This window comes from Jaculus jaculus, chromosome 9 (assembly GCF_020740685.1).
Source record: "Jaculus jaculus isolate mJacJac1 chromosome 9, mJacJac1.mat.Y.cur, whole genome shotgun sequence".
Lineage (NCBI taxonomy): Eukaryota > Metazoa > Chordata > Mammalia > Rodentia > Dipodidae > Jaculus > Jaculus jaculus.
This window is the reverse complement of record NC_059110.1, coordinates 11872056-12160413: the sequence shown is the minus strand read 5'-3', so window position 1 is coordinate 12160413 and position 288358 is coordinate 11872056. Positions and strand designations below refer to the sequence as shown.

The following is a 288358-nucleotide window of genomic DNA, read 5'->3' as shown; positions in this document are numbered from 1 at the left end:
TCTCTCTTACTCTCTGTTGCTCTCAAATAAATAAGTAAATAAAATAACAAAAAAAATTTTTTAAAAAGAAAAAGAAAAATATCTGCCATAGCATCACAGACCTGTAATCCCAGTGCCAGGGAGGCAAAGAAGCAAACAAGAAAGAAGGTGAAGATCTCTGACCTCCACATGTGCACCATGGCTCAGGTATATCCACATAAGTACACGCACGTGTTGACCATCAAGAAACAGTATTTCCAGGCTGGAGAGATGGTTTAGCTATTAAGGTGCTTGGCTGCAAAGCCAAACGACCCAGGTTCAATTCCCCAGGACCCACGTAAACTAGATGCACAAGGGGGTGTATGCATGTGGAGTTCATTTGCAGTGGCTGGAGGCCCTGGCACTCCCATCCTCCTTCTCTCTGTCTCTACTTTTTTTTTTTCTCTCTCTCTCTCAAATATAAAAAAGTTGGGTGTGGTGGTGCACGCCTTTAATCCCAGCACTCGGGAGGCAGAGGTAGGAAGATTGCAGTGAGTTCGAGGCCACCCTGAGAATACAGAATGAATTCCAGGTCAGCCTGGGCTAGAGTGAGACCCTACCTCGAAAAACCAAAATAATACTAATAATAAATAAATAAATAAAATATTTTTTAAAAGAAAGAAACAGTATTTCCTTCAGAAGGGATGAGTAATATGGTTTATGCATTCAGGATTCAACTATTTTAAACTTCTGCCTTCTTTTCAGTAAATCTGGAACCAAAACAATAATCTTGGTCTGCTCTTCTGAAATTAACCCTAACCAGGCTCTGGTCACTTGCAGAGCAGCGGTCACATTGAGTGTGTACATACTTTCTTCACTTGTTGTCCCCTCTATTTCTGCCTCTGACCATTTAGCCTATTTGAAATGTGTGTATGTGTGTGTGTGCACACGCATGTGTGCACGTGTACGCATGTTAATATGTATGTGAGCACAGATATGTGTGGGGGTGCACATGGAGGCCAGAGGTTGATAGCAGTGTCTTCCTCAATTACTCTCCACCTTAATGCTTTTGGGACAACATCTCTCACTGACCCCGGAGCTGAGTGGACTAGACAAGCAGTGACCCAGCATACCCAGGAGACTTTCTGTCTCCAGAGCTAGAGGCACATGTCACTGTGCCTCGATTTCACGTTTTCTTTCACTTTTTTTTAATTAATTTTTATTTATTTATTTATTTATTTATTTATTTATTTATGTGCAAGCTGAGAGAGATAGGGAGAAGAGAGACAAAGAGAGGAAATCAGCATGCTAGGGCCTCCAGCTGTTGCAAACAAAGTCCAGATTCCTGTGCTTTTGTGCATCTGGCTTTGCGTGGGTACTGTGGAATCGAACCTGGGTCCTTAGGCATTGCAGCAAGTGCCTTAACTTGTGAGCTATTGCTCCAGCCTACATGTTTTCTTATTAACATATATTAATTGTACAAAACAATGTGTTTCATTTTTTTAAGTAGAGTCTCACTCTAGCCCAGGTTGATCTGAACCTCACCCTGTAGCCCATGCCAGCCAGGAACTCACAGTGATCCTCCTACTGCTACCTTCCTAGTGCTGGGACTAATGGCATGCACCAGTTCATTGTGATATTTTAGTATATTTTACATGTATTCATTTATTTGAGAGAGAGAGAGAGAGAAACAGGCAGATAGAGAGAGAGAATGGGCGTGCCAGGGCCTCCAGCCACTGCAAAAGAACTCCAGACACATGTGCCACCTTGTGCATCTGGCTTACATGGGTCCTGGGGAATCAAACCTGGGTCCTTTGGCTTTGCAGGCAAGCACCTTAACCACTAAGCCATCTATCCCTCCAGCCCCATTGTGATATTTTTTCTTATTTATTTATTTATTTGACAGGGAGAGAGAGAGAGAGAGAGAATGAGTGTGCCAGGGCTCCAGCCACTGCAAACAAACTCTAAACGTGTGCGCCCCCTTGTGCATCTGGCTTACAAGGTTCCTGGGGAATTGAACCATTGTGACATTTTTAAACAGGCATATCATGTACCTTAGCAGTGCATAAATGGTTCCTTTCCCCCACATCCTTGCCAGCATTTTTAATTAATTAATTTATTTTTTATTAACTTTTGTTTTGCTTTGTCTTGTTTTTGTTTTTCGAGGTAGGGTCTCACTCTGGCCCAGGCTAACCCAGAATTCACTGTGTAGTCTCAGGGTGGCCTCGAACTCACTGCAGTCCTCCTACCTCTGCCTCCCGAGTGCTGGGATTAAAGGTGGCGCCACCACACCTGGCTTTATTTTTATTCACTTTTTATTGACAACTTCTACAATATACCATGATCATAACCCCTCCTACGACCCTCTTTTTCCTCCTTCCCTTATACCCCCTGCACTAAATCCCTTTTACTTTCCAACTAGTTTCTCTTCTACTTTGATGACCACATTTTTCCTGCCTATCATTCAGGTCTCGCATAGGAAACATCAGCCACTGTGTGGTCACGAAGGACACAATCCCCCTGGGTATGGAAGTGAGCATGGCAAAGCACTCCTCCTCTCCCACTAGCTCATACATTCTTTTTTTTTTTAATTTTTTTTTTAATTTTTAAATTTTTATTAACATTTTCCATGATTATAAAAAAAATCCCATGGTAATTCCCTCCCTCCCCCCTGACACTTTCCCCTCTGAAACTCCATTCTGCATCATATTACCTCCCCATCGTACATTCTTTCTGCCACCTCCTCTGCAGTGGTTCCTGAGTCTTGGGGGTGTGTGGCAGAGATGTCTCACTCAGTGCTGAGCACTCCATTGTCTCTTCTTCGCAGCACCTTGAAGGGTTTTAGCACTTGATATTCATTTTCCTGCAGACCGCTCTTGCGATGGGGCAAGATGGTATTGTCGTTCCCTTCTCAGAGCTGGGACAAACAGCCAACTGGAAGCAGCTTATGGGAGGAAAAGATTTATTTCAATGTTTGACTCTTCATCCAAATGTTTGTGCCTCTGGAAAATCTACATGTTCAAACCCTGAGCTTCAGGGTGATGGTATTAGGAGAAGGAGCCTTAGGAGGCAATTAGATTATTAAGGTAGAGCCCTCAGGAGAGGGTTTTCCTACTTAAGAAAGATGATTCAATGAAAAATCACACTCTCTAAACTAGAGAGGAGATTCCCTAGAATCCAACCATGCTAACACCCTGATTTCAGGCTTCTTAGTCTATAACTGTGAAAAAATAAACTTCTGTGGCATATAAGCCGCCTAGCCTATGGTAACTTGTCATAGTAGGTGAAACTGACTGAGACAATCTTCCTTATTATTCTTGTGTTTCTTTGTGTATGTCTTACCTTCCTTCTTCTCCCCACCTTGTCTTTGGTCCCTCCTCAGCCTCTTCCTCCTCTTCATGTTCAGCACAGTCTAATTTTCTTTCCAACACTCTAATCTGTTTGATTACAATTTCTCTATGCTTCCTGAGCCTCAGTGGAGGAACAGTACGTTCCTGGGACTGGACAGTATGAAACTATGTGAAATCAAAGTGATTCCAGGCAGGAGGAATTGGTTTTCCTTCTCTGTTGACTACTGGGTTTCTCAAAACAATCTTACAGATAAACAAGCAAACCAGTAAATGCAGTGGGATATTTTTTTGTAGTTGTTTAAATCCAACATGTGATATGAAATAGTGTCACCAGAGAGCAGTTTCGGTCACACGCTGGGTGAAAACCTGTTGGGACTCTCCACATTTCGAAAGGCCACAGCAAAGAAAAGCTTTCTGGTAACTGATCCCTTTCGTGCCTGAGCTTCCAGGCTCATGTAATCTCGCTGTCACGACCTGAGACTGTGAGTCGCTGGAATTTCTAAATCGAGTGCAGTTGGCAGTTGATTAAATGCTGAAGCTGAAATTCCCACCAAGCCTGTTTTCATAACCTGTGAAGCCAATTCAGATCATTCAGGGCCCATTTCCTGAAAGGATGTTCCCAACTTTCCAGATGCAAGCTTGAAACTGGACTCAGCCTTCAACTGCAGAGTGAGGAATTCTGAAAAGGAAACCAGCTTGTTCTTCAAGCAAGAAGAGAACGTCAGTGTGGGGTGGGAAGGGGAAACTACACTTGATAACGACTTGCTTCCCTTTTTAAGAGATGCCAAAAGATGCATAATTTATAATGGATTTTGCATTTCCTACGTGAATCACTATCTACTGGTGTATAAGTGCTTTAGTATGTTAGACAAGTGCAAAAATCATGAGTAAAACAACTCATGACTTTTTTAGAATGAAAGCATGAGGGCTGGAGAGATGGCTTAGAACTCAAGGTGCTTGCCTGTGAAGCCTAAGGACCCATGTTCAAGTCTCCACATCCCACATAAGCCAGACACACAAAGGTGAGGCAAGCACAAGGTCACAAATGCCCACTAGGTGGTGCAAGCATCTGGAGTTCAATTGCAGTGGCTGAGGCCCTGGTGTGCCAATTCCCTCTCTCTCTCTTTCAAAATAAAATAAAATAAAAAATAGAGCCAGTCATGGTGGCGCACACCTTTAATCCCAGCGTTTTGGAGGCAGAGGTAGGAAGATTGCCATGAGTTCAAGGCCACCCTGAGACTCCATAGTGAATTCCAGGTCAGCCTGGGGTAGAGTGAAACCCTACATCAAAAAGTCAAAACAGGGCTGGAAAGATGGCTTAGCATTTAAGCGCTTGCCTGTGAAGCCTAAGGACCCCAGTTCGAGGCTCAATTCCCCAGGACCCACGTTAGCCAGATGCACAAGGGGGTGCATGCATCTGGAGTTCGGCTGCAGTGGCTGGAGGCCCTGGCATCATTCCCTCTCTCTCTCTCTCTCTCTCTCTCTACGTGCCTCTTTCTCTGTCTGTCACTCTCAAATAAATAAATAAAAATAATAAACAAAAAAAATTTTAATCAAAACAAAACACAACAAAAAATAAAAATAGAATGAAAGTCAGAGGAGTTATCTGCGCTGCCAAAGCCTCATTGCTTGTTCTTACTCCTTCCCACCCCCAGTGGGACCTCTATGCTGACTTCCAACACCCACACTGTGGTGTTGCTTGTTTTCCACTCTACGGTGCTGGAACCAGACCACGTGCTCTCGTGTGTCTGGGAGCCTTTCCACCTGTTGCATCTGAGTGAACCATCCATGTGTCCACACAGAGTCACAGCAATAATTCCTTAATTCTCAGTGTTGTTTCATATGCCTTTGCATGAACACGCCACCGCTTATCGATGCATTTGCCTGCCGAGGGGCATTTGGAGAGTTTCCAGTTGGATTCGAGGGACAGAAGATCTGATGGACAGTGGTGCACATTCGTGTTGGGACTCCTCCAAAGAGTCAGCCTTCGGCCACCAGGTTTGTGGTGGTAACTTGTCACAGTAGAAAACTCATATGGATATCTCATTTTTGATGTTTTATTTATTTATTTGCAAGCTGAGGGGAGAGATGGGTGCACCAAGGCTTCTTGCCTCTGCAAATGAACTCCAGATGCATGTGCCACTTTGTGCATCTGGCTTTCTGTGGGTCCTGGGGAATCGAACCCAGTCAGTCAGATTTTGCAACCAAGTGTCCTCTTTAACTGCTCAGCCATCTCTCCAGTCCCTGGACATCTCATTTGTGTGAAATACTTAAATACTTGCATTTTTTTTTCCATTTATTAGATTACAATGTGTTTCTTCTACTTTTGACTTGTGGAAGTTTCCACAATATATGATCTGCATTCAAGGGTTTTTGTTTGTTTGTTTGTTTTGTTTTTCGAGGTAGGATCTCACTCTAGCCCAGGCTGACCTGGAATTCACTCTGTAGTCTCAGGGTGGCCTTGAACTCACGACAATCCTCCTACCTCTGCCTCCCGAGTGCTGGGATTAAAGACGTGCGCCACCACACCTGGTTTGCATTCAAGTATTTAAAAAATTTTTTTTAATTTTATTCATTTATTTCAGAGAAAAACAGAGAGAATGGGCATACCAGGGCCTCTAGCTACTGTACACAAATTCCGCACACTTGCACCACATTGTACATCTGGCTTTATATGGGTACTGGGAAATTAAACCTGGATCTTTAGCCTTCACAGACAAATGCCTTAACCACTAAGCCATCTCTCCAGCCCTGCGTTCAAGTCTTTTATGGAAACTTTTATTTACAACACATTCTCCCAGTACATGGCTTTTTTTTTTCCTAGTGATAGTTTTTATTAAAGCCAACTGCTAATTTTAATCCTATCTGATATTATATCTTGTCCTGCATGGTTAGTGTTTTGCTGCATATTTAAGAAAACCTTGCCTCCAAGGTCATAGGGGTGTTCTACATGTTATTTTCTATAATCTTTGTTGTCTTGACTCATCTGAAATTAATATTCAGGCATGAGAAAAGTAGGTGCCAGATTTACTATTTTTCCATATAGATACCCAGATGCCCATTTTTGTCTATTCAAAATCATATATTTTGGACTGGAGAGATGGTTTAGCAGTTAAGGCACTTGCCTGCAAAGCCAAAGGACCCAGGTTCAATTCCCTAGGATTCACATAAACCAGATGAACAAGATGGCACATGGGTCTGGAGTTCATTTGCAGTGTTCTTTCTCTCTCTCTCTCTCTCTCTCTCTCTCTCTCTCTCTCTCTCTTTCTCTCTCTCTCTTGCGCGCGCACGCGCTCTTTCTTAAATAAATAAAAATAAAATATGGCTGGAGAAATGGCCTAGTGGTTAAGCGCTTGCCTGTGAAGCCTAAGGATCCCAGTTCAAAGCCTAATTCCCCAGGACCCATGTAAGCCAGATGCACAAGGTGACACATGCATCTGGAATTCGTTTGCAGTGGCTGGAGGCCCTGGTGCGCCCATTTTCTCACTCTCTCTCTCTCTCTCTCTCCCTCCATCTCTGTCTGTCTCTCTCAAATAAATAAATATAATAAAAATAAATCTTCCTCCGTTTAAGAAATAAATAAAATATTAAAAATAGCATATTTTGGAACAGAGAAATGGTTCAGTGGGTAAAGTGCTTGTTACACAAGCATGAAGAGCTGAGTCTGAATCCCCAGCACCCGTGTGAAATGGTGGGCATGACAGTGCCCACCCGAAATGTCAGAGCCACAGCTGGAGAGGCAGAGACAGGAGGATCCTTAGGGCTTGTGGGTCAGCTAGTCCAGATGAGCTCTGGGCTCAGCAAGAGACCCCGTCTGAGAGAATAGCACGGAGACCGACTGAGGAAGACAGCCAACATCCATCGCTGTGCTACACATGCACACACACACACACGCTTGCCCATAAGGGGTGCATGGTCACATGGAGCGGCATCTTTTCTTCACCGTAGTACAGACAGCTTTGTCCGCACAGCAGGCAGCCCTGTGTGCACAGATCTCTTTCTGGGTTGTTTTGGGCTCTGTCGGTGTACTTCTCTGTCCTTGCACCTGCTCATCAGGGAGTTAACAAAGGAGGCCTGCGTCTGCTGCCCATTGACAGGCCCGCATATGAGATTAGCCCCTGGCTGACATCTGGAGAATTAGATTTGGGAGATTTTTAGGATGCACATGAGTGACTCTCTGAGCCAGAACCCCTTGTACAAATGTATAATTTATGCCAAAGATTTTATTTTTCTTCTGGAGACCTGGGTGCATGCTGGGCACTGGGTGTCTGGTAGGTGTTTCACACATGATGTCAGAACTCAGCGGGAGAATCACACACATCCTGGGTGACTCCGCGGGCAGTCGGTGGAAGGGAGCTCGGCGTTGGCACCTGACTTCTCCAGACTTCTCCCTGCGCGCGCTTCCCCCTGCTGGCTTCACCCTGTGCCCGTTTACCTTGCGCCCTTTTGCTGCAAAATTCTGCCCCTGAGTCGCCCCACATCACAGTCATGAGGGCAACCGTATACTGGCTTGGTTAGTGAGTGACCAAACCTGACTGTGGTGTTGAGGAGCGTGGACATGGTACTGCCACCATGTTGTCTTAATGTACATGTGGTGTGTGCAGGTACATGTGGGGTGTGCATTCGTGTGCAGGCCAGAGGACAACCTCATATGTTGTCACCAACCCCCTGTTTTTGGGTCAAGGTCTCAAACGGGCCTAGAACTTACCAGTTAGGCTAGGCTGGCTAGCCAGTGAGCCCCAGAGATCTTCCTATCTCAGTTTCCCCAGCACTGGAATTACATGGGTTCTGGGGATCAAGCACAGTCCCGATACTTGTGAGGCAAACGCTTTCCCAGCTGGGCTGTCTCCCTGGCACCATGTTGTCTCCATGACCACAAGCTTACAGTCATGATACCTGACAGTGATAATAATGTTGAGTCAGAGATGGGCCGCATACGCGGGGGACCAGAATGATGACCTCATAAGACCGTACCACCTGGTGACATTACAAGCAGCTTCGTTTGTGCAAGTCTGTGTAAGACAGTCTATAGAATGATGAAATCATCTAATGCTACATTCATTTCATTGGTAAACATAGCCATTAAATGAATCACAGCTGCATATATATACTAAGCACGTATACAATGTGTGTGTGTGTGTGTGTGTGTGCACACAAGTGGAGGTCAGAAGACAGCTATCAGAAGGGATTATGATCAGAATAGATTATGCACATGTATCAAAACTGTCAATAAAAGTTTTAAAAAGGTCACACACTGTGTGGTTATATATGAAATGCCCAGGAATAGAAGATCCATAGGTCTGCTGATCAGTGGTCACTTGGTACTGAGTATAAGAATGGGTGTTGTTGCCGGGCGTGGTAGCGCACGCCTTTAATCCCAGCACTCGGGAGGCAGAGGTAGGAGGATCACCGTGAGTTCGAGGCCACCCTGAGACTACATAGTGAATTCCAGGTCAGCCTGGACCAGAGTGAGACCCTACCTCGAAAAACCAAAAGAGAAAAAAAAAAAAAAGAATGGGTGTTGTTGACTGCCAACTGGTACAGAGGAATTTGTTGGCGTGATGGAAAGATTCTAACACTCAGCTGTGCTACTCATTTCACAACTGCATAAATTAACTTAAAATATTATCAGATTGGGCTGGAGAGATGGCTTAGCGGTTAAGCGCTTGCCTGTGAAGCCTAAGGACCCTGGTTCAAGGCTCGATTCCCCAGGACCCACGTTAGCCAGATGGACAAGGGGGCGCACGCGTCTGGAGTTCATTTGCAGTGGCTGGAGGCCCTGGTGTGCCCATTCTCTCTCTCCCTCCCTCCCTCCCTCTCTCTCTCTCTCTCTCTCTCTCTCTCCCCCTCTCTCTCTGCATCTCTCTCTCCCTCTTTGTCTGTCACTCTCAAATAAATAAATAAATAAATAAATAATTTTATTAGATTGAGCCAGGCATGGTGATGCACTCCTTTAATCCCAGCACTTGTAGGAGGATCGCCAAGAGTTCGAGGCCACTCTACACAGTGAATTCCATGTCAGCCTGAGCTACAGTGGGACCCTACCTCGAAAAACAAAAATAAAATAAAAATTACCAGATTATATATTTGCAGATGATGGCGCTTAAGGAGTATAAAATTATATCTCAGTAAAACTGTAGTAAAACAAGTAACATGAAATCAGCAGTAGGGATAGATCATAAATTAATAAATAATTATTCAATCTAGGTCTTGAGTTTCATTATACTATTTCTGTATATTTTTAATGTATGTTTGAAATTTTTCACAGTGAAAGTTTAAAAAATTAATAGAGGGCTGCAGAAGATGGTTTAGTGGTTAGGGCATTTTGCCTGCAAAGCCAAAGGACCCTGGTTCAATTCCCCAGGACCCATAAAAGCCAGATGCACAAGGTGGTGCATGCATCTGGAGTTCATTTGCAGTGGCTGGAAGCCCTGGCATGCCAATTCTCTCTTTCTCTCTACCTCTCACCCTCTCAAATAAATAAATAAAATATAAAAAGTTAGTAGATAAATTTTCTTGATTTATAAAGAGACACTCTGGTAAGTATTGAATATACTGCTATACTTACATTTGCTTTTCAAGCTATTCCATTAAAGGTGATAGTATTCAATAGGAAACTGGCCAAGAAGATGCAAATGACTGATAGCTTAACCTGAGTTAATAGGTTGTGCCCAACCTATAAATTCAACAAGACTAATACACTATTGTCAAGGAATCATTTAAGAGGCTTAGAGGGTCACAGATGACCTCTGCTGCTGAAAGATCTTGCACAATAAAACTCTCTTTTCCTCTTTCAATATTTAGAGCACTACACGCAAGAGTTATGTTAAGTCCCTTTGGTATTCTAGATCAACAAAGTCTGGCTGGGTGAATGAATACCTTCCTTTAATCTGCTGACAGCCAAGTCAAACAAAATATATGAAGTGAGAAACAAGTTACAAATCCATTGTGTCTGACTTCACAGATAAGAGATGTCAAGGAAGGAAAAATAATTGATGGATAAAATACAAATATTACTAGAATTTTTGAAAGGCTTCATTTTTTTAATATTTTGTTTATTTTATTAGCGAGAGATAGAATGGGCACGCCAGGGCATCTAGCCACTGCAAATGAACTCCAGACGCATGAGCTACCTTGTGCAACTGGCTTACGTCAGTCCTGGGGAGTCGAACCAGGGTTCTTAGGCTTTGCAGGCAAATGCCTTAACTGCTAAGCCATTTCCCCAGCCCCAGCTCTCTCTCTTTTTACGTAGTCCAGGACCACGCCACCCCCCCCCACACACACACACACACTCTAGCCCATGGAATGGTGCCGCCCACAGTTGTGATGAACCTCCCTACCTGAACGTACCCAACCAAGATCATCCTTCCAGACATGCGCAGTTGTGGTGAACCGTCCTACCTTAACTAACCTAAGTGAGATCATCCTTCCCAGACATGTGCAGTTACACAGGTGACTCTAGGTCCTGTCAATTTGACAGTATAAACCATCATAACTACTGTGTCGAGGCCCAGGCTTCTGAGGGACAAATCCTTCAACCACAGCATGGTGAAGACTAGGAATCTAAGACCAGTCTCAAGCATACGGGTCCCCAGCTGTTCCAACACTACTTACTGAAGAAACTATCTCTTCCCTATGGTACATTCTTGGCACCTTCTTTGAAAAATTAATTGGCCATAAACGTTTACATTAAAAAATATTAATAGGGCTGGACAGATGACTTAGTGATTAAGGCACGTGCCTGCAAAGCCAAAGGACCCAGGTTCAACTGCCCAGGACCCACGTAAGCCAGATGCACAAGGTGGCACATGCGTCTGGAGTTCCTTTGCAGCGGCTGGAGGCCCTGGCGCGTCCATTCTCTCTCTATCTGCCTCTTTCTCTTCCTCCCTCCCTTTCTCTCTCTCAAATAAAATAAATAAAAATGTTAATAACTATTTCTTTGCTTCACTCTGAGAATTGTCAGTTTCCAAAGGGCATTTGTTTATTTGAAAGTGATTAAACAGCAAGTGTCACCAGGAGGGACACTTGTCTGTGGATTATTAGTTGTGAGTCAACACAGATTGTGGCGTCTGATAGCTTTGCTCTGGGGTTACAGACACACACCAGCACACCCAGCTTCTTTGTGGGTGCAGAGGATTCGCACTCAGGCCCTCATCCTTGCTCAGCGAGCACTTTACGCAGCAAGTTATCTCCTCAGCCCCACCTTCCCTTCCTCTCGTCTAGCCAGAAGTGCCTGGCTCTCCTGAAGCTTGCTATAATCGCTACTATCCGCTCTGCTTCTACAACTCAAGGCACCACCATTTGCTGTTATTTACCAACTTGCCCAATCATGTGACCTGATAAAATAATGTTGCTAATGAAAGGCCATGCTCTGTCTCCCACCGTGGCCTCCTGTGCCCGTGCACAGCGTCACCAGACAGAAACCAAAATGTTTTAGTTCCTGAGGCTGACAAGAAGGAAGATGTATTTTTTAAATATTTTTTATTCTTATTGAGTTATTTTATTTAGTTATGAAAGTGACAGAGAGAGAGAGAGAGAGAGAGAGAGAGAGAGAATGGGTGCGCCAGGGCCTCCAGGGGAACTCCAGACGCGTGCGCCCCCTTGTGCATCTGGCTAACGTTGAGTCCTGGGGAACCGAGCCTCGAACCGGGGTCCGTAGGCTTCACGGACAAGCGCTTAACTGCTAAGCCATCTCTCCAGCCAGAGGAAGACGTATTTTACTATGAAAGGGAAGTTTGAATCCATTGTGCATGCTGACCCTGTCACACTGAGGTAGTGAGCAGGCCAGAGTGCGATGTGTCACAGGACGGAGCAAAGGTGAAGTTCGGCACTGCCACTGGCAAAAGCAAAGAGGGCTGGAGACCCCGCACTTGCGGGCAAGTCCTGAGGACTGGGGTTTGAGCCTTCAGCCCCCACGTAAAGCCAGATGCACGAAGTAGTACATACATCTGGAGTTTCTTTGCAACAGCTGGAGGCCCTCACACACCCGTTCTTTCTCTCACTTAAATAAGTAAAATATCTTAGGCCAGGCGTGGTGGCGCACGCCTTTAATCCCAGCACTTGGGAGGCTGGGTGGGAAGATTGCATGAGTTCGAGGCTGCCCTGGGACTCTATAGTGAACTCCAGGTCAACCTGAGCCAGAGTGAGACCCTACCTCGAAAATAAATAAAAAATAAAATACTTTTTTCAAAAATGCAAAGGGAGAGCCAGGCGTGGTGGCGCACACCTTGAATCCCAGCACTTAGGAGGCAGAGGTAGGAGGATCGCCGTGAGTTCGAGGCCACCCTGAGACTCTATAGTGAATTGCAGGTCAGCCTGGGGTAAAGTGAGACCCTACCTCACAATAAATAAATAAATAAATAAATAAATAAATAAATAATTTTTTTTTAATGCAAAGGGAGAGCCACGCATGGTGGCGCACACCTTGAATCCCAGCACTCGGAAGGCAGAGGTAGGAGGATGGCCATGAGTTCGAGGCCACCCTGAGACCCTACGTAGTGAATTCCAGAGCTAGAGGGAAACCTTACCTCGAAAAAACAAAACAAAACAAAAAAGATAGTGCGGAGGCTGTGCACAACTCAACGACGCTGGGTGCGGAGAGCGAGGGGAGAGGTTCTGAGTCAAACCAATGCTGGAAACTCCCCTGAAGCTGAAGCACGGGGCAGGGCGGGGGCCTGACGTCAGGCCCCTCCTCCACATCCTGCGCTTCCCCGTTGCCATGGCAACACTTCCTGCCAGGCCCCTCCTCCGCATCCTGCGCTTCCCCGTTGCCATGACAACACTTCCTGTCAGTGTCAACAGCCCACGGTGCAGGACCAGCTCCCCCCACACCGGAAACCTCGACTTAGTCGTGAAACAGCATTTCCAAGTCTTTCATGTAGCCATACGAACAAAATAGAAAAGTGTTTTGGAACTTGACTTTTTAGGGTCTGAGGGATGGCTCAGCGGCTGAAGACAGTTGCTTACAAAGCCTGCGCACCCGAGTTCAATTCAATTAAAATAAAATGAAATAAAGACAACTTTTTTACAGGCTGGGGTTGTAGCTGAATTGGCAGAGTGCTTTCCTAGCAAGCAGGAAACCCTGGTTCCAATTCCCAGCGCCAATCACTGCATGAAAGGGGAGCGGAGGGCCAAGCCTGCAATCCCAGCACTGGGGGAGCGGAGACCGGCGAATCCAAAGTTCAAGGTCATCCTCAGCTACGCAGCAAGTTTGAGGCTTGCCTGGGCTAAATGAGACCTTGTGCCAGGCATAGTATCCCAAACCTTTTATTCCAGCACTAGGGAGGCAGAGGTAGGAGGGTCGCTGTGAGTTTAAAGCCAGTCTGAGACTACATAGGTCAGCCTGGGCTAGAGTGAGACCCTACCTCAAAAAGGCACAAGAGCCGGGTGTGGTGGCGCACGCCTTTAATCCCAGCACTCGGGAGGCAGAGGTAGGAGGATCGTCGTGAGTTCAAGGCCATCCTGAGACTACATAGTGATTTCCAGGTCAGCCTGAGCCAGAGTGAGACCCTGCCTCGAAAAACCAAAAAAAAAAAAAAAAAAAGGCACAAGAACAAATGAACAAAAAAAGAAAGAAATGAGTCTGGGGTTCAAGAATGACCACACAATCTGAAGTATATTGGCAAGGCAATATTTGATTCAGCAGAAGGGCGCATAGCTCTCTAGAGTTACGGCAAGCAAGCACAAAAAGCAGGGATCTGCCATGTTCTTAAATCCCCTAACACAGGCAGGGTCCTGTGTGTGACTTTGAGTCTGAGTTTGTCCTCAGGAGCTTACATGATTGGCTTTAAAAAGAAAAAAAAATAAAAATAAAAATGGGGCTGGAGAGATTGCTTAGAGGTTAAAGCACTTGCCTGTGAAGACTAAGGACCCATGTTTGACTCTCCAGGTCTCACGTAATTCAGATGCACAGTGACATAAGCGTGCAATGTCACACATGAGCACAAAGGGCCACATGCATCTGGAGCTCAACTGCAGTGACTGGAGGCCCTGGGCCCTGGCATGACAACTCATTCTCTCACTCCCCCCCCCACCCCGGCTCTCTCCCTCTCTCTCTCTCTCCTCACACACACACACACACACACACACACACACATACATAAAAAAGGGGGGCCAGTCTGTTGGGCTTGTCTCCAAAAAAAAAAGGCTGTTTCTCGAGAGAAACTTAAGGAGGGAAGATTTAAAGCCCTTTGTAACCAGATGCAGAAATACACGCTTTACTTTCTTGCTTTCTTTTTTAATATATTTTTATTACTTTGTTTGCAAGCAGAAAGGGAGAAAGGATGAGAATGGGCGCTCCGGGGCCTCCTCCTACTGCAAATGAACTCCAGACGCATGCCCCACTTTGGGCATCTGGCTTTATGTGGGTACTGGGGAACCAGGGCCAGGTGCCTTTAGCCACTGAGCCTTCCCGCAAGCCCGCAAGCCTTGCTTTCAAGAATTGTTGAGACTTTCTGTTAACACATCTGGTCTCAGAGAAAGCTAACTCAGGAAAGGGGGGCTTCTCACAGAATAGCATCCTTCCATAATTTAGTTTCTCCTATCTTTAAAATATATTTTTGGATTTTCTTTTTTTAATTTACTTTTTATTGACAACTTCCATAATTATAGACAATAACCCATGGTAATTCCCTCCCTTCCCCTTTGCAGCTCCACTCTCCGTCATACCCCTTCCCCCTCTCAATCAGTCGTTTTATTTTATTTTATTTTATTTTATTTTGTTTTGTTTTGTTTTGTTTTATTTTATTTTATTTTATTTTATTTTATTTTATTTTATTTTATTTTATTTTATTTTATTTTATTTTATTTTATTTTATTTTATTTTATTTTATTTTGAGGCAGGGTTTTGCCCTAGCGCAGGCTGACCTGGAATTTATTAAGTAGTCTGAGGGTTGCCTTGAACTCATGCGATCCTCCTACCTCTGCCTCCCAAGTGCTGGGATTAAAGGTGTGTGCCACCACGCCTGGCCCCTCTCTTCTATTTTTTTATTATTTTATTTATTTATTTGCTTACTTATTTGACAGAGAAAGAGGGAGGGAGAGACAGAGAGAGAATGGGCGTGCCAGGGCCTCCAGCCACTGAAAACGAACTGCAGATTCTTGAGCTACCTTGTGCATCTGGCTAACGTGAGTCCTGGGGAATTGAACCTGGGTCCTTTGGCTGTGCAGGCAAACTCCTGAATTGCTAAGCCATCCCTCCAGCCCAACTCTTCTATTTTGATGTCATCATTTTTCTCCTCCTGTTATGCAGATCTTGTGTAAGTGGCATCAGCCACTGTGAGGTCTTGAGTATCAAGACCACTTTTTGTCTGGAAGATAGTATTGTAAACAGCCCTCTCCTTCCTTTGGCTCTTACATCCTCTCTGCCCCCTCTTCTACCTTGGAGGGTGTGATAGGGATGTCTTACTCAATGCTGAACACTCCACTGTCGTTTCTATTTACTTATTTATGAGAGAGAATGGGTATGCGAGAGTCTCCAGTCACTGCAAGCAAACTCCAGACACATACACCACCATGTGCATCTGGAATACTTGGGTGCTGGGTAATCGAACCTGGGTCCTTAGGCTTCACAGGCAAGTGCCTTAACCGCTAAGCTGTCTCTCCAGTCTACACTGTAACCTCATCTCAGCACTTTGGTGAGAGATCTTTGTTTTGATTTGTTTTTCAAGGTAGGGTCTCGCTCTTGCCCAGGCGGACCTGGAATTCACTACATAGTCTCAGGCTGGCCTTAAACTCAAGGACTACATCTGCCCCCCCAAACGCAAGGATTAAAAGTGAGCGCAACCACATCCCCCAACTTTGGTGAGTTCTGAGTCACCCCATTGGTCACCACCATCTGAAAAAGAGAGGCATCTCTAACCAAAAGTGAGAGCAGCATTAATATGTGGGCATAAATATTAAGTTTTTTGGGTTTTCAGTTTTTTTGTTTTGTTTTGTTGTTTTTTGTTTTTCGAGGTAGGGTTTCACTCTGGTCCAGGATGACCTGGAATTCACTCTGTATTCTCAGGGTGGCCTCGAACTTACAGCGATCCTCCTACCTCTGCCTCCTGAGGGCTGGTATTAAAGGTGTGTGCCACCATGCCCGGCTAATGTTAAGTATTTCTAGAGCAGGAAAACTTAAAAGGGATTTATTAAAAGTTTATATAAAAAATCTGAAATAAATGCCCTTCTCACATAAGGGTTCGAGTTAACCTGGCAATCAGGGAGAGGCTGACCAACAACTCATGAATGCATTCACGCCTCAGTGTTCAAAGTCATTTCATGGAGAGTGGTCTACTGATGTTGAGCGTTGAATGAGAAACTCAGACCACTTGTGCCGCATAAGCTATCCCTAAGATATCCATTCCAAAGTGTGAAACTTAACAGAAGTCCAGCCCGTCCTTCACTATGAGTCAGAGAAGCCATTAGCTATAATGTGGAACCGCTGAGTATGGAAGGAAATGGTGACGTATCTGGATTTCCTGGAAGACACATGGACAAACTCATAAAACACAGGAGGCCTCTGTAAGCTTTTGCATAAATGCCTGACATAGCCAGGCACGGTGACATACGCCTTTAGTCCCAGCACTTGGGAGGCAGAGGTAGGAGGATTGCTGTGAGTTTAAGAGCACCCTGAGACTACAGAGTGAATTCCAGGTCAGCCTGGGCTAGAGTGAAACCCTACCTTGAGAAAACAAAATAATAATAATAAAATATAAATGTTTGACATGACCTTTTGTGCTTTTGAGTTCCTTCCATCCATTCCAGCAACATCAGAGATAGTGGCCAAAAGCTTTCCAGCTGAATTCTAACGTCTTCCTATTAGCGTAAACCACGGCGTGAGCATCAGTGAGGGGCTGGATAGATGGCTTGGTGGTTAAGGCGCTTGCCCAGGACCCACATAAGCCAGATGCACAAGGTGACACGTGCACTTGGAGTTTGTTTGCAGTGGTTAGAGATCCTGGTGCACTCATTCTCTGTCCCTGTCTGTCTATTTCTCTCAAATAAATAAAATAAATTTTTTTTAAAAGAACATTCTTAGCTGGGCATGGTGGCATATACCTTTAATGCCAGCACTGGGGAGGCAGAGGTAGGAGGATCGCCATGAGTTCAAGGCCACTTTGAGACTATATAGTGAATTCCAAGTCAGCCTGGGCTAGAGTGAGACCCTACCTAAAAAAAAAAAAAAAAAAAAGGCATCTTCCATCAACATCTATCCCAAGCAATTAAAGTCAAGCATTGCTATTTTTAGGAACAGAACATTCCACGATAGTAAATAATCAACCAGGCCGGGTGTGGCAGTGCACACCTTTAATTCCAGCACTCAGGAGGCAGAGGCAGGAGGATCAAAACAAAAAAAAAAAGTAAAATATAATAGAATTCATGGGTTACCTCAAGGATATATTTTATGAATATTTGAATTTTTCATTCTAAATCATTCAACTCTTACAGGAAATAACATTATCTCCTGCAGTGGCAAGTTTTTTGTCTCCTTAATCATGGAAAATGTTCTTTTGTTTGTTTGTTTGCTTGTTTTCTTTTTTCCCCAATTTTTATTAATATTTTCCATGATTATAAAAAGTAGCCCATGGTAATGCCCTCCCTCCCCCCCCAACTGTCCCTTTTGAAACTCCATTCTCCATCATATCCCCTCCCCATCTCAATCAGTCTCTCTTTTATTTTGATGTCATGATCTTTTCCTCCTCTTATGATGGTCTTGTGTAGGTAGTGTCAGGCACTATGAGGTCATGGATATCCAGGCCATTTTATGTCTGGAGGGAGCATGTTGTAAGGAGTCCTACCCTTCCTTTGCCTCTAAAATTCTTTTGATAAACATAGTATATACATTTTTCCAGACAACAGCAGATGTTACACCCCTAGGGCTCATGACAACCCCTGTTTTAAGTTTTCAGTATCAGGGATGTGTTTCCCCCCATGGAGTGGGCCTCCAATCCAACTGGAGAGCAGTTGGTTTCCACCATGACAGATGTGCCACTATTGCATCTGTTGGCTCATTTGGGCAGGCTGGCCAATTATAAGGCTTGCAGTATCCACTGTTGAGTATCTTCACTGGTGGTATCTCTTTCTCCCATTGTACTGCATGTAGAATAGCTTCTTCCAGCTTTCTGTCAGCTGGTCTACATGGAGGAGGTTATCAGCTCGGTTCCAGCAGGATTTCTCAGTGACCTTGCAGCCCAAGTATGTGGAGTCTTCAGCAATAGGGTCTTACCATCATTTCCTGGTGGAAAACCAAGGTCCTCAGCAATGGCCTATAATGTTTTGAGGGCATCAGGGTCCTCCCTGGCCAAAAACTCACTTGAGGAATCCCATCCCTGGCACTGAAAATTTTCTGTCAATGATCTACGGCTCCTGAGTGTTCCATTGTCCAAAATTGGAGGCTTCCATATGATTTATTTGCATCCTCTTAAATTTTGATTAGCCCTCCCTCTACCGTTCCTTTACTCAATCTCTTCCCCTGACCTCACTTTGGGAAAATGATGTTCTTTAAAAGTTTATTCTAAGGGTTGGGTGTGGTGGCACATGCCTTTAATCCCAGCACTCGGGAGGCAGAGGTAGGAGGATCACTGTGAGTTTGAGGCCATCCTGAGACTACATAGTGAATTCCGGGTCAGCCTGGGCTAGTGTGAGACCCTACCTCGAAAAAAAAAACAAAACAGTTGATTATGGGGCTGGAGAGATGGCTTAGTGTTTAAGCGCTTGCCTGTGATGCCTAAGGACCCCGGTTCAAGGCTCGATTCCCCAGGAACCAAATAAGCCAGATGTACAAGGTGGAGCATGCATCTGGAGTTTATTTGCAGTGGCTGGAGGCCCTGGCATGCCCATTATCCCTCTCTCTCTCTCTCTCTCTCTCTGCCTCTGCCTCTTTCTCTCTCTGTTGCTCTCAAATAAATAAATGAAAATAAACAAAAAACCTTTAAAAAAAAAAAAAGTTGATTCTACACTGACCAGATAGGCCGCAAGGACAGAACTAACTGTGTTCATAGCACCTCTATAAGCAGGTGTAAAGACAGCTGTGCAAGGAGCGGTAATTGTTGTCAACGTGCTCAGCACGGCACAGCTTCTGTGGTTGTGGGTTTAACTCTCAAACTCACAGAAACAGTAAAGACAAAACAAAAACGAAGACAAAGAAGAGGAGGTGAAGGAAGAAGAAAAAGTTGTTAGTCTACTGTTGGAGAGGTGGCTCAACAGCTTGCCTGCTGAGCCTAATGACCTAGGTTCGATTCCCCAGGACCTACATAAAGCCAAATGCAAAAAGTGGCTAATGTGTCCGCAGTTTGTTTACAGTGGCTGGAGGCCCTGGGACACCCATTCTCTTGCTCTCTCTCAATCTCTCACTCTCACTCTGTGTGTGTGTGTGTGTGTGTGTGTGTGTGTGTGTGTGTGTGCAAATAAAAAAGAAAATGATAATTTTAGGTTTATTCTATGCAAAAACAAATTTGTCCTGTGCCTTATCTAGAGTATATATACATCATGACACTGTCTCGGCACTCTTATGGAAATGACTTCCAGGCTGTGTTTGGAGCCACTCTGATCTCCCATCAGAAAACACAAAAAGGAAGACCAGGCGTGGTGGCACATGCCTTTAATCCCAGCACTCAGGAGGCAGAGGTAGGAGGTTAGGAAGATCACGAGTTCCAGGCCTGAACTAGAGTGAAACCCTACCTCCAAAATCCAAAAATAATAATAGGTAAAAAAAAAAAAAAAAAAAAAAAAAAAAAAAAAAAGGTATTTCAAAAGACACCTCTTGGTTCCATGCCTGGTTATCTAACACTACAGATTTGACCTGTGACCATCTGTTTCTCTCTCACCATGGCCCAAAGAACACTGCCAAGTTGGAGGCTCACTGTTACGTTGTGATGTGCCCAGGCAGATGGCAGAGGCGTGGGCAGTTCACGTGCACCCAGTCACTCACTCCTGGCCTCACCTGACCTTCCACTCACACTCCCTGTTTGTTTTGTTTTGTTTTTTTCTTTTTGTTTGTTTTTTGTTTTTTGTTTTTCGAGGTAGGGTCTCACTCTAGCCCAGGCTGACCTGGAATTCACTACGTAGTCTCAGGGTGGCCTCGAACTCATGGCGATCCTCCTACCTCTGCCTCCTGAGTGCTGGGATTAAAGGTGTGCGCCACCACGCCCGGCTTCGTTTGTGTTGCTTTGATGTTGCTAGTGCGTGCGTGTGAGCATTCACTTGGACTCGGTTCACATTGTAAGTGGCACATCCCAGTCATGCAGGGCAAATTTTTTCAATCAGGAAATGCTGCATTTTGTATAACAGTTCTGTCTTTTCTGTGACTTCTCCCTTTCCGTTCAGAAAGCTGGGTGTGGTCCCTCTCTGAACTCCATCAACCCTACTATCTAGAGATAATTTTATAAGTGTCGTTTACACTCAGAATGCTCATCCATCAATGTGGTACCCTCCCAGGGTACTTGCCTTCTAAGTGAAAATCTGTGTCTCTTTGTATTTCACACACACACACACACACACACACACACCTTATAAATAGCCCAGCATTGCCTGCAACTTGCTATATAGCCCAGGCTGGCCTTGAACTCATAATCCTTTCTGCTTTAAATGTCTTTCTTTCTTACGTTCTTGCTTTCTATTTATTTATTTATTGGCAAGCAGAGAGAGAGAGAAAGAAGACAGACAGACAGAATGGGCATGCCAGGGTCCCCAGCCATTAAAAATGAACTCCAGACACATACAGCACTTTGTGCATCTGATTTTTGGTGGATACTGGAAAACTGAACCTGAGTCATTAGGCTTTGCAGGCAAGCGCCTTAACTGCTAAGCCATCTCTCCAGCCCCATTTTTGCTTCAATCCTGAAAGTGCTAGAATTATAGGTGTTAGCCACGATGCACAGCTCAAGATTTATTATCTCAGAGCTGAGGAGGTATCCCTCTCTCTCTCTCTCTCTCTCTCTCTCTCTCTTTGTTTTTCGAGGTAGGGTTTCACTCATGGCAATCCTCCTACCTCTGCCTCCCGAGTGTTGGGATTAAAGGTGTGCACCACCACGCCCAGCTGAGGAGGTATCTTAAAAGTTAGAGGTGCTTGTTTGCAAAGCCTGATACCCCAAGTTCAATTCCCTAGAACCCAATAAAGCCAAATGCTCACAGTAGTTCATGCATCTGGAGTCCATTTGCCATTGGCAGTGGCAAAAGGCCCTGAAGTGGGGCTGGAGAGACGGTTTAGCGGTTAAGCGCTTGCCTGTGAAGCCTAAGGACCCCGGTTCAAGGCTCGGTTCCCCAGGACCCACGTTAGCCAGATGCACAAGGGGGCGCAGGCGTCTGAAGTTCGTCTGCAGTGGCTGGAAGCCCTGGTGTGCCCATTCTTTCTTTCTCTCTCTCCCTCTGTCACTCTCAAATAAATAAATAAAAATAAACATAAAATTTATTTTAAAATATTTATTGCTTCTTCAGCCAATTTCAGATATCAAGGACAGAAGAAATAATCACAGAATAGACGGGTATCTTCCTAATACAGCAAAAACTATGCCACCCACTCTGGATTAATTCTGCACTAACATTGGAGAGGAAAATGAGGTGATCTAAATAATAATGCAAGTTTTTATAGATAGCTGTCAGTGATTCATGTAAAAAGTTAAATTAATAAGGATGCTAAAACCGGGCATGGTGGTGCATTCTTTAATCCCTGCACTGGAGGGGGGCAAAGGCAGGAGGATCGCTGTGAGTTCGAGGCCACCCTGAGACTCCATAATGAATTCCAGGTCAGCCTGTGATAGAGAAAGACCCTACCTCGGGAAAAAGAAAGAAAGGAAGGAAGGGAGGGAAGAAAGGAAGGAAAAAGGATGCTGAGGGAGAAAACGAGATGCCTGTGTGGAAATTGGAAGATGACGGAAAGACCAGAGGGCATGACTGTCCACTCACAGAGACGCAGGACAGAGGAAAGGCTAGGTGAAGACAATTAGACTGCTGTCACTATTAACTATGGATACTGAATTATTTTTTATTTTATTTATTTATTTTGAGGTAGGGTCTCTCTCTAGCCGAGGCTGACCTGAAATTCACTATGTAGTCTCAGGGTGGCCTCGAACTCATGGCGATCCTCTTATCTCTGCCTCCCGAGTGCTGGAACTTGAATTGTTTGTTTGTTTGTTTTGGTTTTTGGTTTTTCGAGGTACGGTCTCACTCTAGTCCAGTGTAGTGGTTTGATTCAGGTGTCCCCCATAAACTTAGGTGTTCTGCGTGTTAGGTTCCCCAACTGATGGCGATTGGAAATTAAAACCTCCTGGAGGGAGTGTATTGTTGGGGGCGGGCTTATGGGTGTCATAGCCAGTTTCCCCAAGCCAGTGTTTGGCACACTCTCCTGTTCCTGTTGTCCACCTTCTGTGGGCCACAGGGTGATGTCCATCCTCTGCTCATACCATTATTTTCCCCTGCCATCGTGGAGCTTCCCCTCAAGTCTGTAAGCCAAAATAAGCCTCTTTTTTTTCCTATAAGCTGCTCTTGGTTGGGTGATTTCTACCAGCAGCACTAACCTGAGTGCAACATCCAGGTCGACCTGGAATTCACTATGGAGCCTCAGGGTGGCCTCGAACTCACAGCGATCCTCCTACCTCTGCCTCCCAAGATCTGGGATTAAAAGCATGCGCCACTGCGCCGGGCTTATAGATACTGGATTTAAATCTCAGAGCTGTGCCTAGAACAGGAGCAAGAAGGTAATGATCAGTTCCACACTTTGCAGAGAAATTTGTCACCTCTGTTTGGAATCCCCTGTATGAACTCAGAATATCAATTTTATTTAGAACTAGGGTCTTTGTGGATATCATCAAGTTCAGATGAGGTCCTTTTGGGATTATGGTGGCCTGGGGTTGTCAGTATACAGCCTGGGTAGCATTGGGAAGTAGACCTAGGAACAGTACTTAAAATTCTCAAAGAAATAAATAAAATATATTTTTTTAATTAGGGCTCTGCTCCATGGGAAGGAATACATCCCTGACATTGAAAACCTACAACAGAAGTAGTCATGAGCCCTAGGGGTGTAATATCTGCTGCTGTCTGGCTAAATGTATATACTATGCTCACCAAACTTCCCAGTAAGCACTTCTGTTAACATTCATACCCATATATTAATCATATATTAATGCTACTCTCACTTTCGGTTAGAGAACCTTCTCTTTTCAGATGGCAGTGACCTTGGGATGACTCACAAGGCACTAGGGTGCTGAGAAGAAGTGACAGGAGTGCTCAGCCCTGAAAAATATCTCTATCACACCTTCCAAGGCTCAGGGTCTAGTGCAGAAGAGGTGGCAGAATGTAAGAGCCAAAGGAAGGGTAGGACTCCTTACAACGTGCTCCTCCAGACACAAAATGGCCTGGATATCCATGACCTCACAGTGCCTGACACCACCTACACAAGACCGTCATAAGAGGAGGAAAAGATCATGACATCAAAATAAAAGAGAGACTGATTGAGAAGGGGAAGTGATAAAGAGAGTGGAATTTCAAAGGAGAAAGTGGGAGGAGGGAGGGAATTACCATGGGATATTGTTTACTATTATGGAAGTTGTCAATAAAAAAAATAAAAAACAAATTAGGGCTTAGCAGTTGAGGTATTTTCCTGCAAAACCTAATGACCCAAATTCGATTCCCCAGTATCCAGGTAAAGCTAGATGCACAAAGTGGCACATCTATCTGGAGTTCTTTTGCAGTAGCTAGAGGCCCTGGCACACCCATTCTCTCTCTCTCTCTCTCTCTCTCTCTCTCTCTCTCTCTGTGTGTGTGTGTGTGTGTGTGTGTGTGTGTGTGTGTGTGTTTGTGTGTGTGTGTGTGTGTGTGTGTGTGTCTTTCTGTATCTCTCTGCTTGCAAATGAATTTTTTTAAAAAATTTCTTTTGGTGTTTTGTGGTAGAGTTTCACTCTAGTCCAGGCTGACCTGGAATTCACTATGTAGTCTCAGGGTGGCCTTGAACTCATGGCAATCCTCCTACCTCTGCCTCCCGAGTGCTGGGATTAAAGGCGTGCACCACCACGTCCAGCTAAATAAAATACTTTTTTTTTTAATTTTATTTATTTATTTATTTGAGAGCGACAGACACAGAGAGAAAGACAGAGGGAGAGAGAGAGAATAGGCGCGCCAGGGCTTCCAGCCTCTGCAAACGAACTCCAGACGCGTGCGCCCCCTTGTGCATCTGGCTAACGTGGGACCTGGGGAACCGAGCCTCGAACCGGGGTCCTTAGGCTTCACAGGCAAGCGCTTAACCACTAAGCCATCTCTCCAGCCCTAAATAAAATACTTTTTAAGCCAGGTGTGGTGGCACAGCCCTGTAATCACAGTTCTCGAGAGGCTGAGGCGAGGGGATGGCTGTGAGTTCGAGGCCACCCTGACACTACAGAGTGAATTCCAAGTCAGCCTGGCCTAGAGTAAGACACTACCTCAAACTAAAAGAAAATTTTTTAAAGCTCAAGGGAGAAAGTAAGGAGGAGAGGGTTTGTATAAAGGAAGAGCTCAGAGAATGAGTGCTTACTTAGCATACAGGAAAGAAGGGGGAAGGGAACAAGGGAGGAAGAGAGGGAGGGATGGAAGAAGAAAAGAAAGAAAGAAAGCAGGCAAGAGAGGGAAAGGATGGGCCTTTCCAGAAGAGTATAAAATGTGGTTTAGCTGGTGTTGCTCAAGCCTCTGACCTAAGGCAGATAATAATAGCTATAGGACATGTGAACACACATACAGATATCTAAGATGTTCATGGGAGCTGGGAAGCAGCTCAGTGTTCCAGCACATGCCTGGCATGTGTAAGTCCTAGATTCTATTCTCAGCACTACCACAAAAAAAAAAGAAAGAAAAAGAAAAAAGAAATCTTTATGGGCTGGAGAGATGGCTTAGTAGTTAAAGCGTTTGCCTGCAAAGCCAAAGGACCCAAGTTTGATTCCCCAGGACCCATGTAAACCAGATGCACAAGGTGGCACGTGCATCTCACATTCGTTTGCAGTGGATGGAGGCTCTGGCCTGCCCATTCTCTCCCTTGATTTCTCAAATAAATAAATGAAAATAAACTTTAAAAAAAATCTGTATTATTAGATTGTTCGGTAAAGCTGAATTGATGCATGCTGCAAACTTTTGTTTTTTTAGTTTTCTACTTTGCAGGTTTAGCTTATTTAAACTAGATTTAAACAGCCTCTACACAGTGAGAGTGGAAGGAGATATTTGATGAAAGTCTATAGAAGGAAAAAGAGAGGGAAGGAGGGAGAATTTGTTAATAAACATACCACAAATGGGACTGAGATTTTGGAAATATGCTGTCTGTGGTATAAAATCCAACATCTTTTTTCAAAATGAGTCAGAAGAGTATTAATGTGGTTATTTTATTAGGCTTCAAAAGGATTTATGATTTGAGGCAACAGTATGGCTTTCATGAAGGCTGTAAAAGATTCACAAAGAGAGATACCAAACCTCAGCTTCCAGAACATGTCCACAGCTCCCAACCTCCCACACCTTCAGTTATTTCCAGCATGGAGGGCCAAGTGCATAGCAGGAAGCTTCCAGAGATTTCCTGAAGGACGTGACACTTCACAGATTAAATGGCTGATGCTCCCAATAGTACAGGACTGAAATGAATTCCTCACCAAAGCAAACAGGCTTCGGGCAGAGTTAGAGGATATCAAACCAGAAGTGCCAATGGCAATGAGATGTCCCATTGTGTCAGAATAAAAGCCAGTGTCCCACGTTTTCCTTGGCCGTCTTCAGTCAGGACTTGCACAAAAAGCCCAGATCTCTGGGCTGGGGAGATGGCTCAGGGGTTAAGGCACTTGAACGCAAAGCCTAACAACCTGGGTTCAGTTCCCCAGTACCCATGTAAAGCCAGATGCACAAAGTGGTATGTGCATCTGGAGTTCAGCTGGAGACCCTGGCGTGCCCATTCTCTCTGTCCCCTCTTATCCTCTCCTCGCCTCTCCTTTCCTCTCCCCGCCCCCGCCCCCACAAGTTAATAAATAAAAATATTTATCAGCTGGTGTGGTGGCGCAGGCCCTTCATCCCAAGCACTCTGTTGGAGGATTACCTTGAGTTTAAGACATCCATGTCAAAATGTTGATGCTCAGAAGTGGGCGGGCTTGTAGGGGTAATGACAATCGCTGTAAGATCAAGAATGAACCAGTCAGGCTGGAGGGATGGGTTAGCAGTTAAGGTGTTTGCCTGCAAAGCCGAAGGACCCAGGTTCAATTCCCCAGGACCCACATTAGCCAGATGCACAAGGGGGCACGTCTGGAGTTCGTTTCCAATGGCTGGAGGCCCTGGCGCACCTATTCTCTCTCTCTCTCTCTCTTTCTCTCTCCCTCTTTCTCTGTCAAATAAATAAATAAATAAAGAATGTACCAGTCACTTCATGTCCAGAGGACAGAGCCCCAAAGCACTCCTTCCCACCCTGTGTCTCTTACATTCTTCCTACCCCCTCTTCCACAGTGTTCCCTGGGCCTCGGCGGCCATTCTGGAGGCTGGGGAGATGGCTCAACATTTAAAGACACTTGTTTACAAAACCTGCTAGCCCAGATTCCGTTCCCCAATACCCATGTAAAGCCAAATATGCAAAAAGACACATATATCTTTAATTCGTTGGCAGTGGCAAAAAGGCCCTAGTGGACCCATTATCCACAAGTAAATAAATAAGTAGACGTTTAAAAAAATGAAACTAAAACATAAAAATAAATGGCATTCTGAACCTTTGTAAGTTCCATCAAAAAGAAAAAATTCCAAGCCTTTACCGCTAGAGGGCGCTCTCCTAAGGGTGAGTTGTAGTTAGCCCTTTTGTTATCTAGAAACATAGCCAAGTTTTGGCAGTAGACATCGATGTGACCAGCAGGTGGCACTAAAGCCCCATGCATCCCGAGGTTGAGTTGGCTGAACAGCTTCCCAGACATCTCACATCTGTACTGGCGGGCTGTGCCAAAATTATTGCATGTTTAAATATAACATTATTACTGTCGATAGTCTGTCCGGAACATATGAAACTCACGAGTATTCTGGTAAAATAAAACAAGGCAGTAGTGGAGAAGAGAAATTGGTTGACGAGAATGACAGCTTAGACTAGTTTTTATTTTATTTTTATTAACGAGATCGAGATAGAAAGGGGGAGGGAGAGAGAGGGGAGGGAGGGAGAGAGAGAATGGGCGCGCCAGGGCCTCCAGCCACTACAAACGAACTCCAGACGCGTGTGCCACTTTCTGCATCTGGCTAACATGGGCTCTGGGGAATCAAACCTTGGTCCTTGGGCTTCACAGGCAAGCGCCTTAACCACTAAACCATCTTGCCAGCCCTGGACTACATTTTAAATATATATATTTATTCATTTGAGAGATGGAGACACACGGAGAGAGACAGAGAGAATGGGCACCCCAGGGCCTCTTGCTGCTGCAAACAAGCTCCAGGTGCATGTGCCACTATGTGCATCTGGCTTTATGTTCTCCTGGGGAATCAAACCTGGGCCATCAGGATTTGCAAGCAACTGCCTTTAACCACTGAGACATCTCACCAGCCCCTCAGACTACATTTAACCATTGAAACATCTTCCCAGCCCCTTAGACTACATTTTGAGGTTCTTTTCCCCCTGGCTTTCACCAAAAGCCATGGATACCCCTACAGTCATGAATGCAATGAGGGTTTCCAGTGTTTTCTGTGGTCCTTCAACAGCTTAATAGACAACTCAAGAGATCTACTCAGATTAAGTTAAGAGAAGGAAGGCCTGGGGGGTTGGAAGAGCCCAGAACAAGTTCTTGGGGTGTTTTGTTTTGCTTTGCTTTTTTTTTTTTTTTTCAAGCAGAGTGAGATAGAAGAGAGACAGAGAAAGGATAGACATGCCAGAGCCTCCAGCCACTGTAAACGAACTCCAGACACATGCGCCCCTTGTGCATCTGGTTTACGTGGGTCCTGGGGAATCGAACCTGGGTCCTTTGGTGCTGCAGACAAGTGCCTTAACCACTAAGCCATCTCTCCAGCCCAAGTTCTTGGTTTTCTATGTACCCATGTGAGTACTTGGAGGTCATGTGGGCCCCCAAGAATCCACCTTGGTACTTTGAAAGGAATGTGTTATGTCCCAGCTGCTTCCCTTAAGGTTCTCCTGTGCCTGAAATGTCCTTACCCCAGCTCACCTCCAGGATTTTGCTTAACTTATCCACAAAGCTATCGTGACCTTCCCAGGGAGGATGAGTATGGAAAAGAATGGGAGCAGCTTTTGATAAGAATTTGGCTGAAATAGTTAAGACTTAATAGTTCACTTAGCAGTTAAGGCATTTACCTGCAAAGTCAAAGGACCTCAGTTTGCTTCCCCAGGACCCACGTAAGTCAGCTGCACAAGGTGGTGCATGCATCTGGTGTTCGTTTGCAGTGGCTGGAGGCCCTGAAGCGCCATGAGTTCAAGATCACCCTGAAACTACATAGTGATTTCCAGGTTAGCCTGGCCTAGAGTGCGACCCTACTTTGAAAAACGACAAAAAAAAAAAAAAAAAAAAAAAAAGATGAGATGTGAAGTACTGAGGAGTGTGTGTTTAATTAAGGAGACAGATACTGTAATCAATCATTATAGACCAACGAATTTAAGGGACCAGAGAATATGACCCAGAAGACAGAATGTAATTCTGAAATAGTTCATGTCTTTTTGTTATTGTTGTTGTTGATAATGATAATGATGTTTTGTTTGTTTAAATGTGAGAGAGAGAGAGAGTGACAAAGGTCTCTCTTTCTTTGCCCAGGCTGGTTGTAAACTTCTGGGTTCAAGGTCTCTCACCTTTGCCTCCTCAGTCACTGGGATGACAGGCCAGTGCCACTAAACCCTGCAGATGTACAAGTCCTAAATGCCTTTGTAGAGGACTTCCCTTCTCTGCGAACAGTCTCCTCTCCTGACTCAGAAAAGGAATAGTCCTCTTCCTTTAAAAGTTAACCTCCCGTAATATGATGGAGAATGGAATGTCAAAGGGGAAAGTGTCGGGGAGGGGGGGAGGGAGGGAATTACCATGGGATTTTTTTTTTTATAATCATGGAAAATGTTAATAAAAACTAAAAAATTTTTTAAAAAAAGTTAACCTCCCAGAGTGTGGCACGCCTTTAATTCCAGCACTCGGGAGGCAGAGGTAGGAGGATCGCTGTGAGTTGGAGGCCACCCTGAGACTACATAGTGAATTTCAGGTCAGCCTAGACTACAGTGAGACCTTACCTCGAAAAAAAAATCAAAAAATAAAATAAATAATTAAATAAAGTTATAAAGTAAACCCAAGCAGTTCTTCATTGAAAAAACAAAAACAAAAAATAAATAAATAAATAAAACCTTCCCTAGGTGCTTGCCTGAGAAGTCTAAGATTAACTCATATTCAAATCTCCAGGTCCCACGTAGCCAGATGCACAGTGACACAAGCGTGCAATGTTGCACATGTCTGGAGTTGATTCATGGTGGCTGAAGGCCCTGGTGCACTCATTCTCTCCCTCTCTCTCTCTCTCTCTCTCTCTCTCTCTCTATCAAAATAAAATAGTAATTGTTGTTTTTTTAAATTATTTATTTATTTATTTGAGAGCGACAGACACAGAGAGAAAGACAGATAGAGGAAGAGAGAGAGAATGGGCGCGCCAGGGCTTCCGGCCTCTGCAAACGAACTCCAGACGCGTGCGCCCCCTTGTGCATCTGGCTAACGTGGGACCTGGGGAACCGAGCCTCGAACTGGGGTCCTTAGGCTTCACAGGCAAGCGCTTAACCGCTAAGCCATCTCTCCAGCCCTTAATTGTTTTTTTTTTTTTTAAAAAAAAACTTTCCAGCTGGGCATGGTGGCACACACTTTTAATCCCAGCACTCGGGAGGCAGAGGTAGGAGGATCGCTGTGAGTTCGAGGCCAGCCTGAGACTCCATAGTGAATTCCAGGTCAGCTAGAGTGAGACCCTACCTCCAAAAAAAAACTTCCAGACCTCAACCATGGTGAGACACACCAGCTCTAAGGCTGAGGGTGTCACTCAGTAACACTGCGCTCAACACAGCTTTATAAACACAGGCAACCAGGAAAGAAAGGTTTTCTCAAGTAATGGGGGGACTTTAGGGAGGAACCCTTGAAGAGTGAAGGGTAGAGGAACAGTGATTGATATATATATATATATATATATATATATATATATATATATATATATTTTTTTTTTTTTTTTTTTTTTTTTTTTTTTTTTTACAGAAGCCCAGAATATAGGCGAATAGAACAAGCCCTCCTGACCATGAGGCTAAGCTCAACTCCTCCAATGGTTAAAGAGAACTATGAATGATGTACCAATCATTTCCTGATTCCCGAAATGAGACTAGCATTTCTTGTAAGAAGCAAAATTAATTGCATCAAGATGGGCTGTGGCTTATAAAATCTCACTAGCTGACCAGAAAACTGCTCAGCCACTGGCAATCTTGGAGGGGGCGGACAACAAAGGACCCGGGCTTTAGGAGTTAAAAACAAAGGAACCACGAGCTGCCCCCCCCGGAGTGCAGAGGCAGTGTAGACTGGGGGGGGGGGGCGGGGGAGCTGTCCCTGCGGCAGGAAGGGTAGGATCTGCGCCCTCCAAAAACAGGCTTGGGCTTCTTCGACGAGACGCTCTTTTTGGACCCTCTTCTCCACTCGCGATTGCTCGGCAGTGATTATTGTGACCACAAAGGGGACATTGTGAAGCATTTTATTCTTTTTGAATGCCTTTCCCACTTCAATATTGCCCAGTTTGAGTGATTGTCACAGAACTTTTCCAATTTTCACTTGCCATCAATCAAAAAGCTTTTTTTTCCGCTTGCTTGCTTGCTTTTTTTTGTTTTGTTTTATTATTATTATTATTATTATTATTATTATTATTATTATTATTTTAGAGAGAGAGGATGGGTGCACCAGGATCTTTGGCCACTGTAGACCAACTCCAGACACATGCGCCCCCTTGTGCATCTGGCTAACGTGGGTCCTGGGGAATCGAACCTGGGTCCTTTGGCTTTGCAGGCAAACGCCTTAACCACTAAGCCATCCCTCCAGCCCTGTTTTGTTTTTGTGTTCCAAGGTAGAGTCTCACTTTAACCCAGACTGAGCTGAAATTTACTATGTAGTCTCAAGGTGGCCTCGAACTCACAGTGATCCTCCTGACTACTAGGATTAAAGATATGTGCCACCACTCCCGGCAAAAAAACATTTATCTTCCTCTGCTTCTTTCTTTCTGTCAAATAAATAAATAAATGAAAATAAAATATATTTTAAAAAAACATTTATCTTTTAAAGTATTTTATTTTATTTATTTATTTTTTTATTTGACAGAGAGAAAGAGGGAGGGAAAAAGAGAAAGGGAAAGGGCATGCCAGGGCCTTCAGCCACTGCAAACGAACTCCAGACCATCCCTCCAGCCCTATTTTATGCTTTTTATTTGAGAGAGAGAAAGAGGGGGACATTCAGAGCTAGGGAGTGGAGAGTTGTGTCAGCCAGCTTTGCACAATTGTGCTCAAAATGCCCGAGAGGACAACCTGAGGGAAGTCTCCATTGTGCATAGAGTTGCCGAGCTCTCAGTCCTGGGCCTGGGACGAGGCAGCACGTTAGGAGAGGAAGGAGCTGGGGACCAGTGTAACCTTGAAAGACACGCCTTCAATGACCAACTTCCTCGTAATGCTTACAGTACCTCCTGAATTTGTTGCTGTTGTTATTTTCTGTTTTGCATTTTTTAAATTAAGTTATTTGAGAGCGACAGAGAGAGAAAGGGGCATTCAGAGAGAGAGAATGGGCGCACCAGGGCTTCCAGCCTCTGCAAACAAACTGCAGACGCATGCGCCACCTTGTGCATCTGGCTAACGTGGGTCCTGGGGAATCGAGCCTCAAACCGGGGTCCTTAGGCTTCAGGCAAGCGCTTAGCTGCTAAGCCATCTCTCCAGCCCTATTTTACCATTTCTTCAGAGACATACTATGCCCGTCTGACTCATGAGCATTCTGGGAGGTCTGAACTGTTCCTTTGGTTTTTGTTTGGTTTTAATCTCTTGAAATTTTTCCTTTCGTTACCAAAAAATGTCCTGGGAATTTAGAAAATATACATAAATTTTATCTTTTAAATGAATCACTGTGCAACTTGCTTTTTTTTTTAGGCCCGACATGATGTTTATGAAAGTTCTACATAACAATAATAAATAGCAAATTTTATTATTATACAACCCTGTTTTATCCCGTTATAAACAACACAGCAAAGAATGCTGTTGGTCATGTTTCCTTCAGAAACACAGAGTTTCTCCAGGGTGCGTGTCTTTGGGGGGGGTGAGTGCGGAAGGGCTGGGGGGTGTGGGTGGGGGGCGCGCTGCTGAGCAAGGTCTGTGTGCACCTCCCCTTCTCTGGGTGTGGACAAAGGTTCTCCCAGCACTTGCTCCCGTTTGCACTTGCACAAACAGGCCCCCTTTGCCCCCAGCCTCTTCTGGTATCATTCAACAATTTTTTTGCATGTGTTGTATGCAGTAAGTATAATGTGGTACTGTGTGTGTTATATGCATGTGTGTTATATACATGTGTGTGTGATATGCATGTGTGTGTGATATGCATGTGTGTGATATGCATGTGTCTGTTGTATGCATGTGTGTGATATGCATGTGTGTTATATGCATGTGTGTTATATGCATGTGTGTGTGATATGCATGTGTGTGTTGTATGCATGTGTGTGATATGCATGTGTCTGTTGTATGCATGTGTGTGTTGTATGCATGTGTGTGTGATATGCATGTGTGTGTTGTGTGCATGTGTGTGTGTTGTATGCATGCATGTGTGTGATATGCATGTGTGTGATATGCATGTGTGTTTGTTATATGCATGTGTGTGTTGTATGCATGCATGTGTGTGATATGCATGTGTGTATGATATGCATGTGTGTGTTGTATGCATGTGTGTGTTGTATGCATGTGTGTGGGACGAAGCAGACACATCTTTGCATACGCAGAGGCCAGAGAACACTGCATGTCCCTCCTCCATTGCTCATCCCCTTGTTTATCCTTGAGATGGAGGGTTTTGGGTTTTGGTTTTTGTACTGATTGTTGGAGCTTGAGGTTTTTAGGAGCCCCAGTGATTTTCCAGCCTCGGCTCCTCCTGTGCAGAGGTTCGTAGCCACACCCAGCTATTTACGTGAGTTCTAAGGATTCAGACTCAGCGCTCTCAGACTCCCCAGGCCCGCACGCTTGAGCAGGAAGTGCCCTTAACCACAGAACCATCTCTGCACCCTTCTTTCATCTTTTGTATTTGGGAGTCAAACTACATGAGTCCCAATGAAAAGAATAAACAGAAGTTCTCCTCGAAGTTCTGACACTTCACAATGGTACATTCAAGTGTTGGCTTTTGCCTGCATTTTCTTGGGACCTCCCTTTAAACCCACCTTCCAACTCTGGGAATTCTAATGTTCCCTCATCATTTCCTCTTCTCTGCTGTTTCTCATTTATCCGCAGCCCTCCATCCCTTCATGGCTGTGTGAGTCATTGACAGTGCACTTCAATGATCACACAGCTCTCACCACCTCTCGCTAGAATTATTTTATAATATGATTACATGGACACTGGACTCTGCTTCCCTCATTTCTTTTCTATCTCCTTGTTTCCAAAGTACTTTCTCAAGGTACGACTGACACACAGATGCATAAAAAGCTGTGCATATGTAGATGCACCTCAATGAGTCTGGCGATAATTTGAAGAATATCCCTGAAGCCAGACATGGTGGCACCCACCTTTAATCCCAGAACTCAGGAGGCAGAGGAAGGAGGATCACCATGAGGTCAAGGCCACCCTGAGACTACATAGTGAATTCCCGATCAGCCTGAGCTAGAGTGAGACCCTACCTCGAAAAACCAAAAACAAAAGGCATGGGCCACAACATCCACGTTTTTTTTTTTTAATTTAATATATTTATTTATTTATTTTCAAGCAGAGAGAAGAGAGAGAGGGACATATACACACACACACACACAGAGACAGACAGACAGACAGACAGAATTGGGTATACCTGGACCTCCAGCCACTATAAACAAACTCCAGACACAAGTGCCACTTTGTGCATCTGGGGAATCAAACCCAGGTCACTAGGCTTTACATGTAAGTGCCTTAACCACTGAACCATCTCTCCAACCCCCACAAGACATTTTCTAACATAAAATAAAATAATAAAATAAAATAAATCCCAGCACTCGGGAGGCAGAGGTAGGAGGACCGCTGTGAGTTCAAGGCCACCCTGAGACTACAGAGTTAATTCCAGGTCAGCCTGGACCAGAGTGAGACCCTACCTTGAAAAAACCAAAAAAAAAAAATAAAAATAAAAATAAAAATAAAATAAAATAAAATAAAAGCTAGGAGTGTTAGCTTGCCCCTTTAATCCCAACCCTCAGGAGGCAGAAGAAAGAAGATCACTGTGAGTTCTAGGCCGGGCTGCAGTGAGACTCTGCCTCAAATCCCTACCTCCCTCTCCCCCCAAAATAAAGAACATTTGGGAACTCGCAAGTTATATGATGTGTGTGTGTGTGTGTGTGTGTGTGTGTGTGCGTGTGTGCATATGTATATATATTTTATTTATTTATTTGAGAGAGAGTGAAAGAATGGGCACACCAGGGCCTCCAGCCACTGCAAACGAACTCCAGATGCATGTGCCACCTGTGCATCTGGCTTACATGGGTCCTGGAGAGTTGAACCTGGGTCCTTTGGCCTTGCAGGCAAATGCCTTAACCACTAAGCCATCTCTCCAGCCCGATATGGTATTTCTTCAACATGAAGTGTTACAAGTGGAAAATTCTAAGCTGATACTACACAAGCAAGTGCAAATTAGCATGCCACCAATCATGTCTGTCACACGGATATTTACGAAGGAAAGTGTGCAAAACATTTTGAAAAACAGCTTAGAAAACTTACTGTATCTGTGTGAGCCAAATTTATATTTCAGCTGCTTTGAACTCTGGTTAGATTATCTCTCATCGTCTTCTAACAAATCACTTTGAGGGGAATTTCTTCCTTCAAAACAGTTTGTCCCTTGGGGGACATATCTTGCCCTGACCTGATCCTATAAACCCACGCCCTACTTCCGGCCACTCTTCTCTGCTTCCTGTCTCCCATGAGGTAACGTTCTGTCCAATGACATAGGGCCCAGCAATACTGGATTGAACCTCTCAAATGATGAGCAAGAGAAGTAATTCCTCCCTTTAATTTTTTTTTTTTTCTGTCAGGTATTTTGTCACAGTGATGAGAAAAAGCAGCTAACACACTAGCCAAATAATAATACGCATCACCTTGCGGGGTGGGGGGAGGTATTACCATGGGATATTTTTTATAATTATGGAAAATGTTAATAAAAATTGTGAAAATAAATAAATAATAAAAAATAATATGCATCACTTGAAACTGGAAAGTGGGCTGGACAAATGGCTCGATGGTGAAGGTATTTTCTTGCAATCAGCCAGCTCAGATCCAATTCCCCAGTGCTCAGATAAAACCAGATGCACAAAGTGCCACATGTGTCTGGATTTTATATATGCACTGACATGTGGTCCTGGCCGCATTCTCAATCTCTCTCTCTCTCTCTCTCTCTCACGCACACACACACACACAAATAAAAACTTCATGCATTTATCTGTGCAAGTGTGCGGATGTATGTATGTGTACATAGGCATGCGCGGCTTCTTATCTTACAAATAAGCACCAATTGTGCCACTTCTGAAAAATATATTCTTTTTTTTTTTTTAATTTTTATTTATTTATTTATTTATTTGAGAGCAACAGACACAGAGAGAAAGACAGATAGAGGGAGAGAGAGAGAATGGGCGCGCCAGGGCTTCCAGCCTCTGCAAACGAACTCCAGACGCGTGCGCCCCCTTGTGCATCTGGCTAACGTGGGTCCTGGGGAATTGAGCCTCGAACCAGGGTCCTTAGGCTTCACCGGCAAGCATTTAACCACTAAGCCATCTCTCCAGCCCCTGAAAAATATATTCTTTGTTTTTTATTTTGAGAGCTCGTTTGGCGGTTCTAGCAGGGGAGCGCAGCTACTTCTGTACCCTTGACCGAAGACCGGGGAAGGTCGTCCTCTTCGACCGAGCGCACAGCTTCGGGAGGGACGCACATGGAGCGGTGAGGGAGGAAGGGGACGCCCGCCTAGCCAGCCAGACCAGCCGAATCTACCCTGGCGATCAATGGGGTGACAGATTTCACAGCCAGATCACCCTCACATCCTTGTTTTGTATTTTGAGACAGACAGAGAGAGAGAGGCAGAATGGGCATGCCAGGGCCTGAAATTAATTCGGACAAACCCCAGACATAAGCACCACCATGCATCTGGTTTCTGTGGGTACAGGCGGATCAAACCTGGGTCCTTAGGCTTCATAGGCAAGTGCCTTAACCGCTTCTACGCCACCTCTCCAGCCCTGTGCCACCTTTTCTGTTGGGCCCTATGTATGTGCGTCTAGAGCTTTGAACCCAGGTCAGCAGGCTATGCAAGCAAGTGCCTTTAATCACTGAATCATTTCCCCAGCCCAATAAAAAACATTTTCAAGGCCCGGCATGGTGGCGCACACCTTTAATACCAGTTTCTTCCAGCTTTCTGTCAGCTGGTCTACATGGAGGAGGTTTTCAGCTCAGCTCCAGCAGGATTTCTCAGTGGCCTTGCAGCCCAAGTATGTGGAGTCTTCAGCAATAGGGTCTCACCATCTATTCCTGGTGGGAACCAAGGGCCTCAGCAATGGCCTATAATGTTTTGGGGGCATCAGGGACCTCCCTGGCCAACAACTCACTGGAAAGCAAGGGAATGCTTTCTTAGACAAAGGAGGAAACAGCTAAACCTAATAGTGTGCAGAACATTCAACTGTTTTTTAGAGGGTGAAACAGAGTTGTATGTGAGTGTATATGTAAGAAGATGTGATGTGTCTGGCTAGGGCAGGAAAATGGATTTTATTTTAGAAGTAGCAAGAGTTAAAAATGATGGCTGGGCGTGGTGGCACACACCTTCAATCCCAGCACTCGGGAAGCAGAGGTAGGAGGATCACCAAGAGTTCGAGGCCACCCTGAGACTACATAGTGAATTCCAGGTCAGCCTGGGCTGGAGTGAGACTCTCCCTTGAAAAACAAACAAGCAAAAAAAAAAAAAAAAAAAAGTTAAAAGTGAAACAAAATCTTTTCAAGATTTTATGGGTGGTGGTGGGGGGGACAAACCTTTTATGATACAGGGAATGCAAGATATTTGAGTGAGGAGTGATGAACCTGTTAGCAACATCACTCGGCTGAGGCTTTTAGAATAAACGTCTGGTGAGCACCACAGAGCAAGCCTTCTCCTTTAATTCACGCCCCTAGCAAGCACATAGTAAGCACCTTGATTTTTCTAAAGTGCCCGTTGCTAAGAAAGAAGACGCCCAGCTGCAAGCACTAACCCCCAGAAGACCTGCACAGCAATTCTGAGTCGTCTTGTGTCAAACCTTTTCTGTTAGCTACGATTTCTTCTCGCAGCCTGACTTCATGTAGGACTGCCCTAACAGCTTTCACTTCTCTATTTATGCTGATTTGCCTAGCTATTTGAAGTCAGTGCATTTGCAATTAAAATGGTCCATGTAATTGTTAGGAAACTACTCTGTAAGTGAGATGAGAAACAATTTTGCTCTGTTCACAGTATACAAAAGACAGAAAGAGAGAATTAAAAAAGACTAGAGCCATATCATATGAGTTACTTTTCTCAGAGCTAGGACAAAATACCCGAGAGAAAGGTACTCAAGCAGCGCGGAGACCCATTGTGTTTGCAGCCGGGGAGAAAAGAGTGAGAAATGCTGGGGCTCAGCTCACTTGCTCCTTTTTTTTTTATTTCGTCAAGGTAAGGTCTTGCTTTAGCCCAGGATTGACCTGGAATTTCCTCTAGTCTCTGGGTGGCCTTGAACTCCCAGTGATCTTCCTACCTCTGCCTCCCAAATGCTGGGATTAAAGGCATGCGCCACCACATGGCCCAGCTTTAAAATACATATATATATAAGTATGTATGTATATATATATGTGTGTGTGTGTGGTGGCGCACACCTTTATTTTTATTTGTTTTTTTTTGTAAACAAACATCAGTTTTTATATCCCAGTATTTAGCAACTTTGTGACATTGGTAATCATCATCATTATGATCGAGTTCACTAGATTCATTAAAATCATATCATTAGCTCCCTTGTATGGCCTCTTAGCCTTGACTGAAATATTATTTTCGTAGAAAGTCCTAATAATAAGTTAACATACATTTATTTCGTCATATCTGAATCATAATAAAGACTGTCAGTGATAATCATTCCAGAAGTAACACCTTTAATCCCAACACTTGGGAGGCAGAGGTTAGGAGGATACAGAGTTAATTCCAGATCAGCCTGGGCCAGAATGAGACCCTACCTGGAAAAACCAAAGAGAGAGAGAGAGAGAGAGAGAGAGAGAGAGAGAGAAAGGAAGGAAGGAAGGAAGGAAGGAAGGAAGGAAGGAAGGAAGGAAGGAAGGAAGGAAGGAAGATTGGACACTGTGCTCCTCCAGACACAAAATGGCCTGGATATCCATGACCTCACAGTGCCTGACACTACCTACACAAGACCCTCATAACAGGAGGAAAGATGATGACATCAAATTAAAAGAGACTGACTGAGGGGGGAGGGGATATGAGGGAGAGTGGAGTTTCAAAGGGGAGAGTAGGGAGTGGGAGGGACTTACCATGGGTTATTATCTACAATCATGGAAGTTAATAAAAACAATTAAAATAAAAACTGGCATGGTGACACATGTCTGTAATTCCAGTGCCAGGGAGATGGGGACAGGAGGCTCCCAGGACTTGCTGGCATCGTGAGTCCTTTGTCGTTTCTGTTTCAAATGAGGCTTCTGAGATGCTTGTCACCAATCGCACACCTTTTCTTCTGTAAGTATTTTGTTTTAGTCTCTGCCACAAATTTATGAAATAAGCATATCATCCTCTTTCTTTGGCAGTTCAGAATCTTTTGGTTTTTTTCAAAAATATTTTTATTTTTATTTATGTATTCAAGAGGGAAAAAGGCAGATAGAGAGAGAGAGAAAGAGTGGTTACACTACAGCCTCTAGCCATGCCTGGGCAAACCTGCGCCTTTTAAGCTGTAACTTGTGACCTCATGTGGCAATATTAAAAGATTTGTGAACGTGCAGTAACCAAAAATGAATTCAAGCCGGGCGTGGTGGCGCATGCCTTTAATCCCAGCACAGGTCAATGGCAGGGCACGGTAGCTCATGCCTTTAATCCCAGCACTCAGGAGGCAGAGGTAGGAGGATCACTGGGAGTTCGAGGCCACCCTGAGACTCCACAATGAATTCCAGGTCAGTTTGGACCAGAGTGAGACCCTATCTTGAAAAACTAAAAAAAAAGAATTCAAAACCAGAAGCATGGTGACCTGCAGTGTTTCCGCAGTACGTGCTGGCCATTTTGTATCACATGACTTCAGTGCAGCCTCTCGTGAGCACATCGCGGTGCCCTCAGGGTTGTGTGTGCCAGCACAGTGGGCAGTGCCAAGGAAAGCTTCCTGGAACACCTCTGCTCCGATTCACAACTACTTGATGCTATGAATCGCTGAGCTGTTACTGGGCACACAGGTTTTCTGCTCTTAAAGAACATGTGGCTTTGAGATGGCTCCAAGGTTAAAGGCACTTGCTGGGCAAAGCCCAATGGTTGGGGTTCAATTCCTTAGTACCCACATAAAAGCCAGGTGTACAAAGTGGCACATGAGTCTGGAGTTCATTTGCAGGGCAGGAGGCTCTGATGTGTCCATTCTCTCTCCTCTCTCCCTCTCTCTCACAAATAGATAAATATACAGTTTAATTACAGAAGTTTTTTTTTGTTTTTTTTTAAATAAGGTCTCATTCTAGCCCAGGGCCCAGGTTTATCTGGAACTCATTCTGTGGTCCTAGAGTGGCCTTGAACTCATGGTAATTCCCAAATGCTAGGATTAAAGGCATACACCACAAAGCCTAGCTTCTAAAGATTTTTTTCTTTTTCTTTTTCTTTTTCTTTTTCTTTTCTTTCAAATCAGGGTTCTAGCTCAGGCTGACCTGGAATTCATTATGTAGTCTCAGGGTGGTCTCAGTCTCACGGTAATCCTCCTACCTCTGCCTCCCAAATGCTTGGATTAAAGGTGTGCACTACCAAGCTTGGCTAAGACTTCTTAAAAATATTTATATAAAATTAATTTGAGAGAGAAAGAAAGTAGGAGCACCCCAGAACCTCTTGCCACTGCAAAAACCTCCAGATGTGTACATCACTTTGTGCATCTGGCTTTACATGAGTACCAGGGAATTGAACTCAGTCTGGCACACTTAGTAAGCAAGTGCCTTTAACCTCTGAGACATCTCTCCAGCCCAGAAAATAAAAAAGACTATTTGTACCATGTCCAGCTATAAAGACTTTTTATATTTTCCTACCATCATTCCTCAGCATGTACGTATCAAAGTAGTATAGCATTGGATTGTATTATATTAAAATGTCTGAGTTTAAGGCCAGGCGTGGTGGTGCACACTTTTAATCTCAGCATCGGGAAGGCGGAGGTAGGAGGATCACCATGAGTTCGAGGCCATCCGGAGACTCCATAGTGAATTCCAGGTCAGCCTGAGCTAGAGTGAGACCCTGCCTTAAAAAAGAAAAGTCTGAGCTTAAAAATTGCTGTTTAGCCGGGCGTGGTGGCGCACGCCTTTAATCCCAGCACTCGGGAGGCAGAGGTAGGAGGATCACCATGAGTTCAAGGCCACCCTGAGACTACAGAGTTAATTCCAGGTCAGCCTGGACCAGAGTGAGACCCTACCTCGAAAAAAAAAAAATTGCTGTTTGAGGGCTGGAGAGATGGTTTAGCGGTTAAAGTACTTGCCTGCAAAGCCAAAGGACCCAGCGTTGACTCCCCAGATGCACAAGGGGGCTCACACATCTGGAGTTTGTTTGCAGTTGCTGGAGGCCCTGGCACACCCATTCTCTCTTTCTACCTGCCTATTTCTGTATCTCTCTCTTTCTCAAATAAGTACATAAAAATAAAATAAACAGCCGGGCGTGGTGGTGCACACCTTTAATTCCAGCAACTGGGAGGCAGAGGTAGGAGGGTCACCATGAGTTGGAGGCCACCCCTGAGACTACATAGTGAATTTCAAGTCAGCTTGGGCCAGAGTGAGGAAAAAAAAAAAGTTGAGGAAACCCTGTCCCAAGCCAACTTTGTGGTACAGTGTTAGGGCATCAGTGAGAAAGTCGGGCATGATTAGATTATTCTCAGTTTCCACAAGGTCCTTGGGGAAGGAGCCATCCTCTGGAGGCCCCACTACTGCTCCTTGGTCACTTATGGACCTACTATTGTGGGAATCTTTTATTTATTTTTTTTTTAATTTTTTTTTATTTATCTATATGTGGGAATCTTTTAAAGTACAGAAAGGGCTTAAGATGACATGCGTCAGGGCCACAAGTCTGCACCAAAGACGGTTGTGCTTCATCGTTCCTCCTTTCTCCCTCTTGCTGCGCCGTGTGGAGAGGAGAACTTTTCTGCAGTTCCCCTGGGGTGGATGGGGAGTTTCTCCGTAACCCTGGAGCAGCCCCCTGAGGTCCCTGCGTGGGATCACACATCTTTCGTCCTAGACTTATCCACAGGGCAGACTCCAGGGTTTTAACTTCTGTCCTTTCGTCCAGCAGGCTGTCAAAGGACAAAGTTCCAAGATTTTCTGGCATGAAGAATGTTACTTTCTTTTTTAAACATTTTTAAAAATATTTGCTTATTGATTTGCACACAGAGGGAGACAGAATGGGTATGCCAGGGCCTCCAGCCATTACAGATGAACTCCAGAGCTATGTGTCACTTTGTGCATTTGGTTTACGTGGGTACTGGGGACAGGCAGGTGCCTTAACCGCTAAGCCATCCCCTTAGCCCCCAAAATGTTACTTTTTTTAAAAAAAATTTATTTATTTGAGAGAGAAAAGGGGAGGGAGGGACAGAGAAAGAGAGAGAGAAAGAGAAAGGGAGAGAATGGACATGCCAGGGTCTCCACCTACTGCAAATGAACTCCAAATGCATGCATTACCATGTGCATCTGGCTTATGTGGGTCCTGGGGAATTGAACCTGGGTCCTTCACAGGCCCTAACCACTAAGCCATTTCTCCAGCACAAAATATTACTTTCGCCGGGCGTGGTGGCGCATGTCTTTAATCCCAGCACTCAGGAGGCAAAGGTAGGAGGATTGCCATGAGTTCGAGGCCACCCTGAGACTACATAGTGAATTCCAGGTCAGCCTGGGCCAGAGTGAGACCCTACCTCTCAAAAAAAAAAAAAAAAAAAAAATATATATATATATATATATATATATATATATTACTTTCTTGATGGCCTGGCAGAATGCTAACCCAACCCATTTTTAAAAATATTTTTTATTGACAACTTCCATAATTATAAACAATATCACATGGTGATTCCCTCCCTCCTCCACTTTCCCCTTTGAAACTCCACTCTCCATCATATCCCCTCCCCCTCTCAATCAGTCTCTCTTTTATTTTGATGTCATGATCTTTTCTTCCTATTATGATGGTCTTGTAGCCACCACAATTTCTTTTAAGCTTTTTTTTGTTTTGTTTTTCGAGGTAGGGTTTCACTCCAGGCCAGGCTGACCTGAAACTCACACTGTAGTCTTTTTTTTTTTTTTTTAATTATTTATTTATTTATTTGAGAGCGACAGACACAGAGAGAAAGACAGATAGAGGGAGAGAGAGAATGGGCGCGCCAGGGCTTCCAGCCTTTGCAAACGAACTCCAGACGCGTGAGCCCCCTTGTGCATCTGGCTAACGTGGGATCTGGGCAACCGAGCCTCGAACTGGAGTCCTTAGGCTTCACAGGCAAGCGCTTAACCGCTAAGCCATCTCTTCAGCCCACTCTCTGTAGTCTTAGGCTGGTCTAGAACTCATGGCAGTTCTTCTACCTGTGCCTCCCAAGTGCTGGGATTAAAGGCATGCACCACCATGCCCTGCTAAAGTTATTATATATATATATTTTAAAATTTTTTTGTTCACTTTTATTTATTTATTTGAGTGTGACAGAGAGAGAAAGAGACAGACAGAGAGAGAGAGAGAGAGAGAATGGGTTCGCCAGGGCTTCCAGCCACTGCTAACGAACTCCAGATGCATGCACTCCCTTGTGCATCTGGTTAACGTGGGTCCTGGGGAATAGAGCCTTGAACCGGGGTCCTTAGGCTTCACAGGCAAGCACTTAACTGCTAAGCCATCTCTCTAGCCCTTATTTTATATTTTTATTTTTGTTTTGTTCTTTTGAGGTAGAGTTTCACTCTAGCCCAGGCTGACCTGGCATTCACTATGTAGTCTCCAGGGTGGCCTTGAACTCAAGGCACTCTGCCTTCCAAGTGCTGGGATTAAAGGCGTGTGCCACCATGCCCTGCTAAAGATTTTATTATTATTATTATTATTATTATTATTATTGACAATTTCCATAATTATAGACAATAAATAATAATTCCCTTCCCTCCCATACTATCCCCTTCACAAATCCACCCTCCATCATATCACCTCTCCCTCTCAATAGGTCTTTATTTTGACCTTGTCATCTTCTCCTCTTATTATGAGGGTTATGTAGATAGTACCAAGCACTGTGAGGTCACAGATATCCAGGGCATTTTTTGTCTGTAAGAGTGCACCATAAGCAGTCCTACCCTTCCTTTGGCTCTTACATTCCTTCCGTCACCTTTTCCGCAATGGACCCTGAGCCTTGGAAGGTGCCAACAGAAATTTAAAATCATTTCTTTGTTTAGTGTTGCAGTCTAGTTCACATTGCTGGTAAAAATCACCCAACCAAGAACAGCTTGTGGGAAAAAGAGATTTATTTTGGCTTACAGGCATGAGGGGAAGCTCCACGATGGCAGGGGAAAACAATGGCATGAGCAGAGGGTGGACATCACCCCCTGGCCAACATAAGGTGAACAATAGCAACAGGAGAGTGTGCCAAACACTGGCATGGGGAAACTGGCTATAACACCCATAAGCCCACCCCCAATAATCCATTCCCTCCAGAAGGCATTAATTCCCAAATCTCCATCAGCTGGGAACCCAGCATTCAGAACACCAAAGTTTATGACGGACACCTGAATCAAACAACCACACTTAGGTTTTTGTTTGTTTGTTTGTTTGTTTTTCCCCCTACAACACCCAGGTATTAGGAGCTGGACCACAGGCTTGCTTGAGGTATGGCATGTGGTTTTGTGGTTACAAATCCTCAGGGGATCGTTCTCTCCTCTCTTCACTCATTTCCATTGCTGACACAGGCAGCTGTCGCGCTGTTCCGACCCATCCCCAGTCCATGTTTAGAGCTGGTTCTGTGCCTCCCTTTCCTTGCAGTTTACTGGATTTTACTGATGATGTTTTCCTTTGGCATTTGGCCCCAGGCAGAGTTCTCTTATGAGACGTGATAACTTGGTCACCCTGTGCCCTTGTACAGCTGTTAAGATGTTAAGATCAACACCTAAAGCCAGCTGTGGTGGCCCACACCTTTAATCCCAGCACTTGGGAGGCAGAGGGAGGAGGACCACTGTGAGTTCGAGGCCACCCTGAGACTACCGAGTGCATTCCAGGTCAGCCTGGGCCAGAGTGAGACCCTACCTCGAAAAACAAAAACCAAAAAAACTAAAAATAAAACAAAAAAAGATCAACACCTGATAGTTAAAGGTCACTGCTTCATCTGCCAGAGTTCAGCAGGCGTTCACAGTATCTATCCTGGCATCCAGGGCTCTTTGTTATCTGGATTCTTCTACTTGTTTTGGCTTTGGAGGACAACTGTCACTTTCTATGGACTCGGTGATGGGTTGAAAAATAAAATTTCTTTTCTGGCTGTCTGCCACTGCACCAGCACCAGGGACATGAGTTGGGAGCAGCCCATCGAGCTGGCCAGGGTTACCAAGCGCTGGCAGGGCAGGGCAGGGCAGGGCAAGGCAGGGCGGCTCCTAGGAATAGTGCACGCCGGGCAGGCGCGTGTGGAATTCACACAAAAGCCGCTCTGTCTTCCACGGAGTGAAAGACCCAGTGCGAAGGGAGCGCGCTCACCCTTTTGCAATCAGAGAGAGAGGTGTAGAAATTGGGCTGAATTTCTTGTGTCCTGGATGCAGGGTTTGGCCCTTGATGACCTGCAATTGTTAAGTAAAGTATTTGTATTCTTTTTTTTTTTTTTTGTTTGTTTTTAATTTGAGAGCGACAGATACAGAGAGAAAGACAGACAGAGGGAGAGAGAGAGAATGGGTGCGCCAGGGCTTCCAGCCTCTGCAAACGAACTCCAGACGCGTGCGCCCCCTTGTGCATCTGGCTAACGTGGGACCTGGGGAACCGAGCCTCGAACCGGGGTCCTTAGGCTTCACAGGTAAGCGCTTAACCGCTAAGCCATCTCTCCAGTCCTTCTGTTGTTTTTTTTTTTTAAAAAAATATGTTTTATTTATTTATTTAATTGAGAGAGAGACAGAGAGGGAGAGAGAGAATGGGTACGCCCGGGCCTCCAGCCACTGCAAACAAACTGTAGATGCATGCTCCACCTTGTGCATCTGGCTTACGTGGGTACTGGGGAATCAAACCTTGAACCAGGGTCCTTAGGCTTCACAGGAAAGCACTTAACCGCTAAGCCATCTCAACAGCCCTGTTCCCCCCCTACCTCCCAAGGTAGGGTCTTGCTATAGCCCAGGATGATCTGAAATCCACTATGTAGTCTCAGGGTGGCCTCAAACCCACAGCAATCCTCCTATCTCTGCTTCCTGGGTGCTGGGATTAAAGGTGTGTGCCACCACACCTGTTTTTTTTTTTTTTTTTAAAGAAAAGTTAAGTACTTAAACTGGTACTGGTATTACTTGTTATAGACCTAAAGATTTTGGCTCTGGTCTGCCAATATGCCATCATTATAAAATGCCAGCTGAGTCTGGTGTGGTGGTTCACTCTTGCAACCTCAACTCAGGGAGATGAGAGCAGAAAGAATTCAAGGTCAAGTTCAGCCACACGGTGATCTCGAGGCCAGCTAAGGCTGCATGAGAGCCTGCCTCAAGAACCAAACCATTTGCTGGGCACGGTGGCGCACACCTTTAATTCCAGCAATTGAGAGGCAGAGGTAGGAGGATCTTTAAGAGTTTGAGGCCACCCCGAGATGACAGTGAATTCTAGGACAGCCTGAGCTGGAGGGAGAAAAACCAAAACCAAAACAAAACAAACCAAAACAAACAAACAAACAAAACAAAACTGACTAAAAACAAAACATAAAGTGCCAGCTATCCCCAGAAATTCAAGGAGGTAAAGGCCCTTGGCTTGGCTTTCCCAGGTGTTATTGCAGAAGTTCTCTAGAAAGTTCTCTAGAAAGGCCACTCCAGGGCAACTAGGAGTGAAAGTACAGGAGTTTATTCACCCCAGGGCCAAAGAGCCTGAGAAGGAGCTTCTTAGTCCCAACGCTGGGTAAGAACTAGGAGGATCACCATGAGTTCGAGGCCACCCTGAGACACATAGTGAATTCCAGGTCAGCCTGGGCTAGAGTGAGACCCTCCCTCGAATCCCCATCCCCCAATAACAAAGAAATTCAAGCTGAGATTTTACTTTCATTTTACATCTGAGTCTTCCCCGCCCAGGGGAGGAGGAAATGAACCAAAGAGGCATGGCAATTTGCATATCAATCATTTCTGTAGTCAGGCCACTCTAACAGTGAACTCCATTTTACTTTGTTTTAGCCAAAACTGTCTTTCCTTTCTTGTCATCCCTCTGGGCCCTTTCTGGACTGTTGTAGTTTGGGATTTTTTTCATCTGCTGACAAAGGTAAGTTTAGCTCCTCAGCAATTAACTCTTTCAGTAACTCAGTGCATCAGTTTGACTTTTAGCTTGTCCTTACTTTGGAATCTCCCTGACCCACAGATAAGTCTTGTATGGTAATTTTTAAAATCTTCTCACTCGATTAAACAACTTTTCTTTCCTTCTCTTTTTTTTCCGAAGTAGGGTCTCACTCTAGCCCAGGCTGACCTGGAATTCACTATGGAGTCTCAGGGTGGCCTTGAACTCATGGCAATCCTGCTACCTCTGCCTCCTGAGTGCTGGGATTAAAGGCGTGCGCCACCACACCTGGCTCTTCCCAGCTCTTTATTTAAAATTTTATTTATTTATTTGCCAGAAGACAGAGGAGAGAGAGAGAGAGAGAGAGAGAGAGAACGAGCATGCAAGGGCCTCCAGTCACTGCAGTCGAACTCCAGCTGCATGTACCCCTTATGCATCTGGCTTATGTGGGTCCTGGGGAATTGATCCTGGGTCCTTTGGCTTCTCAGGCAAACGCCTTAACTGATAAGCCATTTCTCTAGCCTGTCTCTCTTTCTTTCTTTTTTTTTCTTTTTTCTTTTTTTTTTTTTTTGGTGACACAGAGAGAGAGAGAGAATATGGGTGCACCAGGGCCTCTAGCCACTGCAAACAAACTCCAAATGCATGCGCCACCTTGTACATCTGGCTTACTTGGGACCTGGAGAATGGAACCTGGGTTCTTAGGCTTTGTAGGCAAGCACCTTAATTGCTAAGCCATCTGTCCAGCCTTATACAATTTTTCTTGATTACCAGTCCATCCTCTTTGAATATTTCGAGTGAAATAAAATTGCAAAACACGTAACATCTAAAAATATCACTTTTAATTTTATTTATTTGCATGTGTGCATGTATTTGTTAGGGTGTACCAGGGCTTCTATACATGCCTTTTGGCAACTACTTTAAAAATTATTTAGTTATTTACAAAAAAAGAAAAAAAAAACATTTATTTGCAAGCAGACACACACAGAGACAGAGAGAGAATGGGCACACCAGGGCCTATAGCCACTGCAAATGAACTTCAGATGCATGTGCCATTTTGTGCATTTGGTTTTATGTGGGTACTGGGGAACTGAACTCCAGTTATTAGGTTTGGTACAGAAAACAGAAGAGAGCCAAGATCCAATGATAAGATAGTTGACTGTCCACCAGGAAACTTGCCACCTCTATCACATCTACTGGAGCCCAAGAGAAATTGCAGAGGAAGCGACTTCATGAATACTGCTCTCACTGCTAGTCTGACCACAGGCCCCAGGGTGATGGTGACAGACACAATGATTAATCAAAGCCTAGTAAAGGGCTGGAGAGATGGCTTAGCAGTTAAGGCGTTTGCCTGCAAAGCCAAGGACCCAGGCTCAGATCCCCAACAGCAAAGGTGTTTACGTGATCACTCACAGAGCGGGAGGGTTCTCTGACCACCTGAGCATAATTGCAAAATAAAACAGCATGGATCTACCTGTGCAAACAAAAACAGCATCCCTCTCAATGAAGAACAATTTCGTCTCAAAAAGAAAATCAAAATATAAAAGTGTTGGCAACTTTCCCCACTGCTTTTAGCCTGCAAACATTAAAAAATGTGGAGTCTGCCAGGTGTGGTGGCTCATGCCTTTAATCCCAGCTCTTGGGAGGCAGAGATAGGAGGATTGCTGTGAGTTCAAGACCACCTTGAGACTCCACAGTGAATTCGAGGTCAGCCTGGGCTAGAGTGAGACCCTACCTTGAAAAACAAAAACACGGGCTGGAGAGATGGCTTTGTGGTTAAGTGCTTGCTTGTGAAGCCTAAAGACCCTGGCTCAAGGCTCGATTCCCCAGGACCCACGTTAGGCAGATGCACAAGAGGGCGCACATGTCTGGAGTTTGTTTCTAGTGGCTGGAGGACCTGGTGTACCCATTCTCTTTTCCTCTCTCTGTCTTGCTGTCATTCTCAAATAAATAAATAAAAATGAATATTTTTTTAAAAAAGAAAAAAGCAAGACAAAAAGTGGAGTTGGGGCCAATAAGCCAAAGAGCCCAGGTACGATGCCCCAGGACCCACATAAAGTCAGATGCACAAGGTGGCAAATGCATCTGGAGTTTGTTTGCAATGGCTAGAGGGCCTGGCACGCATTTTCTCTCTCAATAAATAAATAAAATAAAGGGACAGGCATGGTGGTACATGCCTTAATTCCAGTACTCGGGAGGGAGAGGTAGGAGGGTCACCATGAATTTGAAGTCACCCTGAGACTACATAGTGAATTCCAGGTCAGCCTGGACTAGAGTGAGACTCTACCTTGAAAAACAATAAATAACAAATAAATAAATAAAGTAAATATATATGCATACACACACACACACACATATATATAAATGTGGAGTTTGTCAGGTGTGATGGTACATGCCTTTAATCCAAGCAGTTGGGAGGCAGAGATAGGAGGATCACTGTGAGTTTGAGGCCACCCTGAAACTACATAGTGAATTTCAGGTTTCCCAGGCTAGAGCAAGAAGCTACCTCGACAACAAAAGAAAAGAAAAGATGTGGCGGCCTCGGTCTCGCTTTGTATGCCACCGTGCTAAGGGCTGAGTGACGTGAACAACAGATGTACAAAGTCTCATTCAAGAGGTTTACAGTGGCAATCAGTCGGGGCTCTCCAGGGGACGAGAATGGATGGAATGCGTATGTGAACAGGGGGATGTATCAGATCAGCTCACAAGTCACTGGCTGGCCAGCCCGACCACAGCTGTCACCGGAAGGAAAGTTGCGGAATCCTGCAGCTGCTCAGCCCAAGAGGCCAGACGGGAGGCAGAAGCACGCACAGGCTGGCAGCAAGGGAAGGTGGCAGCCAGCAGGGCATGCACGCACCAGCTGGAATCACCCGTGCCCCTCCAGTCTCTCTCTCTGCTCATGCTCCGGGCCCATGTACCACTCTGTGACTCTGGCTTGACTTGGGTCCTGCAGAAAGGAACCCAGACCATCAGGCTGTGCAAGCTGGTGCCTTTAACGGCTGAGCCATCTCTCCAACCCTCTCTCCATCTTGTCAAACTGACAACACAATCGGCTATCAGATGAAGATGAAGATGAAGGAAGCCTCAGTTTCTCCTAAGGCTTGTGAATGGCTTCCTTCTCACTGTCCTCACGTGGTCTCTCCTCTGCTGGTAACTCCGACTAGACTGAATCAGAACCCACTTTTGTTGACCTCATTTTGATTTAACCACCCCTTGCTGGGTGTGGTGACACATGCCTTTAATCCCAGCACTCCGGGAGGCAGAGGTAGGAGGATCACTGTGAGTTCGAGGCCACCCTGAGACTACATAGCAAATTATGGGTTAGCCTGGGCTAAAGTGAGACCCTACCTCAAGAAATCAAAATAAGGGCTGGAGAGATGGCTTAGCAGTTAAGCGCTTGCCTGTGAAGCCTAAGGATCCCGGTTTGAGGCTCGATTCCCCAGGACCCACGTTAGCCAGATGCACAGGGGGGCGCACACGTCTGGAGTTCATTTGCAGTGGCTGGAGACCCTGGCGCGTCCATCCTTTCTCTCTCTGCCTTTCTCTCTGTGTCTGTCACTCTCAAATAGATTAAAATGTGAACAAAAAATTTTTTTTAAATCAAAATGAATACATACTGACATATAAATAAATACAATAACTTAACCACCCCTTTAAGGACCTTATCTATGGGTACAATTAGGACTTGAACACGTGAATTTTGGAGGTTGGGATGTAACTCAGCTCAACTGGTTGAGTGCTTGGCGAGCATGTGAAACACCCCTGGCTTTGTCCCCACCAGGGTTTAAACTGAGCATGGATGGGCTGGAGAGATGGCTTAGCGGTTAAGCGCTTGCCTGTGAAGCCTGAGGACCCTGGTTCGAGGCTCGGTTCCCCAGGTCCCACATTAGCCAGATGCACAAGGGGGCACACGCGTCTGGAGTTCGTTTGCAGAGGCTGGAAGCCCTGGCGCGCCCATTCTCTCTCTCTCCCTCTATCTGTCTTTCTCTCTGTGTCTGTCGCTCTTAAATAAACAAACAAACAAATAAATAAATAAATAAATAAACTGAGCATGGAGGTACACACCTGTAATCCCAGCACTCGGAAGATGAGGGTGGGAGGAGCAGAAGTTCAAAGTCATCCTTGGATATGTAGGTAGTTTGAAGCCAACAAGGGCTCATGTTTTTTTTTTCCTGAGGTAGGGTCTCACTCTGGCCCAAGCTGAACTGGTATTAACTACGTAGTCTCAGGCTGGCCTTGAACTCAGAGTGATCCTCCTACCTCTGCCTCCTGAGTGCTGGGATTAAAGGTGTGCGCCACCATGCCTGGCTCGAGACCCTGTTTTCGGGTCACTCCACCACACAAAGTCAGAAGGGGAATAAAAGTACCTTATCACCTTCAAATTTGGATTCATGTATCCCCAGTATATATATAATTTCGAGGCATAGTCTTGCTCTAGCCCAGGCTGACCTGGAATTCACTATGTAGTCCTAGGGTGGCTTTGAACTCATGGGGATCCTCCCACCTCTGCCTCCCAAGTGCTGGGATTAAAGGCATGTGCCATCACAGCCGGCGCCAATAGCTTTTGTAATGAACTCTGAGTACAGTATTAAGGATGAAATCCATGCTCAGCAAGTACTTTAGCATTGAGCTACACCCCAGTCCTAAAATCAAGTCACCTGAAAACCATTTTTAATGAAGTTTTACAGGTTTAAATGTAGCCAAATGATACTGGTTTAAAAACCCAAGTCTGAGATCTTTTCAGAATTTATTTAGTAGAGCCCTGGGAAAGGAACACTGATGCCTGGGGAGTTGTTGAGGGTAAGATATGAAAATCTGAATCACTAAAATTTCCTTTTTATCATTTCACGATCTTACGTTACCTTAGATTAGCAGTTCAGTCTCCCAGGGAACTTTATAGGGATGACTCAGTGCTAAACAGTAGACAGGGGAATTTCAGTCACTGCAAAGTGAAATATCATGCAGTCAGTTAATGTACTTGCACTCTGAGGGGTAATGCTCTGGTGTGTCCCCATCCAGCTTGTTGAGGCTTGGTCCTCACTGTAATGGTGCTGGGTCTTTAAGGAGGGTTGATGCAGTCAGGTGTGGCGGTACAGGCCTTTAATCCCAGCACTTAGGATGCAGAGGCCAGCTTGGGCCTTGTGGTGGTTTGAATAGATGGCCCCCAATATATTCACTTTTTTTTTTTTTTTTGTTTTTTCGAGGCAGGGTCTCACTCTGGCTCAGGCTGACCTGGAATTCACTATGGAGTCTCAGGGTGGCCTCGAACTCATGGCGATCCTCCTACCTCTGCCTCCCGAGTGCTAGGATTAAAGGCGTGCGCCACCACGCCCGGCTATATTCACTTTTTTATTGTTTGTAGTTTGCATCTGCAGCCACCTGGCTGGAGGCAGTGTCACTGGGCAGCTAAACCTACAGCCCTCAAAAAAAAAAAAAAAAGCCCAATACTCCTCTAGTGGGCGATTTTCCTTCTACAAGCATGGGCATCCCGATGTCTCTGCTTCCAGCTCTTCTGACTGAGGGCAGGTTTCTCAAATCCCCTCTTGCTTCCTTGAGCAAGAACTATGTCTTTCTTCCTTTGAGCACCCCTTCTCATAAATTTCTTCCTAAAGCTCTGAGCTGTAGTAATTTTTTTTTTTTTTTCCTTTTGAGGTAGGGTCACACCCTAGCCCAGGCTGACCTGGAATTCACTATGTAATGTCAGGGTGGCTTCAAATTCACAGCGATCTTCCTACTAGTGCTAGGAGAAAGGCATGCACCACCACACCCGGCTTAGTAAGATCTTTTTGATTCTTATCGTTTGGTTTGTGGATTTCATTTGTTAAGTTCATACAACAAGAAATTGGGGATGCCCCCAAATTGTTGGTGCACTGGCAGAGGAACCCCAAAATTCCTGTACCACCCTCTAGCTAGACTTGTCCATTCCTATGTAATAGTGATGCATTTATTTGCCAAAGTGAAAAAAAGTGAATTATATTTCTCACTTGCACACTGGCCACATTTCAAGAGCATAGTCGTTGGGTGGGGCTGGTGTCACTGGCTTGTGTAACACAGATATGGACTATTGTGGTTTGATTCAAGTGTCCTCTATAAACTTGGGTGTTCTGAATGCTAGGTTCCCAGTTAACGGGAGATTTGGGAATTAACATCCCCTGGAGGTGGTGTATTGTTGGGGTCGGGCTATGAGTGTTATAGCCAGTGCTCCTTGCCAGTGTTTGGCACACTCTCCTGTTGCTATTGTCCACCTTATGTTGGCCAGGGGGTGATGGCCACCCTCTGCTCATGCCATTGCTTTCCCCTGCCATCATGGAGCTTCCCCTTGAGTCTGTAAGCCAAAATAAACCTTTTCCCCCACAAGCTGCTTTTGGTGGGGTGATTTTTGCCAGCCATGTGAACCTGACTGCAACATGGACAATCCCCAAGATCCCAGAAAGCTCTATGGTGAGTGCTGTTCTAGACATTTTGACCTTGACCTCTTGGTGACAGCTTAATTATATCCTCAGTTTCTCCCAGAAGTGACCAAGTTCTAGAGAAGGGTCATTATTAACCACGCCCACCATCAACTCTAGGATGTGCCCTAATTCCAGTGAATGCCATATTCCAGCTCGTTCCTTGATTTTGTTTTTTTCAGTCTATGGATTAGTGGCCTTCAGTTTGTATTTTTTTTCTTTTTGTTTGATTTTGGTGATGGTTCATCTGATTCAATAAGTCAATTAATTTCCTTCCTTCTTACGAATTTGGAAATGGGAAGAAGAGGTTTCCAATTAGGCCCACTAGGTGTCTAGAATTATAAAACCAAAAGCATTAGTCATATCCCATTGTGTAAAGCATCTAAAGGAAGGAGCAGAAAGGAAGACAGGTAAGACCATGAAGCTGCCCCTTAGGTTTTCCGTATTTGGTCCCATCATTCCCTTGCACTGAGCTGCATCCTCAACTCGACTTCAATGAGAAGAATATGCATCACAGTCGGGTCTTCTGTGCTTCAGCGATTTCAAACCAGCTCGTTATGAGCATTAGCACCCTACCATATAATCGATACATAGGTATTTGCATGAAACATGAAAGAGCAGTGATGTTTTAATGTTGTATAGCTGTACATAAACTTTGTATCTTCCCATCTAAAGACAACTGTTGCCCTCTGCTCCCCTCACTTCTGATCAAAGTACATACTGTGTTCTTTCTGCCTGTGGACCCTTTATTAAATCAAATTACATAACATCAACAACTGATTTGACTTGTTTATTATATAGCTTTTTGTTTTGTTTTGTTTTTTCGAGGTAGGGTCTCACTCTGGCCCAGGCTGACTTGGAATTCACTATGTAGTCTCAGGGTGGCCTTGAACTCTTGGCCATCCTCCTACCTCGGCCTCCCGAGTGCTGGGAACAAAGCGTGCGCTTGTAATGCATTTTAATGCTTGGCCTTAGTAATTGGGACACAAACCTGCCACATGTGTGACTGAGTAAATGTGGCCTTCTCAAGTTCCAGCAGGGATGGAGTGGTTAGGACACCTCTTGCAGGGTCAGCTATATGAAAAAATCAAATAAGACAAAAAAAAAAAAAAAAGCGATAGCTAGTTTAGGGAAGGGCTACATGAGTGTCTGAGGCAGGCAACAGCTGCCTATTGCCAAATAGTAACAGAAAGTGTGGAATAGCTGGGGTCTTCCAGCCACAGAAGAAAGCTAGAAAGCTGGAATGTGTGTGAAGGGCAAGAGCATTTCAGGGATTCAAGCAAGGGATGCGTCTATGAGAGATTTTTCTAGAGCCATGTGTGGTGGCGCACGCCTTTAATCCCAGCACTAGGGGAGGCAGAGGTAGGAGGATCGTGGTGAGTTCGAGGCTACCCTTGAGAATACAGAGTGAATTCCAGGTCAGCCTGAGCAACGGACCCTATCTCGAAAAACCTTAAAAAAAAAAAAAAGAAAGCAAAGCTGTTTGGAGACTACTTTGTGACAAACTACATGGGGACAGTTAGCAGATCCTGCAGGTGTTTGCAAAAGATCCCAACTAGCCGGCCTGTGAGGACTGCAGAGATGTGTCTGCACTTGAGATTTAAAAGGCAGTAAAGGTTTGATCTGAGTGATGTCTTTTGCCTTCTAAGTAGTCAGTCCCCATGGCTGTCATAGAGGCCGACTTAAAGACCCTAAAACACCTTATTTTGTATTTCATAGGGCCCTGGACTCAGATCTTAGGAATTACTTTGAGTCAAGCTCTACAATTTTCCTCTCTTCCTTTTGCGTGCACTTGAGTGATGGGGAGAGAAAAAAAAAAAAAAAAAAGGCTTCCAACAAGGGGCAGCAGCACGTGACGGCTCAGTGTGAGCACCCCTAATGTTTGACTCCAAAAGCATGCTTTTTAAGTGGTAATAATTATTTCACACTGCACAAAAAAAGGTGAAGGCGGCTCATCAGCAGCACGTCTCATTCCTAAAGCACGCACCCTCCAGTCCCAACGATCTGGCGCAAAAATCCCTTTGGAATGACCCTCCTTCTCCCTAGAGGCCTGGTCCCTCCCCCGCCCCCGGTCCCATGCAAACGCAATTCCCGCGGCTTCCCGCCCGCGGCGAGGCCTGCGCTCATTGTCTGGGCCGAAGCGAGGCCGGCTCGCGCAGCCTGCAGTCGCCGCACCCGGGGGCTGCGCGCCCGCCTGCCGGGACGCCCCACGAGTGGACCAGGAATGCTGCTTTCTCGGTGCCGGGGGCGGGTGGTTAACCTCCAGGTCACTGCCTACGCAAGTTCTGCAGAGCCATTAAAAACCCAGCGCGTTCGCGCACACGCCCTTCCCCAGGGAAACTACCGCCGCCGAGACTCAGTGGTTCCGTTCCTACGACGTCTCACCCAAACCCTCTCCCCGCGCGCATTTTTTTTTTGTTGTTGTTGTTGTTATTAGTTTCTTCCTTCCCCTGAAAATCCCACGGTGATTTTTTTTTTCCCGAGACCTCCAAGCTCGCCGCCGCCGGCCCGCACCGCAATGCCGGCCCACAATCCCACCGCCGGACGCCGGAACCGAGGCCGCTCTGGCCCGCGCCCTGGCCGACTCGATGGTTTCCGCCCTCCCTCTACTCTCCCGCCCCCCCCCCCCCAGCACCACCGCCACCCGCCGCAATCCCGCCTCCGCGCCCGGCCTGGCCGCCAGGGGGCGCTCTGGGCCGACACCACCGACTCCGAGAGGTTGCGCGGCCCGAGCGCGTCCGCCATATTGGATGCCGCAGCCGCCGCTTCCTCCTGTGTGTGTGTGTGTGTGTATGTGTGTGTGTGTGTGTGTAAGTGTGTTGTGCCCGGGCGCTCGCACGTTTCCGCGCAGCCGGGGAGGTGGAAGATCAGAGCGTGCGGGAAGGAAGAGGAAGAAAAAAAATAACCCAAACAAACAAACCGGAGTGTAGGGAGGGAGGGGCGGGTGGAGAGTGTTGAAGGAGCCGAAGAAGACCCGAAGCGCAGGGCCCCCGGCGGGGCGCAGGGAGAGGGGGAGAAGGCGGCGCGCCAGCCCCTCCCCCGCCGCGGCCCGCCCGCCCCGGAGTCCGTGTCCCCAGCCCGGCGCTCCGCCCGCCCAGCGGCCATGCCGGGGCCTCGCCGCCCCTGAGACCGCGAGCCTCGTCCGCCCGCTCTCCTCGGTGCCCACCCCGGCGCGGGGAGGGTCCACCGCAGCGGCGGCCTCCTTCCTTCCTTCCTCCTCGCCGCCGCCTGCGCCGCCCCCAGCCCCGGTGCGGCGGGGCCGCCGCCTCTTCCGCCGCCGGGCCCGGGCCTCCGCGCAGACAACATGGAGGCCGTGAAAACCTTCAACAGCGAGGTTGGTACCCGCGGCCACGTCCCCGGACCCCGTCCGCCTCCCGCGATCTCTTTCCTCCTCCCTATCCCACCCCGTCCCCCTCCTTCCCGGCCTCCCCGCCAGTCGCGTCCGTGGCCCGTCCCCCGGGGTCCGCGCGTGGACTGGGGGGGGCGGGCGCGGGCCGCGGGCCTCGCCTCCGGCCGGTGGGGGAGGGGCGCGCGGCCCGGGACACCCCCCCTCTCCCGGGATCGGGGCCCCCCGGAGCGGGGGCGCGGGGTTCGCGGGGAGGCCCTCCCCGGGCTCGGTTCCGACGAGGCCCAGCCCGCCCTCCGCTGGGTGTTGGGGCGGTGCAGGTCGGGACTGTTCGTCCGGGGCATCGTCCCCTCTGCAGATGAGGATGGGGGCGGGTGTGGATGGGTGGGTGGGTGGGGGGTGAGGACCCACGGGCTTAGACACTAGGAGGTGCAGGGGGGCGGGAAAAGGAGCCACGGGGTGGTGGTGATCTGCGGTCCCATCACACGTAATGTTTATTATTGGGAGATTGTTGACTAGGTAACTTGGCCAACTAGGGACTTGGCTTAATTGGATTGTTGGTAGGGAGGCGACATGAATCTACGATTTCTTCACCTCCCCCCCCCCACACCAGCTTATTTCTACTAGTCCCCCTTTCTGTCTCGACAGAACGACACAAACCATAGGGAGAGATGCTGCACCCCCCCACTCCCCCCCCCCCCAGGGAAGATGCTACCAGGGATCATTTCCCACCGGGCTCATTCACGTGTCAAGGCAAACACGAGATTTTTTTTTTTTTAAGCAGGTGTCCGATTTTCACCGTTAGCTGAATTTACTGATCGGATCAGAAGACAGCCTTTGAAAAAAAAATCGATTTCTTTTTAAAAAGCTGTCATTTCACTTGATCGTCATGTATGCAGTAAACGTAGCAAGTGCACTCCAGCCCAGCCTGCAGTGCTGTCCTAGCAAAAATAGTAAAATGCATGCTAATTAAATCAGCACAGTTCCTAGGAACTTTTGATTTGGAAGTGCTAATGTTTTGCTTTTTACTCAGTCTTTCTCTTTTCTTTTCTTTTTTTTATTAAGTTTTTCCAGGTAGGGTCTTGATTTAGTCCAGGTTGACCTGAAATTCACTATGTAGTCTCAGGCTGGCCTGGAACCCACAGAGATTTTGCTACCTCTCCTGATATCTTAAGTATTGACCTCTTAAAACAGGTTCATGGATCACCAAATAGGACAGTTCCTTTAAATGTCCTTTGATAATTTACCTTCTTTCTCTGCTGTTACACTAGTACATGAGCTTTTTTATTGCAAAGGAATTTCTTGACGGCCTCTTTGTTTTTCTGTTTTAAACTACTTGAAAGTCCTTGTGGATTTACCACAGTTTGGCCAGATAGCCCCATTTATAACTTTTGTTTTCCCCCACCAAGTACTCTGTTGTACTTAGAATATGGAATAAATATGGTTGACTGTATTGTCAATAATTTCGCTGCTGTGTGTAGGAAAACAGCTGTTGTTGCCTTTTTATTTGTTGCATACAGTATTACAGCACTTAGATTAAAATCCTTCAATCATTGAAAAACTTCCCTTATTTCCACTACAACCTATTTCCATTATCTGTGTCCTTTCTTCTTTGTTTAGGTGATCATTATATGTACCTTCCTCCCAACCCCACCTCCAACCAGGAGGTTTAACCCTGAGGCCTTTAGTAATGGGTGTAAACACGTGGTTAGTGCACTTTGGTCACAACGAGCCTGGAGAAGTGGAGAAGTTCTAGTAGAGGGTTTTACGTTTTAATTCTGATTAAGGAGAAAGGTTGTGGCCTGGACCTCTGCTATACCTCTCATCCAGTCTTCCTGGAGCTGGTATCTGCGAGTCCCTTTTGAATGTGTATCTGTCATGTGCTTCTCCCCACTTCCTCCATGGATTTCAAAGAATTTAATATGCCAGTCTGTTGTAACTTCATCGTGTTTGAAAGTTGAGGGAATTTAAAAATGGTAGGAAGGAGTCATGGTTGATAAAGGAAAATAGGTTTAGAACCTTGGCTTCCCATGCTGGGAATTGAACAAGGGCCTTTGGCTTAAGCAAGTGCTTTTGCACTGAGTTACATCCTCCTACCCTCTTTTCTTTTTTTTCCCTTTTTATTTTTTGGAGATAAAATCTCACTTAAATTGCCTAGGCTGGTCTTGAGCCCACTCTGTAGTCCACATAAGCCTTGCATTTGCTATTCTCCTGTCTCAGCCTCTGGAGTAGGCCTGGCTCTGCATTTTTTTGTTCAATCACAAAACACATAGCCTTGTTAATTTAGAAAAAAAAATTGGTGATAGCATTGTGCATATGTTGCTGATGTAGTAAATGTTTTGTCATTGCAAGCAGGCACACCAGGAAGCAGTGAACAGCTACTGTGTTCTAGTTAATCATGTGTTATAAAGTACAAAAATGAAGAAGAGAATTAGGAGAAAATGCTGTGTACAAATGCTCACTTACTGTGAATTAAACCTTAAGGCATAAAAATTTAGCTCTAAGAATTTTCTTGGGCTGGAGAGAGAATTTAGCAGTTAAGGCACTTGCTTGCAAATTCCATTTCCCAGGACCCATGTAAAGCCAGGTACACAAGGGGGTACATGCGTCTGGAGTTCATTTCCAGTGGCTCTAGCCTAGTGCCCCTATTCTCTATTTCTCTCTCTATCTGCCTCTTTCTCAACTAATTAAAATGTTTGGAAAAAAAAAAAGAATTTTCTTTCCCTCTTTTTAAATGCCTGGGTCTTGAGCTGAATGGTCCAGGCTGACCTTGACTTCCAGATCTTTCTGCCTTGAGTGATGACAGAACACACCACCACACTTGGCTAGCTCTAAGAATTATCACTTGTCCACAAGTTTTTTTTTTTTGTTTTGAGGTAGAGTCTTGCTCTATCCCAGGCTGATCTGTAGTCTCAGGGTAGCCTTGAACTCACAGACATCCTCCTACCTCTGCCCAAGATTTGGGATAAAAGGCATATGCCACCACACCCAGCTCACAAGATATTTTGTACTTTAAAATGTTTACAAAGGCTGGAGAGATGGCTTAATACTTAAGGTGATTGCCTGCGAAGTCTAAGGACCCAGGATCAATTCTCCAGTATCCATGTAAACTAGATACACAAGGTGGTGCGTGTCAGTGGCTGGAGGCCCTGGTGCACCCACTTTTTCTATATCTGCCCCTCTTTCTCTCAAGTAAGTAAGCAAGTAAGTAAATAAATAAAAACAAACCCCAAAATATTTGCGATACCAGGCTGGGTGTGGTGGTGCATGCCTGCGGCCCCAGCACGTAGGAGGCCCAGGCAGCGCATTCTGAGCTTGAGGCCTGCCTGTGCTGCACACTGCCCTCATCGCCGACGGAGCCGAACGGACGGGAGAGCCTGTGTCAGACCAGCGGCTGCTTGACGGGCGGAGTGCTTAGCTTTGATGGCTTGCTAGTTCTCAGGCTTTCTGAGATTGCTCTTCCCGCTTCTCTCTTTTTAATTTAACACAGAACCTTGGTTTGCAAATGACAAGTCAGAGATCTGAAAGCTGAGAATGCAGATTGTTTAATCTGCAAAATATGAATGAGTGTTACGCTGCTCATTGTTGCCCTATCACCCTCCAGTCCTACTTCCTTACGGGAGAGCTCTGTCCTCAGGACCAGGTCCAAAGATTCCTAGTGCAGAAAGCCTTCAGCCTCAGTGACGTCGTCGTTGCCCATTCTGAGAGGAGTGTTCCAGATTAGAGGACGGACGCCTAGTCACAGCTGGACCGGAGCAGTTCCACAGGTTGACAGTGCGAGGTGGCGCAGTGCTGGTGCTCCAGGAAGCCATTAGTGCTGAGGGTGACTTAGGGGTCTCCCTAGTGAAAAGGGTCTTAGGTGGGACTGCTTAACTCCGTGAACCACAATCAAAGACTTCTTTGATTATCACAGAGCAACAGTTTTAGATGAGCCACATGGCCACACTGTGTACTTAAGAAGGACTGCTACATGGAGCCTGTAACATGAGGGACCCTCTTTCTGTCCACCCCACCTTTTTTCCCCCTTGGTTTTGGAAAGGGAAAGGAAAGAGAGTGGTTGTACATGACCTTTACCATTAGAAATTTCAGCTAAATTGTTGAAGGCATTTTAAAACTTCTGAACTCTTAATATGTGAAAAATATAAGTGCGAGTTAACATTGGTTATGTTTAGAATAGCTAGAGGGGATGAATTTTATTTCTGTGCTAAATTCTTCTAGTTGTTTTTTTTTTATTATTTATCAAGGTAGGATCTCACTTTAGTTCAGGCTGACCTGGAATTCACTATGTAGTGTCAGGTTGGCCTCAAACTCACAGTGATTGATCCTCCTACCTCTGCCGGGATTAAAGACGTGTGCCACCATGTCTGACTTAAATTCTTTTAGTTTTTAAGAACTTAAAAAATACAGCCCCAGGGCTGGAGGGACTCTTTAGTAGCTTAAGGTGTTTGCCTGCAAGCCAAAGGACCCAGGTTCAATTCCCCAGGACTCACGTTAGCAGATACTCAAGGGGGTGAACGTCTGGAGTTTGTTTCCAGTGGCTGGAGGTCCTGCTACGCCCATTATCTCAACCCCAACTTTCTCTGTCAAATTAAAAAAAAAAAAAAAAAAAACAGCCCAGGGCCTGGAGAGATGGCTTAGCTGTTGAGGCGCTTGATTGCAAAGCCAGAGGACCTAGGTTCAGCTCCCCAGGACCCATGCAAACCAGATGAACAAGGTGGCGCATGCATCCGTAGTGCGTTTGTAGTTACGGGAGGCCCTACCAGGCCTGTTCTCTCTGTATACTTCCCTCTCTTTCCTTCTTTCCCTCCTTCCCTCTCAAATAATTAAATAAAATGATTTTTTTTTTTGTTTTGTTGTTTTGTTTTTTGAAGTAGAGTCTCACTCTAGCTCAGGCTGACCTGGAATTTACTATGTAGTCTCAGGGTGGCCTCGAACTCACGGCAATCCTCCTCCTACCTCTGTGCTGGGATTGAAGGTGTGTGACACCATGCCTGGCTAAAATGATTTAAAAAAATACAGTCCCAGTATATTTTAACAGTCCAAAAAATTAGCAATAAATTATAAACATTGCCAGATCTGGTCAGAGATCATTTGTTTTGTGTCTGCTAGTTGCTTTACTGTAGGACCCCCCCCCCCACGTTGCATTTCATTTCACTTGCTGTTAGGATAGTACAGGACTAGCTAGCTCTATAGGTGAGAGATGCATCAGAAAGTTTATTTTAATCGAATTTTTTATTTACCTTGGTTCTGGAAAGAATAATTTTACCTTTTTTGATGTTGTTTGTTTTTTCAAGGTAGTGTCTCACTCTAGCCCAGAATGACCTAGAATTCACAATGGAGTCTCCTGTGGCCTCAAATTCATGGCGATCCTCAAGTACTGGGATTAAAGGCATGTGCCACCACGCCCAGCTAAATAAGTAATTTTTTAAAAGATAAAATTAAGCCAGGCATGGTGGTGAATGCTTTAATCCCAGCACTCAGGAAGCAGAAGTAGGAGGATTGCCATGAGTTCGAGGCCAACCTGAGACTCCATAGTGAATTCCAGGTCAGCCTGGGCTAGAGTGAGACCCTACCTCGAAAAACAAAACAATAAAAATTTTTTACTTATTAGAGAATGAGAATGGGTGCACCAGGTCCTCCAGTGCAGATGAACTCCAGATGCATACATCACCATGTGCATCTGGCTTATGTGGGTTCTGGGGAACTGAACGTGGGTCCTTAGGCTTTGCAGACAAGTACCTTAATCCCTAAGTCATCTCTCCAGCCCAAATTTTACCTGTTTACTCTTTTGAAAAAAAAAAAATCAACTAGTCAAACTTTTTTTTTCCCCCCTAAGACAGAGTCTTGCTGTGAGTCTGTGGCTGCCTAGAACTCCCCATATAGACCAGGTTGAGCTAGAATTTGCAGTAATACTCCTATCTCTGTTTCCTGAATTTTGGGATTTTAGGCATGCATTACTGTGTCCAGGACCCCTGTATCATCATTAGGATACTGAAGCCTGGTATTTTATATATATGTATATGTATATGTGTGTGTGTGTGTGTGTATACACACACACACATACATACGTACATATGTACGTATACACACACACACATTTATTTATTTATTTGGGAGAGAAAGAGGCAGAGAGAGAGAGAGAAGGAGGGAAAGAATGGGTGCACCAGGGCCTTCAGCCACTGCAAAGAACTCCAGATTGCGCCCCCCTTTGTGCGTCTGGTTTACATGAGTCCTGGAGAATTGAACCGAGATCCTTTGACTTTGCAGGCAAATGCCTTAACTGCTAAGTCATCTCTCATCTCTCCAGCCTCCATGGTATTTTTATCCTTGGGATCCTTTTGTTAGTCAGGTAGCTTATTCTCTGAACTGTTCCAGGATACCAGCTGCCCATACCCCCTCTAGTAACTACACTTTCTTGTTCTACAAAGTGAAATCCTCCATCTGTTTCACTTCTTGCTCATTTTATATTCAGAGAGAGTGTTTTGCAGAACTACAGGGTCTTCCCATGTCTGGTATCTAGTAGTGCAGCCCTTTCCTTTAAACAGTATTTATTTATCTGAGAGTAAGGGAGACAAAGAATGTGAATGAATGAGAATGGGCACGCCAGGGCCTCTAGACACTGCAGATAAACTCCAGACGCATGCGCCACCTTGCCCGTCTGGTAGTGCAGTCCTTTCTCATTGCAGGTACAAAACAGCTGACAAGAAGCAGCTTATGGGAGGAAAGGATTTATTTTAGACTTACAGTTCTGAGGGCAAGCTTCATCCGGGTGAAGAAAAGCACAGCAAAGCTCATTTTCATACATCTGTGGCCGAGAGAAGCAGCAGTAAGAACAAGCTGCCCTGAGCATCCAGTGGGTCTGGAGTAGTCACCCCAAGGTCCCCCTCCCTGCAACTCTCCTCCTCCAGCAGGGCCTGCATCAGCTGGGCACTTAGTAGGAGCTTGATCACAAAACATTTGAGGCACATTTTACCTTCAAACCACCATACGATGGGTTGGTAGAGAAAAGTGTAAAAGGCAGAGAAATAATAAAGATGTATAGTTTGGTTTTAATTTGTGTATTTTCTTTGTGTGCGGTTTAGGAACAAAGTTCATGTTAACCAACTGTAACAAATTGCACTCTTCTTTGACGTTGATCTACCTGAGATCTGTTTCCTCTTCATCTTTTTTAAACATATTTAATTAATTAATTAATTTATTTATTTATTTGAGAGAGAGAGAGAGAGAGAGAGAATGGGCAGGTCAGGGCCTCCAGCCACTGCAAATGAACTCCAGATGCGCATCTATGCATCTGGCTAACATGGGTCCTGGAGAATCAAACCGGGATCCTTTGGCTTTGCAGGCAAATGCCTTAGCCACTAAGCCATCTCTTCAGCCCTCTTCATCTTGTTTTATAGTGGGCATTCTGGTTAATTATATCAGACAATATATTTTGTTTCTACTTAGTCAAAAAACCCTTTAGAGATGGAGCATATTTTGTGGTTTTAAAGTAAGGAAGGCTTCACTCTCTCCTGCCCCAGTGGTTAGGTTTGCTTCTCCTAACCTGCGCTGTGGCTATTCTGGGCTGCATAATGATCTGCTTTTTTCCCAAATGGTGTTTGGTGGCATCCGTAGCTGGTACTTTTTACATGCTACTAATACCACCCTCCCCCAGTTTTGACACCCAAAACTGTCTTCAGGTGTAACCAGATATCCCTTGGTTGAGAATCCCTGATTTAGGTCCCATTAAGCTGTTTTATCAACGCTGTACTTTACCTTCTAGTGATGACTATGATTCTTAGTACTTTCAGAGCTCTGCAGGGTTGACCATATACCCATTACTTCAGTTCCTTGGTCTACGGCACAGTATATAAACAGTACGTAGACAGATCAACATTTATTGAGGAGTTGCGTGAATGGGTGACACACTAGGTCACTATTAAGGTAGCTAATGTTTCTGGGCTTGTGGCTTTAAAAAATACACAAGGGATAAAAGCCAGGTGTGATGGCGCACGCCTTTAATCCCAGCACTCGGGAGGCAGAGGTAGGAGGATCGCTGTGAGTTCGAGGCCACCCTGAGACTACATAGTGAATTCCACATCAGCCTGAGCTAGAGTGAGACCCTACCTCAAAAAAAAAAAAAAAAAAAATACACAAGTGATTTGTAAGATTCTTTGAATAACTTAATGCAAAGTTAATTTTTTGAGTTAATTGTTTTAGAATGTTTAAGCATTAAAGACCTTTTTTTTTTTTTTTTTTCCCCCCTGAAGTAGGGTCTCACTCTAGCTCAGGCTGCCCTGGAATTCCCTATGTAGTCTCAGGGTGCCCTCGAACTCTCGATCCTCCTACCTCTGCCTCCCAAGTGCTGGCATTAAAGGCGTGTGCCACCATGCCCAGCTAAGGCCAGCTTTTTTTTTTTTTATAGTTCCTTCTGTTATTTTTATTTTTATTTTTTTAATTTTTATTAACATTTTCCATGATTACAAAATATATCCCATGGTAATTCCCTCCCTCCCCACCCCCACACTTTCCCATTTGAAATTCCATTCTCCATCATATTACCTTAAGGCCAGCATTTTAAAATGGAATTGAGAAGTGCAGATTGTTCTTAAGGATGGGATGGGGAGGAGGGTGAGGACTTCGCCATTGAAGATTGCAGTTAGCTTAGACCATCCTGAGCTTTATGTTCTAAGTATGTTCTATTTCCAAGTCTGTTACTGCTTTAATAAGATGATATAATAATAGGCTTTTTTTTTACTAATACTAAAAATACTTACACTACAAGTATAAATAAGATAAATGATAATATTTTTTACACTGCATGAGTGTGCAGAAGCTGACCATTTAAAACTAAATACTAAAAATGGCTGGATTGAAGTCCATTTTATTAACATAATAAAATGTTATTCAGCCATTTTATTCTAGACGAGCTCTGAGTTTATTATTGGCATTTTGATTAACATTAGGGGACTCTCGTCTGTCTCCACAGTTGACTAAACAGTCTTGTTGTATCATTTGCTTCTCTTATAGAAGGGAAAAAGGAACTCAGAATTAATGATTATGTTACCGCTTATATGTGCAATGTCAGGCGTCTCTTTCTAGGGCCAGTTTTGCTGTTATTGAGCCATTTCTAACTCATAGTGCTATGAGATAATGTAATCAACCTTGACCTTGAACACTGGCTGAGCTCCTAAACTCTTGAGCTCATTTCGTCTGGTTTTTGTTTTCTCAACATCTTTCTCTACTCCTCTCTCTCAGGATTGTGCCTCTACTCCTGCTTGTACAGACTGCTTTTCCAGCAGCATGGACACAAGAAGCATAGTAAGATGATTGTAACCCACGCAAGGCAGGTCCTTGGGGGAATGTTAGGTTAACGTGATCATGTAATTGTATGTTGCTTACATGTGTAGCGTTTGGGACGCAGAATGGAGTTTGTCACTTATAACATATTAGTGTTTTAAAGAGGGTGTCTAGGGAATAAAGTTGAATTTCTTCACAATAAATTTTGGCATTTCTTCCAAAAATGGGGAAGGAGAAGTTACTGTGCTTAACATAAGTGAGCATAGTTATACAAACTTTCATTACATTTGCCTGCATTCTGCTCCATATAGCTTTATTGGATTTTTAGTTAAAAATGTAATTCCTGTGTGTTACTTACAGATCTTTTAACTTAGTGGTTGGAAATTAACAACATGGAGGAGGTTTGTCAAAAAGATGACAGATTATTGACAGATAAGCCATGGAAGTGAAGCGCCGAAAAGGAAATGAGAGTTTAAATTTTCTAATTACTGAGGAACAAACTGCTAAAGATGCCTCACTTACCAGAGGGGATGATGATGAGAAGCCCTCTCCTGGCTGTCATTTCTTATGATTCTGTCTCAAGTTTGCATGTAAACATGACACGTACTCTTGCTGATCTTGATTTTGTGCATATTTATCATTCTGCTCTATGAGAGCTTCTGATAAAACTGTTTTAAATGTAGGAAAGGGTATAAATGCAGTATGATGTATACTGTGGGTCAGAAAATATCTGAAGCTTTGACATTACTTCATTTATTCAGAATGGAGACTAGATTGTTCATGTTCCCTAAAGACAGTTGTGACGGTTAAGTGGCTATGTATCAAGCAGCTTGTTTTAAAAATAACTGCAACTTAAATGTAATATTGATTGAGTTGATAGGCCTAGAATTTTATTCTTCCATTCCTTTGTTTATGTCATTCTTAGTGAATGCATATAGTATACCAAAAAGTTCTTTGTCGTCTTGGATACAGTATAAACCAGACAAGCAGAAGCCGTGCTGCCAAACTTGTGCTCTTGGGAGCGCTTTCATTTTGCCCTCAGTCTTTTGCGGAGTGAGCTGGCTGCCGCTTGGAGGAGGCTGGGTGGGTGGGCCTCACGTCCTTGAAGCCTGCATGGTTGTAGTGTTGCTTCTAGCCCTAGTGCCTGGTCCAGACTCCAGAGCCATTGCTCACAGTGGACTGAGCAGACAGTTTTGCAGCAATGAAGAAATATGACTAGTGCTGTTCACTTTATTTGATACAAAGATACCTGTCATATGTTTTGAAAAGCTTCCATTTGATCATGTACAGTCACAGCTGTTTTCTTGGTGTGTGTGTGTGTGTGTATGTGTGCGCACGCACACATGTATACATATGGGTGACTGCTGGTACATGTGTCCTTGTGCGTGTGGAGGCCAGAGGACAACTTCAGGTGTTGATTCTCACCTTCCACCTGTTTTGAGGCAGAGCCTCTCTTTGCTCACAGCTGTGTGTGGTTCATGAGCTTCTTTGGAATTCTGTCTGTGCTTCCCATCTCCATAGGCATGCTGGATTTACAGATGCTATCCCAGACTGATAGAGGGCCCAGCATTACCTGAGGATTCAAACTCAGGGCCTCAGTTTACACAGCAAGTGCTTCATGCACTGAGCCATCTCCCCAACTCACAGTTACTTCCTGTAAGGTACAGCTTTAATGATATTTTCTTTCGTCAGTAAGGTACAGTTTATCTCCACATATGACTTAAGTGGTGACCAAATTTTTAAGATTTAGAAAAACAATACATTAAAAATATTTTTGTTTATTTATTTGCAAGGTTAGAGAGGGGAGAGAGAATGGGCATGACAGGGCCTTCTGCATCTGCAAACAAACTGCAGGTGCATGTGCCACTTTGAATCTGGCTTATTTGGATACTGGGGAATTGAACCTGGGCCCTTAGGCTTCAGGCAAGTGCCTTAATTGCTAAGCCCCTCCTTTTGATTTAAGTATGTGAAAAACGTTGGTATTGTAACACCTTCTGAATTTGATGCGGTTCCTCAGGACTCATTCCCTTCTCTCATGGGGAACCTGTGAATAGTTGGGGCCTGTGCTGTGTAGAACTTGAGAAGAATTGTAACATTGTTTCAACCTCAAAGACTGGCCAAATCTTAATGGCTTTTTAAATTTTTGAATGCTTTCAATACCATGAGGTTTTATGCAAAACAATTGTACAAGTGTTTGAATTTAGCAAAATGGTGGAAGTACATCAGTAAAAATCCACTGCAGTAATTAAAATTTTTTTTTTTTTTGTTAATTTGGAAGAGAGAGATGAGGTAGAGAGAATGGGCACGCCAAGGCCTCAGCCACTGCACATTAATTCCAGACTCATACGACACCTTCCATGTCTGACTTACGTGGGTCCTGGGGAATTGAACCTGGGTCCTTTGGCTTTGCAGGAAAGCACCTTAACCGTTAAGCCATTTCTCCAGCTCTGGAGTAAATTTTTGAGTTTTATATTTTGGTGTTGGGGATTGAACCCTGGTTTTTAGACATGGTAAGTACACATTCTACCACTGAGCAACATTTCCATCCATGGAATATTTCTTTCCCTACCTCCCTCCCTTCTGTTTTTTTGAGGTAGGGTTTCACTCCAGTCCAGGCTGACCTGGAATTTACTATGTAGTCTCAGGGTGGCTTCGAACTGACGGCGATCCTCCTACCTCTGCCTCCCAAGTGCTGGGATTATAGGCGTGGACCATGGACCACCACTCCTGGCATAATAATATTTCTTTTTCCTTAATCATTTTTCCCTTTCTCGTGAATCTTTTTTTTTTCCTCTTTTTTCAACATAGGGTCTCTAGTTTAGGCTGACTTGGAATTTACAGTGTAATTTCAGGGTGGTCTTAAACTCACAGTGATCCGCCTACCTCTGCCTTCCGAGCTCTGGGATTAAAGGTGTGGACTACCACTCCCAGCTTAAGAAATTTTTTTTTTTTTAAATTTTATTTCTTTGAGGGAGAAAGAGGATGATAGAGAGTGGGCACACCAGGGCCTCTAGCCACTGCAAATGAATTCTAGATGCATGCGCCACTTTGTACATGTGGCTTATATGGGTACTGGGGAATTGAACCTGGGCCCTTTAGCTTTGCAGGCAAATAAATGCCTTAACGGCTAAGCCAGCTCTTCAGCCCCCCCGCCCCCAAAAGAAAGCAACTTTTTTATGAGAGTGAGAGCAAGAGAGAGATTTTTGGTAAGGCAGGGCCTCTAACCACTGCAGTGGAACTCCAGACACCTGTACTACCTTGTGTGCATATGTGACCTTATGTGTTTGTGTCCCCTTGTGCATTTGGCTTACGTGGGATCTGGAGAGTTGAGCATGGTCCTTAGGCTTTGCAGGCAAGTGCCTTAACCGCTGAGTCATTTCTCCAGTCCCTTTCATATGGATCTTGAGTGTAAGTAAAGTTTTTGCCTGCCAGAATCTCCGATAAGCTCAGTATCTATGTAACAGCTGTTCTCTTTGATGAACAGTGTCTAGCATGTATGTTTTAAAATACTTTTTAAAAAAAAACCTGCATGATTTTTATAATATAATTGGCCCTGGATGCTTGAAAGGGTTGATTCCAGGACAACACTCTTAATCTTGCAGACACCCAAGTCTTTAGATGTTCAAGTCCCTTCTAGAAAAAGGCATAGTATTTGCATATAGCATGTACATATCACCCCATACAGTTTATATCATTTGTGTAGTTTATATCATTTCTGTTTCTTGTAATAACTAATAAAAAGTCAGTGCCAGTAAAGTAGTACTGTAATTGCTAGGGAACAATGACAAGAAAATTAAAAACTGTTCAGTATAGTTGTTTTTTCTCCTGAGTATTAAATTTTATTTTTTGCTTATTTATTTATTTATTTGACAGCAACAGACAGAAAGAGAACGAGGCAGATAGAGAATAGAGAATGGGTGCACCAGGGCCTCTGGCCACTGCAAACGAACTTCACATGTATGAGCCGCCTTGTGCAATCTGGCTTGCCTTGGGTACTGGGGAATTGAACCCAGATGGTTAGTCTTTGCAGGCAAGTGCCTTAAACACTGAGCCATTTCTCCAGTCCTGTTTTTCACTTAGTATTTTAAACTATTTTTATAAAATGAAATGTATAGATCTTTCAAGAAAGATAAATTTATTTTTATTTATTAGAGAGAGAGAGAGGAGAGAATGTGCACACCAGGGCCTCTAGGCACTGGAAATGAACTCCAGACGTATGCACCACCCTGTGCATCTGGCTTATGTGGGACCTGGAGAATTGAACCTGGGTCCTTAGGCTTCATAGGCAAGCACCTTAACCACTAAGCCATCTCTCCAGCCCAAAAGATAACATAAGTTTTGTGTAGACACCATCAATTCTTTATCCACATATGCATGAACATATTTAACCTTTTTTTCTGATTATTCTGAAAGTAAACTCCAATTTATGGTACCCTTCTAAATGGTTGTATTTATTTGCTTTAAAAAGCACATTCTTGGTGGATGTGGTGGCACATGCCTTTAATCCTAGCACTTGGGAGGCAGAGGTAGGAGGATTGCTGTGAGTTCAAGGCCACCCTGAGAATAGTGAACTCTAGGTTAGCCAGGGCTAGAGTGAGACCCTACCTCAAGGAAGCAAACAACAACAAAAACACATTCTTTAGCTGGGTGATGCCTCACACCTGTAATTCCAGCTTCCTGGTGGGTGAGATAGGAGAACTGCTTTGAGGTGGGAGCCAGCGTGGGCTACAGAACGAGTTCTAGGTTAGGCTGGGCTAGAGTAAGACCTTGCCTCAAAAAATGAAAAAGCAGACTGGAAAGACTGCTTAGGTGTTAAGGTGCTTGCCTGTGAAGCCTTAGGACCCAGGTTCAGCTCCCCAGAACCCACATAAGCCAGGTGCACATGGTGGTGCATGCGGCTGGAGTTTAACAGTGGCTAGAGGCTGTGGTGTGCTTAGATGAAAGATGTGTTTTAAAGAGTGCAGGTTTTGCTTGGTGAAATAGTATATTCAATTAATGCTGTGTTCAGTTCCATCATTCATTCATGGCTCTCCAGGCCAGGGATCAGTAGATAGTAGTGTGTGTTGCCCACATTAGCATTATGTCATATTACCAGTTACTAAGATGGTCAACTCAGGGTGAGTATGTTTGAAGAGGAGGATAATTTGGAGGATTAGGGTAGATGGTGGGACCATTTTTCAATGTGAAGAATTAAAAATGTTTTCGCTGTGGAATGAGGTTTAAAATCATCCACATCTTGCTGGGCATGGTAGTAGTGCATGCCTTTATTTTCCTCTTTTAATTTATTTATTTGCAAGCAGAGAGAGAGATAGAAGAGAGACAGACAGACAGACAGAGAATGGGCACGCCAGGGCCTCCAGCCAGTGCAAACAAACTCCAGATGCATGTGCCCCTTGTGTATCTGGCTTATGTGGGTCCTGTGGAATCAAACTTGGGTTCTTTGGCTTCACAGGCAAACACCTTAACCACTAAGCCATTTCTCCAGCACCACGCATGCCTTTAGTCCTATCACTTTGGAGGCCGAGTTAGGGTTGCTATGAGTTCGAGACCATCCTGTGACTATGGTGTGAGTTCCAGGTCAGCCTTGGCTAAAGTCAGATCTTACCTCCAAAAAAAAAAAAAAAAAGGTAAAATTACCCATATCTCAGTAACAAGAATACTGTTGTTACATTTCCATCTTGAATAATTGGTATGTGTGGGAGCTCACAGTGGAGATAATGGAAAGGGTACAAACGTTAGGTGACAGAGGAAGAGAACAAGCTCAGAATCTTTTATCTTCAGGTTGGGTGATTGGTTGTTTTCTTCCCTCTCCTAACCCTCCCTGATGTTTATGTTTTGTCATAGTATGACTGAGAATGTAAGGATATATAAAAGCAACGCTGCCAATAAAGTCTACTTATACAACCCTTCCCCTTCCCTTCCTTCCCCTCCCCTCTCTTCTCTCTTTTTTAATTTTTTTTTTTTTTTTCTGAGGCAGGGTCTCACTCTAGCCCAGGCTGACCTGGAGTTCACTGTGGAGTCTCAGGGTGGCCTAGAACTCACGGCAATCCTCCTACCTCTGCCTCCCGAGTGCTGGGATTAAAGGGGTGCGCCACCATGCCTGGCTTCTATTCTTTTTTTCTTTTTAATTTTAATTTAATTTAATTTAATTTTTTTAATTTTTATTAACATTTTCCATGATTATAAAAGAATATCGCATGGTAATTCCCACCCTTCCCACCCCCACACTTTCCCCTTTGAAATTCCATTCTCCATCATATTACCTCCCCATTATAATCATTGTACTTACATATATACAATATCAACCTATTAAGTATCCTCCTCCCTTCCTTTCTCTTCCCTTTATGTCTCCTTTTTAACTTAATGGCCTCTGCTACCAAGTATTTTCCTTCTCACGCAGAGCCGGCTTCTATTCTTTCTTGAGGTAGGGTCTCACTCTAGCCTAGGCTGACCTGGAATTCACCATGTAGCCCTTCACAGTGATCCACCTACCTCTGCCTCCTGAGTGCTGGGATTAGAGGTGTGCACTACCATGCTCCATTCCCTCTTTTCATTTTCCTTTTCCCCTTCCTTTGTTTATGACAAGGTCTCATAGTGTAGCTTAGCTGGTTTACAACTCACTGTGTAGCCTAGGCTTGCCTCAGATTGAAGGTAATCCCCCCAACCTGTTTTAGCCTCCCAAGTGTTGGCGGGCAGGCGTAAGCCACCATGCTGGCCTCATATTTGTGTTGTATGATTCTGATTTCAGTAGTAAGTTGAAAGGGCTATAAAAAAAAAAAGCTTTAAATTTTGTTAAAGGAGAGAATGATGAGTATTTCTTCACAGGAGGCCTATTCATTTCATTTTTTTTTCAAGGTAGGGTCTCGCTCTAGCCCAGGCTGACCTGGAATTCACTATGTAGCCTCAGAGTGGCCTTGAACTTACATCAAACCTCCTACCTCTGCCTTCCCAGTGCTGGGATTAAAGGTGTGTGCCATCATGCCTGCGCCTGGCCTATTCATTGTTTGGCATTATGCTTACTGCTCTTAACACAGTTCTGTACCCTTGTGTAGCATAGCATAACCAGTTTATTGTGAGCATGGAATTTGAGTTCAGTGACTGTACCGTTAGAAATAGACTTGTTTATTTGAGTGAGTGAGTGTAGCTAATACAGTTGTGGGGGTTTGATTTCTTTCTCATTTTGATAATTTCACTGAAACTATTGCTTCTCAAACAGAAAGTAACATTTCTATTATTTTATTTATTTCCAAGGAGAAAGAGAGATAAATGAATATAGGCATGCCGGGACTTCTAGCCACTGCAGATTAACTCCAGATGTATGTACCACTTTGTGCATCTGGTTTTACATGGTTACTGGGGAGTCAAACCCGGGTCCTTAGTCTTTGCAGGCAGGCACCTTAATCGCTGAGCTGTTTCCCTAGCCTCTTTCTTTTCATTTTTGTGTTAGCAAAGTAGGGGAAAGAAAGAAAATGAAAGTGGAATTTGAATCATAGTGAAATATAAGAAGTGATTTTCATATACTGACATGTATGCATTTTATTTTGTTTTATAGAGAATCGTTTCACTTTCCTTGATTTTAGACTATGTTGGCTAAAGATTGTCCTAGTTCTGTTAGGCATTCTTTAGTTACAAGCATAACTGAAGTTCATAATTTTGTCATTGGGTCTCTTGTACTTATTTGCTTAAAGTTGACTTAAAGTTACAAATTTCAGACTTGAAAGACATCTTTTGGTAGACTTGGTAATAAGGAGCCATGACTGTAGAGTCACACTATAGTCAGGATACATATTAGTGGCCCAGTGTGAACAAATTTACAGCCTTTTTCTATCTTTGTTCTTTTCATTCATTTGAGTCAGAGTCCCACTGTGTAGCTCAGGCTGGCCTGGGATTCACTTAGCTTCCCAAGCGCCGTGAGTGTGGGCATGCACCAGCACACCCAGTTACAGCTAGGGCCTTTGGGTCTCAGTTCCTGGGTTTCAGGTGTGTGTGTGTGTTTCCCCCGAGGTAGGGTCTCACTCTAGCCCAGGCTGACTTGGAATTCACTATGTAGTCTCAGGGTGGCCTCGAACTCTCGGCAATCCTCCTACGTCTGCCTCCCAAGTGTGGGGATTAAAGGTGTGCGCCACCATGGCCAGTGGGTTTCAGTTTTTAAGGATGGAATTTTTATGTAATGTTTTTTGGTGGTTGATATATTTTGTAGTTGGAGGAGTGGGACTTGGTGATTCTTAGTAGGTAACTATATTTCGTGAGAACCCAGGGGCCTACACAGTGGTGTGTCCCAGTTCACAGAACAGGACACTTTCCTGGCTAAGGAGGCACAAGTACCACACAGTTCCTTGCCGCAGTGAGCCAGCAGCTCCCAGTTTCCAGAAGTCTGGGAAGCTCAGCTGGGGCACAGCTCCCACGGGCGCCGCAGGCACTCCTGTCAGTGTACAGCGGTCTTGTCTTGGACGCGCTCTGGTTTACACCTGTTAATACTGCTGTAAATTTACTTTAGAATTTTGCTCTCTAGAGCCCCCCCCCCCCCCGTGTGTGCTCTTCATAAAGAGTTCTTTTCTTGTATAGCACAGGCTGGCCTTGAACTGTAGTGATCCTGCTATCTCACCTGCTCAAATGCTGGGATCAGTGCTGTAAGCCCTGAAAATATGGAAAACTAATAAGGCCGTTGTCAAAGAAAGATGGAAAGTTAACGGATGGTTGCAAGGAAAGATGTGGTTTTATCATTTATATTTATAAGATGGAATTAGATGCCTTGTCAGACCACTTAAATGTTAATCCTGGTGAAAAAGTTCTGCTTTTTTTTTTTTTATTTGAGAAAGAGAACGGGCGTGCCAGGGCCTGCAAACAAACTCCAGATGCATGTGGCCCCTTGTGCATGTACTTGGCTTACATGGGTCCTGAAGAATTGAACCAGGATCATTTGGCTTTGCAGGCAAACACCTTAACCACTAAGCCATCTCTCCAAGCCCAAGTTTTTTTTTTTTAATTTTTTTTGGTTTATTTTATGTATTTGAGAGTGACAGAAAGAGAGAGAGAGAGAGAGAGGCAGATAGAGAGAGAATGGGCGCGCCAGGGCCTCCAGCCACTGCAAATGAACTCCAGATGCGTGTGCCCCCTTGTGATCTGGCTAACATGGGTCCTGGGGAATCGAGCCACGAACTGGGGCCCTTAGGCTTCACAGGCAAGCGCTCAACTGCCAAGCCATCTCTCCAGCCCCCCAAGCCCAAGTTTTGCTTATTAAAAAAAATTTTTTTTGTTTTGATGTTTTGAGGTATGGTTTCACTCTAGTCCAGGCTAACCTGGAATTCACTATGTAGTTTCAGGGTGGCCCTGAACTCATGGTGATTCTCCTACCTCTGTGTCCCAAGTGCTGGAATTAAAGGCGTGCACTACCACACCTGGCTAAAAGGTCACTTTATACTGATTAAGGGAACAACCCAACAAGAGGGCAATGCAATACTAAGCATATGTGCTTTCTAAAAAAAAAAAAAAAAAAAAAAACTCATTTATTTGGTGGTGGGGGGGAAGAGAATTGGCATGTCAGGGCTTCCCCAGCCACTGTAAATGAACTCCAGATGCATGCGCCCCCTTGTGCATCTGGCTTACATGGATCCTGGAGAATCGAATTGGGATCCTTTGGCTTTGCTGGCAAATGCCTTAACTCCTTAACTACTAAGCCATCTCTCCAACCCTTAAAAAAACTTATTATTTGTTGTTTGTTTATTTATTTATTGTTTGTATGCATGTGTGTGCCAGGATCTCTTGCTGCTGTGAATGAATGCCAGATGCTTATACCAATTTTTTAATTTTTTCGCGTTTTCCTAGGTAGGGTCTCACTGTAGTTCAAGTTGACCTGGAATTCATTGTGTAGACTGAGGGTTGCCTTGAACTCACGGTGATCCTTCTGCCTCTGCCTCCCGGGTGCTGGGATTAAAGGTGTGGGCCACCACTCCTGGCTAAGTTTTTTCTTTTTTTTTTTTGAGGTAGGATTTCACTGTAGTCCAGGCTGACCTGGAATTCACTATGTAGTCTCAGGGAGGTCTTGAACTCATGGCTATCCTCCTACCTCTGCTGGGTTTAAAGGTGTGCACCACCACACTGGGCTCGCTCTGTCTGTCTGTCTGTCTCTCTCTCTCTCTCTCTCTCTCTATATATATATATATATATGTATATATGTATATATATATATCTTTTTTTTTTTGCATCTGGCTCTACATGTGAGTTCATGGGTGCTGGGGAATTGCATTCAGGTTGGCAGGCTTTGGAACAATCACCTTTAACCACTGCACAGTCTCTTTAGCCCCTGTAATAACTTTTTTCTTGTTTTTTGGATTTTCGAGGTAGGGTCTCACTCCAGCCTAGTCTGACCTGGAATTCATTCTGTAGTACCAGGCTGGCCTTGAACTCATGGCAATTCTCCTACCTCTGCTTCCCAAGTACTGGGATTAAAGGAGTGCACCACCATGCCTGGCTTGTATTTTACTTATTTATTTGAGAGAGGGACAGAGAAGCAGATAGAAAAAGAGATTTGGCGCCCCTGGGCCTCCTAGCCACTGCAAATGGACTCCAGATGCATGTGCCACCTTGTGCATCTGATTTGATGTGGGTACTGGGGAATCAAATCTGGGTCCGTTGGCTTTACTCACGAGTACCTTAACTGCTAAGCCATCTCTCCAGCCCTGTTGGCACCTCCCTCCCTCCATTCCTTCTTTCTTTCTCTTTATTATTTATTTCATTTACTTTTTTTTTTTTTCCCCAAGGTAGGGTCTCCTTGTAGCCCAGGCTGTCCTGGAATTCACTATGTAGTGTCAATGTGGCCTTGAACTCACAGCAATCCTCCTCCCTCTGCCTCCTCAGTGGTGGGATTAAAGGTGTGCGCCACCACGCCTGGCTTGGCTTCCTTTTTCTTCTTTTAAACCTTCTATTTCTTAGTATTTATCCCTCATCTCTTCAACCACTCTGTCTTAAGGAGTAACTTGCTTTTTCTGATGTGTGTGTATGAGGTGTAAGTGTGTGTGTATACACACAGTTGAGTGGGTGGCACATGCATGTGTGAACAGGAGAACAGGTCACGTTCTTAGCACTCTCCACCTTACTTTATGAGACAGGGTCTGTCTGGCAAGCCGCAGGGCCTCCGGCATGTCTGCCTTCCCAGTGCTGGGAGCACAGGCGTGCAGCACAGGGTTTACGTGGCTGCCGGAGAGCCACGCTCAGGTCCTCACGCTTGCTGACCAACAGTTCTACCCGCAGAGCATCTCTCGAGTGCATGACTTAGCTTCTTGGTTTTGTCTTACTAGGTTCAGTCCCATAGCCTAGGTATTTTAGATATGTGGTTACTTGAATTCATCTTATATCACTGCATTTTAAATTGTAAATGTAAAATTCAACTGTCTTCTTGCTGTTAGGTGTTGGTTTGCATCTGTGCTACAACCACATTCCCAAATACTTAGACTGAAAAATGTGGGATTTCCTGTATGTGTCTCTGTCATCTGTAGCTTGTCAGTAAACACATGCAGTGAGGCACAGCTTCTGCCTACGTGCTGGGACTACAAGTGTGTGCCACCATGCCTGGCCAGTGAGCAATCTTTAGATACATTTGTATTATTCCCTTCCTTTTTCTCAAAATTAACTTTAGTCCATATGTGCATTCCATATCCTTTGATTTATTACTCACTTTTTTTTTTTTTTTTTTTTTGGTTTTTCAAGGTAGGGTTTCACTCTAGCTCAGGCTGACCTGGAAGTCACTATGTAATCTCAGGGTGGCCTCGAACTCACTGCGATCCTCCTACCTCTGCCTTCCGAGTGCTGGGATTAAAGGCGTGCACCACCATGCCTGCCTATTACTTTGTTATTTATTTATTTATTTATTTTTTTAGTTTTTTAGTTAGCTGTAGTATTATTAGATGTATCAATCAATCTGATGTTCTATATCTTCAGGGTGGGAGCTTAAGGCGCTAGGTGTGGCTCTCAAGACTCTCAGATATATACAAAAGTGACCCTAGGTTTTGGGTTTGCCTGCTATGAGAGTATCCAAGTACGCAGAGTGGAACAAAATACAGCAGATTCTAAAATTTAATTAAACACTGTACACTTTCAATGAAAAGCAGCACAGAGTATTTTTACAAGAGTAGATATTATGACAACCAGATCGTCTAACATTATCACTGCCCCTTAGGGTGTGTGGTGCCCCACACCCTTAATCCTGTCAACATGGAGGTTGAGATTTCTGGTCTATTGAGGGCTCCAAGCCAGTTTTGTGACCAAGTGAGACCCTTCCCTTAATGTACAACAGAAGAGGAAGCAAAGCCACTACAAACCAAGAATCAACAAATAAGCCCAAAATATAGCTTATTTAAGAATGGCAAATCTGACCATCCATCAGATTTAACGTATGATTTATCCTGATATGGAAGGTGCAGTTATGCCACACTTCTTCTTTGGTCCCTCTTTGATGCCCTGTAGGCTCAGCTAGGCTGGCTGGGTCATTGGATTTCTGCTCTGGTCACCAGTGCTGGGTGCTGTGAGCTCCCTTCCGCTGGTCTCTGGTGCTGGTGGAAAATCCCCTCACCTGGCCTTTTTTCCTGCGGCTCAAGCCGAGCCTGGTCGCCATGGCCCCGCGGACCTGGTGCCGCCACCGCTGGAGCCGCTTCTGCTGGCCTGTGTGGCTCTGGATGCTCTGGGTCTCTTGTACATCTCTGCTGCTGTTGGTAGTTTCTTAGACACCTCATTTTTTAGTAGAAGAGTGTATTTTGCTGTTTTTTTGTTTTGTTTTTTTGTCTTTTCTCCCCTAGGCTTCTTTGGCGTGGTTCCTACGCTGCCATCTTAGCCAGAACTTTTGTTTTTTTTTTTTGGTTTTGCAAGGTAGGGTCTCACTCTGGCTCAGGCTGACCTGGAATTCACTATGTATTCTCAGGGTGGCCTCGAACTCTCAGCAGTCCTCCTATCTCTGCCTCCCAAGTGCTGCATTTTGCTTTTTTTGACATAGGATACAAAAAGCTTTTAAGGTAAAGTTTTGAGGAGAGGAAATTATGTAGCAGCAACTATGTCTTTGACACTTCACATTTTTTTTAAACATAAACAATAAACACCTTTGTTACATGGACTAAAGATGGTTTATTTGCCTTTCCGGGCTTTGATCGTCCTCAGATAGAACTCCAGCTCCTTTTCCTGTAGCACACAGCCATCTGCTCTGCCACACTGGCCAGGTCTCGATGCAATGCAGGCCAGAAGCTTGCCCAGCTGAAACTGCTCCTCCAGAAGAGGGCTGATTTTGGCATTCTTTTTCCTTTCATCGTATTTCTTTTTTTTGTTAAAAATCTCTTCCTCCTCAGGAGTCAGCTTGGCCCCCTTCTTGTGGCCCCGGGGCAGTGTGTAGTGGGACTCGTACCACTGTCGGTACGGTGTGCTGTCCATGAGCACAATGCAGTTCTTCACCAGGGTCTTGGTGCGGACCAGCTCATTATTGGATGCATTGCAGACCACATCAATTCTCCTCGTTTTGCGAGTACAACACTCAGAGCCCCAGGAGGAGTTCCCCACATCCAGTCTCAGGGCCCGGCACTTCTTATTGCCTCCTCGAACATGGACTGTGTGTCTGCGACGTGGGCCAATCTTAGTGTTGGCAGCAGGACGACCCAGCTCATACTTCCGCTTCCTGTGGTAGGGCTTTCTCTTGCCCCCGGTCTTGCGGCGCTTGTGCCAGTTGTCCTGAGAGATGCCCATCGCTCGGCGCTGGCTGGAAAGAGGAAGCACCACTTTTTTTAAATAATTTTTTTGTTTGTTTATTTGAGAGAGGCAGAGAAAGAGAGAGAGAATGGGTGCTCCAGGGCCTCCAGCCACTGAGAACGTACTCCAGATGCATGCGCCGTCTTGTACATCTGGCTTATGTGAGTCCTGGGGAATCGAGCCTCGGACTGGGGTCATTAGGCTTCACAGGCACGCGCTTAACTGCTAAGCCATCTCTCCAGCCTGACTTTTCATATCTTTTGAAAGTTGAGCCAAATGCAGATCAACTGAGTGCACATTAACTCTTTGATGCTTTTGTGTTTTTTTTTCCAAGGTAGGTTCTTACTCTAGTCCAGGCTGACCTGGAATTCACTATGTAGTCTCAGCTGGCCTTGAACTCATGGCGATCCTCCTGCCTACATGTGCCACCATGCGCAGCTATGGTTCAATATTTATAAGGGTATAGTAGTGTCACTAAAGATTGGTCACTGCACCTCTTATTTTTCTATTTTGAAGGTGTGGGGTGGCTCACACCTAAAATTACAGAACTTGTGAGGCTGAGTCAGGAGGATCATTACAGGTACACAGTCAGCCTGGTTTACACAGTGAAGCATTGTTTCAGAGGAGAAAGAAAAGAAATGTATACTAGGGCCTCTTTTTCTTTTTTTTTAACATTTTTATTAACATTTTCCATGATTACAAAATATATCCCATGGTAATTCCCTCCCTTCCCCACCCCCACACTTTCCCATTTGAAATTCCATTCTCCATCATATTGCCTCCCCATCACAATCATTGTAATTACATATATACAATATCAACCTATAGCCTCTTTTTCTTTTAATTTTAAGAAAATTGCTAATGCTTAATTATGTACAGTTGTGCTAGCCTGTTTGTCAACCTATTTACTTCTGTTTTTATATTGAATTCTTATATTTAAGAGGTTGTAATGATTAAAAACATTTAGTGTTGTCATTTAGCATACTAATGATTTCTGTTTTTAAAACATTTATTTATTTGAGAGAGAGAGAGAGAGAGCAAGGGTAGGGGAGAGAGAGGACTCCAGACGCATGCGCCACCTTGTGCATCTGGCTTACATGGGTCCTGGGGAATTGAACCGAGGTCCTTTGGCTTTGCAGGCAAATGCCTTAACTGCTAGCCATCTCTCCAGCCCCCATTTCTGTTATTTTTTTTAAAAGATTTTATTTTTATTTAATTACTAGAGAGAGAGAGAATGGGCACAACCAGGGCCTCCAGCCACTGCAAACGAACTCCAGATACATGTGTCACCATGTGCATCTGGCTTACATGGGACCTGGAGAGTCAGACCTGGGTACTTAGGTTTCATAGGCATGTACCTTAACCATTAAGCCACTTCTCCAGCCCCATTTCTGTTATTTCTAAAATGATTATTTATTGGGTTAACTTACTGTATCATGTTGTATCTTACTAAATTTCTCTTCCTACGTGTCTAGTTGGTTGGTTGTAATTTTAATCATTGAAAATACAGAGGCAGAAGTAATTATGGTTACTTCCTCTTTCAGTATGTCAAGTCAGCAGCAACTTCATTGGCTTCCATTTGGCTGTATACTATTTCCTTTGAGATACTATAGTTCTAAAATGCCATGTGATTGTTTTTCTCTTCGCTTGCTGTGCTGCAACTACCTGCATTTATTCCAAGAGTTCACATCTTCCTTACTGAAGACAGTTATACCTTCTTCAGTTGTTTTTCTTTTTTCATAATCCCAGTGTTGGTTTCATTTTGAAGGGTTAGCATTTATTGGTTGCCATTTCCTTTGCAGTAGACAATTTTCTTGGGGTGTGTGTGTGTGTGTGTGTGTGTGTGTGTGTGTGTGTTTGGTGTGATAAGTTTCTCTTGGGTATTGCCCAGTTTCAACCTTAGGTTGCAAGGTGTCATTTAACAGGCTGGAGAAATGACACTCAGCCATTAAAGGCACTTGCTTGCAAAGCCTGTCGGTCTGGATTAGATTCCCCAATACTCACATAAAGTCAGATGCACAAAGTGGCACATGTGTCTGGAGTTCATTTGCAATGCCAGGAGGCCCTTGCACATTTATTCATTCTCCTTCCAAATATATAGTAAATATTTTTCTTTAAATTTTTTTTTCTTGAGAGCACATGTACGTGAGAATTGGCATGCCAGGGCTTCAGCCACTACACTTGAGTTCTAGATGCTTGTGTCAGTGTGTGTGCATGATCTTGCACTTGCTTCACCTTTGTTTGTCTGGCTTATGTGGGATCATATGGAGAGTCAAACATGGATCCTTAGGCTTCTCAGGCAAGCGCCTTAACTGTTAAGTCATCTCTCCAGCTCATAAATAAATATTTTTAAAGGATGTATTTAAGTCCTTTGAGGAATTTCAGTACTTCTTTGTTTACCAGACAGTGGGTACAAGCTCATCAAAGCAAGTTCCTCTGTAGGGCTTAGCCTTCAGTGAAGTGGAGAGAAAAGAAAAAAAAAAGGCCCCCTCCCCTATTATTTTAATAATACAAACCCTTATCTTTTGGACTTCTTACAGTTTTATTTACTGTCTTATAGTCAGTTTTATATTGTTGGGAATGAGCCTTCATACCAAACAGTTTATGGGAGGAACAGGATTTATTTTAGGTTTATCAATCCAGGGGAGGTTTTTTTTGTTTCTTTTTCTGGTTTTTCAAGGTAGGGTCTTGCTCTAGCTCAAGCGACCTGGAATTCACTATGCAGTCTCAGGGTTGCCTCTAACTCAGAGATCCTTTTATCTCTGCCTCCCAAGAGCTGGGATTAAAGGCGTGCGCCACCACACCTGGCTAGTTTTTTTCTTTTTAAATTTTCTCTTGTCTTTTTTGTTTTGTTTTGCTTTTTGGTGTCTTTTAAAAATATTTATTTGAAGCCAGGCGTGGTGGCGCACGCCTTTAATCCCAGCACTCGGGAGGCAGAGGTAGGAGGATCGCCATGAGTTCAAGGCCACCCTGTACAGAGTTAATTCCAGGTCAGCCTAGACCAGAGTGAGACCCTACCTCGAAAAACCAAAAAAAAAAAAAAAATTATTTGAGGGAGAGAGAGGAAGAGGCAGACAGAGCTATTGCAAACAAAGTCCAGACACATGCCATTTTGTGCATCTGGCTTACGTGGATACTGGGGAATTGAACTTGGGTCATTAGGCTTCCCAGACAAATTCCTTAAATGTTAAGCCATCTTTCCAGCCCAACTGGAAGTTTAATAATAGCAAAAGAAGGAAACCCACCACCAGTACGGCCAAACCCAGCACACTGTGGGAAGCCAAGCAGTGCTCAAGCACTCTGCGCACTTCTAGGCCAGAAACAGCTCCGCTGCCAGTAACACCCTGGGTTGTATGCCAGTAACACCAACAGTGACACCTCTCCTAGCCAAGTGGCTAGAAATTCAAGTTACAAGCTTTAATAATACATTTGAGGGCTGGAGAGATGGCTTAGTGGTTAAGTGCTTGCCTATGACGCCTAAGGACCTCGGTTTGAGGCTTGATTCCCCAGGACCCATGTTGGCTAGATGCACAAGGGGGCATACACGTCTGGAGTTCATTTGCAGTGGCTGGAGACCCTGGCGTGCCCATTCTTTCTTGCTCGCTCTCTCTGCTCTTTGTTGCTCTCAAATAAATTAAAAAACATTTAAAAAGTTTGAGTTTATTGGGGGACATAAATTTAATCCACTCCTTCTAATCTGTGGCAGGACCAGAAGAGAAAAGGGGAGAAAGGGACAAGAAGAAAAAAGATTCTCCTCTTACTTTCTCCTCCTTTCCTTGTTCCCTCCCCCTTTTACCTGGACACAGGTGCTTCTCCTGCTGGGCTGTGTGCCTTGTAGGCACTGTTCTGCAGCTTTTGCCAGCATTGGGTTCCACACCTGATGGGGCAGTACCAGCTACTCTGAGTTCACTTCCTCACACAGCCGCATCTTTGTTCTCTGGTCAGTGGTCAGGGCCGACATCAGTCTTTGCCTTGCTTGCTGCTGTTTTGCTCATGAGTTGTTGACCTTGGGCCTTCATTTGTCATCTGGCCCTGCACTGGCATCTTTGATTCATCTCAGCCTGCACTGTGTGCCTGTTTAGAGTATTTTAAATCTTTACTCACATTTGTATGTATGTCGATTGCCTGTGTGTATGAATGTGTACGCCACATCCAGGGTCTTCCAGGATCACAGATGCATATATCACTTTGTATCAGGCTTTACCTGGGGGCTGTGCAACTGAACCCTGGCTGCTGAGCCATCACCCTAGTACCCCCATTTTATTTTATTTAGCCCAGGGCTTACCTGGAACTCACTTTGTAGTCTCAGGGTGGCCTTGAACTCACAGCAGTCCTCCTGAGTACTGGGATTAAAAGTGTGTGCATTCATGCCTGATCCCCAATCCTGTTTTAAGAGTTGTTGTTTTTTGTTTTGTTTTGTTTTGTTTTGTTTTGAGAGAGAGGGAGAACAAGAGACACACAAAGAGAAAAATTGGCATGCCAGGGCCTCTGCCACCGCAGTCTAACTCTAGATGCTTGTGCTATCTTGTGGTCATGTATGACCTTACCTTTGTGTGTCTGGCTTATGTGGGATCTGGAGGGAGATCAAACATGGGTCCTTAGGCTTTGCAGGCATATGCCTTAACCGCTAAGCCATCTCTCCAGCTCTTTAATTTTTTATCTTGTGTTTCTTTTGTTTTTAGAGGTACGGTCTCATTCAGGTCCATGCTGACCTGGAATTCACTATGTAGTGTCAGGGTGGCCTCCAACTTTCAATGATCCTCATACCTCTGCCTCCTGAGTGGTTAGATTAAAGGCATGCACCAATATGTCAGCCCCTTTAAGATTATTTTAACCTCCTTTTTAAAAAAATGATTTGGACTGTCAGTCACATTTTAGAACATTTAGTTACATTTCAGAATGTGGAATTTGCTGCTGTTAGTTTATAAGTTTAATAAAATTGACTGGGGTTTGGTAAATTTTTTATTATGTCAGATGCATCTGATATTATGTTAGTTTGCCACTTGCTTATGTTTCAACTTTTTCCTAAATTATAATTAGCATAGTATGGGGCAAAGACAAGAGCCTGTGTATTACAGACTATGAATTGTGAATTTAGACAATAATTTTTTACATTGTCGAAGTACAGTTAGTATTAGTTTTTTCCTTCACGTGTGCATGTTCCTATGTGTGAGTGTAGTTACATGTATGCCATGGTGCGCTTGGGAGAGTCAGAGGACAGCTAGTTGGTTCTCACTTTTCCACCTCACTTGAGGGGGAGGTTGTTTCTGGATTTTCGTCCACTGTGAGCTGCCTAGTAACTCTCCTGTTTCTGCCTCCCACCTGTTGTCAGTAGGTTGGAGTTACTGAAGCCTGCATGGCTTCCGGCTTTTTCCATGAGGTCTGGGGATCAAGCTTGGGTGCTCAGGCTTGGGTGGTGAGCACTTTATCCACTGAGCTGTCTCCCCAGCCCTCCTTACGTGTTTTGTTTGTTTATTACGTTCAATTATTTATTTATTATTATTATTTTGGTTTTTCAAGGTATTTGAGTTTCCCTCTCCAAATACTCTTACACCCTTTTTTGCTGTTTTGTTTTGTTTTTTGAGGCAGGGTCTTGCTCTAGCTTAGGCTGACCTGGAATTCACTCTGTAGTCTCAGGGTGTCCTTGAACTCATGGCAATCCTCCTACCTCTGCCTCTCAAGTACTGGGATTAAAGGCGTGCGCCACCATGCCCAGCCTAAATTCAATTTATTTTTGTGTGTGTGCATGTTAAGGTCTCTTGCTGCTGCAAAAGAATGTGCATGTGGCTTTCTGTTGGTGGCTAGGGGATTGAACTCAAGCAGGTGCCTTTAACTTGTGAGCCATCTCCACAGCCCCACACATACTTACATGTTGTGATTTTCTGGGATTAAAGTTGGTGAATAACAACATGTTCTTGAAGACAACTTCATCCATAAAATTTGTTTTGGAAAAAAATGTGTAAATGTTCATAAACATTGAGTTCATAAAAGAATTTTGATGAAAATACTCATGAAAGCTTAGTTAGAAAATGAAACATTACAATTTTGCTTTACTGAATTAGCTTTTTACTACTTGTGAAGGTTGTTAGAAACTTAACTTGTGACAAAAGCCAGTGTATATTTACTTTACTATTTTAATGGGGTTAGGATCCAGGTCCTAGCTAGTTAGCATGGGGTCATTCTTAATTTCTAGTAGTCACCCATGAGTACCATGGCAGTTAACGTCTTCAAAGCCAACCTGTAGTTGGCTATATAACATAGTTACTATGGAGTGACTACGGTGTCACATTCTCAAGTCCTCCTCCCTACTCAAGAGTGCAAGAGTACTGGGCGTGGTGGCGCACGCCTTTAATCCCAGCACTTGGGAGGCAGAGGTGGGAGGATATGCCGTTAGTTCAAGGCTACCCTGAGACTCCATAGTGAATTCCAGATCAGCCTGGGCTAGAGCAAGACCCTGCCTCCAAAAACAAAACAAAACAACAAAAAAGGGTGTAAGAGTATTTGGAGAGGGAGACACAACTAATGGGGGTGGGGTACAAAAGGCCAGCTTTCTATTATATATAAATATATATAAATAGTTGAATTCTGATTGTGGAGCAAAGCCTGAAGTCTAAGCGTCTATAATGTAGAATGTAAAAGGCTTTATAAAAGGCACAGGAATGGTAATCATTCTTTAAATAAAATAATTGCAAAGTTGTGTGACAGAATTCTGTAAATATGAAACTATGTTCAACTGTGTTCATCTTGACCCTTTTTTTTTAATGTTTTGTTCATTTTTATTTATTTATTTGAGAGCAACAGACAGAGAGAGAAAGAGGCAGATATATAGAGAGAAAGGGCGCGCCAGGGCCTCCAGGCACTGCAAACAAACTCCAGATGCGTGCACCCCCTTGTGCATCTGGCTAACGTGGGTCCTGGGGAATCAAGCCTCGAACCGGGGTCCTTAGGCTTCACAGGCAAGCGCTTAACCGCTAAGCCATCTCTCCAGCCCCTCATCTTGACCTTTTTCATGGGATGGGAGGTGGAACATGATCAAGAAAAGAAAAACCTTTCGGTTGATACTTTATGGTGATCTACAACTGGGAATGGGAAGGGCCTGTTTTAAGAACGGGTCTGAATCTCTTGTGGCATTACTGTCCTGGAGAGACAGGAACACGTGTCTTCCTGGCACATAGGGCACAGAACTGGTCACCCACGTCTAGCCTTGGTGAACCAGTGAGTTTATTGAGGTTATTTTTAGGAGCATGGGTGACTCAAAGGGAGATGTATCACTAAAGACAATCCCACGCTGGGTGACAACACACAAATACCGCATCCCTGGCGCTCCTTACTCAGCCTGTGGGCAGCTCTACTGAATAGCCTTCCTTCCAGCAGTTACTTATTGCTTATGTGACTGGGGGAGGAGCTCATGAGTAAAAGCTTTTTATGTTCTCTGAATTTAAGTTTTGGAGCTTCCTGTATGGTGAGCCTGCCCTCCTGTCTCTAGGAGGGGATGTTTCCATATTTTTTTTCAGTCTAGTTCCTTATATTTTTGTTCCTACCTTTTATGATTCCTGATCATTAGAAGGGGTGATAGTGATAGTGATAGTGATGGCTGAGCATCAGGCCACTATGCCATAGTAGCAGTTAGGTATCCTTGGATATGAGTTTCTGTAGTAAGCGCTGGTAAGTAGATATTACCTCCAGGATAAAGGATGTCAGGAGTAGTGATCTACGTGAACAAATACAGATGGTTGTTGCAAGGAAGCTACAAGAACAACACATAGAGATTAACAAAAATGACAGTAGCCTGTTCCCTGGGGCCTGTGATCGCTAGCCTCCAGTCTTTGCTTTGGCTTTTAGTACTCAACAAGGTTCCTTTACGTGGTGCTAGCCTTAAGTCCAGTCTTAAGTGGTTGCACCTATAACAGCTGTGTCACTGGATCTGCCGGCACATTTTGCCTGGTATATTGTTAGTGTTACAGCTTGGGTCTGTAGCTAAGGAGGACTGTCAGTAACTTTTCACAGCAGCCTGCATAACACCTTCCAGCACTAAGGAAGTTGTAGCTCAGTAGCAGTTGAATATCTCCATGTCCTGCAACCACTGTCCTTAGCAAAAGGGACTTAGCATCTAACTGGGGCATGTAATGAACATCATTGGCAATAGCTTTTATTGTTTGTGGGGCCAAAATCCTGTAGGGAAGTAGCCCACTGCTGGTGGCAGTGCTGGAAGTAGCCACTGAAATCTTCAAGAGTTGCTTGGCAGGGGTATGAGAGTCGGCATGTGTGTGGAGGTCAGAGGTGGCTATTGGGTATATTACTCAATCGCCTTAGTTTTTGAGACAGGGTCTCTTACTAAATCTGATGTGTCTGGACTAGCGAGTCAGTGAACTCCAAGGATCCCCCCGTGTCCATCACCCCAGTGCTGAGGTCACAGGCGTGCACCACCACACTCTTATGGGGTACTGGGGTTCCGAGCGTAGACCTTCATGTTTGCACGCAAGCACTTCGCTGAGCTACTTCCCCAGCTCCTGCCAGTGGTGTGGCGTGGCGTCCTCGTGGGGGACTGGACAAACCTCTTCACCCCGCATAGCATGATAACACACACCAAAGAAGCGACACCCAAGTGTAGCTCGGCAAGCGGTGAGCTCACCTGGGTTGTCCTCAGGCGTGTGGATAACTCGGAAGGTGCTGCATCACTGGAGTTTCACCCCAGCATGGCCGACAGCTCACGAAAGCTGTACCTTTGGAGCTTCCCTGATCTTTTTAAATTGGGTTATCTTCTGAGCCTCCTGAGGTTACAGGAGCTTTCCTCTTCTCTTGAGAGGACTGTGGGAATTTGGAGGACATAGACACATAACGTGTGAATGTGCTCTGATTAATTATAACAGTTATGTGCCCTTAGTTCACAGAAAGCTTTTATATAAACCAGGTTTTTTTTTAAATAAAGTGTTTTGAACAACCAAAAATTTATTTTCTCACAGCTCTTAAGGCTGGGCAAAGATTCCGGTGTTGACTGTTGGGTTTCTGAGAGAAACTTCCCAGCTTACAGATACTTCTTTTCCCTAGGGGAGAGGGAGGGAGGACCTACAAGGTGTGGAGGCATGTATGGAAACCTGGTGTCTTGTTTTGAAGGAATCCAGAGCTGCCTGCCCATCCCTCCCCCATTTACCTTCATTGTATTTCTCAGTGCAGTCACAGCAGGGCTTAGGGGTGGAATGGGAGATGAACTGTGGAGGGTGGTTGTGCACAAGTGGAATCAGAACAGATGGTCATGAAATACGTTAAAAGGAAAGATACACGTCATGTTGCTCATCTCAATTTAGGCTTGATCCCCCAAAGAACTACGTTTTGGTTGTTAACACTGGTTCTTCTGGAGATTATGTCCTGTCACTGTCTTTATGCCTTTTGAATTTTAGGTATTGTTGTCACTGACACTGCTCTTGCCCTCTGCCATACCTTGAGTTTGAGTGGTGAGACTGGAACTCTGCAGAATGAATGATTCTTTTTCTTGGTACTTCCTTCTCTGTGGGCCATGGCTCTGGTCTCTGCTTCATCAGTTATCAGTCTTCTTCATCACATTTCTACTTTCTGGATGCTTATGACACCCCTTAACTGTTGATTTTTCTCTTCTCTCCATTCTTTTTCATTTTGAGTTGTTACACCCTCTTTTAAAGGTTTTATTATCTTTTCAATAGAGGAAGACAGTATTTCTGATCAGCATGCTACCTTAAATGGGAAGAATCATGATTGTATTGGTTACAGGAATTTTTGCAAGTCTTTGGGGATTTGAGAGATCTAATCAGTGTTCTCAAGGCCATTAAAGGGTCACTGTGTAGAAAATGAGATTAGTTGCTTTAGAATCATACATCCTGTTAAGTTCGTTTGGCCAAAAGCCAGCAACCTTGAAAGCATAGATTAACCCACCCTGATGTATGTAACCCGCTGTTGCTGGTTCTCAGGTGAATTCCCTGTCATAAGCTTCTTTCCCTGCACCTAGCTAGAGTTACACTAGTTCAGTACGGATCATACTGGGAAATAGTGTGGAGGCACGGTATTCTTAATTTGGGTGGCAAGTGGGAGTACCTCAAAAGGAGGGCAGGAGAATGCTCTCTGGAGATGTGAGAGAGAACATTGTCACAAACAAAGTGTATAGGACTGAGGGTGCTCAAATTCAGAGGTTAGCGTTTATAAATATATTCTTTGGTAACATATCGTGCCAATTTGGTTTTGCTTGAATACAAATGATCAGTATTTTTGCTGCAAAGAGAGCTGAGTGCATGTGATAGAAACACAGTGACCTTCACTAATTAGCATTTTGTCATTACTATTTGACCTGTTGTGTAAAATGTTTGTAAACCCTTGTCCTGATTGCTAATGAATGACATTTATTCATTTATTTTGCTACTTAATGAAAAAAAAAAACAGTTTTTTGAGGCAGTGTCTCTCTCTAGCCAAGGCTGACCTGAAACTCACTCTATAGTCCCAGGCTGGCCTAGTGATCATTCTCCTGAGTGCTGGGATTAAAGGTGTGAGCTACAATGCCTGGCATTTTAAAAATTGTTTTACTTATTTATTAGAGAGAGAGGGAAAAGGAGAGAGAGGGTGAGAATGGTGCACTGCTGCCAATGCCAATGGTGGCATGTGTCACCTTGTGCATTTGGCTTATGTGGATCCTAGGGAATTGAACCTGGGTCCTTTGGCTTTGCAGACAAGCATCTTAACTACTAAGCCATCCCTCCAGCCCTGGCTTTATTTAGTTTTTTACTGACATGGAGGAGGTTTGCAGCTCAGCTCCAGCAGGGTTTCTCAGTGACCTTACAGCCCAAGTATGTGGAATCTTCAGCAGTGGGGGTCTTACCATCTATTCCTGCTGGGAAACCAAGGGCCTTGGCAATGGCCTGTAATGTTTGGGGGTTCATCAGGGGCTTCCCTGGCTTACATGGCTCTTAGGGAGTTGGACCTGGTTCCTTTGGCTTCACAGGCAAGCAGCTTAACCACTAAGTTATCTCTCTACCTCCCCCCCCCCCGCCCAAATTTTTTAAATTTTAATTTCCTTATACTAGCCTACCAAGGAGCAAGTTTTCTCATGCCATTTTTATACATACTTAGTTTTGGTTGACTGCTGTCTAATCATGTTTAAACCTTTTCACCCCCAGTAGTCCTCCTTCCACTTTGATACTTTGAAGGTCTTGAGGAGTTCCATGGTGGTGTACCAGCAGGAGCTACCTTTCCAGCTTTACCCAATTCTGATTAAAGTTGTGAGAAAATGACTTGACTTGAAGGATCATGTGTGTGTGTGTATTTAAATTAACTTATTTTTATTAACAACTTACATGATTGTAACCAATATCCCATGGTAATGTCCTCCCTCCTCCCTCTTTCATATTTTAAGTGAATTTTTTGCAGTAATATACAGGAGAGAAAAACAAAAAAAATTTTTTTTTTTTTTCGAGGTATGGTGTCTCTCTAGCCCAGGCTGACCTGAATTCACTATGGAGTCTCAGGGTGGCCTCCTACCTCTGCTTCCCGAGTGCTGGGATTAAAGGCATATGCCACCATGCCCGGCTGAAAGGTTTAATACTGGCAGTTTAAAGTCAGTGGTAGAGCACTTGCGTGTCCTCCCTGAGGCCCTGGGTCTGATTCCTCAGCACCATACACACAAATAGTAAAAGAAGATTTATATGTTTAAGAGAGACTCTTCCATGTACATGAGGAGAATTGAAACATAAAGAATGGATTAGGACTGAGGAGAAGGCTCAGTCAGTAGAACTTGCCTTGCAAGTACTGAGGACCTGAGTTTGGATTCCCATCACCCATGGAAAAGTACCTGCCTGCAATCCCATCCCTGAGGAAGTGGAGACAGGAACATCCCAGGAGCCCCTTGATAAACTCTGGGTTCAGTGGGAAAGCCATTGAGGAAGACACCTGATGTCAACCTCGGGCCTCTACAGGCATGCATGCATGTCCCTCCCCACCCCCCAAAAAGAATTAGAGTGAAAGCCTCTTTAGTATTTTTTTCATTGAAATGATATTTTGGTGGCCAAAGGAAGGGTTGGGGCTGCCTTTATTAATCCTTGTGATTATGTGGAGTTTATTTAAGGGTTTTTTCACTTTAGATTAGTTAGAACATAGCATATGATAGGAAAAGACTGGTTTGGGAGGCAGATAGTAGGCATAATAGTTTTTTTGGTTGTTTGTTTGGTTGGTTGGTTGGTTTTCTTAGGTAGGGTCTCACTCTAGCCCAGGCTGACCTGGAATTCACTAGGTAATCTCAGGTGGCCTCAAACTCAAGGCACTCCTCCTACCTCTGCCTCCCAAGTGTTGGGATTAAAGGTGTGTGCCACCATGCCCTGCAGGCATAGTAGTTTTTAGGGAGGAAGAATTTTAGTGGAACAAACATTGGGATTGACACTTAAGACTTTAGAATGCACAACAGCCAGGCCATAAGCCTGGTGAAAGTACCCCTCCCCTCAAGAAAAAAAAGACCGAAAGAGTCCAAGCCTAAGAGCATGCAGCCTTGACCTTCTGACCTGACCTTGGCCCTCTAATGTGTGCTTAATATGGACATTGAATTTATTAGGCATAAGAAAAGGAAGGGCTCAGAATCAACCTTTATCTTCTTTAGCTTTTTTTCAGGGTCATGATGTGTTAACTGTTTCTGTCCTAATTCATATTTTGAGGATGTGGAGACATTTCTATACCTAGTTTGTGGTGATTGGGTTACATATTTGATGAAGGGAGCGTTCAGTGAATTATCTTGGTAGTTGGGCTAGTATGTAGTCTTAGGGCACTGTTAATGGATCACCCACTGGGTAGTGAAGGTTTGCTATTGATGTCCTATTTGTCAGCCATTGGCTTATATCCTGTACATTTAAAGATAATATTAAATGCAGTGTGTTCATACATATTGAATCATTTTGACATGTCTATAGAAAATCTAATTATCTGGCAGCATTCCATCACTGTTTTTTTTTTTTTTTTTTTTTTTGGTTTTTCTGAGGTGGGGTGTCATTCCAGTCCAGGCTAACCTGGCACTCATTTTGTAGTCCCTGGCCTCAAACACACAGGGCTCCTCCTACCTTGGCCTCCTGATTGCTGGGATTAAAGGTGTGCACCATCACACCCAGCTTTTTTAAAAAATATTTTATTTATTTGCAAGCAGAGACAGAATGGGTGTGCCAGGGCCTTCCAGCCTCTGCAAATAGAACTCCAGATGCATGCATTACTTTGTTCACCTGGCTTTGCATGGGTATTGGAGAATTGAACCCAGGTTGTTAGGAAAGCACCTTAACTGCTAGATCATCTCTTTAGCCCCACTGTATTCCATTCATTTTTTAATATACTTTTTTATATTTTAGTTATATATTATAGTTATATATATGTATGTATATATATGATATGTGTGTGTGGGGGGGAGGGAGGGAGGGGGAAAGGAAGAGAATGGGTGCACCAGGGTCTCCAGCCACTGCAAATGAACTCCACAGATGCATGTACCACCTTGTGCATCTGGCTTACGTGGTTATTGGGGAATCGAACCTAGGTCCTTAGGCTTTGCAGGCAAGTGCCTTAACTGCTAAGCCATTTCTTTAGCCCTGTATTCCATTCTTAATGTACTGAATATTTTTGTGACATTTATAAAATTCTCAACCCATCTGTAGAGCATGGAGGTTGATGCTTAGGACTGAGTGGCAGCAGATTTAGAGAGGCTATACACATGGAGAAAAAGGCAACAGTAGTGTCTGAAGTTATATACTGGGGCCACATTAGATTAATAAAGGCTAATTTATCCCAGTGGGTTAAGGAATAACTTTGTAAGTAGCTTAGTTAACAAAAACTAAATGCAGCTGGGCGTAGTATCACATGGCTTTAATCCCAGCACTCAAGGAGGGTCACTGTGAGTTTGAGGCCACACTGAGACTACATAGTGAATTCCAGGCCAGCCTGGACTAGAGTGAGACACTACCTCAAAAAAAAAAAAAAAACAACAAAAAAAAAAACCCCAAAATACAACAAAAACTTGCAGTAGAGATAATCTCTCTCCCCTCTCCCCTCTCCCCTTTCCCCTCTCCCCCCTTCCCTTCCCCCTCTCAACCCTTGCCCCCCTCCCCTCTATCTTTTCCCTTCAACCCCTCTCTCCCCTCTCCTCCTTCCTACCCTCTCCCTCTTTTCTCTTTCCTGGACGTAGGGTGTCACTCCAGCCCAGGGTGACCTAGAATTCACTATGTATTCCCAGGTTATGGCCTCAAACTCACAGCAATCCCTCTGCCTCGTGAGTGCTGAGATTAAAAGTGTGCACCACCACACCTGGCTCTTTTATTTTTATACACTACAAAACTAGTATCACCGAAGTATCGATTTCAGTAGACATTTGAGACGTGCGTTGAGATAGATAAAAAAATAACGACATGGGCAGATCTCTGTAACACAAGGCAGGAAGGGGAAAAGCATTAAAAGCCAGCCATCTTTAACAAATGGCAAACACGTATGAACTAGGTGAACCGATGTCTTATTTTGGGATTCAAGGAGAATACACTTTGAATTTTTAAAAAATTTTTAAATTATTATTTATTTATTTGAGAGTGACAGACAGAGAAAGCAGCAGAGAGCGAGAGAGAGAATGAGAGAGAATGGGCGTACCAGGGCCTCCAGCCTCTGCAAACGAACTCCAGATGAGTGCGCCCCCTTGTGCATCTGGCTAACGTGGGTCCTGGGGAATCGAGCCTCGAACCAGGGTCCTTAGACTGGCAAACACTTAACCACTAAGCCATCTCTCCATCCCCACTTTGTGAATTCTTGAAAAGGTATTTTTTGGGGGTAAAAAAGATTAATAAGTAGGTAAAAGCCATTGTTCAGAGGAAGTTCTTACCAAGTTTGAGAGCTGAGAAATTAATACTAAATTTCAGTAAAAGGCAGAGAAGATAGATGAAAATTAGGTGTATATTTTCTGATGTGAATATCACATTTAAGAAAAATGAAATTTAGACAAGTGATTTTTGGTGGCAAAATATTAAATGAGTGTCTAAAATATACTGTATTAGTCATTTTCCCAGTAGGATCTTTTTTTAAAATTTTTTAAATTTTTATTAACATTTTCCATGATTATAAAAAAATATCCCCCCCCCCCAGTAGGATCTTAATGTTTGCAATACGTGCACTTTTTTCCAGACTGTTGGAAGTGCTTCTGCAGTCTAAATTACACTCCTTTACCCATCCTCACCCCACCCATTAAAACACATGGGCAAAGTTCTGTTCCTGGAATATGGTCAGAGTTTGAAGTTCAGTCCTTCCTCCCACAGATGAAGAAGTGGTGCTTTATGAGCCTTAGAATACCTGAATCCTCTTTATCCCGGTAATAGAAATACTAGAACAGCCTTTAGATACAAAACATCTACCAAAGAAAGTGATTTAATAATTGCCAGTATCCATTGAGCTACCCCAGTTTTCAGTGTTTCTGTGTTCTGCCTGATATATGCAGTGCTGTGTCTTTTACATACCCACCAATTTTAAATCTTTTTGTTTTTTGTTTTTTCCTCTTTTTGAGGTAGGGTCTCACTGGTCCAGGCTGACCTGGAATTCACTATGTAGTCTCAGGCTGATGTCAAACTCACAGCGATCCTCCAGTGAGAACATAAAACAGAGTTTTGGGTTTTTTTTTTAAATTTCTTGATTTAGGGTCTAACTCTAGCTCAGGCTGACCTGGAATTCACTCTGTAGTCTCAGGGTGGACTTGAACTCAGTGATCCTCCTACCTCTGGTTCCAGAATGCTGGGATTAAAGGTGTGTGCCACCTTGCCCAGCTGTATAAAATGGAGTTTTGATCTAGTTGAGGAAGAGGGAAACCTTCCTTTGTTAGGTGGTTCTTTAAGGACAAGTATAGACTAGTGGGGAGGCCATGGTAGGAGGTATTCTAAATAGAGGAACGTTTCCTGTGCAGGTAACTGTACACATACTGTTGTGCTATGAACAAGAGTTGTGATGGTGGTCTGAGAGGAAGGTGATCATGGTGACAGGAATTGGGCTAAGTAGTTTTTTTTGTGTGTATGTCATTGACTTATTTTAAGGAATAGTGGATAGTTGTAATAGCCACCTGATTGGTTTTGAAAAGATAGCTATAACTGTGGAATACCATATCCATTCAGATGTTTCATGGGTGAGAGGAAGGTGATTGTGACAGAGATCACTGAGTTAGTACTAAGAGAGGAAGAGGCAAATATGGGGAAACTGAACAGGTTCCAGAGAGGAAGAGATGCTTAGACTAGAATTTGTAGTCTCAGGTAATTCTCTGCAATGCTCTCATAGCCAAAGCTTAGTGTCCAGGCTTTTAGACACAATGTCACTAGTGCAGTGAACTTTTAATCAGTTTCATTTAATAGACTTGGTTACTTTTCTGTTGCCTAATTATACAAAGGTGTCTTTAATTTTTATTCCTAAGCATTATTAAGTTTGAATATATTTCTCATATCCATGTACAACTCAAATTGTACAGCTCAATAGTTTTTAATATTGTATATTGACCACAGTGTTCAACCATCAACACAAGTTAGTTTTAGATTATTTTCTTTAACTTGGAAAGAAATGTTAATCTTAGTAGTCACTTCCTTTTTGTTTTTCTTTATCTGGGATTGAACCTGGGGCCTCAAGCATACAAGTGCTCTACCAATGAGCTAATTTCCAAACTCAAACTCTTGGCTTGCCTTTTCTATCATCTATCTGTCAATCATCTAGTCTTATTCATTTTTAGAGAGAGAGAGAAGAGAGACAGAGAATGGGTGTGCCAGGGTCTTCAGTCACTATAAATGAATTCCAGATATGTGTGCCATTTTGTGCATCTGGCTTCACATGTGAACTGGGGAATTGAACTCAGGTCATTAGGCTTTGCAGCCAAGCCCTTTAACTGCTAAGCCATATCTCCAACTCTGTCATTTTTCTTTAAAAAAAGTATTTTATTTATTTATTTGACAGAGAAAGTGGGGGGGGGGATGGGTGTGTCAGGGTCTCCAGCCACTGCAAATGAACATGTGCGTCCTTGATCCATCTGGCTAATGTGGGTCCTGGGGAATTGAATCTGGGTCCTTTGGTTTTGCAGGCAATGCCTTAACCGCTAAGCTATCCCTCCAGCCCTCATTTTTCTTTTTTAACTTAGCATAGTGTTGCCAGGAGCCAGGCACAGTGGTGGCACATGCTTGTACTACCAGCTCTTCAAGTGGCTGAGTCAGGAGGGTTGCCCTTTAGAGGCCAGCAGCTTTGCGAGATGCCACTTTAGAAACAACAAAGTTTCCAAAATTGACTTAGATGTCATGCATAAGGACCCCATTTTTATGTTTTTATGGTTGACAGCTAAATGTTTTGCTTAGTCCTGCATCAGTTAAGTCTTTTGGGTAGTTTATGCTTTTTTAAGTGAATTTAGAATTATGCGTAATGCTACATTCAGGTACAAGTTTTATGTGACTACTTAACTTTCAGCTCTTTTAGGGGTATACTGAAAAGTAAAATTGGACAGGTGATATGGTAATGAGTTTAAATTTTCTTGTTATATATATTTATTTGAAAAAGATATGTAGATAGAGTGCGAGATTGAGATTGAGAACGGGCACGGCAGGGCTCCAGCCATTGCAGACAAACTCCAGACCCATGCACCATCTTGTGTATCTGCCTTACATGGGTACTGAGGAATTGAACCTGGGTCCTTAAGTTTTGCAGGCAAGTGCCTTTCTTAATTGCCAAATCATCTCACCAGTCCCTCTTTTTTTCTTTTTAAATAAATTTCTAAATTATTTTGTAAGCCTGTTGTATATACACTCACATTAGCAATGCATTAGAATTTCAGTTTTTCCACATCCTTGATTCTTACTGCCTTTGTTTTTTTTTTCGAGGTAGGATCTTGCTCTAGCCTAGTCTTCACTCTGTAGTCTCATGGTGGCCTTGAGCACACTTACTGCCGATTTGATTATAAACAAGTAACTGAAGTGATAGCTCACTGTGATGTTCATGCTTTTTCTTATGGTTAATGATGTTGAGCTTGTTTTTTTAAAACTTTTTTTATTTACTTGAGAAAGACAGACAGAAAGGGCACACCAGGGCCTCCAGCCACTGCAAACAAACTCCAGATGCATGTGGCACCTGTGCATTTGGCTTACATGGGTCTTGGGGAAAACCAAACCTGGGTCCTTTGGCTTTGCAGGCAAGTGCCTTAGCCACTAAGCCATTCCCCCCAGCCCTATTTATTTTTTTGTTGTTGTAAGTTCTCGCTCTAGCCCAGGCTGATGGGGAATTCACTATGTAGTCTCAGGGTGGACACTTGAACTCCAGGTGATCCTCCTAACTATGCCTCCCGAGTGCTGAGATAAAAGGTATGCACCAACACGCCCAGTGAATTTAATTTTTAAAAGAAAAGTTATGTTTGGTTTCATTGAGAATATAAAACTGGAAATGTTAGTGATTTCTTTCTGTTCTTCTTTTTCCATCAGTTGTATTCCCTGAATGACTACAAACCACCCATTTCTAAAGCGAAAATGACCCAGATTACAAAGGCAGCCATCAAAGCAATTAAGGTGAGCCAAATATTTTACTTTAGCTTATTTAAAAGAAAATACCCTAGTATTTGAAGAAGAAAATACATGCTCTGTAGATTTCATATATTGACTCCTGCTTTGTGGTGTTAATATATGTTCATACTTAATGCAGAATGAATTTATTAACTTATGCCTTATACTTTATCTATTATTTGAATCTTATGATCATGATAGTAATACTATGAAAACTGTGTAGTAATACAATTAATGTCAGCATGTGAAAATTAACTAATTTTGATGTATTTCATAAAACTCATAACAGTACTTTTTTTGTTTTTGTTTTTTCGAGGTAAGTCTCACTCTAGCTCAGGCTGACCTGGATTTCACTGTGTAGTCTTGGGGTGACCTCGAGCTCATGGTGATCCTCCTGAGTGGGGATTAAAGGTGTGTGCCGCCACACCCGGCAAAACAGTACTATTTAAAAAAAAACTTAAAAAAAATTTTTCATTATGAGAGAGAGAGAATGGATGCACCAGGGCCTCTAGCCAGTGCAAACAAACTCAGATATGTGTGCCACCTTGTGCATCTCGCTTACGTGAGTTCTGGGGAGCTACACTGGGGTCTTTAGGCTTCACAGGATACCCCTTAGCTGCTAAGCCGTATCTCCAGCCCTAAAGCACCTTTTTAAAAATTTACTTATTTGAGAGTGACAGACAGAGGGAGAAAGAGGCAAAGGGAGGGGGAGGGAGAGAGAGAGGTGTGTGCTTGCACACCTGGGCCTCCAGCCACTGCAAACAAACTCCAGATGCGTGTGCCCCTTGTGCATCTGGCTAACGTGGGACCTGGGGAACCGAGCCTCGAACCAGGGTCTTTAGGCTTCACAGGCAAGCGCTTAACCACTAAGCCATCTCTCCAGCCCCTAAAGTACCTTTTTTTTTGGGGGGGGGGCTGGGGGATTGAGGGTTTTTTTAAGGTAGGGTCTCACTCTAACTCAGGCTGACCTGTAATTCACTATGTAGTCTTAGGGTGGCCTTGAACTCACAGTGATCCTCCTTTCTCTGCCTCCTGGGTGCTGGGATTAAAGGTGTGCAGCACCACACCCGGCTCCCTAAAGTACTTTTAAAAGTATAATACTTGTATCATTTCTTTTCTCATTACTGTGAACTAGTATCTGGCCTGAATAAGGAGAGAAAGAGGTTGTATTTTGCCTCGTAGTTCCGGAGGGCAGAGTCCATCGTAGTCGGAAAGGCATGGCAACCTAGAACAGGAGCAGAGCCGGCCGCATTTCAGCAGAGTCAGGAGCAGGGCACGTGGAGGTTGTCCCATAGAACCTCATGGCCTCCCCCGGCTCAGTAAGGCTCCCTGTCCTAATCGTCTACAGCCTTCCAAACTCACGAACCTATGGAGTCATTCTGTATTCAGACCACAACACCCAGAAATACAGATGCCAGCCAGCATTACTTCTCATTTCTAGATGTTGGAAACTGTGACATTGTGGCAGTCAGGTCTGCATTGCTGGTAGAAATCACACAACCAAGAGTAACTGGTGGGAAAAAAGGTTTATTTTGGCTTACAGACTTGAGGGAAAGTGCCACAATGGCAGGGGAAAATGATGGCATGAGCAGAGGGAGGACATCACCCCCTGGTCCACATAAGGTTGATAACAGGAACAGGAGGGTGTGCCAAACACTGGCAGACCAGAATAGTCCATCAAGCTGTACTTACAACACTGCAAGGCATCTCTTAGGCCAAGGTTTCAAATCCTTCCACATTCCTCTTGAAAATCAGCTCCAAAAGGCCAAAGCCACACAGTCAGGTGTCTAGCAGCAATCCTACTCCTTGGTACCACTTCATTGTTGCACTCAGATTCGCATTGCTGGCAGAAATCACCCAACCAAGAGCAGCTTATGGGAAAAAAGGTTTATTTTGGCTACAGGCTGGAAGGGAAGCTCCATGATGACAGGGAAATGATGGCATGAGCAGAGGGTGGACATCGCCTCCCTGGCCAACATAACGTGGACAATAGGAACAGGAGAGTGTGTCATACACTAGCAAGGGGGAGCTGGCTATAACACCCATAAACCTGCCCCCCACAATACACTGCCTCCTAGAGGTATTAATTCCCAAATCTCCATCCTTTGGGAACCTAGTATTCAGAACACTTAAATTTGGGGAACACCTGAATCAAATGACCAACGGCATTTAAGTCAGTTGTGTTTGCATCTAAGTATCTGTTCAGTCAAGAGTCAGTTTTTACCTGGTTGTGGTGGTGCACGCCTTTAATCCCAGCACTCAGGAGGCAGAGGAAAGAGGATCACTGTGAGTTCAAGGCCACCCTGAGACTACATAGTGAATTCCAGGTCAGCCTGGGCTAGAGTAAAACCCTACCTCGAAAAACAAAAAAAGTCAGCTTTTTTGGTGTACTATACTAATTTGAGGTATTATTATTGTCTTTAATGTTTTAATAAAAATCCAACAGTTTGTGGCATCTTATGGTGAACACCACATGCTTTTTCCTTGATTCACCAATCAGTAACCTCGTGGCACATTTGCTTTATTTCTATATGCTCATCACCATCTCAGCTCTTTGGCTAAGATCAAGACTATTTATATACATAGGCATGTAGAAACATGATTTATTTGAGGATTTTTTTGTGTGTGGGGGGGTTCGAAGTAGGGTTTCACGCCAGCCCAGGCTGACCTGGAATTCACTACATAGTCTCTGGGTGGCCTCCAACTCAGGGCAGTCCTCCTCCCTGTGCCTCCTGAGTGCTGCACATTTCATTCTTAATGGCACTTAGTCCCTGTATATGTGCTTTTAAAGCCCCTAAGAGCAAAGATGTTTTCCTAAGCAACCATACATACTACATTGATCACACACAAGATTTTTTTTTCAATTTCATTATATTCATTTGCAGGGAGGGAGGGAGAGAGAGAGAGAGAATGGGCACATCAGGGCCTCTGGCCACTGCAAATGAACTCCAGATGAATGTGCCCCCTTGTGCATCTGGCTTATGTGGGTCCTGGGGAATCAAACCTGGATCCTTTGGCTTTGTAGGCAGATGCCTTAACTGCTAAGTTATTTCTCCAGCCCACATGTAAGAAATATGTTTTTGGATGCCATGATATGCTTATGGCCATTCTATATATAACATTTTAGCAGTATTGCTTTGAGTTCTTATGACTCTTCAGTCTAAGGTGGTATCTTTTGTATAATAAAAATTAGGAGACAAAGTATAATTAAGATTAGTTCTTTAAAACAAATATGCTAATCCTGGTTTACAATTGAGTTAATAAAACTGAAACCAATTCTATGTATGTTTTATTAAGTTTACCTCTTATATTTTATTTGTTTCTTCTGAGTTTTGTATTTATTTTATGAAACCTGAGTCTTCCTGATTTTAAACTCATATACTTCTGTTAGCTTATCCTGAACAGTCCTTTACCATGTTGTTCACTTCTATGTCTTAGATACACCTTCAGTTCATTTTTTCAGGAGGAGATCAGGGAAGCTAAAAAGCAGCTCTCTCACATACGTGGATTGACAGTTCTATTGTATTTACTTCCTTATTTAGTATTCTCCCTGATTTATGGGTTAAAATAATACTGTAGAACATCTATGCTTCATAATCCTTGTATGAACATGCCTACCTATGCAGGCCATATCCATGTGTTTTCCCTTTTTTAAAATAAAATCTTTAGTATGTTTATTTGTATAAAGAATAACTTTTATTTCAGAGTGAGAGAGAGAATATGAGAGAATTGGCATGCCAGGTCCTCAGCCAACACAATCAAACTCCAGATGCCAGCACCACCTAGTGGTTATGTTTGACCTTGTGCTTGCCTCACCTTTGTGTCTCGCTTAAGTGGGATCTGGAGAGTTGAACATGGGTCCATAGGCTTCGCAGGCAAGCGCCTTAACTGCTAAACCATCTCTCTAGCCCTGTGTTTTCTGTTTTAAAAAATATATTTTTATTTATTTGTTTATTATTTATTGGGGCAGGGGAGAGAGAGTACACGAGGGCCTCCAGCCACTGCAAACGAACTCCAGGTGCATGGGCCATCTTGTACTTCCAGCTTATGTGGGTACTGGAGAATCGTACTTGGGTCCTCAGTCTTCGCAGGCAGGTGCCTTAACCACTAAGCCATTTCTCCAGCCCCCATATGCTTTTTCTATTAATGCGGCATGTTTAAGTGTGCTTTTCTAATAGAACTTGTTTTTTTCTTTATGCAGCCAAGTCTTGCCTCACACTTAATCCTTCTGCCTCAGCTTTTGTACTGCAGAGGTTACAGTCATGCATCACCATTCTACATCTGTGTTAAAATAACAAATATTCACTGTACATATGGACTGCAAATAATCATTTCGTAACTTAAATCATATATAACTCCTTATGAAAGTGAGTGCTGCAAATGTCTGTCATATAAGGTTTGATTACAGTTCATTGTTTTGATTGGTTAGAGCTATGTTTATGCTCATGTTTAACAGAATATTCTAATAAAAATGATTTTAAAATCATCCTCCTTTTTTCTCTCACAGTTCTATAAACATGTGGTACAAAGTGTTGAGAAATTCATTCAGAAAGTAAGTATATACTTCTAATATATATAAACTAAAAATGTGCTGTTTTTGTGTATTGATGCCTGTGTTTAAAGAAAATCAGTAAGTGAGTTAAGTTTTGATGTACTGTTGAACAGTATTTCCAATTATTTATGCTTAAGAAAAAAAATGAAAGTGCCTTTTTTTGTCATTTTGAAAATGACAGCTTTTAGAGATACTTTTCCTAGGTTTGTATTGCCATATGAGCATCTGTCCCTTGACAAAAAGTCAGTATGATTGATTTTGATGAAATGATCAATCTGTTGCCATGTGTGTCCTCTAAGGAATTCTCACTTGTGATTTCAGGCTATAAGCTTAGAAAGCAGCTCTGTACTTATAAAATATATGGATAAAATGCTGTCTCACTAGCCATTTTTGTTCTAGTGTTTCATTTTATCTGAGCCATTAAGACATTAAACTTTGCTACATCTTGTTGCTGAAGTCCACAGTTGGGGAACAGAATTGAAAATAGTTGTCTTGCATGTACGTAACGTCTTGTAGGCAGCCTGGGGTCGCGGGGCTGCCGCCGTCTGCGCTCATCAGCACGCCATGTACCGAGGACTGCTCCTTGTGAACTGACGCTTTACTGACTGTACTGGCGTTGGCACTTGGCACTGTGAGAGAAGTGAAAGACTGGAAGAAGGGTGCAGGGGTGAAGGTGAATATATGTCTGTAAACTGGGGAGCTCAACTAACTCGGCTGACATGTATTCTATTAAATATTTAATTTTTTAAGCCTTGCTTTCTCCATAAAATATTGACTATTTTGGGATTAAGTAATTTAGATAACTTGAATTTAAAGATACAAGTAAAATAGTGTGCTGTTTTAAATAAATCAAACTATTAAATAAACATATTAGTGATCGAAAATTTCTGTGTTAACCTTTTTTAAAATTGTGTGTGTGTGTGTGTGTGTGTGCTTGTGTGTGGATACATGTATGGGGCATGAGTGCCCGTGTATGCATGTTCATGTGTATCTCAGGTTGAGAGTGAAGGTCTTGCTTACTTGCCCTATTGAGACAGGATCTCCCCCTTGAACACCGGTCCCTTTGTCTTGTTTGGCTAGCCAGATTGCCTCAGGGATCCTCTGCCTCTGCTCAAGCACTGGGATTACAGTGGGTTGCCATGCCCGCCTGGTCTTTGTGTGGTATGGATGGGGGCTGCAGTCCTTACCCTTCCTCGGGAGTCGGCTCATGAACCACAATGTGAATACGAGAGGGGGTTAGGAATCAACTTGGCGTACAGGGTTTGACTGCTGCTGTGCTTTGCTGTAGAAGTGCTCTCCTCTCTCGTTTATTCACTGAAGCAGATCTGGGTCTGCAGAGATCGGACTGCTGTGTTTATGGGTGAGCAACGACTGTGTGTAACAGTTAAGTTGCATGGGCTTATTTTCAGTTAAAAATTGAGCCTTAAAGTGATTATGTGTAATTAGATCAATGAGGAACATATAACATCGCCCCTATAAGTTTCCGTCACTTTCCTTTGGTGGCAATGCCTTCTACAGATTAAGTGTGCCAAATTGGAAGATCAAAACTCAAAATTCCTTCAAAACCTCAAACTTCGAAATTTACCATGATACAAGTGGAAAATTCCATATCTAATCTCTTGTGATGGGTCATGGTCAAAAATATAGTTATACTAAAGCCATGTAAAATTACCTGTAGGCTATGTCTATAAAACTTACAGTATGATAAATTGATGCCATGTTTATGCTTGGAATTCATCTCCATGATAGCTCATTATAGGTGTGCACATATTCCAAAAATCAAAATAAGCTCAATAAAGCCTTTTGGGTAGGAGGTGCTTTCGTCAGCGCGGCACTGCGTCGCCGTCTGTGATTCGAGGAGCCACAGCACTGGTGCAGCCGCCTTAGTGGAACTGTAGCAGTTTCCCTGCACATGGTCTGTCAGAGCTCTGTGCAGTCTGGTCACAGCTGTGCACCCGCATCAGTCCTGCTGCAGCCAAGATACAGAACAGCCCTTTACCCCAAGGATTGGTTGTGTTTCCTTTTTGTTTAGTCACACTCAGCTCTCCTGTCATTCGAAACATCCTGCAGTTACTAATCTCCTTTCTGTAATTTTGTCTTAGCGTTGACTCTTAACAGCAGAAAGTAGCAGCATTGTGTTGAAATGGGATTATTTTAACTTTTTTTTTTGGTTTTTCGAGGTAGGGTCTCACTCTAGCCCAGGCTGACCTGGAATTCATTATGGAGTCTCAGGGTGGCCTCGAACTCATGGCGATCCTCCTACCTCTGCCTGCCGAGTACTGGGATTAAAGGCGTGCGCCACCACACCCGGCCTTTTTTTTTTTTTTTTTTTTTTTTTGAGGTAGGGTCTTGCTGTAGCCCAGACTGACCAGGAATTCACCCTGTAGTCTCAGGGTGGTCTTGAACTCACAGCGATCTGCCCCCTCTCCCATTAAAGGCATGTGCCACTTCACCTGGCTTGAAATAGGATTATGATGTAAACTATGTGTACATTTTGCAAACGATACTGCTTGCCCAGAGGGCTGTCAGACAGTGTAGACTGAGGGATAGCTACAGATGATAGCTTGGACAGAATAACAGTCTCACAAATACATCTAAAGTTTCAGTCATCCTACCTGTTTTTACCTTTCTTCTTTCAAAAGGCTTATTCTCTGCAGGATGAAAAAAAAAACATTGAAAATCATTAGAATATTGCTTGAAGATGGTTTACCTAAGAAAATTTATATGTTAGCAGATTTAAGAAATCATGCAGAGGTCAGTTATGATAGCTCATGCCTATAATCTGAGCACTCTGGAGTCTGAGGCAGGAGTTTGAGGCCAGCCTGGGCACCATTGTGAGACCTTGTCTCAAAAACCAAAGAAATAAACAGCATGTACAACAACAAAATAATTCACATAGTAGAATGTCATTTGATTGGAGAGTCTTAGAAATTCTTATTTTCAGTCTAAGAGAATTTAGGATGAAACTGAAAACATTTCATATTTCCTTTTTTAAAGAATTAATTGCAAGTGGGGGTTGGCAGGGATAATGAATGAATAGGTGCATCTGGGATTCTTGCAGATGCAAATGAACTGTAGAGGCATGCACCACTTTGTTTCTGTAGTGTTATGTGAGTGCTGGGGAATCAAACCTGGGCCAACCCAGGCCAACGTGCTTTGCAGTTAAATGCCTTTAACAGCTGAGCCATCTCTCCAGCTCAGTTTCTACTTACTTCTTTTTCAGTTTTCCAAGGTAGGGTCTCGCTCTAGCCCAGGCTGACCTGGAATTCACTATGTAGTCTCAGGGTGACTTCGAACTCACAGCGATCCTCCTACCTCTGCATGCACCCCCATACACAGCTGGTTTCTACTTTTGACTTAGCCAAGTTGACCAAACATTAGATTAGATTATTTAAAACCTTACATTAAAAATAATTTTTGCCATCTTATGTGGGAAAAGTTTTTATCTATTATGGTAAGAAATTCCACCCTACAGCATGTCAGTGGGCAGAATGCCTGAAGATTCGGTGGAAGGGACATGGTTTCACAAGGTCTTGATATTTAGCACTAGAACTGCTTGACTTCACAGTGGTTCATAAAAGTTTTATTTTTACTTTATTGGAGTCTGTACTTCTGTACTCTGTTTGTAGTCAGTTTTTGTTATGAACCAAGGAAAAGATATTTAACACTACAATGTTACTTGTTTGACTACTAAATACTAATTTTTGAAGATCTTATTTGCAACTTGTAACTTCTGTTCAGCCTCACTTTTGAGATTTTTTTGTACACTAAGTGCTATATATGTAAGATTCATTTCTGGCTTTGAGAAAGACTTTGAAAATGTGCCTGATCAGTTATTAGTAAACAATTACTAATTACCATGCAGTACTAGGGAATAAGTTTTTTTTAAACAAAGTTGATGTCCTGGTTATGTTTTAACAAGTTTTAGTTAAATGTTCGTTTGGTAGACAGCTATTCCTTGGACTACATAAACAAAGAGTGCCTTGGCTAGATGTGAACTGACGAAATATAGGCCAGTTTGGGGGGATGTGAAGGAAAACCTTATTTCAAACTTTAAAAGAGGGTAGCTTTAAATAGCAATTTTTCTTTCTTCTTTCTGAGGCGGGGTCTCATTCTTTCCCCAGCAGACCTGAGACTAACTGTGGTCCTAGGCCTGCCTCTCACCTTTGACCCCCCCCCCTTCCCGTGCTGGGATTAAGGCCTGTGTCACTACTCCTGGCTGAAAAGTCATTTTTTAATACTTATTTATAGTCTAAAATTTTAATGTCCACACATTATCATTTTTCTTCTAAAACTTATTTGTGGGTGGGCATGCCATGATGCATGTATGGTGTTGAGGACAACTTGAACTTGGAGATATCTGTGATCCATCTTTATTATTATTATTATTTTTGAGAGAGAGAGAGAGAGAATGGGCACAGCAGGCCCTTGCAGCTGCTGTGAACCAACTCCAGATGTGCTGTGGCCCTTGTGCTGCACGGGCGGCCGTGCTTGCGCCACTGTCCTTCTGGCCGTGTGCGACCTGGAGACCCAAACATGTGTTCTTAGGCTTTACAGGCAGCGCCTTAACCTTTAAGCCATCTCTCCAGCCCTGAGATCGATCTTCTGTGAAACATCATCTCTTGCTGTTGCAAATGAATTGCTAGACTGGAAGCAAACATCAGGTCATCAGGCTTGTGGCCCATGAGCTGGGGATTCTCCCAGCTCTGACTGCCATTGTCATAGGTGCATTGGGACCACAGATGCATGTGTCAGGTTAGCACTGGGCTTAACATGAGTGCTTGGGAATTCAACCCCATTTGGCAAAGTTCACAAGCAAGTACCCTCACCTGTGCAGACATCTTCCCAGCCTTCATTATTGCCGACTTATGAAATACTTCAAGCATTTAAAAGCCAAAACCCTGGAATCAGTTCCTTTGGATTAATGTCAAATTTCAATAAAGATCCATGGTACCTTCTAGACTTTTTACAGGATGAAGTTATTCATTGTCTTGGCTGCAGGTTTTATTTATCAACTTTGATGTGTCTACTTTCAGGGTAAGGTTGACAGTTTCCTGATCTGTTTCCACAAGGAGTCTCTCAGAGTTTTGTGTTAGTGTGATACATGATTTCTACAAATCAAGTTTAAGTTCAGTATCCAACCAGCTATGCCCTAGGGCAAATCCTTTGTAGTTGTAATTTAATTGTAATCAACATTTTTTAAAACAGGTTTTCTTATGTTTCTTGGCCTGGAGACAAAAATAGTAGCAGAAGGCTTGATAGTAAAAGGATATTTGTTAATTGATAACTTCATGTGCTGTATGTATTTTGAAAATATTCACTTTCTTTTCCTCTTCTAACTCATGGTGAACCATCTTTTGTTGTTTTTGGTATGTTTCTCTACCTATGTAGGGTAGACCATTAGTGCTAACAAAGGATGAGACTTTTTTTTTTCTTGGTGTTTTGAGGTGGGGTGTCACTCTAGCTCAGGCTGACCTGGAATTCATTATGTTTTCTCAGTGGCCTCAAACTCATGGTGATCCCCCGAGTGCTTAGATTAAAAGCGTGTGCTGTCACACCCGGCTTACTCAAAGTATGGGACTTTTTCCAAGCAAGCATCTTTAGCCACTGAGCCATCTCCCCAGCCCCCCAGCCCCCCAGCCAGTGTGAGACTTCTGTTGTTCCACAAAAGGGTGGGAGGGAGGAAGGAAAGACAGAGAGACAGAGTTAGTGAGTGTGTGCACAGAGCCTCTAGCCCCTGTAAAGGAACTCCACATGCATGCACTACTTCATGCATCTGGCTTGTGTGAGTTGTGGAGAAGAGAACCTGGGTTAATAGGCTTTACAAGCCAGCACCTTTAACCCTGAACCATCTCCTCAGTCCCCCAGTGGAGTACTTTGAGAAGTATTTTCATGGTTCAGTATTTCCCCCACAGGTATTATAATCTCTCACAGGTGAGGCATTTGAGAATAAAATTGGAACTTTGGGTTCAGTGTATTTTTAAAAAACATTTTTGTTTGCAAATGTGGGGGATGGGGACCACACACACACACACACACACACACACACACACACACACACACACGGAATATAATGGCCCTCAGGGCCACTAGCCTCTGCAAGTGAACTCTGTGCCACTTAGTACATCTGCCTTTATGTGGGTTCTAGAGAGTCAAACCAGCTCTTACGCTTTGCAGGCAAGTGCCTTAACTGCTGCACCATCTCCCCAGCTCCTCTGTATGTATTTAGCACGTTACATTGTGTCATTTGGTATTGGTTCTCTCATTAGTATTGAAACCTTTTTGTTACTTCCTTCAAAGTAAGGTATGCTGGTATAACATTTTCTAGAAAGCTTTCCTGAATCTGCTTCTTTCTTCCATGTAGCCTTTCAGAATCATTACACTTTTTATATAACAATGTCTTATTTATCAGGTGGCTCTCTGTCATTGAAAGCACTTCCACAGTGCTAGTTTGGAAGTTGGGTAAGTGGCAGTTGAGCTGAGCACAAGGAGAAGCCAGAGAAGATTCTTGTCATTCCACAGACAGGTGGTGAGGAGGAGGCGATGTTTGTATAGTTATCACATCAAGAGTAGTGCTTTGTATTTGTATAGGATTTATGATCGTTTTCTCTATCAAGAATTTTACCTATGTTCTTCCCCTTCTCATTCTTTTCTTATTAGTGTAAACCAGAATATAAGGTACCTGGACTTTATGTTATTGACTCCATTGTGCGACAATCCCGACATCAGTTTGGTCAAGAAAAGGATGTCTTTGCACCCAGATTTAGTAATAACATCATTAGCACTTTCCAGAATTTGTATCGTTGCCCCGGGGATGACAAGGTACGTTGTTATTTTGTTTGAGGTGCTTCATTGCTCTCTTGGCCTTAGAGTCTCCACATTATCTTGGTCTATAACTGGCATAATCATATACTCCTAGTTGCTTTGAGTTTGTTTATTATAACAGCTAGATATGATTTTTAATATATTACCCAGCTGTTGCTGTATTTAAGTAATACATAAAATGAAATTGGGGATTTGGCTCTGAAGTTGGTTATTCAGAAGATGAGAATTGATGAGATGAAGTTAAATTCACCTTTAAGTACAGTTTTTGTGCTGAGATAAATCCTGACTGTGTCTTAGCGGCCTTTGCACAGTTCTTCTGCCAGCCGTTCTGTGGGTCTTGTGTGGACTGACACACCCAGGAGGAGACGGAGCCTTGCTGTCAGTTTTGCCTTCAGCCAAGTGGAGATTTCATCCTTTTTTTTTTTTTTTGGTATTTTGTTTTTTAAGGTAGGGTTTCACTATAGCTCAGGCTAACCTGGAATTCGCTCTGTAGTCTCAGGGTGGCCTTGAACTCACAGTGATTCCCCAGTCGGCCTCCTAAGTACTGCGATTAAAGGTGTGCATCACCACATCCCGTTGATTTTATCTATTTTGAATATTTATCAGAACTACCAATATGAAATAACTCTGCTAAGGTTTTGAAAGCAAAAAAACTAAAAATGTTAAGTTTTCTTTCTTACAGAGCAAAATAGTGAGAGTATTAAATTTATGGCAGAAGAATAATGTGTTTAAGAGTGAGATTATTCAGCCTCTACTGGACATGGCTGCAGGAATCCCGCCCCCAGTCGTCACGCCTGTCTTGGCCAGCACTACTGCTGCTATGAGCAATACTCCAGGTATGTGGCTACAGTTGTGACTCAAGCCATTCTTTTTTTTCCTGGGTTTTCAAGGTAGGGTCTTACTCTAGCCCAGGCTAACCTACAATTCACTCTTTAGTCTCAGGGTGGCCTCGAACTCACAGCAATCCTACCTCTGCCTCCCGAGTGCTGGGATTAAAGGCTTGCGCCACCACGCCCAGCTTCAAGCCATTCTTTTCACACAATTATTCATATGTAAGATAAACAGACAGTGCAGTGGAATTTGTCTAAGGCTAGATAATTGAAAGAAAATCTGAGAGAAAAAAATGAAACCAAATGTGTTTTTCTGTAGTTCTAAAATTTAGAAAGCTGTGTAATCCCTAGAAATATCAGCATAACGAAATTGATCCCTCCTCTCTGCTTCCCCTCCCCGCACCTCTCTTTCACTGTTGGGGACTGAATTCAGGGCCTTGCATGTGGTAGACAAGTGTTAAGTTATATCACTAACCCTCAATTACTGATTTAGATTGTTTGTAACCTCTTAAATTTGTATATAAATCAACCTGATATGTATAGGAAATTGCTGAGTCTAATCTTTAAAAATGGTTTGAAAAAACCCAATAGTGCTTTAGTAATGACTTCAAAATCTTACCTTCTTGGGGCATTAAATGATGTTTTTTCAAGGTAGGATCTTGCTGTAGCCCAGGCTGACCTGAAATTCACTATGTAATCGCAGACTGGCCTTGAGCTCACCTCAGCATCTAGAGTGCTAGGATTAAAGGTGTGCACCGCTATGCTCAGCAAATTTAGTTTTTGTTGTATATGTATATATAAACAGGCTTATCTACATGAACCTACTTGTGAACATAAATGGATTTATATTATACATACTATCAAAGTTTTATTATCAGCGATGGTAGTGTTACTGTTTTCTTCTGTTAAAGAATTATAATAAGACTTTTTTCCCCTAGGTAGGATCTTGTTCTAGCCCAGACTGACATGGAATTCACTATGAAGTCTCAGGGTAGCCCCAAACTCATTGTAATCCTCCTGCCTCTGCCTCCCAAGTGCTAGGATTAAAGGCATGAGCAACCATGCCCAGCTTGTAATATATATATATTTTTTTTTTGGTGGGGGTTTTCCAAGGTAAGGTCTCACTCTACTCTCTACTCTCAGGCTGACCTGGAACTCATTATGTAGTCTCAGGCTGGTCTTGAACTCATGGTGATCCTGCTGCCTCTGCCTCCCAGGTGCTGGGGTTAAAGGCATGCGCCACCATGCCCGGCTATTGTAATATGATTTTTAATGGTTGCTAAGTATATCAGCTTCATATGGACTTTCCACTAGCAGTTTTTTCTTTTTGTCTTTTAAATCAGCCTCATTACATGAAAGAGTTAATTTTTTCTTTTTTTTTTGGAAAAAGACACTAAAGTTAAAACACATTACTTTGTGGATATTTCAAGTCCTCTGCCTTTTTAAGTTGTGTGTGTGTGTGTGTGTGTGTGTGTGTGTGTGTATTTATGTGTGTATTCATTTGTGGATGTATGATGTATTTTAAAAGGTACACCTGTGACACCTGCTACTCCAGCCAATGTTGTCCAAGGCCTTCCTGATCCATGGGTATCTCAGATAACAAATACAGATACACTCGCAGCTGTTGCTCAGATCTTACAAAGTCCTCAAGGTCAACAGGTGAGCAGTTTTTCTGTTATATCAAGAATGATTAGGATTGTTCTCCTAAAATAATGTTTTTACATAACATCTAAAGAATGTGCCTTTTTTTAATTGCTTAAAATTATTTATTTATTTGAAAAAGAGAGAGAGAGAGACAGATGGGAAGAGAGAGAATGGGCACGCCCAGGCCTTAAACTTCTGCAAACAAAATCAGGATGTATGCGTCATCTTGTGTATCTGCCTTATGTGGGTTCTGGGGAATCAAACTTGGGTCCTTTGGCTTTGTAAGCAAGTGACTTAACAGCTAAGCTCTTTATTGCTTTATAAAATGGGAATGCTGTAGTACCCTGTATCTTCTATTTTTATTCATAATTCATCATGAAAATTTTGTCCTTAAAGTTGTTATTATAAAAAGTTCATTCTTTAAAAAGTATTTAGAGCTGCATGTGGTGGTGCACACCTTTAATCCCAGCACTCAGGAGGCAGAGGTAGGAGGATTGTGAGTTTGAGGCCATCTTAAGACTAAATAGTGAATTCCAGGACAGCGTGGACTAGAGAGTGAGACTACCTCAAGGAAAAAAAAAATTATTTGAGAGGGAGTGATGGAGAGAGGAAGAGAAAGAAAGAAGGAAAGAGTAAGTAACTTAAGTAAGGAAATGCCAGGGCCTCTTGGTGCCATAGACGAACTCAAGGTGGATCCACCACTTTATGCATCTGTCTTTTATGGGTGCTGGGGAATTGAACCGAGGCTATCAGAGTTTTCAAACTAGCACCTTTAACCACAGATCAGTATCCCCAGCTCAAAAGTTCACTCTTTAGCAAAACACTGAGTTAGCACACAGTTTAGCAAGTATTAGGTGCCATTGTCACCCCACTCCCCACTAGCAAGACAGGGTGCTTTCTTCTTTAGGGGAGGCAATTTTAAGAGTGACAAATTTAGTTCTGGTGGCGATAGGCAGAAAAAGATAAATGCATGAAGCGTATTTTGGGGTAAGAGGTCAACTAGAGAGTGATGCCACAAGATTTCTTTGAGGAAATGGCATTTGACTTGAGACTTCTAAAGAACTGGTTACCCCTACGATAGGATAAGAGGAAGCAGAGAAGGCTGAAGAAGATGGCTTAGCAGTTAAGGTGTTTGCATGAAAAGCAAACAGCCCCAGTTTGATTCCCCAGGACCCACGTTAGCCAGATGCACAAGGAGGCAACGCATCTGGAGTTTGTTTGCAGTGGCTGGAGGCCACTCTGTTTCTATCTCTCTCTCTCTCACTCTACCTCTTTCTCTGTCTCTCTCCCAAATAAATATATAAATAAATAAAATGTATTTAAAAAAAAAGAGGAAGCAGAGAGAATTGTGAGTGCCTGCATCCAGGGAAGTGGGAGACATTGGTGTATTGTACAAATAGAGACCAAGCTGCTGTGGCTGATAGGTCGCGGGTCAGGGTGATCCTCTTGCATGTGATGCATGTTGGACAGTTTGAGGAATGGGAAACATTGATGTCTTTATAATAGTGAGTTATTCTGTTGTACTTAAACAGTATTTTTTTAAATTTTTTAAATGTTTTTTTGTGTATTTATTTTTTTAACATATCTATTTTTGATTGACAACTTCTATACTTACAACAAACCATAGTCTTTCCATCCCCTCCCCTCCCCCCAACTTTCATAACTCTGGTCTCTGTCATATCCCCTCCCTCTCTCCATTAGTCTCTCTTTTCATTTGATGTCATCATCTTTTTCTCCTATTATGAGGGCATTGTGTGGGTATTGCTAGGCACTGTGAAGTCTGGGATATCGAGGCCAAATTATGTCGGGGCAGTTGTATGTAAGAAGTGGTGCCCTTCCTTGGCTCTTACATTCTTTCCGCCGCCTCTTCCACAACAGACCCTGAGCCTTGGTAGGTGTGAGATGTTTCAGTGCTGAACAACTTCCATGATATCCCATGGTAATTCCCTCCCTCTCCCCACTTTCCCTGTTTAAACTCCACTCTCTATCGTATCCCCTTCCCATCTCAATCAGTCTCTCTCTTATTTTGATGTCATCATCTTTTCCTCCTCTTATGATGGCCTTGTGTAGGTAGTGTCAGGCACTGTGAAGTTATGGATATCCAGGCCATTTTGTGTCTGGAGAAGCACGTTGTAAGGAGTCCTACCCTTCCTTTGGCTCTTACATTCTTTATGCCACCTCTTCCACAATGGACCCTGAGCCTTGGAAGGTGTGATTGAGATGTTTCAGTGCTGAGCACTCCTCTGTCACTTCTCAGCACTATGGTGCCTTCTGACCTTAGGATGACTCAGCATTTTTTTAAAAAAAATTAAGTAGAAACTTTCTATGGATAAATCATGTATGGGTTACATTTCCCTGCTCCCTGTCCCCATCCCACTGCGGGTTTGCTGGTTTTCACCATGAGGTTGTAGGTTATAAGTTGTGAGAGTGAGGGTCAATCATAGGGCGTGGGGGGGCAAGGCCTCTGGATACTCCTCACCCTGTGGCTCTTGCAATCTCTGCCCCCTTCTTTACAAAACCCCCTGAGCCTTGGTGGATGTTAAGCAGTATTTTTTTGTTGTTCTTTTGTGGTAAGGTCTTGCTCTAGCAAAGATGACCTGGAACTTACTCTGAAGTCTTAGGGTGGCCTCGTATTCATGATGATCCTCCTATCTCTGACTTGCAAGTGCTGGAATTAAAGGTGTGCAACCACTGCGCCCAGTATTTTGCTTTTCGAGGTAGGGTCTTACTGTAGCTCAGGCTGACCTGGAATTCACTATGGTAGCCTTGAACTCATGGCGATCCTCCTACCTCTGCCTCCCGAGTGCTGGGATTAAAGGTGTGCACCACCACGCCCAGCTGTGCCCAGTTTTTTTTTTTTAATTTTTATTAACATTTCCCATGATTATAAAATATATCCCATGGTAATTCCCTCCTGTGCCCAGTTTTTACACAGTATTTTTATTTTTCATGTCTTTTGTATCTTTTGCTTAATTTTTTGACAGTCTTTTTAAAAACATATTTATTTATTTGAGAGAGAGAGAGAATGGGCATGCCAGGGCCTCTAGCCACTGCAAATGAACTCTAGACACATGCACCAACTTGTGCATCTGGCTTATGTGGGTCCTAGGGTTGAACCGAGGTCCTTTTGCTTTGTAGGCAAGTGCCTTAAACACTAAGCCACCACTCCAGACCGTTTCTTTTGGGTTTTTGAGGAAGGGTCTTGCTCTAGCTCAGGCTGACCTGAAATTCACTACGTAGTGTCAGGGTGTCCTTAAACTCACAGTGATCCTCCTACTTCTACCTTTGCTGAGTGCTGGATTGTTCTACCATACCTGCCTAATCTTTGTAACTTGAGTAGTTTCTTCATATTGCTTATATTTGTTTATATGAATTCATTTGAGGTTGGATTTTTTTTGTAGCCAATGCTAGACTAAATTCTTCTAGTTTTTGTATTAGTTGCTTTCTAAGTGCTGGGGAAGTATACCCAACCGGAAGAAGCTTACAAAAGGAGAGGTTTGTTTGAGTTGGCAGTGTTGAGGGCAAGGCTGGCTGGCAGGGAGAGCGTGGCCGCTGCAGACAGCCAGTGTCCCAGCTTCACTTCAGCAGTGGGGGGGGGGGGGGTGGAGTGAATAGGAAACGGGAGTGCACGGTAAAGTCTGGAGGCCCAGCCTCAGTGACACACGTCCTCCTCCTAAAGGCCCCATAGCCTTCCTGTGTAGTGTCATCACTTGGGGAGTAAGTATTCGAGCACATGAGCCCGTGAGGGACATCTTACATGCTGACACCACAGTTTTCAAATGACTCTTCTTTCATTTTCCAGTTAAATTATACTGTTTGCAAATAGTACTTGTTCTGCATCCTGAGCGTGAGTATGTGCGACCTGTATGCTGTACTGATTTTATTGCACTAGTGCTAAGGCTCAGAAGAGATGTTATTCTCCTTTTTGATGCAGGATCTTACTCTAGTCCTGGGTTGACCTGGAACTCACTCTATGGCCAAGGCTGGCCTTGAACTCATGGCAATTCTCCTATCTCAGTTTAAGAAGAGATTTAAAAAAAAAAAAAACTTAAAAAAAAATCTGTATTTATTTTTAGGTAGGGGCTCAGTCTAGCCCAAGCTGACCTGGAATTCAGTGTGTAGTCTCAAGGTGGCCTCAAATTCATGACGATCCTCCTACTTCTGCCTCCTGAGTGCTGGGATTAAAGGCTTGGATCATGCCTGACAAGACTTCACAACTTTTTGATGGGGGCTGCAGAGATGTCTCAGTGCTGGCCTGCAAAGCTTGGTGACCCAGGTTTAATTCCTGAGTACCATGTAAGCCAGATGCACAAAGTGGCATATGCATCTGGAATTCATTTGCAGTGGCCAGATGCCCTGGTGTGCCCATTCTCTGTTTCTGCTTATAAATAAATAACAAGATCACAAGAACATTTTGATAATTATTATACATTCACATTATGTATAGTGATCATGGCCCCCTTCTCCCTTCCACTGAACTGCTTTCCATCTAGTCCCTTTTCTAATTTAGGTTCTTTTTGGTTCTTATTTTCTTCTACCACCCATAGCAAATGCTAAGATAGTATTCATTTTTATCTCCCCGCTTGCTAAGTAGAAAGAAATGTTTCTATTTACCACAGATGGGATGAAAGCTAGCTTTGTGCTGATTTTTTGTTGTTGTTGTTTTGTTTTTTGAGGTAGGGTATCACTCTGGTCCAAGCTGTCCTGAATTTACCTTGTAGTCCTAGGGTCACCTTGAACTCTTGGTGATGGTCTTATCTCTGTCTCCTGAGTGCTGGGATTCAAGACTGTGCCACCACGCCTGGCTTGGTGATGATTTTCTTTTTTAATTTTATTTATTTATTTATTTGAGAACAACAGACACAGAGAGAAAGACAGGTAGAGGGAGAGAGAGAGAATGGGCGCGCCAGGGCTTCCAGCCTCTGCAAACGAACTCCAGACGCGTGCACCCCCTTGTGCATCTGGCTAACGTGGGACCTGCGGAACCGAGCCTCGAACCGGGGTCCTTAGGCTTCACAGGCAAGCGCTTAACCGCTAGGCCATCTCTCCAGCCCTTTTTTTAAAAATTTTATTTATTTATTTATTTGAGAACAACAGACACAGAGAGAAAGACAGATAGAGGGAGAGAGAGAAGATGATTTTGTTTTGAATATGTATTCTTTATTAGGAGCATATTCTACTCTTTCTGCATTATACTGTTTGGATTTAAAGTTTGTCTCCCCCCACCCAGGTAGGGTCTTCTTCTAGCTCAGGCTGACCTGGAATTCACTATGTAGTTTCAGGGTGGTCTCAAACTCACAGCGATCCTTCTACCTCTGCCTCCCTAGTGCTGGGTTTAAAGGCATGTGCCACCATGCCTGGTTTAATTTAAAGTTCCATCAATGAGGATTGTGGTAAGATTTTTTTCTTTACATAAAATTAATTGTATTTTGAAACATTCTCATAATTGTATAGTGTTATAACCCTAAGCTATATGCACATAGAACCATGCTTGCCTGAGGTGTTTGACTGAAATGTTCAGTAACTGGCTTTGCTTTGAAATGTGAAACAGTTTCCAACTATATTGCAACCATTCTGTGTGGAGTGGGTTTTTGCCATCTCCTTTCCAGACATAAATTCGGGTTATTTCTTGCTTTGAGAAATCAGCTTAGAAATGCTTTCCTTTTTCCCTGTTCTGTATGTAACACCTTGAGAGATATTTGCCTCTGGATGTACTTAATCAAAAAAATCCCCAGTGTTTGTTGTGTTTTGGGGTACTTTCTCTTTTTATCCTTGCTTTTAAATTCTTAAATTCTACTTTTCCCACGTAGACTTTAGCAGTAAGTGTTTATGATTTAAAATGTTGATATTGTGGGCTGGAGAGATGGCTTAGCGGTTAAGCGCTTGCTGCAAAGCCTAAGGACCCTGGTTCGAGGTTCAATTTCCCAGAACCCACGTTAGCCAGATGCACAAGGGGGCGCATGCATCTGGAGTTTGTTTGCAGTGGCAGGAGGCCCTGGCGCGCCCATTCTCGCCCTCCCTCCCTCCACCTCTTTCTCTCTCTCTCTGTCGCTCTCAAATAAATAAATGAAAATAACAAAAAAATTAAAAATGTTTATATTGTGAACTTTTAAATAGCTGTACACATGCAAGCATGTGTGTGTTGTGTGACATGTGATATGTACATGGGCCTGTATGTGTAAATATACTAGCCAGAGAAAAAATCTGGGTGCTTCTCTCTGTCCTTCACATCTATAGTTTCTTGAGATAGGGCCTTGCCCTCAACCTAGAGCTGCCGTTTTGGGTCAGTGAGCCTTAGCAATTCTCCATTCTCTGCCATCTGCTATGGCAGACCATGCTATGGGGTGACCATGCCTGACTTTATTTACTTTTTTAAAAATTCTTTTCAAAGTAGGGTCTCACTGTAGTCCAGGCTGACCTGGAATTCACTATGTAGTCTCAGGGTGGCCTCAAACTCATGGTGATCCTGCTACCTCTGCCTCCCGAGTGCTGGGGATTAAAGACCTGCGCCACCACCTGGCTGTGCCTGGTTTTTTAATGCTGAATTTGGAGGACTGGAATGGTGGGCTACTAAATAAAGAATTCATTCACTAAGCATGATCTGAACAGTCGGAGAGAAGTCTAGAAAAAGAATTCCTTCTTTGGTGACTGAAAAGTAGTTACATATGTTTTGAGAAAAACATCAAAAACATGGGATATTGTACAAGTATGAAAATCAATTTAGTGTATAATTTTGGGATAGATCTAGTTTCTATAACTTTCAGACAATTGGCAAACTTGATCGTGAATGAGATATTAAGAAAGTATAAAGTAGGGCTGGAGCAATGGCTTAGTGGTTAAGCACTTGCCTGTGAAGCCTAAGGACCCTGGTTCGAGGCTCGGTTCCCCAGGTCCCACGTTAGCCAGATGCACAAGGGGGCGCACGCGTCTGGAGTTCGTTTGCAGAGGCTGGAAGCCCTGGCACACCCATTCTCTCTCACCCTCTATCTGTCTTTCTCTCTGTGTCTGTCGCTCTCAAATAAATAAATAAAAAATAAAAAAAAGAAAGTATAAAGTATTGTAATATCCTAAAAACAATTCTATGGAAAATGCCCTCATTTTAAAATGTGCCTACTAAAATTATTTGTTTATTGTATCAGTGTCTTATTCTGTAGCCTAGGCAGACCTAAGATAACTGTGTAGCTTATGCTGGCCTTGAATGTGTGTCTTAGCCTCCTGAGTGCTAGAATTGAACATGTGAGCCACCATGCCTAATTTAAATAAAAAAAAAATAGCCGGGTATGGTGGTGCATACTTTCAATTCCAGCACTTGGGAGGCAGAGGTAGAAGGATTGCCCTGAGTTCAAGGCTACCCTGAGGACTAGATAGTGAATTCCTGGTCAGCCTGGGGGCTAAAGCAAAACCCTAACTCAAAAAAAGAGCAAAAAAAAATTTTAAGTATGTGCATATGTATTTATTTTAAAATATTTCACTTATGTATTTGAGAGATACAGAGAGGAAGGTAGAGAGACAGAGAATGGGTGTGCCAGGGTCTCTAGCCACTGCAAACAAATTCCATAAACATGTCCCACCTTGTGTATCTGGTTTTACATGGGTACTGGGGAATTGAACCTGGGTCCTTAGGCTATGCATGCAAGCAGCTTAACTGCTGAGCTCTCTCCCCAGCCCCCTAAACATTTTTTTAAATTTTATTTACACATTTGAGAGGGAGAAAGAGAGCAGTGTGTGTGGGTTGATAAGGCCTTCAGCTGTTGTAAACAAACTTCAGATACATGTAACACCTTGTGCATGTTGGTTCTGGGAAAATGAATCTGGCTACTTTGGCTTGCAGGCAAGTGCTTTAACCACCAAGCCATCTCTCCAGCTCCATAAAAAATTTTTTAAAAATTTATTCATTGGAGAGAGTGAGGGAGGGGCACACACACATAGACAGAGAATGGGCATACTAGGGCCTTTAGCCACTTCAGATGAACTCCAATGCATGTGCTTCCATGTGCATCTGGCTTATGTGGGATCTGGAGACTTGAACCTGGGTCCTTAGGATTCACAGGCAAGTGCCTTAACTGCTAAGCTATTTCTCCACCCCCCCCCCAATATTTTTGATATAAGGCATTTTGCAGATGATACAGTACAGAGTTGGTAAGAGTGGTTTCTGTTACTTTCCCAAGAAGTAGCACAGAGAGCCAGTATAACAGTGATGGATAGAAGGTGAGTCACAGGAGAAAAAGCGTTTGAATGCTGTGGTAATTCAGAATTTTGATGACTGAACGGTACAGTAGTCTATTAGGAAAAAGGAGCAGTCACGAGGAGTGGCTCGGTGCGTGAGGAGGAATAGGGCATTTTGCCCCTTCCCTGTTTCTTCTTCTGTCTTCCTGATTTGGACAATTAGTGTTGTCTTTGTGCTGCTTACCTTAGTGGTAACTTCATGCACACTTTAAAAAAAATTTTGACCACATTAATTTACAGACTGCTTTTATTTGATATATGATTCTAGTTTCACAATATGGCTATTTTAATATATATTATTTCTATGCTTAATAGTTGTACCCTTATTTTATAAATTAACTAATTTGACAGAGGGAGGATGCAGATAAAGAGTGGGTGCTTCAGTGCCTCTAACCACGGCAAATGAACTCCAGATGCATGCGCCATCCTGTGCATATGGCTTTACATGGGTACTGGGAAATCAGACTTGAGTCCTTTGGCCTTGCAGGCAAGTGCCTTAAATGCTGAGCCATCTCTCCAGCCCTGTGCCACCTTATAATACAAGTTGAATTAATATTAATAGCCTTGATTTTTTTTTTTCTTTCTAATCTGTGTTGACAGTTTATAGATTTAACTCAGGTTTAGCTTTTTTTTTTTTCTTTTTGTGGTAGTGTCTTACTTTAGCCTAGGCTGACCTAGAAGTCACTATGTAGTCTCAGGGTGGCCTCAAACTCAAGCGATCTTCCTATCTATGCCTCCCGAGTGCTGGGATTAAAGGTGTGCACCAGCATACCCGGCTCCTTCTGAAGTTTTTTATATTTTTAAACTATTAAACTAAGTTAGAAACATTTCCCAAATCTCCATCAGCTGGGAACCTAGCATTCAGAACACCTAAGTTTATGGGGGACACCTGAATCAAACCCCACCACATTCTGCCCTGGCTCCCCAAAACTGATTACCAAACATGATATAAAATGCAATGCATTCATGCAACTTTAAAAGTCCCCATAGTTTTTATTATTTCTAATGATGTCCAAACATCCCCATAGTCCAAGGTTTTTTAACTGAGTTATAATACCAAAAAAAAAAAAAAACCCGAAACCTATAATGGCACAGAATAAACATTCACACTGCAAAATATGGCATTGAGCAAGGCAAAGAAATACTCAACCAATACAAAATTTAAACAGGGCAGACATCGAACTCTGTAGCTCCAAGTCCACCACCTCTAGTCAGTGACAAATCTCCAAATCCCGTAATTCTAACCAGCAACAAGTCTCTGGAGTTCCAATTCTGCCCCTCCAGCTAGGCTACTCACAATTCTGGAAAACTTCACATTCCTGTCTGGCAGCTTTCCTTAGCAGCCATCTCGTGGTCCTGGCATCTCCATTGCAACCCACTGATAATCCTCACTGCTCCATGGGTCTCCATGCAGGCATCCAGCAAACCCGCTTCACACTGCCCATGGCCATTTCCAGAATACAAGACCGTGTTGCAAACTCAGTGACCCTCTCTTTCCTGCATTTCTTATACTCCATAGTACCAGGTAGCTTGCCTGTTTGTTAATCCAGGGGGGAATAAAGCAGACTTTAAAGAACAGGACACTCCTTGAACACTCAGGCCCCTTCCAAAGAGTCTATGTTCTTTCTGTTGTCCCGATGCAAGACAGTTGGCTCAGTCTCTTATGATTGTAATCTCTCAATTACAGCTGAACAGGCAGCAGTTTCACCCAAATGTTTCATTTTTTTTTTTTTTTCCTGTGCCATCTCTACTCATATCAGTCTGTTTCTTTGCAAAGCAGCCCTGCACCACTTCTCAGGACACAGTTGTAACAGCAAGCTTCTCACACAGACTGCTAGCCCAGTCCAAGCCAAGCTGTTGCTCACCCTCATAAGCCAAACCTCACATCCATAGTTCTTACTGCACTCAGGTCTTTCAGCTCTGACCAGAATAGTCCATCAAGCTGTACTTACAGCACTGCAAGGCCTCTCTTAGGCCAAGGTTTCAAATCCTTCCACATTCCCCTTGAAAATCAGCTCCAAAAGGCCAAAGCCACACAGTCAGGTGTCTTGTATCAAGCCCACTTTTTTTTTTTTTTTTGGTTGTTTGAGGTAGGGTCTCACTCTAGCCCAGGCTGACCTGGAATTCACTATGGAGTCTCTGGCTGGCCTCGAACTCCTGGAAATCCTCCTACCTCTGCCTCCCGAGTGCTGGGATTAAAGGCGTGCGCCACCACCCAGCAGCCCCATTTCTTGGACCTACTGTACTGCTATAGTCTGGGGAGTTCTTTGTCTGGTTGCGAGGAGTTTACTATTTTTTTTCCCAACTTTTGTTTAACTTTCCAAAGTCATGACAGTCTGTTTGTTTGTTTGAGGTAGGGTCTCACTCTAGCTCACTCTGACCTGGAATTCACTGTGTGTTCTTAGGGTGGTCTTGAACTCATGGCGATCCTCCTACCTCTGCCTCCCAAGTGCTGGGATTAAAGGTGTGTGCCACCATGCCCAGCGGATGACAGTCTTATTAAGGACACAGAAATATGTGTTTGTGTGTGACACATACACAAAGAAAAAAAAATTGTATCTAGAATGATAAATTTTATTTACTATAAAAGTTTTAGGTGGGTACACGTAGGCATATACCCAACACTTGTTGTAATCATATTTTTCTCTTCCAGCTTCAGCAGTTAATACAGACCTTACAGATACAGCAGCAGAAGCCTCAGCCCTCCATCCTGCAGGCCTTAGACGCCGGTCTCGTGGTGCAGTTGCAAGCTCTCACCGCACAGCTGACAGCTGCAGCTGCAGCAGCCAACACACTTACTCCCTTAGATCAGGGCGTCTCTTTTAACAAGGTAGTTTTTCAGATCTCAACTGTGTTGTATGCAATTGATAAGTTTTGTATAATGTGATTTAGAGACTAGTTCCATATGTTGCATTTATCATAGTGTTCCCCCCCCCCTTATTTGGTCATTTAAGATAAGCTCTTTGCCATGTAGCCTGTGCTGGTTCCCAACTCATGCTGGGCTTGTTTATATCAGTTGATTTTCATTGCTGGTGCAGGATACCCTACCAGAAGGAACTTAAGGGGAAAAGAAAGGGTTTAATTTGGGTTAGAGATCATAGGGAAGGAAAGAAAGGGAATAGGTTACAGTTGCAGGGTGACATGATATTCCGTCATGGCAGGGAAGACATGGCAGGTAGAACTTATTTTAGTCCTTTGTCTTCTAAATCAAGCATGAGTGCTTCCATTGCCACGCCATAACTGGTCTCGTGATGATGCAGTAGCCCGTCAAGTCCTCAGGGCGGGTCTCCAGCGTCCCAGCCGAAGCTTGAACCCGGAGGTGGTCCCAATGCACATAACTTTTACATCCTGCTTTCCTGTTATACATGCATACGTGGGACGTTTCTTTTGTAAATAAGGCACAGTAAGAAATTAATAGTAACAATAAGTAGAACAATTTTAACACATTGTAATAAATTATGTGCATGTAATTTCTTTTATGGGAATATTAATATTTTCATAGCATAGTTGATGCTGGTACTTAAGTGAAGCTGTAGAAACCAGAATCATTTATAAGGGTGACTGTGTTAAAGTGTTTTAAAAATTATGATTCACTCAAAATGCATAAGCTAAATTTAAGAGGTTTTTTCCTTAAAAAACAAAAACAATAAATTCTTAAAAGCTGGGCGTGGTGGCGCACGCCTTTAATCCCAGCACTTGGGAGGCAGAGGTAGGAGGATCACCGAGAGTTCAAGGCCACCCTGAGACTACATAGTGAATTCCAGGTCAGCTTGAACTAGAGTGAGACCCTGCCTTGAACCCCTCCCCCCAAAAAAAAGCTTTGTTAGAATGTGGTATAAAATTATGTATAACACCTATTTTAATTATAGTGGTACACTAGGGGGGGTGTCATGGGCATTCAGGGCAGCATTTGTTACATATTTGTCTGAATCACTTCTTAATTTGTCTTTTTCTCTCTCTTAGAAGTTGATGGATAGGTTTGATTTTGGGGAAGATTCTGAGCATAGTGAAGAACCCAAAAAGGAAATTCCTACTCCTCAACTGTAAGAATTGTGATTTGTTTATGTCTGTAATTTCTTCTGCTAAGATTGGGTGGGAGGTTGCCTCCTGTTATTACTGAGTATGCTGTAAGTGAGTCGGGGGTCTTGCAGGCTCTGAGTGCTACCGTTACTGAAGGCGCTGGCGTTCCCGTCTTCTTTACTACCTGCCCAGATTATTGCACTCCTTCCCAGATCTGTGCAGATAGTTGGGGTTTATCATAGTTTTCTGTAGCAAAATTGATAAGCATTGGTAATCTCATTGTGGTATTTTCTGTATCTTTGCTGCCTTTAAATTAGTTGAAACCATATGCACCAAGAGGTTAGAAGTTTGGTTCTAATACCAAAATCCACTTCTAGAGAGTGGGCAATTTCTGGGAGGGAGATGCATTAAACTAGTCCAAAATAAGGATTGGGGTTTGATGGATTTTGCTGATTTAAGTAAATGGAATATATGTTTTTTTAATTTAAATCAGTTACTTCCCCCTCTGCCTGGAACAATTTTGCATAACCCTAAGTTCCATGAAGGCATGTGAAAGACAGAAGAGAATATGAGATAGAAGAGGGAGTGTTGAACAGGAGTCATGAATGATGAAAGTTCTAGGATACTTAATTGAACATACAAACTGCACATATCTCACATTCATTCATTCACTGTATACATAAAATCTTTTTTAACAGTGATTTTCCTTGACAAAATTTAAAAAATGAGATTTTAGGTAATAAATTGTAAAGTTGGAAGGAGCATTTGGCTTCTTTTTTTTATTATTATTACTTACTTTTAGAGAGAGAGAGAGAATAGGCGTGCCAGGGCCTTCATGTGCTGCAAACTAACACCAGATGGGTGCACCTCCTCATGGGCATGTGTGACATTGCACACTTGCGTCACTGTGTATCTAGCCACTTGGGACCTGGAGGTTCAAACGTGAGTTCATAGGCTTTGCATGCAAGCTGCATAATGGCTGAGCTGTCTCTCCAGCCCTGGAACGAGTGTTTGAGATGATGTAGCTCAGTAATGTACACAATGCTAAGATCTTCTTTAACAGTCCTGTAGTCACATAGGCAGTCATTTTCGAGCCTGTTCAGACAAGAATTTGTGATTATTGTGTATGCCTTAGTTGAACTGAATCCTGTCGCCCTAATTTTTTTATGCACTGATTCACACACTTTGCTTTCTTAAGGAAATTACTTACTCCATTCTCTTTGGAGTCATAACCTTTGTACATTTGAAGCTAGATGGCATTATTACCCTTAGGTTTATTTGCTCCAGATGATGTATTCTTTTTTTAAAAAGTATTTTATTTTTGTTTATTTATTAGAGACAGTGTGTGTGTGTGGGGGGGGTTGCCTCTGCCATTGTAGCCGAACTCCAGATGCATGCACCACCATGTGCATCTGGCTTACTTGGGACCTGGAGAATTGAACCTGGGTCCTTAGGCTTCGCAGGCATGCACCTTAGCCACTAAGCCATCTCTCCAGCCCCAGATGATATATTCTTCTCTCCATCTTGCTTGCCCCTTTTGGTGGGGTGCTCTCTTTTTGTTCATGTCTTCCCTTAAGGCACCCAGAAGTCTAAGGTTGTTTTAAGTGTGACTCTCAGAGTATTGTTCAGTTATTGTTTTTCCTTATGTAAACCCTGTTTATTTCTGTTAACATGCCTGACACTGTGGTGCTTTTCAAAGGAATTATATTTTATAAAGTTTATGGGTCAATTAAAAATTTGATTGTACATATATACTGATTATGAGAACATTTCTCTCACTGTCTTGTAGTTAGAGAAGAGTTAAAGTGACAGTGTTTAAACATTATATTTACATTTACCTTTCTTACAAGTCTTTTAATTGTAATTTTAAAAAACTGTTCTAAGTTGTGTAATTCTAGCACTTTGGAGGCAGAGGTAGGAAGATCACAGTGAGTTCAATGCCACCCTGAAACTACATACTGAGTTCCAGGTCAGTCTGGTATACTTTGTAACTCTACCTTGAAAACAAACAAATGAATAACAATAACAAAAAAACCTTGTTGTAGTGAAAAATCACTAAATTATATGTATGGTGTGTGTGTGTGTGTGTGTGTGTGTTTTTGTTTTGTTTTGTTTTGTTTTTTCCGAGGTAGGGTTTCACTCTGGCCCAGGCTGACCTGGAATTCACTATGGAGTCTCAGGGCGGCCTTGAACTCTCAGTGATCCTCCTATCTCTGCCTCCCAAGTACTGGGATTAAAGGTGTATGCGCCACCATGCCCGGCTAAATGATATACTTGTTTTTTGTTTTTTGGGTTTTTTTTGGTTTTTCAAGGTAGTTTCTCAGTCTAGCTCAGGCTGACCTGGAATTCACTGTGTATTCTTAGGTTGGTCTTGAACTCACAGTGATCCTCCTACCTCTGCCTCTCTAGTGTTAGGATTAAAGGCATGCACCACCACGCCCGGCTCAATGATACACATATATAATAGCCTGAGAAGTTGTATCAGTTCTTCATCATTATTTCAAATAGGTTGTTTGCCTATTGAAATATTTTTCTCTTTTAATAATAATGTTTTGAATTATTTTATTTATGTGATATTTCAGAAGCAAGCATTGAAAAAGAGTATGTTGTATCAGATAGATGGTTTTGTTGTTTACTTTGAACAGTCATTTTAATATTATCTTTGTTGGTTTTATACGTATTTCTGCTTGTTTTTTCCTTTCAGTTCTCATGTTTCCGAATCTGTGAACAATTCCATTTTTCATCAAATAGCAGAACAACTGCAGCAGCAAAATCTTGAGCATCTCCGACAGCAGCTTCTGGAACAGCAGCCACCTCAAAAGGTTTATAACCCCATCTTGTGGCCTTTGGAGTCTTTGGTGTCTGTGGTCTGTAAATTGACATTTTTGTGGAATGGTTGGTTTAGTTTGTTGCCGTAGTTTTGGTCTCTGGAATATATATTCTTACGTTACAGTTTTTACCAACCACCACCTTACCTTTCTAAGGTATGGTGTTATCTTAAGTGCCCCGTCTGGTTTGGGTCTTACTCACTGTTGGTGCTGAGTTTATTGGAAGGATCTTAGATACCCAAACACTCAGCATTGTGCTCATGACTGGCCCATGCTAACGCCACGAGACGTAAACACTGGAAGATGCCTCTGAAGTCCAGATACAGCCGCCGGCACCGCCCCTGCTCTCCACAGCACGAGGGCCACTTGTCCTCTCAGCAGTGAATTCACTCTCAAGCCTGCAATGATGGCACAACCCTGTCATACTTTAACACCCTAGCTGCATTGTACCCAATAGAAATATAATCCAAGCCACATTAACTTTAACTTTTTAGCAACCACATTAAGAAGGTTTTTAAAAATAACAGGTGAGGTCGGGCGTGGTGGCGCACGCCTTTAATCCCAGCACTCGGGAGGCAGAGGTAGGAGGATCGCCATGAGTTCGAGGCCACCCTGAGATGACAGAGTTAATTCCAGGTCAGCCTGAGCTAGAGTGAGACCCTACCTTGAAATACCAAAAAAAAAAAAAAAACAAAAACAAAAACAAAAAAAAAAAAAACAGGTGCAATTACTTCTAATAAATCATTCTTTTTAACTCAGTATATCTAAAATATTACCATTTCATCATGGACACTAGCCACACTTCAATTGCTTGGTATCCATGTGTGGCCAGTGGCTACCATGTAGTCACACAGTGTCAGTTCATAGGCCTGGAAAACAAGTTCAGTATGGGGACGGTCAGGTTCAATAGCGAGCAGTGCGCTCTACTTCTCAGGAGAGCCGTTCCTTAAACCTGCGGAGAATGTTTGAGGTATGGTTTGTAAATGGGAGATGAAGCTGAAATAAAGACGAGACTAGGGGTTGAGGGTGTAGCTCAGTTGATAGTGCTTGCTAACATGCACAAGACCCTGGGTTTGATTCCCAGCACGTATGAACTGGGTGTGGCACATGCTTTGAATGTCAGCATTTGGGAGGTGGAGGCCTGAGGGTCAGAAGTTCAAAGTCATTCTTGGCTACACAGAAAGTTTAAGGCCAGCCTGGGCTAAATAAGACATTCTAACAACAAAACTACATTGTAGTGGTTGGAAAATGGTAGTGGATGTAGACTAAGGATCTTTTATCATTGAATTGTCCACTTTATGAAATAAAAAAGTGCTTTGAGGTTTTCAGAAATGTCATGTAAATGTCGATGATGATTAAGAGCATTTGAATGTGAGTTAGAAATCCTGGGATTTAGTCCTAGCCGTGTAGTCTTATCCAAGTTACCTTTCTGAATTTCTCTTCCCATCTTTAGAAATGAGATAATGTCTATCTCAGGCTTGTTTTCAAAGATTACATTAAATACCACATGTGAAAATGCATCTTGTATATTATTAAAAATATATCCAGAAAAAACAAAAAAAATGTGTTCTGGCATTGTAGAAGTTAATCTCAGTATACTGGAGGGAGAGAACTGAAGACAGGTGGGTTTAGGAGACTTCAAGCTTTATGGGAGTTGTTTGTTTATTTTCCTCTACTCTGTCTCTTGTTTAGCAGGGTAATGACAACTATGTTATTGGACAAAATAGATTGCTATCTTTAATTAAAAGTTTTGTTTTCATCATGTGATGGGAACTTTCTTTAAATTGACTACTTCCATAATTATAGACAATAAATCATAATTCCCTTCTCCCTTGCTTTCCCTTTTTACAACTCCACTCTCCATTATATCTCCTCCCCCTCTAAATCAGTCTCTATTTATTTTTCTTTAGGTTTTAAATATTTTACTTAATTTATTTGAAAGAGAGAGAGGGCGCTCCAGGGCCTCCAGCCAATGTAAATGAGTTCCAGACACATGTGCCCCCTTGTGCATCTGGTTTATGTGGGTCCTGGAAAGTTGAACCGGGATCCTTTGGCTTTGCAGGCAAGTGCCTTAACCACTAAGCCATCTCGCCAGCCCCTTATTTACGTTTTTCAAGGTAGGGTCTCACTGTAGCTCAGACTAACCTGGAATTTACTTTGTAGTCTCAGGGTGGCCTTGAACTCATAGCAATCTTCCTACCTTCTGTTCTAGTGCTGGGATTAAAGACGTATGCTACCACATGCGGTTCAGCCTCTCTTTTGTTTTGATATCATCATCTTTTCCTCCTGTTAAAATGGTTTTGTATAGGTAGTGTCAGATACTTTGAGGCCAAGGATATCCAGGGCATTTTGTGTCTGGAAGAACTCATTGTAAGGACTCCTACCCTTCCTTTTGTTTTTACATTCTTTCTTCAACATTAAGAGAACATTAAAAACATTAAGAGAAGTACTTACTGGGCATTTTGGCGAGCATAATATGTGCATTTAGCCAGACACCAGCAGGTGTTACACCCCTAGGGCTGATGACTTTCCTTGTCATAGGTTTTCAACATCAAGCATGTATTCCTCCTGGGGAGTGGGTCTCCAGTCCAATTAAAGAGTGGTTGGTTTCCCTCATAACAGACATGGTACTATTGCACCTGTTGACTCATTTGGCCTCGTTAGCCCATCTTAAGGCTTGTTGTGTATCTCCAGTGGTGACTTTTCTCTCTCCCATGGAGCTGCATGCATCATAGTTTTTTCCAGCTTTCTGTCAGCTGGTCTACATGAAGGAGGATCTCAGCTCAGTTCCAGGAAGATTTCTCAATGACCTTGTAGCCCAAGCAGGTGGAGTCTTCAGCAATAGGGTCTTATATTCTGTTCCTGGTGATAAACCAAGAATCTGTAATGTTTTGGGGTATCAGGGACCTGCCTGGCCAACAACTCACTGGAAGGTATCCTGTCCCTAGCACTGAAAATGTTCTAGTGACAGTCTATGGCTTCCGGATGTGCCATTGTCCAGAAAAGTAGGGTTCCACATGACTTACTAATACCCTTTAGGATTTTGATTAGCCTTCCCCCAACCCTTCCTTTATTCAGTCTCTTCCCCTGACTTCACTTAGGCCTTTCTACCCCCAGTAATCTGTTCTTCTTCTTACATATATACAATACCATCTCCTTAACTCCTCCCCTCTCCTCCCTCCCTCTGCCACAGAGTTTTAGTCCAACTCACATTCAAGTCCAGACATTTGTAGCTGGGATCCAAATATGAGAGAGAACATGCTTTCTTGGCCTGGGTTACCTCATTAAGTATATAATCCTTTCTAGGACCTTCCATTTTCCTGCAAATTTCATTTTTCTGTGTTGTTGAATAGAACACCATTGTATAAATGGTTCATTTTGAGACAGTGGTCTCAATCTAGTCCAGCTTGACTTGGAACTCACTCTGAAACCTAAGGTTGACCTTGAGCTCACAGCCATCCTCCTACCTCAGCCTCCTGAGTGCTGGGATTAAAGGTGCGCAACCACCATGCTTGCTTTGTTGCCTAACTTTTATTGAAATATGTCAGCATGCTTTGTGTTACTAATTTTTGAATTCTTAGGAAAGGAAGGTAGGGGATGGCCCAAGTTGAGAATAATTTGGCTAGAGCAGTTAGTTTGGTAGGGACATTTGAGCTGTGTTTTGACAAGTAATATGTGATATTATTAGATATATTTATTGGACTTTGGTGGTAGTTTGCTTGTGTTAATTATTAGTAAAATTCTAGAGTCATTTATCTTACTGCCATTAATATTACTTAAACTATCCCTTTAGTAATCCTGCATAGTGTATTTTCCTTATTTTAAAATTTACTTGAAGGAGGATACTTAATAGGTTGATATTGTATATATGTAAGTACAATGATTGTATTGGGGAGGTAATATGATGGAGAATGTAATTTCAAAGGGGAAAGCGTGGGGTGGGGAGGGAGGGAATTACCATGGGACTTTTTTTATAATCATGGAAAATATTAATAAAAATTTAAAAATTAAAAAAAAAATACAAAAAAAATTTACTTGAAGGCCTACTTCATTTAGCCATTTAACCAAACTTGGATTTATATAAAAGTACAACTTGAGATTGATTGTAAATGATTTGGTATGAAATTTCTTTGTATATGATTCTCCTGGAGCATTTAATTATGTTTGCCATATTGAAATTTTCATTTGTAATGAAGTTGTCTTACAACATTTGTGTCTTCTCAATAGGCAACTCCTCAGGACAGCCAAGAGGGGACATTCGGGTCAGAGCACTCCGCGTCACCATCACAAGGAAGTAGTCAACAGCATTTTCTTGAACCTGAAGCAAATTTAGATGATTCCATAGATATTCAGCAACAGGTAAAAGTAGATGGTTTTCTGATTCATAATTTTCTTAATTGATTACTTAATTGATTTTATTTGAGGCAGGGTCTCATTCTAGCCCAGGATGATCTGGAATTCACTGTGTATTCTCAGGGTGGCCTCAGACTGACAGCAACCCTCCTGCCTCTGCCTGTCGAGTATTGGGCCTAAAGATGTGAGGCCACCTCGCCCAGCTCAAATTATTTTTTTAAACACACCTTTGGTCCTGTGTAATGATGATATCTGAGTGTGGTTCCTGCTTAGACTCCACACCTGAACTCTTTTACTAATTAATGCATTGTGAATATTTTATGAGGCATAATTGTCACCAACTAATTCTTAGCTATATTTTTTGTTTGCTTGCTTTTTCAGGATATGGATATAGATGAAGGGCAAGACCCTGTGGAGGAGGAGATGTTTGAGCCAGAGGTGAAGAAAGTGGCTGTCCGCTCAAGATCAAGAACTCACTCGCGATCTCGTTCAAGGTTCTTTCTATTTATCTTCTGGCAGTAGCTCTTTGTGACTTTGTAAAAATTTGGCTTCATTTCTTTTTATTACACTTGTCAAAACACTTTTCTCAAAGTGCTGCTTTTTAGTATTCTCAGAAAAAAGTACTTCAAGGCTGGGTGTGGTGGTACACACCTTTTAATTCCAGCAGAGGTAGGAGGATTGCTGAGAGTTCGAGGCCACCCTGAGGCTACATAGTGAATTCCAGGTCAGCCTGAGTTAGAGTGAGACCCTACCTTGAAAAACAAACAAACAAACAAACAAAAAAAAAGTGCTTCAGAAATTAAAACCAGGATAGAACTTTTGTTTATATGCCTGTTGTTTGAGTCGTTAACATAACAGTAATAACTGTTATTGAGAGTGTGATTCTGAATTATAGTCAATTTTAGTTGGCTGCCAGGATGATGCTTAATTTAGGATATTTTTGCTTCTGAACAGCAAGCAGTTAAGTCAAGCTATGTATCTTGTACTACAATTTATCTCATAGTAATATCAGAAATGCTCCCCCAAATACCACAAAATATATATACATATTTTTAAAGAAAGTCCAACAGATTGCCCTTTTTTAAAGAAAATGTGAGTGGTGGTAGAGAGTGAAAGAGAGAAAGAGACAATTGGTGATTGGTGCGCCAGGACCCTCAGCCACTGTGATGGAACTACAGACGTGTGTGCCACCGAGCGTGCGTGTGCACATGTATCGCTTTGTGCATCTGCCTTTCGTGGGGCCTGTAATGTCGAGCACGAGTCCTTAGTCCTGGCAGTCAAGTGCCTTAACTGCTAAGTCCTCTCTCCAGACCCTACAAAATACTTTTGTACATGTTAATTATAATGCCATGCCATTTGAAAGCATGTCCTGCATATGTTTTATTTGTCGACTTGTAGCCATTCTTTGTCACTCTTAGACTTTATTATTTTTGGTGTTCGAGGTAGGGCCTGACACTAGCTAGGCTGACCTGGAATTCTCTGTGCAGTCTCGGTGGCCTCGAACTCTCGGCCATCCTCCTACCTCTGCCTCCCGAGTGGTGTGCTGGGATTAAAGGTGTGTGCCACCTGCCCGCCTCACTGTTTTTCATTTTAAAAATGTAACACTTCGGGCTGGAGATGGCTTAGCAGTTAAGGTGCTTGCCTGTGAACCCATGTTTGACTCTCCAGATCCTACTTAAGCCAGATGTACAAGGTGACACATGCCTCTTGAGTTCAGTTGCAGTGGCTGGAGGGCCTGACTTGCCAGTCCTGTCTCAACCCCTCCCCCATTAAAACACTTACCATTTTGCTCACCTAAATAGCCATTTTATTTTCTGTGGAGTTTCATTCCTATTCTGTTTGAAAATGAGCCGAGACCTTTTGTTGAATATTGTTCTTCCTCCTTCCTCTGTCCTGATTCTGAATAATCACTATGACTTAGTATCACTTAACAAACATTTCATGACTAATACTGACTGTCATAGCAGAAAGACCTGAGCAAAATAGGTTTAATACTTGAAGGTATTATAAGATACTTTAAGAGGTAGCCAAATATCAGAGACTTAAAATTGAGAAATTTGATGAAAAAAATAACATTGTCATTAGGCATAAAACCAAAAAATTTACTTTGTAGATCTCCTAGAAAACGAAGGTCCAGGTCCCGGTCGGGGTCCCGCAAGCGCAAGCACAGAAAGCGATCCCGCTCCCGCTCAAGGGAGAGAAAGAGGAAATCCTCACGCTCATACTCAAGTGAAAGAAGAGCCAGAGAAAGGGAAAAAGAAAGGCAGAAGAAGGGATTGCCGCCTATTAGGTCAAAAACATTAAGTGGTAAGTAACTTACTTCTGTAATTTATTCTTTTCATACATGTTACAGATTAGCTTTTTGTTATAAAATCTCTCAACCAAATTTTCAGGCTAAGAAGCTGAAAAGGGAATTGAAAAGTAGGTATTTTTGTTCCAAGTTTTTACAATGTGATTGAATGAAAGCAGATTGTATATATATGAGGTTACTGAGAGGTGGTGGTGGTGGTTGTTTTGGAAGCTGAGTTTCACTCCGGCCAAACTGGCCTCAGTCTCATGGTGATCCTGCTTCTCCTGTGTTGGGAATAAAGGCATGTGCCACTATGTTTTATTTTGTTGATTATAATGTGTGTATGTTTTGGTATGTGTTTCCTCATAGCATATGCATTTTTATTTTTACTGCTGAATAGAAGTCCATTGTATAAATGTACCAAATCTTCATTATTCATTGATCAGTTGAAGGACATCTAGGTTGGTTCCATTTCCTAGTTCTTACGAAGAGAGCAGCAATAAACAAGATTGAACAAGCATCTGTAATGTATTGAGAAGAGTCCTTAGGATATATGCCTAGGATTGCTATAGGTGATTCATATGGTAAATCTGTTTTTACCTGTCTTAGGAACCTCCACACTGATTTCCACAATGGCTGTACTATTCCCATTAACAGTGTAGAAGGGTTCCTCTTTTTCCTCACCCTCTCTAGGATTTTTTATTTTATTTTGTTTTTTGTTTTCTTGATGATAGCCATCCTTACAGGAATGAGATGGAGTCACAGAGTAGTCTTAATTTGCATTTCCATGATGGCTCAGGATGTAGAACATTTTTTTAGATGTTTATATGTCACCTGTATTTCTTCTTCTTTTAATTTTTTCTTTTTGTTTTTCAAGGTGAGGTCTCACTCTAGCCCAGGCTGACCTGGAATTCACTGTGTAGTCTCAGGGTGGCCTTGAACTCACAGTGATCCTCCTACCTCTGCCTCCCAAGTGCTGGGATTAAAGATGTGTGCCACCATGCCTGGCTGTATTTCTTCTTTTGAGAACTCCCTGTTTATTTCCATAGCCTTACCCCCCCTTTTTTTTTTAGTAAAAGCCAGAAAGAAGTTTATTAAAGCCAAGGCAAAACAAAACTGATCAATGAGGGACGCAGCCAGACTTGGGAGCTGGAACTGCCACCCCAAAGGAGTGGCTCATAGGCTTTTTAAAGGAAGAACCACAACCAGGTGCTGAATAGCCCTTTTTTTTTTTTAAATATATATATATTTTTTGTTCATTTTTTTATTTATTTGAGAGCGACAGACACAGGGAGAAAGACAGATAGAGGGAGAGAGAGAGAATAGGCGCGCCAGGGCTTCCAGCCTCTGCAAACGAACTCCAGACGCGTGCGCCCCCTTGTGCATCTGGCTAACGTGGGACCTGGGGAACTGAGCCTCGAACCGGGGTCCTTAGGCTTCACAGGCAAGCGCTTAACCGCTTAGCCATCTCTCCAGCCCATGAATAGCCCATTTTTTAATTGGGTTGTTTGTTGTTTGATTTATCATTTAGTTTTTTGAGTTCTTTGTATATATAGCTGGTAAAGATTTTCTCCCATTCTGTAGGTTGTCTCTTTGGTAGTATACAAAAGCTTTGTAATTTCATGAGGTCCTAGTGGTTGATTAGTACTTTTGTTTCCTGAGCATCTGGGGTTATATTCAGAAAGTCATTACCTATACCAATATGTTGAAGTGTTTTCCTTTAGGAGTTACAGTGTTTCAGGTCTGGTATTAGGTTTTTGATCCATTTGGACTTGATTCTTGTGCTTACAGAGAGAAGGACCTGTTTCCGTTCCTCTACTTATAGGTACTCAGTTGTCTAGCACCATTTGTTATATAGTCTGTCTTTTCTCCAGTGAATATTTCTGTCGAAAATCAGATGGCTGTAGCTGCCTGGATTTGCATCTGGGTCCTCTATTTTGTTGCATTGATCTGTGTGTCTGTCTTTGTTTTCTTACTATGGCTCTGTAGGTCAGTGTAAAGTCTGGCATGGTGATAGCACCAGCTTTATTTTTGTTGCTCAAATTGTTTTGGCTGTTGGAGGTTTTTTGTGCTTCCAATGAATTTTAAGTTTTTTTTTTTAAATTACTATTTCTGTGAAGAATGCTATTGCAATTTTGATGAGGAATTTGTAGATTGCTTTTGGTAAGATTGATATTTTCACAATACTGTTTCTTTTAATCAAAGAATATGGATTTCCTAATATCTTTTGCAATTTCCCTCTTGAGTGTTTTAAAGTTTTCATTGTAAAGGTCCTTCACCTCCTAGGTTAGGTTTAATCCAGGGTACTTTATTTATTTTTTCAGTTTTTCAAAGTAGGGCCAAGGCTGACCTGAATTCACTATATAGTCTCAGGGTGGCCTCAAACTCACTGTGACCCTCCTACGGCCAGGTGTGGAGATTAAAGGCCTGTATCACCATGCCCTACTCATCTTTTTAAAGGCAATTTGAGTGGGATTCCCTTATTTCATCTTTAGCATGTTTATTTTTAGTATATAGGAAGGCTGCTGATTTCTGTATGTTTATTTTGTATCGTGATACATTGCTAAAAGTGTTCATTGGTTCTAACAGTTTGCTGGTAGTTTATAAGGTCCTTTAGGTATTGAATCATATCATCTGCAAATAATGATAATTTGATCTTTTCCCATTCAATTTGTATCCCTTTTATGTTTGTTTCTTGCCTTATTGCTAAAGCTAAGGCTTCTAGTACTATGTCTTATATATATATATACATACATACATACATACTTATAGTAGATGCCTTTATCTTGTTCCTGATTTTAGTGGAAAAGCTTCAAGTTTTTCCCCACTTAATATTATGTTGGCTGTAGGCTTGTCATAAAATAGACTTTATATTGAGATATGTTCCTTCTGCTTCTGGTTTCTGTAGGGCTGGCTTTAATCATGAAAGGATGTTGGATTTTTTTCATATGCCTTCATGGCATCTATTGTGATGATCATGTGATTTTTTTTTAATGAATGAGAAAGGGAGAGTGAATTGGCACGCCAGTGTGCATGTGCAAACTTGCATGTTTGCATCACTGTGTGTGGCTTACATGGGACCTAGAGAGTTGCACATGAATCTTTAGGCTTTGCAGGCAAGCGCCTTAACCGCTAAGCCATCTTTCCAGCTCAATCATGTTTGTCCTTTAGTCCATTTATACAGTGTGTTACACTTAACAGTTTGCTTATGTTGAACCATACTGGCATTTGTGGGATAAAGCCTACTTGGTGTGGGTGAATGATCTTTTTGATACAGTCTTATATTCTGTTTGCCAATATTTTCTTGAGAATTTTTGCATCTCTGTTCATGAGGGAGATTGCTGTGTAATTTTCTTTCAACTAATGTTGGTTTGAAGTCTATCCTGTCAGATATTAGGATAGCAACATCTGTTTGTTTTCTAGACCCATTTGTTTGAAATACCATTTTTTACCCTTTCACCCTAAGATGGTATCTGTCTTTCTTTTATGGAGAGATGGGTTTCTTAGAGGCAACAAACATATGGATCCTTTCTTTTAATCCAGTCTGCAAGACTGTGTCTTTTGGTTGGAGCATTGAGGCCATTGATATTAAGAGTTATTATTGAAAGGTATGTGTTTATTCTTGCCATTCTTGTTTTGTAGTATTTCCTGATTTCCCTTTATTCCCTTTTACTAACTGTTATTTGAGTGTGGTTCCTTTTTTTCTGTTTCCCTATGTGCATTATTTCCTTTCTCTTCAGTGTGAAGGATCCTTTCATGTGTTTCTTTAGAGCGGTCATATATTCCTTTAGCCTATTATTATTATTGCTGTTTTTGTTTTTCATGGTAAGGTCTCACTCTAGTCCAGATTGACCTGGAATTCACTGTGTAGTCTCAGGGTGGCCTCAAATTCACTGTGATCCTTCTACCTCTGCCTCCCATGTGCTGGGATTAAAGGCGTCTGCCACCATGCACCCCCACCCCCTTTAGTTTATTTTTGTTATGGAATGTCCTTTTTTCTCAGTCAATTTGGATGGGTAGCTTTGCTAGATAAAGTAATCTTGGTTGACAGTTGTTATCTTTCAGAACTTGAAATACTTCATTCCAAGACCTGGCTTTTAAATTTTGTGTTGAATAATCTGCTGTTGTCTTGAAGGACATGGCTTTATAAGTGAGTTGCTTTTTCTAACTGCTTTCAATATATTTTCTTTGGTTTGTGTATTTTGTAGTTAATTATAATACGGTGAGGAATGTTACTTTGTGGTTTTGTCTGTTTGGCATTCTAAAAGCTTCCTGTATCTAGTTTGGCATCTTTCTACTTGGGGGAAATTTTTTTTCTATGATTTTGTTGCCTGCTCTACCTCTGGAGTAAAATTTTCTCATTCTACTATACCCTGAGTTCTTATGTTTAATCTCTTTGTAGTGTCCTGAATGTCTTGAAATTCCCATTCTTACCTTCCTATTAGCTTGCCTTTCTCTTTGTTAGACTGTATTAGATTTGTCACCCGGTCTTCTAATTTAGATATTCTGTCCTCTCCTTCACCCATTCTACTGGTGAGACTTTCTACAGATTTTTTTTTTTTTTCCGACTTACTGTGTACTTCATTTCTAATTTCTCCAGTATTTCTATTTCTTTAGTTTTTCTTGTATTGACCACCTCATTTCATTAAGTTGCTTTCCTGTCTTCTCCTTCAGGAATTTGTTTTCTTTGATTCCTTTGATTTCTTCTCATGTATCTTTGAACATAGTTGTAATCATTCTTTTGAAGTCTTTGTCAGGTATTTCATCTAAATCTGTGTCACTGGTGGCCATTTCTCATGGATTTATGATTTTTGGTGGAATTATATCGTCTTGAGTTTTTGTGTGTGTGTTTCTTGTATTATTTTGCATCTTGAGTTAGTTTAATGTTTGGGTTTTCTAATTATCTGCAGTATTTTTACATGTGCAAATCTGATGTCACATATCTTCAGGGTAGGATATTAAGTTGCCAGGTGTGGCTATTATATTACTCCCAGAGTAACTGCATAAGTGACCCTAGGTGTTTGGTTTACCTGTTATGCAAGTATTCTATTAGGCTAGGTGGAACAAAATAAAGGCAAATTCTAAAATTCAACTGAGTAATGTACACAATCAAAACTAGCACAGCCTATTTATGTAAGAGTCAGTATTAAAACAAGCAGATAGGGCTGGAGAGACGGCTTACCGATTAAAGCATTTGCCTGTAAAGCCAGAGGACCCTGGTTTGATTCTCCAGGACCCAAGTAAGCCAGATGTGCAAGGGGGCGCATGTGTCTGGAGTTAGTTTGCAGTGGCTATAGACCCTGGCATGCCCATTTCCTGCCTCCCTGCCTCCTTCCCTCCTCCTAAATAAATAAATAATTAAATAAGTAAGTAAAACAAGCAGATAATCTAACCACGTCCCTAAAGGTGTTTATTGCCCCACGCTCTTAATTCTGTCAACCTGGAGGCTGAGGTTCTGTTTCTGTAAAGGGTTCCAGTCAGCCTGTGGCTGAGTGAGACCCTTCCCCCAAGACTGACAGAAGAAGAAGGCAAAGGCAGTATAAATTAGGAAGCAACAAAGGTCAACCCCAAAGTACAGTTTATTTAAGGATGGCAAATTTGCTGGGCATGGTGGCTTAATCCCAGCACTTGGGAAGCAGAAGTAGGAGGATCACTGTGAATTCAAGGACACCCTGAGACTACATAGTGAATTGCAGGTCAGCCTGGGCTAGAGTGAGACCCTACCTTGAAACCCCCCCCCGGCCCCCCCCCCAAAAAAAAGAATGGCAAACCAACCTTCAAATCTAGCACATAACCTGTCCTGACATGGAAGGTGCAGCTCGCATTTCCAGTGCTTTGGGGCAGGTCCTGCAGGCCCTGTTACCTTGGGGATGGCTCCTGTCTGCTTTGCTGCCTGATCACCTAGGTCCTCTGCATTTCCTTATGGGCTCACTTAGACTGGCCAGATCACTGGGACGGGTTCTCTGGTTGCCTGTGCTGGGTGCTGGGTGCTGTGTAGCCGAGCCCCCTTCCCCAGGTCTCCGGTGGTTGCCAGCTCTGGTGGTTGTGAGGGGAGGCTGTGGAGGTGCCTGAAGTTGGGCTGGAGCTGCGCAGCCGCTCTCCGTGGTCGTCTTTCTCTCAAGCCGCACAGCGGCTCCCTGCGGTCCTCCCTTCAGGCCATGGCAGGAGCCCAGGCTGAGTAGTTGGCTGCTTCCTAGCAGCTCTGGGACTCTCCTGCTTCTCGGCTGCGGTTGATAATTCCTTATACTACTTTGCTTTTTGGTAGAAGAGTGCATTTTGCTGTTTTTCTGTTTATTTTCCCCCTAGGCTGCTTTCTTGTGGTTACTATGCCATCATCTTACCTGAAAGTCTATGTAACTATTACTCATTTTAATTAATTTATTGTTATTATTATTATTTTTCAAGGTAGTGTCTTACTTTAGCTCAGGCTGATCTGGAATCCACTATGTAGTCTTGGGGTGGCCTTGAACTCACAATTATCTCCTCCTACCTCTGCTTCCCACATGCTGGGATTAAAGACGTGCACCACCACGCTTGGGTAAATATTTTTTAAATAAATGTCTTCCATTAAAGGAATTATTCAAGAAGGCAAGAGCACTACAACTAAAGTATATAGCAAGGTGTCCCATAAAGTTATTGAAAAGATGTGGCTTTGAATTTTTGGTATTCAAGACTTTAATGATGGTAGGTTAAGGATCTTAATTCAAACATTTCCCCTTTGTAGCTCTATGGATGTTTAGTTCATTAAAGATCATGTAGCTCGCTAATGCAGTCTTCATATTTGTCTGTGCATTGGGGAGAAACATCTACTTCCTCTGAAAGTCACTTGGAAGGTTCATTGATAAGACTGCAGTGTGAAGTAGTTCTGCAACTTTGTTGCCCATTTGAACCTGAGGGCGGGTGGGATTTCAAAGCGCGTCCTTCCTGCTTTCTCTACCAGTCCTCTGAGGTGGGAGGAAGGTCGATTGCCCAGTGAAGCTCAAGACTGGTAGGAGGCCGGAGACATGCAGGAAGTCAGCTCTGGAACTGAGAATGGCTACCTGGGACTTCAGCTGGCTTAAAGCCTAACAGCTGTGTCCATTAAACAGTATTTTTACAACATTAAATTTGATCTGTTATTGTCGGTGAAAGACATGAATATGTACATGTGTGATTTTGTTTCCTTGTCTCATGTCTCCTCAGTGTGCAGCACAACTCTCTGGGTTGGTCAGGTGGACAAGAAGGCAACTCAGCAGGATTTAACCAACCTTTTTGAAGAGTTTGGACAAATTGAATCCATTAATGTAAGTATGTCTTTCGTAAGTAGTAGTGTAAGATTGAAAAGTACGTAGTTTTACTGTAATTCTCTCATGTAGAAGGTGGAGGCCATCCTCAACCACATGATGAGATTCCTGTCTGAGAAACACAAAGTGAGAAAAGACAAGAGCTGGGCTTGTGGCACACGCCTTTAATCTCAGCACTTGGTAGGCAGAGGTAGGAGGATTGTTGTGAATTCAAGGCCACCCTGAGATTACGTAGTGAATTCCAGGTCAGCCTGGACTAGAGTCAGACCCTACCTCAACCCTCACCCCCTCCAGAAAAAAAGATAAGAAAAGTAAAAAGTAAATCCTAGTAGTAGTATCTAGCTTCCATAACACACATCTGTGTTTGCTCTTAAGCTATTTTTCTTCTTAATTTTCTCCCTTTTAATGGCATTCTAAAAAATATTCATAGAGCTTATATTGTATTGGATTCCCAAAAACATGAACTATTTCTCTCTTTCATTCTGTCTCCACCTACGCACAGCACTTAAGTAGTGCTTAGAGGCAACTAGAATTGGGATCTCAGTTGCATGTAAGGTCTTTTGTTCTTTTCTCTCTTCCCCTTCTCTCTCACTGCCCTCTCCTTTCTTTTACATTTTTTGTCCTTTCTTTCCCATCTTTTCCGTCTTTTTTCTTTATTAACATTAGGCAGGAAAACTAAAACCCACAGGATTATTTTCTTTTGAAGCCCATTTCTTTAACTTGTATGCCAGGCATTCTTAGCCTGTCTTAATTGCTTATGTCTGTGCAGGTCATTCTCTTGACTGTGGGACCTCCTCAGTTGTGTAAATTGAAAATAGTAAAATAAAACTTAAGCCGTGAAGTATTTTATTGCCGTTGGTTTTAATAGATTTTTAAATTCGTAGTCTTCATTGGTGGTGTTATAATTGGCATATTTGTTGAAACTTTCATTATTCCAGATATTTATCCAGTTTTCCTTCTAATTTTTTTTTTTGTTTGTTTGTTTGTTTTGTTTTCTGAGGCAGGGTCTTGCTCTAGCTCATGCTGACCTGGAATTCACTGTCTCAGGGTGGCCTTGAACTCATGGCAATCCTCCTACCTCTGCCTCCCAAGTGTTGGGATTAAAGGTGTGCGCCACCACGCCCAGCCAGTTTTCCTTCTAATCTTAATTCCCATTATTCTTTATATGGCTAAGCTTGACTGTCTTGTATGGTTAAAAGTTTTTATTTAAGTTGTGTTTGGCCATGTAGTATCTTCTTTAATTTTTAGTTTGTTTTTTTAGTGAGAAGCAGAGAGAGAGAATTGGCACGTCAGGGCCTGTAGCCTCTGCACACTCCAAACGCATGTCCCACCATGTGTGCATGTGCCCCCTTGTGTGTCTGCTTAGGTGGGTTCTGGGGAATCGAACCTGCCTCCTTAACCATCAAGCCCTCCAGCTCCATTTCTTATGTTCTTTTCATGTACATGCAATCTCAGTGGAACCTCACAAGCAGCTGGTTAATTCAAATATTTTCATTTTTTTAAATTTTTTTATTTTTTTAAAATTTTATTTATTTATTTATTTGAGAGTGACAGACACAGAGAGAAAGACAGATAGAGGGAGAGAGAGAGGATGGGCGCGCCAGGGCTTCCAGCCTCTGCAAACGAACTCCAGACGCGTGCGCCCCCTTGTGCATCTGGCTAACGTGGGACCTGGAGAACCGAGCCTCGAACCGGGGTCCTTAGGCTTCACAGGCAAGCGCTTAACCGCTAAGCCATCTCTCCAGCCCTAAATATTTTCATTTTTTAATCATGTCCAAATCCTGCCATCTTGCACAGTCTGTTGTGATGAAAGCTCTCTGAAGTTTCTTCTTTGCCTTCACTTATACCAGACATGTCTTGTCTGCCTTTTCTTTTCTTTCTTTCTTTCTTTTTTTTTTGTTGTTGTTGTTTTGTTTTTCTCGAGGTAGGGTCTCACTGTAGCCCAGGCTGACCTGGAATTCACTATGGACTGTCAGGGTGGCCTTGAACTCGTAGTAATCCCAGTCTGGGATTAAAGGCATGCACCACCAAGCCTGGCGATCAGACATGTTTTGACATCAGAACAAAAAAAAGAAATGTCCATGGGACACAGACACCTTGTTCTCAGGACACCACAAGTCCACACGTGCTTCTCTCTTACGGCCAGGACTCTGTGCTCTTTTTTTTTTTTTTTTTTTTAAATCCCAGCAGCATTTGGGTGTGTTTGTTCCATGAGCATCTTTTGCTTATCCCCACATTGTCACTATTTGGAAGCTTAGTACTTAAAAGTAGTAGACTGAATTATTTTTGTGAAGTGAAGTGAATGCCCATGGCAAAACCTAATCGGTGAAAAGTTGGAAGTTTTGCAACCCATGTTCTTAGCTTTGCTAGAATTTGAAAAGTGAGGAATGTCTTAGAATTTAAATGGCACCTACACAGTTGGGACATTGATGAGCCTGAAGAGTAGTAGATTGGTGCAAAGATGGCACTGTATGGTAAAGAATGGGAGGTTAGAAAGATGAAGAAGTTTGACACCAGACATTGGCATTAACAAAGCTGAGGAGAAGGTATGTTTTATGACCAGAAAGTTTATGGTTAGTAAATAATAATGAAGTAAAATGCCTGAGTTATTCAGAAAGAAACTGGAATGCTCGATTCAAGATAATGTTATAAAGTGATTGTTTATAGAACGGTATAATGCTTTAAAGATCAATCCAGGCTGACCTGGAATTCACTCTGTAGTGGCCTTGAACTCACGGTGATCCTCCTGCCTCTTGACACCTGAGTGCTGGGATTAAAGGCGTGCGCAACCACACCCGGTTTAAGTCAATCTTTAAAAAATTTTTTTTTGTTATGTTTGTTTGCTTATTTGAAGGTGATAGACAGAGAAAGAGGCACACAGAGAGAAAGAGAGACAGAGAGAAAGAGAGAATGGGCACGCCAGGGCTTCCAGCCACTGCAAAGGAACTCCAGACACATGTGCCCCCTTGTGCTTCTGGCTAACGTGGGTCCTGGGGAATCAAGCCTCGAACCTGGGTCCTTAGGCTTCACAGGCAAGAGCTTAACCGCTAAGCTATCTCTCCAGTCCTAAATCAATCTTTTGAACCTTGGTCAGAAAGCTATTTTCCTGCTCATGTGCAGAAGTACCTGGAAACCATAGTGTTGTGTTGTAAGGCTGAAGAGTTTATTTTCTTTATTTTTTTTTATTTGAGAGCAAGTGACAGACATAGAGAGAAAGATGCAGATAGATAGATAGAGAATGGGCATGCCAGGGCCCCTAGCCACTGCAAATGAACTCCATACATACGCCCTTATGCATCTGGCTTACGTGGGTCCTGGGGAATTGAGCCTCAAACTGAAATCCTTAGGCTTCACAGGCAAGGACTTAACCGCTAAGCCATCTCTCCAGCCCCACTGAGGAGTTTTATTTGTTGTATTGTCAGCACAGGTTTTATGTAAGGATGTGATATTAACAACCACTACAGTATGTCAGTTAGAAAAAATATATTTTTCTTCAGAATAAAATAGTGAATTTACTGAAAAATTTGGCCCCATTCTTTTTTTTAGTCTGTTCTGTAAATGGAGCTGTACATTGTTTAAAATAGTTTGTGTTTAATAAATGGATGGATGATAGTGAAAATTTCACAATATTGTTTAGAATGAAGCCAAATTGGGTTTGTTTTGGTATTTTGAACCTAATAATATGTATATGATTGTACTGATAAACTGTTCAAGGAAGAAATTTTGGTTATTTATCAACAGTTGTACTTGAGTCAGTAGTCAGAACGTTAAGTTTCAGTAAGACAGAATGGCGGATGAGTTTCCATCTTTCCATTCATTGTAAAAGGATTTTCCCCACAGATGATTCCGCCCAGGGGCTGTGCATATGTCTGCATGGTTCATCGGCAAGATGCATTTCGGGCTCTTCAGAAACTGAGTTCGGGATCCTATAAGATTGGTTCCAAGGTTATTAAGGTAAGCTTGTGTGTGGATGAATTGAAACGTAGAAGGATGGCTTACATTTTAGTGTCTGTTTTGTTACAGTGTATCTTTCATAGGGACAGGACACCTGGCTTTTTTTTTTTTTTTTTTCTCGAAGTAGGGTCTCACTCTAGCCCAGGCTGACCTGGAATTCACTATGGAGTCTCAGGGTGGCCTCGAACTCACGGCAGTTCTCCCACCTCTGCTTCCTGAGTGCTGGGATTAAGGGCTATGGCTTTTCTTTTTTTTTTTTTTGATGAGAATAATCCCAGTTAGCATGGCTGTTCTTATTTTTATGTTTTCTTTCCTGCCAGGGCCACGCCCTGTGCTGTGGGCACGGTATGTGTGCGCACTCTTCGCCGAGGTGGAATCTTAGCCCTACAGTCTTCAGTGCCACCCGTGGCCAAGCCTCAGCGCAGGCTTACTGTTCAGTGTCACGGAGCCACAGTTAGGTGTCTCTAGCCCACACTGACCTAGAATTCACTGACGTTTCAGGCTGGCTTTGAACTCATAATGACCTCCCTACCTCTGCCTCTCAAGTGTTGGGATTAAAGGTGTGTGCCACCACACTTGAATAAAGTTACTTATTTTTATTTATTTATTTCCAAGCACTCAGAAAGAGAGGGAGGGGAGTGGGAATACAAGAGTCTGTTGCCATTGTAAATGAATTCCAGATGCTTTGTGCATCTGGGTACTGGGGAATCAGACCCAGGGTGGCAGGCCTTGCAAGCAAGCATCTTTAACCACTGAACTCTCTCTTCAGCCCCAGAAGACAGTGTTTCTTGTTCTCCGCTGTTCACTAGCCTAGTTGGGCCATGAGCTTCCAGGGATTCTGTCAGAACCACGCATGGTGACAGAGGAGTGCTGGGAATGCGCACTCTCGCTTTGGTCTCCTATTTGACGTGGGGTTGGGGGATTGGAATTGAGGTTCTTATGCTCATGTAGCAAACTCTTTGCCCATTTAGCCATCCTCCCAAAATGTGAATCAACATTTTTATTACACAACTAGATTTGGATCGCCTCTAGGGAGTTACCATTTTATAACCTATTTTGTAAACATCTGTAATGCAAAATTACCACAAGCACTTAAGGTAAAACTAATTTTACTTTTATGCACATTGCTTAAATATTTGAACTGTTAGCATTTTTATTACAATATACATGTGAGTTTTTTTCTCCTCCCCCCCCGCCCCGATTTCCCTACCTACTCCCAATAGATTGCTTGGGCTTTAAACAAAGGTGTGAAAACAGAATACAAACAATTCTGGGATGTGGATCTCGGAGTTACATATATACCGTGGGAAAAAGTGAAGGTGGATGACTTGGATGGCTTTGCCGAAGGAGGCATGATTGATCAAGAGACTGTCAATACTGGTAAGAACCTGAAAGTCATTGTTATTTAAAATACTTAAGACACTTGTAATTGTGGACAGTGTTGATTTACTGGATTCAGCTCCAAAACAGAAGAAAATAGATGCTACTCTGCCTGGCAGATATGTCTAATGGGCTGAGGTTCATAGATATCAAGTTTACTTGAGAAGGTGTCACATAGAAGTCTGTAAGGGTAATATTCTTTTCCTTGTATGTCTTGTTAAACTGTTTTAATACTTGAGAAAGCTTTGAACTAAACAATTTTAATTTTAAGTGTAAGCAGAGACTTGACACTTGGAGAAACTCTCCAGGTGGTCTCTGAGTCGAGTCCCTGTCAGGAGTGTCACAGGTGGAGCCGAGCTCACGCTCATCCCCTGAAGCATAGCATGATCCCTTGAACGGCATGACCAAGTCATCATCATCTGCTTTGCTCTTTAAAATCTTTCTCTAGTTTTGAAGATTCCAGCTATAAATTTACAAGGTGAACAACAATTATAAGGCAGGCAATATTAAAAAATGATATTTGGAAAAGAACTGCAATATATGTTCATATCTTCACCATCTTATGTCTTATCAAAATTATCTAATTATGACCATGTTAGTTCTCAGTCCAGTGCAAATATTTTCAATCATTTTTTTGTATGCTGTTTTTTGCAGCTTGGGTGCGAGAGCGTGTTATGTTACATGAGGCCTTGGGTTTGATCCTTAGCATCACCCCAAAACACAAAGCTGTTGCTATTTTCATTCTTCCTCTCTTTCTGCCTACCATTCTTTCCCTGGATGTTCTTTAAAGGCGTGTACTACCACACATGGCTCCTTTTTTGTTTTTTTTTTTTTAAGATAAAAAAATTGTTTTACACACACCTACATGAATGGGGGGGGGTTGCAGATAGAGGATGGGTGTGCCAGGGCATTCAGCTACTGCAGACTCCAGACACTTGTGCCACCTTGTGCATCTGGTTTATGTGGGTCCTGGGGAATCGAACCTAGGTCCTTTGGTTTTATGGGCAAGTGCCTTATCTGCTAAGTCATTGCTCCAGCCTCCCTGAGTTTCTTCTAGGAAATTTATTCTTTCAGTCATTTTAGTTCCTTTTGTCAGGCCCAACTTCAGAACCTAGACTTAGGATAGGGAGTCGTAAGTGCAGGTCAGCAGCCTGGTGGTGCCTGGGCCAGATGCTGTCAGCATTCTTTCAGCAAAATAGTTCTGAAATACTCGCTCCTGTGTCTGTTCTTTACCTTGTTCTTTTAATTGCAACAGCAGATGTGTTACTGTGGAAAAAGAAATGCTAAGCTATAGGATTTCTGTGTTCTGTTTTTCTTTATTTCTTCTTTTCTTTGAGACTGGCCTCCAACTCCTTGATACTATTGCCTCCACCTCCCAAGTGCTACAGGCAAGTGTCCCATGATCAGTTGATCCCATTTTTATTCCTGCATTTTCAGGAGGATTTACTCTGTGTTAAGTTAATACTTTCTTTGTTAGTTGTACCTTGTACTGAAATGTGGACTGAGGTTGGATTCTTAGGCAGCCTTTGAAGTAGGTCATTATTATATTTCTTTTATTATTATTACTATTATTATTATTATTATTAGTAGTAGTAGTAGTAGTTTTGCACTCAGTGAATACAGACAAGTTGGTACCATTGTTAGCCTGTTCCATGTCCTACCCCCTTCCTCAGCCCCCTCCCTGTTGAGGTATCTGGGTCATATATTGTGAAGTTAGCCCACAGTTATGGGTAGGAGGAAATATCTGCGTATCGTGACCCAGCATGCGGCTCTGACATTCTTTCCACCCCCTCTTCTGCAAAATTTCTCTGATCATGTTGGGTTGCTGGTGATGAAGTGTTGGGGGCCTCTGTGTCTCTGGATAACTCAATTGGTAGGAGTTGATTGTTCTCTGTGTCGATCTCCTTCACTGTTGTGCTGGTACCAGGTTCACCATGAGAACAGCACCCTTGCTTGTTTCGCCAATTATTCTTAGTTTCAGCTGGGGCCCTTTTGAGGTATGATGGGGTGGTTCTCTCCTTAGGATCTGGGTCTATCTGAAAAAGAGAAGCAGATTCTCCAATGGAAAGTAAAGTTAGCACCAGATAAATGGGATAACCCTTATTTTCATTATTATATTTCACTGAGGTACCATCTTAGTTTTTTTCATTTGTCTCATTATTTTTGAACTCCATAGTATCTTTTTTTTTTTTTGCATGTTTTTGTTTCTTTTTGAGATAGGGTCTTGCTCCAACCCAGGCTGACCTATTTCACTGGGTAGTTTCAGGATGGTCTTAAACTCATGGTAATCCTCCTACTTCTGTCTCTTTAGTTCTGGGATTAAAGGCGGGCACCACCATGCCCGGCTTTTCCATAGTATCTTAATCTTATTTATTTGGCCAAAAGTTTTGGGGCTGATAAAACTTAGAGTTCATTAAGTTGTAGATTTCTTGAAAATTTGCTGAAGTAGTGCTGGAGAGATGGCTTAGTGGTTAAGGCATTTGCCTGTGAAGCCCAAGGGCTCATGTTCCCCTCTTCAGATGTCATATAAACCACAGGCACAGTGACACATGCGCCCAAGGGGCACACACATCTAGTGTTTGATGGTGGTGACTGGAGGCCCTGGAGTGCCAGTTCTCTTCCTCCCTCTCCTGCATACAGAAAGGCAGTCTGTTGGGCTTGCCTCAAAAAAAAAAAGTAAAAAATTTGCTAAAGAAGATGGATTTGGATGTGATAATAAATGTATATAGTAGAAAAGCTGAATTTCAAATATTTTTTTAGAATGGGAAACCATGAAAAGCGCAGAACCTGTTAAAGAGACGGTCCAGACAACACAGAGCCCCAGTCCAGTAGAGAAGGAGACGGTGGTCACGACCCAGGCCGAGGTGTTCCCTCCGCCCGTCGCCATGCTGCAGGTTAGCGCCACCTGCCCTCTTTGTGAATGTGCTCTCTCACGTTGCTGTTCTTGTGCTTGCAAGAAAGTTGGAGCAGATTGTCCCAACTCAGTCAAAAACTTGTCAGTCGTGCGAGGCAAAAAGTGTTAAAATCTTTATTTTTTAGAAAATATTTCTGCTAATGTTATAGTATTACTGCACTAAACATGTAACGTGTAAAGGCAAATGTGGAATGTAGGTCGTCAGAATTGGCAGGGTTGTCTTTAGATGTATGTGTTCTGATTAAGCAAATCGACAGAAGAATGTCACTTCTAAGTTATTCAGTGAATTCAGTCATAGTGTTGAAACATCTTTTAGGAATGGTATGTTACGTATTGAAATGTTTGTTTATGAAACAAATATTTATTGAATCCCAGTGCCAGGCCTGCAGTCTTTTAGGAACCCTAGGGTTAGGGATACATGAAGGAAAGAACCTTCATGGACCTTTTGTTTGTAGTAGGGGCGACAGTGTAAAGTAAGAGGATGAGGCCCTCTGGAAGAGGAAAGGTACTGTGGGCTGCCACATGTCTGGGTACAGGTGCTGTAGCAGTGAAGCAGAACCACACAGTGGACCCAGTTGAGAATGTGAGTTTGACCAATAGCTTGGAGAGGGTGAGAGAGTTAGCTGTAAGGCTGAAAATCCAGGCAGAGCAAAGGTTCTGTGCCAGGGCCATTCTTGGTATGATCTGGGAACAGTAGAATTATATTATGGCCTAGAGTAAAGCCAGTGAGAAGAACTTGAGTGAAAGTATCCTGTGAGGACTACAAGCTTTCATTCTGCGCGAAGTGAGCGTTCAAGCATTTTTGTCATCGCAGTGGTGATAGGATCTGTCAATGTGAAAGGATTGCACTGGCTGCTGTGTAGAGGATAGGCTGTAGTGAGCTTTTTTTCAAAATTTATTTTATTATTTGAGAGACAGAGAGAGGGACAGATAGAGACGTAGACAGAGGGCACATGAAGGCCTTTAGCCATTGGAAACAAACTCCAGACGCATATGCCACCTTCTGCATCTGGTTTATGAGGGTTCTGGGGGAGTCGAACCTGGGTTCTTAGGATTCATAGGCAAGTGCTTCAACCTCTAAGCCATCTCTCCAGCACTGTAGTGAGCTTTTAAAAGCAGAAAGACCAGGTCATTGTAGCAATACCAGATGAGCCAATGGTGATAGGGAAAAGACTGCTCAGAATGGAAAATCATGAGGCATTCGTAATAGACACAGTATGAAGATAACAGGTAGAATTTCCTAGAGAGATTGGATCTGGAGTTGATAAAAAATGTACAAACAGCTATTTACATGTCCAAGAAAGCAGACGTATGGGGCTACCATTTTTCTAAGAATGAAAGATAATGTGGGAAGAGGTCTTTTGGAAGTGACAATGGACCATTCATTTTTTCTTGCTTGGAAAGTTTGAAGTTCCTTCTAGATGATAAAGTTGAGAGTTGGTAGGATGTGGAGTTTAAGAAAGATAGAGCGCCACCCTGAGACTAACTATGTAGTGAATTCTAGGTCAGCCTGGGCTAGTGTGAGACCCTACCTCAAAAAACACAAAACAAACAAACAAAAAACCCCACAAAGATACAGTTATGCTTCAGGTAAATATTTGGGACTTTTCTATACCTAGAATGAGTAAAAGTATGTATGTTGCAATTAGAAAAAATTTAAATAATACTTTTTATTTGCAAGCAGAGAGAAAAACAGAGAGGATAGGCATGGACACACCAAGGCCTCATCCCATTATTGATGGATCTCCAGGTGCATGTGCCACTTTGTGCGTCTGGCTCCATGTGGGTACTGGGAAGCTTTGCAAACAAGCTCCTTTAATCATTGAGCCATCTCTCCAACCCATAGGAAATAAATTTCTGAAAGTCTCATCTGTTGTAAAGCTGTTACTGACATGCTTCCTGATCACGGTTTTACAGTTAGGTATTATTAGTCAGCTTACTGTGACATGGCATTTAAAATTTGAGCCCAGTGTTCAGTTTTCAATTAGATGTTTATGCCATCATTTCAGTATAAGAAACACTTAACAGCCTCCAAGCAAATTATGAGGTGAATAATAATGCCTGCTTCTACACTAAGAAGGTTCATGTACAAGTACAGAAACAGAGGGAAAAAATAGGAAGGTATAATAGTCATGACAAGATGTAATTATTGCAAGCAAATAAACAGATTGCTTAATCTTTTTTTTTTTTTGTTGTTCAATCCACCAAAGATCCCAGTAGCTCCTGCAGTGCCTGCAGTGAGCTTAGTCCCACCAGCGTTTCCTGTATCCATGCCTGTTCCCCCACCTGGATTCAGTCCCATTCCTCCACCTCCTTTTCTACGAGCAAGTTTCAACCCTTCACAACCACCTCCTGGTAAGGAATTTTCATCTGCTATTTGAAATCTGTCTACAGTGCTTTCTCATACCCCAAAGCACATCAGAACCACCTAGAGGAATGGTCATGCACAGGTTGCTGTCTAGCCTTCAAACCTTTAGAAATCTTGCTCATTAGCAGAGAGTGACATTTGCTCATAATGCAGATGACTGACTAGAAGAAGCACTGACAGAAATGTCAGAATTCCATGTTGAACTTCTCAACTTTCATTAGAAATCTCATATTGAAGTTGGGCATGCTGGCCCATTCAGAAGGCAGAGATAGGAGGATTTCCATGAGTTCAAGACCACCCTGAATTTACATGGTGAATTCCATGTCAGCCTGGGCTAGAGTGAGACCCTCCCTCAGAAAGGAAGAAAGAAAAAAAAGAAAGAAAGAAATCTTATATTGAGTTCTATAGATTGTCCTTCTTTAAAAAAAAGCAGTAGGTTCCATTATGGTATTAGCAATTCAGTTTGTATTAGAGTGAGTGTGTCAGGGCCTCTAGCTACTGCAGAGGAACCTCAGATGCACCCACCACCTTGTGCATCTGGCTTACGTGGTACTGGGGAATTGAACCTGGGTCCTTAGGCTTTTCAGGCAAGTGCCTTAACCTAACTAAGCCATCTCTCCAGCCCAGAATTGCACTTTTTAGGGTAGCTTTTTTCCATAAAAAATTATTGATAAAACATATAAAGCTAGGTGTGGTGGCATATGCTTTTAATCCCAGCACTTGGGAGGCAGAGGTAGGAGAATCGTCGTGAGTTCAAGGCCACCCTGCAACTATATAGTGAATTCCAGGTTAGCCTAGACTCTTCCTTGAATTTCCCCCTTTCCCCAAAGAGAGAGAGTGAGAGAGCATGTGTGTGTGTGTGTGTGTGTGTGTGTGTGTGTGTGTGTGTCAGAGTCGTACACTGTATCTGTGTCTCAGGCTGGACTGGAACTCATGGAGTAAAGCCCCATTTGTCCTTGAACTCAGGGCATTCTTTCTGCACAGCCTCACTAAGGCTGGGTGTGGAGGCTTATGCCTGTAAATCCCAGCACTTGGGAGGTGGGATTTGAGACCAGCTTGGGCTCCACATGGAAGGCCAGCCTCACCTACAGAGATGTTCTCTAAAATGCAGAATATGACATAAACACAACATGTAAGAGTGGTTATCATTTATTTGTCAGGTTAGCTTGAAGTTTTTAAAAAATACTTTTTATTTATTTGTAAGCAGAGAGAGCAATGAGAATAAGTGTATATATGAGAGAGAAAAAGCAGATAGAGAGAATGGGCATGTAGGAACCACCTTAACTGCTAATCCATCTCTCTAGCCTTTTTTTTTTCCCCCTTTTTCTTTTTGAGATAGGGTCTCACTCTAGTGCAGGCTGACCTGGAATTCACTATGTAGTCTCAGGGTGGCCATAAACTCATGACGATCCTACCTCTGCCTCCTGAGTACTGGAATTAAAAGTGTATGCCATCATGCCTGGCTCTCAGACCTCTTTTTAATATTACAAACAATGAAAAATTACCCTTGACAAATATTTTGTATGTTTGTGATTTGAAAATCAAAATTTACTGGAGAATATTCTAAAATAGCTATTTTTTAAAAATTTTGTTTAATTTTATTCATTTGAGAGCAACAGAGAGAGGCAGGGAAAGGGAGAGTGAATGGGTGCATCAGGGCTTCCAGCCACTGCATACAAACTTCAGATGCATGTGCCCCCTTGCACATCTGGCTTATGTGGGTCCTGGGTAATCTAGCCTTGAACCAGTGTCTTTTAGGCTTCACAGGTGAGCATTTAACCACTAAGCCATCTCTCCAGCCCTAAAATAGCTATTTTAATAATTGTGGCACATAGACTTTTCCGAATTATCATTTTCTATCATTTATTTATTGAAAAGCCACATCTTTCGTCTTCCTTTATTTTTAAATCAGTTTTCTAACTTAGTTTAATAGGTTTTTTTCTGAAAACAACAAAAAAAAAAATCACATGATTAAACAATAATCTTCTCTGGAGTTTTTTTTTTTTTGTTGTTGTTTCTTGAGGTAGGGTCTCACTCTAACTCAGGCTGACCTGGAATTCACTATGTAGTCTCAGGGTGGCCTTGAACTCACGGCGATCGTCCTGCCTCTGCCTCCCGAGTGCTGGGATGAAAGGCGTGCGCCACCCCACCTGGCTAATCATGTGATTTTTAATGTCATTAAAAACATAAATATTAAATTTGATATTTATTCCAGTGCTGAAAGCATTCAACGCCATTCAGTTAGTAAAGATACTTTGATCCAGTGGATAAGCAGCCTATGTACTAAAGAGAAAAAAATGGCATGTTTGATGGAGGACATTGTTGCTGTGATGTGATCAGTAGGTTGAAGTATGTTCAGCATGCTCTCTGAGGTTGTTAGTCTAATATTAATAGTTGCCTGTTTTATACTAACTGTGGTGTAGCTCACACCATAGGGCTTGAATGAGTAAATAAGTAAAGTATATATAGGGCAGGATGTCCTTACTTGTTCACAGAGATCAGATAATGTACATAAAAGTCATTTGTAAAGTAGAAAAAATATATATGTTCAGATAGTAGGGACATGGTGATAAAGATGACTTTACAAATGTAGAGTTTTGTTGGGCATGGCGGGACAGGCCTGGATCCCAGCTCCTTGGGGAGGCTGAGATGGAAGAACATGTCAGCCCGCAAGTTCTAAGACAGCCTGGGTAATAATGACCCTTCTCAAGACAAACAAAAAGAATGTGGTGTTTTATTTGTCGCTATTGATGTAAAGCAAGTAATTTTCTTTGTCCTGCTTTATTTTGCTCGTTTTCCCTCATGTAGGTTTCATGCCGCCTCCTGTCCCGCCCCCTGTGGTCCCGCCCCCTGCGGTTCCTCCGGTCGTGCCAGCATGTGAGTGTTTCATTTAGGAAATTTTCTTAATCCTTGGTAGAGTTTGTGTATTTGTCCTCATTCTTGTGATTTATTCTTATGTTTATTGATTATTAAGTGTTTATAAATATATTTATTAGGTCTTGAAAATAACCCTATATATTAGGTCTAATTCACTAGTTGTCTCAATATCTGTTTATAATTGGCTTTAGTCAGAATTCGCAGAATGTTCTCCCATCACATTTGTGACTTTGTTTTGTTTTCTTTATTATGAATGTCTTTATCAAGAGCCTTTTTGCCCCAACTCCCCCTTTAGTAATTCTTCATGACTTACTGAATCAGTACTTCATTACTCTATATAAGATTCTAAGAATGGATTTGTATTTCTGCTTTTGTGCTCTTCAACTTATTCCTTTCTCTTTTTCCTTCTATTCCCTGTAAAATGGAAATTAGCACCAAAGGTAATCAGGGTTTTAGACAAGAATATGAGTAAATACCAAGACTTGTTATTAGAGCATAGCAATGTCTTTTTGTTACATTTTATGCAAAATAGACAATTGTTTTAGAGCAGTTTTAGGCTCAGCAGAATTGAGTAGAAATTGCAGTCATGGCTCCTATGCGCAAGTACAGCCTCTCCCGATACCATCCTCAGCTGAGTGGTTCCTGTTGACAGAGGAGTCTACGTTGGCACTATTACCCAGACTACATAGTAGACATCAGGGTTCGCTCCTAGTGTTTTATTACACTTTCAGGACGTTAGGATGCGTCAGGGCATTCAGGTATTGAATTTCGTTATTTAATGTGTGTTAGTTTTAATTTTTTAAAATTTTATTTATTTCATTATTTATTTATTTGAGAGAGTGAGGGAAAGCAGCAGCAGCATCAGAGAGGGAGAGAGAGAGAGAATATGAGCATGCCAGGGCTTCCATCCACCACAAACGAACTTCAGATGCATGTGTCACCTTGTGCATCTGGCTTACGTGGGTCCTGGGGAATTGAACCTGGGTCATTTTGGCTTTGCAGGCAAATGCCTTAACCGCTAAGCCATCCCTCCAGTCCTAGTTTTAAATTTTTAATGATGGTTTTACCTATTGCTTCTTACTGCTTAAATCTTTTAGTTGTAATAATCTTTCTAAATCCATAGCATCTTCCATATTCTTCACTAAATTTGTTTTTAAACCATGCCTGGCTTGAAAATACATGTTTTTAAATTTAATATATTTGAGAGAGTGAGAGCAAGAGAGAGAGAATATGAATGGGCACACCAGGGCTTCAAGCCACTGCAGATGAATTCCAGACACATGCGCCACCTTGTGCATCTGGCTTACGTAGGTTCTGGGAAATCGAACCAAGGTCCTTTGGCTTTGTAGGCAAATGCCTTAACCGCTAAGCTATCTCTCCAGCCCTATTTTTTTCTCAATTTTTATTAACATTTTCCATGATCATAAAAAATATCCCATGGTGATACCCTCCCTCTCCAGCCCTATTTTTTAAAATTTTTTTAAAAGAGCTTTCTCTGGCCAACTAACAGTACTTAGTTACCTTGAAGTGCAGTGTACAGGAAAGTTGTGGTAGATGCCAAACCTTTCCTCCAGTTCACAGTGGTGAGTAATTCTGTGAGGATGCCATTGAAGCCCAGTGACTAAAGAAGGGAGGTTTCCCTTCTGCTCTTCTCCTTTGGCTCCCACTTCCATTTTTTATTTTTTTTGTGGAGATGGATTGAAAGATGATTGCCTTCAACATTTACTTCATAGTTCTTACAAGGTTAAGATGCTTTTGCCAGTGGAAGGTCTTTTGTGGAGTTCTGTACTTTTGAGAGAAAAAAGCTACTTGCAGTCTAAGAATTAGCCATGTCTCCAGTGGAGAGATGGGAGATTGCTGGAGACTACAGACTGAGTACCAGGTTCTGTTTGCTCTTGGAATTTCATAGGGTCAGGACAATTCAGTGAGCAAAACTAGGAAATACACATTTGTTATTATTTTTCTTTTTCTTTTTTTCTTCTTTCTTTTCGTTTTTTTGAGGTAGGATCTCACTCTAGCTTAGGCTGACCTGGAATTCACTATGTAATCTCAGAGTGGCCTCAAACTGATGGTGAATCCTCCTACTTCTGCCTCCCAAGTGCTGGGATTAAAGACATGTGCCACCATGCCTGGCTTGAAAATAACATGTTTTGAAAAGAAAAAATATGCACTATTATACAAATCATACTTTACAGGAATTTTTATTCTAGCTACTTTAAAAATATTGCTCTCTGTTCTTATTCTAAAACTCACAACACAAGATTACTTGTTTTCATTCTCCTATATTGATTTATATAGGCACAGGTTTTGTAAGTAATAAAATAAAATTAATGTTACTACAAACAACAGTGTGAATGAGACTGTTTTGCTACTTTCTTTGCATTCAGAATAAATATTTACTAAAGATGTATTGATAAAGTTGCTGATGCCAAAGGGCGCCTGCGGTTCTAATTTTCTCATAGTTTTGGCCCACAACATAGGCAGCATTTTCATTTAACTTGGCATGTTTAGTCCAGCCTACCTTTTTTTAAGAGATGCACTTATTAAGCACAAACATTTCAGAAGTAGTACAAAACATCAATTGCTTATACCAGACATTTATTGTCTTCTAAATTTTCATTTCCCTTTTCCCCATTATTGGTCATCTTCTGAACAATTTTTTTTTTTTTTGGTTTTCTGAGGTAGGACCTCACTCTAGGAGGTCAAGTGACCTGGAATTCACTATGTAGTTTCAGGATGGCCTCGAACTCTCGGCAGTCCTCCTAACTCTCCTCCCGAATGCTGGGATTAAAGGTGTGCGCCATCACACCTGGCTTGAAGAAAAACTTTTTAATTTTGGTCATCCTGCTTCAAAAATTAGACTCTAAAAGACTATTTTCATAAATATATAATGTTAGCTCTTTGACCTCTAATCCATTTCCTCCTTCATTCAATATTTTCTTCTCTTTCAGTTGTTATTCAGCTTTTTATAGCTTCCTTTTCGAGATTATTGGTTAAATAGGAAGAATTATTTCTGAAAGTTAGACAGAGAGCTTAGAAATGATCTTATGAACTCATCATTCAAAGAGGCTAGTTTCCTGATTTTGAGAAGCCTGGGATCAGTTAACAGTGAAGGAAATCCAGATGCTCCACGTGACCTCCTGCTTGCATCTATTCTCACACTTTCCACTTAGGCTCACAGGAGATTGTGTCCTATTTTACATACGTCGTATTCCTACAGTTTCTCCAGATAGCTCTAGAAGTGAACCTGAGGGAAAAACATTACCTTAAGTACCCTTGTGTGTTTTTACAGTTTTCTCATGTGGCATAAATTGAGCTAGAATTATGACTGCATATTTTATATTTCTCTAGTTCTGCTTTCTTTTTTTTTTTCTCAAGGTAGGTCTCACTCTAGCTCAGGCCGACCTGGAATTAACTATGTAGTCTCAGGGTGGCCTCGAACTTACGGGGGTCCTCCTACCTCTGCCTCCTGAGTGCTAGGATTGAAGGCGTGCGCCACCATGCCCGGCTAGTTCTGCTTTCTAACATAAGATGACGTACACTTAAGGGGATTTCCATCACCTCTTTAAGACAGAATGTAAATTGTTGATATTAGTAGTTTATCTTTCTTATTCTCATCAGTTTCTAACCTTGCTTGACAAAAGATAGTGACTCTAGAGATGGGAAGATTGTCATTTGATTCCTGCTTAAGTGTTTCTGTTAATCTTTCTGTGTATGTATTTACCTACATGGCCTTCTTGGAATAATGTTTTATGGTATTAGGATTTACTTCTTTACTACTGATTTTTATTTTTTATGTTACTAAACACTTGTAGAAATTTTTCCCAATTCTTAAAAAGTTTCTAAATATAGTTTATTTATTCATTGTGTCTTGAGTCACTTTGAGCATTAGTATTATATAACGTGCTTAGTAATACATGTGCCATTGGGTGAAATACTCAAACTACCAGAAAATTTGGCACATGAATTGATCCACTAATTAAGTCTGAAATACATTTTTCTCCTGTTTAAACAGCTTTAGTGCAACCACCATTGTCCATGACCCCAGAATCTGTGAAAGATGTTGGATTTGGTAGCCTTGTTTTACCAGGTGGTTCTGTTACAAGCAGTCTTGCTACTTCAGCTCTACCAGCTGGAAATGTTTTTAATCCTCCCACTAAACAACCAGAGCCTGAAGAAAAAGTACCTCATCTCATAGAACACCAGATCCCTCCTGGTGAGAGCACTAGACCAGGTAAAAAGAAATACTCCCTCAAAACATAGTTTCACAAGGTGTTTTTTTCCTGTAGATTGGTACTTAATGTTGGAGGGGCATGCATATGTAACCAGTTCAGTGCACAAATCTTGAAATACAAGTTTTTGAAAGATACCACTATGAAAATAAAAAAATAAAAAAAGAAACATACCACTATGTTCTAAATATGCTACAGTATCATAATTTGAAAATGACACTCTAAAGGGTTGGGGAGCTCATTAGTAGAGCGCTGTCTTAGCCTGCACAGTCTTACCCGGAGTCCAATCCCCAGTGCGGGGAGAATTAAAAAATGATACTCTACTCTGAGTAATGCAGATTTGGACATCTTTACTTTAAGGACCCCCCCACCCCTTGCCCCTTTTGGGCCCACTTAGAACTGCTTCAATGTATTTTTGTCAAAGCACGGTTCACAACACCTGTATATTTACAGGAAGATAAACATGATTAAGTCTTAGGGGTGCATAGCTTACACCGGCCCTTCTGTCAGGAGGTGTCCAGCGAGAGCCGTGTGGCGCATGCAGCGCCAGACCCTCCTTACGGCCGCTGCTGGTCTGTTGAGGGCGGGGATTACTACGACACACGTTATTTTTATTTGAAAAGTTTGTGTAATGTTATGTTAGATAATAGTTCTACTTAGATTTTAATGTTTAATTTTCACCCTTTGGTATTAATAATCTTAGCTTTAATTTTCATTTAATATCTGGTATAACTTGATTTTTGAGAACAGTACTGACTGATTAACTCTAAATAAATTACTATAAATTATAGCATTGGTAGTTTCTAAATGTTTCCTTTGTATAACAGATAACTATTATTTTGGATTATATCTCCTCTTCCCATTTTAGTGATTCCAAATGATATTCCAAGTAATGCTGCAATATTAGGACAGCCGCCTAATGCAACAAGCAATTCTGGAATTTTGGGAGTCCAACGACCAAATGTATCAAGTAATTCTGAAATTCTTGGGGTCCGGCCATCTAATGTTTCCAATAGTTCTGGGATTATTGGAGCCCAACCACCAAACATTCTAAATAACTCTGGAATTTTGGGAATACAGCCACCAAGTGTGTCAAATAGTTCTGGACTTTTGGGAGTACTGCCTCCAAATTTGCCTAACAATTCTGGACTTGTTGGAGTACAGCCACCAAATATCACAAATCCTTCTGGACTTTTGGGAACACAGCCACCAGGTGGGCCTCAAAACTTACCTCCTTTAAATCTCCCCAATCCAAGGATGCCTGCATTGCCAATGTTAGACCTTCGTCCAGGACTAATACCACAGGCTCCTGGACCAAGATTTCCTTTACTTCAGCCTGGAATTCCACCCCAGCGAGGAATCCCTCCCCCATCGGTACTTGAAGCAGCCCTTCACCCGCCGCCCCGGGGACCTTTCCCTCCAGGAGATATTTTCAGTCAGCCAGAAAGACCTTTTCTGGCTCCTGTAAGACCAAGTGTAGACAATGTCACTAACCCAGACAAAAGGATGCCACTTGGGAATGACAATATTCAACAGGAAGGAGATAGAGATTACCGGTTTCCTCCCTTAGAAAGCAGGGAGAGCATGAGTAGGCCTCCCCCAGTGGATGTCAGGGATATGGTTGGGCGGCCTATAGATCCAAGAGAAGGCCCTGGAAGGCCTCCATTAGATGGTAGGGATCATTTTGGAAGACCTCCTGTAGATATGAGAGAGAATCTTGTGAGGCCAGGTCTAGATCATCTTGGTCGAAGGGATCACTTCGGTTTTACTCCAGAAAAGCCCTGGGGGCACAGAGATTTTGATGAGAGAGAGCATCGAGTTCTGCCTGTCTTTGGTGGTCCAAAAGGTTTACACGAAGAAAGAGGTAGATTCCGGGCTGGAAGCTATCGATTTGATCCGAGAAGTGGTCCTTGGAACAGGGGGTTTGGACAAGAAGTCCACCGAGATTTTGACGACCGCAGAAGACCCTGGGAGAGGCAGAGGGACAGGGATGACAGAGATTTTGACTTCTGCAGAGAGGTGAACGGAAATCGTCTTGGACGAGACAGAATTCAAAACACTTGGGTCCCCCCTCCTCATGCTCGGGTGTTTGAGTATTTTGAAGGGGCCGCTGCACAACGAAAAGGTGATAATGTGCCTCAGGTTAATGGTGAGAACACAGAGAGACATGCTCAGCCTCCGCCTTTACCAGTGCAGAACGATCCTGAACTGTATGAGAAACTGTCATCCGGAAGTGAGATAAGCAAGGAGAAGAGTGACACAGTTGCTGATGTAGAAAGTGAACCAGTGGTGGTAGAAAGCACAGAAACTGAGGGGACATAATCATCACTCAGTAGGTAAAAGATACCTTTTGTCAAGTTGTCATCTCTGTAATAGATTAATGGCTGACTGGACCATAGTTGTTCACTTTTGTCTGCCAGAATTAAGTTAATCTGATGTTCATGTTCACCTTTCTCTTAAATAATTGTACAACTGACTTGTATAGACATTGTTCTTAATATGAACATGGTAGGTAAACATTTTTTATTTTTCTGATAAAGTATAAATGTTGCCCCAGATTCTTTTAACGTCAAGGAAATGAATAACAGCTTGTCAGAGACTTCCTATGGAAGAAAGAATTTTTTAGATACTATCGCTAGGTGGGATATGGTAGCAGGTACACTCCACAGGAGCAAGGGTGGCGTATCTTCTCCGTATCTCTAGGCTGCTGCAGGATTTTAAGGTAATAGACAAAGCTGTGACATTTAATGCAAAGACTGGCTCTAGATGCTTGAGGAGCATAATACAGAGATTTTAACAAATGATTTTGTAAAATCTATACCATGGTCTCTGTTACTCCAAAGTAAGTGTGTGTGATCTGTTCCTCATACTACAGTGAGTAAAAAGAAAAAAAAAAGCAAACAACGTAAATATTCAAAACCGTTTCAATGTTGGGTGAATTTTGTTTTTAGATGCCAATAAAACTTACTTGTTTGATAACAGTGTTCTAGGAATTGTATTTTTTTAACCTACAAATTCCTCAAGCCTTAATCATTAGTAGCATGTGCTTACTTGTGGAAGCTTTGTTTAACTCTTGCAACAGACTGTGGTGGTAAAAGCATGTACTTTATATAAAAGTCATGCATTTCAGTTATCGTATGCCCATGTCTAGTTACTGCATATGTCATGTAGTATTTTCTTTTTCTCTGTATGTCTATTTCACATACAGGAAAACATGGTAAGATAATCTTTAAAACTCTATAGAAAATCAGACAGTGTGCGAATTAACATTGCTTCTGTCATGTAGCTCAGTGTTAATGAAATTAGAATAAGAAACACAAAGAAAGGCATCAGCAGGGCGGAAGCTGGGCACTGCTTTTCTAGCTCAGTGAGGGTGGAGCAGCTCTGTCCCCGGGGCGGCACTGGCTCACCCCTGCCTTCTGCGTGGCAGTGCCGCCGCTGAAAGACTTCGGTCCCGTGCTTGGCAGGAGTTTGTTTATTGCACAGAATGAATGCTGGTGTTGGTACAATCAAGTGCTCACCATATGCTTGGTATTGGTAGCTTGGGGTAGCCCTGTTCAGATAAGCCTACAAGGAGAATGGAGTGGAAGGATTTGGGGTTGGTTTCTTGTTTGTTTGATTTTGTTTCATTTATTTGCTCTTTGTTTTCCTTTGGATTTTCCACAGACAGTGTTGTTCCGCAGTAAGAAGCCATTTGTGTTTTCTTAGTTTCTAATGGAAGGCTTTCATACGGAGCTGTGAACAGTCATTTTCTTTCCTATATGACCCTGCCATTCATCATTTCCTTTATCTACAGTTCTAAGCCGTGTTTGTCAAGCTTTCTAAAGTGACAGAACATTCCAGCTAGTTTATGTAGGATTGGTTTTTGCTCATTTCTAGTTATCTAGAGAGCTGTAAGACCTGGCCAGAAGTCTTTTTCAAACATGGTCTGAGTGCGCCAGGGCCCCCTGCTCCTGCACACTAACTCCAGACGCATAGGCCCTTTTGTGCACCTGGCTTTACGTGGGTCCTGCAGAATTGAACCTGCGCCTTGAGACTTTGCAAGCCAGTACACGTAACTGCTGAGCCACCTCTCCAGCCATTCTTTTCTTTTTTAAAATCTGAACATTTTATTAAGCATGCATTTCTGTTCATGGGTGCTGTGCTTGGTACTTATATGGTAACTAAAAGCAGCAGGGTGTCTAGGTCGTTACTGTCAGTGTTGGATAGGCCATGCTCTAGCAGTCTTGGAGGATAGAAGCATGGAGTTACCTGTTCGGAACTGGCAGTAACTTCACGTAATAGTGCATTGATGAATTCCACTTATCAGGCTGTCTAATTCTTCAGAGTAGTTCCTCTTCTCCTGGGAGCTTCTGTGCTTTGTTAACTTGACATTTTCCACACAAAAGCTCAAACTTTATGGAGCCACAGGTTTAGGATTGTTTGGGGCTTGGAGGAATACTGCTATATTTAAAAAGAAAAAGAATCCTTGACCTTTTTAAATTTGAAAAATGCTTTTTAAATAAACACTGTATAATATGAAATAACAGTAATTTAAGAGGCACCATTTAGAAATATGACAGACTGGGCATGGTGGCTCACACCTTTAACCCCAGCAATTGGGAGACAGAGAGGTAGGAGGATCACAGGGCCTGAGACTACATCATGAATTACAGCTGAGCCTCGGCTAGACGAGGGCCTATCTCAACACCCCACCCTCCAAAATAAAGTAGGAATAGGACAGGACATGCTTTCTATAAGATATCCTGATTCAAAGAGCTGTGAACGAGTCAAAGAAAGAAGAGACTTATTATTGAAGTAGACAAGTAGTTTAATGAAAATATATAATATGGATTACTGTTTTTCAACAGGCTAAGTTTACTACCCATCTCTGCTTATTCTGATGTTTTCCTCACTGTATATTTTGATCGGTATAAACTTTAAGAAGCAAGGCAGATTCATATTCAATTAAAAATAATTTCATTTCATCTTTGTGCTTTCTTATTGGTAGGATTTTACTCGGTGCTATATTAGTAAAATGTTTCAGTACCTTTTAACTTTCAAAGAAAAAGTTGACATTTTTCTCTTAAAAAGCAAATGCTTTCCTTACATAGTACAGAAGAGTTGAGCAAGAATCTGTTCATTTTGAAGATAAGTAAGCTGTTGTGAGTTGTTTAAGGACAGGTGCTGCAGTATTTCCTGGGCTGGAGAGATGGTCCCGTGGCTAAGGTGCTTGCCCGAACTTAATGATGCAAGATCTCCTGATGTACATGTGTGAATTGTATGAGATATACACACGTCCTGTGGCATACGTTGTATTTAAAAACAAACCTGTCTTAGGAACTTTGGGGCGTTGAAGAGGGTCTCACTCTGTAACTCAGGCTGACCTCAAACTCACAGCAGTTCTCCTACCACACTCTTCTAAGTGCTGGGGTCATAAGCATAAGACACCACGCCTGGCCTGCAATTAATAGTCTTAAAGTTTTTCTATTAAATATTTTAATTTGGTAGAATTATTTTAGTGTTATAAGAAAGCAATACAGCATACTGTGTCAGTTGGTGTTGGCTCATGAATAAAACTTAGAGAAGCCATCCCTTATAGTTCAGTTTATTTATTTGTTTGTTTATTTTTGCTTTTTTGGTTTTTCGAGGTAGGGTCTCACTCTAGCCCAGGATGACCTGGAATTCACAATGTGGTCTCAGGGTTACCTCGAATTCATGGTGATCCTCCTGCTTTTGCCTTCCAAGTGCTGGGATTAATGGCGTGTGCCACCACACCTGGCTTTAGTTCAAATTTAAGAAAAAAAACACTTTTTAAGATTTATTTCTAATTGGGGGGACATCGAATATGAATGAATGAGGGCCAGGGCTTCTAACTGCTACACATGAACTCCAGATGTATACATCACTTTGTGCATCTGGGTTTACTTGGATACTGGGGAATTGAACCTGGTTCTTTGGGCTTTGCAGGCAAGTGCCTTAACCACTGAGCTATCTCCAGCCAAGTTCAAATTTTAAAAAGGAACTATTACAGAAAGAACAAGATAGAAAGGAAGCTTATGAGATGGCTCATCAGGAAGTATTCTTATCTTAGTGGACTTTCTATAGGAAAACTCAAAGAAAATTATACTTGATACTATGTAGGGGAGTGCTTTAATTATAGGAAGGGCCTTTGGGAGACAAAACTGTACGTTTATCTTGAAGCAGGATCACTTAGATGTGGGTTATACGTCATTAATGCAAATCGGTGGTGTATGGGGGCTTTGCTTAGACACTTCCTTCTCTTCTTTCCCTTTAGGAGCAGATTCTTCATCCCATGTGTATACTTAGAGTTACTTTGTTGACGATACAGAAAAAGTGCTCTGAGGTTTTAAAACCAAGGGGATGTGTTAACGGGCTAAGCTCATACTATGTAAAAGATGTTTAATGTTTCTTACAGTGCTTGTGCCCAGGACAGATAGATAGCTTAATGACCTGTCCCTTGGTAGCCAGTGGGGCTTGGTCCCAGGACGTTGTCCTTAGCTACCAAAGTCTGCCGATGCGCAGTCTCTCTGATATAAAGTGGCATGGTACTTGCAGAGGATATAAGATCATCTGTCTGCATACTTAAATACATAATGCTCTGTGAACAGTTGTTAACTGTACCGCTCAGGGAATAATGGCAAGAACAAGGGTCTACATACTGTGTATGTTTTTGAAGTGTTCTCCATCTGGCACTGGTTGAAGCTGTGCAGAATCGGTGAACGCAGACGGCTGACTGGAATGCTTGGCTGACCTGTGTTCTCTGCCTCCCTTTTCCTGTCACTCTGTGCTCTTAAAGTAGGTTGCTATCCCTTTGCTAGTGTTTCTCAGGCTATTTACAGGAGCTGCATACCTCAAATTACTGGTTGTGGTACAGCACACAGTTGGCAATGCCAGTACTCAGGAGTCAGAGGCAAGAAGGAGCTTAAGTTCAAGGGTAGCCTGGAGTAGATAATGAATTTGAGTCCAGCCAAGTTGAGTCTACCATAGTCAAAACCCTTTCCGGAATTAATAACGATAACAATAAGGTGCATACCTTAAATTTATGATTTAAAGTTTCCGTTCTGTGAATGGCAAGTTGAAGAAAATTCAGAGTAACAGAAGGGAAAACTTGATAATATAGTATGCTTTTTAAGATAATAGACATTTTATTGCTTTTGGTTTTTTAAATGGTTATACAACCTGGGCAAGTTGCTAAGCCATTAGTTACTATTTCTTCATAGCTGAACAGTTTTTATTGAAGATAACAATATCTGTACTCAAAGGATATCTACACTATGACAAGAACTGGAACCATTCCAGTGCTTGCGATACAGTCCTCATGACCACCCTGTGAAGCAGACACTGTAGTCTCAGGTTTGCTTAAGAGGAGGCTCTGACACAGATGGAAGTAACTTTCCAAAGTTTCATAATTTAGGTTTGAATGAAAATTGAAACCCTAATGCATTGTATTCAAAGTCCATATGTACCACCTGAGAAAATGCCCCTCCAGGCTTACTCTTAGGAGGGGTGGATGTAGCACACCAGTGACGTTCTCTTCCTTCTTTGCAAGTGTGTGTTGTTGCCCGTCCTTTTACTATCGTTTAATATTCAGTTTAGAATCTGTTGGCATAATATTTAAGGCCATTCCAGGCCATAACATTTTAAAGTTTCTGAACTATTTTTTTTAATATTTTTTGTTCATTTTTTATTTATTTATTTGAGAGCGACAGACACAGAAAGACAGATGGAGGGAGAGAGGGAGAGAATGGGCGCGCCAGGGCTTCCAGCCTCTGCAAACGAACTCCAGACTATTTTGGAGGCAGGTTTATGTTGCACTGTTGTTAAAAGAGGTTTCTGTTTTTAATCGAATGCTTTGCACACACAAGATACCAGAACCCCTTTACCCTTACCTCTTGGGATCTTGCGTAGAGGCCAGCCAGTGAGGGCTGCTTGCACATGTGTATTTTAGGATGTGCTTTTGGCAGCTCTTTGTAAAACTTGGCATTTATGCGCTGTGCACACAGTCAACATTTAGCACTGTGTTTCCCTGGGAATAGAGCTGTTCTGTGAATGGCCGGGCTTGAGTTGAATGAAGTGATTGCTCAGTGCCAGTGCTTATTCGCCTCCTGGATTTAGAGGCTAGCCTTTGTGGTTGGTGGCAGGCTTTATTTGTCATTCCTTTACCTTTCTAAGTCACTAAACTTATGAGACTTAGTCCGTAGCGGATCATGATGCTGGCCTGTGAAACCTTTGTGCAGAGTCCTTGAGCCAGTGACCCTGACCGCTGGCCCTGTCTGTCATTGCCTAATCCACACCTCAGGCCAACATGCTTATCATATTTGTGAGGTAAATTTGTATTTTTACTCATTTTAGCAAAAGTAATAATTTTCTTTATACTTCCATGAACCAACATTTCCCTCTGATATTTCTTGCTACAGGAGCGCTTATTAGTTAGCTTGGTTCAGTGCATGCATTAGCCAAGGTGTCAGTTCAATCCGAAGACCTGTCCTTTACCTTTACCGCAGCCACTGTTGGAATAGGCCTTCTCTTCTCTGGTGACTGAACCGGCTTGGAGCCCTTTAGAGGAGAGGGCGGTCAGTGCTCACTGCCCCTGTGCTCAGACCCAGGGTGGGGACTGGAGTTGCAGGTGGAAGAATCAGAGGAGCTCGTGACCACCCGGGTTTTCGCTTGCACACGTGCTCTCACTTGGGTTTTGCTGACTTCATAACCATTATTTGCTTTCACAATCACCCTTGAGCCGGGCGTGGTGGCGCACGCCTTTAATCCCAGCACTCGGGAGGCAGAGGTAGGAGGATTGCTGTGAGTTCAAGGCCACCCTGAGACACTGCATAGTGAATTCCAGGTCAGCCTGGGCTAGAGTGAGACCCTGCCTCAAAAAAAAAAAACAAATCACCCTCGAGAAAGGTAGATGTTAATGTATTGTCTGTGTAATTAGATCTTGGGGTGACTGAAACAACATACCAAAGTTCAGATAGCTTAAGCAACAGAAAATTAGTCTCTAACTGTTCTGTGGCTAGAAGTCTGAAATCGAGATGTCAGCAGAGCTGAGCTCTCCTGGAAGGTTCTCCTCTCCCACACTCGCGACAGCTCTCCTGAGCCCTGTGTGTTCCGGACTCACACCAGTATCTGCCTTCTTGAATGGTCCAGCGTACTTGGAGCTTGGCCTTCAATATACAGTCCCCTGGGAAACCATTGAACCGGAAGCAGCCAGTGACTCGGTTGTGTAGCCGTTTTAAGTTGTAAGTAAATTGAGCTGAACATCTTAAAACACAGTGGAAGAAGCAGACAGTGGAATGACACTTTCTGTCTTTATAGTGCTTTATAAAACCACTTTGTTGCAACAGTGTCGTTTATTTATTTATTTGATGTAGGGTCTCACTCTAGCCCAGGCTGAACTGGAATTCACTATGTAGTCCCAGAATGGCCTCGAACTCACAGCAGTCCTACCTCTGCCTCCCAAGCACTGGGTTAAGCCACCATGACCGACAAAGTATAATTTAAATCAATAGAATACATCACCAGCCTTTCAACACGAGAGTCAGTACTGCCTCCCACATTTCTGTGCTTTTCATTAACAGTTGAGCTAAAGGGAAGCTCAGAGAAAATCCGGGAATGCTGGCGTTTAAAGTCTGGCTGCTGTGGGTAATTCTCCCGTTCGAGAACCGTGAAGGGCTGAGGATAAATAGCTCCCTGGTCGAGCACTTGTCCTGTGTGTGCAAAGCTCTGGGTGTGATCCTGAACACCACAGAGGAAGAGCCAAAAGGAAATGCCAGCTTTTTTGTTTGTTTATTTGAGAGAGAGGGAGAATGGGCACGCCAGGGCTTCTAGCCACTGCAAAATGAACTCCAGACGCGTGCGCCCCCTTGTGCATCTGGAGAATAGAGCTGGGGTCCTTAGGCTTCGCAGGCATGTAGCTGCTAAGCCATTTCTGCAGTCTGAAAATGCTAGCTTTTAAAAATGGGAGGCTTTTTAGACTTCATTGGCTAGAGTTGTTTAGTGCTGCCTTTAACTTTGTGTTAACAAAGAAAGAACAGTATTAACATTTTGTTTTCTTGTCACTTTACCATTTTGATGGCTAATTAGAGATTTTTTTAATTTGCCAAATAAATTCTCAATTTGTTCATTTTTATATAATAGCAGAACTTTAATATGCTTATTTTTCATAGAATTGGCTTGCAAAATTAAGTCTTTAAAAAAATCGCAGTATGCCTGACTGAAGTCCAAGTTGTATGAATATAGCAAGGTCTACTGTAAATAGGTGTCTCTCAACAATGACCCTGGCAACTTCTGTGGAAATGTGAATTGAGCTTTCCCTTAGGCATTATTTGAAGAGTACCTAGCATTTATAGCACTGTGTGGCACCTAGAACCAGCTCGGTGTTCGCTGTAACTGTGTGACTGTAGGACATGCAAGTTAGTGGTGTATAGTAATTGCAGAAAACTAAGGGATTATTTACGCAGAACCCAGAGATGCAGAAAATGGAGCCATAAGGAGCTCAGAGGATTTTAATTTTTTTTTTAATTTTTATTTTTTTACTGGTAGAGCTTTCTGTATATCCAGAGCCTCAGCTCTTGAGGCCCGCAACAGGATCCTGCTGTCCCAAGAGGTGGGCCTGCCAAGGAGAGGTGACTGTGATCTGATCTCAGGAAGAATGGTGACAAGGAAGTGTGCTTCTTTTTAATTGTCTAAAATGTCTAGATAGTAACAGTTCAGGAGATAAAATATTGCTGAATTTCTCCTATAGAGTAGGGGGTGAAGCTTTTCAAGCAGGTTTTAATCTATGGGACTTGACAAAGATGAGATGGAGAAAAACAAAACCTTTTCCCTTGATTATATTCACACTAAAATTGTTAATTATGGAAATAAATTGTGTTAATCACTTGCGTAAGTTGTGTCTGACTCATTCCATTGCACGGGAACCGCATTCAGAGAGAGGATTTTTAAGTTGCCCTTATGCTTCCTCATGATTCTGAGCATCTGAAAAGCATATTAGGAGCTACTTTGTGCCCCAGCAGATCTGTCAGAATTTGAGACCTCAAGAGAGTTAGATCCCGGGGGGCTGAGGTGAAACAGTGTTGCTGGTATCCAAGTGGAGGGCAGTAATTGCAGGTGCGTGTCCGTTCCGGGCCAGAATTCCACTGGACGCAGAAACAGCGCAGCTTAGGAGGGTAGAGGCGTCTTGGCCTCGTTGGCAGCTGCACACTTGCGGTTCCCTCCACTGTCACCCACCAGATAATATAAACCAAACCCCGCTGCACTCCTGAGCACAGTGTTAAACCTGGACCTCCATTTGTGAAGACGAACACTGCTGAAGCACATTCCAGCAGCCATCTTTCTTTGCCTCATTGACAGTGTTTTTGTTGTTGGACTAAAGCTTCAGCGGCATGATGTCAGGTGCAGAAGAACACGTAGTTCAGTTCAGAAGAAGTCTTTATCTGAGCAAGGGAAATTCCTAATTGACATTGTTACCTATGCAGAGAAAGCTGATTTCTAAAACAGTGTGTGTTTTCATAGCTCTAGAAAGGAACTTGCTGCGCTCCCTAACCAGCTCCCTTTAGCTGATGGTAAAGAGGGGTGGGAATGCTCACAAGAGAAGGGGGGCTTCTGAAGGGGGGATTGCCCTGCAAGCTACAGCAATAAACTGCTGCTTTTCCATCTCAGCTGTCCTCTGCTGGCTGAGCAGACAAGCCTGGTGCTTCCTAAGCAAGCAGACATCAGGTGGATGTGATTTTTAAAGGTATATCCCGTATTTACAGTGTGCTCATTTCTAGAATCAGAACAAATGAGGCAAACGCTGTTACTTACAAGTCTTGCCTAGGTGGCTTGGTCTTTGTTTTTTCTTTGTTTGGGCTTTGTTTTCCCTTGGCGCTGGGGCCCTAACCCAGGTCTTGCTAGGTAAGCTCTGTTACCACTGGTCTACGTCCCCAGTCCTGCGCATTTTTTTCTTTTTAAGCCTCAAATGATTGGTTTAGTGGACAGAGGAAGGCAATCATAGTACCCTACCTTTTGACCTTTTGGTCTTCTGTGTCATACTGCCCCAGGTACTCCACAGAGAACCTGTTGTGGCCGAGTTTGGATGAGCCAGGTTGATTTTTTTTTTAATGATATTTTTACTTTCTCTCTTGGCAGTTGATAGCTTCACATTTCAAAAATAGTTCCTATCAGCCTAGTACCATAATTGTATGTGTGTACACATGTACTACACACACACATATACATACGTACATGTGTATATATAGCACACACCTCACATTTAATCAGGTGACTCAACTTTCAGCAAGCCCTATAGATTTTCTTGATCTTTTTTAAAATTGAGTCGGACTGAGATGACAAAACTTTCTTTCTCTGCTTCATCATGTGTATTTATACAACTTGTTAGGACTTGGAACTTAAGTACCTAACATTTTTCTTGCCAAGCACAACTCAGTCTTCCTTAGGAAATGGACTTTTGAAAAAATTTTTTTCCGAGGTAGGGTCTCACTCTAGTCCAGGCTGACCTGGAATTCACTATGGAGTCTCAGGGTGGCCTCGAACTCACCGCGATCCTCCTCCCTCTGCCTCCCCAATGCTGGTATTAAAGGCGTGCGCCACCACACCTGGCTTAAATCGACTTTTTAAAATACTCCAAAACACCAAAAAACGTGCCCACCACACGTGGACTCGGTATAGAGAAAGAGCAGTGACAGAAGTGCTGGTGCCCAGAGCATTTGTTTTAAGGCATTTGCAGTCGCTGATTCCTGTGGCTCACGTGGCCGACGTTGCTCCTCCCAAGTCCCATCTGGCGCTTCCAGCCCTGTCAGTACCACAGCTGGCCGAACTTGCCCCGGCCTCTCTCTGCAGTCTTGTAGAGATCATACGTTTAATATCAGGCATCTTTTAAGCTTTCCCGTCAAGCCGATGGGAAGTGAAGTGCTTCATGTCAGCGAACCGCTGTCTGCAGCCGGGGATGACTCATGAGTAAGGGTGGGCTTACCTCAGGCGTTGAGAGTGCGCACGCCCACGGGCTGGGAAGGAGGTTCTGTGAGTGAAGAGCGGGGGCCCTGGGCTCGGATCCCCTCCAACAGGCACGTGAGAGGCAGGCACACGCACCTGGAGCCCCAGCACCATGGGCACAACAAAGGCCCCTGGGCCCTGCTGGTTAGCTAGCCCAGCCACATCCGAGAGCTGGGGCAGCGAGAGGACCCTGTCTCCAAAATGTAAGGCGAGATGTTGTGGTGGCACTCGGGAGGCAGAGGCAAGAGGATCGCCACGAGTTCAAGGCCACCCTGAGACTCCATAGTGAATTCCAGGTCAGCCTGGGCTAGAGTGAGATCCTACCTCAGAAAACCAAATAAATAAATAATGTAAGACGGAGAGTGATCCAGGAAGACACGCACATGTGCGCGCGCACACACACATCCAGTGCATATGCTAAATACAAAACAGAGAACGACTTTGGGAAAACACGGTTTCTATTACAGGCATTCGTGTAGTTAGAGGGTTTGACCCAGGAAGAAAATCTCACTTGATCCATCCTAGACTGCCCGATTTATGTCCACGCTTTGGCCCATAATGCTACAACTTACATAGTAAATGAGAATTAAAAGCACTCTCATTGCCCTTGTTCCAATATAATTTCTCCTTCAGCCTTCTGTTTTCAAAACAGAATGATGGTAAAAGCACTGGTATTTACCTATGGAGATCGAAACACCTTTGCTTCTGTATTCTGGGAGAGCTGAACTTTCAGCTTTCATCTGTAACTCAACCTTTGGAGGCCTGGGGAAGGAACCCACACACTAAAGATACTTCTTTCTCCTATGACTTGTCTCGATAGGATGAACCCTGATAGTAAGCCTGAGGAAGGGAAGTTAATATAATACCCATCCATTTCAGAAATTATTTTCTTGAGGCTATAAAAAAAAAAACTAACCTTCCTTTCGTAGAGAGACATACACATCACCTAGACAGCTAGGGCAGATAGAATAGTGACTATCCCAGAGTGCTCTGTTGCCTTAAGTCCCAAAGTTTCCCTGTCTCCCCAAGCAGCCACTGTGACCACCAGGTCTGGAACCCGTGCTTCCTGTCCCTGGAGCCTTTGTGGAAACTCAAGTGCTCTTGAGCAGTTACCTTAGTGTCCACTTAGTTTTTAAAATGATGGTGCATAAAGTACTATGTTCCCCTTGTTGGTGAACTCCATACAGGTGTCTGTCACCATCTATCTCTCCTTGCCGTCACTCATCTTGAGATGCAGTCAAGCAGGTTAATCACCACGTGTTCATGTTCCAGGCTTCCTTGTGTATTTTTAAGCAAACAACAATATAAACAGCATTTATTAGCTCTCCGTTTTATAGGCGTCACAATGCCCTAACCTTTACCTATGTATAAGAAGGGAATCCTTGATGGAGTGTTAAATAGAGCAGCTGTCCTCTTTTCCTCTTTGGTTAAGTGGACTTTAGCTTTGTCAGTGAAGTAATTTAAAATCATTTTTAGCAACATGCCTATACATGACTTTCGAACACAGATAATTTTTCTTTCTAATTTTAAAAACCTTATTTAAGGGCTGGAGTGGTGGCTTAGCTGTTAAGGCACTTGCCGGCAAAGCCAAAGGATCCCGGTTTAACTCTCCAGATCCCATGTAAGCCAGATGCACAAGGAGGCACATGCATCTGGAGTTCATTTGCAGTGGCTTGAGGCCCTGGTGTGTCCATTCTCTCTGTCTCTCTTCCTCTTTCTCTGCCTTTTTCTCTCTCTCAAACAAATAAATAAATAAAGTATATTAAAAAAAAAAAAACAAAAAAAACCCTTATTTAAGAAAACATTAAGGGGATTTATTTTAATTGAATTACTTGGGGAAGAAAATTCATTAAAAAGAGGGTGCAATCAGGGTTGGTACATTTTTATTATTTCCTAAAGGAAATATACTTGTAAGAGATTAATACAAAGATTGTTTAGGGAAAGCACAAGCCTTATTTAACACCTAAGGGATATCCAAATTCTAGCTTTCATGTTTATGAAATAGTGGCTATCCCAAAGGGTATATGATGAGATCTAAATATCCAAGTATGTTAGAATGAAACACCCCACTGCCATGGAAATGACTGCCTTATAGACTTTCTGGTCTCAGGTGCCTCTGAGAGTAGGTCTATCTTGTTTATAGCAAGGACAGTAAGAGCCACGTGGGATTTATGCACTTTGGACCCTGGCCAGCATAGCGCTTGCATTAATTTCAGTGTCTAGTGAGATCCCTTTCTCCCCACGTTGGCCTTGAAGATAGTTTAGCAGTTCTAATGACAACTAGATACAAGGTTGGCTTTCCTTTTGGTAGCTTAGATATGAACCCTGGATTGAAACTCTTAGATTTGTTGAGTATGATTGCTCTTTATGCATATACCCCCTTGTTGATTTCCCAGTCATGTGCAGCTTTCATTTCCTTTAAGGCAAGAGATACACCAGAACAGCTTCAGCAGTGGCTGATCACGCACAGTGTGTATATGTTGGCCTTCCATGTTTTCCTTCACTTGTGTGCATGCCTGGGTATTATTTCACAGGCGGGTTTTGGCTGAGCTGGGTGTGGTGGCGCACGTCCTTGATCGCAGAGGTAGGAGGATTGTTCTGAGTTCAAGGCCAGCCTGAGACTATAGTGAATTCCAGGTCAGCCTGGGCCAGAGAGAGACCCTACCTCAAGGAAAGAAAAAAAAAGATGGGTTTAGGGTAAAAAAAAAAAAAAAAAAAGAACAGATGACAGAACCCTTTAAAAATTTTTTATTTATTTATTTGCAAGCAGAGAGAGAGAGGAGAGAGACAGAGAGACAGACACAGAGAGAATGGGTAAGCCAGGGCCTGTAGCCACTGCAAATGAACCCCAGATACATGTGCCCCTTGTGCATCTGGCTTACGTGGGTCTTGGGAAATCGAACCGGGGACCTTTGGCTTTGTGGGCAAATGCCTTAACCACTGAGCCATCTCTCCAGCCCAGAGTGAGCTTCTTCTAAAATAGTCTTTGATCACCATACCAATGGCTTCAAGCAGGTCAAATTGCAGATACATTTGAATGACATGCAAATTGTCTTCCTAGTATGGGTCTCCTCTCCCTTTTCTTTTTCGAAGGTAGGGTCTCACTGTAGCCCAGGCTGGCCTAGAATTCACTATTTAGTCTCAGGGTGGCTTCAGATTCATAGTGATCCTCTCACCTCATCCTCTGGAGCTCTGGGATTAAAGGCGAGTGCCACCATGCTCAATTCCAATGTGGATTTTTTTTTTGTCTTTTGGTTAATAAAGAGCAGGTCTGAAAGTAAATCCTACTTGAATTTTCTGCATTTCAAAGGGCCTTCAGGTCCTGAAGCCCTTTTTCTGCGCTTGGTTGAGCTGCAAATTATTGTAGCGCCCATGGGGTTCTGTGTAGCCGTAGTGAGCCTGGTGATGGCAAGTGTGGCTCTGTAATGGGGACGTCTAACTCGGACACAGGCCGATTCTGAACACGGGTGAGGCTTGTGGTCTCCTGAGTGTAGGATTGAGGTTTTAGCGCATTTGAGCTTAGTCCAGGCTGGGTCCAGATGCATCTAGTCTCTTCAAGGAAGATGCTGCTGGGGCACATTGCATTGTCAGCTGCTCGTGAAGCTCAGGAACTTCAAGGAGTTTGTGCAAAACAAGACAGGGCAGCTTCTGGGGCAGAGCACTGCATTTTTTTTAATTATTTATTTATTTATTTGAGAGCGACAGACACAGAGAGAAAGACAGATAGAGGGGGAGAGAGAGAATGGGCGCGCCAGGGCTTCCAGCCTCTGCAAACGAACTCCAGACGCGTGCGCCCCCTTGTGCATCTGGCTAACGTGGGACCTGGGGAACCGAGCCTCGAACCGGGGTCCTTAGGCTTCACAGGCAAGCGCTTAACCACTAAGCCATCTCTCCAGCCCAGACCACTGTATTTTTAAGTCAAGACAAGTTCCCCTGAAGACGCTTCTTGAAAGTAGGTTAGCAGACGCTGGGAGAAGTGTCAGCTTCCGCTCTCCTCTTTTCACTTTTCTGAGTACCACTGTCTAAATCGTGCTGTTCACTTGTGCAAGATTGTTAAAAACCTACACTGAAATGTTGAGAGGACTATTTATCCGGGAGAGAACAAGGATATTCAGCTAGTCGTTTCTGACAGTGTGCAGTATTTAAACCTTTAGAACCCAAGGTATAAATGCTAATTGTTTCAAAATACTGGGGACAAACTTAGGCTTTTTTTTTTCCTGTGGTTTTTTTGAGGTAGGGTCTCACTGTAGTCTATGCTGACCTGGAATTGACTATGTAGTCACAGGCTGGCCTCGAACTCGTGGTGATCATCCTACCTTTGCCTCGCAACTTCTGGGATTAAAGATGTACACCACTATGCCCCATGGGACAAATACCTTTAATTTTTTAAATTTTTTATTTAATTATACGTTTGCAAGGAGAGAGAGAGAGCACATGCCAGGGCCTCTTGGGCAGTAAGCAGATTCTAGACACATGCGCCACTTTGTGCATCCAGGTTTGTGTGGGTACTGGGGAACTGAACCCGGGCCAATAGGCTTTGCAAGTAAGAGCTGTTAATCATTGAGCCATCTCCCCAGCCCTAGGCACAAATATTAACGAAGATTAGCAGCAATATGTGAAAGCTGGCATGAAAATATTTTGAAAGGTGATGGGTGGCTTATTTAAAATAGCAGCTTACTTTTTACTTTTTGACCTTGTAATAAAAATCAGTATTGATTGAACTTCTAAAAATTATTGTTAGGGCTGAGGAGATGGATTAGTGGTTAAGGCGCTTGCCTGCAAAGCCAAAGAACTCAGGTTCAATTCTCCAGGACTCATGTAAGCCAGATGCACAAGGTGGCACATGCATGTGGAGTTCGTCTGTAGTGGCTGGAGGCCCTAGCATGCCCTTTCTCTCTGCCTCTTTGTCTCCCCTGTCTCTCTCTCTCTCAAATAAATAAATAAAAAACAAAAATATATTTAGAGCCGGGCATGGTGGCGCATGCCTTTAATCCCAGCACTTGGGAGGCAGAGGTAGGAGGATTGCTGTGAGTTCGAGGCCACCCTGAGACTCCATAGTGAATTCCAGGTCAGCCTGGGCTAGAGTGAGACCCTCCCTTGGAGAAAAAAAAAAAAAAATTTTTTTTATTTGCAAGTAGACAGAGAGTGAGTCTGGGTACACAGATAAGCCGCAGACACATGCATCACACTGTGCATCTGGCTTCACATGGGTACTGGGGTATTGAACCTGGACCACAGGCTTTACGAGGCAAGCTCCTTTCACCGCTCTGAACCATCTTTCTAGCTCTGAAGTTTTAAAATTGACACAACAGGATGGTTCTTCTCAGAGTCAGAAGGCTTCAGGATGGCCTCCTTCCTGAAGTTGTCTCAGAGAGTTGATACAGGTCTTAGTGCAGGCTCGGGCTCAGGTCCTCTATGGATGGTCTTCTGGAAGGCCCACAAGAGAAAATACATCTCATACATCTCCCTTTCAAGCCTAGCCTAGTAATACTCAGCTTTGAGGTGGTGACAGGTGCCTCCCAGCCGGCCCTGAATCACTGCAAGGCTTTCCACTCATCACGGACACGCAGCCTGCCCTCCCAGGTGCGGCTTGTGAATGGGATGACGCTTTGAACGTCCCCCTGGCTCCCTTGGTGCTCAGCCAAAGGTATTTTTTTGTTCTCCCCATGACATTTTCCCTCCCCTCCGCTCCCCTCAGGGGATTTGGTTGTCACAACTGAGATCAGGGTGCAGCTGTCACCTAGTGCATTTCTGAGGGCGTGGATGTGTCCTCCATTCCACAGGGGAGTCCCAGTCCTTGGTCAAGAACCCTGTCAGAAGTGCCCAGGCTGGGGTACCTTGCTCTGGTCTCCAGAAGATGTGTTCCTCTGTAGGTCTAAAGCTGGCTTCTTTGGAAAGCTCTGCACTTTTCCAGCTTTTCTGACTCCCAAGGTTTCCTTACAATCACTTACAAATCATAAGAAAACATTTCTCTTGAGCTCCTGTCATGTTGTGGGCATTGATCTCTCTACTCCTGTAAAGCCAGATGTTTGGAGTACCTTCATATGACTGTTTCCTCACCTGCCTCCTTTTTTTCCTGTTTGGGTTTTGGAGGTGGGCGGTTCTCACTGTAGCTCAGGCTGCCCTGGCATTCACTACTGGTGCTAAAGGTGTGCGCCGCCACGGCCGGCCCTTGCCTGCTGTCTGCTCCTCTCTCCTCTTAACACCAGAGCTGCCTTCGGACGTCACCACTCCGCTAAAACTGCCCCTTCTGCACTTCAGCGGTCACCCATCCCCAAGGGGTTAGGGAGGGAGCTCCGTGATATGTCCTGGTTTCTGTCCCCAGCACCTGAGGGGGAAAAGTCGCATGACTGCCATCCACAAAACAGAAAGCGAACGAAGCTAGCACCCACCACCAGCTCCAGCCGCCTTTCCCGTCCTTCTGTCCTTCTGCCTTGACCTCGCAGCCGCATCTCTGCCGACGCCCCTCCCCGCTTCGTGCCTGCTCTCGGGGTCTCCCGCCCTTCCTCACCCGCCACGGCTTCCGTGTCGATCCCTCTGCTCCCGTGCTTTTGCTCCCCGCACTTCCTTGATGCTGCATAGCAGTGGCCACACCACGGGACCCCGGAACTCCTCAGTCTGCGCCTCAAGCTTAATCCGCCTGTTTTCTCTTCCAGGTTGCTGCAAACAATCATGGTAATAGGAGAGCAACTGTGAACCTTTCCTCTGGTCTTACTGTCTGGCACTCACTCTCTTTGCGCCTCCAAAGCTCAAAACCGGGGAGGCATTACCCTCTGCGGGCATGATGTCCCTCATCGTGGCATAGCACTTGATTTCTTTTTCCTCAGTAAATGTAACTGAAATTCTCATTTCCTCTGTCCTTGCCCCCACAGGGTCCTTCGTTGTCTCTTTAAACCCTTTTTAGTTGACTTTTCATATATGGACATTTTGATCAGAATCTCCTCCCGTTATTTTCTTTTGTTTCTCTTCGCCCTTACCTCTCTCATGGAAGCCCTTCTTTCCAAACTAGCCCCTCTTCTGTTTTGATGTCTTTTTTTATTTTTTAACCCTCCTGTCGCCCCCAATAACATGTTGATGCGCCCAGCATCGTACGGATCCTGTGCGGGCAACCGCAGCCACCGTGAGGTTACTTCAGGGACTACTTGAGTGGCTTTACCACTGTCCCCTAGGTCCGACCATGATGAATGCATCCTCTACAGGTTACTGGAGTATTTTGTCCAGAGTAAGATCATGTGGTCCCTAGAGCTGCACTGCCTGGATTTGAACTGAGACAAGTGTTCTTGATGCCCTTGTTTCTTTTTTTTTTTTTAATTTTATTTATTTATTTATTTGAGAGCGACAGACACAGAGAGAAAGACAGATAGAGGGAGAGAGAGAGAATGGGCGCGCCAGGGCTTCCAGCCTCTGCAAACGAACTCCAGATGCGTGCACCCCCTTGTGCATCTGGCTTACGTGGGACCTGGGGAACCGAGCCTCGAACCGGGGTCCTTAGGCTTCATAGGCAAGCACTTAACCGCTAAGCCATCTCTCCAGCCCAATGCCCTTGTTTCTTACAAACTGACTTGTAAGGCCAACGTAGAGCTAAGTGGATAAATGCACGTAAGCTACTTGGAATTGTCCCCGGCACATAAGAATATGAGTACAGTTGTGGCTCTGTCATTATTAATAGTATCGTTCCGTCTGAACACACTTAACCTGCCCAAAAGCTCCCACTGGTGTGGGGACCTCCCAAATAAAATCCTAATTGTTGGCCTCAGGATGCAGCTGGTTATTTTTCCGGTCTCCTGCGTGTGCTGTGTGACCCAGCCGTTTGACACCCCTGGCAGTTTCCCCAGAGTGCTTTGCTGCTGGCCTTGCTGTTTCTTGTACCTGAAATACAGTCCTCGTCTTCTCTCTGCGCAGTCTTCTATTTATCTTCTAGCCATTTTCTTCTTCCTGATTTAGTTATTTTTTATTTTGCCGTTCTGGATGGAACGAGTATGATTTATTAACCTGTGAGACGACGACAGCCCGTGATGGCCGGTTACTAAGCGTCACCGTCAGCATCAGGTCGCAGCTCGCCCACTAACAGGTGTGTCCTCTGCACTTGAAGGTAGACATACGAGGCTGAAGGTTTTAGTGTGGCATGACCCGTTCAGTACAAGATCTGTAAAAAAAGACAACTCAGACCCATTGATGAGCTGTGCACAATCCCAAGTTTATTTACTGATTCTTCGAAATCTCACGAAACTTTCCACTTGTTTGTAAAACTCAAATATAGATGCTTAATGAATCAGGGGACAAAAGCATGTTACACCATGCTTTCATTGGAATGGACATTCTTGTCTGTATTTACGCCTCCCTCCCATACTCTCTTCTGTACCAAGCTCAGCAGGTACTCAGTGCAGCATCTCAATATGCCGAAAGATAACAGGTGGTGGTAATAGGTGGCTGTGAAAGGTAGTGAAACACTGGAGCTTACCTGTCTCTGTAGGGGACAGCCAGTAAACACTGTTGCAGCTTGATGTGTAAGATGTACCTGAAAGCTACTCAGGGTATGTCTGTGACATGGAAGACAGGTACTAGTTGCTGGATTTCAATCTGAAGATGCAGTTTTTCAAATATTACTTGTATCTGAAAGCAGAGAGTATGTATGTATGTACGTATGTATGTATGTTTGTGAGTATGTATGGGTGCTTCAGAACTACGGCCACTGCAGACAGCTGTGCTGCTTTGTGCATCTGGCTTTACGTGGGTACTGGGGAAACAAACCCAGGCCATCCGGCTTTTCAAGGAAGTGCCTTTAACCACCAACCCCTCTCATCAGCCCGTGAAGATTCTTTTTTTTAATGATTTTAAAATTTTTGTTAATTTATTAGAGACAGAAAGAGAGGGAGAGGGAGAATGGGTACACCAGGGTCTCCAACCACTGCAAATGAACTCCAGATGCATGCGCCACCATGTGCATCTGGCTTACTTGGGACCTGGAGAATTGAACTGGGGTCCCTAGGCTTCATAGGCATGTGCCTTAACCGCTAAGCCATCTCTCCACCCCAAAAATTCACTTTAAAAAAATTTTTTTGTTATTTATTTGAGAGAGTGTGCACGAAGGAAAGAGGCAGATAAGAGAGAATGGGTGCACCAGGGCCTCCAGCTGTTGCAAATGAACTCCAGATGCATGTGCCACCGTGGGCCATCTGGCTTATGTGGGCCCTAGGGAATCAAACCTGAGTCCTTTGGCTTTGCAGGCAAGTGCTGTAACCGCTAAGCCATCTCTGCAACCCAAGATTCATTTTTGTTTCAGCAAGTTAACTGCCTGTGTCCCTAGGTTCTCAGGTGTAGAGAGAGAGAGATGAGGGCTACATCCACCTAGAAGGCTTGTTTGCAAGTCTTGGAGACCAAATTTAAAGCTGGTTTTCTCCTGTTGCTTCCCATTAACTTCCCATCTTCTCGTTTACGTTTTGAAATTTCTGGAACATTAGTGGTACCTTCCTTTTACAGTATGGTGCCTTTTACCATCAAGATTTGTACTGTTGTTGGGCATGGTTGCGCACGTCTTTAATCCCAGCACTTAGGAGGCAGAGGTAGGAGGATCGCTATGGGTTGGAGGCCACCCTGAGACTACACAGTGAACTCCAGGTCAGCCTGGGCTAGAGTGAGACCCTACCTCGAAAAAACAAAAACAGGGGGATTTGTACTGTCTAATATGGTAGCCTTTAATCACATGTGTCTGTTTAAGTTAAAAAGCAAACATTCGGCCCCTCAGTCATGCTACTTCTGCTTCGGAGCTCCCTAACCACTTCAAGCTGTTGGTTAGCATGCAAGATATAGAAATACAAGTTCCAGAAAGTTCTATTTTCTATTCTGTCCTAGAGTAGCAATTGTTGACCGCATGGGACCCAGGAAATGGGTTGTCTTAAAAATATTATGATTCAGAGTTCTCTCTCCTGCCATACTATTTTTTACTATGTGTGTATCTGTATGTATGTGTACGTTTCGGATGTTCGTGTGGGCATGGGCATGTATGTGCCACGGCACACATGTGCAGGACTGAAAACAACCTAGCGGTGCTTGCCTTCTCCCTCCACTCCGCTTGAGACAGGAGCTTCTCTACAGCTTTCTTTTTGCTGCTTTGTTTCTTGCTCACCTGCTAGCTCCCCGGCCCTCCTGGCTCCACTTCCCGCCGTTGTAGAGTGTTGGGGTTACAGACCCATGTGCCACTTTGCATCGCCTTTGATGTGGGTGTTGGAAAGTCAAACTGTGGCTGGCAGGCTTGTAGGCAAGTGCCTTGAACCACTGAGCCTCCTCTGAAGGCCCTGAAGTGTTTTATTTATTTATTTTTTTTAAAGCTTATCACCTCTGGCTATTCCCCATTAGGGAGTTATTATGCTTAATGGTTTTTATTCCTGTTTTCCTAAATATAAACCATACATTAGTAATTTAGTTTATATTATAAGATTTTGGGCTGGGGAGATACATGCTTAGTATGATGGGGTATTTACTTAGCACAGCCAGGCCCTGGGTTCCATCCCTAGTTTTACACACACACACACACACACACACACACACACACACACACACACACACAGCTTCTTTTCAAATATAATTCAGTAGAAATTCTCCAGGTAGTATTTTCAGGCACATCTAAAGACATTCTTTCTTATTTTATTTTATTTTGTTTTTCTCTATTTGTTTGAGAGGGAGAGAGAGAGAACGGGCACGCCAGGGCCTCCAGCCACTGCAAACAGACTGCAGATGTGTGTGCCCCTTGTGCATCTGGCTTACATGGGACCTTGGTCCTTTGGCTTTGCTGGCAAGTGCCTTCACCACTAAGCCATTTCTCCAGCCCTCTTTAATTACCCTCTTTATTTAAAAAAAAAAAAGTTATTTATTTGAGAGAGTGAGGCAGAGAAAGAAAGAAAGAGAATGGGCATGCCAGGGCCTCCAGACACTGCAAATGAACTCCATACGCATGTGCCACCTTGTGCATCTGGCTTACATGGGTCTTGGGGGTTGAACCTGGGCTTTGCAGGCAGTTGTCTTAACCATGAAGCCATCTCTCCAGCTTGCTTGCTTGCTTGCTGTCTTGTCTTGTTTTTTTCAAGGTAGGGTCTCGCTCTAGTCCTGGCTGACCTGGAACTCACTATGTAATGTCAGGGTGGCTTCAAACTCATGGTGATCCTCTTACCTCTGCCTCCCAAGTGCTGGGATTAAAGGTGTGTACCACCATACCCGGCCCTCTTTCTTTCTTTCAAATATTTATTTATTTGAGAGAGAGCAAGAGGCAGAGAGAGAAGGAGAGAATGGGCATGCCAAGGCCTCTAGCCACTGCACATGAACTCCAGATGCATGCACCCCCTTGTGCTTCTGGCTTATGTGGGTCCTGGAGAATCGAACTGGGATCCTTTGGCTTTGCAGGCAAACGCCTTAACTGCTAAACCATCTCTCCAGCCCCCCTCTTTTTTAAAAAAATTATTTATAAGCCAGGTGAGGTGGTGCATGCCTTTAATCCCAGCACTTGGGAGGCAGAGGTAGGAGGATCACGATGAGTTCGAGGCAACCCTGAAACTACGTAGTGGATTCCAGGTCACTGAGCTAGAGGGAAACCTTACCTTGAAAAACCAAATATATATGTTTGAGTGAGTGAAAGGAAAAGAGTCAGAGAGAGAGAGAGGAAAAGAATGTGCATGCCAGGGCCTCCAGCCACTGTAAATGAACTACATACGCATGAGCCACCTTGTACATCTGGCTCACGTGGGTCCTAGGGAATTGAACCAAGGTCCTTTGGCTTTGCAGTGAAACGCTTCAACTGCTTAGCCATCTCTCCAGCCCCTAAAGTCATTATTTCTGATTTAAGAGCAACAATGTTTGATTACAATAAGCATATCTGGCTGGCTGAGGAGTGCTTCCTTCTAGGTCACATTTGCCACTTGACTTTTTTTAAGCGACCCAGCCTTGATTTTCCCAGCCCAGGCTGTGTCCATCCACATTACTGCTTAAGGTGGACACACAGACATGCCGACACATCATCCTTAGAGATTACTGCTTGCAGTGGATACACAGTCATGCCGACAGATCATCCTCACCAACAAAGGGTCAGAAGCATTACACACACGCAGTGAGGCGCTGATGTTTCTCATCAGTTTGACAGCAACGTTCCTGCACCCTGTCTTAGAGAGGGAGTGTCCTCGAGTGCCAAAAAGGGCCTTTTCAGGGAGACTTTTGAAAATAATTTCATAAACTTTAAATGAAACTCTTTATTTATTTATTTGTTTGTTTGTTTGTTTGTTTGTTTTTTTGAGGTAGGGTCTCACTCTAGCCCAGGCTGACCTACAACCCACTGTAGTCTCAGGGTGGCCTTGAACTCATGGTGATCCACCTACCTCTGCCTCTCGAGTGCTGGGATTAAAGGCGTGCGCCACCACGCCCGGCAAAACTCTTTACTTTTTGACATTACAATAAAAACAAGTCATATTTTATGTATGACTAAACACCGAAGTTACTTTAGGACATGTAATGTGTTCTTACCCTAAACAATTTATTATATACCTAAGAAAAAAAGACTGTACAATACAGAGATATTAGTTATAGTTAGTAATTGGTTGCTGTTGTCATTCTGACAGGTAGAAAATCAGATCAGCATAGAAGAAAACAATTAATAACCAGCCTGTCTCCTTTAAAAATTTTTTTCTATGCGGTTGTGGTGCCGCACGCTGGTAGGATATCACTGAAGAGGCAGAGGCAAAAGGATCAGGAGTTCGAGGCCAGCCTGGGCTACACATAAGAAAAGAAGAAATCTTTTTCTAGTGTGTTTGTGAAGTATGTTTAAGAGAGTATGTGGTGCGTGCTTGCGTGTGCACAGAAGCACGTGGCTTGTGGAGTCACATGTGGAAGAAATTGAGTGCCCTCAATTGCTCATCCAGCTTTCTCTCCTTGTTTTTAAATAATTTTTTAAAATTTTATTTATTTATTTGAGAGCAACAGACAGAGAGAGAAAGAGGCAGAGAGAGAGAGAGAGAGAGAGAATGGGCACGCCAGGGCCTCCAGCCACTGCAAACGAACTCCAGACACATACATACGCCCCCTTGTGCATCTGACTAACGTGGGTCCTGGGGAATCGAGCCTTGAACCGGGGTCCTTAGGTTTCACAGGCAAGTGCTTAACCGCTAACCCATCTCTCCAACCCCCAGCTTACTTTCTTGAGACAATCTGTCTCCCAACCTGGAGCTTGCCTTCCCTCCCTCACCAGCCCCCCCAGGTAGGGATTCACTCTAGCTCAGGCTGACCTGGAATTCACTATATAGTCTCAGGGTGGCCTTGAACTCACAGCGATCCTCCTACCTCTGCCTCCCAAGTGCTAGGATTAAAAGCGTGCGCCACCACGTCTGGCTGAGCTTGCCAGTTTTGATGAGACTGCTGACCAGTGAGCCCCAGGGATCCTCCTGTCTCTGTCTCTCCTCACATCAGTGCTGGGGTTACAGACATGTGGCCGCTCCCAGCTCTTCATGTGGGTACTGGTGATCAAATTCAGGTCCTGTTTGTGTACTAAGCATGTGTTCCTACCCACGCAGGCCTCTCCCCAGCACCCGACACTCCTCTCTATGGGCAGGGGATGGCAGTTAGAGACTCATGCATGCTAGGCAAGCTCTCTTCTACAGAGCCATGTTCCCAGCTCTTTTTCTTTTCTTGGTTTTTTCAAGGTAGGGTCTTGCTTTAGCTCAGGCTGACCTGGAATTCACTCTGCAGTCTTAGGGTGGCCTTGAACTCATGGCAATCCTCGTACCTCTGCCTCCAAAGTACTGAGATTAAAGGCATGCGCCACCATGCCCAGCTTTCTTCTTATTTTTTGAAAAGCATCGAGTCTAAAAGTGCCATAGGCTATATTTTTATATGAGACAAAACTTAGATTGTAACTGTATTACTTATGTTCATAGATGTGTAAGCTAGTGTATTTTAAAATACAAGGAGCTGGAGAGATGGCTTAGCGGTTAAGATGCTTGCTGGCAGAGCCAAAGAAACCAGGTTCGATTCCCCAGTACCCAGTAAAGCCAGATGCACATAGTGGCACACGCGTGTGGAGTTCATTTGCAGTGGCTAGAGGACCTGGCGCACCCATTTTCTCTGTATCTGCCCCTCTCTCTCTCAAATAAATAAACTATTTTAAAATTATGTAGATAGATAGCCATAAGCTTATGTATAATTCACGGTGTTTTACACGTCTCCGTGGACATGCAGTGAACTTTTTTGTGTTCACAGAGAATCAGAGCCTGTCCTTCCATCTTACTGCCTCAGGGTTGTTTTTGTTTGAAGCAAAATGGGGCTCCTGTGTTTTGAGGACATAAAGTGGTACATGCTACATGCTACACCATGGTTGAACCTTGAAAATACACTTGAGTGAAATAAGCCAGGCACAAAAGAGCACATAGTGTATGATCTGTGTGCTCTTTTGTGCCTGGGGGTAGGGATGTGGGAGAAATGGGGGGTATTGCCATACTAGGCTCACAGCTGTAGAGGGCGATGAAAATGTCCTGAAACCCGAGCCTCTTGACAGCTGCACCCAGTTGTGACTACTGAGTTACACACTTGAGGGGAGTGACTGTTGTATGTGAGTTCGTGTTCCCCAGCAGCTCCCCTGCCCGTCAGGTGTGAGCACCCTTAGGAACCACCATGAGAGTTAAGAAAATAATGTGGCCCGTCACAAACAGTTTAGTATTCCGCACCTGAAAGGCAAATCGATTGATCACTAATACCATCTTTTAATTATTTTGACTTTTTTTTTTTTTTTTTTTTGGTATGCTTGCAATGTAAAAAGGCTTTCTGCCAGAAGTAGGCTCCAAACTCAGGTATTAACTAGAGCACTGTTTTTGTGGGAAAGAATTTCAGGTTGTAATCAGTTTTGTTGTGTTTTTTACATAGCTTTCTTAAAATATAAGTATAAAATCAGTGTTATTAAAATGAGAAATTTATAATCATGTATTTTACCATGTTTTCAAAAATACACTGTCTTGTGAGAGTTGATAGTCTATGTGTGCATGACTATAGTCCTATCCTTTTGATTAATTCAGAAAATAATAGTCATAGAAATTTCAATAATGGCAGGTTTTTAAAAAATATTTTTAATAATTTTTATTTTACTTATTTATTTGAGAGAGAGGCAGATAGAGAAAGAGAGAATGGGCATGCCAGGGCCTTCAGCCACTGCGTATGAACTCCAGATGCATGTATTACCTTGTGCATCTGGTTTAGTGGGTCCTGGGGAATCAAACTTGGGTCCTTTGGTTTTGCAGGCAAGTGCCTGAACTGTTAAGCTATCTCTCCAACCCAATGACAGGTTTTAAAGCTAAACATTAATGATGAGGGACTGGAATCCTAGGAGTTATTAGATATCCATAAAGGTGGAGGAAACCTCAGGCCAGTGAACCACAACTTCAGGTTCAGACAATAAATTATGAATCATGAGATTTATTTTAGGGAAAATTAGGAGGGAAAGCCCAAGCCAAAAGTAATTTTCCCCCTCACATAGAGTGAGGTCTCTGGGGAAGAAACTGGGAAAGGGCTCACGCACCAACGTAGGGCAGGAACGTGTCCAGGCAGAGAAATCCTCCCGCTCCCAGAAGATCCTCTCACACAGGGCCTAAGAAGGGTAAGGGGCCCCGGGCCAAGAGAGCTCCCACGTGTGGCTCAGGCCCATGTATATGAGTCCAGCAACCGATCACAGTGAGCCCCATCAGCCGACTCAGGTGTGGAGGAGCCTGGTTGGAGACTCACTCAGGAAGGGCCAGCCTGTGCTAGATCACAGAGAGCCCCGTCAGCCGACTCAGGTGTGGAAGGGCTTGGTTGGAGACTCACTCGGGAAGGGCCAGCCTGTGCTAGATCACAGTGAGCCCCGTCAGCTGACTCAGGTGTGGAAGGGCTTGGTTGGAGACTCACTCGGGAAGGGCCAGCCTGTGCTAAGCCCAGATAAAGAGGACGAAGAAGCAGTTGCTGAGCAGTTGGTGCTTGCAGCCGTCTTGGGTGAGACTAGAACAGACAGGAGTTCTAGTCTTGCCAGAGCAGGCAAGGTGGCGTCCGTGTTTCCATGGGCCTCTGACCCTGGCTGACTCCCTACCAGAAAAGGGTTAATGTACTCTTAACCCATATCCTGATCCGGACTGCCATTAAATGTTCCTGTCTACCCAGAGTTGAGTCTGGCTCTGAGGAGATCCACTCCATACTGTAAATCCATCTTGGGGTGCTGGCGTTGTAAGTAAGCTGGTGTGGTTGTTCTGGGGATGTGGTGCCCTAACACTTGGCAGCTGTAGCCTCATGATCAGCAGTTTGTGCAGCTGACACTCGGCACGGGAACAGGAAGACTTGTGTGACGTTGAAGCGCAGACAGTTCCCCAAGTGCAGCCCCAGGGCCTGGGTGTAATGCTGATGTCTGATGGCTACTCGGATATTTCTTTCATGAAATAATTCATAGGTACTCCTTGGGATAGATTTTGCTGATAGTTCATAAATTATGGTAACTTTGTAAGTCTGTTTCTGTATATTTATCTTGAGTGTCTGGGCAGAGATGGAAATAATAGGAAACTCAGTACACACCAATGACTTAGAAAGTGGTTGCGAGTTTTTTTGTTTTTTTTTTGAGAGCAATAGGCAGAGAAAGAGGCAGAGAGAGAGAGAGAAAGAGAGAGAGAGAGAGAGAGAGAGAGAGAGAGAATGGGCGCCCCAGGGCCTCCAGCCACTGCAAATGAACTCCAGACACGTGCGCCCCTTTGTGCGTCTGGCTAACGTGGGTCCTGGGGAATAGAGCCCCGAACCGGGGTCCTTAGGCTTCATAGGCAAGTGCCTAACCACTAAGCCATCTCTCCAGCTCGCGGTTGGGAGTTTTGAGGGTGCTGAGACAAAACCCCGATCAATCCAAAGCAGCTGGTGGGACTGGAGCGATGGCTCCATGGTTCAGGCACTGCCTTCTCTGTGTGTGAGCATAAGGGACACGGGTCACCTTAGAGACGTCAGAGTACTCCTTGGATTTGCTAAAACTGCGGCTGAGCCCCTCCCCGGATCAAGGTGAGCTAACAGCTTTGGGAGCAGGTGGAGGGAGCTGTGTCCTTAACTGGCTGTCGCAGAGGCCTGTAGGCATGTTTCCCTGTGAGAAGCAGCGATTCTACTGGCGGCTCCCCTCGGAGGGGGCTTTCTTCCTCACGTCCTGTGCTAGGACTTCCTAGTGACACATTTCCTAGCAGCTTATTTTGAATGCAGCATCTTCGCCTCAAGCGGTGGGGACTCGTTTTGTGCTGTGTTTCCTCATTGATAGTAAAGCACTAGTTGAATACCATCTGTAGAGCAGCCAGCTCGGCATTTGTGTTCACTGTATCCAGTCTCACCAAAGCGCATTATTATCCTTTTTTTGATTTATTTTTATTTGTTTATTGAGACAGAGAGAGAAAGAGGCAGAGAGAGAGAATGAGTGTATCAGGGCCTCCAGCCAAACTCCAAATACATGCAGCACCTTGTGCATCTGGCTCACATGGGTCCTGGGGAATCGAGCCTAGAACCGCGGGGTCCTTAGGCTTCACAGGCAAGTGTTTAACCGCTAAGCCATCTCTCCAGCCCTACATTATTATTCTTTATTTTAACAAAAGATATTTGTCATTCATTTGTAAGGAGAGAGAGAGTGAGTATGGGTACGCCTGGACCTCCTGCCACTGCAAACAAAATCCGGATGCATGCACCACTTTGCGGATCTGACTTTACGTAGGTACTGGGGAATTGAACCCAGGCCATCAGGCTTTCATGCAGGTGCTTTTAACTGCTGAGCCATCTCTCCAGCCTGCAAATTCCTCTTCTATAGCAAAGCCAGTGCTAGCCAGAGTTGAATGACTTCTATTTTGCCTGTTGGACTGCTTATTTAAAACTCCCTTTCACTAATAAGACCCCTTGGACTTGTAGTTTTAAACTCTTAGAACTGAATTATCCAGCCTAAAAAAAAAAAAAAAAGAAGAAGAAAGAAAGAAAGAATGCGAAATCCAAGCCATAGCACTGACAAATGAGATGAATATGTGAGGTTGGTCTATTTTGGAGGCATGCAGGGTTGAGGGGACAGTGAGTTATAACTTTTTTCTGGGTAGAAACTCTAATGCTGACCTCATCGTTGCCTCTTTATTACACCTGGTTCCCTTCTAGCCTTCTTGATCTTTGGTTAGTACAGATCAAACTTCAAGCCAGGCATGCTGACACACACCTTTAATCCCAGCACTCTGGAAGCAGAGGTTGGAGGATTGCTGAGTTTGAGGCCACCCTGAGGCTACATAGTAAATTCAGTCTGAGCTAGAGCAAGACCCTACCTTGAAAAAAAAAAAGTTCTGATTGTTGTCATTTCATTACTTATTTGACCAATAAGCAAATTAAGTAATTAGCAGAAGAAAAATAAAGGCAGGCTGGGTGTGGTGGTACACGCCTTCAATCACAGCACATGGTAGACTGAATTAGGAGGCCAGCCTGGGACTACAAAATGTGTCCCAGGTCAGCCTGAGCTGCAGTGAGACCCTACCTCAAAAAGATAAATAAAATAAAAAGGGCCAGTGAGATGGCTTAGTGGTTAGGGTGTATTTCTGCAAAGCCTGAGGACTCAGGTTCGATTCTCCAGGTCCCACATAAGCCAGATGCACATGGTGGTGCATGCATCTGGAGTTTGTTTGCAGTGGCTGGAGGCCCTGGCGCACCCATTCTCACTCTCTCTTTATCTCTCTTTCTCTCCTTCTCTCTGTCTCAAATAAATACATAAAATAGATAAATAAAATATTTAAAAAATTGTTAAAATAATTAATGTATATTCATTTTAGTTGGAGTTAGGAATGGGACCCAGACATAGCTTTGTTTCTTGGCTGCAACATTCAATGGACCATGCTACTTTTCATTCTGGTTTTTCTATCACATTGAATCTAAAATACTAATTTGAGCTGGGGAGATAGCTCAGCCGTTGAAGGCACTTGCTCGCAAAATCTGCCAGTCTGGGTTCAGTTCCCCAGTACCTACATAAAGCCAGATGTACAAAGTGGCACATGCATCTGGAGTTCATCTGCAAGCACCAAGAGGCTCTGGCGTGCCCATTCTTTCTCAGCCTCTGTCTCTCTTTCTCTCCCTCTCTTTTTCTCTTTCTGCTTGCAAATAAATTACTTCTGTAATGTGACCACACGGTGGCATCCTTTGAGGGAAACCTCTGGTCCGCCATGGGGAAGAGCAGCAGCGGGAAGGCGGAGTCTTGGCCCGCATTCAGGTCAACCTGTGCAGCTGTGGTTGCTGGGGAGAGGGGCAGCGGTGGATGTGCATTTCTTGCACATGACATCTTCCAAACAAAATTACTTTAGCAAGGATTTGTCATCATGCCCTTCTCCCCCCCCCACCCCCGGTGTCATCATCTACGTTGGTTTTTAAGTGGGATCGGTTTCAGTTTTTTGTTGGCTTTCCTCTAAGGACAGGAAAAGGCACTCGGTAGTGAACAGAGAGTCAAGGCTCCGTCATGAGCATCGTGAGTGGACATGTAACTGCGGCGCAGTTACTTTGATGTGGCCCGGGAAGTTTTCCTTTGCAGCTGAGCTGTGTGTTTAAATGAGAAATAAAAGCTCCCCAGAACCCGTCAAGGAAGGCTGCAGTTAAAACCTCTGCCATGAAAGACCGGGTTGATGTTGCGCAACAGAAAAGAATTTTGGGGACTGGTGAGATGGCTCAGTGGTTAAAGGCACTTACTTGATTGCAAAGCCTGATGGCCTGGGTTCCATTCCCCAGTACCCACATAAAGCCAGACATACAAAGGGAAGGACACCTGTGTCTAGAGTTTGTTTGCAGAGGCAAGAGACTCTGACATGCCCATACTATCTGTCTCCCTCCTCTCTCTAATAAAATATTTAAAAAATAAAAAGACAATTTTGAAATACCTGCCCCTGACAGCATTACTAGGTAAAAAGAGTTGCTCGCGGGCTGGAGAAATAGCTTAGTGGGTAAGGTGCTTCCCTGCAAAGAGTGGCTTTAGGGGCAGGAGAGATGACACAGTGGTTAGAGGATATTTGCAAAACTTACCAGTCCAGGTTTGATTCCCAAGTACCGACGTAAAGTCAAATGCACAAAGTGGCACATGCATCTGGAATTTGTTTACAGCTGGGGTGTGCCCATTCCCCCCCCCTTCTTTCGTTTCTTCTCATTTCGTTTCTTTGTTTCCCTCCCTCCCTCTTTATTTCAGTGGATCTCATGTTGCTCTCAAACTCAATATATCCCGATGATGACTTTGAGCTCTTGATTCTCCTGCCTCCACTTCCTGGGTGCTGGGATTACAGCATGTGTGTGTGTGTGTGTGTGTGTGTGTGTGTGTGTGTGTGTTTGTGTGTGTGTATGTGTGTATTTTGAAAGATGGAAGGAGAGAGGTACAAAGAAAGAAAAAAAGAGAAAGGTCATTAGGCACAGCAGCTGTCAGCTTTCCATTTTCAGTTTGGAAGAGATCGCTGGGCTTTCAGGTCTGCTGTGCCCTTTGCTATCACTGTGGCTCTGTTGTAACGCTCAGGAAGACTCTGGCTCTGCCGCCTCTGGGCATGGCCTGAGTGCTTCGGCGGCATTCACGACGCTCTGAGCCTTTATCAAAGACACACCCTCACATCCGGGGTCTTCGGCTGACTCTGCAGTCACCCCTCCTGTCCTCGGTTAACCCCATTCAGTCGGCCAGGCCTCCCTTGAGCAGCTCACGGGTCATTTCCTGTGCGTCTCTGCGTTGTATCCCGGTCAGCCGAGCTCCGAGCGATGATGGCGCTCCTTCCTTCCTGTCTTGCAGGTGCTGCTTTACAGGAAGGTCAAGGTTTCAGTGTTTACATAAGATCTGCTGATGTGCTTACGTTTTAGAAATAATTTTTATTTGCCGGGCATGGTGGTGCACATCTTTAATCCCAGCACTTGGGAGGCAGAAGTAGGAGGATCGCTGTGAGTTCAAGGCCACCCTGACACTACATAGTGAATTCTAGGTCAGCCGGAGCTAGAGTGAGACCCTCCCTCAAAAAAAGGGCTGGAGAGATGGCTTAGCAATTAAGGCGTTTGCCTGCAAAACCAATGGACCCAGGTTCAATTCCCCAGAACTTATGTTAGCCAGATGTACAAGGGGGCACATGGATATGGAGTTCATCTGCAGTGGCTGGAGGCCCTGGCACACAATTCTCTCTCTCTCTCTCTTCTCTCTCTCTCTTTCTCTCTCTCTCCTTCTCTATCAAATAAACAAAAATAAAATACTTAAAAAAACAAATAAGTATTTATTTGTTTGTTTGCACATTCATGTGTGTGAAGCTAGCACTATATAGATATATTTGAGGGAGAAACAAGGAAATAGAGCACTTTAGATATATTTGAGGGAGAAACAAGGAAATAGAGCACTTTAGGACCTCTCCCCACCTCCAACAAACTCTAGATCCATGCGCCACTTTGTGCATCTGGGGAATTGAATCTGGGCCAGCAGGCTTTGTAAACAAGCACCACCTTTAACCACTGAGCCATCTTCCCAGCCTCTCTCTCTGAATGCTTATAATTTTTTTGTTTGTTTGTTTTTTCGAGGTAGGGTCTCACTCTGGTCCAGGCTGACCTGAAATTCACTATGGAGTCTCAGGGTGGCCTCAAACTCATGGCGATCCTCCTACCTCTGCCTCCTGAGTGCTGGGATTAAAGGCGTGCGCCACCACTCCCGGCTTGAATGCTTATAATTTTTTTTTAATTTTTATTAACATTTTCCATGATTATAAAATATATCCCATGGTGATTCCCTCCCTCCCCACCCCCAGAATGCTTATAATTTTTAAAGCCATGCATTCTCTTAGAGAATTAGGGTTGACTTGTTGAACTTTGCTTCGGAAGTGTCTGCTGGTAGTGCAGTGTGAATAAAGCAGTGTCCAGCAGGCTGAGAGCAGAGCAGGACCAGGCAGGTGGGCCACTTTCACCTTTCCCCAGGGCACACTGGCTGCCCTCTCTCTCACAGGCCAGCCCGGCAGTGGAGGTGCAGGGATGGCCGCTGGACATCCTCAGGTGCTCTCCCCAGAACCTCTCCTCAGGTCCTGCAGAGACTTAACTTGCCAAAGAGAAAGTCAGGGTGACCCAGTGTGAAGCAGAGCTGGCGCTTGTCAGGAGAAGGGGAGACCCACTCAGAGAGACTCAGGCACCGCCGGCATGAAGAAAGGAGCACCAGGGAATCTCTTGACTACAGTTGTAGATTTGGGTTAGTGGCTTCCAATGTCACATTATTCATGGGATGTAATTTATACCTAAGTTTAAAGATTAAATTTAAAAAGTGACCTGGCTGTAAGGCGGTTTGTGAGGTACAGTGTACAGGTTTACAGTATGGGAAAGAGAGTTGACGTTAAAGCGAGAGGTCACAGGGCTGAACAACCTGGACCATAGCCTGGCGCATCCGCTCACTCTGCATTTGAGACATGTCCCAGGGAGGGGATCATGTGATCTTCACAGTGGTTTGGTCACTTGTGTCAAAGCTCCTGCCTGACTCTCGGCCATCGAGAGACTCAAACCAAAACCAGGGGCTGGAGAGATGGCTTAGCAGTTAAGGTGCTTGCCTGTGAAGCCTAAGGACCCAGGTTCGATTCTTCAGGTCCCATGTAAGCCAGATGGACAAGATGGCGCATGCGTCTGGAGTTTGTCTACAGTGGCTAGAGGCCCTGGTGCATCCATTCTCTGTCCCTCTCTCTCTCCTTCTCTCTAATAAATAAATAAAATATTTTTAAAAAGAGAGACTCAAACCAGATTCACAGGAGTGAAGGACTCTTATCCGTCTCATGTCTCCTTGGTTATCCTGTCTTTTTTTTTTTTTTTTTAATTTTTGGCTTTTCCATTTCTCAAGGTAGGGTCTTGCTCTAGCCCAGACTGGCCTTGAACTCACGGTGATCCTCCTACATCTGCCTCCCGAGTGCTGGAATTACAGGCGTGCACCACCATGCCCGGCTTGATTATCCTGTCTTTCTCTCCTGCCTCAATCCTAGACATGTTGTACTAATGGGATTGGTTGAATAGGAGGGGAGTTGTGTGGTTGTAACTGTTTAGAAAACCGAATGTATAATAATCCAGCCCTTGAACTAGAAGCATAATTTCCCATCTCATTCCACCCCTCCAAAGAGGAGAGAGTACGTTATAGGTTGCCAGCAGCAGGGCGCTTTGAAAGCCGCAGGTCCTACGGCCTGAGGTCCTATCTATCTCACTGTCACTGTTTAACACGCGCCTTTATATTTCGTTGCATAACAGTCCTCCCCCCCACCCGCTGCTGGTTCCTCGAGAGCAAGGATAGCGCCCTGTCCACCCAGGTGTTCCTGTGTGCCCCGCGCGTCTCACGGCACTGCTCGCCAGTGAAAAGTCACTGTGCCAGGATGCTTTCTTTTTCTCTAGTCCACTCTTCTAATGTTCACAGTAAGTAACCTTTCTGGATTTAACCTCTCTACGTGTGAGCTATAAGATCTATTCTGTGCACGGGTGGGCCAGCTCACCCATCCCCTACCCTGTTCCTTTTCTCATGCTGGGTTAAGGGGAAAGGAGGCGAGGTTCCTTGAATACTCAGCCACGGAGACCCGACAGCCTCGGTTTTTTCCTTTTTCTTTCTTAATTTTTTTTTGCGAGGTAGGGTCTCACTCTAACCCAGGCTGACCTGGAATTCACTATGTAGTCTCAGGGTGGCCTCGAACTCTCGGCAATCCTCCTACCTCTGCCTCCCGAGTGCTGGGATTAAAGGCGTGCGCCACCACGCCCGGCAGCCTCGGTTTTTTCCTACTGCATTTTTCTGCAGGGGAAGGTTTAGGAAATAATTTCAGCCTGTAAGGTTTAGAAATATTCCTGTGGGCTTTGCAAACTTGTGCTTTGAATTCATGGGCAGTTTCAGTTGTTACTTTCTGTGCATGGTAGTTATGCAATGGCACCCATTGGAGGTTAGTATATCATCATTAGTTTTCTATAGTAATAATTTCTATAGTAATTTCTATAGTAATAATACTTTTCATATTTGTTGCAGGTAAAATTTAGCTACAGACAATTTTTATAAACTCAATGAACATCTGTGATTTATTTCTGATAACCATTGGGACTTAAAGAGAACGTCAGAGCTTTAAGCTGTTGTTTGGAAAGCAGCGAAGCAAGGTGCTCATGAGAAAGTGGTCTTCTTAACCCTCGAATGTGGGTGTCAATCACTGGGAGCATGGCTGATATGCTCTGAAACCCCTCTGTAATTGGTGCCCCTGGAAACTACGCAGTCTGTGGGAGAGGCTGCAAAAATATCTTTATAGTAGCTTCCATGACTAGAGTGCTAAATTCTGGATGTTTCCAGCTGGATTAATTTTGAATTAAAGGAACATTTAGCTTGGTCTGTCCTGCGCTGTTTGCCCACTGGCTGCTCTAGTTGGAATGCCTAATTCTAGTAGAGGAAGAGGTTTCTTACATAGCGTAAAAGTTTCCTTAACGAAAACATGCTTGACTGCTTATGAGATTTCACCTGAGGGGTAGGGATCAACGTTTCAGGATTCTCTGTTTCTGCCAGTAGAGGTCACTGCACCCTTACAGAAGGAAACTCACAGAGTGGGGACATCAGCTCTGAATGTCTGTCTTAGAAATTGCAACTGCTTTCTGGGAACTTAACCCTCTACCCTCAAACACACACATACACGCGCGCGTGCGCACACCATTTTAACACAGTTCCTTGTCTGTCGTCACCCAGGAGGGTCACTTGTTACTGTCTGTCCACTTATCCTAGTAGAGTTGTGTGGAATCAGGACATCATCCCGTAGTATACATAGCTGAGGGTGAGTCAGCCGATTTCAACACAAACGCACGCACACATTAAAAACACCAAATCTCAGAGTTTGAAGGAACTTTCATCAGCGTGAGTGAAAAGCAGCGTAACAGGACAGGTGATTTGCAGTTGATGCTAACAAGTCCCTTCAGTGCCACCATGCTCCTGTGGGGGACATCTAAATCCTGGCCCCATACGGGTGCTTTCTCTGTGCCTCAGTTTCCCCATCTGTACAACTGAGCTGTTAAGAGCACTTGCTTCATAGTGTGCCGTTCAGTCACCCAGTTAACGTACAGGAAATACCCAGAGCAGCACCTGGGACGCAGTCAACGTGTGAACGTGTAGAGGAGGGTCCGGAACGCGGTGACTGCGCAGGCTGCTGTCGTCACCAGCGCCCTTGCTGAGGAAACCCGTGCGGGGGCGCAGTAGCCGGCGTCTTGGGCCACATTCATCATTGACTGTTTCCTGAGAGTTTGTTTTTCTCTTATTAGCCCTCTGTTTCCTAGTTCCATATCAAGGAGCCAGTGTGTATATAATCTTCATCCTTTTTTTCCCCTCTATGAAGTTGTTCTTCCATTGATTCAGTGGGTTTCCCTCTGCTGGTCAATATTTTGCTCTAGAATAAAATCTCACATGCTGTTTATAGTGCATTCTGGGGATTTATTTTGCATTCAGATGCCATAGTTTCAGCAAAAGGTGCAAGAGACCTATTTTCAAGATTTCAGTGAAACATTCTAATTTATTACTATATTTTTTTCATATTGCAAAATCTGTTATGTCATTTATGAACGCAAAGCAGTAATCTTAGCATGTATACAAAAGGACTTTCTACTGTCTGCCAAAGCCCATCTGATCAGTGTCCCCACGATCAAGTTCTGAGCAAGGGAAACCAATACCTGGCATAGAAATTTGTAGACACATTTTGTAGTGTGCGTTGGTCTTGAGAGGTGGTATTCATGGTGATTTTACTCTTTCTTTTCTTATTTTTTTTTAAGAGCTCTATTTATTTATTTGGAGAGGGAAAGAGGCAAAGAGAGAAAGAGAATGGGCATGCCAGGGCTTCCAGCCACTTCAGAAGAACTCCAGATGCATGTGCCACCTTGTGCATCTGGCTTATGTGGGTCCTAGAGAATCAAACCGGGATCCTTTGGCTTTGCAGGCAAGCGCCTTAACCGCTAAGCCAGTCTTTATTTTCTTTATACACTTTCAAACCCCATGCTCTAAACATTTGTTTTACATAGGTAACTTGAGTGAGTCACATTGCCACCACCTCACCCCAGGCTGTTATTTGGTATGTGAACCAGGAGAATTGCTGGCACCGGATGTGCTGGGTAGTGAGCATCTGGCATTTCTTAGGTGTGGTAGGGAAGACCATACCCTATGACATTTTCTCCATTAACTGGAGGGCCTTATATTCATGAGATAAAAGGTATTTAAAATAGTGTGCATGAGATGTCTTCCCCCCCCCCAAAAAAATAAAAGCTCCATATCCATACCCAAATATCTGCACTCAAGTGTTGAAATGGGCCGCATAGGTAGACTCCCCATCCCCCACCCACTCAAAATCGAACCATATCCTGGAACAGGGTGCTCCAGGGCGCTGTGTGACTCCAGCCACTGCTGTGGAGCGGTATTTGAACAGTTCTGTCAATCAGCGATCAGCGAGGGAAGCTGCTGCTTCCAGTCATGTGAGGGAGGCGATCCGAATGCTGGGTTAGGTCCATTTATCCAGCTGGTGTCCCAGTTAGGAGACGGCAGGGGTTTGTGCTTGAGTGTATTGCTGTCTCTCTCCTACGTCTCAGGGTGGGTTGCTTTTCAAATGTACTAGCCCGCAAAGAGGCTCCACTATGGTTTTTGCAAACAAGTTTTTTTTTTTTATTTTTTTTTTGGTTTTTCAAGGTAGGGTCTCACTCTGGTCCAGGCTGACCTGGAATTAGCTCTGTCATCTCAGGGTGGCCTTGAACTCATGGCAATCCTCCTACCTCTGCCTCCCCCGAGTGCTGGGATTAAAGGCGTGCGCCACCATACCTGACCTTCGCTCCTTTTTTTTTAAGAGCAAAAACAAGTGGTTGCCTTTCAGTGTTTTCCTTGAATTTTTGTGACGTTAATAAGTAAGACTACTATAGATTAACCACCAGTTCCCTGGTTTATTTTAACTGTGTTGAGGTGTATTTCATTAATAATTATTTTATGGAAATACTGGAAGTCACTTATAATATATTGAAGGTATGAATTATTGATTTTTACAAGTTTTTAAATTTTTATTTATTTATTTGAGAGCGACAGACAGAGAGAGGAAGAGGCAGAGAGCAAGAGAGAGAGACTGGGAACCCCAGGGCCTCCAACCACTGCAAACGAACTCCAGATGCGTGCACCCCCTTGTGCATCTGGCTAATGTGGGTCCTGGGGAATCCAGCCTCGAATCGGGGTCCTTAGGCTTCACAGGCAAGCGCTTAACCATTAAGCCATCTCTCCAGCCCATAAATTATTTCTTAAATTTATCCTGTGATTGATTGGCATTTCTTCATGGTATATGGAAGCTCTAAGTTTGGAATGTACTCTATATTACATTACCAAACTTTTAACCTCATAACAGTGTGAGTTGAGTTTATCATCCCAACATTGAATGCATTCATTCATTCATTTAACAGCTATGTAAGGACCAGATATATGCAGAACAAAAAAAAAGAAAGGAGGGAGGGTGGGAGGGAGGGAAGGAAGGAAGGAAGGAAAAATTTCCAGTGTGGTTAGGAAAGAAAGAAAGAAAGAAAGAAAGAAAGAAAGAAAGAAAGAAAGAAAGAAAGAAAGAAAGAAAGAAAGATTGATTCCAGTGGGGTTAGGAAGGCAGGCCTGTAACTGGGCGAGTGGCTGGGTTGGGAGGCTGATTCTGGAACGGAGAAGTGAGCAGCATTTCAGCCGGGAGGTCTTTGGGGAGGTCTTTGTTGTGACGGGAGGATTGCTGAAGGTCAGGTGCACCTGCAGCTGCGTCATGGCGCAGTGAGCGGATGAGCAGAGGGGAGCAGTTCTGCTGAGCTTCTTCTGAGACCGGGGCCTCTGCACACAGCTCACCGCAGGAAGCACTGTGGCTCAGATGATTAAAACACCCCTGTCCTCCTCTTTCGCTGAGTAGAAACTGTATGGACACATCACATCGTGGTACCGTCACTTCCCTCTTCCTTGCCCCCACTCCGCCGAGGGCCTTCCTCAGTGGGGTTCTGGTATTCACCATGGGGTTGGGCTACGAGTTGTGTCCGCTCATCTTTTTTTAAAAAAATTTTTTTTTTTTTTAATTTGAGAGCGACAGACATAGAGAGAAAGACAGATGGAGGGGGGGAGAGAGAATGGGTGCGCCAGGGCTTCCAGCCACTGCAAACGAACTCCAGACACGTGCGCCCCCTTGTGCATCTGGCTAACGTGGGGCCTGGGGAACCGAGCCTCGAATTGGGGTCCTTAGGCTTCACAGGCAAGCGCTTAACCGCTAAGCCATCTCTCCAGCCCATCCGCTCATCTTCTTACGGAGCACAGCCATGCTACACGGGTCATCATCCCAGGGAAGAGCTGGAGAACGTCAGAGATCCTTTCCATCCCGTCTGTCACCCCGCTCTGTCCATGCTGTTCTTTACCCTCGCCCAGCGCGGAAGGGCCGTCCGCCACCCTGGAAGGAGATGCTGTTGAGCCACACCTCACCGTATCTTATGATCAGACACTCTTCCTCTGCACATGCCTGCTCTATGCATAAGGTTCTGGCTAAGAATTTTTAATGTAGGGCATTAAGATAACACATGGGTTAACAAAAAAAACTGTTTTTGGAGCTGAACAACTCTCTCCATACTCACCTGATAAGGGGTAAGCAACTCCACTGCTATCTGCCTCAGTTTCTCCATCTGTAAGAGCACATGACAATGTGCCTGCACCTAGGGTACCTGTTACTATCATATTCTTCTTTAAGTATTTACTTGTGTGTCTTCAGTGCCTAATGTAGTAAGGTATTGTGGGTGACAGGCAGCCTGGCGGCAGTGACAGGCTTTGACCTTTGACAATGTAGTGACGAGGTCCTCACGTTCTTTCCATGTAACAGTTACCTCGTTGGTGCCGTGCACAGCACTGCAGGCCAAACTGCCTGAGATTCTTGAACAGATCCGCCTTGAGCCTTACAGCTCCGTGAGTCAAGGAAAAGTAGAGGTAATCTCGGCCCTGGGTAACGACTCTCTGGCGAGTCAAATCCGGGAGAAGACGAGAGACTTGGAGCAGCGTGTTTCTTGTGCTGTGTCTCGTAATGCAGAGTGAAATTTCTGCAAATCGCCTTGGTGGTTGGCGGATACACGGACTGTGACAGTGACTTGGAGCTGGAGAGGGCTGGAGGTGGCCACCGCTGTGGGGTGACAGCCCAGCTTTACCTGGGGCCCCCATCCAGAAAGTAGGAGTGAAGCAGCCTCAGTGTAGAATCAGTAGCCATCAGCATCAGAGGGTAAAACTTTCTTGGAAATGTGGGGAAACTTACTTGCAACCTTGGTGAAAACATGGGACTGTTTGTTGTCTTCCTAGAAACCGTATTTTCAATCCAGGCAGGTGAAAATAAACAGATTACCTACTGAGCATGTGGTTTATGCCTGTAATACCAATGTTTAAGGAGGCTGAGGCAAAAGGATTGCCACAAGGTAGAGGCTAGCCTGAGCTACAGAGCGAGGCCTTGCAAACAAGCAAAAATCAAAAACGGGCTTTGCTCAGGTGTAAAGGGGTGAGGTATCAGAGAAGAGGCTCGGAGATGGGTTGCAAGGTCTGCCTGATGGACGTTCAGGACACCTAGTTAAGTTTCAAGTAAGACAGTAAATTTTGATGTGAGAATGCCTGAAATTCACATTTAACTGGGCATCCTGTATTTCATTTTTCATTTCTCATTGGAAAACCTGGAGTCACAGTCGAGGCAGGACTGTCACTGAAGGCATCACGTTCCAGAAGCTCAGGGGCTCCACCAGAGGCCGCTGAATCCCCCCCCCCCCCCGCCCCAGCTCCTTGCAGCCGTGGCCGGCTCTCCTGGCCCCCTTTCCTCCTCACCCCTGAACTGTGGACCGTGAACACAAGCCTTCTAGCGCTTGGATGGGTTTTTTTAAAATTATTTATTTATTTATTTGAGAGCGACAGACACAGAGAGAAAGACAGATAGAGGGAGAGAGAGAGAATGGGCGCGCCAGGGCTTCCAGCCTCTGCAAACGAACTCCAGACGCGTGCGCCCCCTTGTGCATCTGGCTAACGTGGGACCCGGGGAACCGAGCCTCGAACCGGGATCCTTAGGCTTCACAGGCAAGCGCTTAACCACTAAGCCATCTCTCCAGCCCTTGGATGGGGTTTTTGTCAGCACTGCCGTAGAATCAGACAAATGCTGACTGTGTCCTGCGCCCACGCCGTGCTGGGCGTTTTTGTAAGATCTGCATAACCACCCTGTGAGGCTGGGCATTGTTACTTCACAGATGAGAAGAGGCACGTTTAGCTCAGGTTTCACAGCTCGTTTGGGTAAAGGGGACTCAAGCTGAGGTGTGTCACCCTAATGGTATACATGTGTTCTTAACCCAAGACAGTAGTCATAGCCTTGTCAGAAACACTGAAGTCTCGTATTTCACCGTCAGTGACAGGAGTCTCTCCTCACACGTGGGTTGTGAGCCTACATGCCCTATCTTTCTTTTCCTTTTAATTGCAAGCCTGCTCACTTTGTTTGCAAGTAATTTATCTGGCTGATTAAAATACCTTTCTCTCTGATCCCCTCAAATGCATGTCGGGTCTCTATCCCATCAAATGCATGTAGGGTCTCTTCTCAACCTTACAGACTTTGGCATGTGTTAAGTGAATTCATAATAGTTATTGTATTTAATAGCCTGAGTAAGGATGCAAAATCCTATTCAGGTCTGGACTTACTTAGCATTTCGCTGTTAATCATATGTATTTTTATTTAAAATGTTTTATTTATTCATTTGCAAGCAGAAAGAGAAAGAGAGAGAAGACAGATAGAGAGAATAGGTGTGCCAGGGTCTCTAGCCGCTACAAACGAATACCAGATCTATGTGCCACTTTGTTCATCTGGCTTCATGTGGGTCCTGGGGAATCAAACCGAGGTCGTTAGGCTGTACAGGCAAGCACCTTAGCCACTGGGCCATCTCTGAAGCCCCATATACATATTTTTAAATGAGTTACATCAAGCTAAAGAATGGAAATCCGTTTTTGGAAAATATCAGTCAATTTGTGTTTAAAACTATTTGTATTCACTTTTAGTACTTTAACATACCACCACTCTTTCCATCTAATACTGCTTTTGCCCTTCTCTTAGTTACAAGGATTTTGGGGTGATAGCAGTTTGATTGACTATGAAATACAGAGTCTATTTCTTACTCAGGATCAGGAGTTCAAGTTTGATAAACTTAAGGGTTGGTTTTCTGCTCATTCATACAACTGGTCCCTACCCGGCAAGTTTTTTCAGACTAGAACACCTTCAGTTTGCTTAGAAACACAGCTGAGGTTTGGGCTTAATTGAGTTGTACAGATTGTAGGGAAGAAAACTTAACACTCACCTGTACCCTGGCTGGCTTTCAAGTGTGGTCCCAGTTCTCCCCGTATGATAAGATTGAAGCTTCTCAGGGTGCCTGCGAGCTCTGCATCCCACGGAGCGCGTCCCTGCCGTCTTGTTCGTTTGCAGAAGCTGCATTTGACAGCCTTATGTGGCAGTTGGGGGAATTGCTCTAAAAATCTGGAGTTGGCTTTCTGTAGTCCATTTAAATATAAACCTCGGTCTTAAAATTTCTAGTGGGAGGCATTTGAATTCAGTGTCTCTAAGTAAGGAACAAAGTAGATGAACAATGGCAGGGAATTTTGCTAAGTATCTTCTGATAAAGGTTTGGGAAGGAAGGCACAGGGAATACTTTAATGCAACTCATGATGGCACAGTTTGAAATAGAACTGGGCCACTACAGTGCCTCGGTTATATTTAACTTTTCCTTAAAATTCCTGTAGGCTTACCTACAGCCCAAGATATATACAGGTGAAAATTATTTTTATCAGTTACATTGCTTAAAACGCACATGCCCATACAGCTCAGGTTGCCTCTGAGCTCCAGCTTAGGCCTCTTGACCAGTGTAATTATTATTATTATTATTATTATTATTATTTTGGTTTTTTTTCAAGGTAGGGTCTCACTCTGGCTCAGGCTGACCTGGAATTCACTATGTAGTCTCAGGGTGGCCTCGAACTCTCAGCGATCCTCCTACCTCTGCCTCCCGAGTGCTGGGATTAAAGGCGTGCGCCACCACGCCCGGCTTCAGTGTAATTATTGACAGCCCACCCTCCCCTCTTACACCTTCAAGTGCTCCTCCATGGGCAAGAAACTGAACTGCTGTCATACTTAGTGACTTCAGAGGAATGCAGTCCATAGTGGCAAATTTAACAAGAACCTGCAAGCTTTGAATGGTTTAGGAAAGTGACGGAATAAGCAGAACTTGCGGGCACTGCCTCCGTCTTACACGCGCAACCCGGCTAACCTGCCGACCCTGTTGTGGAAGCAGCGCGGCGTCTGGTTGACAGGACTGGTCCCGGGATGGATGGCTTTTGATCTTGGGCTAGACATTGATCTCAGCAGCTGTTTGCTGAGGGCCCCCCACCCCCAGGTACCTGGAGCCCCAGCAGTAAAACTACAATACAAACAGGCATGGCCCGCACTTGAATCCCCCACATTTGACCTCTGTCCAACCTTCATGAACGAGTCATTGCCAAACTTCCCTTTTGCTTTATCAACCAAGGACCGTTACTCCTCCTCCTCCCTGGGTCACTACAGCCTGTGTTGTGCTCATGCGAGGACACACCTGGAGCAGTTGGGATGCCCTGCAGCTGTCCGACGTCTGGGCAACTGTCGCCCACTCTGATAGTAACACGAAGCCCATCCCAGTAAGCATCTGAACTTGCTTTCAAGATTAATCATTCAAATCAGGAAACCTGATGAGTTTAGTCATTTGTCCAAAACCTTCAGTTACTCCTAAACAGGGCCGTTATGACCAGGAAGTACCAGACACAGCCAAAGTTGTTGAGCTCTGCTATGGGGGTGACAAATACAAATTGCGGGGCTCAGCCAAGAATCTGAAGGTTTGGTGTCCAGGAGGCGATGGCCATTGGCATTGGTCAAGGTGGAGGTCAAGCAGCCAGGTCTTGTCGTCTCGTTAGGGGGGTCTTGCGAGGGGCACGAGAGATCTGGAAGTTTGCTGTGCAGGGGATGAGTGCGTGGGAGGCCCCGGGTGGCATTCCTGAGCGTTCACAGGCAGGTGGCATGATAGGCCCAGCGCAGCCAGCTTGCAGGCAGGAGGTTTGTCAGGAAGCAGGCGGGAAAGGCAACGCACGGATCACGCTGGAGCGAACTCAGCTGCCTTCCCGAGCACCTTGGCCATTTGCATCTCCAGTGCGTAGTAACGACAGGTGATGGTCACTGACACGGTGTCCTGGTACAAACCAGAGCATGTCGTCCGGCAAGTGGACCTTTGCCTAGCGAGGGGCTCAGAGCGGCTCCGGCACTGGCAGCTTTCCACCGTGAGCTGTGAGTGCAAAGCCGGAGCGAGTGCAGGCTGAGGACGGCCCGGCCCCTAGATTCTCCCTCCCAGCTGCCTAGATTCTCCCTCCCATCTGCCTAGATTCTCACTCCCAGCTGCCTAGATTCTCACTCCCAGCTGCCTAGATTCTCCCTCCCAGCTGCCTAGATTCTCCCTCCCAGCTGCCTAGATTCTCCCTCCCAGCTGCCTAGATTCTCACTCCCAGCGACAGCTGTGGTTCTGGACGTTTGTGTGGGATAGTCACCCAACCCTTTTCCCCACATTGCAGGTAACTGCGCCCTCATGCTTATTCTGTTTAATTTTCAAGTTGGTTTTTGTGTCTAAACTCATAGATTCATCCCTGGATCTTTTTTCTTTTTTTTTGCCTGACACGTTTGTAGGCAACCACTTTTTCTAATTTGTGGCTCCGGTGGCTGGTGAACATCAAGCCCCTGTCGTTCCTTTCTTTTTCTCTCAGTGCCAAATGGTTCTCGGGATGCGCATTTCATCATTGTCCTTTTCATTTGAAAACACTGATGACGTTCTTCTAGTGTAATTGAGAAGTTTGCTTGTTGTTGAATAAAAACAGCAGCAAGTCTGTTGTCAAAAGACTGTTCTGTGTAAAGCAGGCGGCACCGCGTGTGTCCAGAGCACCCTTCTTTAAGGCTGATGTGACTCACACACAGCACCTGCCACACTCCACCGCTAAGAGCTCAGAGAAGTCACCCACTTGTCTAAGCCTCGACATCCCAGTGTTGCCAGTAACAGCGCGCTCCTGCCCAGGGATGGCATGAGATGGTGCACATCGTGCCCAGCACAGTGCCTGCTGTTATTTCCTGTGGATGTTTGTTTTGAAGGATCATGTTTGCTGTAGCCTTAGCCATCATTTAAGAGTGGTAATATTTGGTGAATCCCCTCTACCTTACCCTGCTGGCCCCTGCCATCTAGTGTGTGCCCAATGGCACAGTCTAGAGCTGTGGTCGGCCCACTAGCTGGCCCTGACCTGAGGGAGGCCAGGAGGAGGAGGGTCACTGTCGTGGCGTTTGACACGAGGAATCTTGGCTCGTGGGAAAGCCTTGGACAAGCTGGGAGAGCTTGACAGGTGAAAGGGAAGGTGCCCAGCTTACCCTGTCCATGAAAACAAAGAGGAGTGGCAGGAAGGGGTGCTGAGCACTCACCTCTGTCAGGGCAAGTGAGGGCGGCGCGGGGTGAGGTTGACTCGACATGGACGTGTGGGCTGGGAAGGCTGTGGGAGGACTTGCCAGGAGATCCCGAACATGCGGCCGGGGAGATGACTCTGGATAAATGCTTGTCACACAGTTGTGAGGACTGGGGTTTGGACGTCTGTTCCTCACATAAGTGCGTGGTGAGCATGGGGGTGTCACCCATAGTCTCAGCCCTGGTGAAGTGGCGACAGCATCCCTGGACTTAGACGAGCTGGGTGGGCAAGCTCTGCATCCTGGCAAGACGCCCTGGCTCAGTCAGCAGAGTGGAGCGTAATTAAGACCCCTGACACCAACCTCTGACCTTTACACCCACACGGACGTTCACCTAAACATGTGTCCGCATGCATATAGACGTGCGCACGCACACACACTACCACACACCACATGCACATTCAAAAAGTTAGACTCTGGCCCACGCCTTTAATCCCAGCTCTTGGGAGGCAGAGGTAGGAGGATCGCTGTGAGTTTGAGGCTGGGATTACAGAGTGGAGTTCCAGGTCAGCCTGGGATTACAGAATGGAGTCCAGGTCAGTCTGGGCTGCAGTGAGACTCTACCTCAAAGAACAACAAAAATTAGATTCTGAGCATGCCACCTAGTAGGCACTTTAGGCGTGCACAAGTGGAAGTTAATGAGTTTGCTTAATGTCAGTGACACTATTGCCTTTTATAATTTGCTAAAACAAAAAAGCCAGTTGGGGCAGGAGCAGTGGAACAGAGTTTAGGGTTCCCAACACTGTGCGTGCTTCCTAGGTAACCGCATTTATTGTACCCCATCTGGATGTCCGAGCAGTATATACTGATGCTAATCTGCTACCTAGCAGTCCGTATTGGAGGGGGTGGGGGTTGGAGGCAGACTTCTTCTACCAAACGTCACACCCGGGCTCTGGGATTTCAAAAGCTGCTGGGATAAAGTGCCCAGAGCACTGGAAAATTAGGTATCAGGTTTGGGCGTCTGCACACAGCGCACCTGAGCCTGTTTCTTGTGTGCTGTCTGCTTTAATGTCTCACAGAAGTGGGAGGGCAGGAGGGAACCTGCTTTTGCAGCCACCCGTAGCGCGTGCTCCGCGTGCACTCCATGTGTGACGAGAAGTGTGGCCAGGGTGCGCGCGCACGCCAGCTCCGGGCTCGGGCTCCTGTTGTCAGCAGGCAGTAGCAGTGTCGTGACAGCCCGATGCAAGCACCTCCCACCAAGAAAACCTGGAGTATGTGGGTTCCAGGGTCCTTGCGCGGGCAGGGGGTGTCACCCACACCGAAGGCACCCAGGCAACCGGGTGGGTGAGCGCATGGAAGTCCTAGGAGTTTCGGTGAACAGCTCTCTCAGTTTATTGTCAGTGAAATGGGTTTATAAGCATCTGAGGGTGGGAGGAGGACCCTAAGGGGATTGGACATACGGAGTTCATTTCTGATGCCTAATTAGCATATGGGGACATTCATTCTAGCCTGCAGGCAGTGGAGGGGGGGGATCTGGTGATCTAGGGTCTAGGGGGGATGGGCTGTGTGAAGGCTGATAAGGAGTTTCCTAGGCAACTAGCCATAGGTCACAGGGCTATGGGCAGAGCCTAAGTTCAGGTGTGCTGGGCTTGCAGAGGGAGTGGCCTCCTGTAGCCCGGGGGTCCTTAGCCATGCCTGGAAGCTCAGGCCCCTCTCCTGAAGGCTCCAGGCTGTGCCTGGCACTGCCTGACAGAAGTAGACCTAGAATATTCCTAACATTAAGAGCTTGGTGAGAAGCCTGCTGTCGCTTCATCAGCAGGCTTTCCTGCATACCCTCCATATCGCGCAGCACTACGTGGAGGCACGTGTTCCAGTAACTCACCAAAACACACACACCCGTTCTGAGGCTCAGAAGAAATACGATGAACCCGCTGTTCATCCTGTACGGGAATGGGTGGTGACGCGGTGTGATGTCAAAACCGGCAAAACTGGCAGATGAAGCCAGGTGTAGTGGCGCACGCCTTTAATCCCAACACTTGGGAAGCATAGGTAGGAAGATTGTCGTGAGTTCAAGGCCAGACTGAAAATACATAGTGAATTCCAGGTGAGCGTGGGCTAAAACGAGACCCTACCTCGAGCAACAAAAAAGCAAAAACAAGGAAAAAAAACAAAAAACCTGGCAGATTAATTCTAGTTTTGACTCCATGCCATAGCATGTTCTCATCAGAGAGCCGTGACATCTTGACCATAGATGGTGTCAGAATCTAAGTGACCAGCTATCTGCTGCCTCCCCCCCCCCCAGTTCTCCTTAGGGCTCTTGGGGGGTGGGTGCTGCCCTGACCAGCATGCCAGACAGAGGCATCCCTTCCCGCTGGCTGCTGAGAGGTGTCACGCATACGTGGCTTTCTCCGTGTTTCTGCAGTTCGCTCCTTCTGGAGACAGTTCTGGGGATAACAGCCCCCCCCCCCCCCCAGTACTCAGTTCTCTAACTGGTCAAGAGCTTCCCGCCGAGCCTGGCAGTGCCCCGCGCAGGACGCTGCGTTGCCCTACCATTGATCGGAGGTTGAAGAACACACGACTCTTGTGTTCATAAAACTTCCAGGTGGCATTTCTAAACCAAAACCAAATCTGAGGTAGAAAGTTTCAAGTATGAGTCTCCTAACCATTTTTCCATTTGCCAAGTGGAAAAAAACAAATACATTAGATTTCTCAGATTTTCTCCGTCATTACTTGACACAGTATATAAAAAGGAAACCGTGAGGAACGAGCCTATGTTGGCCATCAACTTGGCCTTCGGCTTTGTTCGTTCATTCATTTGTCCATCCGTCAGGTGGAGAGGCTCCGAGGGCCTTGTGACAGACACAGGGACGTGTGGACTCCGCGTGCTGGTGCAGTGTGCTGTATGTGACTCTCTGGGCTGCGTGTCATGTCCAGTGGCCAGGAGGGACCTGTCTGTAGAGATCAGGAGAGGTTCCCTCCTGGCTTTGGAAGTGCTTGGGGATATGATTCTGCAGTTTAATGACTGTGAGGGGGGGGGGGGAATAAACCAACAAGACTAAATGGACTTTGTGGGAGGGGGATCCTTTTTCAGAAGTCACAATTCTCAAAAGTCACAATTTTCTTTGGGCAGAGGACCGGGAAATGCCACTTTTGAGAACAGGAATGATATCAGTGTATCATGCTAGTGGCTTTAAATAAATGCCTTACACTAGGAAAGATTAAAGAAAGGGCCCCCCCTTTTTTTTTTGGAAAGCCAAACAAAACATCTCTAAGACATCCTGCTTATTAACCCTAGACGTGAAAGATTTATAAAAAGCAAAAATAATGATGGTGGTATACATAACAGAATCTCAGAAAGTCTTGGCTTTCCTAAAAATCTTGAAATAAAATGTATTCTGGAACATTAATTGGAAGGCAGCATACTATCACCAAATTGTGAGTCTGTGGTCGAAACTCAAAACTACTAACAGATGTAGGCTACAGATTTTCAAAACTGTAGAATCATGTCTGCCAGCTGCCAAACCTTTGGTTGTTTATTTTTCATATATATAACTTTTTAAAGTATGAAATGTATATGTAAATCCACTTAACTGTTGAGCTGACAACAAATACTCCTTTTTATATTATATACCAAATACTTCTGATTTGCCTTGACCAAAATTAAGCTGTTTTAAATTGATCTGGTGGTTTATCTACAATGTTGGTCAAATTTAGTTTTGAAAAAGTAGACTTTTGGCTGTCAGTCCATGCTCTCATTTAATTAACTCTGTAGCTATGGACATGTCTCTGAGAATGCCTAGAGATTTTCTGTTTTCCTTTAAAACTGCATTCCCAAGCAAAGCGTGGTAGTGACACCTTTAACCCGAGCACTCGGAAGGCTGAGTTAGGAGGATCGCTATGAGTTCAAGTCCAGCCTAGGCTGCAGAGTGAGTTCCAGGCCAACTAGGGCTAGAGTGAGACCTCACTTCAAAAAAAAAAAAAAAAAAAAAAACCCACATTTCCACTTTGTGCATCTGACATCTCTACAACACACATGACCAGTATATGTTGTTAGACTATGTTTAGGAAAAATCCCCAAATACATTAATTAGGCGACTAATTTGTCAAGATTCTTGAGCCCACGGCTCCTCTCCGCCCATAAGCTTCATTCATAATTGATCCTACAGGTACTTAAGAGGGTGGAGTGGTGACAAAATGTCTTTTTTGCTCCAGTCCCAGACACATTGGTCAGCTAATTCAAAAGCCAAGTCTATGCAGCTTTGTTCAGAGTGAGTCAACATAGGTTCCATTGCCTGCATGTGGGGTGGGGGAAGGTAGGGATGAAGATAGATTCCTTATCTATCCCGTTATGTAGATAAAATTGAGTCTGTGCTAAGCCCGTTGTGCTGTTATGCTTTTGTGGTTTTATAATTTTATTTATTTATTTACTTATTAGAAGCAGGCAGGGAGAGAATGATTGTGCCAGGACCTCTATCTAGCCAGTGCAAATTAACTCCAAACGCATGTGACATCATGTGCCTATGGCTTACATGGGTTCTGGGGAACGGAACCTGGGTCTTTAGACTTTGCAGACACGCACCTTAAGTGCTAAACCGTCTCTCCAGCCCGTGATTTTGTTTTTGAAGTCACACAGGTAATGCATAGGGTAGAAAGTTATGTAGGCATAGAGAGAGAATAGGCGAAATAAAACCATCTAGAATCCTAATGAGACTTATCTTAATTCCTAAAAATATAGGAGGACTGGGGGAGATAGCACAGATAGTTAAGTCCTTGTCTTGCAAACACAAGGACCTGAATTTGAGCCCCAGAATCCTCACAGAAGCCAGGCATGGCAGTGCACACCTGTAATCCCGGCTCTAGAGGAGGAGAGACGGAAGATCCCTGGGGTTCGCTGGCCTAGTCTGACCTAACGGCTGAGCTCCAGTCCAGTGAGAGACCTCGTCTTAAAAAAAAAAAAAAGTGGACAGTGTACCTGAGGAACGACACCCAAAGTTGTCTTCTGGCCTCCACTCATCCCCACAACGGCACTCACACATACACACATTAAGGGGGGGGGGCATCCTGTTTGACAAGACAGTACTAGTAGAAAAGAGAAAGGGCAGTGGACAGGGTGAAGAGGGGCACCCGTGGGTGCTGAGGTCTCCCAGAGTGGAGCCTTCATCCTGGCTTTCCTTCTTAGCGGTTGCCTTGGGCCACAGGCTGGTCTGTACAGACATGGAGGTCACAACGCATCTTTCCGGACCGTTGGGGGTGAGGGGGCTTGTGTGGCAGTGACAGAGAGGAGGACAGGGAGGACCCTTAGTTGACGAGTGTCAGAGAGCAGGTCAGGGCTGCGCAGTGGATCGCTGAAAGGGGAGCGCAGACTGGGCTTCAGATGGGGTCTCTGTGAAACGTGTCTTTCTGGTGTCGCTCAGAAGGAAAGGGGAGGAGGCCTGGGTGCCTGGGGCCTCAGGTTAGACGGTGATGAGGTTGAATGAAGCCCAAGTCAGCAGCTGTTAGAGCCTGAGCGAGGCCAGATACTCCTCAGCGCTGCTCGGCCCTTGCCAAGTGATGTCCCCAGGAATGAATGAGAACTTCCCTATTGGCCTGTCACGGGGTACAAGCAGGGATGCAGTAAAGTGGAGAGAATTCCTTCCTTCCCTCCCACTTCCTCTCCTCCTCTCCTCCCTCCTCCCTTTCTTTCTGGAATGGTCTTACTCTAGCTGACTTGGCATTCAGTTTGGCACATAGGCTGGCCTCAAACTCATGCCATTCCCCCTTCTTTGACTTCTCAAGTGCTGGCATCGTGCTCAGGAGGAAAAAATTCTAGTGCTGATCGTTAAGCGGATAAAAATTTTCCTTGGGCTGGAGAAATAGCTTAGTGGTTAAAGCACTTACCTGTGAAGCCTAAGGACCCAGGCTCAGTTCCCCCAGGACACATGTAAGCCAGATGCACAAGGTGGCGCATGCGTCTGGATTTTGTTTGCAGCGGCTGGAGGCCCTAGTGCACCCATTCTCTCTATCTACCTCTCTCAAGTAAATAAAAAATATATATTTTTTAATTTTCTAGAAGGGTGAGCCAACGAACTTGTCATCATTTCCAGCACTATGCCTAGAAGAGTTCAACAAAAGAGTCCTGGGGAAAGAGGGCTTAGCAGTTAAAGCGTTTGCCTGCAAAGCCAAAGGACCCAGGTTTGATTCCCCAGGACCCACACGGTGGCGCACATGTCTGTAGATGGTTTGCAGTGACTGGTGTGCCAACTCTCTGTATCTGTCTGCCTCTTTCTCTCTCAAATAAATGAAAAGAGTCCTAAATCAGGCTTGGTTTTGCCCATCTGTAATCCCAGCATTCTCATTCGGGAGACAGAGGCAGGAGGATCCCAAGTTCAAAACCATCCTGAAATATACAGTGAGACCCTGTCTGGGGGAGGGGGGAAGCTGTTAAAAGGGGGATTCTTTGTCCCAGTGGAACCAGTCCAAGGTCATTAAGAACAATTCCTTCCAGGAAAAAAAGCATTCTAGCTTTGCAAGGTTATTTCTTTGGTAATGGGGAACAACGCTTAGGACTTCAGGGAGGAACTGAGAAAGCTGCAAGGGGCCGTGTCCCATGAGGGGCGGGGGGGGGGCGGGGCCTGGGGCGCTGTGGGGGAGACCTGAGGCCCATGTTAAGATGTGCCTTAGGGGGAAGAGAAGCCATGGCCTGGGTGGGAGGAAACCAAGCCTAAGAGGACCACTGGAGAGACAGCTTGCAGGGCTGCCATGCAAAGACAGGCGCCACCTCCTCCTCAGGCCCTGTGCAGGCTGGCATTCTCTACGCTATGTCAGCCTTCGTCAGAGGGACCAAACTGCTTTCTTACCTCAGACTTGCCCCTCTTGAGTTACGCTTATTTGAGTGAGGAAGTGGATGCCGGGCATGTTAATTGAGTCAAGGGCGACATGTAGGTGGGGGAGAGACCCCCAGTGCTTAACGAGTTCTGTACCCCTGCTCAAGAAACAGCCGCAGAAGCTGTTTGCTGGAGGCCCTCGGGGAACAGTGAAGCTTGGCCCTGGGAGGCTCAGGCAGGCTTGGAGAAAGTGGTTCAAGCTGGGGTGGGACCAGCCACGACGGAGGTGCTGTGTCCCATACAAACCAGACCACAGCTTCCGCACATCAAAGGACAGATGCTGACTGCGTCCATAGGAGAAGGACCTGGGTATTTGGGGGCTGTCTGTGTCAGCCGATGATCGATGTGCGCACTCCGGACAACACTGAAGGGGCTTCAAGGCCCCTGGCTTAAGTAGAGAGCAGCTGAGCCACGTGGGGCTGGACTCAGGTCCCCGCAGAAGTGGCGACGGTGGCACGCGAGCCCCCGTGGACCTGAGACCGCGTAGCGTAGCTCCAGTTTCCTTTCGCGCCGCCCTGAGAACTGCGTGCGGACTCAGAACCGCCACGGGGATGTTGGGGGCTGTCACCCGCTGGCGAGCTTACCCCGGACGGAGAAGCTTGGCTGACCTCGCATGAAGAAGGCATCGGTTTCAACCTGCTCCATCCCATGAGGCAGATCCTTGTCCTCTGAGGAACTTGGTGGGCATGCAAGGTTTAAAAGAGGGTTCACCAAGTGAGGCTGAGGCCTGATTTGCTTATCTTCTCAGCTGGTCAAGGGAGAACGGAGCCCCTTGACAGTAGAGCCGAGCGGCCTGCGTGTGTTTCGTTGGTTTTTCCCCTTAATGTGTTCAGTTTGCTTTCCCAACTTGTTTTTTTCAGACAGGTTGTTAAGGACGGGCACCTGTGCTGTATTGTAAAACCTCAAGTTCTTTTATATCACAGATGTAAAAGAAAGTCACTTAGGACTGTGTGCATGAGCCAAAGGCTCAGTGTCCCTAGGCCAGGAAGTGACTGCCAAGTTTCTGGGCCTCGTCCCGTGCTGTCACGTCCACAGCCTAAAATCAGATATCTGTCCCTTTGAAAGGGGGGAGGGATTGAAGAGCTATGGGAACTTTGTTCCTGAAACATTCCCACACCGAGGCCGGGCTTCTCTCCCTGCGCTTGGTGTCCTGGCGGAACGCGCTGGGCTGGTCGTGGAGCACACGGCCCTGCTGGCCCCAGCGGAGGTGCTGGGAGGAGAGGACGCGCCTTGCTCATCAGGCCTCTCTCCTGACATGGCTGCGCCGCACGTGAGTGCTGACTGCGTACCGCACTGCGCTGAGCCTATGAAAAGTAAATAACTAAGTAAATGGCAAATTCTGGGATTAGTAAGAGACACTGGCTCACATAAGAGCAGGTGGGAAAGTAATGAAGCAGGATACCCAGGGTTCTGCTCTGGCCACTGCAGGGGAGTGCAAGGGCATGGGCACATACACATGTGTACAATACACACCCACACACGTGCGCGTGAGCACGCACATGCTGACAAACAAACAAGACCATATTGAGTATAAATGAGAATGACTGTTACTTAAAACAGACATGTAGATTTAGGCTTCGTTATTGACACCAAACTTAACTAACTGCCGGAGAGTGTTCTCAGGTAATTGACAGGTCATCAGATGACCTTCCATTTTGAGGTTGGAGATGGGTGGTTTGGAGGTCAGTGCTAGAGAATGAGAATTGGTGCCTTGTGGGTGATGTGTTGTTTTCTTGGCAAGAGAAAAAAATAATAATAACGTGGCTCCAAAGAGGACCTTTGTGAAGAGAGTTGGCTCTCTAAGACCGCCTCACTGCTTTCTGTATTGTTACCAGTGGGGTCACAACGCAACACCCACAACGTAGCAACATGAAGTCAAAGCGAACTCTCAGTCAGCATCATTTAAGGAGCTGTGGCGAAGCCTGCTGGCCATACGAAAGGCCGGCCGCTTACGTGAGCCATGGGCATTTCTCTTCACACTATTCGCTGACAAATTTTCAGTTGTTTCTTATTTATAAAAATCACCCACGAAGCTTGAGCAATACCAGAGGCAGGAAGCTGGAGAGATTGCTCATTGGTCAAGTGTGTGCTGCCCGAGACAAGTACCCACATACAGCATGAAATGTGGTGGCCCTGCCTGAAGTGCCAATGCTGTAGAGGACAGTCACTGCTGAGCCAATCTAGCCGACTCAGCGAGCTGTATAAGGTGGAGAATGGCAGAAGAGGAAACCCAGTGTTAATGTCTGCAATTACATGCACATGTCCTCACACTAGACAGGACAGAACACTCGAGATGGGACTGGAGAGATGGCTCAGTGGTTAAAGGTGCTTGCGTGCAAAGCCTACTGGCTAGGTACTCCCTAGTACTCAAGTAAAGCCTGGTACACCAAGTGGCACATGCATCTGGAGCTCATTTGCAGGGGCAAGAGACCCTGGGTGCTCCATATTCATTCATTCTCTCTCTCTCTCTCTTCCTCCCTGTTTCTCCCTCCCTCCCTCCCTGTTTCTCTTTCTCATGTACTTTCTCTCTTGCCTGTGCACGCAAATAAATACTTTTTTAAAAAATGCCAGAGACATAGAAGCCTGAGGCATAGTTGTAATAAACCAGAAATAGAGAATATACCATAATTTACTGAGACAAGTCTTAAATAATCACTTTGAAATATAAATGAAAATTTGATATGCCTTTCAAAGAAAAAGGAAAACAGACTCAACATACTGCCACAGCTAAAGTGTTCCTTGAGTTTTATTTCTCCTCCTTAGGAAATAAACAAATAGACTTGATATCTATTTGAGGTCTTTGGTTGCACGCAAGTGTCCGTAGTCAGCACTGGGAATCCTTGGGGGATAGTTAAGCGTGTGTTAAGTGTAAGGCCAGCAAAACAGTGGCAGTGAAGGCTCATCTTCCTGTCCGTGGGAACCCCTATCTTACTTTTTACTATTAGCAGTGAGTCATGTCTTACCTCTTCATTATTCCAGGCACTGGCCCATTGCCCTGCCCGGGCGTCCGTGTAAGTCCACCTATCTCACAGATTTTGGACACTTTTTCCAAAGCATCCCGGGAGGAGTTCCAAAGAGCGAGCTGCATAAACAGCAGGGGCAACTTCTAGCTTGTCACAATTCCAGACAGAGAAAGAGCCAAAAGCCTTGGCACCATCTTCGGCCACTAGACATACTTGAGGTGACTTCCTTGCAAGAGCTTTGCCGGCAGCTCAAACCCAGGAGCAGGCCACGATGGAAAAGAGCCATCTGTCAGTCAGGCACATGCGCCACCCTGGCCGACCGCTTGAACTGCCTCGTAACCGTCCCGGGAGGGGCCACCTGGGGCAATAGAGTTGTCTGCGGCACGCAGTGTGACCCAGGCGGCAGAGCATCCACAGGCGCACGTCCTCATCTGTGGGCTGAGAAGGGCAGGGACAGAGGCCTGCTGAGGTCTGGTACCCGGATGCGGTGAAACAGACACCACCACCCCCCAAACACACACACACACTGCAAGTATAGGTTAGCATCCCACTTCCCTTTCCTGGCACATGATCCAGAGAGGCCCACAAGTTCATACCCTCATTTAAGGAAAAGGGTAGAATGGTTAAGAGGAGACTGCAACGACCAGGAAATATTTTCTTTGAAATTGCCAGAGAAGACACAGTGCCGGTGGTTAGAAAGGGAAATAGCAAGTTCTTTTGAAGACATTAAAAAAGAAAATGGTGGTGGCGCACACCTTTAGTCCCAGCACTTGGGAGGCAGAAGTAGGAAGATTGCCATGAGTTCAAGGCCAGCCTGAGACTATATAGAGCGAGACCCTACCTGGGAACTGCTCCACCCACAAAAAAGGAAGGAAGGAAGGAAGAAAATGGAATTATGTTCTTTCATAAATTGGCTGTGTCTCAAAACAGTTTTGGTGGTGAAAACTCTTTTACACATAGCTTGCAGTCAGGCCCTCGGACTTGTTGGAAGTTTGCTTTCTTCTCTGTCCTGCCTCCCAGCCAAGTCACTTCAGCACAGAGCACCCCGCCCTGTCCTGAGTTATGACCCTGCTTCTCCTGCCCACCCTGCTTTCTGTCATGGGCACTGCTGGGTAAAGTGTCAGCCCTCTGCTGGGCCACCATGATCTACTTGTTAATGGGCTACAAATGGTGAACGTCCTTAACGCTTAGAGCTCGTCATGGCTGATCTCATGGTGTGCGTACAATCTATAGAAGAGCGAGGAGAAACCTAAAAAGGACAGTATTGAAGGCCAATTTGTGTTCCTGGCATTTCTACAATGCCTCATCCTGAACAGAAAAGCTCTGTCCATCTTGAGCCTTTGTTTACAAAGTGGACCAGGCGAGGAGTTCTTTCCCAGGGAGACATTTGACTTCCCACGATGTGATGCTAGAAGTTGGTGAAGACCTGGCTGCAAAAAGGTGGCAAGAAGGGCTGAAGAGATGGCCCGGCCGTTGAGGCGCTTTCCTGCAATGCCTAAAGACCCAACTTCAATTCCCTAGGACCCATGTAAGCCACATGCACAAAGTGGTGTGTGTAACTTGAGTTCGTTTGCAGTGGCTGGAGGACCTGGTGCACCCATTTCCCCCGCCAACTTGCAAATAAAAATATTTTTTTTAAGGGCTGGAGAGATGGCTTAGCAGTTAAGCACTTGCCTGTGAAGCCTAAGGACCCCGGCTTTAGGCTCAATTCCCCAGGACCCACGTTAGCCAGATGCACAAGGGGGCGCACGCGTCTGGAGTTCGTTTGCAGTGGCTGGAGGCCCTGGCGCACCCATTCTCTCTCCCTCTCTCTATGTGCCTCTTTCTGTCCCTCTCTGTCTCTCTCAAATACATAAAACAAAAATAACAAAAAAAAATATTTTTAAATAATTATTTTAAGTGGAAAGAAATCTTGAAGGTCGTTAGACATCCATCAAGGAAATGTCCCCTGAGTTCACAAGAAATGTAGGTCCTCCCGAGGGTCCCTGGCATTTCTAGGGTGGAACCGGGGTAGGCTGGACTTAGCGGCTTCTAGTTTAAACAGATTTCTTGATACTGCCCAAGGTCAGTTGCAGTTGTGCTGACAGCCAAATCAGCTGTGTGTGTCCAGTCGTGGTTTCCAAATTAGCTCTCAGGCTGCGCAGCAGGAAGACCTGGGATCCTGGGGTCCTGGACATATCTGGCTTCTCCCCAAGCTGCTCTGCACACTTTTGACGCTTTGAACTCTAACAGCTTTAAAACCAGGAAACAATCTGCAAACTAATGGTTGGGTACTGTGGCATTCATGGCTATGGCACTTAACGATGGTAGCTATTCTAGCTAGCCACGGTTTTAATAATGTGTAATCATATTGATGGCAGGGCAGGTGGGCGGCAGTGTGTCACTTAGCTGGTGAGTCAGCCTTGTTGATGGTCTTTATCTGTGTATCCATCCGTTCAGTCCTTCTTACTCCTTGCACACCTGTTCTAGTGGAGAAATGACATTGTACTGTAATGAATCTGAGTTAGCAATATGAGGTCTGCTAATGTCTGAAATGTGCCCCTCACATAGCTAAGGTTTTCTGAAGAAAAAAAAAAAAAAACATGGCTCTGAACCACTGGAGAGAATGTAGGTACCATACCTGAGGGAGTTATGAGGTGTGTTCTGGAAGGTTCTCTGTCTCTTCACCTGTGGGTGAGGAGATTCTCTGTGGGGTGTAGATGTGGCCCACATCAGCTCTCAAACATTGTGAAGAAATATGTTTTTAAATATTTTACTTACGTTCAAGAGAGGGAGAGAGAACAGGTGTGCCAGGACCTCTTGCTCCTGCAGATGAACTCGAGATGCACGCCCCACCACTTTGTGCACCTCACTTTACACAGTACTGGAGAGTTCAACCCAAACTGCGAGGTTTTACAAGCAAGCGCCTTTAACCACTGAGCCGTCGCCGCCTCATCCCTGGAAGAGACTTTTTTCAAATCCCCAGTCTTGGCCAAGGCTTCAAAAAGCTGCTCATTTAAAAAAAAAAAAAAAATCCTGGGGACTGGAGAGATGCCTTAGTGGTTAAGGCACATGCCTGCGAAGCCTAAGGATCCAGGTTCAATTCCCCAGTACCCATGTGAGCCAGATGCACAAGGGGGCGCATGCGTCTGGAGTTTATCTGCAGTGGCCGGAAGCCCTGGTGTGCCCATTCTCTCTCTTTTCTCTCTCAAATAAAGAAATACAATAAAAATTTTAAAAAATATTTTATTTTAAAAAAGAAAGAACATCCTATTCTGTTCTGTTATGTGCTTTTGGATCTGCCTGAGGCAGTCGTTCTGAAGCTGCTCTGTGTTGTAGAAAAAGGTGATCTAGTAGTGGTTCATTCATCTGGATCAGGTTTGGAGTTCGCCCTGAGCTTGTTAAAACGAGGCACCAGGCCTTCCTTCTGAAGACTGTCATTCTGTGTTAAAGAAATGCACGCAGTCCAGTGATGCATTTACTGGCCCAGTGACTGGGGACACGGCAGGGGCCTTCAGTGAGCCCTCCCTGCTCCGCCCTTCTAAATGAGCATGACCCTTCTTGTTGCACTTGGGCTGTGGGCAATTCATGGATGCCAAGCCCTGGTTCTTGTCACAGCCACAGACACTTTATGCGCAGATGACCATGCCACAGGTACACTCAGACCACCTGTTAGTTCAGGCCCGGAATCATTTGCCGGTCAGCCCCGTAAACACACCCACAAAGGCCCTTCTTCCACTCACTCACCTACTTTCCCTATCATTCTTTGAAACAGTGCTCACTTTTCAGTACTCCGATAAGGAGAGAGAGTGCAGGCCCGCAGAGCAGAAACCCTGGAGAGGCAGAGCTGAGCCCGTGGGAGGGGCATCATGGCATGTCCACCAGCCCTGGTTCCCAATGGCCTGTTAGAGCCGTGGGTGAGTGTTTCTGGTTGTTCCCGGGGTCACCTTCCCCCAGGCTGTTTTTTCAAGCATCCAGGAAAAGGGAGCGGCTTGTCATTCCTTCACTAAGTGATGTCAGTTCTCTTGTCAGTTTGCAAATTAGTTTCTGCAGCTATTAAAAACAACAAAGCCTGTCTGTTCCTGGCAGGCACTGCCCTGTCCCCTCCCCGCAGTTGAGCTGCGCAGGCAGTGAGGAACCAGAGCCCTGGCTTTCCACAGACAGGATGTAGGAAAGCCAGAAACCTTAAAAATGCACGGATTGTTCCCTTGTCAAAGGCTCCTTTGTCTTACAAAAAGAAAAATAAGATAGCAGTAGGGTTTATTTAAACACAGTAGCTTTTAGTACACTAAAGATAAAATTCCACTTGTGCCACGTGTGTCCTAGAACATTCTCTATGCATAAGGCTATCTATCATGCCTATAAGAAAAACTATGGCTTTTAAAGTTAAGTTTTAAAATTATGGAAACAAAATATTTGATGAGTTCAGTTCTGTTGAAAAAAAAAATGTTAGTAATTTTCACCCTTGTCTGGAAGGAGGGTACATCCTACTAAGTGGTGGTTTGAAAATGAGGCTACTGTGGCTTGCAACCTGCTGTGTATTAATCGCACAATAACTTGTTAGCAGCCCAAAGACAAGGGGCAGGAGAAGTAGTTCAGTGGTGGAGTGCTTGCCTAGCATATGCAAGGCCCCGGGTTCAAGCACCAAGCACCACATTAAAAAGAGAGGGAGGGGAGCTGGAGAGATGGCTTAGCGGTTAAACGCTTGCCTGTGAAGCCTAAGGACCCCGGTTCAAGGCTCCATTCCCCAGGACCCATGTTAGCCAGATGCACAAGGGGGCGCACGCATCTGGAATTCGTCTGCAGTGGCTGGAAGCCCTGGCGCGCCCATTCTCTCTCTCTCTCACTCTACCTCTTTCTCTGTTTGTTGCTTTCAAATAAATAAATAAAAATAAACCAAAAAAAAAATTAAAAAAAAAAGAGAGGGAGGGGCTGGAGAGATAGCTTAGCGGTTAAGGCACACGCCTGTGAAGCCTAAGGACCCAGGTTCGATTCTCCAGGTCCCATGTAAGCCAGATGCACATGGTGGCGCGTGCATCTAGAGTTTGCAGTGGCTAGAGGTCCTGATGTGCCCATTTTCTCTCCCTCCCTGTCTTTCTCCCTCTCCTCCTCTCTGTCTTAAATAAATAAATAAACCTTAAAAAAAAAAAAAAGAGAGAGAGAGAGAGAGAGAGGGAGGCCAGGTGTGGTGGCACACGCCTTTAATCCCACCCCAAAGTTCAGGCCATCAGGGTTAGTGTCCAAAGTGTGCAATCAAATTATGAGCAGCCTCCACTTGGCGCCCAGCTGTGTGCCGTGGCGTTCGGTGGTAAGGGTTAGCGGTGTGGGCGTTGACCGTTTTCTTCTGCGCAGGTGCCCTGACTCCACACGTTTACCGTGATGCCTTCCTCTGAGTAGAGTGGTCCAGCGAGGGGAGCAATGTGTCGGGAGGTGGGAGAGGAACGAGAAGGTTTGATCGGGAGTTTGGCAACAAGAGTAACTGTGACAGCCAAGGTGGGGTGATGTGTGGTCCGTACAGCCTCTGACGGCCCGGTCCTGATGAAGGTGAGGTCATGCCTCTCAGCTTTCCATCTGGCACAGAGGAGCAGGGACCAGGGGTGCCCGGGGCCGGGTGGCTGTAGCCTCTCCCGCTCTTCTAGCAGAGGCAAGCACGTAGTGGACCATGGCTGCTGTAAGTCCTCTCACAGAGAAGGGGCCACCCAGCCCAAGCAGTGGCCAGGCCAGCCTTGCTCCTTGACGTCCATACCGTGAGCCTTCCTACCTTCCCGTGGCTGATGAGGCGTGGCTCCTTCCTGCCCCCTGCAGGGACACCTCTCACACCGCCTGGCCCGGTGCCCACAGTTAGCTTCGGTGGTGGAGGCTGATGTGAACCAGCGAGTGGCTCAGAAGCCGGCCCAGCGGTGTGTACCTAATAGAGACAAAACGTGGACACGCAGGCTTGGGTACCCGTTCCAGAGCGCGTGTCCCCCACCGCTTGTCAGAGGACGAGCTGGCTTGGAGGGACTCCCTCCACCAGGCCCTGGGTCCTGGTTCGGGCTCCTTCCTAGCTCGCAGCTCAGGCCATTCCTGTCCAAGAAGCCCCTGCAGTGGCCACATCATTCGTGCCAAGTGGCTGAACTTCTCAGGCTGTCACAATCCGAGTTACTTGAATTAAATGTACGGGAAACGTCACAGGCCAAGAGTAGTCAGAAGATCACGTCGCCTCTGATCTTGTGTGTCAGCCGGCTTCGAACTTGGGAGCTTCAGTTTCCCGTGTTTCACAGCGAATCCCGGGATCTGTTTTAGTGCTAATCTGACTCCCTTGGGGATCCTTGAGTCGTGTACACACGATACCCGTGCAAATGCGAGTCAGGCAGTGTGATCTCAGTTGAGCAGAAGCTCCCTGGTTATCCCGTCATAGGAATAACTTCCCTGCCAAGCAGTGATCGTCTTCATTTTATTTTAATTTTTCCTTACCCTTGGTGCTTGGAAAGGCATGACTTCATATTGTTTTAATCTAATGGGATTTGGCTCCACACATTCTAAGTAGGTTTTTAAGTACAGAACAATAAAACATTGAGCAAGTGATCTTAGAACGTGTGTGCACAGGCTGGTATTCACAGCCCTGTGCCAGCCAGCCATCCTGCTCCCATATGTGCTGATCAGATGCATCAGCTGGACGGGGCAGATGGGGGCCTGGCACATGTGACTAACTCTGGCACTTTCCATGTGGCAGGGTAGGCTGGCTGAGATGGGGTCTGGGCATTTTTGAGAAAGCTACACATGGGCACCAAGAATGTTTGGTACTGCCGCATTCCTCTCACGTGGCCCACAGGTTACCAATCTAGACTCGTCAGTGGTGGAACAAAGCACCCCCTCCCCCGTGTCATTTTTCTATCAGCTGAGTCTCAGAACAGAGGAAAAGGTGGGGAATGAATGCTTAGTCCACAGCTCTGATGATTGCTGGCAGTCTGATAAAGAGAGGTACTGCAGTTGGGGCAGGATTAATTAAAAAGGGGTCCGAGGCTATCTGTGGACTCCTCTTCCACATCTGTACTTTAAAAACAGCTCTTACTTACAACCACAGAGGCAGGTTATAGCCTGCCACCTAGGAATCAGATAAGACAGAAAGATGAACCAGTAACTGCTTTCACTGGGCTTCTGCGTCTCTCTCTGCCACTGGCCCTCTTGGGCCATGTCCCTGGGGAGGCCCACTCTTGACAGGGTCCTTCCTTCATCCCTCTTGTGCTCCTATCATTGACCCGGGAAGCTGCCCGCTGTTTCTGCAGCAAGGTGCATGCGCTGAGAGGGACTACGGCTGGCGTGGAAGCAGCTGGACCTGCTTGTGGCCCCTGGGCACTGCAGAGTCCTCCTCCTGAGCCACGGAGGCTTGAGACGGCTGTTCCCGTGCCTGGTGCTGAGGCATGCGCGTGGGCAGGGGAAGAGTAGCCTTTGATAGGAGAGTCCCGTAATGAGGGGGTCAGGCAAGCTTCCTGGAGAGTCAGTCCCTGCCTCTTTGCAGGCGTATCATCTTGGCTTGCTTATCTAACCCCTGTGAGCCAGTTTTCTCCTGAGTGATGAGGAACGGATGGCGAGGTGCAGGGCTGCTTGGGTGGACGTAAGTCACCTGTCGCTAGGCGCCCTGGTGAGCCTCAGGTCTCGTGTCAGTAAGGCGTGTGTGCATCTCCACGGACCTTCATGCGTTCACTTTATACAGGACAGGCCGTCACGGTGCACCTCCGCGTGGCAGACAGCCGTGGCGAATACGGGATCGGTGGCACCTCGGGCAGGAGACACAGCTTCTGAAACACTTCAGCTTCCGCAGGCAGTCCTCCACCTGCAGACCCTGCTCCTCCTCAGATTTATTTGAAAGAAAAAGCCTCATCTTGTACACCATGTTCTGTCCTCCTGTTCTTGGTTTTCTCTGAAATTATAGCCACCAGCCGATACCCCAGAGCGTAACAACTGACCGTGTGAGAACGCGTGGCTCCCAACGTAGCTTGCAAGGCACACAGCCATTTCCCCCTGGTTTTGATTGTTGGCCAGGGTCTCATGTAGCCCAGGCTGGCTTCAGACTCGCGATCCTCCTGCCCCTCTGGGATCACGGACCTGTGCCGCTAAGCCCAGCTGTGTCCTTTTTATTTGTGACCAGGTTTGCGTTCCGTGGTAGATGCGGAGGTTGGGTGCGGTGGCCCCAGGTAGACCCGGATGGTAGGCGCGACACACACTGGCGCTGTGGCATGATGGCCAACCCGGCTTGCAGCTCTAGGAGACTTTCTCTGTGCGATGGCGGGCAAGGCACGTTTCCCAGCTTCAGTTTCTTTGTGGAGACAGTTCTGTGTGTTGTTTTTTTTTTTTTTTTCCAGGGTATTCTTTATAAAGCACTTCATCTGTTAGAGTCGACGTTAGTAACAGTTTGGCAGAAGGGATGGGCGATAGTAAGCGAGGAACACGTTAAGAGAGGAGACAGAGCCAGGCCTAGCTGCCATTCCCAGTCTAAGGCTCACTGGGCCTGATCTAGCGTTGGGCCAGTCCCGTGAGCCACCTCAGCTGTCTGGGAGGGAGCTGGGTGTCACTCAGAAGGGTCCCCGCGAGCTCATGTAGGCGAGCCAGCCTCGATAACCAAGCATCCTCCCTCACGCCTGCTCCAGAGCTCCTTTCAGGAGCAGCCAGCGTCTGCATTTTACTTATTTATTTTGGTTTCTTGAGGTAGAGTCTCACTCAAGCCCAGGCTGACCTACAATTCGCTATGTAGTTTCCGGGTGGCCTCAAACTCACAGAGGAGGTCCTGAGACCTCTGGCCTCCCGAGTTCTGGGATCAAAGGCCTATGCCACCACGCCCAGCCTTATTTATTTTTTATTTGACTCTCGTCTTTTGAGATGAGGTCTTAACAAAAGCTAGGAAAACATGGAAAGGTATTTTCAGAATCTGCACCCATATAGTTTAATGATACTGTCATGTAAGAAGATTTTATTTTATTTCATTTTATTTTTACTTTCATGCCCATAAAATGTATTTTGATCGCATTCATCCCCTCCATTTCTTTCTCTTGTCCGCCTCCTATTCAGGTTAAGCTCCTTTTTCTCAACTAATCCTCTTCTTGTTTTCACGGTGTATGCATGTGGATGTGTGTGTGACTTAATGAATTCAGTTAGGGTAGCTTGCCGGCAAATCTATTTACTGAAGTACGGGCAACTGACCAGTGGCCACACCCCTAAGGAACATGACTTCCTCTCCCCCAGCTACCATTAAGTGCTAACAGCCCCTCTGGAGGAGAGGGTCGCATGAGCCCCCATCCCATGCACAGTTGAATGGCTCCTGCCCACCCTCTCGCTCCTACATTCGCCATTCTCTCGGCCTCCTTTGCAGATTTTTTGTTGTTGTTGTCGTTTTTTTCGAGGTAGGGTGTCACTCTAGCCCAGGCTGACCTGGAATTCACTGTGTAGTCTCAGGGTGGCCTCGAACTCACAGCAATCCTCCTACCTCTGCCTCCCCAGTGCTGGGTTTGAAGGCGTGCACTGCCACGCCCGGCTCCTTTTCAGATTTTAATTGACTTCAGATGCTTTGGCGATTCCCTGGAAGGCGAGCTGGCATCCAGGTGGAAGGATTTTGTAAAGCCTACCCACCGCCACGCACGGGCACCGTTACTGCGGTCGTGCCGTAAAGGAGCCGGCAGGGCAGGCGTGCGTGACCCTGGTAAAAGTTCGCCTCGGTGCCTTCTTAGAGAGCCTCGGTCAGAGGCTTCATAATCTGAATGTGAAACAGCTGAGGCTCAGCAAGGTCAGGGGACTGCGTCTCCAACGGCGGAGGTGTGGCAGTGACGTCAGGGCAGGGCACCCTCCGAGCACCCCTGCATGGAGGAGAAACAGATACTGGGGGGCTTCCTGCTCCACTGGAAGACGACGTGGCACTTCTGAGCGCAGAGAGCCGTCACGCATTGCAACGTGTGCTATGGTCATGACAGCGGCTCTTCCTTAGGAAGTATCTTGGGAAAAAAACAAAAAAATCTAGGAGAAGTAATTCCATTGATCAGTGATGACCAGTTATTGTTCCTTTTGTCAACAGGCAAGATGATGAATGAAGTCCTGGCAGCTTCCCGTGTCCCAGGCCTTGTAGAAATAAGTGAGACAGACGTGCATCAGAGTTCTAATGGGCGTCACATCGGATCTGGTTTCAGGAGGCGTTGAGAGGAGCCCGCCGCTCCGTGCTCCCGGGCCTTGGCTCTCACTGAACCCCGAGGTTGCAAGCATGCCTCCCCGTATTACCTGCCGGAGCAGGTTTAATTTTATAAATTTTAAACACAAACTCTATGAGTTTCTAGTCCATAGTTCTTTTTTTCAAGATCCACTCCGACGAACAGTATTGCGCGTGACAGAGACACTCCCGCTGCCCAGAACTGACTGGAAACGCAGTGGACAGTCTCCACCTGTAGCGCTCTCCAGTGCGTGATGGGAAGGACAGAGAGCCGAAACCCCTGGGGACAGTCAGATTGTGTCGGGACTACAGGTGGCCAGAACCGGAACATTAACACACCTCCGCTGCGTTTTTCTTTTTCTTTTTTTTTTCCTCTTCCTTTGAACGTAGTAGGCATACACTGTGTAGCGCCTTGGCCCACAGCTTCTGCCCATTATCCACAGCCATCTCACTGGACACTCTCAATCACTGAAGGTTGTACGTTTTCTTTTCTTTCTTTCTTTCTTTCTTTCTTTCTTTCTTTTTTTTTAAGAAAATTCTAATGTAGCCCTGAGAAAATCCAAGGTTCAAAATAGTATCCCGAGTAGTTCTGATCCAGCCTTCCCGTCCCATTGTACCGGCGGCAGATACCCAGGTGGGAAGAAAATGACAATGGTCAGGCTCGCTCCATGGCGTCGTGGCATGCTTTCGAAGTGCACTGCGAATGAACTTCTTATTCAGGCAGACATGGCTGTGAAAGTCACTACAAGAGCCCAGCCTAGACGTGTGTTCTGAAAATTATCACCGTGCACAGTACCTGCAAAAACTCAAATATGAGCACCCCTTACACTTGAAAGATTTATTTATTTTTGTTTTATTTTATTTTATTTTTTTTGTCTGTCACAAATTAAAAATGCTTGGGATGCTTTAGTCCTTGGTCTCTTGAAATTTAATCAGTGAGAACGCAACACCTCCACAGTATGCCGTCACTTTGGACATTCATAATAAAAGTTGAAACGAATTTTGGTCGTCAGTGCTTTCTTTTGCTTTGTGGCTTAGCACCTCTCTCGTGATTCACCTTCTCCCAGCCTCTGCGCAGTCTGTCTTGCTGGGTCTGCAGACAAAGATGCACCCCTAAGTCAAGCCTCTTCCTGTCTTTTGCATTGGATGACATTCTCCAAATTTCAACGCCTATTCTTTCTGTCGTTTTCTGGAAAGCCGAGGTATTTTCACATGCTGGGGTCTTTTTGAATATGCATCACCACATGGGTTAAAGATAATTCCTGAGGATTCTACCTAAGCTTTCTTGAGTTTCTACTTACATTTTCTATCCAGTTGATTATAACGTGACTGTGATGTGTTTTATTGCAATATCATTTCTGCTAGCAGGTAGAAACCGAGGAGGGCTGGGGGTGACACAGTGACACTCTATAGGCTTTCGGTGGCGATTCTGTCCGGTCCCCAGTGTCTGAGAGTGTCAGTTCATAGATTCCACCACGCTGTCGTTAAGCAAGAAAGCTCCTGAAAAGTCCAAAACATGCCAGTCTTCTGTAGAAAGCATAGCTGTCGCTTGGCGCTCTTACTGAATTTGCTATGGCAGTAAGATCCCTTTCCAGCTTTTGTAGCTAAGTCTGCAATTGGTAGGTTTACCGCCCCCCAGCTTCCACCTCCCAGTAATCTCCCCACCCCCAGCTTCTATCCCCACAAAAAGGGAAAAGCAGGCATTTTGGGTTCACCAGGGCGTCCTATTGCATATATGAGCATATGATTGGGGAAGTTCTAATTGATTTATGTTTAAGGTGTTGAGAGATTTTATCAGATTATATGATTAAAGCTATTTTTAACATGGTTTTTATTTTTTGTTTTTTATTTATTTATTTATTTATTTATTGGTTTTTCGAGGTAGGGTCTCACTCTGGTCCAGGCTGACCTGGAATTAACTCTGTCATCTCAGGGTGGCCTTGAACTCATGGCAATCGTCCTACCTCTGCCTCCCGAGTGCTGGGATTAAAGGTATGCGCCACCACACCCGGCTTTTATTGTTTATTTATTTATTTGAGAGAGAAAGAGGCAGACACAGAGAGAGAAAGGGCCTTCATTCTTTGTAAAAGAACTCCAGACGCATGTGCCACCGTGTGCAGCTGGCTTACATGAGATCTGGGGAATCGAACCTGAGTCCTTTGGCTTTGCAGGCAAGCTCCTTAACCGCAAAGCCACCTCTCCAGCCTGATGTTATTAGATTGTACATATACCTTACGAGAAGGGATGCGTGTACAGAGAGCCCCTGCCCTTGAGAAGGCAGAAGCAGGGTATAGCTCCAAAACGTTTTGTTTGTTTGCTTTTTGACCTGGGCCTTGACTATATTGCTGGGCTGGCCTGAGACACTTTTCTTGCTTTAGTCTCCCGCATAGCTGGGACATTAGGAGCCTACCAGCATGCCCAGTGTTGATTTGAAAACTCTTAAAATGGGGAGGGGTGGAGGTTTGAGGATCTGAAATTCTCCTCCATGGGTAGAGGGGTGGGAGAGAGTGGAATCGCGGACTGCTTAAAACCAGGGTCACTTCTTTAGAAGTAGGTGTGTGTTCAGTCAGAGCTTAGCTAGGGATGATTTTCTTTATTATTATTATTATATTTATGTATTTATTTAAGAGAGAGAGAGAACAAGAAAGAGGCAGGTAGAAAGAGTGGGCGTGTCAAGGCCTCTAGCCACTGCAAACGAACTCCAGACACATGCTCTACCTTGTGCATTACGTGGGTCCTGGGGGATTGAACCTGAGTCCTTTGGTTTTATAAGTGCCTTAATAGCCAAACCATCTCTCCAGCCCTAGGGAGGCTTTTCTAATGATCAGGTGCACTGAGGGTGCCCGTTTGTTGAAGAGGCATCTCTTGAAAACCGCAGGGCGCCCTCACAGCAGCAGAGGTCTGTGTTGTGGATGGGTGCTTGTCCCACTCCCCAGAAGACACTTGCTTTTTTCCCCCCACCACCTGAACCGGCCCCATGTAATCTGGAGCGATTTCACACACTACTGACCGGCTTTGAGGATAGCCCTGGGTTACTGACGCGCTGGTTTTGTGAGTATCTGCCTAGCAGAGGGCTGGCAGGGAGGCTGTTTGGTTCAGCAAGTCACCTGAGTTTCACTGCAGTGAGATGCGTGCTCTGAGCAATTTCTTTATTAAGCAATTCTTCATAGAATTAAAAAAAAAATCTATTTCAGAATGGCCTTCCCAAAGCAACCATATAGATGATTACTGTGACGAAAGTCATTTACGCTTTAAATGATTACAGAATTTTTATTTATTTATTGTTTGGTATTTTTATTTATTTATTTGAGACTGACAGTGAGAGAAAGAGAGAGAGACTGGGCGTGCCAGGGCCTCCAGCCACTGCAAACGAACTCCAGACGCGTGCGCCCCCTTGTGCATCTGGCTAACGTGGGACCTGGGGAACCGAGCCTCGAACCGGGGTCCTTAGGCTTCACAGGCAAGCGCTTAACCGCCAAGCCATCTCTCCAGCCCATGATACTTGTTTTATAGACGGTTGCACCTTTTACTATGTGTGGGAAATGTTTACTCTTCATCTCTTCTGAGGCACACATCTGTTTAAAAACTCGTTTTTGTTTGTTTGATTTTGTTTTCCGAGGTAGGGTTTTGCTGTGTCCCAGGCTGACCTGCACAAAGTGGCGCATGGGCCTGGAGTTCATTTGCAGTGGCCGGAGGCCCGGGTGTACTCACTCTCCTCTTTCTCTCTGTCTCTGCTTGCAAATAAATAAGTAAATAAATAATTACTTCGAATCTAGTAAGATACAACAGACCAAATGCATATTAATAATAATAGAGATAATTTAGGGGGAAGGGATCATAAACTAGAAAAAGTACATGTATTTTATCATCTAAACTTTTTTTTTTTTTTTTTTTTTTTTTTGAGGTAGTTTCTCACTCTGGCCCAGGCTGACCTGGAATCCACTATGTAGTCTCAGGGTGGCCTTGAACTCACAGTGGTCCTCCTACCTCTCCCGGGTGCTGGGATTAGAGGCATGCGCCACCACGCCCAGCTCATCTAAACGTTTAAAGCAACTTCAAATACTATGCTTCAATCTATTTTCTAAAAATACACCAAAATCCAGTAAAGAGTTCATAGTTCTTAAAAAGTAAGTGTGACTTTAATGGCTGAGATTGTCAGCTTGCACAGTTGGGAAAAAAAAAAAAAAAACCCTTAATATGCCTTTTACACACTTGCCCAGGTGATCATGAGTGAGAAGAATATGACTGACTGAATATTATTGTTATTCAAAAGATTGTCTTTTAGAAAAACCTTTGTGAAGACTGAGCTAGATCTAAAGGGCCCTTTACAGAGAGAACTGAAGGCTCTGCCCCCGCAGGCTAGGTCACGGGCCACAGCGGTCACACACAGGTTAGGCCTCTCCCACGTTTTCCTCATTGCAAGGGACCCTTTCTTTTTACTATCAGAAAGAGAGACGGAAGTTAAAGAAAGGGCAGAAGCATCCTTAGCCTGTGTGGCTGTAGCTGCGCTTACTCAAGTTCATGCGCACACACTTCACGAAGATGGAGGTGTAACTGGGGTGACCAGAGCCTTAGACCGGGAAGAACTGGCTGAAGGTGCAGAGGGACCCACATTCCAGCTCCGGCTTCTACAGAGGGTGTGGCCAGTGGGAGCCTCTGCTTTCCACGGGGTGCCATCTCCTTCCTACGACAGGCTTTTTAGGAGAATGATATAAATTTCTCTTCAGATACCAGTATGCCTTCGTACCTCTAATACAACATACCCACCCAGCCTTTACCGAGTGCCAGCTCTGTGCTTGGGATCAAGGACAAATGAATGCCATGTCATTAGGATCCACACATTATGAAGGGACGAAGGAATGTTTTGCATACTCATCAGATGATGGCATCTGAATGAAAGTGGCTCACAAAGGCAGGTGGAAATTAGTTTTGTTTAATTATCTCAACTTTCCATTTGGAAAGTTATAAACTTTCTAACTTATAAACTTATAGTTTATATCCTTGTGCTATTTCCTACCTAGCAACAGGTTTGTTGTTTTATTTGGATTAGAAAACATTCCCGGCCTGGAGAGATGACTTAGCAATTAAGGCACTTGCCAGCAAAGCTGAAGGATCCAGGTTTGACTCCCCAGGACCCACATAAGCCAGGTGCACAAGGGGGCGCATGCATCTGGAGTTCATTTGCAGGGGCTGGAAGCCCTGACACGCCCATTCTCCCTCTCCCTCTCTCTCAAATAAATAAGTAAAATATAAAATATTGAAGGGCTAGAAAGATAGCTTAGCGGTTAAGGTGTTTGCCTGCAAAGCCAAAGGATCCTGGTTCAATTCTCCAGGACCCACGTAAGCCAGATGCACAAGGGGGTGCATGCGCCTGGAGATCATTTGCAGTGTGTCTGGAGGCCCTGGCGTGCCCATTCTCTCTCTTTCTCTCTCTTCTCTCTCTCCGCCACTTTCTCTCAAATAAATAAATTTTTAAAAACATTCAGGTTATGTTCACGTACAATGGTGAACCATCCCTATTCAACGTATATTTCCAAGGACTTTTTACCTGTTTTCTGTGACCTGCCAGCAAAGATCACGGAAACAATCTTCCACAAGGATTGACAAGTGGTTGGAAATGTGTCCTACACTGTCAGGCAAGGGAGAAATGGTCTGACAGTGAAAAGGAATACTCAAATATGGTGGTAAATGTTCTTCTCACATATCCACAGGTTCTCAGCCTAGCTTAAACAGGACTCCTATGTTTTGAACCCCTAAACTTTGGGGTGCAAGTTCTGCCAGTCATCGATGCTGCTGTGCAACTCCACACTGAGGAGTGATAGCGTGAACTCTCCGTAGACTGAGGAAAAAAACTCAAAATGCAGCTTTACTACCTTTGAGAGATTATAAATAAAATAGAAGAGGCTATTTCTACTGTGGAACCACATGGAGTCCTCTGTTTTTTTTTTGTTTGTTTGTTTGTTTTGAGAACCCTCTCATATTAAAATTTATATTTAGGGCTGGAGGGATGGCTTATCATTTAAGGCAGTTGCCTGCAAAGCCTAAGGACCCATGTCCAACTCTCCAGATTCCACGTAAGCCAGACACAGAAGGGGGCACAAGGTCACATATGCGCACTAGGCGGTTCACGTGCCTGGAGTTCGGCTACAGTGGCTGGAGGCCCCGGCACACCAATATATTCCCCCCCCCCTCATTAAAGACAAAAAAATCTCACGCAAAGTTATCTTTAGTGGAATGCAGTTAGATTATAGCAAGATAGTGAGGGGGAATTAGAAAGATAGTTATTTGAATCCCACGTATTTCGTGTAGGAGTTTGGTTTTTCCCGGGGCCATCTTGACAGTACACAGTGAAAGAATGGTTTTCCCAGCCCTCTGCCACATTTGACCGGGGCAGAAGGAAGGTTGGCTGCATGTTGTCAGTCTTGTACTTCACTTAGGAAGGAGTCCAGTTAAATACAATGGAGAACAATAGGGCCATCAAATAATACCTGGACTGTGTGGGGGCTTCATTCTCTACTGGCTTGTGTGTCTGCAGCCAAAGTGTGCATTAACTCTACCTGCAAGAATGGCAATACTTGGGATGTGAGACCTGGGGAAGGCAGGTTTGCTTTGGACAGCCACACGTGTCCATCTACTGGTGGACACTCTAAACGCTTTTTTGTTTTGTCTTTTGTTTTTCGAGGTAGGGTCTCACTCTAGCACAGGCTGACCTGGAATTCACTCTGTAGTCTCAGGGTGGCCTCAAACCCACGGGGATCCTCCTACCTCTGCCTCCCTAACGCTGGGATTAAAGGCATGCGCCACCACGCCCGGCTTCTAAATGCTGTTTTAAAAAGCAAATTATTTAACTTTTTAAGCAATGCCCGTCACTAAACCATTTGAAACTTCAGTCCAAATCTAAGCAGTAATGTTCCATTCACCAAAAAACCCACACAACACCTTGATGTGCTTAACTGGACCATCAGATCCCCCAAACAGGATCTGCCCGATAGCACTGCAATAAAATGATGCTTGACCCGCCTTCCAGCGGTCCTCTAGTTGTTCAGGAACGCGAGGTGGCAAGTACACTGTTGGCCGGGGCTTGCTGGGTGGGCATCGTGGGTTTAGGGAACGGGCTGCGGAATGCGATCCTCTGGGTACGGCATGGCCGTTCCCTCCTTGAACTGTCAGCAGCTGTGAGTACCTGAAGGAGACCTGCACCCGATCAGGCACATGAACTCTGCCATGGAGCGGGGATGGGCGGGCTTAGGAGGCCCCATGGCTCACCCCCCAAGGATTACAGACAGTTGCTAGGAGAGAGGGGCTCCTAAGGTGGCACCCCCTCCAAGGGTGTCTCGATGGTGGTTGCTAGGACGGAGGGTCTCACGAGGCTCCCTCCACCCTGAGCAGACAGAGGCGGTTAACCTTTGCTGAGAGACATTTCCGTAAGTCGCCTGGGGTCCCATAAGTCACCCCAATTTAACTCACTGGCCCACCAAGTTAAACCTGTATGAAATTGTTTCTTGGTTTCTGTCACGATCTGAGGTAAGTGGACATTTGCTCCTATCTCCTCAGAAAAAAAGTCCACACAGTACTTGGCATCCAGACGTGAGGCAGGACAGAGCCAAAGAGGAACAAGGGAGAAGCCCTTATGGTGTCTACCCTTTGGGTAATGAGGCAAAGCTAAGCAGTGTGGGGGTGGTGGGGGTGGAAAACCCCTCAGGGCAAGCCCAGCATGGCCGCCCGTCCCTGCGTGGTTTGGGGTTTGGAGTGGCATGAGTTCTTGCTGCTGCGGGGGCAGTTACGATGCCCCTGCTAGGATGGGTGGAAAGACGTGCCACCAAGGCTGCTCCGCCCAAAGGTGGGGTGTCTGTGGAGGGCACCCCAGGGCGTGCCCTGCTGCACTCTGTGGCATGGGTGAGTGGTGGAGACCCTGAGCAAGGCACCTGCTTCAGCCTCCTTGAGACAAAGGCTGCAGAACCTGAGGTGATGAGGAAAACCATTCCCCGATGGACTGGTTCCTTTTTTTTTTTTTTTTTTGCCTTCAGTTTTTTCGAGTCAGGGTCTCATTCTAGCTCAGGCTGACCTGGCATTCACTATGTAGTCTCAGGGTGGCCTCAAACTCATGGTGATCCTTCTACATCTGCTTCTGGAATGCTGGAATTAAAGGCATGCGCCACCATGCCCGCCCCGCTACTTGTTCCTTTGAGCCTTTGGGGACATTGGGTTGTTGCTACCTGAAGTCCCTATGCCTATCAGGAACTGGCAGACAATCAAGGAAGGACAGGCATAATTACTAAGGGAACTGGCATGAGACATTTTCTGCAGCAGGGTAGCCACCCCTGAGTCGCCTGTGCTCCTGGAAGTGATCCCTCACCCACACTCCCATAAGTAACCTCCATTAAACTCACTGGCCCACCATGCTACACATACGTGAAATCGTTTCTTTGTTTCCCATTGCTGCATTGTCTGTGGTGAGTAGACTTGTTCGTGTCTCCTTAGGAAAGGTTCACATAGCAGGGACGCATACCTGATGTTACCTGAGTGTGGTCCAGAGAGGCCCCAAGCACAGAATAGAAAGGAAGAGAAGACACCGTCTATGTTGTCCTAGGCTCTTGACACATTAGAATCCAACATTTGATTTTACTTTATCTCCTCCATCCCCTGGCCTTTTCCTCGCCACCTGCTTTTACTTTTGTTTTTTTTTTTTTAAGTTTTGTTTTTTCGAGGTAGGGTCTCACTGTAGTCCAGGCTGACCTAGAACTCACTATATAGTCTCAAGGTGGCCTAGAACTCACAGCGATCCTCCTACCTCTGCCTCCCGAGTGCTGGGGTTAAAGGCGAGCGCCACCACGCCCAGCTTGCTCTTACAGTTTTGTACCCACCTGCTGGTCTTGCTGACCGTCGCCGTGTCCTTGTGGCAAATGTTGGAGGAATTTGGTGCTCCAGGGAACCTGCAGTGCGTACTGCTTCTTCCTCCAGAGAGCGTCACAGCTTCTGCAGCAGCGTCCGCACGCGTTAGTAAGGAGGATGCGCGGCCGTGTGAGGGCATGGGGCACGGGGACATACAGAAGCAGACGCTTTGGCACTACGGCTTGCTGAAGGCCATCAGGAGCCTATTGGGGTGTTCTGGACACCGCTGCTGGGCCACCCTCAGAGAGGACAGACTGTTTTTGCACAATTCCAGATGTGGTCTGGGAAGGATGTGGCGTAGCCAGGGGGCCTCTCTGCTGGGGCTTGGCTCCGGCTGGCTCCCCTCCGCAGTGCTCCAGGGCCATGGGCAGCCTGTGCACTTGTACAGACTCAGGAGTCCAAGTGTCTAACCCCAGCCTGGCGGAACGGGGAGAGTACTGTGGCCGGGTTCTTCCCTCGCTGTGCCTGAGTTTTAGGGGGGATGGCGAGATGGAGGAGACGGAGAGGTTAAGGAAGGACCTTCCTTCTCAGAACTTGAAGAGTGACCCTTTCATGCCTATCCAGGGTTCTAGTGCATGACTCCCTTCTCTGTTGGCTGCTTTCAAGGCTGTCAGTCCTTCCTGCCTCGCTCCACGTCCCCCGTCCTTACCTCTACCAATATGCCCCTGGCTTTAGAGGGGTATGGTGTGACCTCTCTGTGGCAGGGTCAAAGAGACAGCAGTGGAGCCGGGAGGCAGAGGACAGCAAAGCTCATGTCCTCATGCCCAGCCTCATGTCAGGTAGCCCAAACATGACCTTTTGGGGTTATCTGGGATGTGAAGAGTAAGTGAGCCTCAACAGTGAGCAGCGTGGGCCTCTGTTCACACAGCTGCCTCCCGTGTTGCCTCCTCCTCCTCTTTCCCTGAAGAAGGACGCCCATTAGAGGTTCGGGACCCACTCAGAAAACCCAGAGCGGGGCTGGAGAGATGGTTCAGCTGTTAAGGTGCTTGCCTGTAAAGCCCAAGGAGCCCGGTTTGATTCCCCAGTGCCCACATAAGCCAGATACACATAGCGGTGCATGCATCTGGAGTTTGTTTGCAGTGGCTGGAGACCCTGGTGTATCTGTTCTCTCTGTCTCTGTCTCTCTGTCTCTCTCTCTCTTGGTGTTTGCAAATAAATAAATAAATACATAAATAATAAAAAAGAAAACCCAGGATAAGTACACCTTGAAACCTTGAACTTATTCGCATCTGCAAAATTCCTTTCCCCAAATGAGGTCTCAATAACATGTTGTCAAAGTTAGGACATAACCATACCTGTCCATTTACCCCACTTCACACTACACTGCAGACAGACCTGCGTTATTTCCCAGTGTGCTTCTGTATGTTTTCCCTTAGATGCTGGCGTTCTCTCACATGCTGTCATACCAGCACTGGGTAGAAGTGGTGTGCCAGGGCCTCAGCCACTACAATCAAACTCCAGATATTTACGTCACCTGGTGGGCATGTGCAACCTTGCATTTGCCTCACCTTTGTGCATCTGGCTTACGTAGGATCTGAAAAGATATCGAACATGGGTTCTTGGGCTTTGCAGGCAACCACCTTAACCACTAAACCATCTCTCCAGCCTTCTATCACATGTCCTAGTACCTAATTTTTTAAAAATTTTTATTTGAGCATGTGTGTGTGCACGTGTGCATATGTGTGTGCATGTATGTGTGTGTATATGTGTTTGGGTTTATGGGCATGCCAGAGTCTGTTGTCTCTGCAAAAAAACACCAGATGCATGTGCCACTTTTTGTGTCTAACTTTACATGGGTACTGGGGAGTTGAATCTGGGCTGGCAGGCTTTGTAAGCAAGTGCATTAAACAGAGCCATCCCCTCAGCCCTAACCCCTAAATTCTTACCACACCTTCCCAAGCGGCATACTGGTCTCCACTACACACATGACTCCATATATATATATATATATATATATATATATATATATATATATATATATGGTTTAGTTTTGTTTTTGTTTTTCAGGGTAGGGTTTCACTCTAGTCCAGGCTGACCTGGAATTCACTATGTCTCAGGGTGGCTTCAAACTCACGGTGATCCTCCTACCTCTGCCTCCCGAGTGCTGGGATTAAAGGCACGTGCCAACACGCTCAGCCCCTGTCTTTTCTCATGAATAAAACTCAGGGGCAGGAGAGATGGCTTGGCAGTTAAGGCACTTGCCTGCAAAGCCTAAGGACCCATGTTCGATTCCTCAGTACCCACATAAGCCAGATGTACAAGGTGGAGCGTGTGTTGGGATTTTATTTGTATTGGCTAGAAGCCCTGGTGTGCCCAGTCTCTCTCTATATCTACCTCTCTCATAAATAAATAAATATTAATAAAAAAGAATATGCTGGGCTAGGGTTCATGAATTCCAGGTCCAGAGTGAGACCGTACCTTGAGAAACCAAAACCAAAAAGAAACAAAAACAAAAGAATCTGTCTCAGTGGTAGAATGAGGGCCATACAACCCACAGGGGATGTTGAAAGGCTTGCTCTTAGTGAATATAAAAAAATGCTGATTTACCAACCATGTTTTCTTTCTCTGTCTACTCAACCTAGTGTGCGAGAAATGCTTAGGACGTGGGAAGTGGGAGAGAGGCAGAGCCATGGCCCACATCTTGGCATGCTCACGGTGGCTGTGTGAACAGTAGCTTGGGAGGGGCCATTCTCCATCCTCATTCCCACAAATGCCCTGCATTTGCTTCCTGACAATGTCAAATTTAAAAGTTCTATACTCTCAAAAAATCAAGTAATAAATAAAATTGAAGTTCTTTACTTCCCACCTTGTGTGGGAGGGACGGGTGCAGATGCCACCACGGGTGTGCATGGAGACGTGGGTCAGCTTAATGCTACTGTTTTTACGGAAGCAAGTGGCTAACACATCCCTCAAACCAGAACTTGGACAACATCTTTCTCCAGCGATCCGGGTTGTTAGCTCACATTGGGCCTCTTTCACGGACGTGGCCGGTAGTTCAGAAGGCCTTAGAGAAAACCCAGACACCTTTGACCATGACCTAACTGGTGCCCACAAAAATAGGGCAAGTCCCCGGGTTAGATGCCAGATACTGACACAGTCACTGTGCCCTCACCATGGAGGAGCTGCCATCTCAGGGAAGTTATGAGGGTACGCTAGGGTGTCTGGCCTACGCAGACAGTAAGCTCTGGTTAGAAGGCACTGGGATGCAGGGTAGGGGCTTCCTATAAAAGGAAACCTTGCTAAGCATGGTGGTGAACACCTTTAATCCTAGCACTCAAGAGGCTGAGGTAGGAGATCACTGTGAGTTCGAGTCCAGCCTGAGACTGAGACTACATAGTGATTTCTAGGTCATCCTAGGCTAGAGTGAGACCCTACCTCAAGCCCCACCCACCCCCCCAAAGAAAAGAAACACAACCAGTGACTCATCAGTTGAGGCACTTGCCTGCAAAGCCTGATATTGAGTGTTCAATTCCCCAGGACCCACGTAAAGCTAGATGCACAGTGGCACATGCATCTGGAGTTTGTTTGCAGTGGCTGGAAGCCCTGGTATGTCCATTTCTCTCTGCCTCTCTCTGCTTGCAAATAAAAAATTTAAAAGATATTTTTTTAAAATTAACATAAAAAAATAGGAAACCGGGATGGAGAGCTTGCTTATTGGTTAAGGTGCTTGCCTGCAAAGCCTAAGGCCCAGGTTCAATTCTCCAGATCCCATCTAAGCCAGACGCACATGGCGGCGTATGCATCTGGAGTTCATTTGCAGTGGCTAGAGGTCCTGGTGTGTCCATTCTCTCTCTCTCTCTCTCTCTCTCTCTCTCTCTCTCCCTCCCTCCCTCCCTCCCTCTTTATTGATTTGCAAGCAGAGAGATAGAGAGAAGAGAGACAGAGAGAGAATGGCCACACCAGGGCCTCCAGCCACTGCAAAGGAACTCCAGACACATGTGCCACCTTGTGCAGCTGGCTTACATGGGTTCTGGGGAATTGAACCTGGGTCCTTGGGCTTCACAGGCAGATGCCTTAACCACTAAGCCATCTCTCCAGCTCTTTCTCTCCCCTCCCACCTCTCATAAATAATAAAATATTAAAAAGTAGGAAACCCTGCTCTCACACATGCTGACTGGTGCCACACACATAAGGAGTTGCTGTGGGACAGGCCCAATGGCAGCCCTTTAGAAGCGTTTTCTCACTCACTCCTGGTAACAGATCTAGAGTCATTCTCTCCCACCTGCTGGCTGAATGCAGGAAGGGAGGATAACCCGCTCCCTGTGCCTTGGCTAGTTTCAGGGGTGTGCTGGGGTTGAACCCCACCTCTATGTACCTGCCAGAGTCAGCCCAGAAGGAAAGGACAAGTGAGCGTGTGGAGGGGTGAACATGGCCAGAAGCCAGATCAAGGTCATTCGCAGGCAGGATTAACCCACTTCCTGTCCCGAGGAAGCCAGTAGGTTAGGCAGCCTACAAGAGGCAATGGTGAGTGGGTTGATGGTTTAAAAAGGGTCATAGCAGCCGGGTGTGGCAGGGCACGCCTTTGATCCCAGCACTTGGGAGGCTGAGGTAAGAGGATCGCCCTGAGTTCGAGGCCACCCTGAGACTACATAGTGAATTCCAGGTCAGCCTGGGCTAGAGTGAGGCCCTACCTACAAAAAACAACCAAACAATCAAACAAACAAAAGGGTCATAGCCAAAGAGTCACTTGTGCAACTTGAAACTGTCTGGACTGCGGGTGGTCCCCCTCAGGCTTCCACGACACTGCTCTTGAGCAGGGAGGTGGGCCACCAGTGTCCCCCACCCCATGGCAAGAAGGCTATTGGTGGAAGTGTTTGCCCACAAACCACAACACAAATTGAGTTGAAGGAGTTGTGTGAGACAGAAGGAAGGGCCCGACAGGATCCAGGGACCAGCTAGACCATTTGTATGAGTGAAACTTCAGCCGATATTTACGCAGGCACTGGAGTGGTCATGCTCAAAAGAGCATGGGCCCCAGTTCAAAGAACAGATGCTGTCATAGGAGAGGAAGTGACAAAGAAATGGAATAATTCAAGTTTTCTTTTTATTTATTTATTTTAGAGAGAGTGTATGTGCGAGAGAGAGAGAGAGAGAGAGAGAGAGAGAGAGAGAGAGAGAGAGAGGGGGAGGGAGAATCGGCCCAGATCTCAGCTACTGTCATTGAACTCCGGAAGCTTGAGCCACCTAGTGGGCATTTTGTGACTTTGCACTTGCCTCACCTTTGTGTGTCTACTAACGTGGGATCTGGAGAGTAGAACGTGGGTCTTTAGGCTTCGCAGGCAAGCGCCTTAACCATGCAGCCAGCCCCCCAGCCCTAATTCAAGTTTTAATAAGTACAATGCTATAACCAAACTAGCAGTTGAGGAGAGACTATTTGGGTAGGAGGGGAGAAGTGTGGCCAATGAAAACCCTTCTGTTGAAACTTAAAGTCTGTGTTCATGTGTAAGTGTGAGGAGTGCACCATGCGGGGTTGTAAAGGGAGAGAATGCTTTGTTTTTTTAATTAAAAGTTTTTTAATTTAATTATTTAATTTAGTTATTTAAGAGAGAGAAAGAGAAAACTTGCTTTCCAGGACTGTCTACCACTGCAAACCAAGTGCAAGATGCATCCCTCACTTAGTGCATCTGGCTTTACATGGGTACTGGGGCATCGAACTCCAACTGTCAGGCTCTGCAAACAAGTGCCTTTAATAGTGCCAGACCCTGTTTGTTTTATCATAATTTAAAAAAACATTTATTATAGTCAGGCATGGTGGCGCACGCCTTTAATCCCAGCATTCGGGAGGCAGAGGTAGGAGGATCACAGTGAGTTCAAGGCCACCCTAGGACTATGTAGTGAATCCCAGGTCAGTCTGGGCAACAGTGTGACCCTCCCTCAAAAAAACCAAAAAATAAAAATAAAAAATATATATACACATATACATATACACATACATACATATATATATACTTTGAGAGAGAGAGACAGACAAAGGCAGAAAGAGTGAAACTCCAGACATGTGTCACTTTTTGCATCTGGCTTTATGTGGGTACTGGGGAATCGAACCTGGGTCCTTGGGCTTGGCAGGCAAGCTCCTTAAACAATGAGCCATCTCTCGAGCCCCTAAAAATTTTAAACTTAAAAAAGATATTTTATTTATTTATTATTTATTCAAGAGAAAGGCAGATAGAGAGAGGGAATGGGTGTACCAGGGTCTCCAGCCACTGCAAATGAACTCTGGATGCATGTACCACCTTGTGCATCTGGCTTATGTGGGTCCTCAGGAATCAAACCTTAGGCTTCAGAGGCAAGCATCTTAATCGCTAAAACATCTCTCTAGCCCTTAAAGTATCTTTTTTTTTTTTTTAAGGTAGGGTCTCATCCTAGCCCAGGCTGCCCTGGAACTCTCTCTGTAGTTCCAGGATGGCCTCAAACTCCGTTTTTGTTTGTTTGCTTCTTTTTGAGACAAGATCTCAATACATAGCTTAGGCTGGACTTTACCTACAGATCCTCCTGCCTCTGCTTCCTGAGCGCTGAGATTACAGGAGTGTGTCACCATGCCCGGTTGAGGATCCTTTTAACATTATTTATTTGAGAAAGAGAAAGAGGCACAAAGAGTGTGTGTGTGTGTGTGAGAGAGAGAGAGAGAGAGAGAGAGAGAGAGAGAGAGAGAGAGAGAGAATGGGCGCACCAGGATTAACTCCAGATCCGTGCGCCCCCTTGTGCATCTGGCCTATGTGGGTCCTGGGAAACGGAATCTGGGTCCTCGGGCTTTGCAGGCAAACGCCTTCGCCGCCAAGACATGCCTCCAGCCCGAGAATCATTTTTACACCACAGCATTTCTGCAGCCCTGGGAGGAAAGCACTGGGGCAGGGGGACAGCTGTGAGGCTCTTCCCTGTGTCAAGAGAGTCGTAGGAAGACCACAGGGCTGGGCATGAGAGATGAGTGCGCGCTTTGGCTTTGGTGAGACCCTCCCTCGCCAGGACCTCCTGTACTGCTGCATGGGGAGGACGGGGCGGAGGGCAGAGGCAAACGAGACATTTTCCAGGATGGATAAAGGAGTTTTTACTGCGAAAGGGCGTCAGGAGGACTCGAGGTATGACAGCAGAAACGTGGCCGGCCCGCTGGTCCGCCCGGGTGCTGGCGCCAAGCAGAATTCCTCCTCCACCGGGAGCCAGCCGTCTGCTCCGTAATGCAAAACAGGAGCGGGCAGAGGTCGGCCTGGGTGTGCCCCGCGGTCCTCTTACCCGGGCAAAGCGAAGGAGGTGTGAGGAGGGGTGGGCTTGTCCTGCCCAACTCCCGCAGGTGGGACCAAGCCAGCCCAGGGGTGATCCGGATGTTGTCCACGCCCCACGTACCTGCTAGAAGCTTCTAGATCTCTGGTTCCTTTTGGCTTGCTTTTGCAGTATGCTCTATGGGTTGACCTGAGGGCTTCATGTATGCTTCGCAAGCACCGTGCTATGTTCCCAGCCCTTTGAACCTGTTTTTATTTCTATATTTTTATTTATTTGAAAGCAGGGGTAGGGAGAGAAAGAGAGAGAGAGAGGAAGAGGAGAGAATGAATGGGTGCTCCAGGCCTCTTGACAGTGTGAATGAACCTCAGGCACATACGCCACTTTGTACATCTGGTTTTACATGGGCACTGGGGAATCAAACCCAGGTGGTCAGGTTTTGCAAGCAAGTACCTTTTTAACCACTGAGCCATCTCTCCAGCTCTTCAGTCTTTTTGACATTTTATTTAAATTTACTTATTATTTATTTATGAGAGAGAGGCAGATAGAGAAAGAAAGGGCGCACCAGGGCCTCCAGCCACTGCCAACAAACTCATGGTGAGGCTTTGGGGAAATGCAGCCCTGTGGCTTCTGTTTTCACCTTGGAGCCTTTCCCAGGCTTACTCAGCTCCCAGGGGGAAGGTGGGAAACACCCACAGGCTTTCCCTTGTCTCAGATCCTCCCTCGCAGGAGAGAACACTCCACTGGCTCCAGGCAAGCCACCTTGCTCTCCATCTCCCCTCCCAACCCCCTGGCAAGCCTGCAGATCTTCTCACCTTTGGGGCTGGGTGGACGCGCTCTTGGCAATCACAGCTGCCCCGCAGCCAGCACGGGTATGGATTCCCCGTGGGGGACAGGGTTTAGTGCCCTCTGGAAATTTCTGCACCCCAGCCCCAAGCATACCTGCTCCTCAGAGGAAGGCTGATCCAAGAGCACTTGCGAGTGTCACCTGGAGAGCCTGACCGGTTCCTGGTGTCCACGGGGCGGCACGTGTCCTTTCCCCCTCCCACGTACACTTAGGGACAAAAGAGGCAAAGGAGACCCCGCGTGCACTGGGCCAAGGACACAGCAGTGGCTTTGCCACCAGCGTGGAGTAGCTCTTTTCTCACTGCGTGGAGATAAAGCCGTGCCGCCTCTTCCTCATTCCAGTGCGCGGGTCTGCTTTCATCTCCAAGCCACAGTTTGCTCTGTGACCCGGTGACAGGGCATCTCATCTTCAAAGCTGGGCTTTAGGAATGTGCAAGGTGGGGGGTCTTTGCTCAGGTTCTGTGTGCCTGCTGAAGGACCTGCCAGGCTCCCCAGGGACAGGCCTGCCCCCACGCAGTCTCCAGGCCTCTTAGCACAGTGCCCTGCTCCTCCTCCTCCTCCCAGAGGACTCTGGGCTCCTCCCTCTCGTCTTACCTTCCTTTGGGACACATTCACACCTGCCACAGGTCCTTATCTTCCGAGCTCTCTTTCCTTTTTGTTTCTTTCTGCTCAAAGCAACAGCATTCCAAGATCGGGCTAGCCTTGCAACTTTCCTGCCAGTTTCTCAGCTTGGTTTGAGTTATTTGGGCGGAGGTAGAGACTTAACGCATGGAAAAACAAGCAGCCGTTTCAAACAGAAGGCTCAGAGCTGACTGGACGGCGACTGAGCATGTCTCCTCCGCTGCCGTGCCCGGCGGGCAGCTCGAGGGGCACAGGGTCCGGGGCTCGCGCAGAGACGGGACTGTCCTGTGTGACGCTGTTGGCTGAGCCGCGGTCTCGCTGACTCTCGCCCTGCACTGTCCTTGCTGTCGAGTGTCACGCCTTAAACAACCCGATGCAAGCTGTCACTCGGCACATGACGTCTGGAATGCCGGTAAAAGGTTTAGAAAGAAAAATGGTTTCGCAGGGCTTGGAGTGATGGCTCAATGGTTCAGGCACTTGCCTGAGAAGCCTAGTGGCCTGGATTCCATTCCCCAGTTCCCGTGGAAAGCTAGATGCCTGTCACTGTGCATCTGGAATTGGTTTGCAGCGGCCAGAGGCCCTGGCACGCCCACTCTCTTTCTCTCGCTCCTTCTCTTCTCCCCTCTTCTCTTGCAAATAAATAAATAAGAATTTAAAAGAATGTTTTGGAAACTGAAGTTGAAAGGGCACAATAATCAGGGATACAACAAGCTGATCTGATGACTGAAAAAAAGAAAAGAAAAGAAGTCCCTTACTAGAGAATCTTGTCAGTATAGACAGTACTTACAATTCCCACATCAACAACTCCCACGGCCTGGTGTACATTTTAAAAGTGAGGTGTTTGCTTGTGTGGGGGGTACACACATGTACCACTTTTCTGTGGGTGGTGAGAAATTCAAACTGGGCTGACAGGCTTTGCAAACAAGCACTTTTAACCATTGAGCCATCTCCCCAGGCCCTATGTGGGAATTTTATCACTCAATTTTCTCTTCTCAACCCCCTGAAGTGCATTCTGTTATTACTTTCCTACCCCCGACCCCCCATTTTGCACATGGCTTAAAGGGTCTGGAAATCTTTACCAAGATATCACGCACATGCAGCTCTTCTTGTTTTTTCAAGGTAGGGTCTCACTCTAGCTCGGGCTGGCCTGGAACTCAGCAGTAATCCTCCTACCTCTGCCTCCTGAGTGCTGGGATCAAAGGTGTGTGCCTCCATGCCTGGCCATAGCTCTTTTTAAAATAAATATTTTTATTTATTTATTTATTTGAGAGTGACAGACAGAGAGAGAAAGAGGCAGAGAAAGAGAGAGAGAGAGAAAGAATGGGTGTATCAGGGCCTCCAGCCACAGCAAAAGAACTCCAGATGTATGCACCACCTTGTGCATCTGGCTTATGTGGGTCCTGGGTAATAGAGCCTCAAACAATGGTCCTTAGGCTTCATAGGCAAGTGCTTAACTGCTAAGCCATCTCTCCAGCCCTAAAGTAAATATCTTTAATCTTTCTTTCTTTGTTTTTTTGAGGTAGGGTCTCATTCTAGCCCAGGCTGACCTGGAATTAACTATGTAGTCTCAGGGTGGCCTCAAACTCTCAGCGATCCTCCTACCTCTGCCTCCTGAGTGCTAGGATTAAAGGCGTGCACCACCATGCCTGGCTATTTAAATTTTTTATTTTATTTGTTTGAGATACAGAGAGAGGTGCAGAGAAAGACAGACAGAGAGAGAGAGGGAGGGAGGGAAGAAGGGAGAGATTGGGTGTGCCAGGGCCTTCAGCCACTGCAAACGAGCTCCAGACACATTTGCCACCTTGTGCGTCTGGCTTACGTGGGTCCTGGGGAATCAAACTGGGGTCCTTTGGCTTTTCAGGAAAGTGCCTTATACACTAAGCCATCTCTCCAGCCCTAAAACAAATATTTTCACTTATTTGTAAGGAGACAGAGAATCTGTGTGCATGGGCACGCCAGAGCCTCTTGCCACTGTGGACGAACTCCAGATGCATGTTTCATTTTGTTCATCTGGCTTTATGTGGGTATTGGGGAATTGAACCTAGGCCAACAGGCTTTACAAGCAAGTGACTTTAACTGCTGAGCCATTTCCCCAGCCCAGATCACATATGACTCTTAAGTGGCAAAGTCAGTATGCAAACCCAGTCTAACTTGTCCTGGATCTGTAATCCTGGTACTTGGGAGGTGTGGGCAGGAGGATCAGGAGTTCAAAACCAGCCTGGACTACATGAGGCACTGTCTTTAAAAAAAAAAAACCAAAAAAAAAAAAAACCACAGGCTGGAGAGATGGCTCAGCAGTTAAGGTGTTTGCCTGCAAAGCCTGATGACCGGAGTTCAATTCCCCAATTCCCAGGTGAAGCCAGATGCACAAAGTGGCACATGCATCTGGAGTTTATTTGCAGCGGCTCAAGGCCCTGGTGCACCCATTCTTTCTATCTGTCTGTCTTCTATTTCTCTCTGCTTGCAAATAAATAAAAGTACTTAAAAAAAAAAACAGGGCTGGGGAGATGACTCAGCAGATAAGGTGCTTGCCTGCAATGTCTGATGACCCTGGTTCCATTCCCCAGTGCCCATGTGAAGCTGAATGCACGGGTGGCACATGTATCTGGAGCTTGTTTGCAGTGGCAGGAGGCCCTGGCATACCCATTGTCTCTGTCTCTCTCTCTCTCCCCTTGCAAATAAATAAGGAAAATGGCTTTTAAAAACTAAATCAAACAAATTATGCAGTGCACCCCTAAAGCAGTGTGTGTTCCATGCACCAGCTCTCCCTGGAGAAAGCTTGCCTTTTTGTCTTCAAGATAAGGGACAGAATCTAAAATGAACAAAGGAGGTGTTGAAACCCTGCAGTCATTTTATTGTTCTCATGGTCAGCACACCTCTCATTTTATTGTATATATAAAGATGTGTTGAGTTAAACACTTGTTTAAAATTTTTTTTGGTTTTTGGAGATAGTGTCTCACTCTAGTCCAGGCTGACCTGGAATTCATTATGTAGTCTCAGGGTGGCCTCGAACTCATGGTGATCCTCCTACTTCTGCCTCCCGAGTGCTGGGATTAAAGGCGTGTGCAACCACTCTGGGCTTCAGCCAATATATCTTGTGGATTAATTTTTATTAGCTGCCTCTGCTGGAACTGTTGAAATAAATTCACAAAATAGGTGTTTCGTTGTCATTATAAAGTCCACCTCGAGAGGGAGCTCTGTGCAAGCCTTAGATTTACTCGTTGATTCTCTCCAAGCCTGAAATGGAGTTTTCTGAGCATATTATTGGAGAAAGGATGGCAATAGAGTGCATGGAGAGGAAGTTCACGGAAGAACCACGAGGAAACAAAACAAGAGCAGAAGCCCGAGTTTTCTTTTGTTTTGGAAGTAAAATCTTATTTTAATCCACTGCAAGAGAGCTAGGGGCGCGCCAGGAGCTGGAGAGCCCCCTGCCCAGATAACTGCTTGCTTAGGATGGAAGTCCTGAAGGTCCCGGGGCTTAAGGTTACGCAACCATTGCACAAGGATAACCTCGGTGTAATTCCTTTCCTATGTGGAATCATGGAAGGGCTATTAAGACAGGAAGAACTTTTGCCATTTTGTTTTTCTTTCTTTTCCTTTCTTTCTTTCTTTCTTTTTTAGAGACAGGGAGAAAGAGAGAGAGAGGACGATAGAGAATGGGCATGCCAGAGCCTCTAGCCACTACAGATGAACTCCAGACTCATGCATCTGGCTTATGTGGCCACTGGGGAATTGAACCTGGGTCCTTAGGCTTCAGAGTCAAGAGCCTTAACTGCTAACTAAGCCACCTCTCCAGCCTGCCATTCTTTTCTTTCTTTCTTTCTTTTTTTTTTTTTTTTTTTTGGTCTTTTGTTTCTTGACAACCACCAAAAAAAAAAAAAAAAAATTATTTAATGACATAAAGGGTTTTTTTGTTCTTTTTCTTGTTTTTATAACACTTGAAACTATAAAATGCTACATTTCCAAAAACAAATTTTTTTCTGCACCAGCACCCTTATATAGTAAAAGTATCTACTTTTGTTCATTTGTTTCAATGCACTACACTTTATCTACAATTTTATTACATGTATACAGCAAATAGGCAAGCATGGCTTTTACATCCTTAATGATTTTTCTATACAGGGAGGTTTAAAAAAAAATATTTGAACAGTTTGCCCCATTCTTTTCTTTCTTTCAAGGTAGGGTTTCACTGTAGCCCAGGCTGACTTGGAACTCACTGAGTAGTCTCAGGGTGGCCTTGAACTCACAGTGATCCTCCTACCTCTGCCACCATGCCCAGAGCATTTTTTTTTTTTTTTGTAGGCTTCCTATGTAGACCAGGTTGGTCTTGAACTCACAATCTTCCTGCCTCTGTTCCCAAGGGCTTGGATCACAGGTGTGTACCACCATGCCCACCCTGTTCTTAAAGACTCGATTGTGCCTAAGGCAGGATTCTCAGCCCTCCTCAGTAACCCATCACTTATACATTCCTGGACATTCCACAGTTGCCTGAAGCTATGGAAAGTGTCACATCTTTTTCTTACACATAAAACATACATGCCTATGATAAAGTTTATAGGTAAGGCATTATGAGATATTCATAAGTAAACATAGAATAATAATAATATGCTATAATAAAAGTTATTTGAGCCGGCTGTGGTGGCACACACCTTTAATCCCAGCACTTGACAGGCAGAGGTAGGAGGATTACTGTGAGTTCAAGGATATCCCCCCCTGAGACAATATAGTGAATTCCAGGTCAGCCTGAGCTAGGGTGAGACCCTACCTTGAAAAACCAAAAAAAAAAGTTACTTGAAACTTAGGCACTGACTGTCAGTTATGGTGGCGCAGGCATGTCACCCCATCACTCAGGGCACTGACAGTGGAGCGAATCTTAAGCTTGAGGCCAGCCCAGGGATATATGTAGCTTTGTTTCAAAAACTCAAACAAGGGCTGGAAAGATGGCTTAGCAGTTAAGCGCTTGCCTGTGAAGCCTAAGGACCCAGGTTCGTGGCTTCCCCCAGACCCACGTTAGCCAGATGCACAAGGGGGCGCACGCATCTGGAGTTCCTTTGCTGGAGGCCCTGGCACGACCATTCTCTCTCTCAATCTTTCCTGGTCCCTCTTTCTCACTCTCCCAAATAAATTAAATAAATTAAATAAAAACAAAGGCAAAAGAGGACTGGGGAGATGATTCAGTGGTTAAAGGCACTTGCAATGCCTGCTGCCCAGAGTCCTTCCTCAGTACCCAAGTCAAGCCAAACACATAAAATGGTGTGTGCATCAGGAATTTCTTTGTAGCGGGAAGAGGCCTGGAGCACCCAGTTTCTCTTTTTGACTGTTTCTTCCCTCTCTCTCTCTCTCTCTCTCTCTCTGTCTCTCTCACACACACACCAAAAAAGCCCAAAAAACAAAAAACTAAGGTCTTTTGGAATTGGGGTGGGAGAGAGGGGTTCTATATATGCAGCATTTTTATGAAAAATCAATACATTGAAACAAAGTAAGGAGTAAAAAGCAGAAGAGAAATGAGAATCGAATTCTAGATAATATTTAATTTATCTGGAAAAAGGGAAAACAGGAGAAGTGGAAATTTTTTGAAAATGGATGGGACCACAGAAAATAAATTGGAACATTAGATTTCAATCCAAATGCTTCCATAATTAGCATAAATATGAATGGGTTAAATACTCTTATTTAAACATAGAGGAAAGAAGCCAACTAAACACTGCCTTTACATAGGATTATAAATAGGTTGAAAGTTAAAATATGAATGGGCTGGGCACGGTGGTGCATGCCTTTAGTCCCAGAGGCAGGAGGATTGCTGTGAGTTTGAGGCCTCAGACTACAGAGTGAGTTTCAGGTCACACTGAGCTAGAGTGAGCCCCTACCTTGAAAAACAAACAAACAAAGGATGAAGATTGTTATAGAAAACAGTCTCGTAGCTGGGCATTGTGGCTCAGTCCTGTAATCACAGTACTTAGGCAGCTAAAGCAGCAGAAAGATTGCTGTAAATTCATTGCTAGTTTGGGCTATAATAATGAGATCCAGGTCAGTCTGGGTTACAGAGTAAGACTATGTTAAAAAAAAAAAAAAAAAGCCAGGCATGGTGGCATATACCTTCAATCCCAGCACTTGGGAGGCAGAGGTAGGAGGATTGTCATGAGTTTGAGGCCACCCTGAGACTCCATAGTGAATTCCAGGTCAGCCTGGGCTACAGTGAGACCCTACCTCAAAACAAAACAAAACAAAACAAAAAAGAACAAGATCCAGGAGTTGGAGAGATGGCTTCTACTGGGAAAGTGCCTTGCGAGTGTGACACCCAAGACCAAAGAACCTTTTGGTACCCATGTGAAAATGCCAAGTGTGGCAGTGCATGCCCAGAATCCCAGCCCTGGGGACGGGGGTGGGGGGCGGGGGACACAGGTGGCTCCCTAGAGTTTGCTGGCCAGCTCATGTAGCCTAACTGGTGAGCTCCAGGCCGATGAGAAACTCTGTCTCAAAAGAGAGGTGAATGGGCCGGAGGGATGGCTTAGCAGTTGAGGTGCTTGCCTGTGAAGCCTGAGGACCCAGGTTCACTTCATCAGGACCCAAGTAAGCCACATGCACAGGGGACGCACGCATCTGGAAGTTGTTTGCAGTGGCTGGAGGCCCTGGCGCACCCATTGTCTCTCTCTCTCAAATAAATAAATAAATATATATTTTTTTTTTTGGTTTTTCGAGATAGAGTCTCACTCTAGCCCAGGCTGATCTGGAACTCACTATGGAGTCTCAGGGTGGCCTCGAACTCTCAGGGATCCACCTACCTCTGCCTCCGGAGTGCTGGGATTAAAGGCGTGCGCCACCACACCTGGTTTAAATAAAAAATTTTTAAAGGAGAGGCGGATGGCATACTCGGGCTTTACCGAGGGTTATCCTCTGGCCTCCGTGTATACGTGCGGTGCGCACTCACACACAAAACAAAACAAACCAGAAAAGCAGCAGCAACAACAAAAAGCCCCAGTATGCTTTAGCAAGCTAGAATAACCATATAAGCACAAGATAAAATGGACTGCAAGGTGATAAATATTACCAGAAGGAACATGAGTAACTGTCTGGGGGCAAGCAACAGTTATCACATGGTGTGTGCCCAGCAATGAGCTTAAATACATGAAGAAATATTGATAGAGTAAAGGGTAGTTGTCCTCCCCCTCTCCCCCCGGGTAGGCTCTTACTTTAGTCCAGGCTGACCCGGAATTCACTATGTAATCTCAGGGTGGCCTCGAACTCACAGCAATCCTCCTACCTTTGCCTCCCGAGTGCTGAGAATAAATAAATTTTTTAAAAAATCTTCATGAAGGGCTGGAGAGATGGCTTGGCGGTTAAGCGCTTGCCTATGAAGCCTAAGGACCCGGGTTCGAGGCTCGGTTCCCCAGGTCCCACGTTAGCCAGATGCACAAGGGGGCGCACGCGTCTGGAGTTCGTTTACAGAGGCTGGAAGCCCTGGTGTGCCCATTCTCTCTCTCTCCCTCTATCTGTCTTTCTCTCTGTGTCTGTCGCTCTCAAATAAATAAATAAAAATTAAAAAAAAATCTTCATGAAGCAGGGCGAGGCGGCGCAAGCCTTTAATTCCAGCACTCAGGAGACAGACGTAGGAGGATCACTGTGAGTTCAAGGCCACCCTGAGACTACATAGTGAATTCCAGGTCAGCCTGGGCTAGAGTGAGACCCTACCTTGAAAAACAAAACAACACAAAATTTATTTATTCTTAAGGGGAGAGAGAAAGAGAGAGAGGAGAATCAGCATGCCAGGGCATCTTGACATTGCAGATGAACTCCAGATGCATTTGCCACTTTGTACATCTGGCTTTTTGTGGGTACTGGGGAACCAACCTGAGCATTCAGGCTTTGCAAGCAAATGCCTTTCACCACTGGGCCATTTCTCCAGTCCCAGCCACAGAGATTTTTAACATCCCTTTGTTAGTCATTGTTGGGGGAAGTAGACAAAAAGCATCTTCACATTGGGGGAGCCTCGAGGGACTGAGCTGGTACCATCCCCCCCAGACCCTCCTCCTTCCCACCCCCCCACTCCCCCACCCCCCCACCCCCCCTCCCGCTTACAGTAGGTCTCTGTTTAATGAAGAGCATTTGTCTGGGCTTCCTTTGTTCCCCAAACGACATCTTGAGATTGATCACAGTGGCTCCCAGAGCGAACCTGAGGTCTTTGTTGGGGCAAGTGAGCCACTGAAGAGTTCACTTGAGCATCCAGAGTCTCTCCTGCCGTCCTCTGACGAGATCCCTTATCTCCCGCCAAGGAGTATCTCGCAAGCTCTGTTCAACCCATACGCCAGGCGGTGAGGGTGCGGACTCCTTGGAGGGTCCTCATGCTCAGTGTTTGACTGCGCCGATGGGCACTTGAGTGCCAAGGTGATGGTTTTACCTGGATGGTTAAGTGGCACTTAAGATCAAAGCCCTGCTCTCTCCCAGCCACTCATTCACCACCAGATTCTGCTAGGAGCCACTTAATAGGATTAAGGAATGACAAAGCCTGGCTCCCTGGGGACTCCCCTCTCCTCTATCACACGGTTCTCAGCCAGAGAGCAGCTCCTAGAAAGGAGACTTTTCAATTTCCTGCACTGACGGGATTTAACAATTTTCCCACTGCTGAGAAAATAATGGAATTAAACCTTATGGGCACCCTCTGGAGGCTACGTAGAGGAGATGTGTATGACAAAGCTTTATTTTATTAATTTTTTTGCATTGGTATCTCTTTAGATGGTAAGACTGTGTGTGGTGGGCTCACCCTGTGTCTGAAAGTAACTCTTATTTCTAAATTAGTTTTTGTGGTTCAATTGGAGCCTCATTCATTTATTTTCTAAGCTAAATAAAGCAAGAACATAAATCTACTATTATCCAACGCTACTTAAAAGAGGGGACAGAAGCCAAGTGTGGCGGCGCACGCCTTTAATCCCTGCACTCCGGAGGCAGAGGCAGGAGGATCGTCATGAGTTCGAGGCCACCCTGAGACTACATAGTGAGTTCCAGGTCAGCCTGGGCTAGAGTGAGACCCTACCTTGACAAACCAAAAAAAAAAAAAAAAAAAAAGCTGCATGTATTTGGTGGTTGGGATGAAATGGCCAAGATCAAAACACCACATTTTATTAGTCAAGGAGAAGCAGTCCTAAAATATTTTGAACAAATAGAGAGTTTGGTTCATAGGCTTTCATCTTTAGACCAGAAATATACATTACATCAAATCCCACCCAGAGGGCTGCGGATGGCGCTGAAGTGGAAGAACACATGTTTAGCGTATGCAAGGCTCTGGGCTGATTTTAAAATAAATAAATAAATAAAAATCCCCCTCAGAGCAAACAAAAGTCTTTAAAAAAAGCACTGGGGACTAACTCCTGGAAAGAGGAAAAGGGCTTGTCTTCCACAGAAACTCAACACAACCTGCCTAGAGACCCTCCGACTCCCAAGCGTGTTTGATTCTTCAAGAGTGTGGTACGGTGTTCGTTTCTGCACCCACTGTCTCATGTAGTTGCCTAATGCCAGAGAGAGCTTTGTGTACCCCTTAAGTCTTTTCTGGGCCCATGGCAGGCCCCCGACTGGAACATGGCTTGCCTCCACATTGTCTTTATGGAAGGAAACAGGAACTGAAGCCAGGGAGCTTCCTTCCCTCCTGACGGAAGTGGGGGGCTCTCCCGTCTGCCCCGGGGGTCCGAGGAGGAGGCCCTGATGGCACCATCTCCAATAATCAGATGAGTGAGCCACACCTAGCCTTCCTTTTCTTATGGCTTGATGTCACCTTCCAGCTGGGGATGAGGCTCAGGGGCAGAGAGCTTGCCTAGCATGTGTGAGGCCCTGGGTTCCAGTCTCAGAGCCCCCAGAATAAAAATCAATCAATAAATAACATCTTTCGGGCTGGAGAGGTGGCTTAGCGGTTAAGCGCTTGCCTGTGAAGCCTAAGGACCCCGGTTCGAGGCTTGGTTCCCCAGGTCCCATGTTAGCCAGATGCACAAGGGGGCGCACATTTCTGGAGTTCGTTTGCAGTGGCTGGAAGCCCTGGCACGCCCATTCTCTCTCTCTCCCTCTCTCTCTCTCTCTATCTGCCTCTGTCTGTCTCTGTCACTCTCAAATAAATAAATAAAAATGAAAAAAAAAATAACATCTTTCAAACAGGAGAAAACATTTGGAGTCTGTTTCTTTGTTTGGAAAGTCAGTGTTTTTTATTTTATTTCATTTTTTTTTATTGAGACAAGGTCTCCTTTTGTAGTTCAGTCTGTCCTGGAACTCTTTTTTGTGCCTTAGCCTCACAAATGGGCATATACCACCAGCCCGTCTGTTGAGTCCATTTACTTTTACGTAAGAGTTGGACCTGAGCAAAAATTAAAAAAAGAACACAAAAACAAAAGCAGTCTGTTAACGTTCACTTTTGGGTGGCGTCAGAGATGATGACAGTTTCAATGGACGAAGTGGGGAGTGCAGAAAGCGCGGTGGGTACGCCTGCCACCTTGGACACGGTGCCCAGCCTGGAGCCTTGCTCACCTCCTGGGCTGGGACACCATAAGGCTGTCACTGTGTGGGTCCCGGTTAACAGCTTGTAGGTGACAGTGCAAGTGTTGGGCATTTTAACTTCCTCTCGTCTCACTTCTGGATCCCTTTGCGTAACCTATTTATCTCTTCCTTTGGTTCAATCCATTCTTTTTTTCCGAGGTAGGGTGTCTCTCTAGCCCAGGCGGACCTGGAATTCACTACGTAGTTGCAGGCTTGCCTAGAACTCACAGCGATCCTCCTACCTCTGCCTCCTGAGAGCTGGGATTAAAGATGTGCACCACCACACTTGGCTTAAGATTTTATTTTTTATTTACTTATTAGAGACAGAGGGAGAGAGAGAGAGAGAATGGGCACACCAGAGACTCTAGCCACTGTAAATGAATGCATGTGCCACCATATGCATCTGGCTGACATGGGACCTGGAGAATCAAACCTGGGTCCTTAGGCTTTGCAGGCGAGTGATTTAATGGCTAAGCCATCTCTCCAGTCCCAGCCTACTCTTTATTTTCTTTAAACTTAACCCATGACTATCGTGGTTTTCATAACTTACCATGTATCTGTCTCTCCAAATTTTTATTTACTTGAACATGTATATGCATGTGTGTGTGCGTGTGTGTGTGTGTGTGCGTGTGTGTGTATGTGTGTGTATGGGCATGCCAGAGTATCTTGCCATGAAGTGCCATTTTTTGTATCTGGCCCTATGGGAATGCTGGGGAACTGAACCCAGGCCGGCAGGCTTTTGTAAGTAAGCACCATTAACCACTAAGCTATCTCCGCAGCTCCCATGATTATTTTTAAACACTTCAGAACACCTTCCTTTTTTAAATTTTGTCATTTAAAAAAAGACTTATTTACTTGAGAGAGAAAGAGGTAGATGGAGAGAGAGAAAAAAATGGACATGCCAGGGCCTCCAGTAACTGCAAACAAATTCCAGACGCATGCACTACCCTATGTATCTGGCTTTTGTGGGCACTGGGGAATTGAACCTGAGTCCGTAGGCTTTGCAGGCAAGTGCCTTAACCACTAAGCCATCTCTCCAGCCCTCTTTTGTCCTCCTACCTCAGCCTCCTGAATGCTGGGATTAAAGGCGTGCGCCACCACACCCGGCTTTCTTTTGCCATTTTTTATTTATTTGCTTATTTTTATTTAGCAGTGCCAAGGCTCAAACTCAAAGCTTCATGCATTCCAGGCCAATGTTCCTCCACTACTGAGCTCCACCTCCAGCCTTACCCCTTCCCCTTCAGGTTCACTTGGCAGTTTTCTTTCTTTTTTAAATTTAAATTATTTTTATTTTTATTTTTTTTGGCTTTTCAAGGCAGGGTCTCACTCTAGCCCAGGCTGACCTGGAATTCACTATATATTCTCACGGTGGCCTTGAACTCTTGGCAATCCTCCTACCTCTGCCTCTCGAGTGCAGGGATTAAAGGCGTGCGCCACGACACCCAGCTAATTTGGCAGTTTTCTGATCTCAGCATTCCGTACTAAGAACCTGATCCTCGCATTCTTGTTTGGGAACTTGCTCTGATTCATATGAGGGGGATTCCCTTTCCTGGGGTGCAGGGGGCATCATCCTTCGTTCCAGCCCCAGCTCAGCTCAGCGGGACCCACCTCTAGCAAGAAAGCAAGCGCTTCGGGTTTCCAAGGCACCTGATTTTTCTTCTTCTTCTTTCTCTTTAGCCCCAGATGAAAGTCCAGTTTAAGAGTTTTAACAACTGGTTTGTTGTAAGAGATTCATTTAGGAAGTAGAGTCACAGCCCTTGTTGCTCTTCTGCTCTTATGTCTAGGGTTGGTGGCCTCATTTTTCTTTTGAGGATAAGTCTCATTGATGTAATCCTAAAACAATTTTAAACCCACAGATTAAGAACATATGTTTCTTCCTGTCACATGCCGAGGGCGATTTCAATTCATTCTGAAGTCTATATTTAAGAATGTCTTTAAAGCAAACTTGCACCTTTATAAAAGCTATATTATCTACAAATTATATCAAGTGTGGTTAGAGGAAACCCAGAAAGTGGGGTGGAGGTCCATCAACCCTCGTACTTTTTCTCGGGTGTTCTGTGTCGTCCCCCCCCCCCCCCGTTTAGTGGTGGCTCTCGTTGGGTGGTGGGCGGGTGATAAGGTGGCAACACGTGCTTTTTCTCCCCGATAGCAGCCTCGGAATGTCAGGAATGTTCCTCCAAGGTGCTTTTGTCAGCCTGCCCTTGGCTCGCTCCTTCTTGGATCTGTTCATATTTTATCTGCTCTGTCTTGGAACATGAGTTTTAAATTTATTATCTACAGTAGCACAGGGCTTCCTCTTTTTGTCCTAAAATTACCTCACTCCGTCTTCAGGAGAACTGCCGCCGGGGTAGTTTGTGGTGCCACGATCGCATCCACATCTCCTCTGCCCCATTCCTCTTGATCCTGATGGCATCTGCTCGGCCTTTGTTAAGACCAAAAGGACTAATTTTGGTTCAGAAGATGGAAAATGCTCGAAGGGGCTTTTTTTCCCCCCCAACAGCCAAATCATTTTTTTAATTTGCAAGCAGAGAGGAGTGCTGGGGAGAGAATGGGCACGCCAGGGCCTCCAGCCACTGCAAATGAACTGCAGATGCATATGCCATCTTGCTTTATATGGGGGATCGAGCCCAGGTCCTTAGGCTTTGTAAACAAGCACAACCACCGAGCCATCTAAAACTCCACTTTTTTCGCCGGGCGTGGTAGGGCACGCCTTTAATCCCAGCAGAGGTGGGAAGGATCGCCAGCCATGAGTTTGAGGCCACTCTGAGAATGCAGAGTGAATTCCAGTTCAGCCTGAGCTAGACTAAGACTCTACCTCAAAAAGAAAACAAACAAACAAACAAAAAACTCCACCTTTGTATCTGTTTGCATGTTTTACACAGAAACATCTCTCTGGTGTTCTAAATCACTTTATCTAAATTTTACTTTACTTATTTTATGTGTGAGTGGTGAGGTGTGTGTGTGGCATGTGTGCGTGCAGATGGACACCCTGTGATCATTCATGTAGAGCCCAGAGGGAAACGTAGGGTGGCCCTTTTTTTTTTTTTTGGTTTTTCGAGGGAGGGTCTCACGCTAGCCCAGGCTGACCTGGAATTCACTATGTAGTCTCAGGGTGGCCTTGAACTCATGGCAATTCTCCTACCTCTGACCTCCCCCCGCCCCGAATGCTGGGATTAAAGGCATGCACCATCATGCCCAGCCTCAGTGGCTCTTTTGCAATTCTTCCTTCTACAGTCTCTTACCAGAGAGGCTGATTTTCCAGTTTTCCATCAGACTACCTGACCTGTGTGCCTTGGTGATTCTCCTGTGTCCAACCCCTCAGGACTGGGCTTACGGGCGCATGGAGCCACATCTGGCTGTTTCCACAGGTGCCAAGGATCTAAAGGTCCTTGTGCCTGCGTGGCAAACGCCATCATTCACCAAGCCATTTCCCCAGCTCTCCCAAATCATTTTTATAAATATCATATATATATTAGCTGGGTGTGATTTTGCTCTCTTAAGAGAGAAAGAGACAGAGAAAGGGCATGGCGGGGTGTTCAGCCCCTGCAAACAAACTCCAGACACACGCACCACCACCTTGTGCGGCTGGCTTACATGGGTCCCAAGGAACTGAACCTGGGTTCTTTGGCTTTACATGTAAGCACCCTAACCGCTAAGCCATTCCTCCACTGCCCCCCCCCCAAAAATTTTTAACCCAGGTGGAGTAGTTTTCCTTGTTGATTGAAATGCAAGAGCACAGTTTGGTGACTGTTGACAATGGGTTAAGCATCCCAGACAGTTTTAGCATAAATTAAGAACTGATCAGAGCATATAACCTATGCTCCAGAAACAGGCTGGTCTCGCCCCTCCGTAATGGGGTCATTGCGGGCTTGCTGGAGTCTCCAGCCAGTCGATCGTATGCATCTGGTAAAATTTCATACCTGCTAATGTCGCTGCAATGTGATTTTAATTACATACAGATTGGCGAGCTGGGAAGTAAACTCTGGAACTAAGCAGAGTGGGGCTAAGCAGTCCTGGTTTGATCAGAATAAATGCAAGTGACTGCCGGGGGGGGGGCACAGTTGAGGGCAAAGTGGGGTTGGAGGAGCTGTGGGATTCGAGGTGACCCATCTTCAACCTGGGGGCCCCCAGTTGATGTGGAAGGCGAGAGCTCACGGAGACGATGACTGGACTCCTTTTGAAGTTCAAACTCCTGCTGGTGCCGGCACTGTGTTAACCTTGGTCCTTCCAAGCACGGGTGTGCCAGGCAGAATCACGCTCGGTGCCAACTCTCCTCGCTTTGAAGGGCTGTGCTGCAAGTGCACCCGATCTGGGCTGGTGAAACTCTCCCCTACCACCCCCCACTCCAAGCAGCATTTATGGGGCTGCGCTCTTGTTTTCTCTGAAGTCCACTTCACACGATGATGTCAACAGTGAGGTCGCTGGCTTTGTGAGAACAGTCCCCAACCACCACCACCCCAAAGCAAACCCTACGTCAGGATCTGAAATGGTGAACCCCTTGCCTGCAGTAGTGGGGGACCTTTGCTATGCACGGGAGGGAAGAGGGGAGGTGGAGAGCTAGAGAACAAAAACAAAGCATGGCTGAGCCCAACAAACTCCACACTCATGCTCCACTTTGTGACTCTGGCTTGGGTACCGGGGCTTTGAACCTCAGCAAGCAAGTGCCTGTAACCGCCAAGCTCTGCCAGTGAAGTTTTCATTTTTCAGTAGCCCGGGCTAAGATAAACCACTGATAGCCGCCCCCTGCACCCAGAGCCCAGGCACAGGGCTGGTGAACAGGCTCACAGGGGTGTGGTGGGGGGCAGGGTCTGGACTACATGAGGAAGGGGACACTGGGGAAGAGGTCAGGCTCACAGGGCATGCGTGCTGTGGGGCAGCATAAGGAGAGGAACAGCTTTGATGATTCTCCACTTGGGTCCTGGATAGAGGAAGCCGTGGCTATAACGCAGGGGCCTTTCTTCAGTGTAGCGGGGAGCGTAGACATCTAGACACACTGTCTACATTTGCTATGCATGGGGTGGGTTCCCTCACCCCCCCAGCAAGAACCGTAGCAGCCCTAGAAAAGAGCAAGGCGTTATGCCTGAGATTGTCCGAGGCCCCCAGAGTGGGCAACACTTACAAACATAAGCCAGCTCACTGCTCAGCAATGTGGGGAGGGCCTTCCACTCCTGGAGAGAGACAGCAACCTGCACTTAGAGAAACTTGGCCACAGTTCTGGACAACAACATGATTCTGCATGGGGGCTGGAGAGATGGCTTAGTGGTTAAGGCACTTGCCTTTGAAGGCAAAGGACCCAGGTTCAATTCCCCAGTACCCACGGAATGCACAAGGTGGCCCATGTGTCTGGAGGCGCTGGTGCACCCATTCTCTCTCTCTCTCTCACTCCATATATATCTACCTCTGCCTCTTTTTCTCTCTGTCTCTCAAATAAATAAATTACTTAAATGAAATAATTTTTAAAGTTCCACATGCAGGCAAATTGTGAATGAATGGAAATTTACTGCATGTAAGGCCAGTTCCCCAGACCAGGGCAAATTGCAACCACTGTGGCCAAATGTAATTATTTACTGATGTGTCCAGATCTCCTGCCCAAGTGTTTTCACTCTGACGACTGAGAATGGGCCTCACTGACTTTTGAATCGTGTTGTGTTTGCACGGGGCCTGGTAGGTTTTCACTGGCTGGATGTTGATTAGCACTGGAGTCATTTTGACCCTGACTGTTGAGGTGACTGGACTATACTTAGATTAGACTTGGGCAAGAAAGACCTGTTAGATGTTCTAACACAGGGCTGGGGAGATGGCTTAGCAGTTAAGGCGTTTGCCTGCAAAGCCTAAGGACCCATGTTCGACTCCCCAGATCCCACGTAAGCCAGATGCACAAGGCGACACGTGCATCTGGAGTTCGATTACAGTTGCTCAGGCTCTGGCGCACCAATTATCTCTCTAAAAAAAAAAAAGAGGCCAGTCTGTTGGGCTTGCCTCTAAAAAAGGTGGTGGGGGGGAGGTTGGAGATGGCTTAGCAGTTAAAGTGCTTGCCTGCAAAGCCAAAGGACTATGGTTTGATTCTCTGAGATCCACATAAGGCAGATGCACAAGGTGGCACATGTGTCTGAAGCTCGTTTGCAGTGGCTAGAGGCCCTGGCGCACCCATTCTCTCTCTCTTCCCCTCTCTCCCTCTTTCTCTCTCAATTACAGATAAAATATATATTTTTTAAGTTTTAGTTAGGCACGGTGTCGCACGCCTTTAATCCCAGCAATTGGAAGGCAGAGGTAGGAGGGTCGTGTGAGTTCGAGGCCACCCAGCGACTCCATAGTGAATTCCAGGAGAGCCTGAGCTAGAGTGAGACTCTACTTTGAAATAAAAAATAAAAATAAAAAAAAAAAACTTTTAACACGGAGATATATACCTATCTATATCCAAAGAGGTTATTCTGGCTATAAGAGGCAGGTTGGTTGGATGACTAGAACTTGGGAGAATTGTGATAAGACACCTGTAGTGAGTCAAGGGAGATAGGAGAAGGCCTGAGAGAATGGAGGCTTGAGGGATTATTTACTGATTTATTATCCCTGCTTTTTTTGAGACAGTCTCATTTAGCCTCCACTGAGTTCACACTCAGTATGTAGCTCAGGCTGGCTGTGAACTCCTGACCTTCCTGCTTCTTCCTACACAGTGCTGGGCTCACAGGATGCCCACCACTCCTGGAGCTCATTATTTTTGTGAATATGTGTGTTCATTTGTGGGTACCTTTGTGTTCGAGAGGGTGCACGTGGAGGCTGACACGGGGTGTCTTCTTCAATTGCTCTCCACCATATTTATTTATTTATTTTTCTAATTGAAATTTTTTATTTATTTATTTGAGAGCGACAGACACACAGAGAAAGACAGATAGAGGGAGAGAGAGAGAATGGGCGCGCCAGGGCTGCCAGCCTCTGCAAACGAACTCCAGACGCGTGCGCCCCCTTGTGCATCTGGCTAACGTGGGACCTGGGGAACCGAGCCTCGAACCGGGGTCCTTAGGCTTCACAGGCAAGCGCTTAACCGCTAAGCCATCTCTCCAGCCCTCCACCATATTTATTAAGGCAACATCTCTCCCAGAACCCAGAGCTCCTCGATTTGAGTAGACTAGCCAGCCAGCTTGCTGGGGGATCCCTGTATCCACCTTGCATGACATCATAGACCCGTGCCACCTCGCTTGGCATTTATATCTCAGTTCAGATCCTCATGCTTTTGTGGCAAGCACTTGATGAACTGTGTCTTCTGGCCAGTCCTTCATGTTATTTATTTAGAGGCAACTTCTCGCTCTGTGGCCAGTCTGTCCTCAAATTCACAGCAAACTGAGTGCTATGACTAAAGGCGTGTACCATCACACCTGGATTGTAGTCGCAGGCTGGCCTCAAACTCACGGCGATCCTCCTACCTCTGCTTTCGGAGTGCTGGGATTAAAGGCGTGAGCCACCACGCCCAGCTTTTTTGTTGTTGTTTTGGTTTTTCGAGGTAGGGTCTCACTCTAGCTCAGGCTGACTTGGAATTCACTCTGTAGTGTCAGGGTGGCCTTGAACTGATGGCAATCCTCCTACTTTTGCCTCCGGAGTGCTAGGATTAAAGTTGTGCACCGCCACGCCCGGCTTTGGTGTTTTTTTTTTTAAAAAATGTATATGTATTTATTAGACAGAGAGAGAGAGAGAGAGAGAGGCGGATAGAAAGAGAAAGAATAGGCACACCAGGGCCTCTAGTCACTGCAAATGAACTCCAGATGCATGTGCCACCTTGTGCACCTGGCTTACGTGAGCTCTGGGGAGTTGAACCTGGGTCCTTACGTTTTGTAGGCAAGTACCTTAACCACTAAGCCATCTCTCCTGCCCTTCTTGTTATTGTTTTTTAAGGAAAGTTTCTGTCTGTGGCTCAGGCCTGGAATTTATGATCCTCTTGCCCCAGTGTTCTGAGTGCTGAAATTATGGGTGTGTGCTTGTGTCAGAAATTTTTATAAGATAGAATTAATGTCTAGCCCTGATTTCTAGAAATCAGTGAGATAAGGAGAGAAATTAAAGATCAAACTGTGGACTCAAGTGAAACTAATTCTGACTTTCAAGTGGATTTACATTCAAAACATGAAAAGCAAAAGAAATCAGAACACATAGGCATTAAGCATAATGAACTTGTTGGTGTTGGTATAGAATAACTAAACCACAAATGAATATGAATGACCAATAGGATTTATATGGATGTGTGAAAGAACTGACTTTTATTGAATCTATTTCATGGATATTGCCTTTATAACACATAAATATGTGAATAAAGAACATTTTGTGATGTTGTAACCAAGGCTGCTGTGTGCAGTGTTACAGGCTGTGCTTTGCACACCTCTAGGGGGCAGCACTGCCCATAGCAATGAGTCACTCCCTAAAGCAGGCTCCTCTGTCCTTATGATGAGCAGACCGTTCACGGACTATTGCTTTTAGCAGCAGTGACGGAGGCATTGATGATGGGGATCTGAAGACTTTCAAGGAAATGCCAGGTGTGAGGTCCTTTCTATGGCCAGCTTAGGGTTGGGAGGGCGTGGGCGGTCATCCTCCTGCCCAGTAGCTGGTACTATGACCATATTGACTTAACCCACTTCCTTTCCTTTCTCTTTGTCTTTTCCTTCCCTTCCTTCCTTCCTTCCTTCCTTCCTTCCTTCCTTCCTTCCTTCCTTCCTTCCTTCCTTCTTTCCTTCCTTCCTTTCGTTCTTTCCTCTTCTCTTTTTTTTTTTTTTTTTTTTTGAGGTAGGGTCTCACTCTAGCCCAGGAATTCACTATGTAGTCTCAGGGTGGCCTTGAACTCATGGCAAACCTCCTACCGCTGCCTCCCAAGTGCTGGATCTCTCTTTCTTTTGAGACAGGGAATCACTGTGTAGCTCAGGTTGATCTCAAACTCACCATGTAGCTCAGGGAGACCTCAAGGGCACTAGATAGGCCACACTGGCCTTGAACTCTTCGTGATCCTCTCGCTGCAGCCAGCGCGCTCAGCTTTGGTTCTCTCTTTCGAAAGCCCTTGAGAGCCTGTGTTCTTACCCTCTCTTCTGACAAGGATCAGGAAGGGGACTTTTTGACAATGGGATGTTTTAGGGCTTGCTAGGGTGTAACTACCTTGTGCTGTGACCTTGTTCAAAGAGTAATCCAGAGAGACACGTGGACTCAACCAGTAGAAGGGATGGGTTCGGAGGAGTGGTTGGAGAAAACAAGATCCTTTATACCCATTCATAACCATCACATTTTGTTTTAAAACTTGGTGGATTTGGGGCCAGGCACACGCCTTTAATCCCAGCACTCGGGAGGCAGAGGTAGAAGGGACCGCCGTGAGTTCGAGACCACCCTGAGACTACATAGTGAATTCCAGGTCAGCCTGGACCAGAGTGAGACCCTACCTAAAAAACAAACAAAAAACTTGGTGGATTTTGCCAACATGCTTCAGGGGAAATTGCTCCAAAAATGGAACGGGGCCCAGAATTTAGGCTCGTCTTGCCCTGGGCTGCAGCCTACTGTGGCTGGGGTCTCTAACACACACACACACATACACACGCACATGCACGCACCCACAGCATTTTTCAGTGGTCCAAGACTCAACTTGGAGGATGCAGGAGGCAGAACATGTCAGAGGCCAGCATCTTGCTGGATGTCACACTGCCCAGGGCTGATGGGAGGGAAAGAATCCTTGTTGATTTCAGGGCTGTGAGCAGTCTCCTGACCCCCTGGGCCCCCTGTCCCCCGGGAGGCAGGTTTCAAACTCCAGGCTGAAAGCAGGCCAGGTACAGCATAGGTAGAATACGAGGCTGTGTTTCTCCATCCTTCTTACAGCTGGCGGAAACACGCCTCCACCAAGGCGATGCGTTTATTTTAAAGAATGTTAGAAAGGAAATCTATCGCTTACCATCTTCCTCCCTCTTTGAGAGTGTTTATTGTGATTGGAAGGCATTCTAGTCCACGCGCTGTGGCTCTCCCGCTGGCTCTTTGTGCTCCCATGTTAAACAGCCCTTGGAGCCAATAAATAGAAAAAGGGCCTTTTTTTTTTTTTTTTTTTAATTTAGTTACAGAAAAGGGAGTGAACTTGGCCTCTGGAGAGCTGGAGTCTCACACCCTGGCACAGGTCTCAGAGCTCCTTGCTTGCTTTCCCCACCCTGGAGGCAGGCCAGGAGGTACAGTGGAGGCCTTTGCCAATGGAGGCTGGGCACCCAGGCCCTCTCTTCTGTAGGCAGTGTGGCTTTGGTAGAATCTATCTGGGATCCGTCTCAGCTATTCCTGTGGGAAGAGGAAATTCTGAGCTGCTCCAAACTCAAGTCAAATCTCAAAGCAGGCCTCGGAGGGAGAGAGCGCTGGCTGTACAGACAGGAGGACCTGAGTTGTTCAACCAAGCATGGCCACTCATGGCTGTAATCCCAGCCCCGAGGGGAGCAGAGAGAGGATCATGTGGCCCACTGGTCTCTCAGTGTCACCCGAACTTGGTGACACTTCAGTGAGAGACCCTGTCCCAAAGAAACAAGGCAGAGGAGTGATGAGGGGCACCTGATGCACGGGGGCACACAGAGTGTACACATCTGCACACGCCACACACGTGCACACACCTCACATATGAGAAAGCCTAAAAGCAGTCCTGGAGAGACGGCTTAGCAGTGAAGGCACTTGTCTGAGAAGCCTAAGGACCCAGGTGCGATTCCCTAGGACCCACGTTAGCCAGATGCACATAGTGGCATGTGTGTCTAGAGTTTGTTTGCAGTGGCTAGGGGCCCTGGTGCACCCATTCTCACTCCCTCTCTCTCTCCCTCTCTCTGTCTCAGATGAATAAATAATAAAAATTTCAGGGTGGGAGAGATGGCTTAGCAGTTAAAGGCACTTGCCTGCAAAGCCTAAGGACCCATGTTCCACTCTCCAGATCCCATGTAAGCCAGGCACACAAAGGTGAAGCAATGAGGCAAGCACAGGCTCGCTCATGCCCACTAGGTGGCGCAAGTGTCTGGAGTTCAAGTGCAGTAGCTGAGGCCCTGATGCACCAATTCTCTCTCTCTAAAATAAAAATCTAAACTAAATTAAAAGAAGCCGAAAAGCATGGGCGGGAGAGATTGCTCAGTGGTTAAAGGCACTGGTTTGCAAAGCCGGCCAGCCCAGGTTTGATCCCCCAGTACCCACGTGAAAACCAGGTGAACAAAGTGGTGCATGCATCTGGAGTTTGTTTGCAGCACCAAGAGGCCTGGCATGTCCATACCTCATCCTCCCCACATAAATATGTGAATATTTTAAAAACTAATAACAAAAGAGAATGCTGAAAAATATGCATTTTAGATACAAGATATTTAAAAAATTAGTTTGGGGGGCTGAAGAGATGGCTCAGTGGTTAAGGTACTTGCCTGAAATGCCTAATGACCAGGTTCAGTTTCTTTGTATCCAACGCATGTACTGCGTTGGGCATCTGGACAGAGGCCCTGATGCACCCATTCTCATATTCTCTCCCTCTCTCTTTATAAATAAATAAAAAAAATATTTTTGTTGTTTATTTTTATTTATTTATTTGAGGGTGACAGACAGAGAAAGAGGCAGAGAGAGAGAGAGAATGGGCACGCCAGGGCCTCCAGCCACTGCAAACGAACTCCAGATGCGTGTGCCCCCTCGTGCATCTGGCTAACGTGGGTCCTGGGGAATCAAGCCTTGAACCAGGATCCTTAGGATTCACAGGCAAGCGCTTAACCACTAAGCCACCTCTCCAGCCCTGAATAAAATATTTTTTTAGAAATTAGTTCCAAAGCTATGGGGAACTCTGCTTGCTGGCAAGGTGGATTAGACACACCTGTCCTGCAAGTCACTGCACACGAATGCTTAGCCAGGAGGAGCCAGGAGCGGCTGCTCAAGGGTAATAGAGCTCACAAGTGGTGTGCCAAGGCCCACGGCTCTCAGCCTGTCCTTTGACAGATGAAGGAAATATGAGCTTTAATTCTTATGTCTTACATGACCTAGAAATGCCGAGTCACTGGTCACTGTATCGTTAGTCCCCCACCCCTTTGCAGACAAACGCCTTAACTGCTGAGCCATCCCTCCAGCCCCTGACACGGGCCTTTTACTCCCAGCGTTTGGGAGGCAGAGGTAGTGGATTGCTGGGAGTTTGAGGCCACCCTGACACTACAGAGTGAATTCCAGGCCAGCCTGGGCTAGAGTGAGACCCCTACCATAAAAAGTTAAAAAAAAAAAAATACCCAAGAGTATATAACTTGGTAGTAAAGTATGTGTGAGGTCCTGGGATGAGCCTTCAGAAACAAAGTGAAGAAATAAAATATTTAATACATCTTTTAATTCATTTTAATACTGCAAATGCTTTCTCTCCCTTTTTCGACTTTATCTGTTGAAGAACCTTTATGTAAAACATGAAGTCTTAAGCTAAATTCTATCAACCAACAGAAACTCTTTAGGTACCTTGTCTTGTGTTGCCTATAATTTTGTGACTTATTTTTTTTTTAAAGTTTCACACCTAGTTTTATTTATTATTTCATTTGTGTGGGTGCTTGCATGGCATGGCACACACGTGGTGGTCAGAGAAGAACGTCCAGGTCTGTCCATGCCCGTCCACCTCGTTTGAAGCAGGGCTTCTCGCTCTGGAGTCTTGTTTTTCTCCTTTGTGGTGCTTGTGGTGAACTTCTGGAAAATTCTTCTGTCTCTGCATCAGTGTGCTAGGATTACAGAAGCTCCCCTCCCACCATGACTCCTGGCTTTAAAAAAATATATATTTATTTATTTGATAGAAAGAGAAAGAGAGAGAGAAAAAATGGGCATGCCAGGGCCTCCAGCCACTGCAAATGAACTCCAGATACATGCGCCCCCTTGTGCATCTGGCTTACGTGGGTCCTAGAGCATTGAGCCAGGTTCCTTGGGCTTTGTAGGCAAATGCCTCAACTGCTAAGCCATCTCTCCAGCTCTGCTCCTGGCTTTTTACTTGGGGTCTTGGGATTGAACTCAGGCATTCTAGTTTGAGCAGCAAGTGCTCTATCCACTGAGCCCAGCACCTCCTTTTAAATGAACGGTGAAACCTACAAGTAGATGTAATTTAAAAAGTTAAGGAGCAAACTACTTCTGAATGTAGACTAAGCATGCTGTTGTGCTAACATTTGAGAAAAGCTTTCTGTTCCAAGACTGTTGATCTTGTGATAACTTTTTCACACATTATTTCGTGTCTCTGGACAAAGACTTGAAGGAAAATTCTAGCTCTATAAGAAATAGTAGAGGAGAGCCAGGCGTGTTGGTGAGCATCTTTAATCCCAGTACTCGGGAGACAGAGGTAGAAGGATTGCCATGAGTTAGAGGCCAACCTATGGCATGGTACTGGGGAATCAAAGTAGGGTCCTTAGGCAAGCCATCTCTCCAGTCTGGTTTTCTGTTTTGTCTTTATTAATGAAAGTTCACTTGCAGTTTGGCTATGAAGGACAATTACGTTTTTAATTTAATTTTATTTACTTATTTATTTGAGAGAGAGAGAATGGGCACGCCAGGACTTCTAGTCACTGCAAACGAACTCCAGATGTATGTGCCACTTTGTGCATCTGAGCTACGTGGGTACTGGGAAATTGAACCTTGGTCCTTAGGCTTTGCAAGCAAGTGCTTTAACTGCTAAGCTATCTCTCCGGCCTCAATTGTGTTTTTTTTTTTTTTTTTTAAATTTTTTTTTTGTTCATTTTTTATTTATTAATTTGAGAGCGACAGACACAGAGAGAAAGACAGATAGAGGGAGAGAGAGAGAATGGGCGCGCCAGGGCTTCCAGCCTCTGCAAACGAACTCCAGATGCGTGCGCCCCCTTGTGCATCTGGCTAACGTGGGACCTGGGGAACCGAGCCTCGAACCGGGGTCCTTAGGCTTCACAGGCAAGTGCTTAACCACTAAGCCATCTCTCCAGCCCTCAATTGTGTTTTTAACTCTATTCTGTACTGCACTGAAACTTGTTAGTTAAATATGAGTCCTTGGTTTAAAAATAAAAATGTATGGGCTAGACCTAGTGGGGGTATGTCTGCTCTGCCTGCACTTGGAAGACTGAGGAAGGAAGATTTTGAGCTTGAGACCAACCTAGGCTATATAATGAGACCCTGTCTCTAAATAAATAAATAACGATGGGTGAAAATTACACACTCAAGAAACATCAAATACAATTTCATCTCCTTGTGGGCACTAAAGGCTTTTAATTTTCACATGGTAATTTATCAGTATAGATAACAAGTAAATTGGTGAATAGTTACAAACTACTTTTTGGCTCATGAAGTACTTTCCCAGGAACTGTCCAGTTTTTGTTTGTTTGTTTGTTTGTTTTGTTCTCTAAGAGCATAGTGGTCATCTTGTTCTCACTCACCAGCCTTCACACTTCTTTTTGCCATGACCTACTCATGATAATGTGTTTTGTATTGCAAGCCAGTACACATAGACTGAAACATACACATCTATCCATATGAATACTACTCTGTTTTAATGTATTTATTTGTGCATTTTCTTTTTGAGATAGTTTCTTGCTGCCATGTAACCCAGGTTGGCCAATAACTCTTTTTTTTTGGGGGGGGGGGTTGAAGTAGAGACTTGCTCTAGCCCAGGCTGACCTGGAGTTCACTAAATTCACTATGCGGTCTCAGAGTGATCTTGAACTCAAGGCAGTCCTTCTCCCTCAGCCTCCCAAGTGCTGGGATTGAAAGTGTGTGCCACCATGCCTGGCTTGGCCTGGAACTCTTGATCCTCCTGGCTACCCAAGTACTAAGACACAGGCATATGCTACTGCCCACTAAAGCAGAGCCTGGTGATAAAGACTATAAATTCAGGTACTCAGGAAACTGATGCAAGAGGATCCCAAATTCAAGGCCTTCCTGTGGTCCAGAGTGAGTCCTGTAGCCTGGGCAACATAGTGAGATCCTGTCTCAAAACAAACAGTAAACAGGGGCTGAGGATACAACCAATGCTGGCCTACTAGCCTGGGCAAGATTCTAGGTTCAATCCTCAGTACTGAAAATAAAAGGAAAAATATAAGAAAAGAAAGACTCAAAGGAATTGCATATCCTTTTAAATTTTTTTTTTTTTTTTTTTTTCCCGTGGTAGACTCTCACTCTAGCTCAGGCTGACCTGGAATTCAGGTAGTCTCAGGGTGGCCTCGAACTCACAGCAATCCTCTTATCTCTGCCTCCCGAGTGCTGGGATTAAAGGCATGCGCCACCACACCCGGCTGCATATACTTTTAATATATATATATATTTAACTTATTTGAAAGAGGGGGAGGAAGAGGCAGATAGAGAGCTACTGCAAACTAACTCCAGATGCATGCGCCACCTTGTGCATCTGGCTTACATGGGCTCTGGGGATTTGAACCTGGGTCCTTAGCCTTCACAGGCAAGTACCTTAACTGCTAAGCCATCTCTCCAGTCCTGCATATGCTTTTAATATGTTGCAGTTTGAACAATGTAGTTCTCTTTAAGGTACCTAACTCCCCCCTACCCTCCCCCCCCCCAGTAGATTATATAAACTCACTGCAGGCAAGCAGTATATGGCACATGCACAGATAAATAATCGTTGACCCTAGAACACATTCTCTTTGGGTCTTGGTGGCCCTATTTGTTAAACAAAGGAGTGCTGGTGTGTGCCTCATGGGGCCATTGTGAGAACTGAGAGATTCCATGAGCCCAGTGCCAACAGATGCTCAATTACGGTGCATTTTGCTTGGGTTCTTTGGCCAGATGTCCTTTAATTGACAGCACTCTCTAAGGCAGTGAGAGGCTTGCACTCCATTAGCCCAAGGTTCTGATTGGCTGTAGCACTAACATTGTTCTTCAGGGACCCGATTTCTTCCTGGAGTTCAGGTCAACCTCTGTCTGAAAATATGGGACTGTCATGGGGAACAGTTTCTTTTTGCTAAGACTGGTGGGACCCCCACATTTTTTTTTCATTAAAAAAATGGATAATTGAGCTTATTATTAGAATTTCATTGCAAAAATGAAAATTACTTCCATATTTAGAAAGATTTTTAAATAAGTTTAAAGGGGAAGTCAGAGGTTTTTGTGTAAATGGAAGCCTTCAAGGAGCTATTATTTCCACCTAAATTGAGACTGGGTTAGCAGGAAAAGGGCGGTTGCCGAAGTCGTGACCAGAGGTTGTGGGCAGGGCACGCTGTCTGGGTCTTGTTCCTTCTCCTGCGCAAAGGGGCATCTCAAAGTGTGTGTTCCCAAGTACAGACCTGAGGGCCGCTCACTTTTTTCTGTCTTTCTTTTCTTTTTGGTTTTTTGAGGTAGGGTTTCACTCTGGCCCAGGCTGACCCGGAACGCACTTTGTAGTCTCAGGGTGGCCTCGAACTCACGGCGATCCTCCCACCTCTGCCTCCCGAGTGCTGGGATTAAAGGCGTGCGCCACCACGCTGGGGCCCGTTCACCTTTTCATTCTCCGAAACACGTCTGGATCCCCCTTCTGCTCTCAGCCTTTTCTCTCTGTGACCATTTCTTGCTGCCGTCCTGCAGAAGGGTGACCGATGTTTTTTCTCTGACCTCGGAGGCGAGGAAGGAGAGGGGTAGCTGTCGTAAAGGAACGTGCGCTCTCCTAGGCGTTCATTCCCAGTGATGTCACCTTGTCCACCACCTGGGGCATTTCACTTAAGGCCATGTGACTTGATAGCTCACGCAGAAGCGCTGATGAGCCGTGTGTTGCTTTCTTGCAGGGAAGGAGGACCCCGAAGATGGAGGAGCTCGTAAGCTGCCCAGGGACCATGACGTCTTTCATCTTCGGCAGTTGGGTGGAGGGTGAAGGTCAGTAGCGCATTCTGTTTGCCTCGGTCTTTAGGCGTTGGCAGTGAGCGGGCAGTCCTGGGGTGTCGTGTGGTTGCTGGGACAAATGCCTGACAAGCCGATGTAACAGAGACAGCAGTTATTTGGGGGACATACTCCATTGTGTCAAAGGCGCGGTGACAGGGGACGCTGTGGTGGTGGAAGCCTGCAGCTGGGGCTCCTCACTTCACACCACGGCAGGTCAGGAAGCAGGGACAGACAGACAGACAGACCGAAAGCAGGGAAGGGCGGTAGCCTCCAAGGTGAACCCCCCGGCCCTTGCTTCCTCCACCCACGCCCCATCTCTCAGACTGCCAGAGACCCATGCGGTAGCTGCATGTGTGGCCCAAAGGCCCCGCACGCCTGGCCCTGCATGCGGGCAAGTGTGTCCGTAGGGCAGTTTTGCCTTCCGCAGTCCTGCCCCCCAGACACCGTGCTCAGCAAGGCCTTCCTTGTCCTTCCCTCCCTTCCTTCTTCCCTCCCTCCCTCCCTTCCTCCCTCCCTCCTTCTCTCCCCTTCCTCCCTTCCTTCCTTCCTTCTCTACTTTGCAGTAGTGGGGACTGAGCATAAGGCTTCATACACTAGGCAAGTACACTGCTACTAAACTATCCTCAGACCTCTTGTTACTATTAAAATTTATTTAGTTATTTATTTATTTGCAAGGGGAGAGAGAGAGAGAAAGAGAGAGTGAATATGCCTGCAAATGAACTCCACATGTGTGGGCTCCTGCATCTGGCTTTGTATGGGTAGTTGGGAATTGAACCGGCATTGTTAAGCTTTGCAGGCAAGCGGCTTGACCGCTGAACCATCTCTCCAGCCCCCTCGTTCCTCTTTTAAAAATATTTTTGCTTATTTATTTATTTGAGAGTGACAGACAGAGGGAGAAAGAGGCAGAGAGAGAGAGAGAATGGGCACGCCAGGGCTCCCAGCCACTGCAAACGGACTCCAGACGCATGCGACCCCTTGTGCATCTGGCTAACGTGGGTCCTGGGGAATTGAGCCTGGAACGGGGGTCCTTAGGCTTCACAGGCAAGTGCTTAACTGCTAAGCCATCTCTCCAGCCCCACCCCCTTTTTTTCTTTTTTAAAGTTTTTTTGGTTTTTCGAGGTAGGGTTTTGCTGTAGCCCAGGCTGATGTGGAATTCACTATGAAGTTTCAGGGTGGCCTCGAACTTGTGGTGATCCTCCTACCTCAGCCTCCTGAGTGCTGGGATTAAAGGTGTGTGTCTTCATGCCCTGCTAAAGGCACTTTCTTTCAAGCCCACTGGCCCAGGTTTGATTCCCCAGAACCCATGTAAAGCCGGACACACAAAGTGGTGCGTGCATCTGAGGTGGACCCATCCTTCTTCTTCTCCTCACAAATAAGTACACAAAAATACTTTTTTTTTTTCTTTTTTGTTTTTTGAGTTAGGGCCTCACTCTAACCCAGGCTGACCTCGAATTCACTATGTAGTCTCAGGGCAACCTTGAACTCACAGCCATCCTCCTACCTCTGCCTCCAGAGTACTGGGATTAAAGGCGTGCGCCACAGCACTGGGCTTAAAAATACTTTCTTTTTTTAATTCAGAAAAGGGGGAATCTTGGGCTGGAGAGATGGCTTAGCGGTTAAGGCGCTTGCCTGCGAAGCCTAAGGACCCATGTTCCACTCTCCTCCAGGCCCCGTGAAAGTCAGACGCTCAAAGTGCTGCAAGTGTGCAAGGTGGCACGTGCGCACGGGTGCACACGCGTGGAACTTGGTTGCAGTGGCTGGTGGCCCTGGCACAGTGATTCTCTCTCTCTCTCTCTTGCTCTCTCACTTAAAAGGCCAGTCTGCTGGACTTGCCTCAAAAACAAAAAATAATAATAATAATAAGGCTAGTTTTCTGCTGGTAGCCAGCACTTCTTCCCACCATGCCTGCAGCCCAGCTCTGCTCCCCCCGCCCCCCCCCCGTGCTGGTGAGGGGGTTCATCTTAGCTGGGAGCAGCTTTTCCCTTAATTCCGCAGGCTAGAGCAGAGTTCAGAGGAAGGAGCTTGCCTAGCCTAAGGCTCTGAGTTCTATTCCCAGCACAATAATAATAATAATTTATTTTTTTTTTTTAAAGAAAAGAATTGGTTTCGAAGGAGGTGAAGTGTTCATGGCTGATTTTACACTCCTGGAAGCGATCTAATTTCAGGGGCACCTCGGGCGCTCTGTGGAAATCCTCCCCTCAGCAGAACCCATTTGCGTGGGATTTCACGACCAGTGCCCGCAGACTGGCACCCAGGGGACTTTGTTTAGATAAGAGGGAGAATTCTCCAGGCCTGGAGACTTTTCCTTCCTGGACGGTTCCTCCTTCTATGACTTCCTCATTGTGATTAGCAGCTGCCCAAGGAGCCAAGATAAATGGTTTCCCCAGGCCTGCTGAGAGGCCCCAGCTCCGTTCCCAGTTAGTAGAGCCGGCCTCTCCCCAGTTCGCACTGTGAAATTTTAGAGGGTAAACATGTGGGCGTATGTCTGTGTGTGCCAAACTCACCCTGCAGGAGCACACAACACACACACACACAACACTACACACAACATAACACACACATACAACACACACACACAACACAACACACACACACACAACACACACACACACCCACCCGCACACACACACACAACACACACACAACATCCACACACACAACACACACGCACACACACAACACACACACACACACACTCTCTCTCTCTCTCTCTCTCTCTCTCTCTCTCTTTTCTCCACCCCCCAACCTGCAACCGCCAAGTCCCCCAGACCATCCAAACAGGCCTAAAGATATGGCTTAGTGGTTAAGGTGCTTGCCAGCAAAGCCAAGGAATCCAGGTTTGATTCCCCAGGACCCACGTAAGCCACATGCACAAGGTGGCACATGTGTCTGGAGTTTGCTGTGGCTGGAGACCCTGATGTGCCCGTTCTTTCTCTTTATCTCTTTCTCTCTGCTTGCAAATAAATAAATAAATAAATAAATAAATTTTTTAAAAGCATGCCAACAGACTACAGGGTATGCAGAGAGCTCTTTTCAATCACATTGGGCATCCAAGGGGGGGTGTGTGTGCAAAAATGGGGGAAAATCTGTCCAAAACAAACATGGAGTAGTGCGTGGATGGTTCTGCCTTCAGCTCTGCACCTCACTTCCTTACTCTCGACCTTTCCCTTGGCTAAGACCTACCCCATGGCAACCTTCTTCTCCCAGCCTCCTATCTTGTTTTCTGTTACCATCTCTTCTCACTGGCAGAGTGCCCATGAGGGGAGTTGTTTTTATTTATTTGTTTGTTTGACAGAGAAAGCGGGAGATAGAGAAAAAGAGAGAGAGAAAGAGAGAGAGGTTGAACGGGTACACCAGGGCTCCTTCAGACGTGTGCATCCCCTTGTGCGTCTGGCTAACATGGGTCCTGGGAATCGAACCTGGGTCCTTTGGTTTTGCAGGCAAATACCTTAACTGCTAAGCCATCCGTCCAGCCCCCGCCCCATGGAGGGAATTCTTGATATGAGGGCCGTCACCATGTGTTAATTCAGAAATCCCTACTGGAGGCTGGCATCGGGGCACATGCTTGTAATCCCAGCCCTCCGGAGGCTGAAGCCGGAGGACTGCAAGTTCAAACCCAGGTTGTATGCACATTTGCCTGGGCAGTATGAGCTACGTGAGGCCATCCCCTCCTCCCCTCAAACAAAGAAAAAGAAAGTCCAAGCTGTGATGCCGCTCAGCCACCCACACTCTGTCCCTTTCCTCTCATAGCTGGTGACACGGGTCACCGGTGAGTCCCTGGGACTCAGGGGCCAGCCCTGAGCCCCATTCTTTTCTTTCCCTCCCTCTCTCCTTCCTTCCTTCCTTCCTTCCTTCCTTCCTTCCTTCCTTCCTTCCTTCCTTCCTTCCTTCCTTCCTTCCTTCCCTCCCTCCCTCCCTCCCTCCCTTCCTTCTTTCTTTCTTTTAAGGATTTCTTACTTTTTAAAAAAGATACCTTTTATTTTTATTTCTTTATTTGACAGAGAGAAAGAGGGAGAGAGAGAACGTTTGCTCCAGTCACTGCAAACGAACTCCAGATGCGTGCACCCTGAGTCCAATCTTGCTTTAGTCTAGCCTGGTGCAACACTGTACCATCTGACTCCATCTACCCAAGAAGGGCTGGTGGAGGTTCCATGGCAGGGCGCTTGCCTAGCAGGAGGAGGCCTCGGGCTCAGTCAGTGCCACAAACACAAACAAACACAACCTCCGTTGGTCGGGTAGCTCAGTGGTAAAGTGAAACTCTCGCCAAGTGTGCATGAGGCCCTAAGTGGAAAGAGTCCAGCACTATGAAACAAACAACACGGAACTGCAAACCTCACGTGAAGGTATAGCTTAGAAGGAAAGCACTTACCTACTATGCATGAGGCCCTGGGTTTAATCCTTAGCACAGCATGAGTGTACACACACACACACACACACACACACGCATGCACACACATGCACACACTTCAGCCCCTCAGTAACAAGATGAGTCAGAGTGTGAGAAGGAGCCTATATACCCTTATAGGCAAGTCAGGATTTATTTTTCCATTTTTGGCCAGTTGTTGCGCACAAAAGCCATTGGATAAGCGCACACAAATCCATACAGTCTTTTTAGCCTGTTTTTGTTGTGGGATGTCCTTATTTCTCCATCAATTTTGATGGATAGCTTTGCTGGATAAAGTAATCTTGGTTGACAGTTGTTATCTTTCAGAACTTGGAATACATCATTCCAAGCCCTTCTGGCTTTTGAAGTTTGTGTTGAGTAATCTGCAGCGATCCTGATGGATTTGCCTTTGTGTGTGACTTGATTTTTCTCTTTAGCTGCTTTCAATATCTTCTTCTTGGTGTGTGTGTTTTGTAGTTTAATGATAATATGGTGAGGGGAGGTCCTTTCCAGGTTTTTTCTGTTTGACATTTTAAAGGTGTACTGTATCTGTATTGGCATCACTTTTCCTACTTAGGGGAAATTTTCATCTATGATTTTGTTGCAAACACATACTATGCCTTCAGAGTGAAATTATTTTCTTCTATACCCTGAATTCTTATGTTTGATCTCTTCATAGTGTCCCAAATGTCTTGAAATTCCCATTCATGCCTTCCTATCAGTTTGTCTTTCTCTTTGGTGGACTTCATTAGATCTGCCCTCTGGTCTTCTAGTTTAGATATTCTGTCCTCTCCTGGGTCCAGTCTACTGCTGAGACTTTCTAGAGTTTTCTATTCAACATACTCTGTGTTTCATCTCTAATATTTCTTTTATAATTGTTTTTAATGATTATTATTCTTTAGAGAGAATGAGAAAGAGAGAGATAGGAGAGATAGAGAACTGGCTCGCCAGGGCCTCAGCCACTGCAATTGAACTCCAGTTGCTTGCACCACCTAGTGGGCCTGTGTGACCTTGCAGCTATCTCACCTTTGTATGTTTGGCTAACATGGGATCTGGAGAGTAGAACATGGGTCCTTAGGTTTTGTAGGCAAGTACCTTAACCACTCAATGCCTGAACCATCTCTCCAACACCCCCCCTTTTTTTGAGGTAGGGAGGTAGGGTCTTGTTCTAACCCAGACTGACCTGGAATTCACTATGTAGTCTCAGGGTGGCCTTGAACTCACGGCGATCCTCCTACCTCTGCTCCCTCAGTGCTGGGATTAACGATGTGTACAACCATACCCAGCTTAATGTCTTTTTTTGGAGCAGAGTCTCACTCTAGCCCAGGCTGACCTGGAACTCACTCTGTAGTCCAGGTTGGCCTCGAACTCACAGCGTTCCTCCTACCTCAGCCTCCTGAGTGCTGTGATTAAAGGTGTGTGCCACCACATCCGACTCTCCTTCATTTCCTTTTGTCCCCCTTTTCCATGCCCCATTCACATAACCCCTTCTTTCTTCCAACGATTCTTCTAGTTTAATAACACAAGTTGATGGACCCAATATTATAATGACATCTGCTATTAGATTATGAATGCAATGGCCACTTCATGTCCAGAAGTTACCATTCCTTCCCGTCCTGTGGCTCTTCTATTCTTTTTGCCACCTCTCCCTCAATGTTCCCTGAGCCTTGGCAGGTGTGAGAAACATGTTTCATTTGGTAATGAACACTTAGCTACCTCTTCTCTACTCTTTAATGCATCTCAAGTCTACAGAGAGGCTTCTCTGACTGAAAGTAAGGGAGGCACTGATCTATGGACATAAACATAAATATTAAGAGGGCAAGCTTATCAACACAGCATAGCCATTTTAAAAAATATTTTGTTTATTTACTTATTTTGAGACAGAGAAAGAGAGAGAGAGAGAGAGAGAGAGAGAGAGAGAGAGAGAGAGAGAGATTGGTGAACACAGAGAGAATGGGCATGCCAGGGCCTCCAGCCAGTGAACATGAATTCCAGATGCATGCACCACCTTGTGCATCTGGCTTGCCTAGGTACTGGGGAACCAAGCCTGGGTTCTTAGGCTTTTCAGGCAAGTGCCTTAACCACTAAGCTATCTCTCCAGCTCTCCATTGTGTGTGTGTGTGTGTGTGTGTGTGTGTGTGTGTGTTTTCCTGGTTTTTCCAAGGTAGAGTCTCATTGTAACCTCCTGGAATTCACTCTGGAGTCTCAGGGTGGCCTCGAACTCATGGCAATCCTCCTTCCTCTGCCTCCCGAGTACTGGGATTAAAGGCGTGCACCACCACTCCCAGCTCCATTGTTTTTTTTTTTTTTGAAAAATATTTTTATTTGTATTTGAGAGAGACAGAGAGAGAGAAAGCAAGAGTGAGCAAGTGAGTGGGTATATGGGCATCTCACCACTGTAAACCAACTCTAGATATATGAGCTACTTTGTGTATTTGGCTTTACATGGGTACTGGGAAATAAAACCTGGGCTGGCAGGCTTTGCAAGCAAATACCTTTAACCACTGAGCTACCTCCCTAACCCATGTTTTGTTTTTAGGCGGGGGGGGGGGGGAGGGAGGGAGGGAGAGCGTCTCACTCTGCAGGCCAGGCTGGCCTGCGGCTCACTGTGGTTCAGGCTGGTTGTCAGTTTACCATGGTCTTAGTTTAGCAGCGCTTGGATCACGTGCTTGAGCCACGATGCCCAGCTTTGCTCTCCCAATTTTAGATTGCTTGCATATCTGCCCACTTTCTGTTCAACTGGTGTGTTCCTTTAAAATACATGGGATAGAAACTCCAAGAGATGAGACTGTTAAAAATAAATGCAAGTGAAAATGCAGATCCCTTTCTCCTACTTCCCAGCGAGTGTTCTGGGGCAGGCCTGGGAAGACATCCCACCGCCACAGCCAGGGACCAGGATGGGAACATAGTCCACCACTCTGTCCACTGCCAACTTCCGTTTCCTGGCTAGCACAGCATGGTATCTGCAGTTTCTTTTCTTTTTTTTTTTTTTTGATGTAGGGTCGGTCTCCTTCTAGCCCAGGCTGACTTGACTAGGAATTCAGTATGTAGTTCCAGGCTGGCCTCGAACTCACAGAGATCCTCCTACCTCTGCCTCCCACGTGCGCCACCACACCCGGTTATGTGTTCGTTTTTTAATTTTTTTAATGTATTTATTCTTTGGTTTGTCAAGGTAGGGTCTCTGTCTAGCCCAGGCTGACCGGGAATTCACTCTGTAGTCTCAGGGTGACCTTGAATTCACAGCGATCCTCCTACCTCTGCCTCCCGAGTGCTGGGATTAAAGGCGTGCACCACCATGCCTGGCTATATGTTCATTTTTATAAAACACTAATTTCTCTTCCTCCTTCTTCAGAAACCTTCAGGGCTCTGGGTGTCCAGGAGCGGACAAGCCCATCTCCCAGGTGACCTACAGGTCACTGTGATCTGTCTGTGGCCTCTGCTCGAGGCCTTCGACCCTCCCAGTGCTGGGCCCTCGTGGTCCCCAAGTTTCCCTCCTCATGGTGGGGCCGCCTGCCGCTCAGTATTATGACTCACACATCCCCAGAGGACGCTGATCTCCCCATTGGATTCTGATCCCCGCAAGGACACAGTCTACCTTTCCTCTTTGTCCATACCCCTGCTCTGAGGAAAGGGGCCTCGACTTTAGACCCAACTTCAACCTGTCACTGCAACACCCTCCTTTCAGACTGGTACAGGTGCCAGGGCCACCTGAGCCCTCTCGGGGGGCTGTGTTTGGGCAGCGATGGCCAGGAAGGCTGCACAAGCTTAGGCAGAGCCCGGCAGAGTCCGGCACACGGAGACTTAGCGTGTTTGTTGCCGGCAGATCAACACCACCGAGTCCTACTGAAAGCCGGCTTCCTGCCGCTGCCATTTCCCGGCAGTAGGTAATATGTTCTTTTTGAAGGTTTAACAGGAGAAAAGTTGGCTGCCTATTGAAAATATGCCTTTGACTGCCAATTTTGACTACTTTAAATGAATGTTGACACATGCCAGATTTATTAGCAACACACCACATCTCTTCAGCGCTCGATGGGGCTCAGGACACGCGCGTCAACCACCCAGGTGACAATTCCCTGGGCTGGGCACTTGGCATCTTCCAACCACAAATCAATGTACCTATTCACAGGTGGCAGAGTCGGGGTGCCCGAGGACGCTTCGAGATGCTGCCCAGTCAGGCACAGAACGGCTCCGAAACACCAGAAAAGTCACAAGGCCGGAGCTTTTCCCATGTCTTCTCGAATTCCCTTTTTCCAAACTCGCCAGCAAGTGCTGGCCTGGGCACTGGAAAAATAGAAAAACCAAAATGAAGATCTAAGTTCCCTTCACGGACTTTAAACTTTCTGCCCATGTGCACTGAATGCAAGTTATCCGTTTTGCAAAGGCGTCTCCACGGGGACCAGACGTTACTGGACGTACAACCTCATAGGCCCCTTAGCAGGGCCGGGGGCGGGGTGAGCTCAGCGGTTAGAGCACTTGCCTAGCATGTGCATAGCTCTGGGTTTGATTCCCAGCATCACACACAGAGACAGCGGGGGGCGGGGAGGGGAGAGCGCAACCCATTAACTGGAACACACCGTCCCTTTGAAATAAATGAATGCAGACTGCAGGTTAATTTCTTAGTCTACTGTAGGTGGGATTGTCTAAGAAATTAAGTTGTTTAATATTTAAGGCACGTTTTTTTTTTTTCTTTCCTGTTTACATGTCAAACTTGGCAGGCTAGGTGAATGTCATAATTGTGTTCTGAGTCCAAGAGCCATTTCACATACTTCACATACAATATGGCTCAAGATCTTGAGCCAAGATCATCTTGCCAGTCTCTGGGAGATTTTTTTTGGGGGGGGGATGGGTGACTGAGGACGATCGCTGGCTTTGTGGGTGACGGTATACGTGCTGTGTAGGTTAGGGTTGGGTGGGGTTGTCCCAGGTAAAGTGTCATCTAAGCTACCCAACGAGAGCTAGCTAGTGAACTCTCTCTCGCTTTCGGCCTGCTCCCCGGGACGTGCGCACACTCACCTTCGTTTGCATCACCTCCCCGGGTCTTGCTTCGAGGGAGGGCCAGGTTAGAGAGCCCAGGGCAGGGGCAAAGACCAGTGGTGACCACTGAAGTCTTTGCTAATTCAGTATTCTTTTGAGATGTTTGATCCTTTTATTTTTCCAGGAGCACAAGGGGAAGAGAGGACATCTTGCAGCCCGTCCCTCTCTCTAGTCCCCTCACTGCAACCAGAAGCAAAGTTTAGCTCAGGACACAGGGTGCCTTTCCAGCCTCCGCCTTCCGCTGTGGCTCCTGGCAGGGCTGCTGGGAGCCCCTGCACATGTCACAGGGAGAGGGGTGCCGCTGCTGGCCACCTTCTCTCTCCCAGACTTTTCGTTGAGGTCTGTGAAGGGGAAGACCCACGTTGGTTGCCAAGTCAAGCATTTCCATAGCGTGAGTCACTCAGACAGAGCCTTACTGTGTAACCCAGAACAGGAAAATAAAGGAGCCAAATGCCAGCCCTGAAGGGTGGTGAAACTCGCCATTGCAAACAAGGATAGTTCTCTCAGCACGTTCTGTATGAACGTCGTGCAAGCCCCGGCCGCTGTGCAGCATTCTCCTCTCCTCTCTGTTTTATTTCAATCCTGCTTTGAAGCACACTGCTACAGAGCAGTAAGGAGTCTGGAAAGTCTGCGTGCATCTCTGCAGTTTAATTAAAACTCTCTGGGCCTTGCAGGAGCTTGTGGTTTCGAGTGAGGGAAGGTGATGGCGCAGAAGTGGTTACTGAGCTGAGAGAGAGATGCTGGGACCTAGGGGTGTAGCTCAGCTGGTACAATGCTAGCCTAGCATACACAGAGCCCCAGCATTGCCATAAAACCAGGCATAGGGCTGGAGAGATGGCTTAGCGGTTAAGGTGTTTGCCTGCAAAGCCAAAGGACCCAGGTTCGATTCCCCAGGACTCACGTAAGCCAGATGCGCAAGGGGGCACATGCATCTGGAGTTCCTTTGGAGTAGTTGGAAGCCCTGGCATGCCTGTTCTCTCTCTGCCTCTTTCTCTCTCTCTCTTTCTCTCAAATAAATAAATAAATAAATATAACATTAAAAAAGTATTAAAATAGCTGGATGTGGTGGCACACACCTTTAATCCCAGCACTCAGGAGGCAGAGGTAGGAGGATTGCTGCGAGTTCGAGGCCACCTGAGAATACATAGTTAATTACAGGCCAGCCTGGACCAGAATGAGACTCTACCTCGAAAAACAAAAACAAAAACAAAAACAAAAACAAAATTAAAATAAACAGGCTCAGTGGTCTTGAGGACACATCAGAAGGTAGTTGCAGGAGGATCAGAAATTCAAGTTCATCCTTGGCTACATAACAATTACAAGGCTCACGTGGGATATAAGAAACCCTATCTCAAAATAAAACAAACAGTACCCCAAACATACAGGGTTTTGGTATTCATCTACATGGAGGCACAATCACGGTGTCCACACCATTGGCAGATTCATTTACAGACATATATATGGCATACCTACTGTACAAAGCAAACATGAGGGTTAGGGTTACAATAGTGAACGTGACAAGCAGCCAGCTCCCTGCCCTGTGCAGCTTTTGAAAACTATTTATTTATTTATGAGAGAGAGAGGCAGATATGTATATATATACATAGAGAGAGAGAGTAGGCACACCAGGGCCTCTAGCCACTGCAAACTAACTCCAGACACATGTGCCACCTTGTGTATCTAGCTTTATATGGGTACCAGGGAATAGAACCTGGGTCCTTTGGCTTTGTCAGCAAGTGCCTTAACCACTAAGCCGTCTCTCCAGCCCCCATGGAGTTCTTTAGGTTTGTATGGTGCCCTTTGTAAAGAGTCTTAGAAATGAACTTGACTTTCAGAGCATCAAATAGTTAAGAAAAATAAATCGTTCTGAATAAAGAACTTGCCACTAACATTCAATTTATTTTTATTTTTTCAAATTTTTTTATTAACAACTTCCATGATTGTAAACAATATCCCATGGTAATGCCCTCCCTTGCCCCACTTTCCCCTTTGAAACTCCACTCTCCATTATATCCCCTCCCCCTGTCAATCAGTCTCTCTTTTATTTTGATGTCATGATCTTTTCCTCCTATTAGATGGTCTTGTGTAGGTAGTGTCAGGCATTGTGAGATCATAGATATCCAAGCCATTTTGTATAACATTCAATTTATAATTGTATGTGTTTATTGTTAAAAATTTATTTGTAACAAACATGTAAAAACATAAAGTTTGTGCACTCTCATGGGATCACATGTTATGTTTCCATACACATATGCACTGTATCACATTTATTTATTATTATTTATTATTATTTAGCATTTGTTATTTTATTATTGTTGTTGTTGTTGTTGTTTTATTTTTCGAGGTAGGGTCTTGCTCTAGCCCAGGCTGACCTGGAATTCACTGTGGAGTCTCAGGGTGGCCTCAAACTCATGGAGATCCTACCTCTGCCTCCCAAGTGCTGGGATATATATATATAATTTATTTGCTTGAGAGAGAGAGTAACAATGAGAATGGGCATGCCAGGGCCTCATGCCACTGCAAAGGAATTCCAGACACATGCATTACCTAGTGCATCTCACTTTATGTGGGCACTAGGGAATCGAAGCAGGGTCCTTTGGCTTTGCAGGCAAGTGCCTTAATTTCTAAGCCATCTCTCCAGCCCTTATTATTTCTTTATAATGAACACTTTTGCAATCCATTTTTTTCTAGCTTTCTGAGATGGAAATGTATAGCGCATTACTGTCACTAGAACTACTTGCTCTGTGTATCTGAACCTCAGGACCCGGAGACCAGCATTTCTCTATTCCTGTCCTCCCCTGCTCTTCTTGGCTTCTGGTAAGCACCATTTAATCCTCAACTTCTATAAAGTAAGCCTTTTTAGGTGTCACCACATATGAGTGAGTGGAGTGGCTCTTGTCTTTTGGTATTTGATTTCACTTTATGTACTGATCTTTAGTTTCATCCATGTTGCCAGAATGACTCAGTTCTTCTTAAAAAAAAAAAACAAAAAAAAAACTCTTTTTTTTTTCAAATTTTTATTAACAACTTCCATGATTATAAAAAATATCCCATGATAACACCCTTTGAAACTCCACTCTCCATAATGTCCCCTCCCCATCTCAATCAGTTTCTCTTTTATTTTGATGTCTTGATCTTTTGCTCCTCTTATGATGGTCTTGTGCAGATAGTGTCAGGCACTGTGAGGTCATGGATATCCAGGCCATTTTGTGTCTGGAGGGAGCACGTTGTAAGGAGTCCTGCCCTTCCTTTGGCTCTTTCATTCTTTCCGCCACCTCTTCCGCATTAGACCCTGAGCCTTGGAAGGTGTGATAGAGATATTGCAGTGCTGAGCACTCCTGTCACTTCTTTCCAGCACCATGATGCCTTCTGAGTCATCCCAAGCTCACTGCCATCTGAAAAGAGAAGATTCTCTACCAAAAGTGAGAGTAGCATTAATATAAGGGTATGAACATTAAGAGAAGTGCTTACTGGGCAGTTTGATGAGCATAGTATATACATTTAGCCAGACAGCAGCAACTGTTACACCCCTAGGGCTCATGACTACCCCTGTTTTAAGTTTTAGTATCAGGGATATATTCCCTCCCATGGTGCGGGCCTCCAGTCCAATTAAAAGGCAATTGGTTTCCACCATGACAGATGTGCCACTATTGCACTTGTTGGCTCATTTGGCCTGGCTGGCCTAATATAAGGCTTTCAGTGTCCACTGTTGAGTATCTTCACTGGTGTTTTCTCTTTCTCCCATTGAGCTGCATGCAGAATGGCTTCTTCCAGCTTTCTGTCAGCTGGTCTACATGGAGGAGGTTATCAGCTCAGTTTCAGCAGGATTTCTCAGTGGGCTTTCAGTCCCAGTATGTGGAGTCTTCAGCACTAGGGTCTTACCATCTATTCCTGGTGGGAAACCAAGGGCCTTGGCAATGGCCTATAATGTTTTGGGGGCATCAGGGACCTCCCTGACCAACAACTCACTGGAAGGTATCCCATCCCTGGCACTGAAAATTTTCTAGCAGAATCTATGGCACCTGAGTGTTCCATTGTCCAAAATTGGAGGATTCCATATGATTTATTTATATCCTCTTAAATTTTGATTAGCCATTCCTCCACCTTTCCTTTACTCAATCTCTTCCCCTGGCCTCATTTTAGGCCTTTTCACCCCCATTAATCTATTCTTCTACTTACATATATACAATACCATCCTATTAAGTATCCCCCTCCCTTCCTTTCTCTTCCCTTTATATCTCTTTTATAGCTTATTGGCCTTTAATTTCTTTAAAATGTATTTGGAAGCAGAGAGGGAGAGAATGGGTGTACTAGGGCCTCTAGCTGCTGCAAACAAACTTCAGATGTACATGCCACTTTGTGTATCTGGTTTTTCATGGATATTGGGAATTGAACCCTGGTGGTTAGGCTTTGCAGGTAAGCACCTTAACCGCTGAGCCATCCTTTCAGCCCCGATTCAATTCTTTTTATGGGAGAATGATATTAAATTGTTTATATGTGCCACATTTTCCTCTTCCGTTTATTACTTACTGGGCATTTAGGTGATCTTTATATCCGGGCTACTGTGAATAGGCCTTCCTTAGTAAATTATGCCCTCAAGTGCTAATTTTAATTATCTTTAAAATCTTCCTTCTAATGAATAGTGTTCCTTTTTTCTTCCTTGGAGTAGTGATTGAGTATATTATCCTTAAGCCCTTCATTTCTTTGATAATTCATTTATCCAACCCTTATGAATGTGTAGCGGATTCTATGACGTGTCTAGGGGTTGAGAATGTGGGGATGTATGAATATAAACATGGTTTTCCTCCTACTAGAATCAGTATGTTTTACCCCAAATAGTCCATTCACAGCCTTCTCAGTTCTAAGCTTTTCTTCATGAAAAGATTTTTTTTTTAAAGGGTGAATGTGGTGATAGTCTTTGGTGACTAGATGGAAGGGGTGGGTGAAGGAGTCCATGAAAGGATTTTTCAAAGATTTCAAAAACAACATAGACTAAAGAAGAGTAGGTGTTTTTTGTTTTGTTTTTTGTTTTTTCAAGGTAGGGTCTCACTCTAGCCCAGTTCAGGCTGACCTGGAATTCACTATGTAGTCTAGGGTGGCCTTGAACTCTCAGCGATCCTCCTACCTCTGCCTCCTGAGTGCTGGAATTAAAGGTGTGCGCCACCACGCCTGGCTAATTTTTCTTTTGAGACATACCTACTTGCTAAATTTCAAACCTAACTTTCTGAAAGGCAGATTCCCCCCCAGCCACACATCCTGGGGTCCAAAAGAGTTATCAGACAGGGTGGGGGCCGATGTGCTGTGTGCTTGAGCCCTTTCTGACTCCACAGCAGGACTCTCAGGAGGAAGTCAGACAGGTTTGGGATGGTTTGGGTTGTTTCTGAATCTCTAACAATGGAAATATTCATTCTCATTCGATCACACCTGCTCAGTTGATCCCAGGTAACAGATGTGTCCTGTGGTTTATGACACCTGTATCCCAGGTAACGCGGTGCACTGATCCTTCTGTTTTGGGAAATATCTTTCAGGTGATGACAAATGTTTAACAGATAACAGGTGGAAAAAAATATTTTAAACAAAAATTTCTCCTAGTTATATCGGAGTGTTTTCAATGACAAAATTTTCAAAAGAGTTATTATTTCAGAAGTTTTTCTTTGGTCCATGGATATGTCTTAAGTATTTTATACCTAGATTCGTTAGTTTCCACCCCTACCCTAGATTTAAGGGAGAAGGCATCCTGTTTTGCCTTCATAGTTTTGTTATTAGGAAGCGACTCTAACACAAGGTTTGTAAAATATTTTTTCTCTCGACTGTTGTTCATTCTTCATGGTTCCACCCCGTCCATTTTTTCCTTCCTCCCTTCCCCCTCCTTGTGCTCCATGTCCAATTCCCTTGCACATTCTAAGCAAGTGATCTCCTGCTGTGGAGCCACTTCATTAGACCTTGAGTGGATTTTTGTTTGTCTTAGTTTTTTGAGACATGGTTTTGTTACACAGCCCTGCCTGGACTCAGCTATGTAGCTCAGGCTGGCCTCAAACTCGAGACAATTATCGTGTCTTGGCCTCCTCAGTGCTAGAATGATAATAGATTTGTGCCCACCACACCCAACTCTGAGTGGGTTTGTAACTAAGTTTGTTTGTTTATGTATTTATTTATATTTGAAAGAGAATGGACATGCCAGGGCCTCTAGCCACTGCAAACAAACTCCAAACACATGCGTCACCTTGTGCTGCGGGCATACGTGGGTACCAGGGAATCGAACCTGGGTCATTGGGCTTCACAGTCAAGTGCCTTAACTGCTAAGACATCTCCCCAGCCCCCGGGTTCGCACTCCTTTGTTTGCACAGAGTAACCCCCGAAGAATCTGGGGCGTGCGCTCAATGTTGAGCTAAACCACATGGCCACCTGTGAGAAGGCGGGGTCGGGGGGGGGGGGGGAAGAGCTTCTGTCCACGGGGCCTGCTAGAAGCATTTTTCACAGCTCTGCAGAAAAGCGAACTGCATGGCACAGACTGTCTGTCCTGGGGAAAAGAGAGCCCGGCTGGGACAAGACTGTGCATACAGACCCCCAAGACCCAGACCAAGCGACACAAAAGCCACTTACAGAAAGCCAGGCGCTTCTCACGCCACACCCAGCATCGTTTCTCGGGCCTCTCAGATCATCTCCCGAGAGATGGAAAGCCTGACTGCTCTCTCCTGGTGCCTTCTTGTTACATGGCTAAATGGCTAATTTCATATAATTTAGGAGGCTTTTCACAGAGAGACTAAATAGATGCTGGGGGAAGTATAAAACAGATGTGTGGGAGACGCGTTGGTATTTAGGGCAGAGTCGTGTTTGACTTTTATGAGTGCTTCCCGCTTCCACAGAGAAGTTTGTGAACTTTGGGATATAGGGTGTGCAGTGCCACTTTTAAAAGCCCATGCAGAGCTGCTTGTTTTTATATTGAAAAAAAAAAAAAATCTCCTCCTTTTTGCTCCTTGAGAATTCCCAGAAGTCCATATATTTAGTAAGTTCCATATAAACCCTATTTATAATCTTGGAAAATTTGATAGTTAAGTACTAGGAATGTTAACTTTTTTTTTTTTTTTTTTTGAAATAGGGTCTTACCTCAGCTAGGTTAGCCTCCAACTTGGTATATAGCTAAGATCCCCTCACCCATCCTTTTGCCTCCACCTCACGTGTTGGGATTATAGGAGTGCATCAACATATGCCTAGAATGTTAACATTTTAATTAATTCATTTATTTGAAGGAGAGAAAGAGGAAGAAGAGGAGGGAGGGAGAATGGCCACGTCAGGGCCTCCAGCCACTGCAAATGAACTCCAGACACATGTGCTACCTTGTGCATCTGGCTTATGTGGGCCCTGGGGAATCAAACCTGGGTCCTCTGGCTTTGCAAGCAAGTGCCTTAATCGCTAAGCCACTCCTCCAGCCCTCGAATGTTAACATTTTAAAAATGTGGCCAGGTGTGGTGGCGCACACCTTTAATCCCAGCATTTAGGAGGCCGAGTTAGGAGGATTGCTGTGAGTTTGAGGTCATCTTGAGACTAATTCCAGGTCAGCCTGGGCTAGAGCAAGACCCTACCTCAAGAGACCAAAAAAAAAAAAAAAAAAAAAAAAAATCAAAACCAAAACCAAAACAAAACAAAAT

The 288358-nt window shown here is 44.8% G+C and overlaps 2 protein-coding genes and 1 long non-coding RNA gene across 7 annotated transcripts; 1 reads left to right on the top strand and 2 right to left on the bottom strand.

The window, feature by feature from the left end:
- The first annotated feature begins 56750 nt into the window (after positions 1–56750).
- Scaf8 (SR-related CTD associated factor 8) lies at positions 56751–271287 on the top strand. Of its 5 annotated transcripts, none has more exons than XM_045158857.1 (22): positions 56798–56848; positions 66098–66160; positions 98314–98397; positions 102899–102943; positions 109604–109765; positions 110451–110604; positions 112127–112257; positions 123122–123298; positions 124432–124511; positions 127193–127310; positions 131544–131675; positions 132051–132163; positions 133783–133976; positions 141142–141242; positions 145083–145196; positions 146420–146576; positions 149337–149470; positions 151701–151845; positions 154667–154735; positions 158751–158969; positions 159836–161303; positions 271198–271287. In XM_045158857.1, exons 1-21 carry the CDS (start codon positions 56819–56821, stop codon positions 161287–161289), a joined length of 3876 nt encoding a protein of 1291 aa, XP_045014792.1. In that variant the 5' UTR covers positions 56798–56818; the 3' UTR covers positions 161290–161303; positions 271198–271287. The 5 variants fall into 5 exon arrangements, with proteins under 5 accessions (XP_045014795.1, XP_045014792.1, XP_045014793.1 ...); XM_045158858.1 differs by lacking the exon at positions 271198–271287 and adding an exon at positions 226298–226902; XM_045158859.1 differs by lacking the exon at positions 271198–271287 and adding an exon at positions 169513–169858.
- LOC101599231 (40S ribosomal protein S8-like) lies at positions 79253–79882 on the bottom strand. Its single transcript, XM_045158863.1, has one exon. The coding sequence runs from the start codon at positions 79859–79861 to the stop codon at positions 79253–79255; it is 609 nt and encodes a 202-aa protein (XP_045014798.1). The 5' UTR covers positions 79862–79882.
- Positions 271288–279648: 8361 nt separating the features above from the next.
- Positions 279649–280987, bottom strand: LOC123463433. Its single transcript, XR_006638931.1, has 2 exons — positions 280689–280987; positions 279649–279956 (listed from the first exon to the last, which is right to left on the bottom strand). It is a non-coding gene; the product is annotated as an uncharacterized LOC123463433 (long non-coding RNA).
- Between the last annotated feature and the right edge of the window lie 7371 nt (positions 280988–288358).

Bases quoted from the DNA above. Each gene is read 5' to 3' on its own strand.
- Scaf8 (XM_045158857.1), top strand. From the start codon at position 56,819: ATGGAGGCCGTGAAAACCTTCAACAGCGAG. The intron at 98,398-102,898 runs GTGAGCCAAATA...TTTCTCTCACAG, and splicing joins CAGCCATCAAAGCAATTAAG to TTCTATAAACATGTGGTACA. The intron at 127,311-131,543 runs GTTTATAACCCC...TCTTCTCAATAG, and splicing joins AACAGCAGCCACCTCAAAAG to GCAACTCCTCAGGACAGCCA.
- LOC101599231 (XM_045158863.1), bottom strand. From the start codon at position 79,861: ATGGGCATCTCTCAGGACAACTGGCACAAGCGCCGCAAGACCGGGGGC.